Source organism: Myodes glareolus, chromosome 4, assembly GCF_982192425.1.
Source record: "Myodes glareolus chromosome 4, mMyoGla1.1, whole genome shotgun sequence".
NCBI lineage: Eukaryota > Metazoa > Chordata > Mammalia > Rodentia > Cricetidae > Myodes > Myodes glareolus.
Window position 1 is genome coordinate 14958005 of NC_142029.1, and position 244855 is coordinate 15202859.

General features: G+C 46.5%; 14 protein-coding genes and 3 long non-coding RNA genes across 36 annotated transcripts in view; 7 read left to right on the forward strand and 10 right to left on the reverse strand.

Moving 5' to 3' along the window:
• Slc25a20 (solute carrier family 25 member 20) overlaps positions 1-14427 on the reverse strand; it is a 20161-nt gene extending 5734 nt beyond the window's left edge. The window contains exons 1-4 of the mRNA XM_048423707.3: positions 14221-14427; positions 10086-10178; positions 5626-5753; positions 1433-1523 (exon numbers count right to left, since the gene is read on the reverse strand). Of these exons, the coding sequence (XP_048279664.1) occupies positions 1433-1523; positions 5626-5753; positions 10086-10178; positions 14221-14325 (417 nt within the window). The 5' untranslated portion in view covers positions 14326-14427. The remainder of the gene's footprint in view (positions 1-1432; positions 1524-5625; positions 5754-10085; positions 10179-14220) is intronic.
• Positions 14428-23310: 8883 nt separating this feature from the next.
• Arih2 (ariadne RBR E3 ubiquitin protein ligase 2) lies at positions 23311-76107 on the forward strand. 4 transcript variants are annotated; one of them, XM_085688857.2, is made up of 16 exons: positions 23317-23469; positions 27561-27618; positions 31728-32076; positions 59791-59858; positions 62639-62702; positions 63302-63452; positions 64596-64717; positions 66052-66161; positions 67888-68005; positions 69200-69250; positions 69344-69365; positions 71977-72128; positions 72476-72619; positions 73120-73188; positions 75305-75442; positions 75624-76107. In XM_085688857.2, the coding sequence occupies exons 3-16, from the start codon at positions 31825-31827 to the stop codon at positions 75693-75695; spliced, it is 1533 nt and encodes a 510-aa protein (XP_085544983.1). In that variant the 5' UTR covers positions 23317-23469; positions 27561-27618; positions 31728-31824; the 3' UTR covers positions 75696-76107. The 4 variants fall into 4 exon arrangements, with proteins under 4 accessions (XP_085544982.1, XP_085544984.1, XP_085544983.1 ...); XM_085688856.2 differs by lacking the exon at positions 27561-27618 and having other exon boundaries at positions 23311-23469; XM_085688858.2 differs by lacking the exon at positions 27561-27618 and having other exon boundaries at positions 23312-23469; positions 75359-75442.
• Positions 76108-76361: 254 nt separating this feature from the next.
• Positions 76362-82539, reverse strand: LOC146894504 (uncharacterized). The gene is made up of 2 exons (XR_015001661.2): positions 82405-82539; positions 76362-81242 (listed from the first exon to the last, which is right to left on the reverse strand). It is a non-coding gene; the product is annotated as an uncharacterized LOC146894504 (long non-coding RNA).
• Positions 81910-99398, forward strand: P4htm (prolyl 4-hydroxylase, transmembrane). Its single transcript, XM_048423760.3, has 9 exons — positions 81910-82284; positions 82491-82572; positions 93883-94073; positions 94877-94973; positions 96057-96219; positions 97403-97588; positions 98181-98271; positions 98424-98547; positions 98975-99398. Exons 1-9 carry the CDS (start codon positions 81931-81933, stop codon positions 99193-99195), a joined length of 1509 nt encoding a protein of 502 aa, XP_048279717.1. The 5' UTR covers positions 81910-81930; the 3' UTR covers positions 99196-99398.
• A 163-nt stretch (positions 99399-99561) lies between these two features.
• Positions 99562-106016, forward strand: Wdr6 (WD repeat domain 6). The gene is made up of 6 exons (XM_048423748.3): positions 99562-99786; positions 101740-104221; positions 104331-104420; positions 104507-104623; positions 104715-104833; positions 104910-106016. Exons 1-6 carry the CDS (start codon positions 99687-99689, stop codon positions 105371-105373), a joined length of 3372 nt encoding a protein of 1123 aa, XP_048279705.3. The 5' UTR covers positions 99562-99686; the 3' UTR covers positions 105374-106016.
• Positions 105548-108420, reverse strand: Dalrd3 (DALR anticodon binding domain containing 3). Its single transcript, XM_048423758.3, has 12 exons — positions 108225-108420; positions 107852-108147; positions 107484-107728; positions 107328-107407; positions 107126-107254; positions 106813-106886; positions 106654-106715; positions 106461-106543; positions 106205-106381; positions 106027-106137; positions 105869-105937; positions 105548-105773 (listed from the first exon to the last, which is right to left on the reverse strand). Exons 1-12 carry the CDS (start codon positions 108387-108389, stop codon positions 105654-105656), a joined length of 1611 nt encoding a protein of 536 aa, XP_048279715.1. The 5' UTR covers positions 108390-108420; the 3' UTR covers positions 105548-105653.
• A 2577-nt stretch (positions 108421-110997) lies between these two features.
• Positions 110998-112477, forward strand: Ndufaf3 (NADH:ubiquinone oxidoreductase complex assembly factor 3). Its single transcript, XM_048423762.3, has 5 exons — positions 110998-111479; positions 111564-111759; positions 111896-111962; positions 112039-112139; positions 112220-112477. Exons 1-5 carry the CDS (start codon positions 111271-111273, stop codon positions 112334-112336), a joined length of 690 nt encoding a protein of 229 aa, XP_048279719.1. The 5' UTR covers positions 110998-111270; the 3' UTR covers positions 112337-112477.
• Positions 112478-112745: 268 nt separating this feature from the next.
• Impdh2 (inosine monophosphate dehydrogenase 2) lies at positions 112746-117877 on the reverse strand. 2 transcript variants are annotated; one of them, XM_085688855.2, is made up of 15 exons: positions 117707-117877; positions 117267-117315; positions 116607-116708; positions 116436-116510; positions 115922-116128; positions 115373-115460; positions 114985-115184; positions 114814-114904; positions 114588-114683; positions 114296-114367; positions 113536-113679; positions 113306-113450; positions 113074-113217; positions 112909-112992; positions 112746-112824 (listed from the first exon to the last, which is right to left on the reverse strand). In XM_085688855.2, the coding sequence occupies exons 1-15, from the start codon at positions 117802-117804 to the stop codon at positions 112803-112805; spliced, it is 1617 nt and encodes a 538-aa protein (XP_085544981.1). In that variant the 5' UTR covers positions 117805-117877; the 3' UTR covers positions 112746-112802. The 2 variants fall into 2 exon arrangements, with proteins under 2 accessions (XP_085544981.1, XP_048279714.1); XM_048423757.3 differs by lacking the exon at positions 114296-114367 and having other exon boundaries at positions 117707-117875.
• A 284-nt stretch (positions 117878-118161) lies between these two features.
• Qrich1 (glutamine rich 1) lies at positions 118162-156482 on the reverse strand. Of its 5 annotated transcripts, none has more exons than XM_048423753.3 (11): positions 156344-156477; positions 154849-154908; positions 143525-143854; positions 139395-140426; positions 133181-133358; positions 132449-132603; positions 130178-130292; positions 122398-122506; positions 121899-122050; positions 121338-121428; positions 118162-119198 (listed from the first exon to the last, which is right to left on the reverse strand). In XM_048423753.3, exons 3-11 carry the CDS (start codon positions 143831-143833, stop codon positions 119006-119008), a joined length of 2334 nt encoding a protein of 777 aa, XP_048279710.1. In that variant the 5' UTR covers positions 143834-143854; positions 154849-154908; positions 156344-156477; the 3' UTR covers positions 118162-119005. The 5 variants fall into 5 exon arrangements, with proteins under 5 accessions (XP_048279710.1, XP_048279709.1, XP_087761365.1 ...); XM_048423752.3 differs by lacking the exon at positions 156344-156477 and adding an exon at positions 155663-155965; XM_087905239.1 differs by lacking the exon at positions 156344-156477 and adding an exon at positions 155663-155965 and having other exon boundaries at positions 154849-154972.
• Positions 156483-157603: 1121 nt separating this feature from the next.
• Positions 157604-164811, reverse strand: Qars1 (glutaminyl-tRNA synthetase 1). Its single transcript, XM_048423756.3, has 24 exons — positions 164654-164811; positions 164316-164463; positions 163882-163991; positions 163662-163737; positions 163378-163442; positions 162763-162816; positions 162562-162622; positions 162158-162229; positions 161956-162041; positions 161742-161828; positions 160827-160926; positions 160632-160710; positions 160443-160551; positions 160214-160344; positions 160026-160118; positions 159590-159727; positions 159418-159505; positions 159195-159338; positions 158988-159092; positions 158741-158833; positions 158501-158628; positions 158341-158407; positions 158141-158266; positions 157604-157752 (listed from the first exon to the last, which is right to left on the reverse strand). Exons 1-24 carry the CDS (start codon positions 164768-164770, stop codon positions 157702-157704), a joined length of 2328 nt encoding a protein of 775 aa, XP_048279713.3. The 5' UTR covers positions 164771-164811; the 3' UTR covers positions 157604-157701.
• Positions 164812-164912: 101 nt separating this feature from the next.
• On the forward strand, positions 164913-166119 carry LOC146894503 (uncharacterized). The gene is made up of 2 exons (XR_015001660.2): positions 164913-165340; positions 166015-166119. It is a non-coding gene; the product is annotated as an uncharacterized LOC146894503 (long non-coding RNA).
• A 3474-nt stretch (positions 166120-169593) lies between these two features.
• Usp19 (ubiquitin specific peptidase 19) lies at positions 169594-181866 on the reverse strand. 8 transcript variants are annotated; one of them, XM_048423900.3, is made up of 27 exons: positions 181713-181866; positions 180097-180356; positions 179836-179868; positions 179568-179696; positions 179347-179480; positions 178964-179266; positions 178606-178822; positions 178322-178478; positions 177964-178035; positions 177734-177849; positions 177416-177630; positions 176952-177147; positions 176740-176873; positions 176467-176625; positions 176275-176385; positions 175679-175789; positions 175492-175593; positions 173899-174039; positions 173688-173806; positions 173306-173443; positions 172897-173210; positions 172684-172794; positions 172379-172595; positions 172149-172301; positions 171897-172057; positions 171638-171816; positions 169594-170069 (listed from the first exon to the last, which is right to left on the reverse strand). In XM_048423900.3, the coding sequence occupies exons 2-27, from the start codon at positions 180218-180220 to the stop codon at positions 169953-169955; spliced, it is 3963 nt and encodes a 1320-aa protein (XP_048279857.1). In that variant the 5' UTR covers positions 180221-180356; positions 181713-181866; the 3' UTR covers positions 169594-169952. The 8 variants fall into 8 exon arrangements, with proteins under 8 accessions (XP_048279857.1, XP_048279855.1, XP_048279856.1 ...); XM_048423898.3 differs by having other exon boundaries at positions 177416-177636; XM_048423899.3 differs by having other exon boundaries at positions 178964-179269.
• Positions 181867-182060: 194 nt separating this feature from the next.
• On the reverse strand, positions 182061-196199 carry Lamb2 (laminin subunit beta 2). Of its 2 annotated transcripts, none has more exons than XM_048423891.3 (33): positions 196102-196199; positions 195928-196013; positions 195622-195794; positions 195395-195530; positions 195235-195308; positions 194622-194810; positions 194457-194520; positions 194023-194225; positions 193813-193933; positions 193315-193503; positions 192963-193142; positions 192726-192838; positions 192421-192500; positions 192208-192340; positions 191870-192028; positions 191666-191793; positions 187603-187729; positions 187054-187246; positions 186836-186979; positions 186424-186655; positions 186184-186347; positions 185876-186100; positions 185570-185787; positions 185372-185468; positions 184911-185283; positions 184437-184621; positions 184123-184364; positions 183695-184043; positions 183229-183436; positions 183010-183151; positions 182636-182812; positions 182388-182547; positions 182061-182310 (listed from the first exon to the last, which is right to left on the reverse strand). In XM_048423891.3, exons 2-33 carry the CDS (start codon positions 196010-196012, stop codon positions 182174-182176), a joined length of 5400 nt encoding a protein of 1799 aa, XP_048279848.2. In that variant the 5' UTR covers position 196013; positions 196102-196199; the 3' UTR covers positions 182061-182173. The 2 variants fall into 2 exon arrangements, with proteins under 2 accessions (XP_048279848.2, XP_048279847.2); XM_048423890.3 differs by having other exon boundaries at positions 196096-196193.
• A 10376-nt stretch (positions 196200-206575) lies between these two features.
• Ccdc71 (coiled-coil domain containing 71) lies at positions 206576-211861 on the reverse strand. Of its 2 annotated transcripts, none has more exons than XM_048423728.3 (2): positions 211790-211861; positions 206576-209520 (listed from the first exon to the last, which is right to left on the reverse strand). In XM_048423728.3, exon 2 carries the CDS (start codon positions 209466-209468, stop codon positions 208161-208163), a length of 1308 nt encoding a protein of 435 aa, XP_048279685.1. In that variant the 5' UTR covers positions 209469-209520; positions 211790-211861; the 3' UTR covers positions 206576-208160. The 2 variants fall into 2 exon arrangements, with proteins under 2 accessions (XP_048279685.1, XP_048279684.1); XM_048423727.3 differs by having other exon boundaries at positions 211761-211835.
• A 6654-nt stretch (positions 211862-218515) lies between these two features.
• Positions 218516-223845, forward strand: Klhdc8b (kelch domain containing 8B). 2 transcript variants are annotated; one of them, XM_048424165.3, is made up of 6 exons: positions 218516-218978; positions 219957-220468; positions 221596-221760; positions 222097-222321; positions 222578-222679; positions 223048-223845. In XM_048424165.3, exons 2-6 carry the CDS (start codon positions 220093-220095, stop codon positions 223242-223244), a joined length of 1065 nt encoding a protein of 354 aa, XP_048280122.1. In that variant the 5' UTR covers positions 218516-218978; positions 219957-220092; the 3' UTR covers positions 223245-223845. The 2 variants fall into 2 exon arrangements, with proteins under 2 accessions (XP_048280122.1, XP_048280123.1); XM_048424166.3 differs by lacking the exon at positions 218516-218978 and adding an exon at positions 219400-219532.
• A 558-nt stretch (positions 223846-224403) lies between these two features.
• Positions 224404-226067, forward strand: LOC125393596 (uncharacterized). Its single transcript, XR_007229865.3, has 3 exons — positions 224404-224701; positions 225311-225397; positions 225738-226067. It is a non-coding gene; the product is annotated as an uncharacterized LOC125393596 (long non-coding RNA).
• Positions 224489-238275, reverse strand: Cimip7 (ciliary microtubule inner protein 7). 2 transcript variants are annotated; one of them, XM_048424169.3, is made up of 4 exons: positions 238161-238275; positions 236094-236207; positions 225318-225374; positions 224489-224929 (listed from the first exon to the last, which is right to left on the reverse strand). In XM_048424169.3, exons 1-4 carry the CDS (start codon positions 238185-238187, stop codon positions 224513-224515), a joined length of 615 nt encoding a protein of 204 aa, XP_048280126.1. In that variant the 5' UTR covers positions 238188-238275; the 3' UTR covers positions 224489-224512. The 2 variants fall into 2 exon arrangements, with proteins under 2 accessions (XP_048280126.1, XP_048280128.1); XM_048424171.3 differs by lacking the exon at positions 236094-236207 and having other exon boundaries at positions 238161-238259.
• Positions 238276-244855: the final 6580 nt, after the last annotated feature.

A 244855-nucleotide genomic window follows, 5' to 3' on the forward strand; every position in this document is an offset into this window, starting at 1 on the left:
CATCTGCACTGTGGCATATGTACTCCACCCCAATAACAATGAATTAATTTTTAAATTTTCTTTAGAAATAACTATTCTTTTCTTTTTAAACCAAGCCGTGGAGAGGAAGGGGCAGGAGGACCAGGAGGTCAAAGCTACTATTCTCTACAAGGTAATTATGAGGCTATCTTGGACTACAGTAGACTCTGTTTCAAAACAAACAAACAAAAATTAATAAAACCTGAAAAAAACAAACGTAACTAAGATAATATAGTAAGTGAATAAAACGTTATAAGATGCACCCGTTCAGTCCTGCCAGCTCTGGTCAACAGCACTTTAGAAATTGAAAGGCAACTCGTATCTCAGCACATGGCATTTTGGGAGGACTGAACCTTGGACACTGCACATGCTCAGCAGATCTCTACCACTGAGCCACATCGTCTCCCATTAGAGGCAGAAGGGAGGCAGCTCCTGCCTGAGATACTGTATGTCTCCACACCCAAAAACCCAGTAAATGCCATTCTATAATTTTGTTTCTCTAGGTTTTTTGTTTTGAGACAGGGTCTCTATATAGCCTTGGCTGTCCTGTAACTCTATATAGACCAGGCTAGCGTCAAACTCATAGAGATCCACCTGTCTTTTCTTCCCAGTGCCGGGATTAAAGGCGTGTGCACCATACATGGCTCATTCTATAATTTTTTAATATGAAGAACATCTGAATTTCAGTTCTCATGTACTTTGGAAGTACAGGCAGTATGATGAGATATTTAAGGTCACCCTCAGCTATACAGCCAATTTGAAGATGTCTGTGTTTTTTCTAGTTCAGGCTTATTATAAATAAAGACATTGCACATATTTGCATACAGAGATTTAAATGTTTATTTTTCTGAGCTAAATGACCAGGACTATACAGTTGCTAGGTTGTACAGTAGTTAAATCCTTAGTTGTTGCTTGTTTTTTTTTTTTTTCATTTTGGTTTTTGGTACTTTGATATAGGGTATCCTTATGTAGCCCAGGCTGGTCCATAGCTCTCTATATAGGTCAGGACAACAATGAACTTGTGGCAAGCCTCCTGCCTTAAACTCCTGAGCACTAGGATTCTAGTTCTGTGCCATAACACATGAACTTGAGCTCCCCTGCCTCATCTTCAGCATGTGCTTACTAGAAGGCACTACATAGCTAGCTTCTTGTTCTTGATTCTTCCACATTTTTTAAAACATTGTTTTACTCAACTGGCCTAAAGATTTCATAGAAGGAACAAGGACATAAATCCAGGCATGGCACAGCATGCCCATGACCCCAGCAGTATAAGGAGACCAAGACAGGAGGATCATGAGTTCACGGCCAGCCTGTGCCACATAGCAAGACAGTGACTCAAAACAACAAACCCACAAAAACACTAACACACATGCTAACTATGTGCTTGGGTCCTCCTCGCAGACCACACCCTTACCTGCAGTAAGCATTTGATCCGTTCTCCAGGGGTCATGATTCCTGTGGTGAACACACCAGACAGCATCCCAGCTGCAAACAGCTGCGGGTAGCTGAATTGAAAACAAAACCAGAAGCAACCATCTGTGGTTATCCACCAAGGACTGAGGCAATCCAAGCAGAGAAAATGGTTTTATCAGGATAGGTAAATACATGGGCTGGTGAGGAGCATGGCCACAAGTAAATCAGATTTTATACAAAGATAAGATTCTGGATAAATTCTGATGTCAAATTTACCAGAACAAGGGTACCGATGTCAAGAAGAGAAAACCCTTGAAGCCCACACACAATAGGCACACACTCAGAATCCCTTCATCCCTGAGAAAAGCTTTATAGATATATAGCTATGGTTTCCACTCATGAGCCTGTTGTGCTCAGTAACTATGGACAAATTACCAGGGCTCTGTGAGCCTTGATTTCCTAACTGTAAATGACTGGGTTGCTGTGAGGCAAGGAGAGCCTCTAACCCGAGATCTAACCTCACTGAACTCCCATTTCCCTCCTATATCACATATCCTGGGCTACCAAGGGCCTAGAACACTAAGTCAAGACTCAAGCAGAAAAGTTTCGAGGTCAAGGAGAGTGGCTGTGGCCACCCCACAGGCTGAGGGGGAGCCAGGGATTCCAATTTTATTTCTACTACTGTGGTCAAACACCCTGACCAAAGCAACTTAAGGAGGATGGGGTTTGTCTCAGAATCCCAGGTTACAACCCATCATTTGGGGGAGGTAAGGCAGGAAGTCAAGAAGCTAGCTTCATCACATTTACAGTCAAGAGCAGAGGGGACAAATGCACTCATGCTGCCTGCTTTCAGCTTCTCTAGTTTTCCGGCTTACATAGTTCAGAGCCTCTGCCTAGGGAATGGTGCCACTCACGATAGGCTAAATCTTCCTACATTGGTTAACAATAAAGACATGCCCACATACCAATCTGATAAAGATAATTATCACAATTGGAACTCTCTTCACAAGTGACTAAGTTGTGGCAAAATCACATTTAAAATTAACCTTCAACCAGGCAGTGGCAGCGCACACCTTTAATTTAATCCCAGCACTCAAGAGGGAGAGGCAGGTAGATCTCTGTGAGTCTGAGGCCAGCATGGTCTACAGAGATAGTTCCAGGATGGCCAGGGATACAACAGAAAAACCTTGTCACAAAAAAGAAAAAGTTTCACTCAAAATTCCCCCGACATTTCTGCATTGCTGGTGGGAATGCAAGCTGGTACAACCCCTTTGGATGTCAGTGTGGCAATTTTTCAGAAAATTAGGAAACAACCTTCCTCAGGACCCAATAATACCACTTTGGGGTATATATCCAAAGGATGCTCAATCGTGCCACAAGGACATGTGCTTAACTATGTTCATAGAGCATTGTTTGTCATAGCCAGAACCTGGAAACAACCTAAATGCCCCTCGACCGAAGAATGGATTAAGAAAAATGTGGTACATTTACACAATAGATTACTACACAGCAGAAAAAAATAACGACAGCTTGAATTTTGCAGGAAAATGGATGGAGCTAGAGAACATTATTTTGAATGAGGTAACCCAGACATAGAAAGACAATTATCACATGTACTTACTCATAGGTGGTTTCTAAACATAAAGCAAAGAAAGCCAGCCTACAAACCACAATCCCAGAGAATTTAGACAACAATGCGGACACTAAGAGAGACTTACATAGATCTAATCTACATGGGAAGTAGAAAGTATAAAAAGACAAGATCTCCTGAGTAAATTGGGAGCATGGAGACCTTGGGGGAGGATAGAAGGGAGGAGGAGAGAGGCAAGGAGGGGAGCAGAGAAAAATGTAGAGCTCAATAAATATCAATTTTAAAAAAGGGGGGGAATACCCCTGAATTCTGAGAAGCTTGTACATTAATTGCTTTTTATTGTTGAGGTATAATAGAGGTATAAAAAAAGAGACTCCAAGGCCAGGCGGTGGTGGCGCATGCCTTTAATCCCAGCACTCGGGAGGCAGAGGCAGGCGGATCTCTGTGAGTTCGAGGCCAGCCTGGTCTACAAGAGCTAGTTCCAGGACAGGCATCAAAAACTACAGAGAAACCCTGTCTCAAAAAAAAAAAAAAACAAAAACAAAAAAATAAAAAAAGAGACTCCATTGTCTTTTTTTTGTCTCTGAGACAGGGTTTCTCTATGTAACTCTGGCTATCCGGAAACTCACTCTGTAGACTAGGCTAGCCTTGAATTCATAGAAATTCATCTACTTCTGCCTCCTGAGTGCTGGGAGTAAAGATGTGTGCTACCACCACCCAGTTCAATTGTCTTTTTATACCCAAACTAACTCTAAAAATTTATTAAAAGTTGTTACTGGGCTGGAGAGAAGGCTCAGTAGTTAAGAACACTGGCTGATCTTTCAGAGAACCTAAGTTTGACTCCCAGTACCCACAAGGCAACTCATAACAGTCTGAAACATCAATACCAGGAGATCTGCCACCTTCTTCTGTCCTTCTCAAGCACTGCACCCATGTGGCACATAGACACCCATACACATAAAATAACAAAATACATTTTTTTGTTTTGTTTTTGTTTTTTTACATAGGGTTTCTCTGTGGTTGTGGGCCCACATTACTATATGGCATGGCAGTCAGGCTCTTAAGCCATAGTTGGCACCTGAGGGCAGCCTTCCAGACAGGCTGTCGCTACCCTAACAAGAGGTCAGGTTGTTGTTCTGCTCCGCCTTTGTAATTTGGAGGATGCCTAGGATAGAGATGCTAATTCAGGCTAGCATAAAGAGCAGGAAGATGTGACAGCAGGCATAGGTAGATGTGGATGTGACCAGAGTCACTCACCTGGTTACCTAGAAAACAGAATGCTAATGAATTTCCCTCTCAGTTTATGTTTTGGTATATAAGGCTGTTTGGAGAATAAACAGGAATTTTCAGGATGTCAACTCAGTAATTTCATGAGGGATCACTAAAAATATCCCTCCTGATAAAGCCATATGAGTTGTATCTTTATTCCAGCGCCTCCACGCTAGTTCAAAAAAATAATTTATGATCTGGGCTGCCACGGGACCACAACAAAACGGCGCCCAACATGGAGCTGATCTACAACCCCCCAAAAAATGCCAGAGAAATGACCAGACATACGGAGGAAAACATAAGAAACCAGCGAGAAAAAATTTCACCACAGGTGAATACGTGAGTATGAGCATTCAAAAATAAAAAAATAAAATTTAAAGAAGTGTAGAGAAGCAGGATAAAATTTAAATCGGGAGTAAAGATTTGTAAATGATAAGCTGTATGTACACAGGAAAAGGAAAAAGTATTCGGTTATATATGTTGACAACAAAAGAAAATTAGAGTGGAGCAGAAACTAAGGCAGAGACATTTAGAGTCCATAAGTGTAATAGTCAGAAAAATGCAACTTTTATCACTTGGTAAACGGGTAGGAAAAGTGAAGGAAACTAGCTCTTGTAGACCAGGTTGTCCTTGAACTCCCAAATGCTGAGATTAAAGGTGTGTGCCACCACCACCCCGTCCAAAATAATTTTTTTTTTAATTTAAAGAATATACAACAAGGGCTGGAAATATATCTCAGTTGGGACAATGTCTGCATGTACAAAGCCCTGGGTTCAATCCTCTGCACTGTACTGCGAGGTATAAAACCAGGAATAGTGGTAAACAGCTGTAATCTGAGGGAACAATAGGTAGAGGCAAGAGGATCAGAAGTTCAAGGTCATCCTTGGCTACTTAGAGAGTCCTACAGCAGTGCTAGGAATTTACTATGGATAAGAAATTGATGATGGCCAGGTAGTGGTGGTGGTGCATGCCTTTAAATCCCAGCATTTGAAAGGCAGGGTGGGGGGTGTAGGAGAGATCTGTGAGTTCAAGGCCAGTCTAGTTTACAGAGCAAGTTTGAGGACAGGCTTTAAAGCTACACAAGAAACCCTGTCTCAAAAAACAAAACAAAAACAAAAGAAAAATTAATGAAAACTTAGCAAATAGGCAAGGAAAGGCTCTTTTCTTCTTTGGCCCTTTCATTTCACAGAACAAAGGAAACTCGGGTATTCCTTCACTCTGAATGCCTACAAGTCAGTCCTGGAGCTCTGGATAGTCTAATTGTCAAGACACTTCCTCAATACATATCACACCACCAAGAAGAACAGCACTGAGTGCTACCTGAGAATACTTACTTTAGTGTATCCTCTGGAGATTTCTGCTGCAGTTTCTTCCCCAAACCAAACCCAAAGAAGCACACAGCAAACATAGGGGTGACTCCAATGATGGGTGCGGCCATGCCTCGATATAGCCCTGTGATGCCCTGGAAGGAACCACAGCAACAGAATCTGCTTTCAGGTATTCCACTCTATGTCAGTGCTGGGAATCAAACCAAGGGCCTAGCAAGTGCTCACCTCTGAGCTGTACCCGTAAACCAATACCGGGTCTGAAATAGGGAAGCCATGTCTCCTCTCAACTGTGACTTTCATCCTTACCTTTTTAAGCACAGAGAGATTTACCCCCCCCAATTTGTGTGTGTTTATATATGCATGTTTAGGTGCACATGTGTGTGCCAGTGCACGAGTGCATGCATGGGTCCGAAGTCACCCTTGGGTATCAGGCAGTCCCAGGCAGCACTCTTTCTTTTCTTCCTTTCTTTTTTGTTTATTTATTTATTTCATTTTATTTATTTATTTTTGAGACAGGGTCTCTTTAAATAGGCCTGGCTGTTCCAGAGCTTGCAATATAACCCAGGCTGGCCTTGAACTCAGAAGAGAACTACCTGCCTCTGCCTCCTAAATGCTGGGACTAAAGATGTAGCAGACTACAGTTTGAGTTTAGACCATTCTGGGAAATGTAGTGAAATCTTGTCTCAGCTTCCCCCCCCCCCCCGAGACAGGGTCACATTCTGTACCACTGACTGGTCTAGAACTCCGAATGTAGATCAAGACAGCTTTGAATTCAAAGAGATTATGCTCCTACTTCCCATAATGCTGATATTAAAGTCCTGTGCTAACACACCTGGCCAATAAAAAATGTTTTTAAAGGACTTGGGCGTGATGTGGAGTATGATTGGAAAGATGGTTCGTCAATTAAGAGTTTTTTTCTGATCTTTGTTGCACCAGGCAAATGTGGTAGGCATGCATGCATGCAGGCAAAACACTCATACAAATAGAATAATAAAAAAAAAGATAAAACATAGTCATAATCCCAAAAATAATAAACTGGAGGATGGAAATGTAGCTCAGAGTATTTAGAATGCATAAGACTTGGATTTAATCCCTGGCACCTCAAAACAAAGTAAAAATGAAATGGATTAAGTCACAAAAATGTGATAAAAATTATATGGATATGCAGGGCAAAAAAGCAAGAATAGGCCAGGCAGTGGTGGCTCATGCATGTCTTTAATCCCAGCACTCAGGAGGCAGAGGTTCGAGGCCAACCTGGTCTACAAGAGCTAGTGCCAGGATAGGCTTCAAAGTTATAGAGAAACCCTATCTCGAAAAACCCGAAAAACAAAAAACAAAAAGAAAAAAAAAGCAAGAATAGGAATCTATTGGCGGGGAGGAAGTGGAAATTTTGAATGGTGCTGCGGGAGTACCTTCTGCTCCTTCAGCCAATAGTCACTGAAATACCAGCCCACTGGGGCGTGGTATATTTCTCTTTAAAAAAGAGCGGAAGAGCAGCAAGCCTCGGCTGGCTCTCTTGGTTCCGGTGCTTGGTTCTGACTCCTGCTCCAGCGACTAGGCTCCTTTCCTGAAGGTTTGTGTGTATGTAAGTTTTACCCCCCCCCAAATAAATACCCCTTTAAAACCTAACTGGTGTGGGATTGATTGGCCATTAAAATGGTATTATTTATAAAGCAATAAAAAAAAAAAGAGGGGCCTTGCTGACTACAAGCAGGGACGTGATGAGAACTGCCTCAAATGTAGCTGTAAGGACAGCATGGAAGGATAAAGCAGGAGCTCCTCACACAGCCCCTTGCACATCCAAGAGGAGGTGCTTCTAAAAGACAAGCGAGCATACAAAGGGGGTAAATAAGAGAATGTGTATTCCCTATTAACAAAACCGATCTCAACAGCCAAGTGGGGTTAACCGTCCATTTCACTGAAGTCAGATTAGATTGAAAAATCAAATCACTTACAGGAAAGAGCTTGGAGAATCCAGAACATCTCTTGTAGGATTAAAGAGCTGCTTCATCTCTCAAAAAAAAAGAATAGGACTCTACCAGAACAAGACAGCTAATGCAGGCGAACATGCATGTTAAGATGCATAAACATATAAAAAATGTGTCAGCAAATGTACTATGCAGATAGGTGGAAGCAGTGCAAACAACCAAAGGAGCTGAGAGCCTCTGGAGCAGGAGGAAGGGAGGAAGGAACATGGATAACTTGGCTGCTTTGCCTTTCAGGGAAAAATTAAGTGCCCATATAACTTTAATGAAAAATAAAATATTTTTGAAAGCAAATACTAAAAATAAGAGTTAAGGTTGCTCCGGACAGGGCAGGTTGTACAGCAGGAAGGCAACACAGATCCAGGTTGAAGAACTGTTCTCAATGCAGACCCTGCACCATCCACGTTTTTCTAGAACCAAAGGGGCACATGTTTACCAATTAAGACTCTGCCTGATCCCACAAAAGCCTGGCACTGCTACAGGCTGCAGGTGCACTCACCATGGGCAAAGTACAGAGGCAATAACAGGGGCAGCACAAGAGCAGAGTGTGACAAAGTCCCGTCAAAGCCTCTCCTGCAACTCTGCGCTGGGATGAGAAGGATGCCCAGTTCCTCAGGGCCCACACAAGCCTCCTGACAACCCACCTAATCTCTCTTCCTCTCCAGTGGTCTGCCAGTTTCATGGAGTACAACTCATGTCTGGCAGCTCCAGAAGACAGAGCTAAGTCTGCTACATTGAAAAACAGGGAGAACAAATATGGATTAATGAAGTCTACTAAATTCTGCAGGAGTTAGGGCTTTATTGTTTTCTTTCTGGTTTTTGGTTTTTTTTGCTTTATTTCCCAAGCTGAATTCCAATTCAATTCTGGTGATCTTCCTGCCTCAGTCTCCCAGGAAATCAGAAATGAAATCAGAAATATATATGAGACTTAGGAGTCAGATTTACATAGGATACAGCCAAAAAAAAAAAAACCAAAATGCTGACCAAGAAATATGTAGACTTGGCTCTCTTCCTTAAAAGCAGAGACCTCTGGGTAGAACTGAAGTTTAGAGCCTCCTGGAGACACTGAGCAACCTCTACTCTGATTATAAGATAGATATAGAAGAAGGCCCTAAAGAAGAAACACAGACCTAGCTGGGGTTTGGTGAGAGAGCTCAAGGCTGACTCAGCACCTTCCTCCCACACTGAGTCCTGCAGGAATCTTGGACATGTCTACACCAAGGATAAGCCATCCCTTCCCTGAACCTTTATACTTTGAGGGGACACTCTTCAGTTTCTATGTTGGCAGATAAACATGTGTAAGTTGTATTTTAGCGTAATTGTAATCTTAGCACTTAGGAGAGTGAGGTAGAAGGATGAATGGGAGTTCAAGTGTAGCATGGGATGCAGTAGGAGACACCATCTCAAAACACCAAAAAAAGAAGAAAGGGACCAGAGAGATGGTTTAGCATTTTAGAGCACTTGCTGCTCTTGCTGAACTCCAGTTCCCACAAGACCCCATTCCACTTTCTGACCTCCACAGGCACCAGACATACATGTGGACACCCATACTCATAAATAATATTTTTAAAATTGCACCCTATTGCCAGGAGGTGGTGGTACACCCCTTTAATCCCAGCACTCAGGAGGCAGAGGAAAGCGGTTCTCGGTGAGTTTGAGACCAGCCTGATCTACAAAGTGAGTTCCAGGATAGTCAGAGCTACACAGAGAAACTCTATCTCAAAAAACCAAAGGGAAAAAACATCACATTCTATTAAAAACTTGTGCAATCAAATAACCCTAACACAACTAAATGCTCTTCTCTAGGAGTGTGGAATTTCTGTTGGTCTCTGTTTTTCTCCAAACCTCAATATTTCTTTTTCAATTTTTTTGTTGCTATTGTTTTCAGATATTTATTTTGAATGTTTTGCCTGAATACATGTATGTGCACATGTGTGTGCCTGGTGCTCTCAGAAGTCAGAAAAGGGTATTGGGTCCCCTGGAACTGGAGTTATGGTTGTCAGCCTCCATAGGGGTGCTGGGTACCAAACCTGGGTCCTCTGCAAAAGTGATAAGTGTTCTCAACTGCCAAACCATTTCGCTAGCTCTTTATTGGTTTTGGTACAGGAGCTCTCCACGTAGCCCAGGCTAACCTTGCACTCAGATCTTCTTATCCTAGCTTTCCCAGTGCTGGGATTATAGGTATGTGCCACCACATGGCAAGATGTGAATTTTTTCTCAATTCAAACTTCAATTATGCCTTGCTAATGATCCATTCCTACTTACATCTCCCAGAAGGGTGAAATATTTTATTGGCTTCATCCATCTATATAAACAGTAGCTGGAATTATCAGGCTCCATAGCCAATGAGGCCGATATGCTAGTGAGCTACAGCTGCGGCCAGCAGAAACCCTCAGCTGTCCTCTTCCCCCAGGGGTAGTGTTGACCTCTAAAAACAGTCCTTTGAGGAAGGAACGCCCACACCCAGCACCTGAAGCACACCTCTCTAACAAGAGTCTTTCGGAAACAGTCGATGGTCCCAGAGTACATAGGTGGCTGTCCAGGCAAACTTGGTGGTTGTGTCTGCAGTCGAACCTGAAACCAGAAACCAAAATAGTTACCTTCCAGAATTACCAGCAATGATCCAACTTTCCTCTTTTTCTCTCCCTACCTCTTCCTCCTCATTTACAGAGCTGGAGACTGTACCTAGAACTCTATATAAGTGACTTTCCCACAGAGCTAGATCCTCAACCCTTCAACTTCATTTAAACAGGAAGTGCTCGCCTTTGTGGACATCTTCAGCATTTTCTTAACCTGATAGGTAGATTCAGACTTCACTATTTCATTAGCACTCGTTCTATTTATTTATTTATCTTGGGTTTTTGAGAGAACAGGTTTCTCATTCCTTAAACGTGTGTGTGTGTGTGTGTGTGTGTGTATTTTGCTTTCTGTATGAGTGTTTTGCCTGACCATATTAAGTACACCACATGCATGCAGTGCACATAGAGTCTGCCAGAACATCAGGGACTAGTTACAGATAGTTGTGAAATGCTATGTGGATGCTGGGAATGGAAACAGGGTCCTATGCAAGAGTAGTAAGTGCTCTTAAGCTGAACCAGTTCTCCAGCATCTCATTCTTTTGCAAGTACTTTTTATATTTATTCTTTGACAATTTCAGACATGTATAAAATGTATCTTATGCATATATGAATTATATATCCATCGTCCTCCTACTTCCTCCACAGACCCCCATAACAATTGCATTTTTTTGTCAAATATTTTTATTGTCAGATATTTCATTGGATACAGAATTATATATATATGTATATGTATATATATGTATGTATGTATATATATTCATCAGCACCATACTTGGTTTTATGTCACACTGGGGACTGAACCCAGGGCTTCAGGCATGTTAAGCAAACACTCTATCAGTGACTATGCCAAATCCCCAAACCATTAGGGATCTTCTTAACTATTTCACAAAAAAACAACTCCGAGCCAAGCTGGACATGTGAGTGCTTAGGAGATGAAGACAGGAGAACCAGGAGTTCAAGGTCATCTTTGGGTATGTATATGTAATAAGTCTAAGGCCAGACTGGGCTACAAGACAATCTACCTCAAAAAGAAAAAGAATGAGACAGGTCACCCACCCAAAGTGTTCCCCCAAATACGACTTACAAGGATTGTGAGCATTACTGAGTCTTTAGCTCACTTGGGCTTAGGGTAAAGACTTACACTGTAATAGAAATAGAAACAGGCAGTACTAGTTAGTCCTTTTCCAGGATGACTTTCCTGCTAACTGTTCTCCAAATGCCTCTCAAGGCTGTTCTCACACCAACCTCTCCAAAACCCCATTCTCATCATGTTCTTCCTCCACTTCCTTATAAACCTTTATTGTTGCATGTGTTAGGACCTTACATGCTGGGATTAAAAGCATGCACCACCACTGCCTGGCTCAGCACTTGAGAGCCAGAGGCAGACAGATCTTTGTGAGTTCGAGGCCAGCCTAGGCTACAGAGCAAGTGCCAGGACAGTTTCCAAAGATACAGAGTAGCCTTGTCTCGAAAATAATAAACAAACAAACAAACCCTAAAGGTTTCATGCATGGTAGGCAAGTACTCTATCAGCTGAGCTACATTTCCACCACAGTGATTTAAAACAAAACAAAACAAAAAAAAAATTCCCTCTATTTATCTCATTGTGACATCAGAGGTCCCAACCAGTGAGGACCTAAAGGCGTCCTCAGCTGACACTACATCCTAAACCCATGGCCAAGCTCATACTTGCCTTCACTCCTGCCCCAAACTACGTGTGGGAACTTAACCCCAAAATGCAGTAACAATGTTGGAAGGTGAGACCTAGTGGAAGGTATTCATGAATATTAAAGACAGCTGAAAAAAAGATTTGAGTCTTGAGTTTGACCTCTTGCCCTTCCATCTTCCACAATGGGAAGCACCAGCACAAACAGCCTTGCACAGATTTAGACCTGTGCATCTTGGCACTCCTGGCCTCCAGAACTGTAAGAAATTGGGAGTCAGAACAGGAGGATCTCTGTGAATTCTAGGCCAGCCTGGTCTACAAGAGCTAGTTCCAGGACAGGCTCTAAAGCTACAGAGAAACCCTGTCTCAAAAAAAAAAAAATCAACCAAACAAACAAATAAATAAATCTTTGTTCTTTATAAACTGATAGTCACCAGTGTTCTAAGACCTAAATCACCTACCTCCCCGTGCCAGATTACACAGCTCTTCCTTCCTTCCTTTCTTTCTTTCACCTTTTTTTTTCCCTTGGTTTTTCGAGACAGGGTTTCTCTGTGTAACAGCCCTGGCTGTCCTGGAGCTCACTTGTTCCTGGAACTCACAGAGATCTGTCTGCTTCTGCATCCCAAGTGCTCAGATTAAAAATCATCTAGTGTTTCAATGCCTGTTCCAACCCTACCTCCCATAAAAATTTTCCAAGCCCCAGTTCTGAAGTGTGCCAAGTGTGCCAATTCTCAGTTAATAGGACATGCAGGCCATGACTCAGTTGCTTTAAAACTCTCAAAGATCCATCAAGTATTTGGGCGATAGAAGAATCAGAAGTTCAAGGTCATCTTCTGCTACATAATAGTTTGAGGCCAGCATAGACTACGTGAGACCTTGCCTCAAAAACAAAACAAAACAAAAACCCAATCACAAAAGCATCAGGACAGCAGGCAGCAATCTGTAGTTTTGGTTTACACTAAAAGGAAAAGTCTTCTGATGTCAACATGCCAGTGAACATTTTCAGTCATTTATAATTCAGAACAAAGGTCACGGCGCCCTTGCTGGAGGAACATCAGAAACAAGAGGATACAAGATAAGAGCAACATTTATATAAGGAGACAGTAAGGATATTTTTTTTAAGTCTCAGATGTGCAGAACAAGATTTCTGCCTCTGTAGAATAGGATTAGGAATAAAGACCATACAAATTGAGGTCCTTGAATGAACCACTGCCTTAGAAGCACTGACAAGTAGAGTCCTCACTGCCCGCCAAGATCTGATGCTGCACTGCAGAATACTATAGAACCCCCTAGAATGAGCTCTGTCTTTGGTTAGCTTCACTCTTGAACAGAAGCCATCAGATAGCCTGCCAACAGGATACTATTTTCTTTCTGAGGAAACTGGACTTGATGCCCTAAAAAGCCACCAACAGAGTACTACCTTATGAAACTCCTGTCTTCTCCGGGTTCCACGCCCCAGCAACACAAGACTCATATCTTCTCCCCACAGGTCCATCCTGGCTGTGACCTGTCATTTTCCTTCAAGTTTTACAATAGTAATAATGATGATGAGGCTTCAGGAGCTAAGTCATAGGATATCTATTGCCTTTGGTCTTCAGCAAGATCTTCCTGAGTGCAGCAAGGGAAAGAATGGAGGCGTGAGGAGGCAACGGTCCAGGAATAAGTTCTAGTGTGCCTAGAATGGCTGATTTCCTAGCCTGAGAATGGCTGGTCACCGAGTCCACCATTACTTCCTATGGGGGTGACTATGCAATAGGTTAATGACGCTTTCCCTGCAGTGAGTGACTGAAAACGGCTAATTGCCTCTTCGGGCAAAGAGAACTGCACAAGAGAAGGCTGCGGGATCCACTGGCTTCACGAGACTGTGTCAAAGGACGTCTTTGCCACCTTTGTCCTTTGTGTTTAGGGGAGGCTGGGTTTACAGGGATCCTGTTTCAATCTTTATAACAAAAAATATTAGGGTTAACTGAAAACAGAGGTTTGGGAAGAAGTTTTTTTTTTTTCTTTTTTCTTTTCTTTTTTCCTCTCCAAAGAAACAGTGTAGAGTCAGAAAAGACTGTCAAACGAAGACCTTGCAATAGGAGCTGTCTGGCTCTTGGGGCGCGTGGGGCAGCCTCTGCCTTCTCTTTAGAATGATTCTCAAGAATTATTTTTCTTTTTGAAGTGCTGGGGGAGTTGAATGCAAAGTCTTTCGCCCTTTTAGGTAGACAGTGTTCTACTTACAGACTACATACCAAACCTCCGTCAACTTCACAGGGAAGCATCTACCCGCCCCACTCCTGTTCTGAGGCAGCATCTCAGGGGGACCCCACTTTCCGCGTCGCCTCGGGCCTTCCCTCACCCACAAGCCCCCAATCCAGACACCGCGCACCTTGACCGTGTCCAGGGGGTGCCCCACAAACACCAAGCACACGCCGCCAAAGCCGCCGGCCAGGAGGTTCTTAAGCGGACTGATGGGCTTCGGTTCTTCTGCCATGGTCAGTCTTCTCTGTCTGCCTGGCAGCTCGGGGCGGTCTAGGTCTTGCTCTGCTGCCCAGGCTACACTACAGGTTCCGCCGACCTTTCACCTACATTTGGGTGGGCGGGGTCTTGGGCAGGTCAGAAGGAGGGCCCAGTCGGCCTAGCCTGGCTTCCGCCCGGAGTCTACTTCCGGCCGCAGCTCCTCCTTAGTGGGCGTGGCTTTCTCTAATGATGTGAGGGAGGGGCTTGGGCTTGTCTGCCATGGACTTACTCCTCCAGGAAGCCTTCTTGGGCTTGAGTGCTTTTTTTCTCTGGTCCTCTGTGATCCTATGTATCCGTGCACTCCACAGAGGTCGCATACACCCTTTTACGTGCCAGCCAATCTTTTCAGGGGCTGAACAACAGCAGAAGCACAGCACGCAGGTCCCTGTCTTTAAGAGTCGGATAAACCTGGGACTGGAGAAATGGCTCTGTGGTTGAGCACTAATGGCTCTTCCAGAAGATCCGGGTTCAATTCCCATATGGCAACACCCATATGGCAGCTCACAACTGTCTGTAACTCCAGTTCCAGGGCATCTACTCTCAAATAGACATATATGCAGGCAAAACAACAACACACATAGAATAAAATCAAGTAAAAAAAAAGTTTGATAAAACATGACAAATAAGAGGAAAATACATTGCACATCTTATAGTAAAAAATTGTTCAGTAGGACAGCAAATCTGGGAAAGAAAGTGTGGGGGTCAAATAATTTATAATTCCAATTAGTTAAACAAGAGAAGATCTCATTGGAAAAGTAAAGGATTGAGACCTGAGGTAAGGAAATAAGTCCTGTCCACAAATACTGGGCAAAGGATGAAGGACCTTACTGGAAGAAGTTAAAGAAAAACTCTGAGATGGCCTGTACTGTCCAGTCTGAGAGACCACAGAGAGAGAGAGGGAGAAAGGGAGAGAGAGAGAGAGAGAGAGAGAGAGAGAGAGAGAGAGAGAGAGAGATGAGGGGGGATGAGCTGATGTGGAGAAGAAATGAAGACTTATCGGAAGGAACTTTGTGTGTTACATCGCTGTCTTCTGGGATGGGTTTTAAGCAGAGAATAACAATCTGAGATGAAACTTTAAAACAAAATCAAACAGAATCCCTGTTAACTACTGGTGAAAATAGCAAGGAGAAAATCAAGAAGCTTGAGGAGGTTAAATGTTACAAGTAAAGATGTTGGCCTGGACCAGGGCCTAGGCAGAGACAGTAAAGAGGAGTGGTCAGATTGTGACTATGTTCTAAAGGAAAACCCACAGGACCAGGTAATGAGTGAATGGATGTGCCCTGTGTAGGAGCTGGAGAGACAGCTCAGCGGTTTGGAGAATCAGCTGCTCTTTCAGTGAACCCAGGTTCTGTTCTCACCTAGGGGCACCATACAACTGTCTAAAACTACAGTTCCAGGAGATCTGGTGCCCTCTGTCAGCCTCTGTGGGCACCAGGTACACAGACATACATGGAGGCAAAGACTCAAACACATAAAGTAAAAAAACGAATAAACATATCCTTTTTAAATGAAAGGTTTGTGGGAGGGGTTACGGAGTGATGCTAGCATTTTGTTTTGTTTTTGCTTTTTTTTTTTTTTTTTTGTCCTGAGCAACTCAGGTTGAAGAGGCAGGGCAGAAGCAGATTATAATATGGTAAAGGACATTTTAGACATAATTAGTTTAAGATGTCTATTAATAGATCTATCCCTTGATCCAGGATTCTGAAGAGAGGCTTGGGCTAGTGGCTAAATTTGGTATTAATCAGTAAGGTTAGATGAAAATGCTCAGAGATGAAGCCCTTTCCCTTCTAGGGTTCAGAGTACAAGACAGATGAGGAAGGACCTAGAAAGCAACCAGAGAAGTAACCAAGAAGTAGAAGACCAAAGACTCTGCGATCACTAAGGGGAAGGGCCTCAAATGGGGTCAGTGGGAACAAATACATGAGGTAGGGAGGGGAGGATAAGGAAGGGCACTAGAATCAGGAAGTGCTGAGCACTGGCTAGTCCCAAAGGCCTACGGTAGAATGGAGAGCAAGGAGGTTGGAGCAGTGCAGGGGCAACCTCTTCTCTTAGGAGGTAATGTGGCACTATGAAAGAATTTCAGACACAACAGTGACATGATCAGATTTCTTTTGGAAAATCTATCTTAATTGAATCAATTTGTGTGGAGAGAGACTGGGGCAGCAAAACCAAGTGAGATAATTATAGCAGCGTAGGACAGGGACAGCGAAGGCAAGGGTCATATGTTAAAAAAACAAAAAACAAAAAGGAACCTGAGGCAATAAGGGAAAATCTACAGCAGTTGCTGTTTCCATTGTGTTTTGATGCTCAGAGGACACGGCTGGTTAGAGATGGCGGTCACGAAGACTTCAGGATAAAGAATGTGTGTGTGTGTGTGTGTGTGTGTGTGTGTGTGTGTATCCATGTGTATGCGCACACATATGTGTATATATAGACTTCCTAAGACAGTCCACTGGTAAGAGTGACACGGGCATGGCTCTGTGCACCTCTAACTCTATAGTTCTGGAGGGTGGATAGTTAAAGGCCAGAGTGAGCATCTGTCAAATAGAAAGTGGGCAGAGATGCTGGAGGTGTGGCCCAGTGGTTAGGAGAACGCGCTGCATGACCATGAGGACCTGATTCCCGCAAGGACAGAATAAGTTGGGCATGGTTGTGTGATTACCTGTACCCCCAGGACTGTTGTGGGAGCAGAGACAAGAGTCACTGGAACTTGTTGGCTGCCAGCTTCGCCCAAAAATTCATGTTCCAAGTTCAAGGCGAGACTCTGGTCAACAAAATGATGTGTTGAGGGACACTGATACCTCCTTTGGTTTCCATACCTATACACAGGGCTTATGCAGCACACCACCCCTACTGATCACACAGACACAGACACACACACACACACACACACACAAAACACATGAGACAGAGAAAGTACCAAAAAAATTTTAGCCATGGTGAGGCATGTCTACCTGCAATGCTAGCACATGAGACATAGAGGCAGAGGGTGAGGTCATCCCTGTCTACATAGGAGTTCTTATTTGGTTTTGAAACAGGTCTTCTGGCCTTTAGCCCTGCTGGCCTAGAACTGGCTGTTTAGAACAGGCTGGACTTAAACTTGTGCTGATCTTTCTGCCTCTGCCTTCCAAATGCTGGGACTGAGATACTAGCTAAAATAATAAGTGAATAAATAATAAAGCAAAAACAGAAAAGGAGAAAGAGAGAAGAAAAAGGAGGATGTGCTTGCTAGACTTATGAGTTTTCATCAACTTGTGAGATGATGAAATTAAAATATCTGAGAGGAACCTCAGTTAAGAAAAGGCCTCATAAGACCAGCTGTGGGCCAGCCTGTGGAGCATTTTCTTAAGTAGTGATTGATGGCGGAAGGCCCAGCACATTGTGGGTGGGCTAGGCTGGGGATCCTGGGTTCTATAAGAAAGTAGGCTGAGCAACCATGATGAGCAAGTCAGTAAGAAGAACCCCTTGAAGGCCTCTGCTTTGGCTCCTGCCTCCAGGTTCCTGCCTATTTGAATTCCTAACCTGACTTTATTCAATGATGTAGACATGTAAGTCAAATAAACCCCTTTTTTCTCTGTTTGTTGTGTGTTTCATCACAGCAATAGAAACTCTAAGACAGAGAATAATAATTAAGTATTATTAATATTGTTATCATAATGGAAATAAAGAGTAAGAAAGGATGGTACTTCTGAATCCAAGAGCCAAAAGGCAAAATGGTGGGTAAAGGGAAGACATTTAAAGTCTTGTTAGGTGTAACTATTAGTTATTGGTGACATTTAAAAGCTTTCCAGAAGTACTACCAGTGGTAGATTAAAAAACAAACAGCTGGACTGGAGAAATGGCTCAGCCGTTAGGATCACTGGCTGCTTCTTCAGAGGACCTAGGTTCAATTCCCAGTATTGACATGGCAGTTCACAACTGTCTGTAATTCCAGTTCCAGGGATTCTACATCCTTACATAGACATACATGCAGGCTAAACACCAACACACATAAGATAAAAACAAACAAACAACAAAACAAAACCCCGAATAGCCAGGCTGGATAGATGGCTCAGCAATTAAGAGTATTGGCTGGTTCTTCCAAAAGATTCAGGTTTGATTCTGACCAGTACCCACAAGTCGGTTCACAGCTGTCTATAACGCCAGTCCCATTGGATCCAAAACCTCTGGCCTCCCTGGGCACCAGGCACGTGCTTGGTGCACATATATACATGCAGGTAAAACACCCTTACACATGAGTGCTGGGAATCAGAATCAAACATGGGTCCTCTGTACTCCTAACTACCAAGCCATATCTCCAGCTCCATAAAAAGAAATAAGTATTAAAAACAACAAAGAACCGGCCATGTGTGGTAGTGCTTCTTTTGTTGTTGTTGGTTTTTGTTTTTTTTGAGGCAGGATTTACTCTGTGCAATAGTTCTGGCTGTCCTATGGAACTCACTTCATAGACCAGGCTGGCCTTGAACTCACAGAGATCTGCCTGCCACTGCCTCCCAAGTGCTGGGATTAAAGCTGTGAGCCACCACCACCCAGCCTGCAGTGCATATCTTTAATCCCAACAATCAAGACAACATCTTTGAGTTTGAGGCCAGCTGATCATATATCAAGTTGCAGGAAAGCCAGTACTAAGTAGAGACCCTGTCTCAAACAAACAAACAAACAAACAAACAAAATCCTGAACATCCAGCAAAAAAGACACCTCGAGTCAGTTGTTATTTTAAGTGGTTTGGAAAAAGGAAACGAAGAGTTAAAGTAGGGTTTATTTGTTTAGTTTTTAAATGGGAGGAGGGGGGCTTTGTGCATATGAGTGCAAATTCACCCACTCTGTTTTACTGACTGGATCTCTTACGATGGAAACTTAGAGGTCAAGACTTCGGCTACTTCCTGTGTTGCTCAGTCTCCTTCAGCTCCTCCTAATCCTAGGCGAGCTACATGCATCGTGCAGAGGTGTCAGCTGCAGATCACCTCTGATATTGAGGCCATCCTTTCATGAGTACCTTTGTGTCAAATCTGCCCCTTCCTGACGAACCACTCTATTTTCAATTACTCATTGTTTTTTAATATTTATTTATTTATTATGTATACAATATTCTGTCTGTGTGTATGCCTGCAGGCCAAAGAGGGCACCAGATTCCATTACAGATGGTTGTGAGCCACCATGTGGTTGCCGGGAATTGAACTCAGGACCTTTGGAAGAGCAGGCAATGCTCTTAACCTCTGAGCCATCTCTCCAGCCCTCAATTACTCATTGTTTTATTGGAGGGGCTTAAACACAGGTGATTAGTCTCATAAGAAGCTATTAGTCTTAGAGACCAAATAAGGGTCTTGCTTATAACCTATAGAAGGAGCCATTTCCTTTGTCCACATGGTAGAGCTTTTATTTCAGTATTTTTGAGAAAAGTTCTCACAATGTAGCCCTGACTAACCTGATATTTGCTATGTAGTTCAGGCTGGGCACAGACTCATGGTTGTCTTTTTCTTTAAGCCTCTGGAGTGCTGGGACTAAAAATGGGCCATCTTTGTTGTTCTTTTTTAGATCATGTCTTGCTGAATTTTTAATTTTTTTTTTTTTGAGACAAGTTGTCTCTATGTAGCTTTGGTGCCTGTTCTGGAACTTGCTCTGTAGACCAGGCTAGCCTCGAACTTACAGACATCCTCCTGTTTCTGCCTCCCGAGTGCTGGGATTAAAGGCATGTGCCACCACTGTCAGGCTGAATTTGTAATTTTTAAGAAGTTTTATAAGCCAGGAAGTAGTGGTGCATGCCTTTAATCCCGGCACTTGGGAGGCAGAGGCAGGTTAGTTCGAGGCCAGCCTGGATACAGAGCAAGTTCCAGAAAACCCAAAGTTACACAGAGAAACCCTGCCTTGAAAAACAACACAAACGAAAGTTTTTTATGGGAACGAGTGCTTTGTATGTATATACGCATGTGCATCACACGTGCGCAATGCCTGTAAGAGAGCACAAGATCCCTGGAAATGGACTTCGAGATCGTTGTGTGCTTCTGTGTGGGTGCTGGGAACTGAATGCAGGTCTTCTACAAGAGCAGTAAATGCTTATAAGTGCTGAGCCATTTCTCCTGCCCCTAAATTTAATACACACACACACTATAGTTAATTTTGAACCTTTAGTGAGAAATATGAATACACACAGGCACACACACTATGGAGCTCAAGAACCCCATTGCTCGGTGCATCATTGAGAGGAGGTCAGGGTCACAGACTATACAACAGACATACATGGTCACAAAATGCCAAAGTGGTGGCTAGCAAGACTCAGTCTCCTGTTGTGTGATATTTTGTGTTCTGACAAATAAAGCTTGCCTGGAGATCAGAGGGCAGAGTTAGTTATTAGTTAACCATAGAGGCCAGACAATGGTTATACACACCTTAATTCCAGCACTTGGGAAGAAGCAGGAAGATCAGGAGTTCAAGGCCACTCTGGACTACCTAAGATTGAACCTGTCTAAAAGAGAAACAGCCAGGCAGAGGTGGTTCACACCTTTGATCCCAGAACTCAGGATCTCTTTGGTCCCAGTACTTGGGAGGCATAGCTATTTAATCCCAGCACTAGGAAGGTGGAGACAGGAATGTAAGGCAGGTGGAGAAGGATTTCAGTTCCATTCAGTCCGAGGATTCAGAGATGGGATTGACGGGATTGACGTCATTCTTTCTAAGCCTCTGTAGAGGTAAGAACTTGCTGGTGGGTGACTGCTCGCATCTCTGACCTTTCAGCTTTCACTCTCACTGTCTGATTGGGTTTTTATTGTTAAGACTAATTAGGACTGTGCTTCAGTCTCCGCGTCATGCAGCAGCATTGGGGATCCCAAGGTGGACTGGGGAAACATGATCAAATTCTTTTTTTTTTTTTTCGAGACAGGGTTTCTCTGTGTAACAGCCCTAGCACCCTAACTGTACTGGAACCAGCTCTTGTAGACCAGGCTGGCCTCAAACTCACAGAGATCCTCTGCTTCCCGAGTGCTGGGATTAAAGGCGTGTGCCACCACTGCCCGGCACATGATCAAATTCTGGGCACTACAGATGTGTGCTCTAAAGCACAAGCATCTCAAGCAACATGTGTACATCTTCCTCAAAAATGTCTCGTCATGCTCATAGCCCGCATTCAACTCTTTGGGTTCCTTGGCCAGGTTTAAGGTGTCACCTACTGCCACCAAATTAGGCTGAACTTCATGATGTTTATTCAGACGTTGGTGGACACTGGGAAGCCATATGTGCCTATGCTGTGGCACATGCAGGCCCCGGAGATTGTAGGTGAACAGCATTATGTTGCCATACTGGAGCTTGAGAGTGACTCTAAATTTTTGAAAAATTTATGTGTGTGTGTGTGTGTGTGTGTGAGAGAGAGAGAGAGAGAGCCTTTGTAAGTATATGTACACTATGAGTGTTCATGAAGGCCAGAAAAAGTCAGTCATGAACCTCCATGGAGGTGTTGGGAACAGAACTCTTGTCCTCTGTGTTAGGAATAATTCTTAAGACGAGCCTCTCCACCGATGGAAATAATTCCAGTCAGACCAAATTAGACCAATAAAAGATACCCACGTTTAATGCAGCACTCCTAGGTGGTCCGGAAAGCATGGGGGGGGGGGAGACCACGTGAAACCTGGAGACCACTGTGTTCCTTTTCTGGACAGCAGCCTAAATAGGCTGTGGGAGTGGTCAATGCCTGGCAGGCTTTCCCGAGTCTGGACAAAGGCATCTCCTAGGGGAGGGCTTGAAATGGAGCTTCCTGTTCCAGTCCTGCTCCAAGATTGGGTGTCAGGGGCTGGGGTGACACTTTCACCCCAATACTCTGCATGAGCAGAAGGGTTTTAGTCTTTCTTTCCTTTTCTTTCTTTCTTCTTCTTCTTCTTTTTTTTTTTTTTTTGAGACAGGGTTTCTCTGTAGCTTTGGAGCCTGACCTGGAACTAGCTCTTGTAGACCAGGCTGACCTCGAACTCATAGAGATCACCTGCCTCTGCCTCCCAAGTGCTGGGATTAAAGGCCTGCACCACCACCGCCCCGCCCTTGGTCACTATTAAGTGCATGCAAGTGTGAGGTATTGGAATTCTAAGGACAACCATTCCACAGTACCTTCAGGGAAAGGGGGCTGGAATTGGTCCTAAGGCTCCAAACCAAAATCCTAGGTTCCATCAAGTCTCTCATAAAATGGCACTGGATAGGTGCAAGTCATCTAAAGAAAGGTGTTCCTCCCTTACTCACTGGAGTGGATCTGTTACCAGTAACTCAAAGGGATAGCTGAAAGTAGTCTGCAGCAAACATACGGATCCTTTGCTGGTACATCACGACTTACATGGATATGTTTTGTCAACTCAAGTACCCAAGTTCACTGGTTGTCCTAGTTTGCTTTCTTCTGCTGTGATAAGAGCATGACAACCAGCAGGTGGTGACAGTCAACTCTGAGGATGGCTCATGTCAAGCCACAGTTGCCTGGAAACTATGATCCTTTTACCTACTCCATTGTCCCCTGAATGTTTTCTCATGCTCTAGGTCAGAGTGGAAACAGCGAAGTAAGGAGATGGTCAGAAAAAAAGATAATTAAAAATATCTCAGCTAAGGGTCTGAGAGACGGCTGCGTGTAGCCGCTTGCTGCCAAGTCCAGTGTCTGATCCTCGGAGCCCACACGTTGGAAGGAAAAAAACCGATCCTGGAAAGCTGTCCTCTGACCTCTATACGTGAGCCGTGGCACACACATGAAAGTTAAGAAAATATAAAATATGTATCTAATAAAGACGGTGGCAGGCTAAATCAGGGGGAATAAAAAAAAAAAAAAACTAGATCATTCCTTCAAAAGCCACCTCAGGGCAGTTTCTCCCGGCGCAAGTCAACGCTGAACCGCTAGGAAGCAATTCCTCAGTCTGCGCATTTGTTAGAAGCCTGTTAGCCTCTCCGGCGACCGCGGGTCGACCCCTACCGGAAGTGACGCGACTGCGCAGAACACTTCCGGAGCTGCGGGGACGGCTCCGCCGGAGGAAGCAGCGCGGGCCTGACCCGCGTCCGCCCGCCGCCTCCGCTGCCGCTACGCTCCAGTCAGGCTCTTCTGGCCCAGCTTGACCTCATCTGGCCGGCCTAGGCTCTGCGGCCGCAGGGCCGCGGCTCCCGGTAAGTGCGCGGCGTGAGTCGAGGCCTTGTTTACTCTGGCTGGCCGCTGGGGGGGGGGTCCCCGCGCGCCTCCCCGGCGCGGTCGGGGCTCCGCCTTCGCCGCCGCCTGCGAGTCCGGGGCGTCCCGGGTCCCGGCGTTCCCTGCCGACTGGGAGCTCTCCCGTAGGCAGCAACCGGCGCCGCCGGGCGCCCGGTGTGTCTCCGGGGCTTCTCTTCTTGTTGCCACCTTAGCTCACCGAGAGGTCGGAGGCCAGCTCCTCTGGCTGGCGGGCGCCGATCCACTTGGGCCTGCCCCGCCGAGCACTCCAGGAAAACGGGCTACGCCGGAGGCTCCGGATTTGAGCCGTGTTTGGGAGCTTTTGTGCGCCGCCCGTACTGTTTGTTAACGCCCGTCATGTGAAAAGTCCTCCCTGCGCGTGGGTGCCGTGTCCGCGCGGATCTCTGGAAGACCACGGCGCATCGGAGAGACTTGCGGTCACGCCCGACGCCACTGGTCTAGACTCGAGAGAGGCGGTCGTATTCTCCGACGAGTTGGCCTTAGTTCTGATTGTTACTCTGTCTCGTAGAACTTTGTCACGATGAACACGTTCTAGACCTTTGGTGTTTGAGTGTGGTTGCCTCTTGCCACACAGGGCCATTTAGTATTTGACATGTAGTTAGTATGTCTGAGAAACTACTTACTTTTTAAAGTAAATTTTAAGTAACTTCATGCAATTAGTGGCTACGTATCATTATTAGGACAGATCCACGCCGAGTATTTTTGTTGTTGTTATTTTCTTTTTGTTTTTAGACAGGTTCTCTCCACACAGCCCTTGCTGTCCTGGAACTCACTCTGTAGACCAGACTGGCCTCGAACTCATAGAGATCTGTCTGCCTCTGCCTCCCAAGTGTTGGTATTAAAGGCGTTTATCACCGTGTCCTGTGCCGAGTTTTAAAACAAGTTGCTGAACCTGGCCGTGGTGGTGCATGCTTAATCCCAGATCTCTGTGAAATCGAGACCAGCCTGGTCTACAAGAGCTAGTTCCAGGACAGTTGCAAAGCTACAGAGAAACCCTGTCTCGAAAAACAAAAACAAAAAGAAAAAAAGAAAAGAAAGAAAAAGAAAAACAAGTTGCTGATTCATATTTTTCAGCCAAGTAGTTTTCTTTGAAAATGTAGTTAATGAATGACTATTGAGGGCCAAGTTTTATAACTGGAAGAAACATCTGTTAGACTCACCAAATTTCTGTCCTCTTGTCAGTTTTAAGAGATCTTTATCCTTTTTATGTGACCATGTCAGCTCAGAGTGAGTGGCATGTTTTATGGAGATAACGTTGGCTCTTGGAAAAAGTACTAATTATGCCATTCTCGTCTGAGATATAGGCATATTTAACATCTTGAATACGTTCTGATATTAAGAAAATAGCACATTGGCCCCTTAAAGGAACAAAATCTTGTGTGTTTGTATTTTGAGACCATGTCTTGCTGTGTAGCCCAGGCTGGTCTCCAACTTTTGATTCTCCTGCCTAAACTCCCAAGTTTGGATTCCAAGAATGTGCCACCAAGATCAGCAAGGCCAGCATTCTTTCAAGAATCAGCCTAATGGTGGCACTCACATTTAGTCTCAGCATTCAGGAGACTGTGTTCTATGTGAGTTTGAGGACAGCCAGGTCTACACTGAGAGACATTGTCTCAACAATATGTGTGTGTGTGTTTTTAAAAGATTAAGAAAAAACTCCATTTATATCTGGACCTAGAACACCAGGAAGTATGAAATAGTCAAGTCTTTGAGAGAACCTGGATTCCCACTTGGTTGGTGAAAAAACTGTAAGCCATCTTCTCACAGATCCTAAGTAGAAATCAGAGAATGTGAAAGCATGCTCTCTTGTTGCTGAGATTTCTGTAACTTTGAATCAGAATCTCCTTAGACCATTAGTCAAATGGAATCGTGATGCCGACTGTACCAGTTGACTTCATATTATCCTGGGCAAGACTGGTTTTTTGTTTTTTGAGAAGGTATCTCTGTAGCTTTGGAGACTGTACTAGAACTCTGTAGACCAGGCTGGCCTTGAATTCAAGAGAGGTCTGCTTGTCTCTGTGTCCGGGGTGTCGCATTGGGCAAGATACTTAACCTTTATAGATTACAGCTTCCTTATTTGTAAGCCTTTTTGTTTTGTTTTGAGACAGGATCTCCCTGTGCTTCTCTGACTGGCCTGGAACTCACAGGGATCCACCAGTCTCTGACTTCCCGTGTGCTGGGGTTAAAGGCGTGCGCTTCACCATACTCAGCCTTTGTGTGCCCTTTTAATGTCGATTGTGTTAGAATGACTGACTTCAACGCGGCTGTCATTAAACAAGACTGTTATTGGTAGTAAAGGTTCCATTTGCCCTGTAGAAGTGTCTTATGTGAAAATACAGATGGAAGAGAAAAACTTTAAATAGGTGAATTATTCTTCCATTTTATTTTATTTTTTGTTTCAGAGACAGGGTTTCTCTGTGTAGTCCTGGCGATTCAAAACTGCTCTGTAGACCAGGCTAACCTCAAACTGAGATCTGCCTGCCTCTGCCTCCAGAGTACTGGGATTAAAGTCTTGTGCCGCCACTGCGCGGCCTTGGAATAGCCAACTTTATTCTGAGCATCAGACAGTTTCTACTCTGAGGGCTAAGAGAAACCGCATGAATAAAGTTCCTGCGAGTTCATGCTGTAAACAGTCAAGGACAAGCTGCATGTGACAAAAATACGTTTTTCCATAGAGACATTTCAAACATTTAATTGCAAACAACAGCAAGCAGTAATGAGTAATCTGAAGTCAAATCAACTCCTGTCAACTGCACTTGGGAGGAGCACAAAAACACATTCCAAGAACAATTCCGCGTTTTGAAGAAACAGGTCATAAGACTTGTTTTCTCACAAACACTCAGAATTTTCATCCCACTTCATTCTTGTATGCGTTCCTGCAGTAGCATATGCCCATGCTCACAGAATATTGTGGGAAATGATGTGTTTTAATTGTAAGGAAATTTCATAAGACATGTACCCCGGTTGGCTTAAAATTTTGATGATCTTGACCCTCCTTCCACCACCTCACTAGGGCTGGGAGTACAAGCATGGGCCACCGCGTAAAGCCAGGCATTGAAGTGTGTAATTCCAGTATTCCTGTTCTACAGTGGGAGGTGGAAACAGGAGAATCCTTGACAGGTCTTAGACTAGCTAGTTTATTTTATGCTTTGGTAAAACTAACCCCCTGAAGATATGAAGGGCCAATACTTGAGGTTGTATTGAATTTTAGGCCTGCTTTGGCGAGTAAAATGGTGCTGGGCATGGTGCACACCTTTAATTCGTGCACTCAGGAAGTGGAGGCAATCTCATCTCAGAGTTGGAGGCCAGCCTGGTCTGCATAGTTCCAGGACAGCCAGAGCCACTTAGACCTTATCTTTAGTGGTGTGGGACCAGGGAGTAGAAGGCTGAGGATATAGCTCTGGTAAAGAAAGTGCCTGCCTAGCTAGCCATATATGAGATTGTAGATTCAATCGTTCTAGTGCTAGATAAGTAATAATTTGCAAACTATGTGTAGTGGGGTGTACATACCTATATTTCCTATATTCCTCAGGAAAAGGCAGACCTGGTATACATGACCCAGTATGGTCTACAGAGTGAATTCCAGGATAGGCTACAAAACTACAGAGACCCTGTCTCGAAAAACCAAAACCAAATAAAAACAAAAGAAAGATAAAGTGGGCTACTGGGATAGTTCAGCAGGTAAAAGGCATTTGCTGCCAACTTTGAAGACCTGTTAAATCCTTGTACCTCATAGAGTTCAAGGAGAGAACAGACTTCCAGTAGCCATCCTCTGACTTCCACTCTCAGATGAATGTCGCCTACACCCACATGACATAAATAAAAACAGGGCATGGTCGCACAAGCCTTTAATCTCAGTACTTGAGAATCAGAGGCAGGTAGTTAGTTCTCTGGGAGCTCAAGGCCAGCTCAGTCTACAGTAGAATTCCAAGACAGCCATTATATAGTGAGACCCTGTTTCAAAAGAAACAAAAATAATAAACTTGCAAGAGCAGGATCTCAGTTTCAAAAACATTATCTCTCTTCATTTCAGATGGAAATCATATTTCTGTTTGGGTGATACCTTCGGGAAAGATCTTAAAAAGTTGCAGGTGATTTAAGATTAACATTTTCCTTTATTATGTTGATGTGCGTGTGTGTGTATTGCATGTGGAAGTCAGAGTACAATTTTGGTGTCCTAATAATTGGATTGAATTTAAGTTGCTAGGCTTGGTGGCAGGCATCTTTACCCACTGAACCATCTTTCAGCCCAAGTGCTGGAATTAAAGGCATGCACAGCCACTACCTGGCTAACTTTTTCTCTTAAAGAAGACAAAGTTCAGTTTAACCATAGCAAATTGCAGGAACAGAGGTTCTGGTTCACTCAGTAAAGTGCTTCCCACAAAAACTGGAGAATCTGAGTTATAACCCCTAGCACCCTCATGAGAAGCTGGATGTGGCGGGTGTACAAACACCACCGGTGCTGGAAGGGCAGAGAGAGGAGAGTTCTCTAGGCTGGGGGCCAGCTGTCCAGCCAGTTTGTGAACCCAGGTTCAGGGAAAGCCTTGCCTCAAAAAAAAAAAAAAAAAAAAAAGGCGAGCCAGGAGTGGTGATGCATGCCTCTGAAATCTCAACACCTGGGAGACAGAGGCAAGCTGATATCTGTGAGTTTGGAGGCCATAGTGAGTTTCAGGCCGGCTGGGGCTATGTATTGTGAGACCCTGCCTCAAAACAAAAGAGAACAAGCCAAATAAATAAATAGAAAAAAAGAAAGAAAGAAAGGCAGGCTAGCAAGATAGCAAGCTTGCTTACTGGGGCAGCAGTGGTGGTGCACACCTGTAATCCCAGCACTTGGAAGGCACAGGCAAACAGATCTCTGTGAGTTCAATGCTGAATGATGGTGGTATATGCCGTAAATCCAGGACTCGGAAGGCAGAGGCTAGTAGATTTGAGTTCCAGGACAGCCAGTGCTACATAGTGAGTCCCTGTCTTGAAAAACAAAACAAGCAAGGTGGAGAGCAGTACAGAAAGACGTTGGCATTGACCCCTGGTTTTCGTATGCATATGTAGACACGTGTACATATATGCACACATACATAGGTGAGCATATGCCATATCTATACTCAAAAAGTTAAATTGTAAGGAAGAGTGGATATGTTCTTATTTTATTGTGTATAAGTATGAAATTCTCAGGAATAAAGGAGAATTATTATTAAAAAGGTTAAGTTATAAACATTACTTTGCTGTCCCGCAATAAATACTTAGATATATTTTTAGTTTTATTTGGCGCACTACATTTTAAAAAGTGAATATAAGCCAGGTGGTGGTGCTGCATGCCTTTAATCCCAGAGCTCAGGAGACAGAGGCAAGTGGATCTTTGAGTTCAAGGCCAGCCTGGTCTAAAAGAGCAAGTTCCAGGACAGGCTCCAAAGCTACTGAGAAACCCTGTCTCGAAAAACCAATAAATAAATATTCTTTCTTTTTTAAAAAAAAAGACTTATTTATTATGCATACAATGCTCTGCTAACATGTACACTCCAGAAGAGGGCACCAGATCTCATTACAGATGGTTGTGAGCCACCGTGTAGTTACTGGGAATTGAACTCAAGACCTCTAGAAGAGCAACTAGTGCTCTTAACCTCTGAGCCATCTCTCTAGCCCATAAATAAATAATTTTTAAAAAGTATTTAAAAAGTGAATATAGTTAACATATCAATTTAAACTTGGTGGTATTTTTATAGTCTAAATAATTGAAAGTGGTTGTGTAATTTTAATTTTTAATTTCAGGGATCTCTGTGAGTTCAAGGCTCTCCTGGTCTGCATAGAAAGTGCCAGGCCAGCCTGGGCAGCATAGTGACCCTTCTTTTAAGAATATGGTTTTATGGGGAGTTACGGGGGGGAAGGTAGAAGGAGCAGGAGGAGGGGAGTGGGAAATGGATTTGGCATGTAAAATGATAAAATAAATAAAAGGTTTTTTTAAGATTTATTTATTTATTAATTATACAGTGCTCTCCCTGTATGCATGCCTGCAGGCCAGAAAAGGGCACTAGATCTCATTACAGATGGTCTTGAGCCACCATGTGGTTGCTGGGAATTGAACTCAGGACCCTTAGAAGAGCAAGCAGTGCTCTTAACCACTGAGCCATCTCTCCAGCCCTAAAAGAAAGTTTTTTAAAAAATAAATAAAAGAATGATTTTAAGGTAAGTATGGTGTCTAACACCTTAAATCCCAACACTCTGAAAGGCAGAGTCAGACGGATCTGTGTAAGTTTGTGGTCAGCAGATTCTGCATAGTGAGTTTCAGGACAGAGACCTTATCTCAAAAAGCAAAAACAAAAAACCCAAAGAATAAAAATAAGGGGGCTGGAGAGATGGCTCAGAGATTAAGAGCATTGCCTGTTCTTCCAAAGGTCCTGAGTTCAATTCCCAGCAACCATATGGTGGCTCACAACCATCTGTAATGGGGTCTGGTGCCTGCTTCTGACCTACAGCCATACACACAGACAGAATATTGTATACATAATAAATAAATAGATATTTTAAAAGAAGAATAAAATAAGGGGTTTTATAGTCCTATAGACTGCCTACATATTAATATATTTTCCCCTGCATGTAGTCTTTATTTTTTTAATTAATTAATTTTTGTTTTTTGAGAGTCGGCATTCTTGTATGTAGCCTTGGAACTCACTCGGTAGATCAGGCTGGCCTCGAATTCAGAGATCTAGCTACTTTTATTTACCTCAGAGTGCTGGAATTAAAGGTGTGTGCCACCACTTCCCAGCTTCATTCTTCATTTTTTAAAACAATGATTACTTTGTTTGCTTATGGTTTTGCCTGAATATATGTCTGTATACTAACCTCAGCAGTCAGATGAGGCCATTGGATCTCCTGGATGAGAGTTAGATGTGAACTGCCATGTTCTGGGAAAAAAGCAACTCTTAACTGCTGAGTCTTCCTTTCTTCTTTTTTGGGAAGGGGATTCAGGGTCTCATTATAGCCTTGACTGGTCTTGAATCTACCTGCCTCGACCTCTCCAGAGCTGGGACTGAATACGTGTTTCTGGCCATATAGTCATTCTTTTTTTATTTGTGTTTTTGTTTTTGTTTTCAAGACTGGGTTTCTCTGTATCTCTCACTGTTCTGGAACTTGAACTTGGTTCCATAGAGCAGCCTGGCCTCCAACCATCTCACCTCTGCCTCCCTTTTTTTTTTTTTTTTTTTTTTTTAATAGAGAAAGGGTTTTTCTGTGTAGCTCTGACCTAGAACTCGCTCTGTAGACCAGGCTGCCTTGAACTCACAGAGATCCACCTTTCTCTTATCTCCTGAATGCTGGGATTAAAGTCATGTCACATCACTGCCCTCCACTGCCAGGCTTGTCTTGGGTTCTTAATGTCAAGTTTCAGGGGTTAGCAGAACTCTTAGAGTTGGAAAATTAGTTCATTTTGTAGACTAGAGGAAGATGATGAAGGATTATGAAACTTTTTTTTTCTATATATGCACATACTTTCCAGATACATGACAGATGGTTGTGAAATAGTTTTCTTTCCCTACAAGTCGTAGTGAGACAGAACTGTATCCTTAATCGTGTGATTTCTGTTTCATTCTGGGGCAAGTTTAGCAAAGCTTAAACTTGAGTAGCTGACTCCTTACAGTTGTCCTCCATTTGTACAGCTAGCAATGAAGGTACATTTTTTTCCCTGAAGGACTCTGACCAAAAAAAAAAAAAAAAGGAAAAGGAAAAATCGATTGGAATTTTGGAGTTCTTTAAAAAAATTGATTTGTTTATTGTATATGTCTGTGTGAGTGCTTTTTGTGTAGGGAACAAATTGAGTCACTTCTGCCCACCATGTTGGTACCATGTTTGTGTTAATTTCAGGAATGGAGGCAAGTCTCTTTGGAATATGAGTCCTCGTCATGGGGAAGACATCCTTGCATTTTCATGCCTTCTTGGGTTTCTGTCTTAGTGAACGGATTTCCCTTTGCTAAACATAGGCCATTGAAATGGCTAGTGAGGTGTTCTGAATGAAGTCAGAGTTGAGACAGCAGCTGAGCAGTGGTGTTGCACGCACACCTTTGATCCCAGCACTCTTGGAGGCAGGTGGATCTCTTGAGCAAGAATTGAGATAGACTATAGGCTAGGACTGGGTTACTTTGATTCTTGAATGAAAGAATAGTTCCTGAAAGAGAAATAGTAATACTTTTTTTTTCTCTTTTTCTCTTAGAAGACAAAAACGCTAATGCATTTGAAACAACGATAAAATTGGGGGGAGGGGAAAAAGCAACTGATTTCCTGATTCTCCAACTTGGCTGGATGTTAAGATGTCCGTGGACATGAACAGCCAGGGTTCTGACAGCAATGAAGAGGATTATGACCCAAACTGTGAGGAAGAGGAAGAAGAGGAAGAGGACCCTGGGGACATAGAGGACTACTATGTGGGAGTAGCCAGTGATGTGGAGCAGCAGGGGGCTGATGCTTTTGATCCTGAAGAGTACCAGTTCACTTGCTTAACCTATAAGGAATCTGAGGGTGCCCTTCATGAACATATGACCAGCTTAGCTTCTGTCTTAAAGGTGAGTAGTGCTGTCAGTTCAAATGTAATCTCCCTGGTTAAATTGATGGATGATGTGTTAACTAATGTCTCTTACATATAACTAGGAACCCAAACCGATGTATGGATTGCTTCAATTAGATATTTTGTCATATTAACTTGTTTTGAAATGTAAACATGTCCAAGGTCTTCAGATTAATAATTACAAAGGAAGTATAAATAAATTCAAGACAGATCAGAAATCTGTGACAGAATTGCCCAGCTTTTACTTGTTTCAGAAAGTGAGTTCCATGACTCTTAATGAAATGATGTGCATCTGAACCATTGTTTCATACAGCTGTTTGAGTGTCTTAAAAGTGTCTGTGTTCCCTAGTTTGCCCTATATTGAGTGTCTTTGGACTGAGAAATTCATTGAGTTCAGGTACTGATAGTATTATCTGTTTTGAGAGTTTTCATAATAACCTTAAGAAAAACAGTTCTCAGAGCTTGTATTTGGGAATATCAGTATAAAAATTTAAAAGACTGACTGTACTCAGCTGTTCCAACAGATGCTTTTTTTTTTTTTTTAACCGTTTAAGCCAATATTCTTTTGGAATCTCAGGTCAGTTATTGCCTTATTGATACCTAACATGTTTTTTAAAATGCGCATTTAGGTATTTTCCCAGCATGCTTTCTTTGTAAGATGTTCACTATAACTTCAAAATGAGAACATTTATTTTACTTTTTTGCTGACTTTTCCTTTATGAATTATCCCATGGATTTTGTTGGGTCAGATTGAAGACCAGTGGGTCTGATGAGGTGGCTAAGCAGGTAAAAGTGCTGGTCACACAAGCCTGATCACCTCAGTTCAATCTCTGGAACCATGTAAAGGTGGAAGGAGAGAACCGACTGCAATTACCCTCTGGTCTCCACATAAGTGCTGTGCCAAGTATGCTCCTCCTTCCCTAAATAAGTCAGATTGAAGGTTAGGAGCCATGGTTGACTGGATGGTAACACATCCGTAATCCCAGCACTGGGGAGATGGCAGTGGAAAGATCATAGTGAGCTCAAGGCCCCAGATCCATAGAGAGTTCAAAACTGGCTGATGCTCCATGAGACACTATCTCAAAAAAATAACCAAATAAAACAAGACATTCCAAACAAATGTTGTAGTTATTTAAAAGGAAATACCAATATGTGTCATGAATTTCTAGAAAGGATTATTGCATGTAATGTCTGGTGTGGACTTGGACATGGTTCTTTAATCCCAGCACTTAGGGAGGTAGAGGCAGGGGAATCAAGAGTTCAAAATCATCCTAAGCTACAAAAGGTGTTTGAAGCCAGCGTGCGATACATAAAGTCCTGCCCAACATTTCCCTGGTCTCCTTCAGAAATACCTCAGAGCTGGGCATTGTATTGCATACCTTTAATTGAAGCACTTGGGAAGGCAGAAGCAGCTGGATCTCTTACATTCTAGGCCAGCCAAGGCTACATAGTGAGTGAGACCTCGTCGTGATATTTCATTTGTATTTTAATTAATTTACTTGCCTGAAGATCAGTAAAACAGCTCCACTGGTCAGTCTTACAGACCAGGCAGTGGTGACACACACCTTCAATCCCAGTAGCCTCACACTAGTTTGCCATAGAAACCAAGTGGTAGTGGTGCATGCCGTTCATACCAACCATATAGAGGAATATAAGATGGGAGGAGACAGCTCTTACAGTCTCATTCTGAGATTCCTGGAGGCAGGATCACATTTCAGACTGAGGTGTAGAGAGAGGTAAGAGGCTGGGGGTTTTGCTTTTCTGACCTCAGGTTGAACCCTGATGTCTGTCTCTGGGACTTTATTGATCATGCTACAAGACCCCATCTTCCCTCCCCCCCCCAAAAAAATCCCTCAAATCCTATACACCTATAGCGTTTGACCACAAGTGTGAACTCAGCCAAGCAATGATCTAAGGGAGTCCTGAGAACAGAAAAAGAAAATAAGGTCTAGGGAAAGCTTTTCAGGGAGGTGACCATATGTCACTTTCTTAAGGTAGTTATACATAACAAAAGTGTATGGTATTACACACACACATGAAAAAAAGAAAGGATTGATATTTGAACAGGTTATAAACCATAAGTGAGGCAGAAAAGTCAGCACAGAACACAGAGTTAGGAGTCCTTTGTATAAATGGGAGCATACTGACAACCATGTTCAAATGAAACTGTATAGTACAGATCCACAAACTTGACAGTTCCTCTTTGAATTTCTTTTTTTCCTTTTTTGAGACAGGGTTTCTCTTTGTAGCCCTGACTGTCCTAGAACTCGCTCTATAGACCAAGCTGGCCTTAACTCACAGAGATCTACCTACCACTCACTGCCTTCCAAGTATTGCTGTATGCCACCACCACTGCTTGGCTCTCCTTTTTAAAAATTTTTTATTTATTTATTTTGAGACGGTTTCTCTGTATCTATTGGAGCCTGTCCTGGAACTTGCTGTGTAGAACAGGCTGGCCTCTAACTCACAGAAATCAGCCTGCCTCTGCCTTCAGAGCGCTGGGATTAAAGGTGTATGCCACCACTGCCCAGTTCTCTTCTCATTTTTTTTTTAAGATTTCATTTCTAAAGTTGTGTGTGTGCATGTGTTTTTGTATGGCTGTGGGCATGTGACTGCAGTTGCTTGAGGAGGTCAGAGGTGTGGGATCATCATCATCCTGGAGCTGGAGTTGCAGGTGGTGGTAAGCTGCCTGATAGGGGTTCTGGGAACTGAACATGTGTCCTCTGCAAGGGCACTAAAAGCTGTTAACCACTGAGTACCTCTCCAGCCATTGAATCCACTCCCCAACCACTTCTTCCCCTCCCCACTTTTTTATTTTGAGAGAGCCCTGACTGTCCTGGAAATAATGATGTAAACCAGGCTACCCTTAAACTAACAGAATCCTGCCTGTCTCTGTCTTTCCAATGCTGGTTTAAAGGTGTAGGGACACCACGGCTCACATTTTCAGAGGGTTTTTGTTTAGTTTTTATGGTTTTCTTTTTGTTATTTGTTTCTATGTAGTTCTGGTTGTGCTGGAATTTGATACGTAGACCAGACTGACTTTGAACTCGTAGTATGCTTGTGCTTTGGTTTTGATGATTTTGAGGCAGTGTTGCTATGTATGTAGTTCAGGTGGTCCTTGGACTCCAAGTACTCCTAAGTCAGTCTCCAGAGTTGGGACTACAGGTGTCTTCCTGCTAATCCAGCTCTTTTTTTGGAGCAGGGGAATGATGTACTGCAATCTTCTGATGGCTTTATGTTTGATCCTTTGTGCATTTTTTTGTTTGTTTGTCTTGTTTTTCAAGACAGGGTTTATCTGTAGTTTTTGGAGCCTGTCCTAAAGCTAGCTCTTGTAGACCAGGCTGGCCTTGAACTCACAGAGATCCGCCTGCCACTGCCTCCCAAGTGCTGGGATTAAAGGCGTGCGCCCGGCCCCTTTTGTGCATTTTGACATCATCTCTTACACTAGATTGCCAGGTCCTTCCCATTGTTGAAGTCACAATTTCGCATTCACAGTAGATACTAGATAATTTCTTGAATACTGTGGTTTTCTTAATTGTTGAGCTGTGACTGCTGCTTTTGGTGGGAGTTAGATTTCCTAGTCTTTGTTGTGTCTTCTTCTAAATTTTCAGGAAAGGAAATAATTCTGCCTTCAAGACTAAGAAAAGAAAGAACAGAAAGAACCAGGAACGGTATTGGAGAATTACGAGATGGAGAGTTGAAGCAGGTTAAGAAGGAAATGAGATAAAAGAGAAAGATAACTCACAAAAGCATTGGTGCTTGTAGACAGACACATTTTGATTGATTTTTCTCTTCCTTCAATTCACCAAGGAGCATGTTAGCATCTTTTTTCTTTTTTCTTTTTCTGGTTCTGGTCAATACTGGTTGAAACTTAGTTGTCATACCTATAGAGGAACACTGGTTCCAGAGTGGTTGGAGTTGGTTAGCAGTTAAGGCTAGCCTGGGCTATATACTGAGACCTTGTATTTAAAAAACAAACAAAACGAGGTCCCATGGGCTAGAGAGATGGCTCAGTGGTTAAGAGCATTGTCTGCTCTTCCAAAGGTCCTGAGTTCAATTCCCGGCAACCACATGGTGGCTCACAACCATCTGTAATGAGGTCTGGTGCCCTCTTCTGGCCTGCAGGCATACACACATACAGAATATTGCATGCATAATAAATAAATAAATAAATAGATAGATAGATAAATAAGTAAATTAAAAATAAAAAACAAACAAAACAAGGTCCCATGGGCTAAAGAGATGGCTCAGCAGTTAAGAGCACTGCCTTCTCTTCCAAAGATCCTGAGTTCAATTCTCAGCAACCACATGGTGGCTCACAACCATCTGTAATGAGGTCTGGTGCCCTCCTCTGGCCTGCAGGCATACACGCAGACAGAATATTGTATAATAAATAGATAAATAAATAAGATATTTTTTTAAAAAAGCGAGGTCCCAGGCGTGATGGTGCACACTTTTAATCCCAGCACTCAGGAGGCAAAGTCAGGCAGATCTCTGTGAGTTCCCACTCTCTGAGTTCAAAGCCAGCCTGTTCTACAAAGCAAGGACTATAGAGAGAAAAAACTCCTGTCTTGGAAAATCAAAACACAAAAACCAAGGGTTGCAGACATAGCTCAGTTTAGAACTGTTATGCAGCATCACATGAATGGGGCTGGGCTCTCTGTTTTGAAATACAAAAAGCAAAATGTGGTGGAAGTCAAATCAAGAGCTAAGGAAATGTCTGTCAGGAAATGAAAACTATAGATATTCAAATGGTTGTGGGATGAGAGAGACCACTGCAGGATGACTGCTTCTTGTCAGAATGGGAGGGAGAGAATCTTGTATGCGTAAGTTTTAGTGATTCTCTGGCAATATTTAAAGAAAAATTACTCTGGGTATGGTGGCAAGCAGATCTTTGAGTTTGAGGCCAGCCTGGCCTTGAGAATTTCATTATAGTCAGAACTACATAATGGAGAGATATTGTCTCAGCAAAAGATAAAAGAAGAAAAAAAAAGGAAAATTACCTTTGTTACTGTATATTCTTCCTGTGAGTGTTTCTGTCGTGGAGGCTTGGATGTTATTCCTTTTCATTGTTTTGTTTTGTTTTGTTTTTTGAGAGACTCTCTGCCTGGTCTGGAACTCATCAAGTGGGCTAGGATAGGCTAGCTGGCCAATGAGCACTGGGAATCCTTCTGTCACTGCCTTCCTGAGTGTGTATTCACAATACCTAGCACTTTTTCCCCCTTGTCTTTTTGTGTATTAGGTCATGTGTGCATTCATGCCTACACAGAAGTACATGTGTTCCCATGGGGATGGGTATGCCTGTGCATGGAGGTTGTGGGTTGTCAAGTCCTCAGTCACTCCCCACCTTATTTTGCTTTGGTTTATCTGGGGATGGTTTTCATGTACTGTGATTTACATGTGGAGGTCTGAACTGAACTCAGGTCATCGGCCTTAGTGGCAAGTACCTTTACACACTGAACCATCTCTCTGGCCCTCGACCTTTTTTATTTAAAACTTAGAAAACATGTTTATGTATATGGATGATTTGCCTGCATGTATGTCTGTGTACTACTTGTATAGTTGGTGCTCATGGCAGCCAGAGCGTGTGGTTGCATCCCCTGAAACTAGAGTTACAGATAGTTGTGCATCTCCATTTGAGTGCTGAGACTCAAACCCAAGGAAAACAGCCAATACTACTAATTTCAGAGCCATCACTCCAGGTACTTATTTTTAATTTTTTTAAATTACATTTTTTGTGTGTATGTAAACATGTAAACATATATGTGTGCACATGCCACAGCACACATGTGGAAGTCAGAAGACATATTGTGGGAGTTCTTACTTTCTGCTGTAGGGTTCCTGGGATCAAATTTAGATCAAGTTTGGAAGCACATGATCATGGTTATTGAACAGTCTCACTTGTTTCTCTCCCCCTTTCTTTTCTTGTTTGTTTATTCATTGAGACAGAGTCTTTTACACTATCCCTGACTGTCTTGAAACTCACTATATAGACCAGGCTGGCTTGGTACTCACAGAGGTCTACTTGCTCTACCTCCTGAGTGATGGGATTAAAAGTATGTGCCACCATGTTCAGCCACCTAATAATGAGGCAGGATCTCAGTGACCCTAGAGGTCTCTGATTCTGGTAGCCTGGCTGGATCCCTCTGTCTTGTTCTCTGCAGTAGAATGATCACAGGTGTGTGATCTGTGGCCAGATTTTGCTTGGCTCTGGGGATCAAATTTAGGTTGTCATGCTTGTAAGGCAAGCACTTCATAGAATTCTCTCCACCCTGATTACTATTATTTCCTTTGTATATTTGTGTGTGTGTTTGCACACATATGCATTTGGAGCCCAGAAGTCAACCTGAGGTGTTATTTGGGTGCTGGACAGTGTCTCAAATTGGTGTGGAGTTAACCAAGTAGGGTAGACTGGCTGGCCAGTGAGCCCCAGGATCTACCTGTTTCTGCCTTTCCAGTGTTTGAACTGTAAGCATCTACTACTGTGTCAGGTTGGTTTTTGTTTTTGTTTTTTTTTTTTAAACCAAAAAGCAAACAACAGGGGCGTAGGTATCCAACTGAGGTCCTTATGCTTACATAAGTCTTGTGTCTGCGTCATCGCTCCAGTTTGTGGTACTATATTTTTACATAAACATACATACAGAGGAAAGAAGTGCTTCTTTTTATAACAATAAGCTTTTTAAAAGTATATGTTTTGTGGTGGGAGAGATGGTGCAGGGGTTAAGAGCAATGACTGCTCTTTCAGAGGTCCTGAGTTCAATTTCTGGTGCCCTCTTCTGAAATGAAGTTCATAGAGCACTCATAATCATAAATAAGTCTAAAAAAGAAAAGGGGGTATGGAGAGATGGCTCAGTGGTAAGAGCACTAGCTATTTTTCCAGAGGTCCTGAGTTCAATTCCCAGCAATTACATGGTGGCTCATAACCCTGTGTAATGAGATTTGGCGCCTTTCCAGGCCTATAGGCATACATGTGGTCGAGACATAGTGACACATGACTTTGATCCTAGCACTCAGGTAGAGGCAGGCAGATCTCTTGAGTTCTAGGACAGCCAGAGCAACCATGTCTTGAAAAAAACAACAAAAAGTTTTTAATTTATGTGTATGTTTATCTGTGTGATTATGTGTTGTGTGTGTGGTTTCCTCATGGAAACCAGAAGAGGGCATTGGATTGCCTGTAGCTTGAGTCATAGATGTGTGTAAATTGCCTGATACAGAATATATGTATAGTATATGTAACATAATATATATCTATAGATAGAGATATATTTTTAAGTGCCTTCTACTCTTCCAGAGGATCTGAATTTGGCTCCTAGCTCCCATATCAATTTATTTGATATATGTTTTATATAGTTAGGTAAGTAGATAGATACATAGATATTATGGTGTTTTACCTACCAGAATGGATATATGTACTAGGTACCTATCTGATAGCCTCTAAGGCCAGAAAATGGCATTGAATATCCTGGATTTGGGGTTAACAGTTCTGAGCTGCCATATAGGTGCTGGTAATTGAACCCAGGTCTTCTGGAAGAGCAGGTAATGCTCTTAATTGCTGAGCTATGTCTCCAGTCCTATGATAAACTTTTTATAAAATATAGATTTGCTAACAAAGAGTTTTGATATATAGTACTAGTCTGTGAAACTTTTGTTTTGTTTTTCGAGATAGGGTTTCCCTGTGTAACAGCCCTAGCTGTCCTGGAACTAGCTCTTGTAGACCAGGCTGGCCTTGAACTCACAGGGATTCACCTGTCTCCGCCTCCTGGATGCTGGGATTAAAGGTGTGTGCCACCATTGCCCAGCCTATTCTGTGAAATTCATAAAAAGGTGTTTATTTATGTGTGTATTCATATCTCTGTGCATGTGTTTGTGTAAGTATGTGGGCATGTATGTGCAGGTACTCACTAAGGCTAGAGAGGATGTCAGTGAGCTGTCTGACAAAGGTGCTGGGATCTGAATGCTGGTCCTCATGACTAAGCACTCTTAACTGCTGAACCATCTTTCCAATGCCCCACCTTCATTTGTTTGAGAAAAGATTTCATGTAGCCCAGGCTGCTCTCAGATTTGCTATGTCAGTCAGCTTTCCTGATCATCTTGCCTCTGCTTCCTGATCACTGGTATTACAGGTATATTGTAGCATGCCTGGCTGTTCATGAGACTCTTGAAACATATGCTAAAAATTTGTTCAGGAAAAGATGCTCAGCCTTTAGCAGAGCCCCAAACATGGCCCAGTCTTCAGGGGCATGATAGATGATGATGGGTAAATTGCAAAATAAACCTTTCCTTATGTGTTCTTCTCTTAGCATCATGTTCAAAGTGTGCTCAGAGAGGCAAATATTCAAGACCCATCCACCTGCTGCAGGAGGGAAAAGAAATAGTCTACTTTGGATTCAATCTAGTCCAGAAGCCTTAGTGAGCTCTGTTGTAGAGGGAGTGGGCCTGCTTTTGGCCCCAGCCGCCTGGCTAGCCTCACCCCCGAAATAACCACACAGAAACTGTATTTATTTAAATACTGCCTGGCCCATTATCTCTAGCCTCTTATTGTCTAACTCTCACATATTAGTTTAACCCATCTCCATTAATGTGTATCGCCACTTGACTGTGGCTTACCGGCATGAGTCTAACCAGCATCTGTCTCGGGCAGGAGAACCATGGCGTCTGCCACACTGCCCTTCTTCCCAGCATTCAGTTTGGGCTACTCCACCTAAGTTCTGCCCTATCAAAAGGCCAAAGCAGTTTCTTAATTCAACCAATGAAAGCAGCACATAGACAGAAGAACATCCTACACCAGAGCTACCCGAGTTTAGAGTTAGACAGGGATTGATAAGATGGCTTAGTAGGTAAAGGAGCTTGTTACCAAACTGCGTGGTCTGAGGTTGATCTCCAGGACCCACAGGGAAAAGGAGAGAACTGACTCGTGCAGCTTGTCCTCTGAACGCCCCCATAACTATATTCACACGGTGTACACAAATGTATAAACACAAATTAGTAAGTAAATGTACTAAAACAATTTCAAGTGAGGAAAAAGACATTCAGGCTCACTGGGCAGTGAGGGTGGAAGGTAGAACGTTGCCTTCTTCTATACAAACGTAAGACTGTGATGTATATGGAAAAGGAAATAAAATATGGACTATTGTGAAATGTCTATTACTGGGGAAAGGAAGCTTGGAGTTTCAGAACTTGAGTGTTAGTGGAGTATATTATTGTTCTCTTGTTGAGCCTTGTGAATGGGAAAATTAAATCAGTTATTTATGCCTCTTACTTCATGAGTTATTAACTGCAGTAGAGCTGGGGGAATGGTTCCTAGATTCTCTTACTCTCTTGCTTAAATTTATTTTAAAATCTAGTATTTGCTCTTCAGGGGAATGTAGGTAAAATCATGTTAAACTCGTCCTCTTACCATTTTTTCCCCTCGTTTGTGGGTAAATGATGAATTTTTAGGGCTTCTGACTTTTAAAGATGTTTTTATAATGTGTTTAAAATTTAAAATTACCTGGTTCTATGCTTTTGTCATGTGATTGATATTCTTTAACATAAAATAATTTGTGTTTAGTTTTTTTTCTTAGGTGGCACCAGACACATGGATAATATTTGAAGACTTAATTCCTAAAATGACCTTTCTTTTATTCTGGAATAGTTGTATTTTACATACTCATTTTTTTCTTTCATTATTTTTCTTGTTGCTCATGGGGAATGTTTTCAAGATGAGCCTGGTAACACTGAATGTTCTTAGTGAGCCATCTGATTTCTGTTGTGACTTGATATCAGGTTTCTTCAAATGCTTGAATTTTGCGTTTCAGATAGATGGACTGTATGTTGACATATTTGTGATTTTAAGTTGGAAATCTTGTTTAACTGATATGTATATTTAGAGGTGGATGAGAATGTCCAACACGACATTGGGATTTCCTAAATGCAGCCAGTTGAAAGCTATCACTTTCTTGCTGCCTTAGAAAGGTTATTGTAATTGCTGTGTACCTGGCATCACAGGCTACCACGTTCACTGTCCTTCAGAAAGAAGGTTTTTATCCCATTGTGGGTCAGCTTCCCATGTCCATCTTTCTGTGCTTTCTGTTTGTCTTAGAAACTGTAAAATGTTGAACAAGGGTGAAATTCCGTGTTCTGATTCTGAATTTGTTTATATACAAAATTTTACTTTTAGGGAATTAACTACAATATTAAAGAATATCATTCATGATTCCATTAACAAAAGTTTTCTTATTATCCCTCAGCTGTTGTTCATATATGTATTGCTTTGCTGCCATTCATTTATTCAGCCATTATGAATTTGGTAATAGCAGTATGTGGGCCACTGGAAAAATAGCTCTGAACAAAATTTCCATGTGGACATTACATTCTAGAAATCGTTTGGGTGTGCTTTCTTAGCACACATTTCAAATGTTTCCATGCGTTTTACTTTGTCCTTACAGTTACTCTAAATGCCTATATAGTATTATCTTGTTCTTGAACCATAATTTCCTTCTAATATCCTCCACTGAACATTTGGGTGAGTACTTGGTGTGTTACTGTTTTTAAGAGGCTGGTTGTATTGGTGCGAGCATCTTCATGGATGTAGTAGTCTTAAGTCTCTCAGGCTTTGTCTATAGCCTGGATACGTTCTTTTCTGCCACTTACTATAATGCGACCCTAGTCAAGTTCCTCAAAATTGCTAAGCTTCAGTTTGTAATTCATCCTCCATTTCATTAAATGTGATTATGGGTATAAAGTGCTTGGCATATAAGTATTCTAATAAACATTACTTCATCAGTGGGGGTTGGATAGGACCAATGAAAGTTTCTGCATGGTGACTGTGGTTACATAAAAATGCATTCCACTAGCATTTCTGAGGCAGAGGCAGGTGGATTTATGTGAATTCAAGACCAGCCTGGTTTTCATAATGATCTCCAGGACAGAAAGGACTACAAAGAGAGACCATATCTCAAAAACAAAACAAAAAATCAGGCCGTGGTCTTGCATATCTTCCATCCCAGCACTCAGAAGGCAGAGGCAAGCAGATCTCTGAGTTCAAGGCCAGCCTGGTCTTCATAGTGAGTTCAGGGCAGCCAGGGCTACACAGAGAAACTCTGTCTCAAGAAAAGAAAAAAATGAAGAGAACATTGTCAGTATTGTATATGTTGGAATCGTGTGGTGGGATCTCACTGTTAGTATTTGCATATTGGTGCATCTGATTGTGCATATGCTGTTGGGTTGTCTGCTTGTGAAACTAGAACCCCTCCTGTCTTCTGGGACCCACTAAAACAAAATAAAAACAGTTGAGTTTTTGGTAGTAGCCAGGATAAGATCCCTTTCCTCAGGGCTTTGATTGACTGCTGTGCTGTTTGATCTCCTGTGTCTGTTGATGCCACTACCTGGCAAAGTGCTGAATTGATGTGGGGTCCTTGTTACCAAGACATTACTTTATCTGCTAGTCTAAGAAAGACTTGAGATTAGAGTTCTCCATTCAAAAGGTGGAAGAAACAGGAAAGACCGAGATTGAAAAAAGAACAGATGAAAAAAACAGGACACTTCTGTCCCTTCTGAACTGCTGTGTTCTGAGCGTTGCTACGTAAACTGCACAGAGACATGGGACCTGGTTTGTTGGGGTTTTTTTGTTTATTTGGGTTTTTTTTGTTTTTTTGTTTTTTTTGAGTATTGCAGATCTTTGTAAATGCACATCTTTATAGTGATAACCCCAAGTTCTAACCTTAGTGGAGAAGCACAAATGGTATAAGATTTGTTGAGAAATAGAGGAGCACTAGCAGTGAACAAAATGTCTCTATCTGGAGAAGTTTACTAACAATTTCTTTATTCCTTTCTTTCCCACTTCCACCCCCCCTTTTTAAATTCCCTTAATTTCATTTTACATTCCAACCAGTTCTCCTTCTCCCGCCTCCTACCCTGTTCTTTTCTTTTCTTTTTTTTTGGAATGTAAACACGTTTCCTGTTCCCACCGCCCAGTCCATGTCTGCTTCCACATTACCACACAGAGATCTAGTATTATTTATGAATGCTTGATCAATAGCTCAAACTTATTACATGTTAAGTTAACCCATTTTCATTATTTATGATCTGCCACACCATGTTCATCCCCTGCAACCTCTGCGTCTTCCCATGACTCCTTTGACTCTGCCCCTCTCCTTCCTATCAGTCTTAGTTTGGTTGCTCTGCCTACACCTCCTTCCTAACTACTGGCCAATCAGCATTTTATTAAATCAATATGAGGAACATATCTTTACATTGTGCAAGGGGATTCTTCCACAGCATTTCTAATTAAAATTAACATCACTTTTTAACTTTAACATAGTTAAGGCTATATACAACAAATACAGCAAGTAAGAATTATAGTTACAATATCTAGTCTATTTGTATTTATCAAAATTAGAGAAAATACTCTATTATCTATTTTATCTTTGTGAGACTAATTATTTTAAGCCAGACGGTGGCCCACATCTTTACTCCCAGTACTTGAAAGGCAGAGGCTGGTGGATATCTGTGAGTTTGAGGCCAATCTGGTCTACTGGGTGAGTTGCAGGACATTCAAGGCTACACACAGAGAAACCCTGTATTGAAAAACAAATAATTATTTTAATTTTATGTGTATATGTGTTTGGTTTGCTTGTATCAAACCATGCACTATGTATCTGGTACCCATGGAGGCCAGAGGAGACCATTGAATCCCCTGAGACTGGAGTTAGAGCTGGGAATCAAGGGTGGGTCTTGTGGAAGAACTAGTGCTCTTGCTGATGACCCATCTCTCCAACTGCTAGTAGAGACTTCTTTATGAATGGGAGCAAGATGGCATCCCATTAAATGAAGAACGTGACAGACAGGGTATGGTAAAGGAATTTAATGGAACGATTTACAATAGGGTTGTCAGGGGAACTTAGTATTCTCGTGTAAAGCAGACAAACTACACATAATCCAAAGTTTGCTGTGGAGGCACACATCTGCCATCCCAGCACTTGAGAGATGGTCGGTTTGAATGAAAGTGGCCCCCGTAGGCTTATGGGGAATGGTATTATTTGAAAGGATTAGGACAAGTGGCCTTATTGGAGGATGTGTGTCACTGGAGGTTGGCTTTGAGGGTTCAGAAGCTCAAACCAGGCTCAGCAGCCCACTCTTGTTCCTACTGCTTGCTGATCCAGATGTAGAACTCTGCAGTGCCTTGTCTTCCTTTTGTGCCCTCATTCTTCCCACCATGATGACAGTGGACTAAACTCTGAAATGTTTTCCTTTGTAATAGTTGTTGTGGTCATAATCCCTAACTAAGACCCAATTGGTACCCAAAGCTGGGGAATTGTTGCCATAGGACTGGCCATGGTTTTGGCTGGAGGAATATGGAGTAATTTGGGACTTTGGATTAGAAAAGCAATTGGAGACTTTAAGCAGGGCTTAATGGGCCATACTAGTAGGAGCATGGAAGACGGGGTGATTTGAACTGTGGGGTCCGGCTCAAGAGGTTTCAGAGATCATTCCTGTAATATTTGAGAGAAAGAGGAAAGTCCATATTACTTCAGACATTCCAGAGGTCAGCCACATTGCAAGGGTGCGGCTTGAGAGACAGAGTAAGGAAGCCTGAAGTATCATCCTTAGATTTTGGCAGCACTTGAAGAAAGACAGAGAAAAGAAAAGGAAAAAGGAGCACCTTTCTGAGTCAAAAAGGGACAGACTCAAATGAACTGCAGGTCTAATGATGTTGACTGCCTAAAAGTTTTTTAGTGAACACTTCCTGAATGTCTTTTGTGAATTTTGTTTTAGGCAGACATTCTTGTAGCCCAAGCTGGATTCAGATTTAGGCAGCCAAGGGTAACGTTGAATTTCTTACCATTCTGCCTCTACTTCACCAATGCTACAATTACAGGCCTGTGTGCTACTATGCCTGGTATTATATATGCCTGAGAATTGAACCCAGGTGTCTAGCACACTAAGCAAGCACTCTGTCAACTGAGCTGTTTTCTTAGCTGTCTTCTATTGTTTTAACATTCAAACATGTTGAAAGAGAAGGGAATAAAAATAGTTTGACTTCTACATTAAGATAATTTAAAGCTTTGAATTTCTTTTCCCTCCTTTTTTTTTAAAAAAAATAATAGTAAGAGAGGAGGTTTAAATATTAGTCTTTGTGCTTCTGCTTCATATTTCTGCTTAATTTTTTCATATACTATAGTTTGATCATATTCTTTCATGTATCTCTACTTCTGCAATGGTAAATCCACTGCAAATACTTCTGATTAGCTTGCTCTGTTGGGAAATTTTACGTGGCTTTTCTTGTCTCCAGCCTGCATGACTCCGTCCTTTTGTCCTCTCACTGGTTTTTGCCTTTCTTAAACTTTCTGGGATTTTCAGCTCTCCATCAGCCTTAGTTTGGATTACTAGTCCCGTGACAAAACACCATGACCGAAAGCAAGTTGGGGAGGAAAGGTTTATTTGGCTTATACTCCTTATCACTGTTCATCATCAAAGGAGGTCAGGACAGAAACCTGATGAGGCAGGAGCTGATGCAGAGGCCATAGAGATGCCACTTACTGGCTTGCTCAACCTGCTTTCTTACCACCAGCCCAGGGATGGCACCACCCACAATGGGCTGGGCCCTCTCCCATCAATCACTAATTAAGAAAATGCCTTACAACCTGATCTTATGGTGCCATTTTTTAAATTAAAATTCCCTCCTTTCAGATAACTCCACCTAGTGTATTAAGTTTCCATAAGACCAGCCAGCGCACCATCCATTTTTACGGTCTTCAGAAGCAGTATCTGGTCTCGCTCCTGGATCACTGAGTGCTGGGACAGCCTTGGAGACTGCGTGTGTTCAATAGCTTATAGGTTTCTAGCTACTAGAGAGTAAAGCAGGTGGGTGGTCATAGCCTGAGAGCAGTGCTGGCCCCTGTTGTGAATACTTAGGTATGGCAGAAAAGGAAACATTTGAAGGGGGCAGGAGCAACTCTGCTTTAAAACAGCTTCTAGTCTATTTCTTCCTGTTTACAAAGTTTCATGTAGCAGAAAAAGTTCTGTGACTGGAGCCTAGTAAAGGGGATTGATTGCTAAGACAGTAGACAAAAACTATCTGTTTTTGATAGTTGCTGTTGGAATTTGTGACTCTCTTAGAATATGTTCGCCTTTGTGAAATCCTTTCTGGAGGAGAGGGCAAAGGGCTGGTGTACCTAGCTGGTTAGTATTTGGTGTGCTCTGCCTTCGCCAGCTGAAAGAGGCAAGACACTAAAGTCATTTTTAGATAAGATTAATTGTGGTTACAAGAACAGACTCAGGTTTTTAGTCCTGCTGTGTTCAGTTCTTTTTCTTTTTTCTTTTTTAATTTCATTTTATATTCCAACCACAGTTCTCCACAACCTATCCCCCTCCTGCCCTTCTACATCCAATTCATTTTCTGCAGTTCTTTTTACTGTGGTTACTGGACATGACCTTCATTTGCGAATAGCAGCTATTGTGTATGTCATTCCTTAGAAATCTTCAGCATTTTAGAAGGCTCTACCCACCTTTTGTACTAAGTCCTGTGAGGAAGTATTCACTCATGGACATTTGTTTGGGTGGGAGCTGGGTTATAATGGAGACACGGTAGGCCTAGCCTCAAGTTGATGTGAGAGCAGGGTAATGAATAAATAAGCTTCAGTATTTTCTTGATTTCTTTAAATGTTAGGGAATGTTCATGATTTTAGAAAGTGCCTTCAAGGTTAGGGATGTAGTTCAGTAGTAGAGTACTTCGCTGGTGTGCACAAATCCCTCCGTTTGATCCTCAGCATCACACAAACAAGGACTGCTAACACACATCTGTAATCTCAGCGCTTGGGAGCTGGAGGCAGGAGCATCAATAATTCTACAGAGCAAGAGGCCAGCCTGGGCTACATGAAAACAAACAAAGCTCTCATGATAAAGGAATAGTAACTTTCCTGTTTTCTCCTTTCTTGAATGAAATCTTTTTGGTTTTTTCGAGACAGGGTTTTTTTGTGTTACAGCACCAACTGTCCTGTAACTAGCTCTTGTAGCCAGGCTGGCCTCGAACTCATAGAGATCCGCCTGTTTAGTGAAATCTTTGGAGTTTTTTATTTGTGTGTGTGTGTTGTTTTTTGGTTTGGGGTTTTTGTTTGTTTTTTGATTTTTTTTTTGTATGAATAGAGATCATAGTTGTCATGAATGAATTTGGTTAGGTCAGTTAGCAATCTTCAAATTTGTGTGTATTATCAGATTTTGAAAACATGTTTAAATATCGATGCCCCAATTAATTACAAGTCCTCTCTTTGGATTTGTAAAGGAAAGCGAGTGGAAGCAGCGTTGTCAGCCTAAGAGCTGATCTTTTGAGGGTGAGACTATGTAGGTGTGAAGTATGGGGGAGCTGACATAGCCTGTAGTCAGTGGGGCACCTCTGCCCCTGCTTCTGCTGACTCGCCGGATGCTAGGCTGCTGTTCACTTCCTTCGTCTCTGCCTTAACCTTGTTTCTTCTCTTACCCCTTCATTACTGTATCTCCCTCCTACTTTTCCACTCACCTAAGACCCACATCCATTCATCTTGATCTTTTAAAACTAGTTTTCCCTTTCTACCCCAGGCCCAGAAGCCGGCTCACCTTTTCTTCATCTGGGCTGTTTAGTGACCTCTATTTTGTTAACAAATGTGATTGGACCACAAAGTGGTTTGATTGGATGAGGCATGAAGACCTACTGGTGTAGCCTTAAAAGATGTCAGGCAGTTGGCAAGTAAGAATTCTAAATAAAAATTGAAACTACCACCTGTATTTTTTCAGGCCGTTGATGCTCACTGCCATCGGCTGCATCCTCCCTATGGCACTGGTAAGTGTGGGAAGGGCTGGCAACAGTTATGGTGGGCTGCTGTATTTATCCTTTCTCGGGGAAATTTTTTAATTGCAAATTTTGTTACCTGTTTGTCTTTGAGGCCAGACAGTTTGGACAGCTATAGGTAACTCCAGGAAAGGAAGCTAGAACTGACCATGGTCATGAGTTTTCTTGAGGTGTTATCAGGAGCAGAAATTACTTAGTGCGTGCCTTGCTTCATCCTTACTACTACTGTGTTCTATATGTTAATACTTTGAATACAAAACATATCCTATCCAAGTGCTCTAGGATGTCACCTAATACTTTTTTCAATTTTGAGAATTCCTTTAAAAATTTATTCTAAAGACACTTGACTCTTAAGAGAGGTCCTGAATGTCCATTGTGCTTTCAATTTCCTTAAGGAACAAGCTTTACCTTCTGTGATATTTTTAGTTCATTGTAGGCAAGGGATGCAAATGTTTACTCGAGTAACTAAAATTTTTGTTTTTTGTTTTGTTTTATTTTGTTTTTTTTCGAGACAGGGTTTTTCTGTAGCTTTGGAGCCTGTCCTGGAACTAGCTCTTATAAACCAGGCTGGCCTCGAACTCACAGAGATTCGCCTGCCTTTGCTTCCCAAGTGCTGGGATTAAAGGCATGTGCAACCACTACCCGGCTATTGACCTGGATTCTTTACCAAAAGAAAACAAAGGATCCTATCAGTCAACCCTTTAGGGATCCTGGAAACCACCACCTGGCCAAGTAACTAAATTTTTAATAATGACTTGCTTGAATTTTTGAGGGGTTTAGGATTTGGTCGGAGCTTGGAAAGAACTTAGTTATTTACTAACAGACTTGAAGTGGACTTGGAACTCGAGATTGAAAAAGAATTTCACTGGAGTATTCCCTTAGTTAAGAACCTAGTGATGAACATACAGGGAACAAAATTAAAACCTAGACTAGGGCAGCGAATCAGAATTTCTGTACCCAGAACTGAGCACCTCTTGGACTTGCCTTCTCTAATACTCTGAACTGAAGCTTACTGCTTCAGAAGTGTTACTATCGTACACTGCTCTCTTGCTGTGAAGAGACCTCCAATGACACAGAAACTGGGGACTAGCTTACAGTTTCAGAGATTTAGTCTATTATCTTCATGGTGGGAAGCATGGCGGCATTCTGATTCACAGGCCACAGGAGGAGAGAGACTTTGGGCTTAGAATGGGCTTTTTGAAAGCTCAAAGCCCACCCCCAGTAGCATGCTTTCTTCATAAGAGGCCACATTTTATGTTTGGGGGTCTCTACAATATGAGAATCCATACGAAGGTGTCATAGCATTAGGAAGGTTGAGAACCACTGCTCTAGAACATCTTAGGAAATGCTGAGGCTGTAGGCTTCTGTGTGTTAGTCATGTTTGAAACCACTTGCTGGTAAATAGCAACTGAAGTGTTTGTATAGATGCCATTCCATCTGAGTAAGGAAATCTTAACATCATAGAACTAAATAATGCATCTCCCTTTGGTCTCTGTGCTGCATTCTCTAGCCTTGCTTGTGAAGCAGGAATAAAATTGAGTAAAATGTTTACCAGTTCTTTAAAATAAGAAGGAAAAACTTGACTCTCCTACTGCCTCCTACTTCTTTAGGCACCTATAACACAATGTTACCAAGTGGTAACTGCTGGACATACTTGAAAGTCTGTGTTAAGGAGACAACTTGTCAATTCCTTTTACAAACACAGGCCCTAAAGGATGGTAGATGTTTGTGTGTTTACCTTGCCGAGTACCGAGTACCGCTGCTTAGAAACAGTCCTTCCTGACATGGGTAGCTAGATGTTTTCAGAAGTAAAGATCTGGAGCTGCTGAATTGGATTGAGGCTGTAGGTAATGTAGGGTATCGTGTAGGAGAAATGACAACAGAAGTTACCTCGTTTCCTTCAAGTGGCCTAGATTTCAGTCCAGCCTGGTCTACATAGACCCTGTCTCAAAAAAACAAATAAATGAAATGATAAAGTACATAAGCATGTGTTTCTTGCTAAGGTATAGAAATGCAAGTTGTTTTTTTTTTTTTTTAAAGATTTATTTATTTATTATGTATACAGTGTTCAGCCTCCATGTATGCTTGCAGGCCAGAAGAGGGCACCAGATCTCATTACAGATGGTTGTGAGCCACCATGTGGTTGCTGGGAAATGAACTCAGGACCTCCAGAAGAGCAGTCAGTGCTCTTAACCTCTGAGCCATCTCTCCAGCCCCCTTGTTTTTTTTTTTAAGCCATGGAAAAGTAAAATGTGTTTGTAATCTTTGGAATAGTGGACACGCTAGCAAAAATTAAAAGGATGCACATAGAAGTACATGGCAAAGGAGACTTGTATGCCTTAGGGTCATTTAGATGGAAACAAATGTAAAAGCATCAGCTTGGATGAGGTGTTGGTCTCCTGCGAGGATGCTGACAGTGCCCTCTTAAACAGCAAGCCTGGTTCACTAGCCATGTCTGCATGGGACTGATAACCTCTGTCTTTTCTCTTATCCTTCCCTATATATTTGAGAGCTTCTCTGTTGTCACATTCGGAAGTGCATGTTGCTGTCCTACCTCCTGGAGCTCTGACATTAGAGGTTTTGTGTGGATCGTCCCAGTAGTCATCCACGGATTTAGTAAGGCACAGCAGGTTTCTGCTGTTTATTCAATGTAACTAGCCATGGTTCTGGTTCTTTTTCTCATCTTCCCTCATAGATGCAGTACCATACTTTAAAATTAAGTAGTCATGGGGCTGGAGAGATGGATCAGGTCAAGAGCCCTAGCTGTTGAACATCAATTGAGTTCAATCCCAGCAACCACATGGTGTCTCATGGCCATCTTACTAGGACCCATTGCCCTCTTCTGGTGTGCTGGTGCATATGCAGAGCACTTATCCATAAAAGGTACTCACAGACAGGCATTGAATTATTAAACAAGTGACCTGAAGAGACATTAAGCCAGGCAGTGGTGGCACACACCTTTAATCCCAGCACTTGGGAGGCAGAGGCAAGCAGATCTCTGAGTTTAAGGCCAGTCTACAAAGGGAGTTCCAGGACAGCCAGAGAAACACTGTTGTTTGGTGGCCAGGGTATGGGGGGATGGACGACTCTTAAGCAGCTACATATGGTTATGTGAACTGATCTGTGGGGCATGTTTACTATGTTCTGAGGTAGCAGCTCACTGACCAGGTCCTCTTTCCCTGTATGGGGATCAGCAGTGTAAATAGTTTCTAGTAACACAGTTGCCACTCTCCTAACTTCCAAAATTATAGAAATTTTGAGACATATGGGTATGTTTTATTCTTTCCCTGATCATGTGTGTGGTGTATGTGTGAGTCACCTGTAAGAGTTGAAGACAGCTCTAGGAGCAGGCTATTTCCTTCCACATGGTTTCCAGGGATTGGCTTCAGTTAATGAAGCTTGCATAGTAATCAGTTACTTTTTAAAATATCTCACGGGCCCAATTATTTTTATGTGTCACCATTTTGTTTTTGACACAAGGTCCCATGTTGCCCACGCTGGTGTTGAACTTGCTGTATAACCATGATTTTTGAGCTCCGGATCCTTCAACCTCCTGCTGGTATTCTAGGCGTGCATTATGACGTTTTGCTTTTTATTGTTTGTTTGTTTAATCAACTTTATTGAAACTATTTTGTTTTGGTATTTTTGTTTGTTTTGTTTTGTTTTGTTTTGAAATAGGGTTTCTCTGTTTAGCCCTAGCTGTCCTGGAACTTACTCTGTAGACCAGGCTGGCCTTGAACTCACAGAGGTCCACCTACCTCTTCCTCTGAAGTGCTGCAATTAAAGGCATGAGCCGCCACTGCCTGACCCAATTTTTTTTAAATATGGACTTTATATGAAGCCCTAGCTGACTTGGTGCTCACTTAAAGTAGTTCAAGCTAGCCTCAAACTCCTAAGATTCCTCCTGCCTCAGCCTCCTAAGTACTATGACCGTAGATGTGCGCTATCCTGACTAGCATTCCTTTATAGAAACTTTCATATAGGAATAAGTTCATCCAGTTTTAAAATTTTCCATTATATGTTTTTTGTTCATTTGTTTGTTTCTGAGACAGGGTTTCTCTGTGTAGTTTTAGTGCCTGTCCTGGAACTAGCTCTTGTAGACTAGGCTGTCCTAACCCACAGAGATATGCCTGCCTCTGCCTGCCAAGTGCTGGGATATATCTGTTCAGCAGTTATCATTAACCTGGCGTTGTTTGTTTGTTTAAGAACATGTTTTATTGTGTAGACCAGCCTATCCTTGAACTCACAAAGATTGGCCTGCCTCTGCCTCTTGAGTGCGGGGATCAAGGGTGTGCACCACTGCACCCTTCCAGGATCCCAACTTTTCCATCACTCCAAAAATTTCATGTGTCTGCGCTCAGCCCTCACATTTAGCCCCCAGGAACTACTATTTTTCTCTGCAATTTTGCCTCTTTCAGAAAATTCATGTTTCCTGATCCTCCTATGATTGTGATGTTTTTAAGTTTCATCTGCTTTATATGCCATTAATGGATTCCCTTTATTGGTAAATAGTGATTTTCATGGTGTAGGTAACACATTTTTTTGCTTATGTGTTCATTTATTTATAGACATTTAGGCTGTTTCTGACTTGGCTGTTAAAACTATGTTGCTAAAATCATCCATGCCCTGGATTTAATGTGGACATTGCTTTCACTTGTCTTGATGTAGATATTTAGAGACAGGAATCCTGGGTCACATGGTAAGTGTATGTTTAACATTTTAAGAAATTGCCAACCTCTTGGTAGCACACTCCCTTAACCTCAGCACTTGGGAGGCAGAGGCAGGTAGATCTCTGGGCTTGAGGCCAGCCTGGTCTACAGAGCGAGTTCCAGAACTACCAGGGCTACACAGAGAAACTCTGACTTAAAAAACCAAAAAGTGTGTGTATATGTTATATATTTGTCTTTTTCTCATTTTCATTCCTTTTTTAAAGACATGGTCTCACTGTGTAGCTCTGGCTGTGTAGACCAGACTTGCCTAGCACTCACAGAGATGCATTGTTGCCTCCCTAGTGTTGGAATGACAGTTGTGTGCCACCGTCCCTGGCAAGAGCTCATCTTTATTCAGCTGAAAATAGGAAGAATGTATACTAAAAGATCTTTGAAATTGTACAAGTATTAATTATTTTTTATTTTTAGATTTTTTTAAAATGTATGTGCATATTCTGCCTTGTTTTAGCTATGTATATATTTGCGCCGTATGTGTGCCTAGTTCCCTGAAAGGTCAGAAGAGAGCATCAAATCTTCCTGGAAATGGAATTATAAGTGGTTATGAACCACCATTTGGGTGTGAAACCTAGGTCCTCCATGAGAGCAAGTACTCTTAAAAGTTGAGCAGAGTGTCTCCAGCCCAATGGAATTGATTAGAGTAACTGCTGCTCTTGGAGTATTGAAAAGCAGTGATATGAGTCCTAATTGATCATGAGAAAATTCAGCTTTTGGAACTAAGGCTGATTTTTATCTTTAATGTGACTTAAATGCCCCAACAAGATTGTTGCTGGCCAGGGAGGGAGGCTGCTTCAAGTTTTCCTCAGGGAAAACTAATGTGTGGATGGAGGGGTTGAAGAAATAAAATCAGTTCACTCCTAGGATCTTATTTTGTGTGGAAACTGCCCCACCACTAAGACCGCCTTTAAAATAAGTTCTTCTAAAGTACTGCTCGCTGCTCATTGTCTTTCATCCCTGGGGGCGTCTTTGACACTGGCTCTGTATATAGATCAGCAGTTCTCAACCCTTTGGGCTCCAGTCAGCCCTTTCACAGGGGATGCATAAGACCACCAGAAAACAGATGTTTACATTATGATTCATAACAGTAGCAAAATTAAAGTTATGAAGTAGCAGTGAAATAATTTTATGGTTGGGGACCACCACATCATGAGGAAGTTTATTAAAGGGTCACAGCATAAGGAAGACTGAGAACCACTGATATCCTCCTTGTGTGCCTTGCTGGATGAAGGCCAGTCTTGCCACAATGGTTCCACCATATTCACAGTGTTTGCATATGTCATAACATAGGCATTTTTCTTAAACTTCACGTACAACTTGGGAACCACACTAGCACCTGATACAGAAGGCTAGTGGGGGTATATGTGTGAGTTTTTCTCTGCTGACTCAAGTGTATTGAGGGATTTTTTTTTTTTTTTGGCTCTTTGCACTTAATAAATATCTTCACAGTTTTTATTGTGTTGTTTTTTGTTTGTTTTGTTTTTGACCCCTCCCTGAGAAAGGGACTTATTCTTTAGCTCTGGCTGTGTGTTTTGTCTGTATGATAGATGTGCACCATGTATGTGCCAGGTCCATGGTCAGATTCCTGGAACTTGAGCTATTGGTAGTTATAAGCCATAGTGTGAGTGCTGGAAAATGAACCTAGATCCTTCTGCAAGACCAGCCAGTGCTCTTAACTGTGGGCCATCTCTTCAACAATTAATTTTCTTTCCTTACCAAAACTAGGATGTGCACAGAATTGTAGTCAGTGCGTTTCTGGTGTCAACAGAACCATGTTAGTGTAAATGAGCTTAACTCTGAGGCTTTGTTTTGACTGTTAGTGTTGTTGAAATCAAGGAATCAGTACAGTGTTCAAATAAATGTCTTGAACATTTTCTAAAAATAGTTCTACCTTTACTTTTTTATTTTTATGTATACAGTGTTCTGCCTGCATGTATGCCTGCAGGTCAGAAGAGGGTACCAAAGCTCATTGCAGATGGTTGTGAGCCACCATGTGGGTGCTAGGAATTGAACTCAGCACCTCTAGAAGAGCAGTCAGTGCTCTTAACCCCGGAACCATCTCTCCAGCCCCCGTACCTTGAACATTTTTTTTTATTCTTTTGAAGAACCACAGGTTAATTTTGGTATATGGTGTTCGGTTCAGTGAGTAAGGGGCTTGCTCTGCAAGTGTGACTACCTGTGTTTAGATCCCTAAACTCTGTAAAGCCAGACTTGGTATCTTGTCCCTGTAATCCAAATATACAGGTGGAGAAAGAAGAATCAGTTGCTTGAAGGCCATATACATGAGCACACATAAATTACTAACTAATCACGTATTGAATGGATATCTATTTCTTGTCTAGTTGTGTGGACTTTATGGAATTAAGGGAGGCAGCCCTGACCTCTTTCCATAGTTAAAAGATTCCGCCTAAGTCATTTGTGGTAATTTTAGTGCCTTTGCTGGGCCCATGCCCTCTGTATATGAAGATATTTAGAAATCAGAACAGTTGGGTATGGTGGCCCATACCTGTGATCCCAGGAGACAGGAAGATGCAAGGTTATCTTTAGCTACAAATTAAAACAGAAGTCAAGGTAAGAAGCAGTTGACGTAGTTGGGCAAGGTTGCACGTTGGTAATTAGCAGCGTTGAGGAAGTAATGCAGAGGATCATGGTTCAAGAGTTGTAAGAGCACACCATAATCCCAGCACATGGTAGGCCAGGGCAAAAGGATCATTTTGCTGTGAAGAGTCACCATGACCACCGCAACTTTTATAAAGGAAAATGTTTAATTGGGGTGACTCACTTCCAATTCTGAGGTTTAGTCCATTATCATCATGTCGGGAAGTGAGGCAGCATGCAGGCAGATATAGTACTAGAGAAGGAGCTGAGAGTCCTTACATCTTGACTCACTGGCAACAGAAAGTGGTCCGAGACAATGGGTTTGGCTTGAGCATATATGAGGCCTCAAAGCTCACCTCTGCAGTGGCACACTTCCTAATCCTGCCACTCTCTTTGAGGCCACTTTCTTTCAAACCACCACACATCACAAGCTTGTATCAGCATGGGCCACAGAGTGAGAACCTCTAAGGGGGGAAAATGTGTGGCACATCCTTAATGTCAGTACTCAGAAGGCAGAGCCAGGTGAATCTCTGAGTTGGAAGCCTGTTCTACATAGAAGGTTCTAGGCCAAACAAGGCTAAGGAATGAGACCTATCTAAAAATGAAATAAAGTTTGTACCTAACAGCTGTATTTATGCAGCTGCTAAAATTTAAAATAGCTAGTATATCACTTCATTTTATGATAATGGTCTATTGAAATAGTTAAAAGACATTACTATCCATGATTAGGAACCTTGACCTAAAATCTCATGGTCCTCAGTTAGAAAATGTTTTAACAGTGTGCACAGTTGTTCTCTTTCATGGAGGGTAGTGGGAACCCCTACCCCAAATGAGGTTAACTGCCTTGCATCCTTGGTTTTCTTCAGATATATTTGGCCTGTGGGACAGGAAGGCACCCATTATTGAACAGCCTCAGATAATGGTATTGTTCTAAGACATGCCTTATTTAAGTCTTGGATTATTTGAGCGCCAGTGCTGGGGAATCACATGTTGGTTACTATGTTTTCCCTACTGAAGTTCTTCTCTGTGAACCAGGTAGGACTCAGCCTCAGAATAGAGTTATGTCTGTATCCTGAGGTATCTGCTGGCCTTTCATGTTTTCTGTAGCACTTTTGTGATATCCTATGCTTGCCCTGGGTAGTCAGATATAGACCTACAAACACATCCCAACCTTTTGGCTCATGTCTTGACACTTAAGATGTTTTGCAACTAGTTTACTTTTCACTTAATAAGATATTATGTCCCCTAACAAACAAATGCTGCCTTACTACGTGCTTCTTTAACCTAATATTGAAATGTAAACTTCTGGAGCATGCAATGTAGCTCAATTGGTTGAGTGCTTGCCTATTATATGCAAAGAACTGAGCATAAACTGGACATAGTGGCACACATCTGTAATCCCAGAACTGAGGAAGTGAAGGTAGAAGGATCAGAAATTTAGGATCACCTTTAGCTATAGCAAGCTTTAGGTCAGCCTAGGATATATGAGACACTCTTTCAAAGAAAAAAAGAAAACCCTTTTCTGTGTCAATGACTATAGTTGCAATGATAAAAGTAAAATGCTGTGCATCCCTAAGTGGCTGCCCCGATACCATACTGCAGGTCCCCGAAGTGGCGGCAGGCAGCCAGTCCCAGGCAGGGACTACGCAGTTCCCCAAGTGGCTGCAGTGGGCCATGAGGGACAGAAAAGTCCCAGGTAGGGAGCCACATGGTGGATGAGAGACCTCGACGAGGCAGCCAGTCCCACAGGGAGAGACAGTGCCATCTGGGCACGCCACAGGTCTCCTAAGGTGGCTGGTCCCGGGCAGGGAGCCATGCCTGGTTAGGCAAGCCATTCAGAGCGAGGTTGGATATTTACTTAGTGGGTTTTGGAAGGGGAGGAGAGAAGGGGAGAGACGAGAGAAAGAGAGAGAGAGACAGAGAGGGAGGGAGAGAGAGAGAGAGAGAGAGAGAGAGAGAGAGAAGGGGGCAGGGGAGAAGTGGGGAGAAGGGAGAGATAGAAGCTGCCTCTTCAAGAGGGAAACAGAAAAAGATCACCTTGCCTTTGCAGGGGTGTGGGGTAGGGGTGCCTTGTCTTAACAGAGCAGACCATTACTGTAGTATTCTTTCCACTAACTAGATTGTTGTCCGTTGCATGGATCTGTTATGTATTATTTATCAAACTCATTTTTCTTGGATATGTAAGTTGCCCTTAATATTTTATTCTTGCAAATAACTTAGTAGTGCATGTAACCTCCCTTACTTCCTTGGGAGAAAGAATTTACAGTAGAATTGGTAGCTTTTGTCACCTTTTATGTAGACGCCAGAAAATGTACAAGCCAGAAAACTGTCTACAAACTTTTTAAAAAATGTTCTGCTACTAGGGCTTGTTGGATTTTATGAATCCAGAGATTTAAAACTGATTTTAAGCCAGACATAATGGTGCATGCCTTTAGTCTCAGAATTTGGGAGGCAGAGACAGGTGAATCTCTGAGTTTCAGGCCAACCTTGTCTCAAGAGCAAGTTCCAGGACAGGCAAGTCTAGTTACACAGAGAAGTCCTGTTTTGAAAAACAAAAGCAGTAACAAAACTGGTTTTTAAATGCTATTTAATTATTTGTTTTGAGGCAGAGTCTCACTGTGTAACCTTGGCTAGCCTGGTGCTTTCTATGTATACCAAGGATTTGCCTGCCTCTACCTCCCAAGTCCTGAGATTAAGGGCTGTGCTACTATGCCAAACTTTGTTTTTTAAAAATTTTATTTGTTATGTATATAGTGTTCTGCCTGCATAACAGAAGAGGTCACCAGGTCTCATTACAGATAGTTGTGAGCTACCATGTAGTTGTGTGGAGTGTAACTCAGAACCTCTGGAAGAGCAGCTGGTGCTCTTAACCACTGAGCCATCTCTCCAGCCTAACCCAGCTTTATTTCTGAGATGAACTCAGAAAAGATTCATCTGCTGGATTAAATTTATGTGCTACCACTAATCTGACCTTAAATCCTTTATTTTGTTATTTGTGGTGTATGAACGAAGAAGTCAAAGCCTGGAGCTGTGTTGCTAGTACTAGCTAGACTCATACTCTCTGTGTGTGCCCTCATAGGACAGCACGTGAGAACATAAGTCACATTTGGGATCCCATTTGGGAAGCTCTCTTCCTTATGTTTGATATCCCTTTTTTTTTCCTCTTCGAGACAGGGTCTTAATATGTAGTTCTGGCTGTCCTGGAGCTCTGTAGACCAGACTGGCCTTGAACTCTGATCTGCCTCGAGATCTGCCTGCCTCTGCCTCTTGAGTGCTGGGATTAAAGACATGCTCCTCTACGCCTAGCTCAGATAATCACATTTTTAATTACTATAGAAAGGATGGTTTTGGTTCAGTTTTCAGTGAAAGCTTCTATTTTTTTTGTAGGAAATATTAATGAAAACAAAGACGAAGAACAAGAGATAAAATAATTAATATAACTAATTTAACTTAAAAGAGCCAAAGAATGCAACTAAGAGAAAAAATGTGAGCCCAGCATAGTGGTAGATGTATGCATTTTGAAACTATAGAGCAGTGTAAGAAGCTGCAGTTAAAATTTGTTATTTTTTGTTGTTGTTTCTTACAGGTATCTCACTCAGTTGCAAAACTTATATTAGTTAATTTCCACTGGCAAGTCTCAGAGATTCTGGACAGGTAAGATGTTAAGGGGAAAGGAGATAAAATTGCCCATAGCATTCTTCTGTCTGCCTACCCATTGTGTTTTGTTGACATTTTGGAGTGTGTGTGCACACGTGTGCTGTGCTGAAACATTATAACTAAAAACAACTTGTAGAGCAAAGGGCTTATTTGGCTACATATTCTGAATCACAGTCCATTGGGGAAAGCCAAGGCGAATATTCACACCTGACAGGAACCTGACAGCAGGAGCTAATGCAGAGGCCATGGTGAGGGCTGTTACTGGCTTGCTCCCCATGGCTTGCTCAGCCTGCTTTCTTGCATCCAGAACCACCAGTCCAGGGGTGGCAACACACACAGTGGGCTGGGCCCTCACTGTCACTAGTTAAGAAAATGTCCTACAGGCTCACCTACAGCCCAGTCTTTTTTTTGATTTGGCTCTATCTGCCCTGAAGCCCACTATGTAGGCCAGACTGGCCATGAACCCAAAGAATCCACTTGTCACTGCCTCTGAGCACTGGGACATGTATTATCATGTCAGGCCTATAGCCTAATCTTATGGATGCATTTTCTCAGTTGAGGCTCCCTTCTAAATTGACAAAAACTAGTCAGCATGTACCCTGAACAGATAAGATGTTCAGTGGAAAGAAGAAAGTGCTTCAGTGTCCAGAGGTCCCTCCTCTGCAGTGACTCTAACTTGTGTCAAGTTGACAAAAAGTAGCTAGCATAGATCCTGAACCGATGAGATGTTCAGCAAGATGTTAAGATGTTCAGTTTTATCTCATGAAAAGGAGATGAAATTGTCCTTAGCATCCTTCAATGCCTCTCACCCATTGTGATTGTTGACATTTTGGAGTATATTCTCTGTCTCAATTTCTTTCTCTCTCTCTCTCTCTCTCCCCTATTTCTGCTTTGATGCTAGTATAGTATTTTGTTACTTTACAGGTATTTCATACATTTTTTAAAAATCTCTGTTGTTTGGCAGTAGATTTAGTTCTAATCATCTGTGTCTGTAACCAATTTTTCCTCCCCCAATGGGACATGCCTTTAATTTTTATTTAATGTATATGGCACTCTATCTGCATGCACCTGCATGCCAATAGAGGGCATCAGATCCCATTATAGATGTTTGTGAGCCACCGTGTGATTGCTGGGAATTGAAATCACGACCTCTGGAGTTGCTGCCAATGCTCTTTACCACAAGACAGCTCTTGAGCTGCCTTTAACTCTTGAAGAGCTAGGAAAGTGCTTTTTCACTGAGCTGTATCTCCAGCTCTGTTTTAGCAAAGTGGAATTTTGCTAAGTTGTCTAGGTTCCCTAAGTTTCTCTGTAGCCCAGGCTAGCCTTTGATTCGATCTGCCTGCCCCTATGTCTGAATTACCTGAGATACGTATCAGTGCCATTAGGCTCAACTGGAGTGAGTAATTATTTGGAGATGGGATGGCACTGTGTGAAGTAAAGGAAGATTGGTAGCACCTCTGTGCACTGCTCACTATAACTCAGTGGAGTCCTTGACAGTTGGAATTACGTACAAGTGCCACCAAGGTTATAGTAGTGCAGGGCATCAAACCCTGTAGCTTGTGTATGCTAAGCAAATACTATACTAAGATGAGCTCCATCTTAACCCCACATTTTTTTTTAACTTTATTTTATGTGCAATGGTGTGAAGGTGTCAGATCGCCCAGGGACTGGATTTACATATACTTCTGAACTGTCATGTGGATGCTGGGAATTGAACCCAGGTCCCTTAGAAGAGCAGTCAGTGCTCATAACTATCAAGCCATCTCTCCAGCCCATTCACTCCATATTTTTAAACTCGTATTTTATTTTTAAATTATATATCTTTTATTTATATGATTATGCAATTCTATAAACATAAAATTATGCTGTGTGCATTCTTCAGCTTTGTATTTAATATGGTTGCATTTTATACTCTCCTCTCTCATCAGAAGACATTATCTTTTCTATGTCAGAAAAATAAAACAAAACTTTCTGAGGCCCAGAGAGGTGGTTCAGTGGTTAAGAGCACTTTCAGAGGACCCAGATTCAATTCCTAGCACCATGGCAGCTTACAACTGATTCTATGATTAGGGAATCCAGTGCCTTCTCCTGGCCTGCATGGCACTAGGCATACATATGATGTCCATACATACATGCAGGCCAAACATTAGTACACATACAGTAAATATTAAAAACTAGGTAAGGGACAGGCAGTGGTCATTTCATGCCTTTAATCTGAGCACTCAGGAGGCGGAGACAAGCAGGCAGATCTCTTGAGTTTGAGGCGGGCCCGATCTATAGAATGAGTTCAGGACAGCCAGAACTACACATAGAAGCCATGTCTCCAAAAACAAACAGACAAAACCAGCTGAGCCTAGTGCCACACCCTTCAGTCTCAGCATGTCGAAGGCAGACAGAGACAGACAGATAGATCTCTGTGAGTTCAAGACTAGCCTTGTCTACATACTGGGTTCTAGAACAGCCAAAGCTACATAGTGAAACCCTGTCTCTAAACCCTCCTGCCCCTGCCCACCCCATTACCCCCCCCACCAAAAGAAAACATTTGTATTGAGATCAAAAAAAAAAACTTGGTTCAATAAGGGAGTTATTAGTGATAAGCTCAAACTCACTATGTAAGTTATGTTGGCTTCAAACTTGCTGAGTGTTAGGATTACAGACATGGATGTTGTGCTCACAAGGTAAAAGGCACTTTAGTGCAACCACAACACATGTTTGTTCTGTTACTGAGTTAAAAATGTCTTCAGTTTTTGATTCTCTCTCTCTGCCTTTGTTTTCAGGTACAGGGCTAATTCTGCCCAGCTGCTTGTTGAGGCTCGGGTTCAGCCCAATCCATCCAAACATGTGAGTGTCTCTGTGTCTGACAGTGTTAACATCAGCTTTGTTTTGTGTTTGGTTTTTTGTTTGTTTGTTTTGTTTTAATAATTTTTTTGTGTTTTTTAGAAATAATTTTTATTTATTTTGCGGGGATCTTACTGTGTAGACCAGGCTGTCATGAGATCTACCTGTCTTTGCTTCCTAGTGCTAGGAATAAAGGCGTTTGTCACCACTGCCTGATTTTTTTTTTAAACAAATTTATTTATTTTATTCTACATATATGAGTGTTTTGCCTGCATGTATGCACATGCACTTCATGCATGCCTGGTAGGAATGGAGGCCAAGAGAAGGCATCAAATCCTCTGAAACTGGAGCTACAGATGGCTGTGAGCTGCCGAGTGGTTGTTGGGAACCTAACCCAGGTCCTCTGCCAAGTATCCAAGAACCCCAGAAGCTAGTCTGTTTTTTGATTTGGTTATATTTATATAGAAAATCTTCTGCCCTTCAACATACTGCAGTGTGGGCTGTGAGACCCTTTACAAGTCAACCTTTCAGAATTTTATGACTGAATTTGGTGAGAGGCCTTGGCTTATGTGGCTAACCCCCCCTCCCCCCCCTCTCTCTAGGTCCCCACAGCCCATCCCCCTCACCACTGTGCAGTGTGTATGCAGTTTGTGCGGAAGGAAAACCTACTCTCTCTGGCCTGCCAACATCAGTTTTGCCGAAGCTGCTGGGAGCAGCATTGCTCTGTGCTTGTCAAGGATGGTGTTGGTGTGGGTGAGTCTACACTGAACTTAACTAGGTCTCTTCATTTTATTTATTCAATTTTATTTTATATGTTTTGTCTGCATGTAGCTCTGTGTAGCATATGTGTGGTTGGTGCTTGTAGAGGTCATGGAATACCCTGGAACTGTTTTACAGTTTGTAGTGATCATCATGTGGGTTTTGGGAGTAGAACCCAGTTCCTCTGCAAGAGCAACAAGTGCTTTTAACTGCTAAACCTTCTCTCCAGCCTTAAAGTATTTGTCCTTCACTGTATGTTTTTCCTTAAGCAACCTTTCCTCTGTGATTAAAAGGGTTTTATAGTTAGAACAGGTAGTTCAGTGCAGCAGTCAATAGTAGCGGTTTCTGTGGTCTCCAGTAATGTGAAGGAATTAAAGGTCTGACAGATATTAGTGTGAGTACAAGTGTGATCTTCTCACCTTTGAAAGAACTGTCCTTTGAGCTTCCTTTCATGGCTTGATTCCCTCTACTGTTTGGGCGGTATAACCTATATCAGAATTTATTACCAGCTACAGAAGCATTTGTTGTTCTGTGACGTGATAATATTCAGACTAATTAAAACCATGTTCATTGTTACCTGCTGAATCTCAGTATGTTAACCTGGGTATGTATGATGGTACAGGTCTGTGATCCCAACAATTGGGAGGAAGAAGCAGAAACATCAGGAGTTCAAGGCCAACCTCAGCTAGATACAAGTTTGAGGCTAGCTTGGACTACATGAAAGAGTCCCCTCCCTACCTAGCCCCTTAAAAAAGAAAACATAAAAATGTCGGTATAGGGCTGGAGAAATGGCTCGGGTTAAGAGTACTGACTGCTCTTCCAGAGGCCCTGAGTTCAACCCTCAGCAACCATATGATCCCTCTGCCTCTGCCTTTGTCTTTCCAATGCTGGTATTGGGATTAAAGGTGTGAGCCACTACATCCAGCCCTGTCACATTATTTAGTGGTGCTTGGGCTGATCTATGGATAATTGGGCACAATCTTTGTTACATTATTATGAAAACATGTTTGAATATGTTCTTGATAAATATTTTGGACAGCATTCCTATATGAAATTAGAATTTGTTGGTTGAACTTCGTGGGTAAGTGTTGTGTCTTCTGCAGTATGGTTATCCATCACATTATCTTTGGTCAACAGGAATCTCGTGCATGGCTCAGGATTGTCCACTCCGAACACCAGAGGACTTTGTATTTCCCTTGCTTCCCAATGAAGAATTGAGAGATAAATACAGGCGCTACCTCTTTAGGGACTATGTGGAGGTATGAGCAGCCCTGTTCTGCCCTCTGTCTTCCTGAGCCTACTGTACACAGTATAATCACAGCTGCCATTAGATGGTGGGTGGTGAGTCACATGGGTCTTGGCTTAGGAGTCAGAAAAACCGCTATGTAAATGCCAGATCTATTACTTCCTTGTTACGAGACCAATTGCTCATTAATTTATCTGAATTTTGTTTTTTTTTTTCTTATTTGCATTTGTGTGTGTGTGTGTATGCGCGTGCATGCGTGTATTTGGTGTTTTGCCATGGATGTGGAGTGGAAGCCAGGTCCTTTGGAAAAGCAGTCAGTGCTCTTAACCACGCTGAGTCTTGGTTTTCATTTCCATAATATGGACAGTCATCCTAAAATATTCACAGTTGATTAAACAAGCTGAGCCAGCCATCTTATGTGAGGGTTGAGAACAGGTCTGGCACAGCCCAAGAATTGATATTCCACATGGTTTTCTGTACACTTCAACCCAGAAGGGCTCTTTTGTTTTGCTTTTTAGCAATTTGAAAACTTGTTCATGATTGCAGTATGGTTAATTTTAGATTCCTTTCCCTATTTATAGGCTACCTGTCAGTTTTACAGATTCTATGCAACATAACTTTATCTTTGTCATTTATTACTTAGTTTAAAAGCTTATTGGGTTGGTTGTTGTCTTGTGCACATTCAGTATACACACAAGGCCTTGTTCTTTTTTTGTTTTGTTTTGTTTATTTGATTTTTATTGTTGTTTGTTTGTTTGTCTGGTTGTTTGGTTGGTTGGTTGGTTTGGTTTGGTTTTTCAAGACAGGATTTCTCTTTGTAGCCCAACTATCCTGGAACTCTAGACCAGGCTGGCCCCGAACTCTAAGAAATTCACCTGCCTCTGCCTCCCAATTCCTCCATTGAAGGCCTGAGTCACCATCATGGCTTAGCCTTATTCTTTTTATACTTGTTGCCTTCGGTAGATTACTAGGCACCTTTGAGCCCCTGAACTGTCAGATGCCTAGGTAACTGGAATGTGTTCTCATCCAGGCCACATCAAAGCTTTTCTTCCTGAGACATGTTTTCCCTGTATTGACCAGGCCTTGACTAAGCTACCTGGGCTCAAAGCAGTCCTTCTGCCTTAGTCTTCCAAGTAACTAAGTAGTTGAAGTTACAGACACACGTGTCTGCACCCAGCCTACAGGTACCTTCTTATAAAATAACTTGAAATTAGTGGCTACCTGTTTTAAGCTTTCTAAGTTTTAGTGTTTTGATACAAGCTATCAGCTAGGAGAACAGAGGCTGTTGAGCAGTCTGTTGAGGCAGCTAAAAGAAGATATCCTCATCATTTCCCTTTGTGTTCACAGAGCCATTACCAGCTCCAGCTGTGCCCCGGTGCAGACTGCCCCATGGTTATTCGGGTACAGGAGCCTAGAGCTCGCCGAGTGCAGTGCAATCGATGCAACGAGGTCTTCTGGTAAGAGGAAGCAAGTGCTGAGAAGTCCTGGGTTCATGGTCTATCTTCTTTTAAAGAGCACTATTGCTGGCTGTATGGAAGATGGGGCTGGGAGAGATGCGTATCTGTTCTAGGAGAGTTTTCCAGTTCACGTGGCCCCGTATTTTGTGTTCCTCAGAGTATTTTGATAAATGAACAGTCTTTGGAGTCAAGGAAGTGCAGGTTCCTGAGGAATATCTGATCATCTTCCCTCTATTTCCACAACGCTGGGATTCCAGACTGCATCACCATGCTCAGTTTAAGTGGTGCTAGGGGTTGACCTCAGGCCCATGTGCATGCTAGGCAAGCACTCCAAACCTCTTTAGCTAACTTTTTTGTTTGTCTTGTTTTGTTCTGAGACAGAGCCTTGTTATGTAACTTTGGCTATCCTGGATCTTACTTTGTAGCCAGGCTGTCCTAAAAGTTAGAAAGATCTGCCTCTCAAGAGCTGGTATTGACTTCATGTACCACCCTGCTGGTACTTGCTGCCTTTTATAAAACTGTGATTTATGGGTGAATTCTACATCTGAGGTACTCCCCATTCAGTAAATTCCATGGGCATAGCCAAAACATAATGGATTCTTTCCAAGTGACTGTCCAGCTGTTTTCCCTACATATCACAACTGCGAGATTGCCTGTTACCATCTAGGTGAGGAAATGAAGGTACAAGGTAAATAAACCTACTAGAAAATAGCAGAGCTGTAATTTAAATCCAGGTGTGTCCCAATCGCACCTCCCTGAAAGATTGGTGTGGTCTAGATGCAGAGAAACCACACAGTACATGGGTGTGTATGTTTTCTGCCTTTTAGGACAGTGAGGGACTCTGTCCCACCAAGAGGTTAAAACTGAACAGTTGCTCTACATCTCTTTTCTCACAGTCAGAGCTTCTTTCCCCAAAACACGTGTCCGCTGTCTGCCTGTGAACCTTAGTGTTGGCTTGTATAAAAGGAGATTGGAATGCGAGTTCTAGTTGTCAGATATAATAGGACCACTCAGATTTGATAAGTTCTGGCATTCCTGCATCCTTCTGCACATCTGGCTAGAAGGTGTAGGGAAACTCCCAAAAGTTTCAGTTCTACCTTATACCTGAGCAAAGTATCCTCAGAGTCTTCTATGTACTTGCCTTCCAAAAAGCTGAGCTCATGGTGAGAGATGGAGCTTAGCTGGTAGAGTGCTTGCGCTGCACGTAGAGCCTTGGGTTTGAGCTCCTGCACCACATAAACCAGGCATGTTTGGCTCATGCCTGTAATACTAGTTCTCAGGAAGTAGACGCAGAACGATCATTTTGGATGCCAGCCTGGGATATATGAAACCCTGTTGCAGGGGTGGGGGTACACACACAAACTGGGCTCTGGACACGGAATGTAGCTTCATAGCAAAGTGCAAGGCCTTGAGTTTACTCTAGCACCTCAAAGGAGGGTGGCGAGGAAGCTGGGCTCTATTTGACTCCTTTTGGAAAGGGTTAATTCCATTCAGGATATTGAAGGAGAAGCTTCATGTGGGCCTATTGAGCATGTAACAGGCTCAAGTTGAAAAAACATAATGTGCTTCATTATAATCCTGGGTGAGTAACACCCCTAAGACCTCAAGAAGTGATTTTTGCCCAAAGCTTTAATTCAGGATCTGTTAAGCTCAAACAAGAGGAAATTTTAAAACACAAAACCCTGATTTGGTGAATATTTGAATGTGTTTCTTTTTCAATTTTAAGTTTCAAGTGTCGACAGATGTATCACGCCCCCACAGACTGCGCCACAATCCGGAAATGGCTTACGAAGTGTGCAGACGACTCTGAAACGGCTAACTACATTAGTGCTCACACTAAAGATGTAAGGACTATATGTTACCTGTAATGGAACTTCCCTAAATAGTGCCCTGAAGTTTGGACATCTGAGAGCAGAGCACATAGCCCAGGAGCTTGTTGGAAACTTGGACACTCAACCATACTTAGTAGAGTTTATCAATTTTTCATCCTTAGATGCATTTTAAAATTATAATAAATATTTTAAAAATAATTATTAAGTTATTTTTTAGTGCTGTACGTAGTTGCCCACACTTTTAGTCTGTGCACAGAGACAGAGGCAGATGGATCTCTGTAAGTTTAAGACCAGGCCCTGTCTCAAAATAAAAACAAATAATAATAATAAAAATTTTTTTTTTTACTCTATGTGTGTGCATTTCTGCCTGAATACATGTATGTGCACCACATACATGCTTGTTGGATATGCTAGAACTAGAGTTACGGGTGATTTTGATCCACTGTGTGGTACTAGAAGTTGAACCTAACCAGGTCCTCTGCAAGTGCAACAAGTGCTGTTAACTGCTGAGCCATCTCCAGCCCCAGGTGCGCTTATGTCAGTAAAATTCCAAAATACTTAGAAAAGTTTGACCCTAGGGAGAGCTAATTAGGAAAACCCTGATTTTTATTGAAACTGTACAAGGAGTAGAGTGGTTAATTGACCTAGCTCATAAATAACATGACTGTAATACAAACCCAGAGATTGTCAATATTCATTAAAGCGTCCCCTTGGGGCAGAATCCATTGTGCAGTGCCTCACTGACGCACTCAGGCCTCTACATAGACTAAATCACCCTAGTAGGGGGCTCCATGTCAGTTTAGTCCTGGGGTTGCTGGCCTTTTCCAAGTGAGAGGTGTTCTGAGGTGGTTTCCATACCCTGTTCTGGAAGCCAGAGTCCAAGTAAGGGTGGCCGTTCTACCATCAGGCAGGCTTTCTGCTGCTTTAGCCTGGGCTTAATCTGAGAGGTGCTTCAGAAAGGACAGATGGTGGAAGACTTAGTGGGGCTCAGCTGGTACTTGGATTATTTCAGAGCCAAACATGCTGACCTCATTTCCTTGAATTGCTGTTCCAGCCTCAGCGACCTGCCACATTTAAGTGAGACTCCCACCTCCCCAGAAGTGCTTGCGATCAGCTACTGGGCACGGGTGCCTGGAGTGTTCTGTAATTTTTCTTAGAACTGAGCTGATGATGTGTAAGCCTAATGGCCCCCTTCTGTCTCCTCAGTGTCCCAAGTGCAACATCTGCATTGAGAAGAACGGAGGCTGCAATCACATGGTGAGCAGAAGCAGATAGTGTCTGCATGTGTGATATGGAGCCCTTGGTCAGAGTATTTGTCCTTAATGTGTTCTCTTCTCTTCTCTCTGACAGCAATGCTCCAAGTGTAAGCACGGTGAGTCGCAGACCTGGTCTCCAGTCCAGGAGCATGGTCTATGTTTCTTGTACTTTGATTTCTATTACTTATTAGTGAGTTCTTTTCTAATGAAACAGCAAAACAAAGGGGAGCCTCCATCAATTAAGACTATGGTAGCTGGGGGGCTGGAGAGATGGCTCAGCAGTTAAGAGCATTGCCTGTTCTTCCAAAGCAACCACATGGTGGCTCACAACCATCTGTAATGAGGTCTGGTGCCCTCTTCTGGCCTTCAGGCATACACACAGACGGAATATTGTATACATAATAAATAAATAAATATTTTTTTAAAAAAAAGACTATGGTAGCTGGGCGGTGGTAGCACACGTCTTTTATCCCAGCACTTGGGAGGCAGAAGCAGGTGGATGTGTGTGAGTTCAAGGCCAGCCTGGTCTACAAGAGCTAGTTCCAGTACAGCAAGTACTACTACACACAGAAACAGAAACCTTGTTTCAAAAAAAAAAAAAAAAAAAAGAACAACCTATTCTAACTTGCATAAGTGCAAGTTTAGATTTACTTTTTTTTTTTTTTTTTTTTGCGGGATGAGCATTCTTTTATATATAATCCCACTGCCCTCTTGCAGATGTGTAGTTAAAAAGTCAAGTTTTGTGTGATGGTTATGATCCTCAGTCATCCAGTACAGTGGTTGGATTATAGGCATGTACCAAAACACTCAGTTCAAGGTTTTAGTGTCTTCTATTCTTTTTGCCAAAACAGACAGATATCAATAGAATTGATTATCTAATATACCTTAAGAAATGTCTTTTAGAAAAGGTTGTCCATGGTTTTGCCATGCTACTACAAAATCAGTTCTTTCAGAGCAGTTTCCAGAAGGACTTCTGATTGGGTCTCCACCATCAGGACCAAGCAGGGCATTGCACATGTGTGTTGTTTAAAGAAGAGTGGGAGTCAGGCTCTTGTTGGACTGACTGCTCTCTTTGCAGGGTGCCAAGTAAAATCCTTTCCTTTTTCTTAAAAAAAAAAAAAAAAGTTGTGTGTTGGATGTCTTTGTAGCCAGCTACAAATTGGTTGAGCACAGATGTTTGAGGCCTTCGTGGATCTCATATTAATTATCCTGGTGCCTAAAAGAAGGAAAGGAAAGGAAGAAGGTCCGGTGGTGGTACACGCCTTTAATCCCAGCACTTGGGATGCAGAGGCAGGCAAATCTCTGTGAGTTCCAGGACAGCCAGGGCTCCATGGAGAAACCTTTTCTTGAAAACCAAAAAGAATAGGAAGAAAGGTGTAGACTATATGATGTATTTCTAGTGCCTTGAGAAGCCTCATCTCCTTGTCTCTAAACGGCCAGAGTTTGCTATTTAATTCTATCACTTACCGAAGCAACCCTAAGCAATGTGTTATCCCTTAAAACAAGCCTAACTGATGAAGGAAGGGACAGTATAACCCACTGTTAGAAGAGGGCTTCTGGGAAACAGAAGTTGAATAACTGTGGCTGTCTGTGTTTGACCTTCCTTCTCTAGATGTCCTAACAACTTCTTTTGGAAAGTCAGTGCCCGGGATAAAGTGTAGATCCTGGGAAACAGGATTTTTCTCTAATAGGTTCACTGGCAGAAACAGAACAGACACCTAACAAAATTGTGGGCAACCTCTCTCTAGTAGATGCCAGTTGTTATTTGAATGCATAGCATACCTTTTAAGCAGAGCATTTTTTATAATTTATTTTTATTTTATGCACATTGGTGCTTTGCCTGCATGTATGTATGTGTGGGGGTGTCTCTTAGAGTTACAGACAGTTGTGAGCTGCCGTGTGGGTGCTGGGAATTGAGCCCGGGTCCTGGAAGAGCAGTCAGTGCTCATAACTATTGAGCCATCTCTCCAGCCCTACATAGCATACTTCAGATTCTTTTTTTCTTGCCTTCCTCAATGTGGAAACTGCATATAAACTATTGATTAGATAGAGATTTTATACTAATACACACTTTGGAAAGGGTGGGAAAGATAGCTCTCAGTAAGTAATGTCATTGCTGCAACACAAACATGACAGTCTGAGGTCGGTCCCCAGAGCACAAGTAACAAAGTCGGGTATAGTGGCACATGCTTCTAATCCTGATGTTGGGGGAGAGAGAGAGAGAGAGAGAGAGAGAGAGAGGATGAAATAAAATGTTAAATTGCACCTCTGTCTTTGTGTGTGCATATAATAATAGGAATACATATACTAAAACGGGAAGAAACTTTTGTTTCCAGTTTTGTATATAAAATCTTAGGATAAGTGGGAACTGTAAGGTAAGTGATTAGGACAGTGTTTTCTATCGACAGTGTGTGTTCTAGATGATGGGGTGAGGGTGGTGCTTATGTGGGTATTTTTGCTTCTCACAATGCCTTGACCAAGCTGACCAGTGATTTTGTACAGTCAGCAGTAAGGCACACAGCATGTGTGCCCATGAACATTGTCTGTCCTGACAAGCTTTGGGGACAGTTAATTGTAACAAGAATGAGAACTGCACATCTCTCTGCAAAGAGGCAGCCTTGGGAGTCTCTGTTCAGATTAAATCTTCCTCCTCCTCCTCTGCCTATGCCTTAGAGGAGTGTGTGATTGTCTTATGAAGGTGAACGACCCACCCTCTGTTCTGTGCAGACTTCTGCTGGATGTGTCTAGGAGATTGGAAGACGCACGGCAGTGAGTATTATGAGTGCAGTCGGTACAAGGAGAACCCTGACATCGTCAACCAGAGTCAGCAAGCCCAGGCCAGGGAGGCCCTCAAGAAGTACTTGTTCTACTTTGAGAGGGTAGGTGTCTCATCATATCCTTGCCTTTCCAGAATAGGTTCTTCCCCTGACCTGCTAAGGTGAGATCATTGGGATGCCATGTGAACATGGAAGCCACTGAGTAGAGCTCCTGCATCTGCCTCCTGAGCATTGCTTCTTGGCAAATGCAGCTTTTCAGTCATGCAGGACAACTGTACAGGGGAAGGACCTGGTATTACCTTAGCCGAACGATGGATTGTGGTCAGTCTTTTCCATAAGATAGACATCCGCGGGACATACCAGCGAGGGTGTTTGTCCTAAGCTCCTGTGTTGATCTTTATGCCTTTCTGGGACTCCTGTATGTTTTTCCTTCTTCCTCTGCTGTGTAGTGGGAAAACCACAATAAAAGTTTGCAGCTTGAGGCACAAACATACCAACGGATTCATGAGAAGATTCAGGAGAGGGTTATGAACAATCTGGGGACATGGATTGACTGGCAGTACCTGCAGAACGCTGCTAAGCTGTTGGCCAAGGTATCTCCCATTTCACTCTTCCATCACTGAATCCCAACAGTAGGGTGAGAAGCCACCTCTGAAAAGAGGGGGAATTTGGTAACCTGTGTAGCTCTGCATGCACATTTATGAGTGCATATTGTTCTGTGCTGGCTATACCAGAAGTCCCAGCCCTTTGCTAGATGTCCATGGGATTTCTGAATGGTTTTACTGCCTCCTGCCAACAGTGAAAATTAGTCTTTTTCTCCTTTGTCTGATCTCTGGGTAACTGAATGGAAAATGCATGTTTGATTAGTATTAAGATACGTATATTTTAATGTCCAATTAAAATCATGAGGCATCTGGTGGTAGTAAACGGTTTAAACATGGTGGTTCTGTGGTTTCATTTTTCCCTGTGTCTTCCTGTAATGGATCATTTCTGGTTTGGCCTCATGTCTAGAGTCCCCATTTGCATGGTTGAATATGAATTGTAAGGGATGTGGATCAGTTAGAAAGGTACAGGTGCTTTTTTTCTTTTACAGTGTCGATACACCCTGCAATACACCTATCCATATGCGTACTACATGGAGTCTGGCCCTAGGAAGAAGCTGGTAAGCCAAAACTGCCCTTCTGCTTTTTTCTGCAGCTCTAAAGGGACCCATTCTTACCAGTACTTGACAAGTGAAGAGGGTCTTGGGAGAACACAATCAGACTGTCTTATGTAAAATTCCATCTCTGCTCTGGACATCTGTAAAACAGACCTCTTGGATAGCCAGTGGCCATACCATGCACATTCTTTTATTTTATTTTCTGAACATAGTTCTTCACTTGCATGTTTGTTTGTGTGAGAATGTTGGGTCTCATGGAACTGGAGTTGCAGACAGTTGTGAGCTGCCATGTGGGTGCTGGGAATTGAACCTGGGTCCATTTGGTAGAACAGTCAGTGCTCTTAACCTCGGAGCCATCTCTCCATCCCCTACCATGCACATTCTTACATTATACTTGCCATTTTATTCCTTTACTTCTTCCTCTTAAATATGCTTGTTTCTGCTGTTGATAAAGTAAATTCTCTATATCACTTAAATGTGGAAAACATAGCATTTATATTACTATTCATTATCCCACCAGGAAAAAATAGATCCTGGTTAACATTTTCTAGCCTTTAAAATTAATGTTATGGAAGTATGGCTTCATGGAAGAGCATCTGCCTGACGCATATGATCCTGGATTCCATCCCAGCACCAGAAAAACACAGTGTCAGGCGTTGCTGCAAACACCTATAGTCCTAGCAATACAGATACAGAAGGATTGTGAGTTTTGGTCCATCCTAAGCTACATAATAGTAACTTATCACAAACAACAAAATCAGGGGGCTGGAGAGATAGCTCAGAGGTTAAGAGCCCTGGCTGTTCTTCTAGAAGTCCTAAGTTCAATTCTCAGCAACCACATGGTGGCTCACAACCATCTGTAAAGGAATCTTATGCCCTCATTTGGTGTGCAGGCTACATGCAGGTAGAACACTGTATATGTAATGAATAATTCTTTTTTTAAAAAAAAGAAAGAAAGAAATTACGGGTTAGGCGGTGGTGGTGCACACCTTTAATCCCAGCACTCGGGAGGCAGAGGCAGGCAGATCTCTGTAAGTTCAAGGCCAGCCTGGTCTACAAGAGCTAGTTCCAGGACAGGCACCAAAAACTACAGAGAAACCCTGTCTCGAACAAAAAAATACGGCCCAATGCAGTGGTGGCACACGAGACTTTAATCCCAGCACTCAGGAGGCAGAGACAATCGGATCTCTGTGAGTTTGAAGCCAGCCTGGTCTACAAAGAAAAGTTTCAGGACAGCCAAGTCTGTTATCCAGAGAAACCCTGTCTTGAACAAAGTTACATGCATACAGCATTTTATTGTTACAGGTTTATCATTGTTATAGCCGTCACGATTTACCAGATTAAATTCTGTCTTTTTTAGTGGCTACGTAAATGCCCCCTCTGTATTGCCTTAATGTATTGTCATTTGAGGTGACAACTGTTTCCAATTTCACTGTCACCAATAAGACTGAGGAAAGTCTTCATGTATAACATTTACTCCTCAGGTGTATAGGTACTAAGTCAAAGAATTTGATTTCTTTTTTTTTTTTTTTTTTTTCCTGAGGTAGGACCTCACTTAAAATCTTCCTGTCTCTACCCCTCAAGTGTTAATTAAAAGTACAGGCCTCTGGCCTGCATAACCCCACAGGTCCAACTGTTTGGTTTTTCAAAGGGTTTCCCTCATTTGGTCAGTTGGTTGGTTTTTTAGAGTTAGAGCTTCCTATAGCTCTGGCTGCCTCAAACTTGCTAAGTAACCAAGGAGGATCTTGAATTTGTGATCCTCCTTAGTGTGGGGATTGCAGGCATGAGCCACCATACCCAGTCCGGCTTTGTCCATCCTAGGTAGGTAGGTGCCTCACCAACTGAGACACAGCTCCATCTCTGATTGAAAGGCTTTTGATTGGCTGGATGGCTGGGGAAAATGTTGAGTGAGTGCAGGCTGTCCCTTCTAACTTCACTGTGGCAGCATCTGTGGCCCAGTATTTTGGGGAAAGTCTTTTCCTTTGACTCTAAGTTTCTCGCCTTCCTTTGGATGCTGTTCTCCAGCTCTGTGATAGAGTAGTGGGCACCCTGAGGACAGTGGCAGGCTTGTCAGTTGCTAATTTGAGCCTGAGGTGCTGCGTGTGCCCTCCATCTGCAGGCCCTGCCCGGCTACAGCCCCTCTCCTTTTGACCCTCCTGCTCTGCCCATACAGTTTGAATACCAGCAGGCTCAGCTGGAGGCTGAGATTGAAAACCTGTCGTGGAAAGTTGAACGTGCAGACAGCTATGACAGAGGGGTAAGTGCCTTCTGCCCTGGTGCAGGTAAGGGAAGGGTGTGTTAACAGGTGATTGTGTGGAGATGGCAAAATAACGCTGCTGCAGGGGGGTGAAAGGTTAATTTTGTGTGGACTCCTCAGAGCCCTTGCTCTTGGTTGCTCTTGGTGACTTGTAAACACCTGTTGTATGTCCTTTGTACAGGACTTGGAAAACCAAATGCACATAGCGGAGCAGCGGAGAAGAACCCTGCTGAAGGATTTTCACGACACCTAAGCTGGGCTGTGGATGTGCCGGGGTGAGGAAGATGTAGCTGTGGGGCGTCCCGGCTGTCATACTGCATGCTGCAGACTCTGCCTTTCACGACCCCAGGCAACAGCCAGGGCCCCACTCCTGAGAGACACTGGCAACACACCTCTTTAGTCAATTTGTTTTCTCCTCATCTTTTTGCTTTTTGTTTCTACCAGGGTAGAGGCCGTGTTGAACTGGCCTCTAGTAAGGACTTTTATTAAATTCTCCCTGGATGGTTGTTGGGAGGGAGGGAACTTTTTTTTTCCTGAATGGCTATTCATAGTATTAGATCATTACAACTTATGTAATTTTCAAAGGTTGTACGATTATAAAGAAAAAAAGGCAAACCATAGGATAACACAGAGCCCTTTTGAAAATAAATTGGCTTTGGAGTGCATACCCTCTAGCAATTTTACTTAGAATGTAACCTGATGCTGCCCACCCACCAGCCTCAGAATGTCTGCACTGCCAGGGTTCCTGGCGTGGTGTCTGCTCTCCAGCATCGTGTTTGACTGTAGCTGGGAGATCAAGGGTGAGCAAAGGTGGCAGATGGTGGGGAACTGAGTTGGCCTGCATAACAGGCATGGCGCACAGGCAGTCACACACCTCCCTCCTTCGCTGGGCAGCAAGGACACAGAGCAAGGCAAGGTCTCAATATGGCTTACTTTTATTCTTGAATGTGAGACTTACTTGAGTTAGGCCACCAAGCCAGAAGCCACAGCAGAGCAGAGGTGGGCTTTCGCACCTTCAGACTGGGAGACCGGTTCAGCGTGGTGCTTCCTTTTGTCTCCTAAAGATAAGAGAACCACCTTTGAAAGGAATCGTTCCCCAAATAAGTTTCCTTTTCTTTGGTTGTTCCTTTTGATCCAGTATTCAATGGTGTACTCTGACCAGGGCCACACGTGCCGTGTCTGACACTGTCTTACTGCGTTCTTGTGGGCATCAAGGTCAGAGTTCAGCATGGCCCTTCCAAGGGCATGGGCCTTGTGGCTCAAGAGCTAGGTTTGCACAAGTTATTTTTATGTTAGCCTGGAGTGTGGCCAGATGCTACTCTGGGCTGGGATATGTTCCCTTTTGCCTAGTTGCAGTTGTCAGAGGACCCCATCTCTAGGGTCTGGGAGTCTAAGGCCAGGAGAATGCCTGGTTGTGGTCCCAGTTCCTTTACTAGAAGGGGCTGGCCAGAGGAAAGGACCAGTCCTTGCACAGTCAAGTGCAAGGGGACAGGCAGCTTGCCTGGTGTCCTTCCTGTCTTGAACCTGGTCCTGTGGGCCTTTGAAAAGTTAGATCTGTGATCTCTGGGGTTTCCATGGCTTTGTTCAGTGCCTCCCTCTGAGACTGGCAGAGCTGTCTATACTTGACAGGGCCTCCTTGAACTCCTAGGAGAGCCTGCAGAGAAATCTGTGAATATTGCGATGCAGATTCTTTGATATTCATACATTTTCACCTCCAGTCAACAATTACCTAGGTACCATGTAAAGCTATAAAATTGAGTTGTTTTCAAGACAGGTGACAGCTGTGACTCTTGGGTACTTGGCCAGCTACACGTTCTCTTTCACCTCCTCAGGTTTTGTCTCTTCATGTTGTCCCCGACAAGTGAGAGATTGTGGGGTGGATTGGAAGTAGTTTGGTATGTATCGATTGAACCCAAAATAACAGTAGGAGCTAATTGTAAACAAGGAGTATTCCTACCGCAGGGCCCAGGGGTGGCATGTGCATTCTGTGTTGATACACAGACCCCCATCAGTGGCACTGCCATGACACAGGACCAGAGTTGCAGCTCTGCAACCTAAACCCCTTGGGCGCTTTCTCAACTGCACAGCTGACAGGCTCCTTCTCAGCTGTGACCCTGACCATTCGCACCGCAGGAAGCTTTGCCAGCCATAGCTGGTGGTGCTTCACCTGTGAACACCTTACTTTTGCGCCCTCGGTGGCCATCCTTTGCAACATTATCAGGGACATCTTAAAGGTCAGGCAGAGATTTTTTTTGGTTTGGTTTTGTTTGGAGTTTTGCCCTGCAAAGGGTAGAGAAACACATGTTTTCATGAACTGACCAGATCCTTGTTTTTCTTTAAAGAAAAGTTGAGGCGATGTCATCTGCTCAAAGTTGAGTGGTTTATTCCAAATAAACTAAGTTTCTGATTATAAAAGTGTGTGGAGTCTTCCTTCAAAGTGTTTAAAGTGCCTTTTGTCCTCCTCCTCCAGGGGCTGCGAGGCCCAGTTAGAGTTAGCAGTGCTTTTCTTCCTGTGGGGAGAAGGCGGTTCTGAGTGCCTCCTGCAGAAGGAGAAGTGTTAGTTCTCCTTTTCTTGGGGACAGATTGAGCCATTCCCTACAGACATCTTGGGCTGGAGTAGGAATGCCCTGAGCCCTGCCATTAAAGCCCTCTGGGTCTCTCCAAAGCAGAAGCAGACCGTATGGCAGAGGACATTGTGGTTCTTGAAATTTATAAACAAAACTTAGGACAAAAATTGGAAATGGGTCTGTTTTCTGATCTGTGTTATCAGACATGTGAGCAGCATTAGTGAGAGGGATTGCAGGGTAAGACAGACGCTAGCACAGTGTGGGCTGCATTCCATACTGCTGACTGGCCGCAGGTGTGCTGTCCTTAGGCTTGGCACTGGGAACACGGTGGGGTCTGAAGGGACAGGATGTTTGCCTTTAGTGTTCAAGGAACACAGAGTTTGTCACTAGTGATTTTTTTTTTATGTATGTGAGTGTGTGTCTATTATGTCTGTATACTGTGTGCGTGTCTGGAGAGGCATATGGATGCTGCAAATCAAACCCAGATCATTTGCAAGAGCAAGTGCTCTTAACAACTTAGCCAACTCTCCAGCCCCACTAGTGAATATGTTTACTGGGCAGCAAGGCCCAGGACGAGTTAAGCACAGTGAGCAGCAGGGTGCCATGACCGTGGCATTCACACTGCTTCTGGTGATCTTTTTAGAAAGAATGTCTCTGGCAAGATGGTTCAGTGGGTAAAGGCATTTCACTGACCACTGAGTAAGATCCTCAGGATCCATGTGGCAGGAGAAAACTGTAGGTTATCTCTAACCTCTACACCCAGTGTAGCACAGACATACATGCATTTAAATGTGAAATGCCTGGTAAGGGGCTGAGGAGATGGCTCAATAAAGAGCACCGACTGCTCTTCCAGAGGACCCAGGTTCAATTCTCAGCACCCACATGGCAGCTCACGACTATCTGTAACTCCAGGATCTGACCCCCTCACACGAATATACATGCAGCCAAAACACCAATGCACATAAAAATAAGTAAATTATTTTTAAAAAATGAAGTGAGGTTGGGTTGTGGTGCACATCTTTAATCACAGCCCTCAGGAGGCAGAAGAGTTCAAGGCTAGAGTGAGTTCCAGGACAAGTGCCAAAGCTACACAGAGGAAAAATCCTGTGGGGGGGGCAGGCATTTTAGACCAGTGTAGCATAATTTGAAGACAATTACAGCGGGGGCGGGGGGGGACTTGGAACTCCCTATGTAGACCAGGCCTTGAAGTTGGAATTCTAGGCTCTGAAATTACAGGCATGTTCTACCACACCCAACTAAGAGATATGAATATTCGTAAATTAGGAGTAGAGACTTGTCTGTTTAAACCATAAACTGAGACCGGATCTTGCCATGTAGTAGACAGGCCACTTGCTTTCACCTCCTGAGTACCTACATTACAGATGTGGACCACCCACGCCATCTGCTTTCACCTCCCCAGTACCGAGATGACAGATGTGGACCCCAATGCCCAGATACTGAGACCAAAACATTGTAGCAGCAGTTACACTCCTTCATGAATGAATTTTAGGCAGCCAGGGAGATGGTTCGGTGATTGCCTCCCAAGCTTGAGGTCCAGAGTTCAGGTCCCCAGCCCATAAATGCAGAGCAGGCCTTGCAGCCTGCCTGTAATCCCAGCACTGGGAGAGGTGAGAGATGGCATCCTCAAATGTGGCCAGACTCTTTAACTGGTGATCTAGCTTCCAAGTGAGAGCCTGTTTCAGTGAATATAGGGCAGAACAGTAGAGGAAGGTGTCAGAATCAATCTTAAAGCACTGTGTACACATGCACACACATTAAAAAGTAATTCTGGAGGAAGAGGTTATGTCCCTATTGCCTCTGCTTTTGTGTAGGGACAGTCAGGCAAGTCACCAGAGATTTCTGCTGCCACTTCACATGAAAACGGAACACGTGGTGACTGTTACCATAGCACCCCTGCTTTGGGGTAAAGAAATTAGAAGATCCATTGCACCTGGCATTTATTCTGGAGCAATGGCTATTTAGGCCTTCAAGGAATCTTGGAAATTTCAGAACCTTAGCATGACAGTCCTAAGACATTCCTGACAAACCTGGAATGGTTTCCTCAGACAACGCCTAGGTCAGGTAAGAGGTTTTGTTACGTTGAAAATGACTTGCTAGTCAGGCAGCACCCCGGAGGCTGCTGATCTTTGTAAGTTCAAGGCCAGCCTGGTCTACAAGAGCTAGTTCCAGGACAGTCTCCAAAGCTACGGAGAAACCCTGTAAAAAAAAAAAAAAAAAAAAAAAAAAGAAAAGAAAAAAGAAAGAAGAAAATGACTTAATGTCTTGCTAAAAGACTTTTCTTGGGGGTAGTGGGTTTCTCTATGTACCCCTGGCTTGTTCGAACTGTGTAGCTCCTGGAACTTGCTTTTGTATAACAATGATCAGGCCATCAGAAGCTGATTCCTCTTCCAGGGAAGCCTTAATACCTCCTGCAGTGTTTCAACACCAACATGCTTTGGCTAAATCATTATTCTCATTGCTGCCTGTTCCCTCTGACCCCGAAAAACCCAGAATCTAACCTCTTGTGAGCTAGGAAGATGAACGAAGTCGTCTGAGACTGACTAGACTAAATTGGTAAACTCTGGCATTTAGGGCACTGAGGAAGCCTGCCTTTGTAAAATGTTGGAAGTGACCCGTCCTGTATGGGACCAGAAAATGCAGCCTTACTAGTTCTTTATTGTATTGGGGAGTGGGTGGTCAGCCGCTCTAGGGTGTGGATATCTCCCGAGGGTAACCCAGTCTAGAAAAGCAGAGTTCAGAAATGCCTTGGCTGCTGCTTTTATAATCCGAGTTTCGTTTTCTTCCAAGGCCAGGGTGTCCCGATTAGGGGAGAGCACTATCTTCTTCTCTCTCTTTCCACCCAATAAATTTGAGGCAAGTGTTTCCACAAACCGGGCACCTGCTTCATTCTGGGGGCAGAGAAGGAGGAGCCCCGTCTTTCTGTTTCCAGGATTCTTCTAGGAAGCTCTCTGACGGTGGTCCTAGTCTGGGTCTCAACAGCTGTACAGTGCTGCACACCTGGCAGTCTCTTCCTAAATCGTAACTTGCAGGGCTTCCTTTGGTGATCCAGTCTGTCCCCAGAAGGGCCTTCAAGAATATCTTGGTCATGGGGAGCTGCAGGGGTCTTGCGATGTCTGCCTGGTAACTCCAGCAATTGAGAGGTGGAGGCAGGAGAATCAGGTCACACTCAGCTCCTCGCGAGTTTGCTATGCCAGCTTGACCTATATGAGACCCTGTTTTGTTTCGTTTAAAAGAAAAAAACGAAACAAAACACGGAAGCTGGAGGGATAGCTGTTTGGTAAGAGCACTTAAAGCACTTACTGTTCCCGGCACACACAAGACGACCCACAAATGTCTGTGACCCCGGCTCCAACTCCCCTACTCTCCTCTGCAAACACAGGCACGCGTGGAGTGCACATGCACATATGCAGTCACTCACATATCCATAAGATGTTTAATTAAAACAGTCATTTTCTGTAACCTGATCATCAGGTGCGCAGTCATTGCCTCAGCAGCACATTAACTCATGAAAGCGCAGCCTGAGGTTGCTGCTACTCCGACTCCCCTCTCCCAGGAGCGAGAAAATGCCCGCTGTACTTTTCTAGAAAGTGGGAACCAAGAAACTACTCATAGCACTGGAGTATGTCCTAACGGTGCACTTCTTGTATGCCTCCACATGTGTGAGGTGTCCTTAGGCGATGGGGAGTGGTGCAGCTCGGGAAGCGACAACCCCGGTGCCAGCGAAGTCCCTGGATCTCACAGAATGGACCTACGGACGCAGCCGCGTGCAGGCACAGCATCCCGAAGCTCGGTCTCCTAGTGACCGCGGTGCGCGCTGACTACGCCGTCCTGGTCCCGGCGACTGCGCAGCGCGAGCACCCCCGCGGCCCCTCCCCTGGGCGCGCGCGCGACCTGGGCGCCATGGCGGCGGCGGCAACCGTGCAGCGGCCTGAGGCTGAGACAGTCGAGGAGGCCTCAGATCCGCAGTGGCCACTGCCGCCAGAGCATCGCCCTTCCGTGCCAGAGACCCGACCAGGCGATGGCGAAGAGGTACCGGTGCGGCCACTGTGCAAGCCACGGGGCATCTGCTCCCGCGCCTACTTCTTGGTGCTGATGGTGTTCGTGCACCTGTACCTTGGCAACGTACTGGCGCTGCTGCTCTTCGTTCACTACAGCAACGGGGATGAGAGCACAGACCCAGGACCCCAGCACCAAGAGGAGAGCCCACAGTCAGTGCCAACCTTGGGTCCCCTCACTCGGCTAGAGGGCATCAAGGTAAGAACACCTTCTCCCCGCGCTGCGCTGCGCTCCAGGCACTGTCTAGCCAAGCCGGACGGGGGGCCCCCACGCTGCTCCCTGCATCACTGTGTGCGGATCACGCACGCGCCTACTTACTTTCCCACTGTCGCGCCCTGACACGGGACTTTTCTTGAGCAATGCGGCCTGGCACACCAGCTGCCCTCTGTGTACTTTTCCTTTAGGTGGGGTATGAGCGGAAAGTCCAACTGGTCGCAGGCAGGGATCACTTCATCCGAACCCTCAGCCTCAAGCCTTTGCTGTTTGGTAAGTCCGCAGGGCACTTCGGGAAGGGGCCAGGGGCTGTAGTGTCAGCCTTGAGACTCTTTTTTTTTTTGACCACGTGTTTTCTATTTTGAACATTTCGAACATGGCTGTTTTGTGGAAGTGCTTTCTGCATCCAGAGGCTTACTAAAGTAGAGCTTCCATCTCCACAACAGAAAGACAGAAGTGCCTTTTCCACACTCCCCTCCCAGAACCACGCTCCCCTTAGCAGATCCTTCCCTCACAGGCTGCGCAACATGACCCTGAGACAAGTGTCCAAACAGTTTATTGGAATTATCTTTGGAAGGTCTGTGCTACTAATCTGTCACATTCCAGAAAATCGGGGCAGGGTGAGAGGCTGATAACCAGGTGCCACCTGACCTGGGGGCTCTGGGGGAGCGTGTGGCAGGGGATCACGCCTAAAGCTGATCCTGTGGTCTGATGAGAATGGATACCCTCCATCCATCCCCCCTCCCCACAAGTCAGAAGCCCGGTTTCTTGCTTCCAGTATTTGAGATTCTTAGGGTTCTTGTCTTTCCCACTTCATGAGCAGAGCTCTTCAGGGTGACCCTGTTTAGCTGTATCACACACAACTCCTGCTTTCTGAGTTCTTAATAGGTGATAGGCTTTGGTGTGATGGAGAGGTGCTATAAATAGCAATGTCACATGTGTGCCGTTGTGAGAAGGGCTGTACACGTTGTGAAACGTTGTTATCAATACTGTTGAGTAACACTGAAGGCCATGTAAGGTCTTGCTGCAGGCCAGTAGAAACAGCTCTTCTGAAACTGGCACTGGCACCAGGAGGGCGCGGGATAAACCGTTAACTGGATGGGAGGTGGTGTTCGGGTAGTGACTGGAGCAGAGGCAGACTTTTTCCCTGGGCTGAAACTCTTCTCAGAGTAACAAGTGGACCTCCCTGGAGAAGTGATTGAGCAGGGACATGCGGGACAGATAAGACTCAGCCAGTGGGCTATCACGGAAGGGAGATCCAGGCCTGTGAACAGACCCGTTGGGCTGGGCTTCCTTTCATTAGCTGCCCAGCCTGTGTGCATCTAATCCAAGCTCACATTAGCACAGGTGAAATCACAGGCTGGAGTCTTCTTCCCTTGCAGCTTGTCCTATAAATAAGATTAATTGAAGACCCAGATTTGAAGTCCCCAAGAGTAAACTAGCAGAAACAGAAGAAATGTGAGGACAGTTAACTTCCCTGGTGAGGCCATCAAAATGAGTCCCAGTATCTGTTGAGGCTTTCAAAGGACACAGCTAAGGGACTTAGCAATGTGCTGTGCTGTGTGACTCCTGAACTTGGGAGAAAGAGGCAGGAGGATCCCAAGTTTGAGTCCATGCCTTGGCCACATATCAGGAGTAGATATCAACAAGCAAAACACACCAGGACAAAAGGAAAGACATTGGAAGCTGTGTGGGTTCCTTTAATCTCAGCTCTGGGGGAGACAGAGGCAGGCGGACCTTTGAGTTCCAGCCTGGTCTACAGAGTGAGTTCCAGGACAGCCTGGGCTACACAGTTTAGTGTGTGTGTGTGTATGTGTGTGTGTGTGTGTGTGTGTATTTCTTGGAACTCAAGCTCTGAGAAGCATGGGGTGGGGTAGGGATGCAGCCCAGTTGGTAGCGTCCTAGCCTGTCTATTTTACAGAAAGCCCTGAGTTTAATCCCAAGCACCAAACACAATACAACCAGGGGTGGTAGTGATGCAGGCCTGTCATCCCGGCACTCTGGAGGCAGAGGAAAGAGGATCAGAAATTCAAGGGCAGCCTTAGCAAGCTTGAGGCCAGCCTGGGCTACATACGGCTGTAATGAGGGGTTGGGAGTGGGGAGCTCAGGCAGGTATAGTGTAAACCCCCTGTTTGAGTCCTCACTTTCCTAAGACACTTAGTTGCTCACTGGTTGGTTTGGTGGCAGATAGCTCATGTTTTACCGTGAAAGCCCTGGAGCTTGGTGAGTAGAAGTACAGAAGCCCCCTTACAGCTGGGGATGCTAATCCTGGCTCTTGGAAGATGAATATATAAGAGGATCAGTAGTTCAAAGCCAACTTTGGTGTTTTAGTTACTTTTACTGTGAAGAGACTCCATGACCAAGGCAACAGACAGCAGGAGGAGTCTATCGGGGCTTGAGCCCATGACCACCGTGGTGGGGACCATGGCAGCAGGCAGGCATGGCATGGTGATTGCGCAGTAGCTGGAGGTGACAACTCACCCACAGCTCAGAGAGAGCTTGCTGGAAATCGGCCTGGATTTGAAACCTCAAAGCCCACCCCAGTGACACACTTTCAGCAAGCCACACCTCCTTATCCTTTCCAAACAGGTCTACCAATAGGGGACCAAGAATTCAAACACGAACCTATGGAGCCATTCTGACTCAAAGTATCACACTGGGCTACGTAAGACTTTGTTTCAATGTTAGGCAGTGGTGGCAGAGGAAGCTGGATCTCTGAGTTCAAGGCCAGCCTAGGCTACCCAGAGAAACCCTGTCTGGGAGAAAACAATAACAAAGACCCTGTTTCAAGACAAAAAGAAATCTAGGTTTGGAAAAGGGAGAGTGGTCCAAAGCAGTTCCAGGATGCTACCTCATCTCACAAGGAGCAGTTTGTGCCTGTCTTCTGTACTTGCCTGTCCATTGGCCTGATGTCCAGGGTCATCTTCAAGAGGCGGGCAGAGCTGAGAACGGGCCTGCTGTGAGCTCTGTCCCCTCTGCTCCTGCTACTCCACTCCCAACCTGTGCCTCCATCTCCTTGGGAGGAAAACCTGTCGGTACAGAGAAGAGTCACACAGCCTTCAGTCTCTCTCTTTGCGACAGGGTTTCTCTATGTAGCCCTGGCTGTCCTGGCACTCACTCTGTAGACCAGGCTGGCCTCGAACTCATTGAGATCTGCCTGCCTCTGCCTCTCCACTACTGGGATTAAAGGTGTGCGCCACCACTGCCCGGCTAGTCTCACTTTTTATCCTGCTTTTGTTTGTTTATGTCTAGCTACTCCTGATACAGAGCCCAGGCATGGACTTAGAACTTTTTATGTCGTCCAGGCTGGCCCCAAACTCAGGATCCCTCCTGCCTCTTCCTGCCTGTCATATCCTGTCTCTTTCTTTAGGGAGCACTCTCTTTTCCTGTCCTTGTTCCTAGAGATGCTAGGCCTAGTTTAAGGTGACGGAAGGCCTAGTTTAAGTCTTTGAAAAGCATCTCCGTAGCTGGAGTCAATGTTTCCAAAAGGTCTGGAGCATTGGTGGTCAGCTTCCCGGAGTTAAGAAATAGACCAAACCTTTGATGTTATTTTGAGACAGGGGTGCTCTGGCTGTACTAGAACGTGTTATGTAGACCAAGCTGGCTTTGAACTCAGAGATCCTCATGCCTCTGTCTCCAGAGTTCTGGAATTAAAAGCATGCGCCACCAGGCCCTGCTGAGAATGAACTGTTCTGAGTGACTGGCACCCCCTTGGGGATACTGCTTTCCTGCAGAGGCTCTGTTCTATCTTAACCTGTCCCCGCTCCGCCCACCCCCTCAGCAGTTGCCCTAGCTGGCCTGCAACTGGTGACCTTCCTGTTTGCATCTGAAGTGCTGGAGAGTCACAGATGTGTGACAGCATGCTTGATTTTTTGAAGGGGGGGTGTTTTGGTTTTTTTTTTTTAGATATACTTTTTAAAACACTAACTTTTTTAAAAAATTTTAACTTTCTTCTATGTGTATTGGTGGGAAGGTGTCAGATTCCCTGGAACCACTAAGCCATCTCTTCATCTATCTCTTCAACTCTGGGATTTTTTTTTTTTTAGTTTTTTGAGACAGAGTTTCTCTGTAGCTTTAGAGCCTGTCCTGGAACTAGCTCTTGTAGACCAGGCTGACCTCGAACTCACAGAGATCCACCTGCCTCTGCCTCCCGAGTGCTGGGATTAAAGGTGTGTGCCACCACCGCCTAGTGGGCTTTTTTTTTTTTAACATAGACTCTCACACTGTAACTCAGGCTTCCCCAGAACTCACTATGAACTCATGACATTCCTCTTGCTTTTCCCTTCTAAAAGCTGGGATTTCAGGTATGACCCACCACATCTGCAATGTATATGTGTGTGTGTACATGCGCACATGTATGCAGAGGTCAGCACTATATGTCAGTTTTTCTTATTGTATGTGTGTATGAATATGAATACAGGCACACATGCCAGAACACATCTGTGGAGATCAGAAGCCAGCTTTCCAGAGTTACTTCTCTCCTCCCACCATGGATTCCAGGAACGGAGTGTTTTTACCCACTGAGCCATCTCACTAAGCCCGTAACTCATTAATGAGGCTGGTGGACACCTCAGGTCTTCCTTGCCCAGCCTTTAACTGGGGTGCTGGAGATCCCAACTCAGGTCCTCTAAGCTGTGTGTGCTTTGTACGCCTTTAACCCCAGCACTTTGGAAGCAGAGGCAGCTGGATCTCTGTGAGTTCCAGATCTGCCTGAGGTATGCCAGACAGGGTCTTACTGTCTCAAAACAAGCAAACAAACAAACAAATTTAACTGAGTTCCCCATGCGTACAAGGCAAGGCCTCACTAATTGAGCCATCTGCCCTGCTCTCATTTTTCTTTCTTTGAAGATGGCATCTTTGCCTGTAGCCAGCCTACCCTCAGATTTATCACCTTTGGAGCTAGAGAGATGTCAGAGGTGGTTACGACCACTTGCTACTCTTCCAGAGGACCTGGGTTTAGTGCAGCTTACAACCCATCTATAGTTACAAACCATCTATAGTTCCAGGGCCAGAGGATCCGACACCTTCTTCAGCATCTGCAGATACCAGTCATGCACATAAATTAAATAACATTATCTTTCTTAGCTGTACTGAAACTAGCTCCTTTTTTTTTTGTTTTGTTTTGTTTTATTTTTTGAGACAGGGTTTCTCTGTAGCTTTGGAGCCTGTCCTGGAACTAGCTCTTGTAGACCAGGCTGGCCTCAATCTCACAAAGATTCTCCTATGTCTGCCTCCTGAGTGCTGGGATTAAAGGCATGCGCCACCACCACCCAGCGATAACATTCTTTCCAAAATTGACGGTTTTTCTGCCCACCTCTCCTGAATGCCTGTCCTTGCAGAATTTCTAACCCCTATTCTTGGCACGGGTGGCCGTGCTGCCCCTGAACAGCTAGCTGCAGTTTGATGGCTTCAGCTCTAGGCATGAACTGGAGTTACCAACAGGTGGCCCCCTGCACCTTCCAGCTTACACTTCCTGTGTGTGGTCCTAGAAGGAGCTTGCTTACTCCAGTACATCCAGACACACCAGTGTCACATTGGTTTTTTGTTTCTTTGTTCGTTTGTTTGTCTCTTTCTATTTATTTTTATTTACATTGGTCTTTTTCTTGCATGTACGTCTGCATGAGAGCTTTGGATTCCCTGGAACTAGTGTTCCAGCCCGTTGTTAGCTGCCGTACAGGTTCTAGGAACTGAACTTGGGTCCTCTGGCAGAGCAATGCTCTTAACCATTGAGCCATCTCCCTAGGCCCCCGTCAATGTCTCATTGTTAACACCAACTCTGGTGAGGGCAAAGAACCCACATCCAACAATTCTAGTCTTGAGTCCAGATCTCAGGGCTCTCTGCCAGAGGTTATATGTTGTCCCAGTCTGCCCTGCTCTGCAGAATGGATCATGGAACTAAGTGACAACCTGGGTGGTTCTAGGCGTCCGTCCTTGTCCCTCCACCCCCCACCCCAGCCCTCCATTTAACTAATTAAGATCTTCCTGTCTGATGCTCTGCCCTTGGAGTCAGGCTCTTGAGGATACCATTGTCCTTACAGAATTTTTGTTTCTTGAGGATCTCATGAAGCCCAGTAACTCTCTATGCAGCCAAGGATGACTTGGAATTCCTGATCCTCCTGCCTCTATATTTCAAGTGCTGGCTTGGCAGGCATCCACCACCCCTCCCGGCTTGTTATTATTGTTTGTTTCCGTTGATGTTCTAGCCTGATTGTAAGGAAATTTACTTATTTTTATTCTAATTGGGCATAGAACCCGGGTGTCCCTGTCACATGTGTCTTTGCTCACATACATGTGTAGCAGATGTGAAGGGCGATGAGGAGAAGTGCTTGCCGTAGGAAGTGCTTGCCACACACGTTCACGAAACCCACATAAAAGCTGGGCACAATAGGACACACCTGTAATTCCAGTATTTCTAGGACAAGAAAAGGGATGAAAACAGGAGAATTCTGGAAACCTGCAAGACCCCTGGCCTGTTGCTTATGCAGTGGTGAGGAGCTAAGAAAGAGGCCTGTCTCAAACAAGGCAGAAGGCCAAGACAAACGCCTGGATTTGTCCTCTACCCTGACCTCCATATTCATACACATCAACCCTTATACAATACATGCCCGCCCTCTCTCACACACGCATGACATGTAAAAGGTGCCACACACTCAGAACTCTCCAAGGTCACTGATATACAACATGTCCAGAACCCCTTGGATGAGCCTGCAAGTCAGAGACCCTACAACTACGCTGCAAGAGGTGGGGGGAGCAGTTGTGTGAGACGCAAGTCCTGCTGCCCAACTCCCACCTTTGTGCCCTTTGTCTCGAGACTGCTGCCCTGCTGTTGGGGTCTCTCCAACCTGGGTCTAGTTTTCTTGATCCCTTCAGGACTGATTTGAGAGGTGTGGCTTGACCATGGCATTGAGTATAGCGGGAGACTTGGGTACTGTGGGTGGGAGCCCTGGACCTGTGCTGTGACAGAGACCGTAGCCCACAGGAAAGTCTCTATGCAAAATAATTGGTCAGGAAAAGCCACAGCAAGCTATGATGGGCTCACAGCTGGCTTACAAGACCTGTCACTGGATGCAATGGCAAGAACCCTGTGGTGTGGGAGAAACAGGGTGATCAAGAGGAGCCTCTCATGCTCTAGGCACTGCCTTGTAGCAAGGAATACTCTCTGGTTGCTGGGCAACAACATTCTGGTCACCTAGCAACAGCTCTGCAGTCTGGCTTTCTGCTTGGGCCACATCTCATACCTCAGCCCTGCCCCCCTCATCTCCTGCCTCTTCCCTCTTAACCCCGGCTTCTTTCCAGCTTTCCAGTGCACCTCCCCCACCAGCTTCTTAGTCATCCCTCACGCAGAGGGCTGAGGGAGGGCCCTACACCCTGGGTCTTCATCTCCAACCCGGATGGATGGGGCCTGCAGTACTCCTTCCCCCTCCTCCCCACCCTTCCCGAAAGCCCTTTGGACACTGCAGCCAGGGCAGGAGCAGGCACAGCATACAGCGTGCTTGCCTTTGAGTTCTGAAAGAATCCATTTTCACCACCCCTGACAGAGCTCCAGCTCTGGGAGGGGCTTTCTCTGCCCAGAGGGAGCTGAGGAAATGCTGTTCAGAGGCAAAGTTAGGCTGGGGTAGAACAGTCAGCTCTGTGACCTTTGGCGGCATCTCTTGCCAGCATCCCTTGGGCAGACGAGCTTCTACCTTTCCAGTAGAAAGGAGACCTGGTCTCCAGCCTGGCATGGCCTGCCTCTTGTCCTGTCTTGACATTCAAGAGACTGTGGTAGTTTGTGGTTATGGACCAAGAACCCAAACCCCACAGGTTCAGCATCAGTGACCTCTGACCTATGCCATCTCTCCCAGGGTACTTACTTCCCTCCGCTAGGAACACTAGCAAAAAGAAACCTTCAGCTGGGCAGTGGTGGTGCACACCTTTAATCCCAGCACTCGAGAGGCAGACGCAGGCAGATCTCTGGGAGTTCGAGGTTAGCCTGGTTTACAGAGTGAGTTCCAGGACAGACTCCAAAGCTCCAGAGAAACCCTGTCTGGGAAAACAAAAAGAAAAAGAAAGAAAAACAAACAAACAAACCTTCATTTCCTGCCTTCCCCACATCAGCACCTAATACTGATAGGTGATCAAAAGATTAATGAAGAGCTGGGCTTCCAGAGCAGGCCCTAGCTGAGATCACATTTACCCACGCTGCATGTGAGAGACTCTGCCCTTCTGGTCAAGGCATGCAGGGGCAAAGAGGGAACAGAGGAAGACTCACAGGGCAACACTCACAAGCGTGACAACCCTTGGGCAAGTTGGGGCAACTTGCTGCTCAATGGCCTTGGCTACTATGTCACAGGCCAGCACATAGGTCACATACATCTCTGAGTGCCCTGTGTACATGGAACAGTGCCACGGCTTTGGGAATGAGCATGGATTGTGCTGTGATGTCACAGTACAAGGCCATCAGTGTCAACAGAAGTCAAAGCCCTCTCTCTTACTAGTTCCCTTTGTCCTGGTCTTAATGAGCTGAGGTTAAGGGCTTTTTGTTGTTGTTTTGGCTTTTCAAGACAGGCTTCCTCTATGTATCTCTGGTTATCCTGAAACTCACTCTGTTGTTCAGGCTGGCCTCAGAGTGCTGGGGTTAAAGGCATGTGCCACCACTGCCTGGCTGAGGTTAAGGGCTGTGCCCACCCAGAAAGTCTAATTTTGACCCAACATACCGACTTAGCTGTTTGCTTGTTCTGTTTTCTATTGTCTGAGCCAGGTTCTCAGGCAGCTCAGGCTGGCCTTGAACTTGCTATGTGGCAAAAGGTGACCTTGAACTTTGGATCCTCCTCCACCTCCCAAGTGCTGGGATTGCAGGTGTATGTGTGTGCCACTGCACCCAGTTTTATATGGTGCTGGGGATCAAATCTAGGACGTCATCAACAAGGGGTAGAGGCTAGAATTGGCTCCACTGGACTTGGTTAACAGATTCCTGGTGCCTAATAAAGAAATCTGGGTCTGTGTTTTCTACTTCAGGCCCCTTTTTCCTTTTCTTTCTTTTTTCTTTCTTTCTTTCTTTTTCTTTCTTTCTTTCTTTCCTTTTCTTTTCTTTTCTTTTTTTTAGAGAATAAGGTTGTAACTCAAATTCTAATTGGCCTTTTTTTCAAAACGCTTATTTAACTTTTTATTTTATGTGCATTGGTGTGAAGGTGTCAGATCCCCTGCAACTACATCTTCAGATAGTTGCGAGCTGCCATGTGGGTGCTGGATCCTCTGGAAGAGCAGTCAGTGCTCTTAACCACTGAGCCATCTCTCCAGCCCCTCCTTTTCTATTTAAGTTCTCTGTCTTAGCAACCAATAGGCGATAATTGATAAGCAATTGGGCCTAGTCCATTGTTCATCAGTACTGTCTATCTCCCAAGGTCTGCTACCCCCTTTCTAGGGTCCTGCAGGTTAGCAGGGTCTTTGTCCTGTTCTGTCTGCAGTGTTACAGCTGAGGTCCCAACACCTGCCCTTGAAAGCTGACTGATTGCCCATCCGTTTCTGAATATAACATCTGTGTGGCCCTGGGCAGAGCACTGATCTTCCTGTGCTTGGGTTCTTCAGGTACTGGAGAGGTAACGGCCTGGCTTCTAACATGAGCAGAGAGATTCAAGAGCTGCCAGGAATGCTTAGCACACCAGAGCACTATTGGCAGAGTGCGCTCAGCTGTGGTCACTAGTGAACATGGCTGCCATCCTGCTGCAGGGCCAGCTTCCTTCCTGGCTGTGCTGCTTTGTCAGGCTGGCAGACGACTGGGAGAAATGGTGGCCTTTTCTCTGTTGGCTTCTTGTCTCTCAAGGAATTATCTTCTTAAACCAAAAGGTTGTAGAGGGTGCAGGACTCCGGCTTCTGCCCTGGGAGCAGAAGGCTGTGTGATGTGGGTTGTCCCCGCTTGAGGCTCAGGGTCTAGCTCTTTCTGACCATCTGCCAGCTTGGTTCGTATGTGGACAGGTAGCCACAGAGCATTGTCCCAGGGCTAATAGTCTTTACTTGAGGCATGGAGGACTGGAGCATGCTAGGTGATGCCCACTGACTTCCCAGTACTGGGTAACTAACTCAGCCTTTGGCATACAGACATAACCACTTCTGCAGCAAAACAAGCCCTTGGAGCTACCTAAAGCAGTGGTTCTCAACCTGTGGGTCATGACCCCTTAACAACCACCAGAGACATCAGATATGTGTATTATTATTCATAACAGAATTACAGTTATATAGCAGAAACAAAAATGACTTTCTGGCTGGGGACACGGGCAACTGTATGAAAGAGTCACAGAGTTAGCAAGACTGAGAACCACTGCCCTTGAGGATTGGATTGAACAATACTGAAAGAAAAACAAGCAAGAACGAGCCACTGTTTCTCTGACATGTAAGATCTAAATCCAGCCAGGTGTGGTGGCACATGCCTTTAGTCCCAGCACTCGAGAGACAGAGGCAGGCAGATCTCTATGAATCTGAGCCCATCTTGGTCTACATAGTAAGTTCCAAACCATCTAGGGCTATACAGTGGGACCATGTCTCAAAAAGCCACCCCCTCCCCGCACATACATACACCTGAGAAGAAGCCAAGTTAAGTATGGTGATACACACCTGTAATCCTAGCACTGAAGAGGTCAAGGCAGCAGGATCAGGAGTTCAAGGACTTCCTTGGCACAGAGCAAGTTTGAGGTCACCCTGTACCCTGAGACATGATCTGAAACAATAGCCACAGCAACAAAAAAGCCGTGTGGGCTCAAGTCCAGACACCAGGAATGCAGCTGACTGCACTGAGAACAATGAAACTTTTGGTAAAATATGGGACCTGCTATGATGCCATGCCAAAAAATAGGAACGGGACTGAAATCAGCCAGCACACCAAGAATACTTGTTCCTGTGGCAAAAACCAAGATAGAGAGATGCCTGTGGCACCTGGCCCTGGTTACTGCATGGAAACGGGTGCTGGCAGGGCCCCGACCTACACACGCCGCCACCACCTCAGTTGTGGTCATGTCGGCCACCAGAAAACCAAAGGACCTGAAGATCAGTAGAAGTACTACCATTTGAGACATCCTAGCCTACCGTAAATTTATGTTTTGTTTTTTGTTTGTTTGTTTGGTTTTTGTTTTTTAATGGCACTCTCTGCCATTAAATTCATCTGGTGGCTTCAGTTTCATGCTGAGGTAGATCAGTTGTCTCTATCTTGCCCCAGCTCACTGCCATGAGTCTCCCCACCGCCCCTTGAAGATGTGTGCTGCTACCAATGAGACAGGACAAGAGACCCTCATCCCAGACTGGTAAAAAAAAACCTTGCAGGACAACTCAACCTTAGCATATAGGCCTCCCAGGTGCACAAACCGCTAATACCAGCACTCTGGTGGTAAAGGTGGGCAGATGTCTGTGAGTTTGAGGCCAGTCAACCAAGACTACACAGTAAGAACCTGTTCTCAAAAAAAAAAAAAAAACAAAAGCCCATGGGGGTGTAAATGGATATGTAAAGTCCCCCAATTCTGATAGCCATCAAAGTACAGAAAATACCCAAGAATCTTGGGGGTAAAGTACTTGTCCAACTCAGTCATCAGCATTACCAACCTCCCCTTCCGGCAGAAATCCCGGGCTTCCTGAGTGATGAGGAATGTCGGCTCATCATCCACCTGGCACAGATGAAGGGCTTACAACGAAGCCAGATCCTGCCCACCGAAGAGTATGAGGAGGCAATGAGCACCATGCAGCTCAGCCAGGTGGACCTTTTCCAGCTGTTGGATCAGAACCATGACGGTCGCCTGCAGCTCCGAGAGGTTAGGATCCTGGGTCTGAGTGCATACAGGAGCGAGAACCCAGCATTACCTTTCCAGTGGTCATACCACTGCTGTAGGGTAACCCTGGCCTTTGCAGTCAAATGCTACCCCAGGCTTGCTTGGGCACACCCAGGCCCAGGGGCTCTCCGTTCTCCTCTGAGCGCCTCTTACTGCCCTAGAGACTCAGGAAAATCCCTTTGCGGGGAGGCATTTACCACTAGTTCTTTAATAGTGCATCTTCTGTGGGCTGGGTTTCTTACTACCATGTCTAAAGGTGATGACAAAGTATAAGTTCTGAGGTGCATCTCAGTCCCCCACACACTTTGCACAAGGATTTCTGAGAGAAAATCCTGGCGGGGTGTGGTCCACTTCTCACACTGAACCCACTTTGCTTGAGTGGGGGTCTTGGGAGTTAGGTCCCAGCCGAATGTCCTCCTGCTTCCTGTCCTTCATAACCAGGCCTTTGCCTTCCCCCACCCTCACCTGGAGTATCTGAAGGTGATGCAGGCCTGTTCTCATCTGCCTCCAAGCAGTTAACGGTGCTTCCTGAGGCCACAATGCCAGCAGGTCTGGGAGTGAACACAGCCCCCAGGCATGTGGCCCTCCTTTCTGGCATCCCTCACAGACATCATAGACTTCTGCTCACCCTCACTTCTGACCAGAGACCTCGTGTTATCCTGTGTCCTCACCCAGGCCCTATCACTGAAGTCTTTAGCACTACAGCAAGATTTGTGCCTTCTCTGTTTTGATGATCCATTACTTCTCAGGGAAACCCTACACTGAAGGACCTTCCTATGCTTTAGGTCCTAGCCCAGACTCGCCTAGGAAACGGCCGGTGGATGACTCCAGAGAACATTCAGGAGATGTACGCTGCGATAAAGGCAGACCCTGATGGTGATGGTGAGCTCACACCTTCCACAGTTCTGTGTTTGTGAGCTGTGTTCTCATCCCAGGAGCATGGCCCAGAAAGCTTGGGCCCTTCCCCTGCAACAGGCAGCTCCCCATACCTTGCTTTTAAAGTGGGCAGAGAGAGATAGGGAGGTGAGGGTCCAGCTTTGCTTTAACCTGTGGGGCAGATGGACAGCAGGAAACTGCCCTCCCCCATTCTTCCTGGTGTCGGTCTACATGACAGACTCCTGGAGCTGGAGATTCTTTTTGCTGTAGCAGACAGAGGCTAGTGAGCCCGGAGTGAAGGATTTGGATGGAACCTATGGCTGGAGGGCTGTTAGACTCCCTCTAATGAGATATCAGGCTTACCACCCTCACTTTTAGTGGAGTCTGGGACAAAGAATGGAAGGTTTCTGCCTTGGGTTGTTAGAATAACAGAAAAGCCATCAACCCTTCCAGAGCCCTGGATGAGGTACCCCAGCTTAGTGGGTCTGGCAGGAACAGAGGAGTCTGTTCTCATCTGGGGGGGGGGGGGTCAGGATTGCTTTGCTAGGGTGGCTGGTATTGGAGCAAGAAGGACTGGCCAATAGGGTTCCACCCAGGATGAGACTAGAGGGAACTTCTGGGAACTAGTTCTGCTTTCACATCACAGTGTGGAAGGTGCTGGAGGCTACTCAGCACAGGCTGGTCTCTCTCCTCGCCCTCTATAGATGTTGGAACATCACTTACACTCCTACAGGGCAGGCTGCAGAGCCTGGGGCCATTCTGGCCATCTTCATAGCTCAACATAGCTCAAGTGTCTTACTTATGGAGACCCTGCAAAGCGGGCTCTCTAATAAGGGTTGGGCTTCTTCCTTCTGGGGACCAAATCAAGGCTTAAACAGAAAACAAACTTCTCTGGGTCTTCCCTCAGGGCCCGATGTGACAGAAACCAGGTTCATCTGACCCGAGTCCAGGTGGGGACAAGTGCGCATGGCCCCCCAGTGCCTGAGGCCAGGGGCTGCTGCTACCTTTGGGGTAGGTAGGGAGGTGCTGCCTGCCGCCGTGCTTGCGCCACACGGGCCTGGCAGGCACTGATGAGCGTACCCTGCGCAGGAGTGCTGAGTCTGCAGGAGTTTGCCAACATGGACCTTCGCGACTTCCACAAGTACATGAGGAGCCATAAGGCAGAATCTAATGAGCTGGTGAGGAACAGCCACCACACATGGCTCCACCAGGGGGAGGGCGCGCACCATGTCATGCGTGCCATCCGTCAGAGGTGAGCCCCTGAGACCGTTCTTTCTGGGGCAGGGTTTCCACACATTTGTCAGAACCAAAAGAATGGAAGTGATGAAGTGATTTGGGATTAAGTTCCAGTTGTTAGAATAGGAATTCGATCCAACTGTTCCAGTTGTTAGAATAGGATTGATCCAACTATCAAAAAATAGTTGATTAATAAAGGCACATTAGCCCTTATTGTGGGCAAACAACTGACGGCGCACGCCTTTAATCCAGCACTCGGGATTAAAGAGGCAGGCGGATCTCTGTGAGTTCGAGGCCAGCCTGGTCTACAGAGAGAGTTCCAGGACAGTCAGGGCTGTTACACAGAGAACCCCTGTCTTGGGGAGGAGGGGCTGGTGATGCTGCAGTGTGCAGTCAAGCCCTGGACTGGAGACTGAACTATCCCCCAAAGCCCAGAAAGATGAGGCTAAGCTGGCTGTCAGTCTTTGCTAGTACACACAAAGTGAAGTTTGACCACAGCAGCGCATAAAACTAGGCATTGCTATGCATATCTACAATCCCAGAATTTGGGAGGGGGAGGAAGAAGTATTAGGAGTTTCAGATTGTTCTAGGCTATGGAGTTCCAGGTAAACACTGGGCTACATCAGACCCCATCTAAAAAATAGCAGAAAGAAAAATAAAATAAAAACAGAGGTTTTGAATGAACAAGTTTACTCCAGAGAGGAGAGTTGAGACTCTGACTTAACGGCCATCTTATTTTCCCTATTAATTAGATATCTCTGTGTTTGCAGTTTTGTGTGTAGAAGAGTTCATCACCACCACCACAGACCCTTTGTTCTCTGTGTGTGTGTGTGCGTGTGTGTGTGCGCACGCGCTTCTCATGTATCTCAGACTCACCTCAAACTTGCTATCTAGCCAAGGATAACCTTGAACTTCTGACCTTCCTGCTTCCACCTCCTGAATACTGGGCTTACAGGTGTACACACCACATCCAATTTATGCGATGCTGGGATTGAACCCAAGGCCCTGTACATGTTAGGCAAGCATACTACAATTACACTGCATTCCTAGCTCCATCTTCCTGTGTGTAGAAGTCAAGTCTAGACTGGCTTATGGGGCTTCCAGGAGAGGTGAACAGGGATAAAGCTTGTGGCTGGCCCAGGATCCACGCTGGCCAGTCCTTAAGCTGACCATCTCACTGAACGCCCACTGCCTGCCAGGGTGCTGCGCCTCACTCGTCTTTCCCCGGAGATTGTGGAGCTCAGTGAGCCACTGCAGGTTGTTCGATATGGCGAGGGAGGCCACTACCATGCCCATGTGGACAGCGGACCTGTGTACCCAGAGACCATCTGCTCCCATACCAAGCTGGTGGTCAATGAGTCTGTGCCCTTCGAGACCTCCTGTCGGCAAGTACCTCCCACCTGGGGGTTGGCATCCATTCCCAGACTGGGTACCTTGAGGATACAGGAATAGCCTGGTTTGGAGCCAAGGATACACTCGGCCATCCTCATCAGCTATGCCCCTACTTTTCCCCCAAGTCTCTCCTTCACTGTTTGTGGAGTAGCAGGGAAGTGGAAGCTACTGGCTCTTGTGTCTACTCAAATGAGAACAGACCTAGGTACCCACAGCTGCTGAAACTTGCCTCCATAAACACTAATCTTGGCTCCATTGCTGGGGGTCCCAGCCTGACCTCTACAGTTGTGTCTTCCTGCCTATATCAAGTTAGGGTGTCATGTGACTGAACTGGCTCAGCCATTCCCATCGCAAGGAGACTTTGCCTGTTTTTCCTGCTTCCACAAGCTTACCTTTTCCAGCCAGGTCAAGGTCAAGGTCATAGAATTTACCCAAGCACACCTGTGACCTTAGACACACAGGAAGAATAGGTCTGTGGGGTCTGCCTGGCGTTGTGGCCCCTGGGTAACTTGGGCATTTTACTGTGCCCACAAGTGGGAATACCCACGATTGGGGATCCGCTCAGCAGCCCCCCCTGCCTTACAGCTACATGACAGTGCTGTTTTATCTGAACAACGTCACTGGTGGGGGCGAGACTGTCTTCCCTGTGGCAGACAACAGGACCTATGATGAAATGGTAAGGGCCAGTGGGCCGTGACTTTCTCGTGGGTTGGCAGGGCCTCGGGGAAGTGTATACACACCCTTCCAGACCTGGGATGAGGGGCGTGTCCGTTTTCCCTCTAGCCAGTGGCAGGCAGTCCAAAAACACCATCATCCTGTTTCCCACAGAGTCTCATTCGGGATGATGTTGATCTCCGCGACACTCGAAGGCACTGTGACAAAGGGAACCTTCGTGTCAAGCCCCACCAAGGAACTGCAGTCTTTTGGTACAACTATCTGCCTGATGGGCAAGGTGAGGGCTTACCGCCGGGTCACAGGCTTCTCTGAGGGACCTGATCTCTCCTGTCTGCTGCCCTGTAGAGCTGATTCTGTCTGTCCTTCAAATACCCTTCTGCCATAACCAGTGAACCAGTGACTTCAATAGGCCACAGAAGGCCTCGTGCTGCCTCTTGGGTTGTCTCCATCCATCTTCCTCCTGCAACAGTCTTTCTAAGTTCTCTGGGGCTAGGGAAACCTCTCTCAACAACCCAGGCTGGGGAGAGCTATAGACAGGCTCGGCAACAGAGAAGCTGGGCTCAGAGGGCCAGTGCATTGACCATGCTTTAGTGGGTGAGATGCCAAGCCCTTTCACGGGGATGAGGTGTTTGCACAGCTCAGGCTGGTCTAACCTAGGGTTCCCTCCAACTTGTTCCTTTGTTCACGCCACCTTCTTCCTCTAGGTTGGGTGGGTGAAGTGGACGACTACTCATTGCATGGGGGCTGCCTGGTCACCCGCGGCACCAAATGGATCGCTAACAACTGGATCAATGTGGACCCCAGCCGGGCACGGCAAGCTTTGTTCCAGCAGGAGATGGCTCGTCTGGCGCGGGAAGGTGGCGCCGACTCTCAATCTGAGTGGGCCTTGGACAGGGCCTACAGTGAAGCCCGCGTGGAGCTCTGACGCGAGGTTCAGATGCCAGTCCCCAGCTGACCAACGTCAGAGACCCTGCAGGTCCTCTGTCCTGCCACAGACTCACGTTCTGGCCTATCTTGCCCTACCCACCCTGTCTGCAGCCGCGATGAAAGGCGCAGTTCCTCCATTCACGTTATTTATTGGTGTACAGCCTCCTTGCTGCTCCATCAAATAAAACCACAGGGCTTCGAGCCAGGGGCAGGCCGGCTAAGCTCCCGCGTGGGGGAGGGGAGGCCCACCGCGCTCCCCGCCGGCCTTACGGGAGGGGGGGCGGGGCGGCTCCCTGGCTGGACCAATCACGAGAGGCTTCGCGTGGGGCAGAACGTCGTCATTGGACGGCCGCGGCCGAGCGCAGGGGCTCTGCTACCTGTAGCTAAGGGCTCCGGAGCTCTGCACCGCGGCTCTTCAGCAGGCGGACGCTTCTCGCGAGAACGCAGCTTTCTTCTGGCTGTGGCCGCTGCGGCAGCTTGAGGAGCGACATGGAGGCTCTCAGAGACTTCGTCTGGCCACTGGCAACCTCGGAGCTCATACTCCTCCCGGTCACGGGTCTGGAGTGCGTTGGGGACCGGCTGCTGGCGGGTGAGACTTGATCGGCTCTCGTCGCGCTGGCGGGCGAAGAACTAGCCGGTCCCCTGGGGTGATCGCACCGGGACAAAGGGATGCCCGGGAGAGGAGGATGGGCAGTGGGCTGGCTACTGGCCGTGGGATAAGGCTGCTTCGGAGGACCTACCCGAGGAGGGCGGGGCTCGAGAGACAAAAGTCTGTCGTAGCCGTAGCAGCTCTTCATCAATTTCAGTGGAAAGGGTGGGCAGAGATGCGGGGAGGTGTGGGGGATGCAGTCATTCCGTGTTGGGGGAAGGGCGTGTGCACCCCTAAATGAACTCACATGATCAAAACGAGTGGGGAGGTAAAGAATGAGCGACCCCTCAGGGGGCGTGGCAGGAGTTTGGCCTCTGGGTAGGGTGAGGCTCCGCCCCCAAAGATGAGGGGCCTGAACAGGGTTTGGTCGCCAAAATTTGCGTTCCATACTAATCTGAGTAGCGCAGTACTGGGAGAGACCGGGACTGAGGGCCTTCCTGAGATGGTTGGAGCTCCGAGCCAACTGGGTCAGTAATCACATGCCCAGGGGTTGGTTGTAAAGGTCTAAGCCTCTAGGCACTGGTGACAGTGGTGGTAGGTTTTACATAGGTCCCTAGCACTGACTAGTGTGTCTTGGGTCAGCCATCATCAGCCCCAACAGGGTTGTGTGTATGCCCATGTGGTGAGGGTATAATCTAGAGTTGATAAGTGGGGGCTGGTGGTGCAAATGTTGGGTTGCTTCAGTGAGCTAAACTCTCTGGAGGTGGGGCCAGCAATCTCTTCTGGAAGTGAAATCTGCAGACTGAAGAAAGAGGAGATAGAGAACAATAGGAGAGGAGTAATGTTGAGCCCCTGGGTTGGGGCTGGGCACGGGCAGTGCCTGGCAATGCTTACTGGGATGAGCAACTAAAATGACTTGGGGAGGATGAGATGGTGGGAAACGGCTGCAGGGGACCAAAAGGAAGCTGAGAGTCCGATTCTGGAAGCATCTGTGGGTTCTATACACACGGGTATAGGGTGTAAGAGACTGCCCAGGAACTGTAAGTTTGTACAGAATAGGGAGACACTGCACAAGCCAGAAGGGGGCACTGGACAAGCCTCTGAGCATAAGTTAGGAACGTAGGTAATACAGAAGATGCTGTCTAGGTTTAACCCTGTCAGATCTTGGGGCTACAGACAGTTGTGAGCTGCCATGTAGGTGCTGGGAATTGAACCCGGGTCCCCTGGAAGAGTAGTCAGAGCCCTTACCAGTGATCTCTTACCAGCCATCTCTCCAGCCTCCTGTGCAGGGACTTGCTACCTTCCAAGGGCTCTTTGTTGTTGCTGTCTGGTGCTGGTTTAGGCTTTCTAAGACTCAGTCTCCTAGAAGGGTTCCCACTGTCCAGTGTGGGACCAGAACTCAAGCCTAGCTCCCTGTCCACAAAGCATGGGCTGTCTCTGCTCCCCAGCCATGCCCTGCCATTGCTTCTGAATCTGCACAGGGCTTCTGACTAAGGAGGGACGCTGGTTACAGGCCTAAAGGGTGGAAAGGTTGACACAGCCTTTTCCCTCAGGGAGGGTGCATGTAGAGACGGATGAAGCTGAGAGTTTGGGGACTAGAGCAGAAGGGGGTTGAATGATGGACACCAGGGGGCGTTCCTAGTGACTATACATTAAGGATAATTGATAACCAGACACAATGGCACAGTGCTATAATCCCAGGTTGGGAGGCTGAGGCAAGAGGATTTTGAATTTAAAGCCAACCTGGGCTGGGAGAACATCACCACAAAAACAAGTGACCCAGAGGCACATACATTTGCAATAGAAGCCTAGCTGAAGCTGAGGGCGGGACCTCCTAGGTTTACTAGGACTTTGTGTCCGATATGTTAAGTTACATGCTAAGCAGTGTTCTGCTCCCACCTTGTCACATAGCATTAGGTGACCAGCTCTCATGTGGTCTTTCCCTCTGTCTAGGTGAGGGGCCTGACTTACTGGTATACAACCTGGACTTTGGTGGGCATCTCCGGATGTTGAAGCGAGTGCAGAACCTGCTTGGCCACTATCTTATCCATGGGTTCCGAGTGCGACCAGAGCCCAAAGGAGACCTTGACTCTGAGGCCATGATAGCTGCATTTGGGAGTAAGGGACTCAGAATTGTGAAAGTTAGCTGGGGTCAAAGCCATCTTCGAGAGCTCTGGCGCTCTAGTCTGTGGAACATGTCCGACTGGATCTGGGATGCACGCTGGCTGGAGGGTAATGTAGCCCTGGCCTTGGGCCACAACTCAGTGGTGCTGTATGACCCAGTGACAGGGTGCATGCTGCAGGACGTCCCCTGCACAGACAGGTGCACCCTCTCCTCAGCCTGCCTGATTGGAGACACTTGGAAGGAACTGACCATAGTGGCGGGTGCGGTTTCCAATGAGCTCCTGGTCTGGTATCCAGCAACTGCATTAACAGATGACAAACCTGTGGCACCTGACCGGCGGGTCAGTGGACATGTGGGTGTCATCTTCAGCATGTCCTACCTGGAGAGCAAGGGCCTGCTGGCAACTGCTTCTGAAGATCGAAGTGTCCGTATCTGGAAGGTGGGCGACCTCCGGGTGCCTGGGGGTCGGGTGCAGAATATTGGTCACTGCTTTGGACATAGTGCCCGTGTGTGGCAGGTGAAGCTCTTAGAGAATTATCTTATTAGTGCAGGCGAGGACTGTGTCTGCTTGGTGTGGAGCCACGAAGGTGAGATCCTGCAAGCCTTTCGGGGCCACCAGGGCCGTGGAATCCGGGCCATTGCTACTCATGAGAGGCAAGCCTGGGTGATCACTGGGGGTGATGACTCAGGCATACGACTCTGGCACCTGGTAGGTCGTGGATACCCAGGCTTGGGTGTCTCAGCTCTGTCCTTCAAGTCCCCTAGCCGGCCAGGTGCCCTAAAGGCTGTGACTCTGGCTGGTTCTTGGCGAGTACTGGCAGTGACGGATGTAGGGGCCCTGTACCTCTACGACCTTGAGGTCAAATGCTGGGAGCAGCTGCTGGAGGACAACCGATTTCAGTCTTACTGCCTGCTGGAAGCAGCGCCTGGGCCTGAGGGCTTTGGACTCTGTGCCTTGGCCAATGGGGAGGGTCTTGTCAAGGTTGTCCCCATCAACACTCCCACTGCTGCTGTGGATCTGAACCTGTTCCACGGGAAGGTTCACAGCCTGAGCTGGGCCCTCCGTGGCTATGAGGAGCTGCTGCTGCTGGCGTCAGGCCCTGGTGGGGTAGTTGCTTGCTTGGAGATCTCAGCTGCACCCACTGGCAAGGCCATCTTTGTCAAGGAACGTTGCCGGTACCTGCTTCCCCCAAGCAAGCAGAGATGGCACACATGTAGTGCCTTCCTGCCCCCAGGTGACTTCCTGGTGTGTGGGGACCGCCGTGGCTCTGTGTTGCTATTCCCTGTCAGACCAAGTCTGTTCAAAAATCCTCGGGTTGGAATCAAGGCTATTACTGCAGCTGAGGCACCTGGAACTGGTAGTGGCAGCGGTGGGTCTGAGACTGTTGTAACAGGGTTAGGCCCGGTATCCACTCTCCGTTCTCTGCATGGGAAACAGGGTGTGACCTCAGTTACCTGCCACGGTGGCTATGTATACAGCACAGGCCGTGATGGCTCCTACTACCAGCTCTTTGTTCATGGCGGTCAGCTCCAGCCAGTCCTAAGGCAGAAATGCTGTCGAGGCATGAATTGGGTAGCTGGGCTTCTCATGGTGCCCGATGGAAGCATGGTCATCTTGGGTTTCCATGCTAATGAATTTGTAGTGTGGAGCCCCCGGTCCCATGAGAAGCTGCATATCGTCAACTGCGGTGGAGGGCACCGCTCCTGGGCCTTTTCTGATACCGAGTCAGCCATGGCCTTTGCCTACCTTAAGGATGGCGATGTCATGCTCTATCGGGCTCTAGGTGGCTGTACTCGGCCAAATATTATTCTCCGAGAGGGTCTGCACGGCCGTGAAATCACATGTGTAAGGCGTGTGGGCACTGTAACCCTGGGCCCTGAATTTGACATACCCAACTTGGAGCATCCTGACTACGTGGAGCCTGGCAGTGAGGGGCCTGGCTTTATTGACATCGTGATCACATGCAGCGAGGACACTACTGTCTGTGTCCTAGCGCTTCCCACAACTACAGGCTCAGCACATGCACTCACATCTGTGTGTAACCATATCTCTTCGGTGCGTGCTCTGGCAGTGTGGGGCATTGGCCATCCAGGTGGCCCCGGGGATTCTCGACCAGGTCTCACTGCTAATGTAGTGTCTGCAGGGGGTCGAGCCGAGATGCACTGCTTCAGCATCATGGTCACTCCTGACCCCAGCTCCCCAAGCCGCCTTGCCTGCCACGTCATGCACCTTTCGTCCCACCGGCTAGCTGAGTACTGGGACCGGCAGCGCAACCGGCATCGGATGGTCAAAGTGGACCCTGAGACCAGGTAATGTGCACGCCCTGTCATGGACATTGATCGAGATCATTGTAGGGAAGCTTTAGGCAGGTATCTCCTGGCTTGTAGGCTCCACCTGACAGCTGTGTTCTCCCTGCAGGTATATGTCTCTTGCTATTTGTGAGTTTGATTCCGATAAGCCTGGCCATGGCCCCCTTGTGGCTGCAGCCTGTAGTGATGGAGCAGTGAGGTAAGCACTTAGGGCCAGCGGTCATATGAGGAGACAAAGGGCATGAGCTCTCCAGGATGAGTTCTGAGATGCCTCCCCGCCCCCAGGCTTTTTCTCTTGCAGGACTCTGGGCGGATTCTGCATCTCCTTGCTGAGACTTTCCACCACAAGCGGTGTGTTCTCAAAGTCCATTCCTTCACGCATGAGGCACCTAACCAGCGGCGGTGAGAGAGGCGGTCCTGTCTAGATTGGGTAGGGGCTCCCGTTGTCTTCCCATCCCTTTCACTGATCTGGCTGCCCTCTCCTGGCTTCCAGGAGGCTGATCCTGTGCAGTGCAGCTACGGATGGCAGCCTGGCCTTCTGGGATCTCACCACTGCCATGGACCGCGGCTCCACTACCCTGGGGTCCCCAGCACATCCTGGGCTTCCCTACCGTAAGTAGTGTGACATCCTTCACCACCTCTCACACAAGATGAAAGCAGGACCCTAATAGCCACTCTCTTTCTCCAGAGCTGGGCACTCCCTGCTTGACCGTCCAGGCCCATAGCTGTGGTGTCAACAGCCTACACACCCTGCCTACACCTGAGGGCCACCATCTTGTGGCCAGTGGCAGTGAGGATGGGTCCCTCCATGTCTTCAAGCTTACTGTGAAGATGCCAGAGCTGGAAGAGGCTGATGGGGAGGCTGAGCTGGTGCCACAGCTGTGTGCCCTAGAGGAATATTCTGTCCCCTGTGCACATGCTGCCCATGTGACAGGCCTAAAGATCCTAAGTCCCAGCCTCATGGTCTCAGCCTCCATAGACCAACGGCTGACCTTCTGGCGTCTGGGGCATGGTGAGCCCACTTTCATGAATAGCACTGTGTACCATGTGCCAGATGTGGCTGACATGGACTGCTGGCCTGTGAGCCCTGAGTTTGGCCACCGCTGTGCTCTTGGGGGTCAGGGACTTGAGGTTTACAACTGGTATGACTGAGTTATCTCAGTGGTTGGAGCACTGAGCATAGGCCTGCCTGTAGACAGTGGAGCAGGGATCCGCTGTCTGCTCATGCTCAGTGAGCTTTGAGGAAGTGAGGCAGTACATAGGTCCTTGACTCGGAGTACTCCAGTATGGTGCCGCGTAGGCGGACCGAGAATATGCCTCACTGTCCACAATGGGATGAAACTATTTATTTTGGCTTTAAGTGTCCAACATTTGTGAGGTTTTGTCTTTTTCCCAGTTGGTGACTTTGTAAACATTCCCAGCTATTGGGCCCTTAGATGTGGCTCAGCGGAGGGAGGCCCAACATAGCCAAGCCTGTGTGGAACACCTCTCGTACTGCCCTCAGAAGCTGTAGGCGGGCGAACATCTGACCAAAGAGGTGTGGCCGAGGTTCCTGAAAGAAAAAAACCAGGCTCATCCTCTTGTTCCCCTCATCCTTACCCTGTGTCCCCTGCGTCGCCCACAGACGCCCTTCTGCTGTATGCTCACCCCTAGAATGTGTACTCGGTTGTAGTATGAGCTGAAATCCATGCTGAGCTGCACCAGGAACTTGCACACCTAGAGACAGAGGTTGAATCACTGAGATGTTGTCTTGTTCTTGTGTCACAACCCAGAATAAAGACTAGTGTGTAGTGTCTGTGCCTCACCGTCTCTGTGCGCACAGGGGTGTGGAGCCCTGGGGTGCTGGCCAGGCTCCCAGTCTGCCTCAGCAGGTCCAGGAAGGGAAGGACACTGTTGAAAAGCAGCAGCCACTCACCCTGTGGGAGACAAGGGTGCTAGGACCAAGCCCTCTGCTTGTGGCCATTTCTTAGGAGGGGCACTCACCTCATCATGGAGTAATGAGAAATCCAGGCTGCTCACGAGTGGAAAGGTGGGATACAGACCTCGCTCCACCCCGTGTTTGTAACCCTCGAAGAGCGTGGCGAGGCGGGCGCAGTTGTACATGACAAAAGTGCCACTCTTCGTGCCCTTCGTGGAGGTGGTGCTGTCGGCCAGCAGGAGCTAGGAGATGGATCCAGCTGTTGAGGGCATGGGCACCACACCGTCCCCAGGCTTAGTACTGTGACATACCCAGGCTTACTTGGTTCTGTGCAGCTGTGCTTAGCATCTCAAATTTGATGGTGGCCACAGAGAGGACATCAAAGGTCTTGGTCCAGGCTGAATCTGGGGGTGAGAGATACAGGCTGGTCAGTGTCTACAGACAAGAAACAAGGACTAGAGGTTTAAATGACCTGCTGGTACTTCAGGGCACAAGCAGGGTCTCCCAGGTATACCTTGTGCCAGGTCCCCACCATGCTTCAGTGCTGAGGCCTTACACACCTGAGCATATCTGAGCCTAGGAAAGAAATCCAGTGAGCAAAGTCCCATTGGAAGCCCTTCCCCACATCTCAGCTGCCCTTGGCTTTGGCTGGTTTGCCTGCCAACTCACTCACTTGTAGTACTCAGGGGCAGTCATCAGGGTGCCAGGTACACCAGCTACTCTCACTGGGCCACAGACCAGGTGCTTCTGTGAGAGAGCGAAAGGGCTCAGTCCAGGTGGCCCTCCCTTCCAGCCTCCGGGGAGCCTGCATCGGTTACTTCTCCCAGTCTGTAATCACCAGTCTCAGTACCTCCTCAAGCCTAGGCCCTCAAGACCCAGTCCACCTTCGTCAGCCCTCATGTCAGCCTTAACCCATGCTCCACAAGCCCTTTGGGTTTTCAAGGGCTTTCAGAAACCTTCAGGGTGGTTTACTTTTGAAAACCAACCTGTTTGAGAGGAGCCTGCTCATCCAACTTTTGCCAAAGCAGATCCAACTTTTGTTGCTGGACTGCCTCCTCACAGCTCACCACGTGCACAACCATGCAGTCATCCACACCAGCGTCTGGATCCCCATCCTGAGTAGAGAAAGAACAGTTATAAAGATGCAGAAAACCAGTTGAGGCAGAGGTCAAGAATGGAGCCACTAACCAAGCCTGGGTCGCCGCCCTCTGGCCAATGGCGCACAGCCTCCTGCAGCTCCGACAGCACAGAGAGCAGATCCTCAGTCACTACAGAAAACAAGAGAGGCGCTAAAGTGCTTGGCAGTGCAGAGGCCCCCCACCCCTGTTTTGGCCACTGTCCTACCCCAACAGTTGTCTATGCTGGTGTCATAGCCAGCTGAACGTCTCTTTTCTACAAGTTCCTTCAGACACAGTCGTCCTAGGACTCCAGGGGGCAGTGTCTCTTTAGAATTAAGTTTTGCTAACACACGGGTCCTCAGGGTTTCGGTTGAGACACACTTCGATGTAGTGGGCCAGTCCACCAGAAGTTTCTGCAGGAAAGTTGCCATGTGCGAATCCCGCACCGAGGGCACTGGACACACACATACCCTACAAATCAAGGGTGGCTGTCTCAGCCTGCGAACCAGGCCCAGATCACCATGACTTCCCACCTTCCGCGTCTGTCCCCAAAGGTTCAGTCTTTTGCCATTGCAGACTGGAGCACGCGCTTACCCATGAGCGCGTAGCGTCCGCGCTAGGTGATCGGCCACGAGCACAGCACGCAGCTGGCTCAGACGGAGTGTGTCCGGGTTGCAGCGCAATGCGGGGCAATGCAGAATAACCCGCGGGCCGGGCGAGGCAGGCTTGGCGGGAGTAGCATAGGAGGCCAGGGCACCGAGCACACGCTCGAAGACCGCGGGCCGCTGTAGCTGGAGCGATAAACCCGCGGGTGTTGACGCGCAGCGCAATACAGGGGCCACCCCTGGACCATGCAGGCCGGCGACCGCATGGAACACGCATTCTGGCACCTGCGGACAGATGGGCGTGTAAGTGGACCCTAATTGGCCTGGAACGGGCTGTAGATCCCTGACCCGCTCACACCCACCTGCCCATCCCTGAAGCGCGCCTGTAGCGCGCTTCGCGGCGCCAAGAAGTCGCGGACACGCAGGTGCCGGGCGTGCGTTTCTTTGAACCACACCGGGCTACCAGGCCCCACAGCTGCGTTAAGGGCCTCCAGTGTCTCCCCAACGCCAAGGCGCCCTGTCGCCATGGCGACCGGAAGAGTGCGCGGAACAGGAAGTAAATTAGCCGTAGAACTTCCGGGAGGTTCGCTTGACTGGGGCGGGGATCCGGCAGTGGACCCTCCAGAGTGAACCAGAGAGCTGGAGCGTGCCGAGTGAGCCTACATTCAACCCACCGCTTCCAGTGTTCCTCCGATGGTTCTTCCTGCATTCGTGAGCCCTACACCCAAAATCTCGGGGTCATTTTTGCGCCTACGGTTTTTTTCATCGTCATCCTTAATTATTAATTTGGTGGTGGGTCTTTTTCACCAGGTGATACACTTGGTCAAAGTTTCATATCTTTGTGCTTATGTGATGTTTCATTTTTTGCCCCATTTAAACAAGATTTAAATGTCAGACAAATGGTCATTGGAATAAGGCTGTATCATTAAAGACACTATTTATTTGGTTTTTCGAGACAGGGTTTCCCTGTGTAACAGCCTTGGCTGTCCTGGAACTAGCTTTGTAGATAGATAGACCAGGCTGGGCTTGAACTCACTGGGATCCACCTGCCTCTGTCTCCCGAGTGCTGGAATTAATGTTGTGCACTACCACTCCCATCTTCCATTAAATTTCCATTAAAGACACTTTACTGCCTACTTGAAAAGCAAAGGAAAAAAAAACTTGAATTCTTTCCGATCATTTGCATGCCTTTCCTCATTAGCGGTATCACCGGTGTGTCTTTATTCCCCATAAAAGAACAACCTGATAGAATTGCACATCTTGATCCTTGAGGAATTAAGTCATAATTTCCAGAATTACCAGCCTTTAATGTTTTTCCTTTAACCTGCTGTTACCGGCACCTTTGATTGTTCTTTAGATAACTGGTCAGTTTGAGACAATTAAACGTGATCATGAGAAGACCCAAGGAATTAGCATACTGTGGGAAAGCTTTCCTCTGTCCAGACGCTTTCATTTCAATGTAACTTAAGTCTCTCCCACTTCCCCCAGCAATGAATGAATCCAACTAGTGAACTTTGCTCCGGAGAAGAGTGAACTCTAGGGATAAGAAAAGTTTGGCAAGGCTCCTCTCTCGGGGCCAGGGCTCTGAGGCCCTGCTTGGGAGGTGCCGAAAGAGCACTGGGCGGACACGACATTCCCGATGGCTTCTTGGGTGCCCACTCAACGGGAGTGATCGTGTCATTCCAAAGCACTTTCCATGCTGTGGGTACAGCTGCTGGCCGGGCTGGGACCCACCGGCAGTTGGTGATTTAAGCTCTCTCCCTCCTTGAAGACGGTTGGGGTGGTTTTTCCCCAGGAAGTGAAGAGCTATCTTTAGCGAGCTGCGGGCTGGGCGGCCCTGTGGGACTCACCGCCATTGCAGCCCTACAGAGAGGACCCAGGACCTCCCGTTAGTGTTCTCCAGGGATTCCAGAGCGGGCCATCAGCCTGAGCACTTTTCGTCGTCTCTGCCTGCCACCATCAGCCTGAGGGTGCACCTGAGAGATGGAGATCAGAATGGCCCAGCAGTGTTTCTGAGGGTAGAGACCGCCTCATCTGGGCCAGGGCGCTGCTCAGGCAGGAGAGCAGGGAACGAAATCCAAGCGCAGCTGGAATGCTCTGGAGACAACAGCTGCTTTTGGGATTCCGTTGCCCGCTGTCCAGCCGTTGGAGGACGGCTCCTGCCCCCAGGTCACTCGCCCTGGGGCCAAACCGGAACCCGCCTATCCCTTTCCAGTGGGCAGACAAGTAGGTGTTGTAATCCAGTCTAGTGAGAATGAGGCGCTCACCTGGGCCCCAGAACAATAGGAGAAGGTGGGGGCCTCCCCCGGGACTAGGTCCCAATCCGGATTAGATCAGAAGGGAAGGATTAGCTCTGTGAGTCCCAAGCAGCCAGAGCCACTGGTACGGTGACGGGGCGGGCTTCGGAATTCGCCAAGAGGGAAGCGATCCCGTGGGACCCGAGAGGAAGTAAACCCACGCGTCCACTAGTGGGACACCCCAAGGCTCGGGGCTCTTTGTCCGGTGACGCTGCCAGCTCACGAAGTGCCTGGGGCCAAACCAGCCCACATAGCAGCGGCAGGACAGCCTCCCCAGAACCCATTGCAACCGGCCCTGCAAGAACCCCATAGCCAAGCCCCGATGGTGTCGAGCATCCCACCCGTCTAGTCCAGCGGATAGAAAACGCGACAAAGTCCTGAGGCCAAGACAGAACCGGTGCGCAGAGATGCCCAAGACGCGCGCCGCCAGCTTGCCCAGTAGGCCCTAGACTCGGCTCAGGACAGGGGGAGGGAGACTCGGTACGCGCAAGCAGAGCGCGCGAGGGCAGGGTGCTGCTCCGGGAGCTGTCTACTTGACGTCTGGTCCGGTTCGGCCCAGTCAGTCCCACCCGAACAGCTACTCCAGCACTGCCACGGCGTGCCCTTCCGCTGGCTCTAGCTGTCGGCAGACTTGGAGCCATTTTAAGGAGAAGCCATCTGGCCACACCCCCTCGCGCTCCCGGGAAGCCAATCCACGCCCGGCCACGCCTCTCCTGGAGCGCCGCGCCGCCGCCAACGGTCGCGCGGGTGACGGTTGGGGCGGGCAGCGATTCGAGCCTAGCTGGGGAAACCTTAGCCACCCGCCCCGCCCACGGAGCCCGAGTCTCCAAAGCCTGGGATTAGGGCCCCGGAGGCTGGCACCACACCCTGGCCAGGTGTTCATAGCAGGACCAGGTGCGCCGCTGCCCCGCCCCGGGCCCCAGGAGCCCCGGATAATGACTGAGAACCCGAGAAACAGGCCGCAGCTGTGGCCTAAACAATACCCCGAGGGCACCCGTGCCAGCAGGTGTCCCCCCCTCCTTAGGGACAGTCGGTGCGGGACTGCCTGGGGCGGGGTGGGCAACAGGTGTTGACACGAGAACCGCACGGGGGACGGAGTCTGCTGAGACAGATGTCGGTGCCCACCGCGCGGGCCAAGTTGCGCAGTACCCTCCGAGACGCAAGGGGCGCTGTGGCCGCGCTGAGCCTCACAGAGTTTCGATCCCATCCCTCCTGCGACCCGGTTACTACGCGCCGTGCAGCCATGGCCACGGCTCTTGCCCTTCGCTGCCTGTACAGAGCGCAGCCTGCGCGGCTCTGTCGCCTCGTCTATCCGCTGTGGTGAGCCCCCCTGCCCCGCCTCTGACCCCCGTCCCTCAGAGTGGTCCAGCCTAGCCACGAGCCGCTGACTTTAGCCCTCCGCAGGACGACCCCGCGACGTGGCCACCGACTCTCTCCGGCGGATGATGAGCTGTACCAGCGGACGCGCATCTCGCTGCTGCAAAACGAGTTTCCTCAGGCCGTGTACATTGACAGCTACAACAGCAGAGGTTTCATGATCAACGGAAACCGCGTGTTTGGCCCCTGCGCGTTGCTCCCACAGACGGTGGTCCAGTGGAATGTGAGCCCCCTCCTGCAGTGGAATTGAAGCCTAGAGCCAGAAGCCGTTCCTCCTAGAAAATTTAACTTTATTTAGTATCGCTGTGGGTAAAGGCTGTGTCGACTTGACATGCTGAATGGCCTCTTCTCCCATACAGGTGGGGTGCCATCAGGATATCACTGAAGAGAGCTTCTCCCTTTTCTGGATGCTGGAGCCTAAAATAGGTATGGGTGTAGGTAGGGCTGTGTCCTAAGAGGCCTACTTCAGACCCTCAACACATGGTTGTCTCCCCTTTCTTAGAGATTGTTGTGGTGGGCACTGGAAACAAGACTGAGCGGCTGCACCCCCAAGTACTACAGGCCATGAGGCAGCGCGGCATCGCTGTGGAGGTGCAGGATACGGTAGGTCTTGAGACGTGGAAATCCAGCCTAGCTCAGGCCTACTTATCACTGACATACTAATTCTGATGTTTTCATTGCAGCCTAATGCTTGTGCCACTTTCAACTTCCTGTGTCATGAAGGCCGAGTGACAGGAGCTGCCCTCATTCCCCCTCCTGGAGAGACTATACTCCCCTCTTTGGGTCAAGCTGCAGAATGAAACCTCAGAAGAGTCAAGGAGGGCACTGGCACTTTGCAGAGTGCAGGGACGCCCAGTGCCTTCCCAACCCTTTGCCTTTGGGCACTTTCCACACTGTCATGCATACCAAGAATAACAACTTATACTTCTACATACAAATAAGTCGTGTTGCTGGGTATGTCTGCTGACTGGGGGTTTGGAAATGTAAGGGTTAATTGTCTTCAGACAATGTAGGATTCTGTGTCCTCCCCCTCCCTCCGGGGGTTCCCTACTTGCAGATTCAAGGAGACCACAATAGCTTTCCTGACTTTTGAGCTAGAACTAACTAGTTTTCACATAGTACATTTATTTCATAAACCCAATGTTCTGCCACACAACATCTGTGATGGTGGCTGTAAAGTTCCATGTGCCTATTGAACTCAAAGATTAATTGTCACTTTTTTCCCAAAACTTTTATTGAAAAATTCAAGGCATATACTGGATCTCTTCAGAAAAGCCGCTTCTCATACCTGTAGGCAGAGACCACCTGTGAGCAGAGCAGGAAGGAGGGTCTAAGGCTGGCAGAAACGCCCACCCAAGCATAGGGCACTTACGAATGAAGGCTGTGGACACCACCTTCCACCTGAGCTGAAGATGTTCTCTTCTCAAACTTCAGCTCCCCAGAGTACATCATGGCTCTGTGGAGAGGCAGGGATTAGATGCAGACAGTAGCTGCCTGTACCACTCCCTCTAGTCAAGCCCCAGCTACCCATGCTCACCGGACTTGGGTTAACCGCCTGGCACCAATGTCCTGACAGGAATGCTGGATGCCAGCAATCAAGTAAGGGACGAACTTGTGGATAGACCCTTTGTCCTGCACAGCTCCTGAAACTCCTTGGGCCACTTTGATTTTGTCAGCTTCACTGTTGGAACAGGCAAAGAAACGGGCAACGTTGCCACAGGGATGAAACAAAATGCAGGGTTTGCTGGGGTGTCTTTTTCCTGTCCTACCTGAAATATCGGTTCTGGCTGCTGAGATGCTTGTCCATGGCATCAAGGGAACCCATACCACGGTACTTCTTCAGCCGTATCCCATCTGAGAAGAAGTATTCACCAGGGGCCTCGGTGGTAGCAGCCAAGAGGGAGCCCATCATGACTGGGAACAAATAAGCAAGCTAGGGAAGAATCTGATCAGTACAGAAGAGGGGATACCACCCAGCCCGAAGGTGATTAAGCCTCACCTGTAGAAGCCCCAAGAGCCAAAGCTTTGGCAATATGACCCACATTTTGGATCCCTCCATCAGCAATAACAGGAACACCAAAGCGCCGAGCATACTCAGAAACCTTGTAGACAGCTGTTGCTTGGGGCCGCCCACAGGCCAACACTGTTGAGAGATGGAGGAACAGAATGTGTGATGCTCGGGTGGTATACACTCTCAGGACCCGGAGCTCCGAAAGACGCCTATACCAGGTCAATAGCTGACAGAGATGTGTGTGGAATGGTTGCTACTCATCTGCTTTCAATAGGCTGGCTTTGCCTCTCTGCGTGTGCGCACAAGTGAGTAGGGCTCAGGGCCCAGTGCAGCCTCAGGCACATGCAGATTATAGCAGCCGGGAAGCCCCGCCCAGCTGGTATCAGATAGGGAGAGTAACCGTGCAGTTAGTATCCAGAGGCACAAAGTCAGGTCTAGCCCTTCCTGCACAGTGGGCAGCTCAGGCAAGATGAGGGCAGTGGTAAAGTAGAACAGAGCAGGCTCAAGGCTGGAGCCATGCCTACTGCAGAAAATGTGGGCAGAGCAGGGCCTGCCTCGGGAAGGAGGTCCTGCTCTATGAGTGCCCTAGGAAGGAGCTGTGATCTCAAGCAGCCCCCAAACCATGGTCTGTACATCTGTTTGCCCTGCCCCCCAACAGCACCACAAACCCTGGGAGCTACAGCTACAGTCAACCAAGCAGTCGGGCAGTGGGCAGCTGGGCCGGGCCAGTGCGCCGGGCCGGACTTACTATAGCAGCCCTTGACAGTGGAAGGGCATTTGGGGCTGTGGGACTTTATGTCTGGTGGGATCTTGGGAGCCGCTAAATAAAACAAACAGACCAGAGTTTAGAGAGGGCACAGAGCAGGAGCAAGGAGGCCAGGCTAGGCAAGGAGTGGCAGGTGAGGGATGACAAGAACTTGTCTTGCTTCCAGCCATGTCACCCATCCAAGAGGCCCGTGTGGCCTTAGAGTTGCCCATGTTGGAGGACTCAAGTGTAGTTCCCCTAAGAGCCATTGGCCCCAATCAAAGCATAATTTTACCTTCCTGGGTAATGCAGATGGAACCACATCCCATGCCAACTCGTAGAGCATCCACACCAGCGTCTATGAGGTTCTTGGCTTGAGCAGCAGTGACTACTACAGGGAAATAGAAGGATGATGAGGTCCAGGTGGGAAGGGAGCGCCAAAAAAACAAAAACAAAAAAACAAAAACAAAACAAGACAAAAAAAACAAACCACCTTACCCACCAGGGCCATATTCTCTTACCATTGCCTCCAATGACTTGGAGATTGGGGTATTTCTCCTTGATGTATTTGATCATATTGATTTGGAAAATAGAATTTCCCTGGGAAGAATCCTAGGAGAAGAAGAAGTTCTAGCTACACCATGATATGGCAATCGTCCCTACAGGCCCACCCTACTTCTGTTGTAGCTTACCAAAACCACGACGTCCACACCAGCGAGGGCCAGTAAGTCCAGCCTATACTTGTCATCCTCATGAGTGCCAATGGCCGCCCCACATAGAAGCTGCTTTTTGGCATCTTTGGAAGCAAGTGGGTAATCACGGTTCTTCTTCAGGTCTGTCCGGGCAATGATGGCTACCAGCTCATCATTTTCATTCACAATGGGCAATTTTCCTGAAGACAAGACAGGACCCTGATTATTTCTGTGCCCCTTCCCATTTTCAGGACTGCCCCCCACGACAGGATTCCTCTCTGTAGCTTTGGAGTCTTGCTCTGTAGACCAGGCTGGTCACACATAACTGCCTCTGCCTCCTGAGTGCTGGGACTAAAGACTTGAGCCACCACCACCCTGCAGGACTCACCCTTTTTACTGCGCTGCAGGATTTCATTTGCCTCCTTCAGAGTGATGCCTGCAGGAGCTACCACCAAATCTTCCCTCTTTGTCATGATCTAGATGAGTCATGAGGATGGACAGTCAGACTGGGACCCTCCCTTTCCCTCAGACCATACAATCAAAGGACCACCATGATTGCATCCTGCCCCTCCTACTACTGATGGGCACTCAGTAGTCATGACACCATTGAAATTAGTGTTGCTTGAGTAAGAACACAACACATGAGTAGCCTCTCATGGAGAAGGAAAAACCACACAAGAACAAAGAAAACCAGAAAGATACTCAAGAACTAGCTTTTTTAATGGGATAAAAAGCATGAATGCTAACAGACACTTTGTCACCAGAGTCTCCACAGGGAGAGGGGATGTAGAAACCTCACGAAGAAGTTAGAAAGCATGGCCAGGTGTTTTTTTGTGGTCAGAAAATGAGGCCATCAGTAATTCACACAGGCAAAAGAAACTGCCTTCCTTTAGCCTGGGTTGTTAAACCTTGGTTGTTTTATGCTAATGGCACCCACCTCTTCCAAGAAACGATCATGCTCTTCCTCCTTGAGAAAATCGATATCCCTTGAAGAAATGATGCCCACCAATCGACTCCCCATCCGGCCTGTATCCGTGATGGGGATACCACAGAAGCCATGCCTGGCTTTGGCCTCAAAAACATCCCGTACGCGATCCTTGGGGCTAAGGACCACAGGATCAGTGATGAATCCCTGTTCATATTTCTGGAAGAGATGGTGAAGTCATTTCACCTTTGAAATCACTTTCATCAGCCTCCTGATGTAAACCATAAGGTCCATGCCTAACTGTCCTTTATGGCAATACCACAGAACCAAATCAACTCCTCTAATAAGGATATGGAGTGCACTAGCTCAAGAAATGGGGTCTTCGGTCTTTTCCCTCAGTAACTGAACCCCACAGTTGGAAGAAAGGACCCTCAGTTGGCAGAACAAACCCTCCACTCCCACCCCACTCCACTCCACCTCTGTGTAATTCCCAGGAGATCCTGGCCACAATCCTTGCCCTTCTGACCTTCACTTTCCTGACTTCATTGGCCTGGAATTCGGGTGTACAGTTGTGGTGGATGAAACCAATGCCTCCTGTAAGCTACAAAATGAACACACAAGTAGGCGATGAATAAGAGGCACAGGATTTGGCAGAGATGGCACCCTGCCTTGCCCTCCCATGACCCTCCAGGCTCACCGCCATTGCGATTGCCATTCCAGCCTCTGTGACAGTGTCCATAGGTGAGGAAACCAATGGGGTCTTCAGTGTGATCGTCTTAGTCAGAGCGGAGGTCAAATCCTGAGGAGATAAAGAACCACTAGAGATAAACACTGTTTATTCCTCAGGGTCCATAAAATGGCCCTGGCAACCTGCGTGCTCACTCAAAAGACCATTCCCATTTCCATTCCCATTTATTCTACCTTACTCCCCAAAGCCCATTCTGGTGTAGCTCACATTAGCAAACCACATCACCACCTGGGTGTGATGATGCCTTTAATCCCAGCACTCGGGAGGCAGAGGCAGGCGGATCTTTGAGTTTGAGGCCAACCTGAACTACAAAGAGTTCTAAGACAGCCAGAGATACACAGAGAAACCCTATTTTGAAAACACCCAAACAAAACAAAAAAATAAACAACCAATCAACCAACTGCACCATCCTCCCTGATGTTCACAACCCAATTCCTAGAAAAGGCATAGTGGAACATGCTTACTGTAATCTCAGCATTCCCTCAGAACTAGTCGACACTAGTTCGGGGTCAGCCTGGTTAACCTACGTAGTTTCAGATCAGCCAAAGTTATATAGGGAGATGATCTCAAAAACAAAATAGAAAAGTCCCAGCCCATTATTTTACTCACCACTTCATCCGCAGTGAAGTCGATATACCCAGGAAGAATGAGAAAATCGCTGTAGAGGGAATTAGGCAGGACTCTCAGGCTACACCAAGAGAATCCAACTCTATCCCATAAAGCTCTGAGCTGGGAGCTCTATCGACCCCGTGTGCCACAGGCAAGATGGCACTGGGTGGATTATGGACAGGGAATTTTCTGTCACTGAGCTAGCTAGCTGTCATTAGTGCTCCTGCATACTGACAATTCCATGTGTCCAGAGAACAGAGTCTCGATACTTAAGTCCTAAGTACTGTAGAAACGACCCTTTCCACCCCAGTACTGTCAAAGTTATTCACCGGAGATTGGTAATTCCCAGAACCTGTTCCCCATGTCCGCTCCCAGGAGACCTTCAACGAAACCCCCATCCGGCCCCTCGCCTCGCCCATGTGGGTGCCCTAGCCCCGCACTTGTAGGTGAGGCCATCCCCGCAGTTGAAGAGCTGCTGCGCGGTGAGTCCGTCGTCTGGCACATAAGACGTGCCTCCGCTAATCAGGTAGTCCGCCATAAGAAGCGAGGGACACCAACGTGCACCTCCGAGGACCGCGCCGCAGAGGCCTCCACGGTCTGCTCCGCGCCAATATAAACCAGACGATTTCGTCATTACGCCGCGTGCGACGCGGACGCCAGAGCGTAGGGCGTGCGTACTGATGCCACGCCCAGAAAGGAGGCGGAGATAGCAGAGAGGAACGGACGCATGCTCATTGCTTTCACAGGGCCTTATGCCGGAGGGCTGTTTCCTGTCCCATCCCTCCCAGCGCAGTACCTTCCTTCCCACACTGGATCTTGACCCACTCCAATTGAGTTTTGTTTCTATTTTTCCAAAAAACTCCTCCCCCAAATAAAGACACATTATCCACTAGCATGTTGAAAAGACGTGCTTGTCATTCTTAATAAACAACTAGAATAAGAATACATAAGAGAAAGAGTGGTATCTTTATATGATACACAAGTGTATGTTACAAGAATTCCATCAGGCACAGCAGCCTCAGGTTTAAGGCCTCAATGTTAGGCCAAGAAAAAAAAGGCATGGTAAAGTTTTTACTTTAACATCTATGTCACTTGTCATAAAGGAGGGTGTAATAGAAATTGTCTTTAATAAAATCATAATTGAATTTCCCCTCATTTTTCTTTAAGATGTTAAGTTTATGTCTGAGCATGAAGAAAAAATTGTGGCTCCGTGTAGTCAGTAAAGCCTGTCAGTCCAAAGTGAAGTCAGGTGGAGATCCCCAGGAGATTGATCCATCCATCAGCAGCTCCATCTTCCTTGTGAAAGGGAAGGGCCCATATTTGTCCCAACAGTCCAAGACCCTTTCCCCATGCCCCAGACAAAAGAAAAAGAAAAAAAGAAATAAAAGCCAGCCACTTCTTAGGACATCTGGCTCTCAAAATCCCAGAGCCCCATAAATCAAGGGGTTTGCCCACATCTATGAAGACTCAAAGGGACAATGCTGTCTTTTACATTTTTAACAGAAGTAGCCTGAAAAGCATCGTAACTACAATTAGGACCAAAAGAAAGAAAGAAAGAAAGAAAGAAAAAAAAAACAAAACAAAAAAACACAAAACAAACAAAAAAAAAAAAAGAAAAAAAAAAGAAAAAGAAAAAAAGAAGAAAGAAAAAAATGGAGGCCTCTTCTTTAGTGTAAAAGTCTTTGTCTGGTTTTTTCCTGGATTATTTTTCTTTTTTTGTCTACTGAGGCTGAGGCACCTCAGTGCATGGTGGTTGCGCTGGCCACGGCAATGGCTTCTTGGATTTCTCGTATAACCAGGATGCGGGTCAGCATCTGTCCCATCTGCTCTCTGCTGATCGGCTGGACTGAGTACCAAATCGGGCTGTTGGGAGCCACCACCGGCTCAGGTGTCAGGTAAAAGGTGTCATTTCGGCCTTTCACACTCTGGGGGCTAAAGAATATTTCAGTAAAAGATGGATAATAGCATAATTTTAACTATTCGAGCTTAAGCCTCCTAAACATACATTATATGAAAGCTCTTGAGGCAGCAGACTTGAAGGTGTACCACAGCTACAGAGTTCTATGCATTCCATACACCATGTCAGGAACTCAGCTGGGGTTACTGTAAATGCCAGTGACAAGCTTCTATGTTTTTGTTCTTTATATAAACGAGCTATGATAAATCACTCAGTGTACTTGCCTACTACACCTCAGAATGTGTCCAAGATAGATTTATATAGAAATCTATGTATCTACAGTTATACATACTTACATATTTATATGTCTATATAATTAAATTTATATATAAGTCTATCTATATCCCAACTGCAGCAGACTTCATCTAGAAAATCTAGCTTTAGCTGTTTAATCATATTGTTGTCTGCTCATCCAATACATGTATTGTCTGGGCTCACTTCCCCTACATTCTACAGTGCTGCACCTCTTTCTTCAGTACTTAGTATAATCCATCACCTGATATTCATTCATCCATCCATTCCAAATGTGATCAAGAGTTATGTGTGCCAAGTCTATGTTAGGTATAGTGTTAAAGAACGGAGCAGAAAAACTACTAGATAATTCCTGACTAACAAAGTTACACATACATGCAAAAAAAAAAAAAAATGATAGCAGTTGTGAGCTACAGAGGAACTAGTCAGAGGTAAAGAAAGGCGATCTGGAAATGCTTCGGTGGAGGAGCTGTGTCCAGTGGAGACGAGAAAGCTTAGTGTCCTTGGATGCAAAGTATAGTTATGGGCCAGAACGAGCAGACATAAGCCAGCAGAGGTTCTGTTTATCTATAAAGACTATTGGCAAGGTAGTGAGAAAGCAGCACGGGTGATATAAACAGAAAGACCCCAACCACAAAAGCTCCTTCTCATGTTGATATGAAGAGGATAGGATATACCAAAATGCTGGAACAAAAAAAGCAAACCCAAAACTGACAGAACATGTATGTTTGTTGCTGTCAACTGTGTTTATAGCAGCAGTAACAAAATCTAAGGCAGAAGGATAGAGGACCACAGTCATTAAAAAAACAGACTTTGTTTTTTTGTTTGTTTTTTGAGACAGGGTTTCTCTGTGTAACATTTCTGGCTGCCTGAAAATTGCTCTGTAGACCAGGCTGGCCTTGAACTCAGAGAGCCATTGGCCTCTGCCTCCTGAGTGATGGAATTAAAGGTGTGTGTCGCCACTACCTGGTTTAGGCTTTGTACCGTTACACCTCCTCTATGAAGTCAAAATCAGAGCCTGCTGTTGTGGTACACATATCTAATCCCAACAGTCAGGTCAAGAGCAGGCACATTTCTTGTGAGTGGGAAGCCAGCCTGGTTTTCTGAATTCCAGGCCAGCCAAAGCTATACAGGGAGACTCTTGTTTCCAAAGATTCAGCTGTCAAGAGTTCAGTGATCCCTTTTATATCAGTGCTGTGTATATCAACATTTTGGCAAAGCAAACAAAAGTTACTTCTTGGGCCAGGTATGATGGCATACACCAACCATTACTCCCAGCACAAGAGGTAGAGGAAGGTAGATTCTGTTGAGGTCAAGTTTGACGCCAATCTAGACTAAGTGAATTCCAGGACAGCCTGGGTTTCAAAGAGTCTCTGTTTCAAAATAAATTAATTTCTTTGGTAGTACTTGGGATTCAGTTCAGGGCACACTGGATAAGCACTCTAATCCTGAGCAACACCACCTGCCATTTCCCTTTCAGTAATTGTGTGCATGTAAGCCTGCACGCCAGAAGAGTGTACCAAATCTCATTCGAGATGGTTATGAGCCATCGTGTAGGTGATGGGAATTGAACTCAGGACCTCTTGAAGAGCAAGTCACTGCTCTTAACCTCTGAACCATTTCTCCAGCCCCAATGTATGCTTATGTTATATGTGCATCTTGTCATGGCAGAGGCATCTGGTAGTTTCACTCTGAGAGCAAATCAGTTTCAAAAGCTAAATATGAAAGTCAGATTTAGTGGTGCACACCTATAATTCCAGTGTTGGGGACGTAGATGAGTGAATCAGGAGTTCAAGCCTATCCTACCATCAACATACAACACACACATTCACTTGTATGGTTAGTATAAAAAGCCTCCTCACCATTTGAAGAGGTAGAAATCATACAGCTTGATGGGACACCTCAATGGATTCTCTGGATTCTCTGTCTGTTCTGCATACATGTCGTCTGTAACTATTAAACAAACAAACATGAGTTCAACCTTCTAGACTCAACAGAAAGAGAAAACTGACTCCTTCAAGTTGTCCTTTGACCACTTGCAAGGTGGTACCTGTGCAAGGACATGCATGTTTGTGGGTGTAAACACACACATGCATGCACATACAAATAACTAAAAACAAATACATATAGGACAGACCTAGCACAACTGTAAGCCTAGATCAGCAACTTTAAGCATTCAACTACCTCAATGAGTAAACAATGGGTGAGAGAGGAAGGATGCAGCATGGACAACGACTAAGAGAAAAAAGCTTTGTTCTCCAGGGCATCCCTGAGCCTATGAGAAATGTTTGCAGTTTCTAGTGAAGGAGAAGGAAATGGACAATTTCTACCAAGACAACCTCAACTTACACACATCCACATAAGGACAAAGGCAGGCTGGATAAGCAGTAATGGTTGTTATCATTCCTGTTTCCTTTCTCTACCTTTCTGGCCAGTCTGATGGATTCCAAGGGCCTTCAGATAGCGGATACTCGTGCTTTTATCCTTAGGATTCGAGGGGTTCTTCTTTGTCTGTCGAAGGACCTTGGAGAAAGCCAGCTTCATGTGCTGATCTACTGTCTTCAACAGGAAGTACCTGGACCACAAGCGCAAGCAAGGCAAAGAGGGATGCCAAGAGGATATGATGACTTACCTCAAGTCCATTAATGACTCAGATGAACCATCCCCCACTCCCAGGATCTGAGCAGGGTCGTGTCTATGCCATTGTCCAGAAAAGAGTCATGTTAAAATGGATTTGGAGGGAGATCCCACAAAGCGGTCTACACCTTACTACTCACTATACAAAATCCAGCCAAATGGAACCCAACTAGTTCAAAATTTCTGAAATGTGCCAGAGGGATACAGAAGTCCTCCTGGTGTTTCCACTATCCACGCTGGGTAAATACCAGTAGTAGCTAAGAATGTAGCTTCTAAAACACTTACTTGGTGTTAAAGAACATGAGGGTGGTCAGCAGTGTGGAAGGGGAGTGTGCCCCAAGCTGCTTGCACTCCCACAGCATCTCTTCAGTCACGTGGCTGGGCAAAACATAGCCTAGGTGGAACAGAGCACCACTGCAATAACTGCATGACAGAGGTCCACAAACACGAGGACCAGAAGGGACAGGAACACACAGGAACACAGTCTCAACCGAGGAAATATCCCTAGGGTATGGTTAAAAACTCCAGAGCTAGGCCAGGCGATGGTGATTCACACCTTTAATCTTGGAGGCAGAGGCAGGCTTAGGCTACCCACAAAACAGTGTGTACCCCACAGGTGTGCACTACCTCTGATTCAGGAGTGCAGGAATTGTAGTGTCCAACTATGCCTGCCTCTGGCTTCACTCTGGTCTATTTACTGTATACATTATAGCAAAGTAGCAATGGGGAGTACTTTCCTCTTTCTATATATGAAGCCCGTACAATATAGGATGAATAAGACAATACAGCCCTCTCCTCAAGTAAACCATGGCATAATCCTCTCTTCGTGGATTACTCGGTCACCTTCTTCAACAGTTTAGCTTTTTCCCCAAACATTATTCTCTTCTATGTAATTAAAAGGGACTTTAATAGGATAGGTGGTGGTGGTGCATGTTTCCAATTTCTGAAGCACTCAAGAGGCAGAGACAGGCAGATCTCTGAGTTCCATGTCAATATGGTCTAGAGAGTGAGTTCCAGAACAGCCAGAGCTACACAGAAAAACCTTGTGCTGAGCCAGGTGGTGGTGTCGCACGCCTTTAATCCAGCATTTGCGAGGCAGAGGCGGGTGGATCTCTGTGAGTTTGAGACCAGCCTGGTCTACAAGAGCTAGTTCCAGGACAGGCTCCAAAGCTACAGAGAAACCCTGTCTCGAAAAACCAAAAGAAAAAAAAATAAACAAAAACAAAAAAAAATCTTGTGCTGAAAATCCAAAAAGGACTTTAATGCCTAAGAACCAGGATTTCCCAGCATAGGAGAAAGAAGACACAAACTTAATATAGAAGAAATCATCACCCACAGCTTCTGATTTTATTGCTAAAAACCACCTCCCATTATAGGTAGAAAAAAACAGACACTACAATGAGAGAAGTCCCTCAGATAAAACAGAAATATTCTGCTAAATCAGATCAAAGGAGCTACCAAAGACTAGTATGATAATATTAAAAGACCAACTTAAAGTTCCAAATGAGGGTCTGGAGAGATGGCTCAGACATTAAGAGCACTGGGTGCTCGAGAGGTCCTGAGTTCAATTCCCAGCAACAACACGGTGGCTCACAGGCTCACAACCATCTATGAGATGTGATGCCCTCTTCTCTTCTGGCATGCAGGTAGACATTCAGGCAGAATACTAATAAGCAAGAAAATCTTTAAAAAAAAAAATTCCAAATGCCCAAAGATCCAACCACCTATAAACTGGAAAACACATCAGGAAATTATATGATCTGCAGATCACACTGATTCTACTTTGTCTCAAGACAAGGTGTCTTTATGTAGCCCTGGCTGTAGAACTAGGTAGAGCTTGAACTCAAAAGTTCAATCTGCCTCTGCTGGGATTAAGGTGTGAACCACCACATCTGGCCCTTACAATAATTCTTTTTAAAGATCTTTTTGTTCTTGTTTATGATGTTGAATTTGTACTTATTTACTTTCTTTTACGGAGACAGGATCTCATCATGTACCTCTGGCTGGCCTGGAACTCATTATGCACAATACAGGAGTTCATGGAACTCATTCAGAGATCCACCTGCCTTCTTCTTCTAGGAGTGCTGGGAATAAGGGAATGTCCCCAACAACGACTCAAAATAAAAACATGACACATTATGGTAGCATGTGCCATAATCTGTGTTCTAAAAGGCTGAGGCTAGATGACTAGGAGTTTTAGGCCACGTCTGGGCTAAACGAAAAGACAATTATAAAAGAAGAAGAAAAGACATTTCTCGCCCATGTCTGTCCTGTTGTTTCTTTAAAGCACTGAATTTGCTTTATTTGTCCTTTGTCTTACTCTTTAAAACTCCTTAAAAAAAAACAAAAAAACAAAAACTACTATATTGTCTTCTAAGCACCTGGAATACATTGATACATGTTTAAACAAAACCCTAACGGTTTAATTTTCATTATTAATTTTGTTTTGTTTTACGTGTTTTTGCCTGTAGGCATGTATATATTTATGGACTCATGCGCCTGGTGCCTGTGGAGGCCAGAAGAATCTGTTAGATCCCCAAGAACTGGAGTTAGTTACAAATGGTTGTGAGCCACCTTGTCAGGACTGGACAAACAAGCCCAGGTCCTTTTTAAGAGCAGTGATGAGCCATCTCCGGTCCTAACACAGGTAATGTTTTTAACATTGACTTGTTCCTGGTGTGTGCATGCAAAACATGCATTGTGTGTCAGGAGACTCACAGCACTCATGAGGGAGATCACTCCGAGTTCTGTGCCAGCCAAAGCTAGATAGTAAGCCCTTTCCTCAAGAACAAAAAAGTACACGTGGAACAATGAGAACGCTGGGCCCAAAGGACACATTTTAAGAATCAGTTCTCTCCTCCCACCACATCAGGTCCCAGGAATCAAAACCAGGCCTTCAGTCCTGGAGGCAAGTGTCTTTCACCAGGTGAGCCATTCCACTAGTTCTAAACAGTAGCTTTTAGAAGTTTACATAGGTAAAAGCACTTGCCTCACCAGACTGACAAGTTAAATCTCAAAACACACACAGTAGGAGAGAAGCAACCCCTGCACCTTGTTCCCTGACATCTACGCTCACATTAGGTCATTTATGTGTATATACGAACAAAACAAACTAACAATAAAATACAAATAAAAAACTTTAAACAACATACATTTTAACAAGTACTAATTGGAGTATTAAAATTCAGGTAATCCACATGGACTTAAATTTCCATGCTGTGTCAGTAAATATAAAGATGTATTAAGGCTGGTAGTGGCACATACCTTTGATATCCCAGCACTTGGGAGGCAGAGGCACGTGGATCTCTGTGAGCTCCATGACAGCCAGGGCTGTTACACAGAGTGCCTCGAAAAACCAAAAAATAAGGGGCTGGAGAAATGGCTCAGCGGTTAAGAGCACTGACTGCTCTTCCAGAGGACCCGGGTTCAATTTCCAACACCCACATTGCAGCTCACAACTGTCTGAAAATCCAGTTCCAGGAGATTTGACACCTTCACATCAATGCACATAAAATAAAGATAAATAAATCATAAAAAAAATATAAAATAAAATGTGGTCTTCCAAATGGTAGTGCTGGGCTGGAGAAATGGCTCAGCTTTTAAAGGATAAACTCACAAGTGACTTTTTTTCATTTCCACCATGATACATGGCTGTTTTAGCTGTTCTTTACCTAAAAAGCATTTCGTGCTGTGCTTTTTTGATTTGTATTTTTGTTTTTCAAGACTGGGTTTCTCTATAGGAAGCCTGTCCTTGAACTAGTTCTTGTAGACAAGGCTGGCCTCGAACTCACAGAGATCCACCTGAGTGTTGAGATTAAAGGCATGTGCCACCACTGCCTGGCTTAATTTTGGTTTTTTGAGATGGTGACCGTGCTTTTATGAATTGCATTCATCCTAATAACACCTCAATGGCACACAGGACACTTTGTCTAGCTTTCCACTTTTTGTTTAGCTTTATTTATAGCTTCCAGGGATCTGACCACACCCTCTACTGGCCTCCAGAGTCACTTGCATTTACATGTATATACCCACACAAAAACACAGAAATATGCAAATTAAAAATTCAGTAACAGTCCTGGTACTCAGGAGACAGAGGCAGGCAAGTTTTTTGAGTCTGAGGATAGCCTGGTCTACGTAGTGAGCATCACAATAGCCAGGACCACACACGAAGACTATCTCTAAACAAAACAAATAAAAAATACAAAACAAACAAACAAAACAATACAATAGTTAAGTACTACATAATGAATCTGAGAACAACATGAGCTAATAAGACCTTGTCTTTAAAAATAAAATAATTCAGATGTATTGGTGTTTTGGTTGCATGCCTGTCTGTGTGAGGGTGCCAGATCCCCTGGAACTGGAGTTACAGACAATTGTAATCTGCCATGTGGGTACTGGGAATTGAACCCAGGTCCTCTTAAAGAACAGCCGGGGGGGGGGGGGGGGGGGGGGGGGAGCTGGAGAGATGGCTCAGAGGTTAAGAGCATTGCCTGCTCTTCCAAAGGTCCTGAGATCAATTCCCAGCAACCACATGGTGGCTCACAACCATCTGTAATGGGGTCTGGTGCCCTCTTCTGGCCTGCAGCATACACACAGACAGAATATTGTATACATAATAAATAAATAAATATTAAAAAAAAAAAAGAACAGCCAGGGGGCTGGAGAGATGGCTCAGTGGTTAAGAGCATTGCCTGCTCTTCCAACGGTCCCAAGTTCAATTCTCAGCAACCACATGGTGGCTCACAACCATATGTAATGAGGTCTGGTGCCCTCTTCTGGCTGGCTGTATACAAGTAAATAAATAAATAAAATATTAAAAAAACAAAACAAAAAAACAAAAAACAGCCAGGGCTCTTAACTACTGAGCCATCTCCCCAGACCTTTAAAGGGCTGGAAAGATAATTCAGCAATTAAGAGAAGTGGCTGTTATAACAGAGGACCCATGTTCTATTTCCAGAAGTAACATGATAGCACACAAGCAGATACTCCAGTTCTAGGAGATGATGTCCTCTTCTGTCCACTACACACACACACACAGTACACAAGACATACACACAGGACAAACACCTACACACACACACAAAAAAATTTTTAGCAGAAAAACGAAAAAGGTGGTAGAGCACTTGTCTAGCATGTATGAAGAGTTCAATTCCCAGCATCATCTACACTAGGGATGATAGCACACACCTGTAACTCTTAGAGCTTGGGTGATGGAGCCAGGAGGATCAGAAACTCAGTCACCCTAAGTTACATAGTTTGAGGTCAGTCTGGGATATGTTAGGCCCTACCTCAAACATACAAACAAAACACAAACAAAGATACACAGGATACAAGAGCACACTGCTAGTTAAAAAATCAATCACAAAAAAGATAAATAATAAATCGTTCCAATTGGGACATGGCACACTTTGAAGGCAAAGGTAGGTAGACCTCTAAGTTCAACTAGCCAGGACTCACTACACAGTGAGACCTGGCAATCAATCAATCAATCATTTAAGTAATCAATCAAAGCAGGAGCAATGGAAACAGCTATTCCAAATATTTGACATTCCTTAAAAGGAAAAATTACAAGGCACCCGAAAACTATCATTGGCTGTCAAAGGCTTTAGGGAAAAAGTGATAAATAAACGGGAAACAAAATTTAATACACAGAGAGAGCTCAGTGGCTAGAATGCAACCAGTACAAACTGAAGTTTGTTTCCTAGCAACAAGTCAGGCAGCCCACAACACCTTTAACAATCCAGCTCTAGGAAAAAGTAATACCCTCTTCCAGCCTCTGCGGTTACCTGCACAACATATGTGGCATATACACATAAACATTCTGTACTGATACAAGCTTTGTAAAACAAAGTTAACTAAAATATTCCACTGAAAACTTGTATCCTTTCAACATAAATATTATCCAGGATGCTGGCACTGGATAAATCAACAGTAATATTTTACAAACACAATGATTTATAATTCTTTTTTCTTTTGAATCAGGGTCTTGATACATAGCTTAAGATGGCTTTGAATTCAAATTATCCTATCTCAGCTTCGGAACGTTGAGAAGACAATGAATTATTATGCCAGTTAAAATTTTGCTTTTGTTATTCAAAACCATTTCTCTGTGTGGTCACAGAAATCTACACACCTTTATCTCTGGAGAGCTAGGATTAGAGATTTAAATACGTTAAAAGTAGGGCAGTGAATGGCGCATGCCTTTAATCTCAGCACTCAGGAGGCAGAAACAGGTGGATCTCTGAGTTCGAGGCCAGTTTGGACTACAGAATGATGTTGAGGATAGACTCCAAAGCTACACAGAAACCCAGTCTTGAAAACCTAAATAAACAAATAAATAAAATAAAAAAGATTTAAAAATGTGTGCTGCCGCCATTTTTTTTTTTTTAAAAATTAAACCAGTTAGAGCCTTGAAGGAAGAAAAGGACTGAACAGGATCTGATGTTCCAGGCAAGGAAGATAGTTTGCTGTTGAACACAGAAATCTGCCTGCCTCTGCCTCCCAATTGCTAGAATTAAAGGCATGGACTACTATAACTATCTAAAATAATAATAATAATAATAAATAAAAATCCTTAAGGGGTGGAAAGAGATGGTTTGGTGGTTTAGAGAAGAACACCTGGAATCCATGTCCAACACCCACACAGTTTACAACCGTTAGTATGCAATGTCAGTGTCAAGGCCAGAAGAGGGACCTTAAGGTACAGATGGTCTGTGAGCTTACACGTGGGTGCCAGGAATAGAACTTTTGAATCCTTTGCAAGAACAACAAGTACTCTTAACCACTGAGCCATCTAACCAGCCTCTGAAAAATACATTTTAATAGTAGGTAATGATGATTCCAAGTTTGTTTCATTCACTTAGTTTTTTTTCTCAGACATGATGTCACAATTTTGCCCTTAAGGTTTTTGACTCTAGCAATCTTCCTGTTTCAGACTTCTTACTAGTCGGGACAACAAGCACATTCTATTACTGTGGGCTATGACTTTGTTGTTTGTTTCTCCTCAAGACAGGGTCTCTCTGTGTAACCACCAAGGCTGTCCTGAAACTCACTCTGTAGACCAGGCTTGTATTGAACTCAGAGAGATCCACCTGCCTCAGCCTTCCCGAGAGCTGGGATTAAAGGCGTGTGCCACCAACACCCAGTTAGGACTCTTAGTTTGATTAATAAATTTGGACAAGAAGAAAAGTTGTTAGTAATCACACGTGTGACACACTGGGGTCAGCAGGAGTCTCTGATGAACAGTGTTCCTTTCTTACAAGAAAAGCACCGGAGACTCAAGCTGTTGCCTGTGGATCATAGCCCCTTTCCCCCAGTTATGCTGCAGTCAGCCAAAGACACTGCCCATGGTTTTGTTTTTGTTGGGTTTTGATGTGGGATGCCTTTCTGTACACTGAGAATATATGTTGCTCCTATTGGCTGATGAATAAAGCTACTTTGGCCTATAGCAGGGCAGATCATAGCTAGGCGGGAAAGCCAAACTGAATACAGAAAGAAGGTGGAGTCGAGGGACATGCAATCAGCTGCCAGAGAACCAAGATATGAGCCTCATAGTAAAATATAAACTAATAAAAATGAGTTAGTTAATAATAATCTTGAGCTAATAGGCCAAACAGTATGTAATTAATTAAGCCTCTGAGTGGTTACATTAAAAGTAGCTGTGGGACAAGGTGCAACAAGAAACCTCCAATTACAGGGTTTTTTGGAGTTGTTTCTGTTTTTAAGACAAAATCTTTCTATGTAGCTTTGGCTAGTCTGGAACTTGTAGAGAGATCTGCGTGGCTCTGCTTCCTGAGTGCTGGTGTTTACCACACCAACTTAGCTACCTATCTTCTTAAAGCTCAAGTGGAGGGCTGGAGAGAAAGCTCAGTGGTTAGAGCATGGGCTGTTCTTCCAGAGTACCCAGGTTCAATTCCCAGAACTCACATGACAGTTCACAACTCTGTGCACAACAGCCTCACACAGATAGATTCACATGCAGGCAAAACACCAATGTACATTAAAAAAAAAAAAAAAAAAAGGACAGTAAAGAAATTCAAACGGAAAAGAAGGAAATTCTTACCAAGAGGAGTGACACGGGGCTGTACATCCTTCAGAACTTCATGTAACCACTCCGTGAAACGAACATAGTAAAGATCAGAAAATATGTCATCTACTCTTCCATTTTCAAAAAGATACTAAAAGAAAAGTAATTGACAAATGTTACTGGTAGTCTTGAGTAAAACCTTTGGAAAACATTTTTCACTACCATCACTTCCCTATTTTACTTATTCTCTCCAACAAACAAAAGGCATTAAGTCTTTTGGTGCATCCTTTTAATCCCAGCACTTGGGAAGTAGAGACAGGCGGATCTCTGTGAGTTCTAGGCCAGCCTGGTCTACAAGAGCTAGTTCCAGGATAGCTAGGGCTGTTACACAGACAAACCCTGTCTCCAAAAACCAAAGAGAGATTAAATTAGAATCGTTCAACTGGTGTCACTCCCACAGCATACCTCAAATCACATGAAGAGAAATTTATATTACTGAGAGATGAATTAAAGAAGGATCTTTTGTGAATACTATACATATATGCAAGGTACTATAGCAAAAATCATGGGGGGGGGGTGATGGGAGACACGGATCAGTAGTTAAGAGCACTTACTGCCTTTTCAAAGGACCCAAGGTTAAGTTACCAGCATCCACATAGCCCCTACTACTCATACATAGTGCCCTTACATACACAGAAATACTCACACATACATACCAAATAAAATAACTCTTAAAAATCAAGAATAGAATCGGGGACTGGAGAGACGGCTCAGCTGTTAAAAGAGGACAGGCAGGGAACCTGGACTGGATTACCACCACTCTCATGGCAGCTAACACCTGTCTGTAACACCAAGAGCTAACACCCTCACACAGACATACAAGCAGACAAAACACCAATGCACAAATAAATCAAAAAAAAAAAAATCAAGACTAGAAGCTGGGTGTGGTAGTACATACTTTTAATCCCAGCACTCAGGAGGCAGAGGCAGGTGGGATCTCTGCGAGTTCGAGGTCAGTCTGGTCTACAAAGTGAGTTCCAGGATAGCCAGGGCTACATTGAGAAACTGTCTCCCTACACCCCCCACCACCACCAAAAAAATGGGCTGCGGTGGGTGTCATCCCGTTTGTTAAGATTACTGCATTGTGGTAACATGTGCGAATATTTTTTTTTTTTTAATTTGGCTTAGCTTTTTGAGATAGGGTCTCAAGCTCTATCAGCCTCTGCTCCACACAACTGTGCTTGGAATTAAAGGCAGATACTGCCACATCTAACTTTAATCTTGTCAACATTATGAGTACGAGTGATTCATCTACACACGTTGATTGGTACCACATGTATGCCTACTGCCCTGGGAAGTCAGAAGAAAGCACTGGATCCCCTGGAACTGGAGTTAGATATGGCAGTGAACACATGTCCTCTTTAAGAGTATTAAGTATTCTTAAGCCCTAACAAGTCTTTTCATTTCCTTCCTTGTAAACTGAGATTACTACATTACCACGGTCTTCTATGAATAGATACAGCAGGTGAGATAATTTGGGTAGTTCTGGGTTAGGACCAGAAGGAAAGGGATAAACCTGGAGGCTAACTGTTTTCAGAGCCAGGCAATAGAGTAAGCTCCAAGAGACAAACAAGCCTTGTAGCATAAAACTGTGGAATCCTCCTTGAGTATGAAGAAATCTACCTCTGCTCCCCTAAACTGCCATTCTACCAGCCTCTCTGTTATCCTGAAAAACCAAAGAGATTTTTATACAATTTTAGCCATACTCCCTCAAACCACTGTTTTGTATTAATGTAAGGTATAATAAAAGTTATACTCGAGCACCAGATTGAGTAACTTTATGAAAACTACATGCTTACTCTAAGAAAACGAATTAAACAGATGCTTTTAAGAAAAAGTTAATCATTAAATACTTTCCACCATCAGTTCTGGGGATGAAATAAATATGGGTCATCAGCCTTAAACAGCAAGTACTTTCATGAGCTGAGCTACTTCGCTGACCCTCATTAAATACTTGAACACATGATTTCTAAGTGGTAGAATGATACGTATTTATTTGCATACATTCTTTTCTAAGGTGAACATACAGGCTTTTATTTTAAAACAAAAACAAACAAAAGGCAAGATCTATGCAGCCTTGGCCAGCAGGAACTCCTAACAATCAGCCTGATGTGCCTCCCGAGCAGTGGGATTAATGGCGTACACCACAGTACTTTCCATCTCTCATCACTTTCCTAAATTAGAGTAATGTGAAAGCATCCAATGAGAACAAGTTCAAACAAGTTCCTGTGCAGATCTGTTTCCTACCTTTTGTATACACAGGAAAATGTAGTAGAGTACATCTGGGTCGTAGGGTTCACCTTCTCCATTTCGAGCTTCCCGTGTCATTAAACAGAGGCCATAATTCAATTCGGCCACAGCAGAGGAGATCAGATCTTCTTGGAATCGTAGCAACTGGCGCCCTGTGACACAAGTTCCTAAGGGTGAGTGGGAGTCCTGGCAACAGTGATGTCTTAATTGGCTGCTCACATTGTTCAAGGGCGGGCTCAGAGAAGATACTGCCCATCAAAGTTTGGGCTAGGAATAGCCATTGCACCTGTGCTCAGAATCGCTCTATTAAAGCAGTAACATAAGCTATTACGCTATCACACCAATAGGTTTCCTTTCCCTAAGGGTTAAGAAATGAAAGCAGAGAAACGCAAAAATCACGCTCTGTAATATGAGCAAGTAAATGAGCCCAAACCAAGACACAGTTTAAGCACAACTCACTGGCACTTCCCAGTTCTTCCCAAAAGCTATTCTGCCTTGGTCTCTTGTTGACGCTAGAAATCCAAAGATTTAAAAATATGGACTTGGGCAAATCCCATAAGTCCTGTTCATTTTACAGGGTGAAGATACATCCTGTTCATCAGAAAAAAGTATGCTTCCAAAGAAATTCTCTAGTCCTCAGAGTCAAAGATGCTACCTGCCTGCCGTTCTGTTTTTCTTCTACTTAAGTTTTAGACACATCCAAGCCACCCCTCCCTCTGAAACACTCACTCCCAATGGGGGCCAGTCTGTTTTGGGCATCCTTCTCTAGTTCAGCATTCTTGGTTTGAGCCCAGTTTTTCCATACTTCGAGCCCTTCTTCTGGCTTCAAAGAATTTGGAAGCAAAAGTTCTGGTGAAGGCTGTGGTTGTGACTGTGGCTCAACTTCAGCAACCTGAACAGTTTGTGCCTAGGAGATAGAAACCATCAGAATATGTCAATATTGTTTCTCATTAGGTCCTGTAGTTCATCAGGTGTCGTTAATATTTTTATTACATTTTTAAATTGTATGTGTGCCATTGGTGTGCCTGTGGGGGGCAGAAAACAACTTATGGAAGTCATTTCTCCTTCTACCATTTGGTTCTGAGGGATTGAATTCAGGAAGACAAGCTTGGAGGAAGCGCTGTTACCCACTAAGTCATTTTGCTAGCTCTTGATTCTCATTTAAAACCACTAATATAGACCAAGCATGGAAACACGATTGGACTGACAGTACTTTGGAGGCTAAGGCAGGGTTGCAGTGTCACATCAAGTTCGAGACCAGCCCAGGCTTTATGGAAAATGTAAGGCTAGCCAGGGCTATTACTAAGTAGGACTTGGAACTCCAAAAACCAAACCAAACCAAACAAGAAAACTAGGTAATGGTGGCACACACCTTTAACCCCAGCACTCAAGGCAGAGGCAAGCAGATTTCTGATTTCGAGATTAGCCAGGTCTACAAAATGAGTTCTAAGACAGTCAAGGAGAAACCTAGAGAGAGCCCTCACCCCAAAAGAAAAAGAAACACACACATAAAAGAAAAAGAAACACACACATAAAAGAAAACAAAACCTACAATGCCAATACCCCAAACCTCCCTAGAATCTCTCCAAAGGGTAGTGTCCAAGTTTCAGTCTTTTTGTTTTCTGAGACAGGGTTTCTCTATAGCTTTGAAGCCTGTCTTGGAAAACTCTCTCTGGAGACCAGGCTGGCACTGAACAAAGAGATCCACCTGCCTCTGCCATTGGCGTACTGGGATTAAGGCATGTACTACCACTGCCCAGCTATCAATCTTTTAAAAACTCCCTAAATAAAGAGGCTTATTTTCAAACACTGCTTCAAAAATTCACTTTGTAGAGCTGGACAGATGGCTCAGAGGTTAAGAGCACTGGCTGCACTTCCAGGTCATGAGTTCACTTCCCAGGAACCACATGGTGGCTCACAATCCTCTGTAATGAGATCTGGTGCCCTCTTCTGGCCCATAGGCAGACATGCAAACAGAACACTGTATACATAATAAATAAATAAATCTTTAAATTTAAAATAATCTTTAAAATAAATCTTTAAAAAATTTCACTGTGCAAATAAAGCAATTAAGCATTTTATTAAAACGTTTGTAAAGTGACTAAAAACATCTGGGTTGGGACCCGAGAAGGCCACATATCTAAGAAACTCCCAAGTAGAAACAAGGTTATATATATACAGTTATATATAACTGTAAGCTACATATCCAATTCCAAATGTGCAGATTCTTAAAATTTAGTCGCAAACCTGGTAGTATAAATCAGTAATTCCAGCATTTGGAAGATGGGTGGGGAGCGGTAAAGAGAGGAAGGAAAATGTCCATGTCTGGGATCTATTCCCAGACTCTAATTTGAATGGTCTTCTATGACAAAGGGCTGGAATCAGCACTGGTGAGGCTAGAAGAGCATGGCGAGTGCTTGGTTTACCACTTATGGAGCCCTAGCGTCAGTGAGGGGACTGGGTGTGTAGGAGTATACTCCTGCCTGTGATCCTTGAAGTGTAAAGGTTAAAGCTGCAGGGATAACAGACATTCAATAATTACACAGCAAGTTCCAGGAAACTCCATCCCCCATGAGGTGGGCATGATCCATGCATATAATCCAGCATTTAAGGGGATGAGAGGAACCAATGTTCCCCTGATAATTTTAGTATAGAATAATCAATAGACAAAGAAAACTAAAAACGAATAGTGAAGACTATGTTGCCACAGTAAAATCACAGGTAAGACTTGAGAATCTTCATGATTTTTCCAGTTTATAAGACTCTTGTATTTTTCAGACAGGGTTTCAAGGTGGCTTCAAACTCTTGATCTTCCTGCTTCAGCATCCTAAATATGCTAGAACTACAGGCATCAGACACCATGCCAGCTTGAAGTTCTAATTTTCAGGATTTTTCTCAAATAATACTCTCGCCCCTAAGTACATAATCTACTTTCATTTTTTTCTCTGAGATAGGGTTTCTCTGTACAATCTTGGCTGTCCTGAAACTTATTAGATAGACTAGGCTGGCCCAAACTCACAGAGATCCATCTGCCTCTCTTCCCAAGTGCTGGGATTAGAGGCATGTGCTACAACCACCCAGCTAATAAAATACTTTTAGCAGGGAGATAAAGCAGTGTGTTCATGGCGTTGTGTTGAGACTCAAAAACTGTTCTATGTTTGGGTAGGACTCTAAGAAGAATCTGCACAAACATCACAAGAGTACTTGTCCCACATTCACAAACCTCTGGAATCACTCTTCAGCACTACTAGCACCCACCCAAACAAGTAAAAAAAAAAAAAAGTTAAGAGCTATTTAATAACATGGGAAAACTTAAAATGAGGGGGGAGATTGGTTAGGTCAGAAGTTAGACTACATTCATCCAAGTTGATTACATACAAAAACACTCATTTATTAAAACTAGAGTAACATTTGATGTTTTACTGACACAGGTAAAGGAACTCACTCTGTAGACCAGGCTAGTCTTGAAATCACAGAGATCTGTCTGCCTCTGCCTCCTGAGTGCTAAGACTAAATGCGTGCACCACCACGCCCTGTTCAAAAGATGTTTTTCTGCGCTCACGTGGGTACATACACCTACCTATGTGCAGACCTAAGGAGGACAGGGAAAGACAGGGTTCTGCTCTATCATCACTATTCAGTTTTACTCCCTTGAGCTAGGTTCTCCCACTGAACCTCAAGTTCATCAGTTTGGGCTAGGCTGGTCAGTCAATAAGTTCCTAGAATTCACTTGTCTCTGACCCCAGTGTTGAAGTTAAAGACATTTTTACTATGCCTGGCATTTTATGGGGATGCAGGGAAATCTCCCCAACCACTTTTTTAAATTTAAATTTTACTTTATCTACATGGGTGCTTTGTCTGCATGCATGTCTGTTCACACAATATGTGTGTGCCTGGCACCCTTAAGACGCCTGACAAGAAGTCAGACATGGTGGTGCCCACCTTTAATCCCAGCACTCAGGAGGTGGAGGCAAGCAGATCTCTAAATTCGAGGCCAGCCTGGTTTAAGAGCAAGATCCAGGACAGACAGGGATACATAGAGAAACTGTGCTTCAAAAAGAAAGTTAAAAAAAAAAAACTAAATAAAAATTCAGACATGATTCAAAAATAACAATAAAAACCCACAACTGAAACCGGATGTAGTGGTATACACATCTGGTCTCAACTACTTGAGAGACTAAGGCAAGAGAACCAGTTAAAACCAGATCAAGATGGGCTTGTGGAACCTGCCCTTCCTGTCCGTGGTTGACCCACTCTGTGTTCCTAGCTCCAGAATCTGCAGGTGCTAGCCACGGGAGCACGTGATGGTTTCGCTGTCTCTGTGCCTACTTACAGATAGGATTTTTGGTTGAATTAAAAAAAAAAACAAAACACAACAACAATAATTCTGGAATGGTTGTGCATGCCTGTAGTTCTAGGTCAGGCTGGGCTGTCTAAAATAAAGCAAAACAAAACAAAATTTGCCAGCATTCCGCTGCAATAACAATGGCGAGGTGGGGAGTGCCGTGGCAGGCTGCAGGCGGGGAAGAACAGCGCATTTTTGAATGGAAACGGAATTAGAAGGATAGTGCTGAGAAGGACTCTGCCTTGTCCCTGTACCCTACCCAATAACGCTGTTCTTGGAGGTTGGAATTTCCTCTTGGTAAGTTCTGGGATAGAGAAGGGGAATGCGAACCTTAGGAGAAGCTGTCTTAGCAGCAGTGGGTCTGATCACAAGAAGCAACTTCTGTTTGGTGGTTTTCTTTTTCTTGAACTGTCTGTGTAGGTGGCAGAGGCAGGTGGATGGATATATGTGTGTTCAAGGCCAGCCTGGCCTACAAGAGCTAGTACCAGGACAAGTTCCAAAGTTACAGAGAAACACTGACTCAAAAAAGAAGAAAAAAAAAAAAAGAGGAGGATTGAGGGGAATAAGACTATAGATGATTGCCTAGCATGCATGATGCCCTAGGTTTAAGCCTCAGTGTACATAAAAACAGTGTGGTGGCCCACACACGGAACTGAAGCAGAAGAATCTGTTGTTCAAGTGTTAAGGTCAAGTCTGAGTTACATGAAACTGAACAAAAAGATTGCAGGTATAGTTCAGAGTAGATTTCTTCCCTAGCATTTGTGAGGGCCTGGGCTCAATCTCTAATACTTAAAAAAAAGAAAAATATCTAAGTGACAACAGCTCAGAAACCAGGATCAAGTTATCCTAAATGACTTTTGACCACACACACACAATTATTTACTTTCTTATTAGCTGCTATGTTTTTGATACAAGGTCTCTTTATGAAGTCAAGGCTAGACTCCAACTCATGGATGGCAATATTACTGTCTCAGCCTCCATGACACCAGGATTACAACATGGCTCTTCCACACCCACTTAAGTTTACACAAACTCTGACAGTCACCAAAAAGAAAGCCAAAAATCAATGTGTTTACAAAATGCATAGGTGGAGGACAGGAGGTGGGGGGCGGGGCAGGTAGATAAGGGGATGGTGGGAATATATGAGATTAGATGCAGTCCTTATCAAATTCTGAGCCTGAGGGCAGGGAGGCTAGGCAGTCAAGCTAAGCAATACAGTTCAAGAATGTTATCTTTAGTTAACTCTTAAGAGGGTGTTAAGGCAGATCCTGAGGTAGATAGCAAATACCTTTTACAGGGAACTAAAGATAGCCCAAGACCATAAAACCATATCAAAACCAGCCTATGAAAACAATATTACTACCTCAAAAGAAACCAGGGTAAAAGTAGAGTTAGTTTCTACAGATGATATCTGGAATTTGCTGAGAATATAAGAGATATAGAAACAGATGGAGATGAAAATGAGATCAAAGGAGGAAGGTTTCATTACAAAAACAGAAAATGAAGGCTTTCAGAAAAGGCATGGCTCTCCCAAACCATTTTAACTGTGGAGTTCCTACTTTCTCACCAGCTCTTCTTAAGGTTCAAATTAAAGCACAGTTGTTTTCTCCATGAGCTATTAAGTGGTATAAACACAGAAGAAGCTGTCTTGTTTTGTTTTAGATGGTCTTGCTATGTGTGGCCTAGGCTGGTCCTGAACTCCTGCTTCAGTTTCTAGGAGTTCTGGTATTAAATAGGCATGTACAACAGGCCAGTTGCTAATTTTCTTGTTTTTGCCACTTTTTTTCTACTTTGTTTTCTGAGATAAGGAAGGCATTATTACATAGTCCTGGATGGCCTACAACTTGCTATATAGAGCAAGTTGCCCTGAACTCAGAGATCTATTTGCCTCCACCTCCCAAGTGCCAGCATTACAGGTGTGTATACTCCCACATGCAGAAACTTTCAATAGATCTACTAAGAGGTATTTCAGGTCTTTTAACTTGTTTATAACATATTAAAGGATAAATAAAGGGAAAATCTATATCACAAGCTCTCCACCATGAATTTACTACCTGTGTGTTAATGGCTCAACAACAGCTGTTAATATAAGTAGCCCAGAGATATATATAACACTTTGGGGTCTTCCGTTCATCATAGGATTAACTTTACTTCTCATAAAAATATCACAAAGAAATATTATAGGCATCTCACTCCAAATACTCTAAAATATAAAGAACTACTAGTCATTAATTCCAAAAATGATAAACTTCTTGTCTGATTATATAGTCTTATCCATTGCTTCTCTTCCTTGCCCTATATACTATCACTACTTTTTTTACATTTGTTTGTTTGTTTTTCAATACAATGTTTCTCTGTGTAACAGTCCTGGCTCTACTGGAATTCACTCTGTAGATCAGGCTGGCCTCAAACTAACAAGAGATCCACCTGCCACAGCCTTCCGAGTGCTGGAATTAAAGGCAAGCGCTACCATCGCCCAACTATACTATCACTATTAAGACAAACATAATGGAATAAATAATCCACACACAATAGTGAATTCTATGTTACAACAGAATCCAAGGAAGGAAAATTCCCTACAGATTTAGTCTCACTTACTGAACAAGTAACCTGGAGCTGCTGCTGCTGTTGGGGTGGTGGTGGTGTCTGTTCTTGTGCAGTTTGCTGCTGTGGCTGCTGCTGTGGGTCCCATATATGTACAGTCTGAGCCGTATTCTGGTACGTGCCTGCAACGGCCTGCACAGCCACTGGAATATGGATGTTGCCATTCATGAACTGTGCTGGAAAGAGAGAGTTTGCAAGGGTCTGCACTACCTCTTCATGGGAGTTTTTCACTACAGATGTGGCGCCCACCATCTTCTCCTTGTCATCCTCCAGCTTTACAGCTGCCAGGGCTGTGGGTGAGCCACTGACGTGAACTGCGTTGTAGGCTTCCTGGGGAATGGCAATGTGAGTAATGCTCTGCTGCTGAGGGTCCCCCCGGGGCTGGGCAGAATAAACAGGGATGGTCCAAGTTTCTCCTGTAGGGCTAGTTATGGTCCCAGTGGCACTGTACAAGTGGGCACTGTCTACTGTCAGTAAGTCTGGCCTCAAAGACACGTAACTCTGCTGCTGGCCCTGTGGAATGGCCAACACGGTGGCCACTGGCTGCCCTGAGATGGCGTAGGACACGGTGATGGGCATGTCCACTTTGCGTTTCTTCACTGGCTGAAGGACACTGGCTGTGCCAACCCGCCGTTCTCCTTCCCGGGGTGAGCCCTGCTGGGACGGTGGCGGGGAAAGGGCACCCACGGTCTGGATTTGAATCTGCTGACCCCCAGCAAGAGATTGGCCAGCCACCAGCTGAGCCTGGATTTGTTGATGTGGGATATGTTCCTCTGGGATTTCTGCAGCCTGGATCTGCTGGGCTGCCTGCACGTGCTGCACCTGGATCTGGGCTGCTTGCAGCTGCGAGGGGCTGGGGCTCTGCAGAGATGGGGTCTGGATGGATGGGGCTGCTGACTGTGGTGGTTGGCCCTGGATCTGCACCTGGACCTGGATGGGTTGCTCAGCAGGCTGGTGAACGGTGAACTGAGGGGAAAGTTGCTGAGCCGAGACTTGCTGTGGTGACTGCTGTACCTGCACCTGTACCTGCAGGAACAAGATTCACCAGTGAGTAAAGCAAGCAACATCCAGCTCCCAGGACCCTGTAACATGAATGAGCAAGGGGGACTACATCAGTCAATCTTCTGGCAGTCACAATACCCCAAAACCTATAGGAAAACTTCTTCAGCATACATAAAATTTACAGTAAGATATATCAACCCCAGGAAATAAAATAAGATGATTAACAGGGATCTAAGAACAAACCATTTGAACACTGTTCACTTTTAATTTTTTCTTTGAACATGTACCCCTCTGGTTTTTTTGCACATTTGTAGAGTGGTATAAGCATATACATAAGTATATGTTTAAATTTTTCTTTATTAGGGTTGGAGTGCTGGCTCAGTCGTTATAAGAACTGACTACTCTTTCAGGATCTGGGTTCAACTCCTAGTACCCACATGGTAACCCTCTGTAAGTGCCGTTCCAGGAGATCTGACACACTCTTCTGTACTCCAAGAGCATCACACACATGGTACACAGAGACATACATGTAGGCAAAACTATAAACATAAAATTAAAGTGTCAAATTTTATAAACTAAAATTTTATTTAAGCTGGGCATGGTGGCTCATGTCTTTAATCCTCCAGATTAAAAACAGAGGTAGGTGGATCTCTGTGAGTCTAGAACAGTCAAAGATATACAGAGAAACTCTGTCTCGAAAAACCAAAATTAATTAATTAATTATGGCATGATTTTTTTTTTAAAGCAGCATCCAATTACCTGGATCAAATCTAACTCCTTCTGCAAGCCTTGCGGGGTGGTGCATGTTTTTAATATACCAGCACTCAGGAGGCAGAGGCAGGCAGACCTATGTGAGTTAAGAGGTCAGCTTGGTCTACACATGGGCATTCATGCACACAAAATAATTAAATATTAAAACAAATTCTGCTATGTGTCATGGTGCTCACTTGTAAACTCTGCATTTGGGAAACTGATACAGGAGGACAGTGAGTTTGTGACCTAACCCTAACTAACAATAACAAAACACATTACAACTTAGTTAAACATTATATATTTTACAAATATAATACTGATTTTTTTCTTGGTTGTTGTTGTTTTGTTTTTTTGAGACAAGGTTTCTTTGCAGCTTTGGAACCTGTCCTGACTAGCTCTTGTAGACCAGGCTGGCCTCGGACTCAGAGATCCACCTGCCTCTGCCTCCCAAGTGCTGGAATTAAAGGCGTGCGCCACCATCGCCTGGCTAATACTGGTTTGTTAAACCCAATTTTATTTTGGGGATGTAGCACTGCTGGTAGATCCCTAGGTTCAATCTCTATAACATGATAGTAGCAGTGCACACCAGCATTCCCAGCCGTTTGGAGGTAAAGGAAGGAGGATTAGGAGCCATGACTATATATTGAGTCCTAGCTTAGCCTGTGAAAGTTAAGACTCTATCTCAAAAACAACAGTAACAGCAAACACATAGGCAAGAGATATTGCTCAGTTTGTTAGCTGGTAGAGAGCCTGCCTAAAATTTGCGATGAACAGGGTACAGGGGTCTGTAATCCTAGCACTTGGGAACTGAAGTTCAAGATTATACTTGACTAAACACAGAAATTAAGACAGGTACATGTAACCCTGTCTCAAAAAACAATACAAACTAAACTAATAGTGACTAAAATACATTTGCTTTGGTAGTCTTTTATGAGAGGGGAAGAATACCTTAAAGGTAAGATACATTGGTTGTGATAGTTCACACCTGAAGTCTTTGCACTTTGCAGACAGAGGCAGAGGATATAAAGAGAAATCTTATCTCAATAAACATCACCACCTCCAAGAGTAGAAACTAACATGTATACAATAACTGTTACACCACAAGCCAATGTTTAAGTCTGATGTCACTCAGAAATAAAACTAAATAAAATTATGTTTCTAAGTATGTATGTATACAATCTTATTTAATTTTAGAAAACTTATTTGCCCAGTGGTGGTGGCACACGCCTTTAATTCCAGCACTTGGGAGGCAGAGACAGGTGGATCTCTGAGTTTAAGACCAGTCTGGTCTACATAGCAAGTTCTAGGACAGACTTCAAGCAACAGAGAAACCCTGTCTCAAAAAATACATACATACATACATACATATGTATATGAAAATAAAACCAATTATTGACATGTGTGGTGGCACATGCCTTTAATCACAGCTCTAGGGAGGCAGAGGCAGGAGAATCTCTTGTGAGTTCAAAGCCAGCCTAGTCTATGTAAGTGGAGTTTAAGGACTGCCAGGACTGTTATATGTCATAAATCAACCAATCAATCAATCAATAAATGAAAAATTATTATCATGAGTGTATGATGTGGGGAAGGGGAAATGCATAAAAGTCACAGCACACACACCTGGAAATAATAGGTCACCAGTTCCTAAAGCTGTATTTTGTCACAGATCTGTAATCCTAGCTACTCATTTACCTGCAGTACGCAGATCCATCCAGTTCAGCCTACAGGAGTTCAAGGCCTGCTCAGGCAACTCAGTGATAGTTTCTCTCAAATTAAAAAGTAAAAAAGAAGGGCTTGGAGAGATGGTTCAGTGGTTAAGAGCACTTACTGTTCTTCCAGAGGACCCAAGTTCAATTCCCAACAGCAAATGGGAGCTCACAATTGTTTGTAACTCCAGTTCTAGGGAATCTGATACCCTCACTTAAACATGCAAAAAAAAAAAAAAACACAAAAAAAACAAAACTACTTGGAGGAAACGGTTTCCTCTAAAGCTCCCTAAAAAAACAAAAACCTATGCCTCATCAGTCAATGTATTCACTCTTCCATTTTGAATAAGCATCATGGTAGCATTATCTGAGGCTAATAAGTAGAAAATGCCACCCTAGAAATCTATAGGTGATTAAGATTTTTTGAGACAAGGTTTCTCTGTAAAAGTCCTGGCTATCCTGGAACTAGCTCTGTAGACCAGGCTGGCCTCAAACCCACAGAGATCCGCCTGCCTCTGCTTCCCGAGTGCTGGGATTAAAGGCGTGCGCCACCACCACCCAGTAACTTCCAACATTTCTAACATTTGTATAGGTATATTTTAACTAACCAAAACTGTGAGGAAAAAGTTTATTTATAGGCTCCATCTTAGTATTTCCTCTTACCTGAACCTGTTGTGGCTGTTGAACCTGGATTTGCTGTTCTTGCTGAGTTTGTGGTTGAACACTGGTCGTGACTGGACAAGCAAGTTCAAGCAAAGACCCAGCCACTTCAGTACTGTCTGTGTATATGCAGTTCCCACCCTGTTGGTACACCATGGTGGTGGTGGCAGTCTGCTGGAACTCTTGAAGAGCTTCTGGTCCCTTAGACGCCAGTGAGTCCAGAAATTCCTTCATCCTGTGTTGGGGGACAGACCTCGCCTTCACTCGGATGTACTCTTCAAATGAGATGGTATTCTCCAGAGAATTATTCATATTGCAGAGTCCTTAGGGTTCCTAAAATTAAAATGGACAGTCAACATTTTGCTACTGTTAGCATACTGGTTTTTTTTTTTACATTAATTTATTAGGAATGGGCATGCACATGCCAAGGCATGCGTGTGGAGGTCAGAGGACAACCCACTTGAGTTGGTTCTCTTTCCACCATGTGGAACTCAGGGATCAAACTCAGGTCATCAGGCTTGGCAACAGGTGGCTTTACTGTTGAGCCATCTTACCAACCCTATTGTTTGTACATCTTGAAAACCTGAAATTCGACACAATTACTCTGATGAGAATGGAGTGTGTGTGTGTGTGTGTGTGTGTGTGTGTATTCCAAAGCAAAGTTTTATTATACCATCTCCCTGTCTCCAAAAATAAACTGTAGGACATTTTGGTTTTTTGTTTTGTTTTTCGAGACAGGGTTTCTCTGTGTAGCTTTGGCTGTCCTGGAACCCACTCTATAGACCAGGCTGGCCTAGGATTCAGAGATCCACCTGCCTCTTACTCCAGTACGCTGGGATTATTAAAGGCATGCACCACCAACACCCGGCAAGATTTCTTTTTTAAAGAAAGGAGCTCACTATGAACCTTTGGCTGATGCTATGTTAAGCAGGCTGCCCTTAAGCCCACAGAAATGTGTCTGCATCTGCCTTGAAAGTTCTATGCCTGGCTCTGTGGGGGTATTTAATGTTTAGATTTCTCATTGGTCTTATCATTACTAGTATGTGTACAAGATAATGTATGGGCGGGCACACATGACATGTGTATAAAATCAGAGACAAATAAGTATAGTTTTTCTCTTACTTTTACATGGGTTTTGGGGATGAAACTCACAGGCTTACACAGTAAGTGCCTCTCAAATGCTGTGACCTATAGTAGAATTATTTATGTATGCCATCTATCAAGACCTAAGAGACAGGGGCATGCTGCTTATCTCCCACTAGTAACACCAGAAATTGCTGGAGGTGCACACCTTTAATCACAGCACTCAGGAGGTAGAAGCAGGCATTCTTTGAGTTTGAGGCCAGCCTGGTCTACACAGTGAGCTTCATGGCAGCTAGACTGTCACACAGAGAAAACAAAGAAACAAGCACATAAAAGAAACACCAAAAATCTGCTGGATTTAGACGTGCACTCCTTGTTCACCTATTCACATGTAATCCCAGTACATGACACACTGAGGCAAGAGTATCCCAAGCCAGAGGCCAGAAGGAACTACATGTTACATATACTAAGACACTATTAAGAAAAGAGTAAAGGAAAGGAAAAAGGAAAAACCAACAATCTCATTTTGCCATACACTGCTCACATTCTTGGGCAGCTTGGCTATAAACATTTACAAATAAGGCTCTAAGAGCCCTATTACTTAATTTCATATTGCACCCTGACATCAACTGTATTAACTCTAGGCAAACCAGTTAACTGCAGTTTTCTTCTATTAAACAGGAAGAAAATAGCACTTACCTCAGAGTCAACATGAAAGAGAGTATATGTGTGTATGTGTAACGCTTGGAAAAATACTTGAGAAATAGGCAGCACTAGGAAGGCAGAGGCAGGACTAATTTTATTAAAATAACTTTAAGTGGGGCTGGTGAGATGGTTCAGTGGTTAAGATAAGAGTACCTTCTTGCAGAGGACGACTAGGGTTCAATTCCCAGTACCCACACGACATCTCACAAGTACCTGTAACTTTAATTCAAAGGAATCTGACAACCTCTTCTGGCCTCTGTGGTAGCAGGCATGCATGTGGTACGTGGAGGCAAAACACTCATATTCACATAAAGTAAAACAGATAAATCTAAAATAAATTAGAAGGAACTGAAATAGTAACTTAAAATCAGAAACCGATTTTGCACATTTTTTCATCAAGTATCTAAGATAAAAATGACCTGGGGCCAGGAAGGGCCACAGTTTTGTATTCAAGCACTGAGGAGGCCAAATCAGGAGGATCATGAGTTTAAGGCCAGCTTGGGCTACATCATTCAACTTTGCCTCAAAAAACCAAAAATAAAGTATGGAGATGCAGCTCAGTTGGTAGAGTGCTTGCCTGCGTAACATACACAAAGCCCTGGGTTTAGTACCTAACACTACAAAAAAAAAAAAAAAAAGGCAATAAGGTCTATAACTTCAGCATTCAGAAGAGACAGAAGTAGTCCAGAGAACCAGAAGTTCAAGGCCAACTATCTGCAAGATGGCAAAAGCAACCTATAGACTTTCAAAATAAAAGGGCCATCAAGGGCTCAAGAGTAAAAACACTTTCATTCAAGACCTGTGACCTAATTTTAACCCTTACAACATATATTATGGAAGAAAGGAACCAACTCCCACAACTGTCCTCTGATCTCCATACACATGTCCTGGCACACACAAACACACATGCATGCATGTGATAAATGAATGAATGGATGTAAGAAAGTTTAAAAAACAAGTCAACAAGAACAAAAAGCACGATGACCAATGGACACTAAATTGACTGTCAACACAGTTTCTGCGGTATCCTTTTAGGCAGCCCCATCCCCCCATCCCCCCAAAAAGGACTCTCAGTTGATCTCAAATGTCTGGAAAAGTGATTTATTCCCCTGAGCCATAGGCAAGGAACACAAGTCTTTCACTACTGAGATGTTCCACCTATGCTGCAGACTCAGGCTTGTGGGCAATCATCAACTTTCTTTCACCTGACTCTAAAACTACTGGCAGACAAAAAATTGCGTCCTACTCCTCTCTACACAGTCCACATATGGCAGGTGCTTATATACTTTCTACATTTATAATTCAAGGTCTAGCAGAAGAATTAAGAGTCTTCTGAGGCTAGAGAGAAGGCTGAATATTAACACTTGCTGCTCTTCCAGAGGATGCAGGTTCAAATTCCAGTACTCACATCAAGAGGCTTGGGCTGGAGAGATGGTTCAGTGGTTAAGAGCACTGGGTGCTATTCTAGAGGTCCTGAGTTCAATTCCCAGCAACCACATGGTGGCTCACAACCATCTGTAATGAGGTCTGGCGCCTTCTTCTGGTGTGCAGACATACATAGACAGAATGTTGTATACATAATAAATAAATAAATCTTAAAAAAAAAAAAAGAGGCTTTACAACAGCCTGTAACTCCAGCTTCAGGGGAATTCAGTGCTATCTTCTGAACAATCAATGATACTAGCAGACACTTATACACATTAAATAAGATTAAATATATTTAATCTTATAAAGATTATAAAGAATAATCTTTATAAATCTTATAAAGAATAAGATTAAAAATATTCTTTTTAATTTTTTTCCCTTTTCTTTCTTTCTTTTTTTTGTTTTGTTTTGTTTTTCGAGACAGGGTTCTCTGTGTAGCTCTAAAGTCTGTCCTGGAACTAGCTCTGTAGATCAGGCTGGCCTCAAACTCACAGAGATTTGCCTGCCTCTGCCTCCCAAGTGCTGGGATTAAAGACATGGGCCACTATAGCCCAGCAAGATAATCTTATAGCTCTGGTTGGCTCAGAATTTGCTATGTGAACCAGGCTGGCACTGAACTCAGAGATATTCCAGTATCTGCCTCCCTTTTGCATGAGATTAAAATGTGTACCACCAAGCCCGGCTTCATTAGATTCAATGTAGGTTTTCAGTGAGTGACTCAAAATTACTGACTCACTCTACAGACACAGAATGTATCAATCTTCCAATTTCCTTAAGAAGATGGCTCTCATAATAAAGACCAAATAGCAAGGCTGGCATGTTGGTAAAGCACTTGCTTGTCTTTTAGACCAAGGCTACAGGGTTCAATCTCAAAAACTTCCTAAATTAGATATAGTGGTACATTAGGGAGATGTAATACAGGAAGAACAAGGTCATCCTCAGCTACAAAAAATTTGGGATACAGGAAACCTTGTCTCAAAAATACTCAGTATCTCATAGTGGCATTGCACGCCTTTAAACCCAGCACTCAGAAGGCAGAAGCAGCAGCTCTCTGTGAGTTCCAGGGCAACCAGGGCTACACAGAGAAACACTGTCTTGAAAAACCAACCAACCTTCTGAGGCTGAAGAGATGGTTCAGAGGTAAAGAGCACTGGGTGCTCTTCCAGAGGTCCTGAGTTCAATTCCCAGCAACCACATGGCGGCTCACAACCATCTAAAATGTGTTGCGGTGCGCTCTTCTGGCATGCAGCGCAGGCAGAACACTACAGGCAGAATAAATAAATAAATAAATCTTAAAAATAAAACCAACCAACCAACAAAACAAACCTCTCAACATCTCAATATTATAAAGTTCATAACATGCAGGACTCTTATCTATTACAAACACCCTTCTGCTCTAAAGGAGACTAAAGTGAGATTACATGAGAACATATTCACATATCTTCCACAATGCTGGTACATATTTCAGTTTTTCCATCTCCATTACAAAGGGGATATTGTTTAAAATAAAATACTTGGATCCCCAATTATGCAGGGCCAGTAAAAAGGCTTAGTAGATAAAAACACTTGCCACCATGCCTCAAACGCCTCAGTTTAAGTCTTCAACTCTTAGGACCTATATCAGGGTAGGAATAGAGACCCAACTCCTACAAGTTGTCCTGTTACCTCAACATGCAAGCTATGGTGCACTTATTTCCTTTACGTGACTATGTGAGACACACACACACACCTACAATGTCCATATAGCTAAAAGGAAGTTGCCTGTAAATTTTAGAACTCAGTTGACAGGCATGATAACAGCTTCAAGTTTCAGGTCAATCCAGTCTATATAGTGAGTTCCAGCCCACTTTGGGCTATGAGACATACAAGATCCCATCTCAAAAACACAGGTGGGTGCTAGAGAGATGGTTCAGAGATTAAGAGCACTGGCTGCTCTTACAAAGAGCCTGAGTTCAATTTCTAGCAACCACATGGTAGCTGACAACAATCTGCAATGATATCTGGTGTCTGGTACCCCCTTTTAGCATGCAAGCATACATTCAGACAGAACACTGGATACATTATAAATAAATAAATCTTAAAAAAAAAAACAACTGAACAGGTACTGGGGAAATGGTTCAATCAGCAAATACAAACATGAATACCTAAGTTCAATCCCTAGTCGAGCACTGCAGCATGAGACTGTAAGCACTGGGGAGGCAGAGACAGGTAGATCCCTCGAGCTTGCAAGACAAACCAACTGGTTCAGTGGTTCTCAATCTTCCTAATGTTGCAACTTTTTAATACAGTTCCTCATGTTGTGGTGAACCAACCAAAAAATTATTTTCATTGGTACTTTATAACTGTAATTTTGCTAGTATTATGAACCGTAATATCATAATATAAATGTCTGTGTTTTCTGATGGTTTTGGGGTCATTCGACATCCACCCCAAGGAGTCAAGTTACATAGGTCATCTCTATAATATAGGAGGCTGTGTCATAAACTAAGGAGTGACTAAAAGGTCCCAATGCTAAAACTCTGGCCTCCCACAAATACATGAACCAGGACACACATGCATGAGTATGTACACACACACCAAAACCAACAACAAAAAAGTAAACAGAAGGCTGAGGAAATGGCTCAATTGTTAAAGAACTTGCCCACAGTAGCCTAGCCAAATCCATGAGTTCCATGGCATGCATAAAGACAGAGCACTCATGTACATAAAATATATAAATAAAAAAACTTTTTAAAAAATAGAATAAAATAAAGACCCAAAGGAAGCTAAAACATTTTAAAAAATGGATTCAATGGAGAACTTTATTTTTAAAAATTTTATTATGCAGCTGGGCATAGTGGTGCACACCTTCAATCCCAGTCTCAGCGCTCTTGAGGGAGAGACAGGCAGATCTCTGAGTTAAAGGCCAGTCTGGTCTGAGTTCCAGAATAGCCAGGGCTGCTATGCATAAGAGATCCTGTCTCGAAAAAAACAAAAAGGGGAAAAAAAATTTACATGTATGTAGTGGGTATTCGCTCCACCGTAGGCTGTCTGGCCCGGCATAGGCAGTGCTTCTCGTCTGCCTACAGGTGACCTCTTATAATAAAGGATGGAGGGTGGTCATGCTCTCTTGCTCGCTTGGGTAAAGACTAAATCAGGCAATATGAAGCAGTGTGCGATCAGTCCCCAGTTTTCAAAGGACTCTGCAACTGGATTTACCATATCCTGTATTCGTGAGTGTATTTCCCCTTTCATATCTTAATAAATCCTTGATACCCCTTAAACAGACACACATGGATTTCTCTTAACAACATGTATTTGTGTGTATATACTTGCATGTGTGTAGAGGTCAGAGGATAATCCATTGGGGTCTGATCTCTACCATTCAGGTCCTGGGGCTTAATAAGTGTCGTGATTGGTGACAAGTGCCTGTATCTGCTGAGCCATTCCCAATGCAGAATTCAAAACTTTTACTAAAAAAAGTTACTTTGAAAGAACTTTCCAAACCTGTAAATTGTTATAAAAAGCACAGCTAGTTTTCATTTCTTGTCCTTATAACCTGCAAACTTGAAACTATTCATCACAGTTCAATATCCCAATAAACAAAAGCTCAAACTAACTTCAACCTGATACACAAAAGCTGCTTTGGAAAACAACAAAGACAACAACCTTATAGCAAATTTTTCAACGAGTTTATGTGCTATACACAACACACACTTTTGAGACAAGCTACAACTCACAATGTAGGCCATGCTGGCCATAGAACTCAGAGATCCACCTGCCTCTGTCTCCTAAGTGTTGGAAGTTCTGGGATTAAAGGTGTGTGCTATCATGCCCAGCTTCCTAAATAATTAAAAGCTCTCTCTACCATGTCATTCACTTGTAATGTTGTCTTCTGTGCATTTTTTAAAGTGGGGCTAGGAGTCAAACACAAGGCCTTACACATACTAAGGAAGTACTCTACCACTGATAGAGCTTTAGCTCCTAAGAGTACTTTAAAACAATACTGTGGAGCCAGGTTTAGTTGTGCCCACATTGAATCTCAACATTCAGGAGGCAGAGGCAAGTGAATCTCTGTGAGTTTCAGGACAGCCAGGGCTACACAGAGAAACCCTGTCTAAAAAAACAAAAGACTGTTTTCAGTGGGACTCCACTGCTCCATCTATATAACCAAAATCTCTTTTCTGAGACAGGGTTTCTCTGTGTAACAGCCCTGACTGTCTTGGAATTCGCTTCACAGACCAGACTGCCTCTGCCTCCCCAGTGCTGGGATTAAAGGTGTGTACCACCACTGCCTGGCTCTACAACCATGTTAACCTAGACTACATAAATTTCAAGCAAGCCTGGGATACACCAGCCTGGCTCAAAAAACAAAACAAAACAAAAAAAACAAAACAAAAAAAACCCCAACTTTTTAATACTTACCAAATCACAAATCCCCCCTCCCTTATACGCAACAGTAAGACAAAAACAATTCCTTTTATGAGTAGTATGGTTTTCCCCTAACAACCTTCAACTCTTACAAAAATCACTGAACACCAAAAGTTTACATAATGAAGGATGTTAAAATCTTCAAGATGCTGCTCACAAAGACACAAAGGCTAAGCTTCCATAATAAATAAACTTCGCCACTCAAGAGATAAGACTCATAATTAGTTGCAAGCCAAAGAGCAGGTGAAAAGTAGGAAGGAAATTATAAGACTTCTAAAAAATACAAAGCTGTGGGAATATATTGAGTACCCCCAGTATCTGCAAATCAGGACAGAGTAACAATGAAAAAAGAAAACACAGTAGATAGGTAGAATCTGTAAACAGCTCCCATCAACAGATCCAAGGCACTTATTTTCTCTATGCTACTTATCTGCCTCATTCTACTTGGTTTAGTAGAGCTATTATCAATATAATACCTGACAGAAATTTAACATACAAGCTATCATTTTTATTACTAGAACATAATTGTACTCATGGAAAAGATTTCTCAAAAACATTTCCAATGGTGCTGTGGCTAATTTTTTCCCATTTAGGTATTAAGAGATGATTCTACGCAGGCGGTGGTAGTGGTGCATGCCCTTGATCAGAGCACTCGAGAGGCAGAGGCAGGCAGATCTCTGTGAGTTCGACATCAGTCTGGTCTACAAAGTGAGTTCCAGGACAACCAGGACTATTAAACAGAGTCTCGCAGAAAAAAAAAGAGAGAGAGAGAGAGAGAGAGAGATGATTCTGGTACTCACCACACTCACCCCTTCTTGAGACACTTATTTCTGCCTAGGAGTCCTAAGGTTTGTTTGCTTGTTTGACAGGTCAAGTACAGCAATAAGCATGGTGGGGGTAGGTGGAGGGTTAGGTGTGTATAACAAGGAGTTCAATCAGTGACTGACTGCAACAATCAAGATAACTCATTACCTTTGGATTAGTCATGGTTTTTTGAGGTTTTGTATTTCTATAAGACAACCTAAGTTCCCTCAGTCTTGCCTCTTTTCTGAGACTCAAACCTCTCTCAAATACCTACTCTAAGAATGGTTCTCATAGCTTAATCTGATTTAAAAACTGCATTTTCACATGTTAAAAGAAGACTAATTTTAACAAGTTAATCATATTTGATCTAAATAAGGTAAGTAGTTACTGTCAAGGAAGAAGAACGGAAAACCTACTTCTTTTTTTTTTTTTTTTTTTTCCGAGACAAGGTTTCTCTGTAGCTTTAAAGTCTATCTTAGAACTGGAACTAGCTCTTGTAGACCAGGCTGGCCTCAAACTCACAGAGATCCACCTGCCTCTGTCTCCTGAGTGCTGGGATTAAAGGTTGTGCCACTACCACCGCCCGGTTTCCTATTTCTATTCTTACAGATACTAACCCACTACAAAGTTTGTCTGTCAAAGAAATTATTGCCTGGAGCCACTCATCCATCCCATGCCTTTTCTTAGAAATCCCAGATTTACCAGGTGGTTGTAGCAGAGGATGGAGGATCTCTGTGAGTTCAAGGCCAGCCTGGTCTACAAGAGCTAGCTCCAGGACTGACTCGAAAAATAAATAAAATAAAATGAAATCAACACATAGTCAACTAAGAATTTAAAATCCATATTTTTATCAAATACTGATAGGCTGTAAATTGACTAGTAAAGCTGAAAATATGCCTTCCATAAAAAAAAAAAATCAAGCAACCCTAACCTTAAATGTATATGACAACAAATACACATGCAAACGTTCATAGTAGCACTGATATCTACAAACTAGAAGCGATTTAGCTGTTTACTAGCATGGGATAGAAAATTATGGAATATCAACAGAACAATACAGAAACGGACATCAAGCAGAAGTCAATAATAAAGTAAGCTTGGGAGACAGAGATGAGACAGGTGGATCTCCATGAGTTCAGAGCCAGCCTGGTCTACATGGGTAAACATTGCAGAATAGCCAGAGGTGCATAGTGGGATCCTGTCTCGAAAACAACAATAATCATCCTAAAGCAAGACTGCCTGCGACATACAGATTTAAAAAAAAAAAAGAAAAAAAAAACTATGTTTATGGATACAGAGATGGTAAATATAAAAAGACAAAAGACAAGATTATCAAGCTGAAGAAATGGTTTAGCAGTAGTCAAGCATATTGGCTGCTCTTCCAGAGGCCCTGGGTTTGATTTCTGGTACCCCAATAGCAGCTCACAATTGTCTCTAACTCCAGGCCCAGGGGATCAAGCACCCTACCCTATTCTGGTTCTGAGGGTACTGCATGCACACAGTGCACGACATATATGCAGACAAAACACCCATATACATTAAAAAATAAAGTTGTCTCCAAGAACTGAGATACTATGAGGAGGAACAGATCAGGGATGACGGCATTCTATTTCTTAGATGTAGTTACACTAATCTGATCTGTAAACAGTGCCTACGTATTCCACAACCTTAAGGGAGGGTGCTGTAGAGTGCTTGCCTAGCATGTACAAAGCTCAGGGTTTGATCTCCCATCCACACAGAATGAGTTTGGTGGCAGCATACTTAATAATCTCAGCACCTGAGGGAGGCAGAGGCAAGAGGATCAGAAGTTCAAGATCATGTTCCACAGTAACAAGCCAACCCAAAATTCCTAAAACCCATATCAAAGAGAAAAGATCAGCTTTCTAAGTGGGTCCAAAGAACCACTCCTTTCCCCCTTTGAAGAAAGCAAAAATGTACGTCTTTTTCTTCATGCAGCCAAGTCAGTTTAATAGGACAAATCACAACTCAGAGCTGGAGAAGTCGCGTAGTGGTAAAGTGCATGCTTAGCATGTGCAATCCTCTGCAGGATCAATCCTCTGCACCAAGTAACAAAAACAAACAAAAACCTGCTAAAAACAGAAATCACAATCAAATATTACTGGGGAAAATACTGAAGCTCAGAGGACTTACACCTGGAACTAAACGCAGGCAAGCAAAGAAAAGGTGTTCGTGGAACACCTCATTTTGATGCCAACTCATAAACAGATAGATATTCACAGATAAAGCAGAGGAGTGAGAAGCATGGCACATCAAGCACAAACCACTACTGACTAAGCATGCAAGCTTACGGGAAGATTATCCTTGATTCTGTAGCTGTTATAAAAGAGGACAGCCACACCCAAAGTCCCTAACGGGGCTTTGATTTATGTTGTTTTTGTTTTTTCAAGCAACTCAAACTCACAGTAAAATTCAACTTTTTGAGCTTTTGTTTGGAGACACAACATCAACATTAGCTTTTGCAAAGAGATATGGAACTGTGTAAGTTCTTGGAGAAGTATAAAAGCTTATCCCAGAGAACTAAAAGTTATCAGGTAAATATTAGTTCATGGAAACATTGTTTAAAAAAATATATAGATAATCCAAGCTTAAAAGGTATAAAAAAGGTATAACTACATCCTCAAAAAACCTGACTTGTTTTTTTTCTTTTCAACCATTTAGGTTCTTAGTTGATGCTTTGCAATGTAATCCTGCATGTTCAGCTGACTTAGATTGGACCACTGTCCAAGCAAGTTTCCCACATCTGCAATTTTCTAGTAGCTTGCGGTTTCTAGCAGACAACACCGAGAATGAATGACAGGATCTGTAGTTTCAGTACCATCAAGGGGGTGGGGGTAATGGACTGCACACATACTTCCAGCATATGAATGATTTTAACTCACCAGTCACCATGTTGCATGTATGTCTGCTGCTTGTCCTGAGTTCTTAAGACTTCTAACATTCTGAAGAAGATAGAACAAAGAAGTTCCTTCCATCCTCAGCCTCTTTTTAAGTTTTAACTTTGTTCTTAAAAAAATAGTTTATTAAAAAGAAACATTACTACCAAATTTGATTACTTTTAGCTTGCTTTTCTTCAAGCTTAGTGGATCAAACTGTATAATAAACTAGCAGATGTTTTGTGTTAGATGCATATTTCTCTTTCAAACCTAGATTTCCTTGACACCAGATCACGGTGCTGGGACAACAACAACAACAACAAAAAAAAAAAACCTGGGAAGGACTTGAGTCACTTGATTTCTGTAGCGACACGGGAAGATTTTAGAAATTTCTGCTGGATACTTTAGAAAATACAAAGAAAAAAAAGCAAATCATTGACCAAGTTTATCAACGTTAAGAACCGGTCCTTATTCGGAACAGAAAAGCAAGCCCCTCCCACCCATGCGGGGGCGTGGGGAGAGCTGCATTTAAGAATTTAAAGCGGAATTTTGAAGCTTGGAGAGTTTGGGACCACACACATTAGAGGATCTCTTTCCGGAGCGCACAGAGGTGACGTGTATCAACTGCGCTTATGGACGAATTGGTTTTTCATAAAAGAAAAAGCAGGCACTAACGAAGGGCCTTGCGGTGTTAAATTAACCTTCTCTCCTCATCACAAAGCACCAGTACAAGGTGAAAAAACCCAAGGGGACCCCATGCTCTCTCTGGCCAATAGGACTCCAATTCCGAAGCAGGGTAGCACCCTCCCGAAGCACCCACCCAGTACGTGGGCCTCCCTTAAAAGACAGCATTCTTCAGTTAGTACGAGCAATCTTGTCTGCCTCGCAGGGGAACGGAGCCGCAAGCCAGACAGCAAAGCCGCTAGGTTTCTCTGCGGACCTAGGCCACCGCTGCCCCGGACGTCACCAGAGCAGGAAGGGCCCAACCCTCCACGTTCCCCACGCAGCGAGTCGCTCGTCCGCCAGACTGCCGGCCAGCCGCTCGGAGGGGGCGTCCCGTGCGCACTCGGGACGGCGCGACCAACCAACAGCAGGGCGCGCGCCACACAACCGGGGGGTCGCGGAGAGGCGCGCGCCCCGGAAGCCGCTCTAGCCCACGGGCCACAGCTGAGAGCCAACGGGAACGCGCACGTCGAGCGGCAACGCGCAACGGGAGGACCGCACAGCGCGCGCGTTACCGCGTGCAAAAAACAGGCTCGTGCGCGCGCGCGCCCCGCGGCGCGGCCCTGCGCCGCGCCCACCCGGAGCCCGGGCCCGCCCCTCCCCCACAGGCGGGGCGGAGGCGCGCGAGCCGAGGGCCGGTCTCCGTTCCCCAGCCGGCCCGAGGTCGCTGGGGCCCAGCGGCGGCGGCCCGCCCGCCCCCGCCCGCCGTTGTGTGGAGTGGGCCTGCTGCCCCAGTGCCACAGCCTGGCTGCGTTCCCGCCCCTACCAGAGCCCTCACCCGGCGACGCCACCGCCGCCGCTGCCTCCGCTCTACCCGCCGGCCCCGCTTCACCGCCCGGGGCCTCGGTTCTGCCGTCACTGCTCCAAGACCGACAGGATTTTCTCCTCACAGCTCCCTGGGCGCCATCTTACATTCAACCCTCACAACCAATGGGAGCTGAGTACACCTCTCGCGAGAATGGAGGCAGTGGATCCCGCGAGAGCTGCCGGTCAGACTTAAAGGGAACGCTTCTGAGTGAGAGGGAGGTCGGCGCGACTGAGAGTGGGTCCCTGGTTGTTGAAAGGAGCGCCACGCCCATGGACGCCCCTCCATGAGGGGAGGAGCTTAGGCCTGGGGTTCTATACCCCGGGGTTATTTTGCTCAAGTCCGGGGTCTGGAAGAGTGCTTCTTAAACCCACCTACGGCGTCCCGCTTGCGCCTCCCCTGCCTGCTCAACTCCTCGCGAGGCGTGGCCCGGCCTACCTCGGCTTCGTGGTTAAGGTGGCCCTCCAAACCCCAAAGCTGGGCTCAGCTTTAACAGTTGTACCGCCCCTGGGAAATCCTCGGGGCTACGGATACTCTGGAGAAAACAGATTGGGAACGCTCCCTGTCAGCTGCCATCTGAGATCAGTTTACCAGAGTCAGGTCCACCTTAAAGCGGGCCTTGGGTAGCCCAGTGTTTGTATACAGGGAAAATGTGGAAGGCGTTAAAGCTGCAGGCACTCATCTACAGCCTCCCCAGCAACTGACAGCAACCCAGAGAGCAATCAGCCTCTGGGCGAGCCTTTCTGCCTTCTGCACTTGTTCCTGTCCTGGCAAACTCCTCAGAGGTCCTTTTCTGAGATGGGATCCAGCCTAAACTGCAGCTGGATCAGGAGCCTCAGTTTGTAGAGGCATCCAGGGAGACTTGTCGGGTTTCTAAGCTTGAAAGGCCACCACAGCATTTATGCTGTATCTCTGTTTGCGCAGTAGACAGGGTTATTTTCTAAATGAGCATTCTGGGGATTATGCCTCTGTTGATATGCCTGGCCCCAGACACAATCCTAAATCCCTCCCTCTGGCTGATAACTGGAGCAGCATCTCCGGGGCCCTCAGGTTTCTCATACAAAGTGCAGACCTAATCCCAACCATGCACCTGTCTTTGAGAACCAGGAGGTGCACTAGGGGTTCTGTCACTCCCTCTGCCCTGGGGAAGCCTGTTCTTCAGACTACGTGTGTAAGCACCACCGCCAGCAGTTCACACAGCATGCCTCAAATATTAGAAAGGCAAACAACATATGGACTCCAGAGATTTAGTTACTCTTTATTGAAATGGAGTATGGGGTGGTGAGGGCACCCCCAGCCTCCAGGATGAGGTAGGTCCACATGTTTTCAGTTCACACCTTTCCTGGATCTTCCTTCAGTGTGACAGTTCGGTTGAAGACAAGCTGAAAGGCAAGAAAAATGACCAACAGCCCAGAAGCAGGCCCCTTACTCTCCCTCCCACAAGGAGGTGATGTCTTAAGGGACAAAACATCAATAACTCTGCAATATTGGATACGGGACTAAATAATAACTGTGCTGCTGCTGTGCCTTAGACTCATGAGGATTATGACAACCTCTAAGCATGCATGCTACTTTGAAGACTAAAAAAGTCAGGATCCCTATTAAATTTTGTGCTTGGACCTAACCCTCTAAATCAGTTTCCTCAAAAGTAACACATGAATACCCCTCCCTTAACCAGTGAAGGCTAAGGGAATGTAGGGAGTGTTTATTACAGTGAACAGCCACCACCATCAGTACTGCAGAAAGGCATAGGTGGGTGAAGGTAAGCACCTGTCCTTGTTGGCTATCTGGATCAACAGAGAAGTATCCGAGGCGCTCAAACTGGTACTTGTCAAAGGGCTTTGCCGAAGCCACAGAGCAGTCCACTAACGCTCCTTCCACCACTTGTAGCGAGGCCTGCAGACAGGAAATTCAAGTAGCTGTACAGTGGGAGGCCCACCACCCTCAGCTCTCACATTCCATGAGCCTACCGGGTTCAGGTCACTTAGGAATCCACCAGGCACTTCAACAGGGTCTTCGGGGTTCTTGTGCTGGAATCTGTGGCCAGAGTGAAAATCAGGCCCCAGATGGAGAGCCACAACATGCAGTTCCCATCTTGTGACTGCCCCAATGCCAGGTATGTTCACTCACAGTCGCTCATAGAGGCGAATCTCACACAGTAGAGGCTGTGACACCCAGTGAATAAAGGCCTTGGGCTTCTCTCCAGAATCAGCTCTTCTACAGGTCACTTCCAAGTACTCCACACAGCCACTAGAGCCCTAGAAGTGAGGAAGATGCAATAGGACCAGGGAACCATCACGAAGACTGCTGACTACACACAAAGTTTGACCCTAGCAGGCAATATCCGCAAAGATTGCAGCTGCCTCTTACCTTGACAACACGCTGCAGTTCGATGACATAGCCAGTATGTCTCAGGCCCACAGGCTGGCCACAGGCCAGGCGCTTATAGCCTGGCTCTGACTCCTAGAGAAAAGAAGCATGGAAGTTACAGGAGCTGCAAGCATCATGCATGTACAAGGCTTCTCCCAACCCCATGTCTATCAGGATTGGTTCATGGTAGAGCAGGAAAGAGATGGACTTAGAGAAGGGATGAGGATACTACAAGACCCCCATTTACCTCCTTAAAGTCAGTTCTCTCAATGAAGACAGTAGAAGCAAAAGGAACCTGGTGGAAGCCCTTGGTCTCATCAGCTGGGAAGTTTGGCACTTGGATGTCCAAGGGCTGTAGCAGGAGATAGGTATCTCAGTCAGGCCAGATACTAGGATCCCCATGCCCAGGCATTTATGAACCCGTGTACTCACGCACACACTGAGGTAGGCCCACCTTGGGAGCAGGAAAGTTAGTGATGACAACTTTTAGTGGCTCTAACACAGCCATGGCTCGTGGAGCTGTATCATTTAGCACATCACGCACGCAGGCTTCCAGAAGATGTGGTTCCATTGTGGTCTGTGCCACTGTAACTCCCACCTATCAGGAAAACAGTCATAGCTACAGCCACAAAGCCACACTTAGCCTGATTCTACCCACTCAATCTACTGGATTATACCCGAGCACAGAAGTTGTTGATGGCCTCAGGTGGAAAACCCCGTCGTCGTAGGGCTGTAAGTGTGAAGAGCCGTGGGTCGTCCCAGTCCCTGTGAATACAATGATAGTCAGAAGACCTTAAACAGTACAAGTCACTGGTACTACACCTCTGGTGAACCCAGGTCCATACCTACCGAACGGCACCAGCTGCTACAAGCTGGAGAATCTTCCGCTTTGAGACAACAGCATAGTGCAAGTTGAGACGGCCATATTCCCACTGAACAGGGCAATAGACATCCAGCGCATTACATAACCAAAAGTAGGAAGACCGTCTAGGATGGAAGGATAAGGTTAGACCTGGCCACCTGTGGGGCTAGGGAAAGACCAGAGAAAAAGCACTAGAGACCAGTAAGAGGGCTCAGCAAGGAAAGATACTTAATGCCAAGTCTGAAGAACCGAGCTGTCTCCTTGGAACCTACTTAGTGTGGAGAGAGAACTGACTCTCACAATTGTCCTTTGATCTCAACACACATGCTGTGGCACCCGCACACCCACTCACATGCATTTACACACGCCAAACAAAAAAGGAATCCCCCGACCCTACCCATCCCATAAGCTCAGCCTCCTCACCGAGCCTGGAATTCCTTGGTACACAATGAGTGGGTGATGTGCTCAATGGAGTCACAAAGACAGTGTGTGTAGTCGTAGGTGGGATAGATGCACCTGTGGGACATAGACAGCAGATCCCACTAACCCGTCCCCTCTGCCCTATCCCACTGGCTCTTCCCTAATCCACCCCTCCCCATGCCAATATGTACCATTTGTCCCCTGTCCGATGGTGTGGTGTATACTTGACACGGTAGGCCACAGGGTCCATCTTGCCATCCTCCATCACCAGCTTCATTCGAAGCGTGGCCTCACCCTCTGCGAACTTGCCCTTGCGCATTGCCTGAGGAGAACAAGAGCTCAGACTACCTCTACACACAGAAACATCTCATCCTTAGCACACCGGCCTTGCTAAACCAAGCTGCCCTTCTGGGATGCCACCTCAAAGAGCAGCAGTGATTCCTCAACAGGCCGCTCCCTCCATGGTGAAGGTAAAGAGTTGTGGCCTTTGAGCTCCTCCACTCTCTGGTGACACACATAAGCTTGACCCCTGTGAAAAAGAGATATGAATGTGCAGGTGGTCATGACCTGGTCAGCTTACCTGGTTCAATATGACGGGCCTGGCCTCACCTGCGGATAAGTTCCACAGCCCAGGCATACAGCTGGTCAAAATAGTCAGAGGCATATGTCACTTTGTAAGGTGTGTAACCTGAGGCAGTAGAGACATAATATGAAGAGCCAGCAAGAAACACTAACTGGCAAAGCCATGACCCACAAAGAGGTCCACTCACCACCAGCCCTGCCCAGGCCTCACCCAATCCATACCCAGCCAGGTCACCATGTCATAAATCGCAGTGAAGAATTTTGCTTCTTCTTTCTCAGGGTTAGTATCGTCAAAGCGCAGAAAACAGATACCATTGTTGGCCTAGAAGAGTTGGAGCACTGTGACGTCCCACACACCCATAAGCTCCTACGGGCCACATCATCCAACTCAGATACTCTCAGAGCTCAAGCTTATCAGACGCAAACTACAGCCAGCGAGACAGCAGCAGCCAGAAGCAGCTGCTACACACACCTTAGGACCTGAGTCTGATCTGAAAAATCATGGTGGAAAGAACCGACTCTCAGTTTTTCTTTGACATCCACATATGTGCAATAGCATGAGTGTGCATGAATGCATGTACAAGTGCAGGTATGTGCACACACACACAACTCGTTTTTATGAGACAGTTTCTCTGTGTAGCCCTGACTATTCTGGAACTCACTCTGTAGACCAGGCTGGCCTCACACTAAAGATCCGCCTGCCTCTGCCTCCTGAGTGCTGGGATTAAAGGTGTGCACCACCACCTCCAGGCCCAAAGAATATTTTTTTTCTTCTTTTTTTCTTCTTAATGTCTTCTTTTGATGACTAGCACTAAAAAATTAAAAAGTTAAATAAAAGGAATTCAAGAAATTCTCTCACATCCACAGGGTATAATGGTACATGCCAGCACTTGAGAAGCAGAGGCAAGCAATCTCTGATTTCAAAGTCAGCCAGAGCTATATAGGAAAGCCCTACCTAAAGAATCATTTTAGTTTTTTCCCAATGAACCCAGCATTTCCTGAGGATACCTGTTACATGTGGTTTCCCTCTATGGTCTCTGTCATCAGGTACAAAGGGCAAGAAAGAAATCTTTCTGGAATCCAGTCAGGAGTAGCCAGTGATCATATTATTTTCCAGGGACATAGACACATACTTACCTTAGCATAACCAAAGTTGAAATTGATGGCTTTGGCATGTCCAATATGCAGGATTCCATTGGGCTCTGGGGGAAACCGGGTACGGACCTGAGCGAAGGGATTGGGACAGAAGAGATGAGATAGAGCTCAGATCACCCAACAGAAACAGATGCCCGTTCCTAGGGAGGCCATGGTAATAGGTGAGATGAGGGACTCAAGCCACAACCCTACACACCTGTCCCCCCGTGATCTCTAGGTGCTGCTTCAGCAGATCCATAGTGTGTGGAGTGGTCACATAGCCTGGAGTCTTGTAGTTTTCACCTGCCAGGATGAGAACAAATCTGACGGCAAGGCTGTTAGCCAAGGAGGCTGAGTCTACAGGCCTGGCTATAATGCTAATCACCAGTCCACCCCAGAGTTTCAAGGTACCCCCTTACCTGGTTTATGAAACTTAAGGGCCTCCCCCCGGAGCTGCTCCATTAGAGACAGGGTCTGGCCAGCAACCTCACCTGCAGGGAAGAAATCAAGAACCTTGCCTACTAGAGATAACAACCATGCCCAACCCAGGAAAATATCCATGGCTGTGATCAACATCCTGAAACCAGATCTGAGCAGGGCCCTCTTCTCCAGTCCCCAGAGACAAGAGCTACAGAGTCAAACTCCTCAGGTCTCTAATGCCAGTCTGGGACAAAGGAAATAAAGGAAACTCCAAGAATCCCAGTCTTGAGAAAAAAGAGAGATGGCTGAGTAAGACAAGGCCTCTCAGGCCGTGCTATTCGGTCCTTCAGATAGAATATCCAGAGGGTAGAAAGGGGTTTGACAGGAGCCTCAGGCTTCTCACCGTTTTCTGCCACGTCCTTTGCTGCCTTCTGGTCTGTTTCTTCCAGACGAGCCTTTGCCACCTAAGAGAAGCATAGCATTGCATCAGACTCTCTGGACAAGCCCTGCTGAGGAAATGGGTTCAGACACCCCCTTCTCCAGCCCTAGGTTTCACTCTTATCTCTGCTTCATCACAGGCATCCTGAGGGGAGCCCAGCCTCACCTTGGGCTTCTTCTCCAAATCGGCTTCCATCTTGGGACCCAGAAGGTGGAGAACCTGAGCAGATACCAGAGCCAAGCATAGACAGAATTGTCCTCTCTCAAGAGCCTCCTGATGGAGCCCCTTCCTGCCTGTCTGCCAGCACCACAAGAGCCTATGTAGCCCATCCCATTTTATCTCCTCATGGGTTCTTTTGTTGTTATTTGAAATAGGGTCTCACTATGTGGACCAGCCTATCCTCAAACTCAGAAAATGCCTGCCTCTGCCCATGAGGCTTCCTCATGTGAATGCCTTTTCCTTCCTGAGAACTCATCCTGGGCCCGGTAACCAACGTTGCCATTTGCAGAGAAACAATGTGGGCCCAGCATCAAGATAAACAGTCTGCCTCAGCCAGTCATCATTATGATTCTTTGCCAGCATTTCAAGATGAAGGCCACATCACCAATTTGTGGGAAGAAGAAACTCAGCTTCACAGAAAGTGATTCCTCCTAACTCAGAGGCCCAAGTCAGGTACTACCCCCTCCACACTGGCTCCATGATCTCTGTCAGATTAAGAACAGGATCTCCTTCCCCTTTATCCCTCAGTGGGGTTCAGGTTCAGCTTAGGGAGGTACCCACCTGCATATCCACTTCGTGCTTGATCATTTTGCCATCTGCCCATTTGAGTGCAGCCCGAGCCTCTCCTAAGAGTATGGGCACAAGAAGCTGCAGGGAGGCAAAAGGGGGTACTCCTTCCCCCTCTCCTCAAGGAAGTCCTAGCTGACACAGGAATCAGAACCTTGGCCCAGACACTTACAGTACCCCTTGCTCATCCTCCTCCCTCCCTCTAATATAATGCCCAAAACAGAAGGCACAACCAGACGGTCAACCTGTAAGTAACTCCCGCCCCAGATCCTACTCACCCATCAACAGCCCCATGTTGAAACGGTACCGTTCCGCCAGGAGCTGGAAACGATGCCTGTTTATGGTAGCCTCCACCTGCAGAAAACAAACCATATGGTTCAGAAATGCCTCTTCAGAAACAGCCTGGAGACCTGCACTCCTGCTCGAGGTCTGGGGAGAGAAGCTACAGCACTCTTTCCAGGGCCAGAACTAGGAGCCATCTGGAGCCTAAAGACTTACAGCCTCTTCGATCTGCTCTGGTGTCACCACCACACCTACACCACATTCCCGCTCGAAGTCCTCGGTATCAATGGGATCCAGGGGATGACTCCGCACATACTCAAGGGCAGCTGAAAAGGGAAAGTCAATTGGACAGCTCAGCTCCAAGAAGTGGATGGATAGGCCCCTGATGCCATGAAACTTCAACTGTTTTGGCTACTTGGATGCCTAAGAGGTTAAGCCCTGGCATCACTGGCCCTGAGGCCACAGGAAAGAGAAACATGTTCTGAAGCAGGTCTCTCATTGTGATAATCCTCCTAGACATCCCAGAGGTCTCCCCCTCCATGCTCCAGTGCCTGTCCACAACCTGATGTTCAGAAAGCAACTGGGGAACTTGATCGTAAAACAAAGTGGAGGACTGAAGGTGGAACTGGCAAGACAGGCAGGGGTCTCACCGCTCAGCTGGAGCTCAGTGTGGATCTTCTTATTGGTTATATAGCTCACAAGAAAAGAAAGACGCCGGGTATCCCTGAGTCGGGAGGCCAAGCCATACAGCAGAGTCCCGGTAGCCTTGTCAATGGCAGAGCCCAGAGTCTGCTGCGCCTGCAGTCAGAGGAATCAGGGGGAGAGACCCATGCCCGGAGGGTTAGGACGGAACCACTTTGCTGTGAAGCTCAGTTTTCTCTCCGCACAGGCAACAGCGGGAAACCCGGAGCAAATCAAGATCTGGACTCAGCCCCACGTTGCTTTGGAGCACAGGAGGCAGCTGAGGCCAAGGGAAAGGAACTCGCACCTGGGTCGCCGCCTCGCGCAGCTGAGTGCTCAGAGCCGCGTTTTTGAGGGTCTCGCGCGCCTTGGTTTCGCTCAGGCCGAGGCCAGTGAACAGTGTCAGGGAATCCGGAGTAGCCATAGCAGAGACACCGGAAACTAAAAAGAAACTTTAGGCCGCAGCTGCACAGCGACCTTCGCTCACTGACCAATCAGAATAAGAAGCCTGAGAGAGAACCAATGGTGGCCTTCCTCAAGAGAGGGGCGGGGCCCGGCAGATAGTCAACGCCGTTTTAGAGCCGGCGAGTGCCCCAACAGGCTTTTCCGGCCAGTTGGTTTCCGCCTCCCTGGCCGTAGGCCGCTGGCAGGGTGGAGTCCAAACGGTTTAGAAAATTTGTCTCGGGTGTGGAGAGTGAAAGTATTTAAAAACAAAGCAGACTCAGCTTGGCCTCTTCTCCCTCAGCCCTAGGAATTCAACCCCATCTTGTTGGAGAGCAAAAGTGAGTTCCGGTCGCGCTTTTCAACGTCACAGCTTTTGAGTTGTCATGGAAACAGATGATAAAATGAATTCCCTGAATTTTCCGGTCCAGATCACTGTAGAAAATGTGTAAAATGGCCTATTTGGAACCACATTAACCTGGCATTTTAGATACCTACTGGGACACGGCAAGAAGAGGGAAGAGAAAGAGACCAAGCGCGACTTCATAGGAAGGTCTGTGATTTCTTTAAAATTTCATGCCAACAAGCAGCACTGATTGAATCAACAATCAACATGCCACAGGCAGCACTGATTGATTAAATGGGTTACTAGGTGCCTAGGGGTTATTATCCCTAGAGGAGCTGGGGAGTGGGATACATTGTTGCTGGGAGAGGTTGCATACATCTTTAATCCCAGAGGCAGAGGCAGGTGGACTGCATGTGAGTTCAAGGCCAGCCAGGGCTACATAGTGAAACTGTCTCAAAAAATAAGAAAACAAAAAAGAATACATTGTTTACATATATGGAATTGTCAATAAATAAATAAAAGATATTTTGGGAGCTGGATATTCTTAACTGTACCAGCAGTTAAAAAGAGCACTGGTGGGACTTAAGAGATGGCTCAGAAGTTAAGACCAATTCTGAGTTCAATTCCCAGCAACCACATGGTGGCTCACAGCCATCTCTACTGAGATCTGGTGCCCTCTTCTGGCCTGCAAGCATACATGCAGGAGGAACATTGTATAAGTAATAAATAAATCTTTTAAAAAGTCATAGTACAAAAAAGAAGAAGAAAGCATTGGCTGCTCTTCCCAAAGACCTGGGTTCATTTCCCAGAACCCACATAGCTGTCCAAGTATCTGTGTCTCCACTTGCAGGGGTTCTAATGCCTTCTTCTGTCCTCCACAGGCACCAGGCACACAAGTGATGGACAGATACACAGAGGCAAAATACCCATATACATAAAATAAAATTTTAAATGAAAAAAAAGCATTAAAGATAGAAGATTCTCTATGTTTGTTTGCTTTGTTTTGTTTTTTGTTTTTCGAGACAGGGTTTCTCTGTAGTTTTGGAGCCTGTCCTGGAACTAGCTCTTGTAGACCAGACTGGTCTCGAACTCATAGAGATTCGCCTACCTCTCAAGTGCTGGGATTAAAGGCATACACCACCACCGCCCGACATCTATGTTTAAAAAAAAAAAAGAAACAAAGAAACAAAGAAAAGGAAAGGAAAGAAAGGAAGAAAGGAAGGAAGGAAGGAAGGAAGGAAGGAAGAAAGAAAGGAAGAAAGAAAGAGAAAGAAATCTTGTGCCAAGGTCCAGTGCAGTGGCCTGTACCTATAATCCAAGCTTCCCCTGGAAATTGAGGGAAGCCTGGACAACAAAGGGTTGTTTTTTAGACTAAACTAAGATTTAACGTCTAGTGCCATACTTACTTACCTGTTTCAGAGCAGGCAAATATCACACACAGAGGCAAACAAACCACAACCCACAAGCAAATCCCTCCACAGGACTTTAGATACAGGGACAGTGTGAAACAGAGATGGGCTAATCCTGATTGTGACTATAGTGCTTGCAATTCTCCAGTCTGCTACCTTCCAAGACTGGCTGACACACAAGTTCTTCATGTAAATAGCGAGAAAGCCAACAGCTGTGTAGAATAGTAAAGAAACTCCCAAATTCAGAACTGGAGTTCGGGCTCCTGGAAGCCTTGATGTTCTTCTGGTCTCCAAGGACTGGGCAGGAGTTTGACAAGGCTGTAACCATAGCCTATGACCTGCTTTGTGCTGACATCCCACCAACGAGCCAAGTTTCATGTCTGAGTTTACATATGAGTCTCACATAATGATCACCTTGCCAGGTTCTCTCCAGAGCCACACGTTAAACCATTATCCAGATCCAATCCTGTATCCTGAGCCTCCAGTTTACCCAAGAGTTTATTCATGGACAAGGCCAGGTTTGAGAGTTGGTAAATGATGCAGGACAGTCGTATCATAGGCAGGGACCAGCACTGTGACATCTGCAGCTGCAGAAACCCAGCCAACACGACCCAAGGGTGCAGGCCGCCCACAATGAGCAGAGCCATACAGACCACCTTACCAGGTATGGTGGTATATGCCAGCTATCCTAGCATTTAAGAGGCTGAGGTAGAATTGCCATGAGATTGAGGCCCAGCCTCAACTGCATAGCAAGACCCTGTCTCAAAACAAAAGGCAACCTGCCACTGCCAGTGTTTCCCTCAATACCTGATGCCACCCCAAGGATTATCATAACACCTCAGCCACCACCATCACTAAGTCCTGCAAGTCTGACAATGGCCTCCTTAATAGGGTTAAGACCCGCATGCTCCTTTATCTAGTCTCCTCATGACACCCTGTGGGTTCAATAGCTCAGCATAATAGCATGAGATAGTAACTCCACCAGTGCCCTGTCACAGTGACAGATGACAATAGATGTTTAATCAGACCCCAGGAACCATGACTTCCAGTTATATTGCCCTAGCATCTATGGTACCCTTCCTACAGGAGTACATCCTCCAAGAAAAATGACCAAATAGAAAAGCTAGGTAGCAGCCAGCAAAACCCATCATAGCATAGGGGCAGCGGGGTGCATAAACAAGTCTAGTGGCATAAACTAAGCGTATACAGGCAACAGAATGGCACAGTGTCGTGGGCTCAAAGTAAGAGTGCTGCACATACTAAAGACTCAACACAGTCCTGTTATTGAGCCCATCCCTACCAGGTCTGCCAGCCGTCTTAGCTAACAGCACCAACACACAGGTTAGCATTTCCATTTCTAAAAGGCCGCTCATTCAGTCAGCTCTACAAAGCCAACACCAACACATGGCCTTTTATACATGGTCACCACTGGAAGAAGCCAATTGTAATCACGTGGTTAGGATTCTCCAGTAGCTGCTTCCCCTAACTCCCAACTCTGAAGGGAGGACTAGTGAGATCTGCATACTGAGTTTCATGTAATTGGCTCTTTGGGCTTCAAGATGCTGCTGGCTCCATTCAGACTTTGGCTTCTTCTCTTTCTATTTCTGGCTTCTCTAGGTGTTAATTGCATGAAGGGTTGGGTGTGGGTCGTCGGAATGTATGTGCCCAAGGAGGACAGAGAGGGTCAGACTCCCTGAAGCTGGAGTTTTAGGCAGTTGTGAGCTGCATAATATGTGTTGGGAATTAAACTCGGGTCCTCAGAAAGTCTGGAAAGCAAGCACTTAACCACTGAGCCATCTCTCCAGTCTTGCTCTTAAATATCCACTTCCTACCTTTGCTCCCCACCATCCTCTAAAGAGGCCCATTCCACTTAAGTAATTGGAGGTTGCAGAAGGACAGTATGATCCAGACAGAAGCAAGGTTTCATGTGTTTGTACAGGAGTTGGAACTTAGTTCAGTGATAGAGCACTTGACTCTACAAATTCCTGGTACTGGAAGAAAGTGTACAAGGGTGCAGAGACCCTGAAGCTAAGTATGACCTATGGGTGAGTAACCTTGGGCAATGGCCAAAAGTCATGGTCTGAGAGCCCAGAGCCCCTCCAGAGCAGGAAATTAAGTGAGATTGTCTCTGGTCCTCTGCTTATGCTCTTTTAAGAGCAGGGGCTTCATCTTGTCTCTCAAGGGATACAGGTGTTTTTAAATTGCATAGGCTTGAGAAGGAGGGGCAACTCCCCCAGGGGCTCTCCTTCCCTGCAGTCTCTAACCTGCTGTTTGTTAGCCCAAGACTGCTCCAGGATTTGCACTTTTATTGTTTTTCAAGACAGGGTTTCTCTGTGTAACAGCCCTGCTTGTCCTGGAACTCACTCTGTAGACCAGGCTGGCCTTGAACTCAGATTTCTGCCTGCCTCTGCCTCCTAAGTGCTGGGATTAAAGGTGTGCGCCACCACTGCCAGACAGGGTTTGCATCTTTAACCCATGTTACAGTTTCATGGGTACTACTCTTTTTGGATGCCCTAAAATCTTAATGCTAATTACACAGCCACTTCAACTTGGGAGCCAGAACCAATGAGTTGCTAGGTAGCAGGCAGCCTCCAGGGAGATGGGTGGTGGCGGCGGTGCTTCATGACTGATGGTTAATAATGTGAACTGGACACAATCTAGAATCACCTAGGAGACCTACCCAACACATGGGCAGCACCATTCATCCCCTAGGCTAGGGTCTGAATAAAAAGAAAGTGAGCTGAGCTGCCAGCATCCATCACTCTCTGCTTCCTCACTTCAGCGGTGATGAACCAATTGCATCATGCCTTTTCTGCCATGATGACTGGACCCTCAAACTAAGAGCCTGAGTAAACTTTTCTTCCTGAAGTTGCTTTTGGCAGGCAGTTTGTCATACAACAAAGTTCTACAACAACCCAGAGAAAATGAGCTGTGACCTTATCTCCCCTCAGACCAGAGAACTTCAGGATCTTTAATACAAACACACACATATACCAGCTACTGCAGAAGGGAGGGGAGGGAGCCACAACATGTTGTGGACCAGTCACTAAGTCTGCTTATTCATTATTTATTTTTAAAATATATTTAAACAGCAGCAATCACTTCCAAAATGCAAAAAAATTACAATTTTTAGAATAAAATTATAATGTTTATAATGCAGGTCAGAAAGAATCAAAGGTACAACTGAGAAACACGCAGCACTGAAGGCAGCTGAAAAAGCCAAGGCCCGCTAATCTGGGGACCAACTGACACGAGGTCACAATTTGTGAGGTTCCCACCCCCAGATCATGCCCCCCCAGCTTCCCATTGGTGGAACCAGTGTCCTCTGAGTGACAGAAGGAAAAGTGGAAAAGAGATGGCCTTCTGAAGGGGATCCCCCAAACCCAGTCCCTCCATCAGCCAGGGACCTGCTAATCGACCTCCTCCATGTTGCTGTACGTGGGGGCTGGGCGGTCCACAGGGGGGGCGAAGCGTTCAGGGGCTGTCCGCGTGGGGGCCACCTCGGGGGCCTGGCCAGGGCCTAGTCCCTGCAACAGAATACGAGGACAGGGGTTGGGGGTTGCCCAGCATACTGCCTGGCATCCCGGGGGTGCTGGCTCCGAGCCCCGGCACCCAAGGGAGGGCCCCTAGGCAGGCGCAGACAGCAGCGGCGTTTAGACAGAGAGACGAGATCGGGCCTGAATGCTCACTTTATTAACACTTTAAATACAGGAAATAGTTCCAGCAGGGCCAAGCCCTAGGACAAGGGTTGGAGGAACAGACAACTGGATGGACACATACCCTAGGATACTTTGCCCCTGCAGAGGCTGCAGTTTCCACAAGTCTCCCACCAGATACATACACTGAGGACCAGAGCCTAGAGTTGTTCCCCACCACAAAGGCAGGCATGGCCTGGTGAGCAGGCAGGTAGGCCAGCTCACAGGAGGTGCCTGCAGGTGAGCTCATCTCCAGCGACTCTGAGATACCAGAGGATAGAATACGTTGAGCACAAGGGCCACCAAAGCCGCCACGGTACCCAGGACAAAGTATCGGAGGCAGCCCTCGTCTGGTGTGGTAGGGCCACGTGGTGGGGGCCCCACCCAGTCTTGGGGCCCCCAAGGGCCCAGAGGCCCAGGCCCCTCGGGCACCATCTCCTCCTCGGCCTCGAGCTCCTGCCAAATCCGGGAAGCCTATGGTATGTGGAAAGGGCCATCAGCACCCAGAGGATGGGAGGCCCCAGTTTCCCTGAGACCCCTAGCCAAGACAGTCACATCAAGGTGACTGGGCCTAAGCCCCCACATTCCAGGTCAAGCAGCAGGGAGGTAGGTAGGTATCCAGCATCGAGGTTTCTAAACTGAGAACATTAGGATATGAAAATTCTAACAGGCTTTGACTTCCTCTAGGCAGCTTTTAATCCACATTTAACTTTTCACAGGCAATGGAGTAGAGTTACCTGGTCAGATTTTAGTCCGTACTTTCCAAAGAAGGGACCAGCTCACAGAGGCTAAGTAGCCAACCCCATGGCAATTTCCTCAGGATTACCCATGCCCAGATCCTGACCGCTGTGTTGTGCCTGTGAGCCTGACAGCAAGGTCTCAAGGGAGTACAGGTAACGAAAGGAGGCTGATGGTAGAGAGGGCAAAGTGACTGTGCTCACAAACCCCTGGAACCCTGTCAGCAACGGAGACCCAAGAGCACGAAGGTTCAGTAAGGAGAGTTGCTACCACAGAAGTGTGACCGCACTGGAGGTGACAGCCATCTCTGACAAATATCTTGAGTGTACACCAGAACACAAGGGTAAACACAAATGAGGGTCTCTAGGCTGGCATGTGGAGAATGTGGGGGAGAGCCGGGAGAAGTAAGGGTTAGTCTGCTTACAGTAGCAAGTCTGCTGAGGTTCAGGGCAGCTCTCTGACTCTATGTTGTGCGCACGGGTGGCAGCATGTTTATATGTGTGCCTTTGACTGTGTTCCTAGGGTGTCTTCTAGGATGCCCCTGGGTGAGGCCCGAATGTCAAGGAACCCCATCTCTGAATTCTGCAGGCTTGTAGAGGAAAGAGAAATATGTTCCCAGCCCTGTCCACCAACTAGCCTGTCAAGCCGCCCCCAAGCCTCACCTGGCTGGCAGCAGCTTCAGCTGCAGGGCCTAGGTCTGGGTGGTGTTCAGAGTGACCTGCCCTGGGGGGTCTCTCCACAGGAGAGTTCCGCCGACGGTAGAAGAGGACATAGGCATACCGTGTCACGACCTGGCTCTCGTCTACAGTGGACACTGTGCTGTCATCAAACAGGCGCCAGCCTATAGCAGGGTGGGAAGAATATGAACACGGCCTGTACCACCACCCCACCACCTAGCCTGCTGGTTGCGTGTGCCCTCACCCACGTCACTGCGCTGGCTACTGCGATCGTTGGGCAGGCGTGCACAGGCAGTGTAGTGGCCACCGATCATGCCTCCGTAATGGTTGATGACAGCATACAGGTCGTAGCTAGGCAACTGCTCCTCTTTCTGGCCGATACAGAACTTGCTCAAGTCCAGGTTCCTGCAGTCCCAGTCAGAGAAGGGTGAGGCAATTAGCATGCCCCCGGGACCCAAGCCCTGTCCACAGTCACCAGGGCTCACTCAGTGCTCACCGAACAGGGAACTCCACCAAGTCATTGATCTTGTCACGCCAAATAAAACTACGGAAGGAGAAGCGCTTCAGCTGCACAATGAGCACATTTGGCAGCCGCCACAGCAGCAGCTGTTTGGAAGCCTCACGATGCTGTTTGCACTGTGGGCAGTACCTGGCGGGGACAGAAGAGTCAGAACCACAAGTTTCCCTCCAGCCTGCCCCACCACCAGTTTGCTGCCCCATCCTCACCAGGCTTCCTCAGGTGCCAGCACTTCAGGCCGAGTAAAGAGGTTGAGGCACTGGTCCAGGGTGAAGTGGCCAGCACGAGCAGCCTCACCAGCAGAGCCTGGATCTTCGGCACACTCCAGCTCCTTGGAGGCTACTAACACAAACTCCTGGAGGCGTTCATTGTTCCGCCACACCAGAGCCAGGCTGCAATCATCACCTAGGTCTAATGGTGTCTCCCCTGGAGATGAGCAGAGACGGTGGTCACCCAGCTGTGCAGGGCAGCCAGCCCAAGCTACCCCACAACTTCCACCCACAGCATCAGACACCTTTGTCCTCAAGCCGTTGCTCTCGGTTTGATGCATCAATTTTATAGATGAAAAACTGGGGTGTGTGGGTATTCATGGCTTCACTTGAGTGTTGGTACCCAGGCACAGCAGCTAAGACAAAGCATGAAAATCAGTGTTTATCTGTCCACTACGATCTAAACAACCTTCCCCAACTTTTTACTGCAACACCCAAAGCATTTCAACAGAGCTTACCTTCAGGCCGGGACACCCTCTCACTAGCAAGCAATGAACAACCTTCAATAGGCCCACTGGCCAACATCTCAGAAGAAATTCCACTGGTGCTAGCTACAGGACCCCGATCAGAGGGTGCCCACACACGGGGAGCCCCTGTATCCCCCTCAGCCACGGGAGTCATCAACTGGAGCTCAGAAGGCTGGATGGGCTCTCTCTCACTATCTCCAGCCTCCAGGGAGCTAGTTGAAAGCATTGTGGTACAGCCAGGGCTCTGTGATTCCAAGGCCATTCGGCCAGGCTGGAAGGGTGGTTGGAACACACTCACGGAGTATCTGCAAGCAGACAACAAGGAAATAAGAATTCTGACCTGCTGTCCGACACCTGAGCACCTCTGCTCCCCGCCCACACTAGTCCTCTGAGCTCTTACCGGGCATAACCTTCTAGTAGCTGAGCAAGACGGGCATAAGTGAGGCGTGAGGCAGGTACACTGACCAGGAAGGGGTAGCCAATGTTCTCAGGGCGGCAGAGGCCTTTGTGGTCAGGCCAATGGGTTTTCTGACAGAACCTGGAAGGAAGGAATTACCTTACACCTTACGTAAGACTAGGGCCTTACACCTAAGTGCTATAACTATATATTAGGGCCTTGTCTGAAGCTCTGGGGACTAGGTATTCCAGCCCTGCCCCCAATGCCTGATAAAATGGACAAGTGGGTGGAAGGCTTAAAATATGTGCTGCTGTGTGGAAAGGAGGACAGGATGGCAAATGTCAGGTGGAGAAAATGGGAGGGGCGAGGCCATAGGGTTCCTCACTGGTTGCAGTATCCCACGCGGTAGCAACGGGTACAACGCTTCAGTTTTTCGTCCTCTGATTGCTGTTTCCGCTGGCAGGCTGCACACTTGGAGATAGGGATGCTGGGTACCTGGGGGCGCTAGGGTGAGTCATCAGGCTCAGTAAAGCAGTAAAGGCAGGAGTGACCAGCGCTCACCGGGGCCCCGTGGCATCAGGTTGGCCTCCACTTACCTGCTGCACCTCTAGCACCACTACCCGCTCCTTAGCCAACTCTGAGGATAGCAGCTCAAAGCAGAGGAGCACGTCAGTTGGGGACACAGCGTCCAGTGAGTGGGAGGGCAAGAAAACACGGTGGAAACGATTCTTGATTACCTAGAGATGAAAACACACAGATGCCATATGATAAGCCCTTTCTCTAGGTCTGCTTCACAGCACCATGAAGGGCTTAGTCATGCATTAAAGTCTACTGGGAAGGGGAAGAAAAGGACCAGTGGTCTTAAAGAGGAATATCCCCGCCCAGTGGCAGAGAGTACATTGGAGTACCTGAGAGACAAAACCTGAGCAAGAGTCAACTAACTACATGGACCATGCTGAGGGCCTCTACCCACATGAGAACTAGCAGGACTACGAGGTGTTATTAGGGAAGGCCCACATTCAAATAGCCTCTTCCACACTCATACTCCAAGGAAAAATGGAAATTGCTAGATTAAAAGGGTGGTGGTGGCGCACACCTTTAATCCCAGCACTCGAGAGGCAGAGACAGGCAGATCCCTGTGAGTTTGAGGACAGCCTGGTCTACAGAAAGAGTTCCAGGACAGGCTCCAAAGCTACAGAGAAATCCTATCTCAAAAACAAAAAAAAAACAAAACAAAGTAAAAAAAAAAAAAAAAAAAAAAAGGCTGAGAACTTTTGGGAAAGGTTAGCATGCGGATTTGAGATGAATGAAATGAGAGAAAACAGAGAAAGACAGAAAAGGAATGAAGAAAATACAATGGAACCAGGTGGTGGTGCCACACGCCTTTAATCCCAGCACTCAGGAGGAAGAGACACAGGTCAGCCTGGTCTACAAGACAGGCCCCAAAGCTACACAGAGAAACCCTGTCTCGGAAAACAAAAACTAAAGTCAGGCAGTGGTGGCTTTTATCCCACACCTTTTATCCCAGCATTCAGGAAACAGAAGCAGGTGAATCTCTTTGAGTTCAAGGCCAGTCTGGAACTACAGAGTTCCTGGACAGCCAATGCTATACAAAAGGAAAACCTGTCTCAAAAAACCAAAAATGAAAAAAAAAAAGAATGGAGAAAGCAGCCTGCTAATCCTGCCCAAGATCAAGCGCTGCCAAAGCTCCTTATTCCGAGGAAGAGGCACCCTCAGAGGGGATAAACTAATGCTGGTTGAGAATTCAGGGGTCCTATGTAACACAGCCCAGTGCCTGGTCTCAATAAACACCTACAAGCTAAGTTTCTGCAGAAGCACTTACATTCACATACACATCTTTAGACACCATTAATAGTACATGTCTGTCTGTCCTTCAATACATGTATGGGGCTGGAGAAATAGCTCAGTGGTTAAGAGCACTGGCTGCTCTACAACAAGATCTTGGCGGGGTGGGGGCGGGGGTTTATTCCTAGCACATACACAGCAGCTCACAACTGTCAGTAATTCCAGTTCCAGGAGGTTCAACACTGTATTTCCTAGCTTCTTTGGGCACCAGTCACATAACATGGTACACACACATACATGCACACAAGCAGGCAAAACACTCATAAAATAGTAAAAAACAACTTATGTAGGCACACATGCAGAAACTTGGTCAAGAGATATACCTCAGCCAGGCGCAGGTTCTCAGGCTTCACATGGACACTCTGAGAGAGGGAATCCAAAACTTCACTTGCGCTGGAGTTCTCCTTGCTAACACTCACCAGAAACTTTGGCAACAAAGGTAAAGTCAGTGAGGGAGAAGGGAAGTCACATTTTCTAGGATAGCCCAGAGGAAAGGGGCTCATTACTCACCTTGATGGGTTTGCTGTGGGGTTCCCGAGCAAAATAAAAGATGGGGAGAACCTTTTGCTTTTGTGGTAAGGGCACCGGCAGATAAAGGAACGGGTCAAAAGTGATGGAGACCTGTGGATGCAAAGGTGACACTAGGGTGTCACAAGGGATCAAGATGCTCATTATTCCTGGAGAGCCTAATGCAGGCTCTCTGATGGTCCTCAGGGCTCCCACAGACAGTCAGCAAAATCCCAGTCAGAGAGCACTAGACTGAGCAAGGGGACCCACCAACGCCCCTCCTCAGGCATGATTCCTCTTCTGGAAGCTTGGCCAACCCAAGCTTCCCTTCACCTGTATCCCACATGCCTTTCCAACCCGACCCACAACTTCAGCACACCTTACTTATCTTTGCAACACCACATCTATCCATCCACATGCCCCCGACTTCAGCCAGGAAGCCTACCCTGCCTGATTCCTCAGGACCACACAGAACCTTAGGCCTCTCTGCTACCTTCCTTCCCCAAATGTTGCCCAGTACTCCCTGAAAATGCACAACTTAATCTGATCAAACCAGCCTAACTAACTAGGGGACCTCTCTCTAGGGGAGTCTACCGTACCTTGGCACACACAGGGCACACGAGCTTCGACTTGTACTGGCCCTGAAACAGGTCCACAATGAATGAATCGTTCCTCATCTTGTGCCGCTGCCATGCTTCCTCAGCTACCACCTGAGAAAAAAATGGTGAGAACTGAGGAGACCTAAGAGCTGCGCCACCCAAATCCCACCCTACAACCCCACTTTGACTGACCTCATCAGGACGCCCATCTGAGTCCACAGTCTCTGTGTAGGGCTTGTTTTGGATCCGATTCAGGTCCTCATGCAGCCCATCCAATAAGAAAGCCATGAACTCTTGGGCGTCATGCTGTGCATAGCCTGTGAACTGACTGGCCTTGCTTGCCACAATGGCCTGAATGGGGAGGTCAAAGTGTTAATGAGAACTCTTAATACTCATTCACCAGGCCCCTCACTAGCTAGTCCCCCGAATCCTCTCTAAACAAGACTGAGGATAATCAGAAATCACCTTTAACTTGGAGGGCTGAAAGGCTTGATGAGTGCCCTTCCATAGGGCCCGGAGCAGCACAGCAAAGCCAATGGCCAGTCGCCCACCGGTCCCCAGTGGGTTATTGTAGTTAATCTCAGCTTCGAAGGATCGGTCTAGAACAGTCAAGCAAAGGTGTAAGAGACAAAAGTACCCCTCTGCCTGTGCCCAAGGCTCCTGGCCAATGACCTCACCGTGGAAGAAGTCACGAAGTTCCCGAGTATTGGACAGAGACTGAATGACGCTATTCATGAAGCACGTGTTCCCTAAATTGACAAGGCCAGTAAATCCTGGCGGACACACCTTCTTCTCTTCCTCTTCCTCCTCCTCCACACTATCTCCACTCACCGGACTGTGAGGCATTGGAGGCACCATACATGTGGGTTTAGGCTGTGGGAGCAAAGGAAACATGACAGAGCAGCCCTGATATCCCTGGCCTCATTATTTTTATTAGTATTTTTCTTTCTTTCTTTCTTTGAGACAAGGTTTCTCTACATAACAGCCCTGGCTGTCCTGAACTCGCTTTGTAGACCAGGCTGGCCTCAAACTCACAGAGATCCTCCTGCCTCTGCCTCCTGAGTGATAGGATTAAATGTGTACCCCACTAACACCCACCTTCCAGACTGACTCTTGGCCCTTCCCAGCCTAAGATTCTCACCGAGGCTAAGTGTGGTTCTGGCTTTGGAGCTACGTGCTCCAAAGGGGTTCGGGCCACCACACCATCCAGCCCTGTGTTCTCAGATCGAGCCTTGGTTTTTTCCTTCTCCACTGCCCTGGCTTCCTCCTGGCCTGTGAGGGAGTGGGGGGCACCTCCTGGAGGGGTTGAATCCAAAGGGGTTGGACCTGTCGGCACGGCAACCTTTGCACCACCCACTGCACCTTAAAAAGGGGGAATGAGAGGGCTGGTGGTTAGCAGCATGTGTGACGGGGTCCTGATCGGCAGGGCGGGGGCAATGAAGGGAGCTCGTGTGCAGACCTCGTGTAGCCGGGGCCTCCAGTCCCCCCCAGCGCTGACTCTGCCGCTTCCGGAGGCAGATATCAATGCGAGAGGCCGTGAAACAGAACGTGCACTGCTCTGGCTCAATCAGGTTCCTGCCAGGGAAAAGCTGAGGTCAGAGATTTCAAACGAAGCAGGTGCCAAGCTAAACAAGACAGAGTAATGAAAACCCAAGTGACAGTAGAGCAATGGGGCTGGGCACCACCAACCTGAGCTTCACCTGCCAGCGGAAGATGGTGTGGGGCCCACAGCCTGGATGCAGCCTCAGGAAATTTCCATCCCTGCAGAGGCAGAGCAGGGAAGGATAAGGACAAACGCAAACACTTGAGGTCAGGCGGGGGTGGCACAGCACTTGGGAGGCAGAGGCAGGCGGATCTCTGTGAGTTTGAGGCCAGCCTGGTCTACAAGAGCTAGTTCCAAGACAGGCTCCAAAAGCTACAGAGAAACCCTGTCTCGAAAAACCAACCAAACAAACAAACAAATAACAATAACAAACGAACAAAAAAAAAAAACCCCACTTGAAATACATCCCCACCTGAGACCACTGTCCCAGCCCTAGTCACACACCTGGTCTGGAAGATGAGTGTGAAGTCCTGCTCTCGGAAAAACACTCGCGAGGTATCCCTACAGATCTCCTTCACATACACGTGCACCACCACTGAGTCTGGCCCCTTTTCATACGAGTCGTTCTTGACAAACGCCAGGTTCACCATGGACTCTGGGTCTATGTTGAGACCATGACTCAGGGTCACCAATCCAAGACAAATTCCAACCTGTTACTATACTCCTCCCTACCCACCCATCAACCTTGCAACCCAACCTGGGGTCTGTCTGGCCAATCCCGATTTTACCATCCACCAAAGTTGCAGAATCTGCTCCTACTGCCATCTCCTCTTTGACATGGTCATCCTTCTCAGGGTCTCTGTTCCGGACCATGACTGAGGAGACTGGGTCATTCCTGGGGGACACTGTCTTCTCTCTTATCAAAAGGCCTAAATTCTTCTCTGAGCCCAGGAGACTGGTTTGAGGATTCAGTGGTGGTACATGGAGCTGCTCCTCAACCTCAACCTAATCACGCACACACACACACACACAAAGAAAAAGAAAAAAAGGGGCAAGATTTAGCCCTGGGTCTGGCAGGTGGCACCCACTCTTAGTCCACATTCCTCCCCCAATCTCCAAATATCCAAATAGGCACCTAACTCTCACCTGGGTGGCTGGGTCAGAAGACAGAAAGGGTGGAGCATCACCCTGGGGACCAGGGCCATCCCTGGACCCTTCCCCTTCTGGCCCTCTTCGGAGATGTACAGCCCTCTTGGCGCTGGGCCCTGCCTGTGCCCCAGGGCCAGTTCCTGAGCCTACCTCACCACGGCCCTGGGCCCGTTTCTGGTTTCGGGCTTCCTGTTTAGCTCTGCGTGGTTCAGAGCCTGACTCCAGGGCAATGGGAGATAGCTCTTGTCCATTCTCCTGACACCGCAACCCTGGCACCAGCTCTTGGGTCCCTAAAGGTTTCTTCTGCCAAAGATATAACAGTTAAACCCTGTTGAATACACTAGGCATCCCCAAGGCCCACACGGTCAATTGGAACTTACCAGGAGAGAGGGCCAGGTGAGCAGAGGCACTTTCTTGGGTAGTGCCAACTGTAGGAGACCACCCTTCCGAGCCTGCACTTTGGTGCAAGAACTTTGTATTTCCGCAAAGAAGACACCGCCCCATTGCCGACCATCTGGAAAGAGAGTGGCAACAGTGACTTGAGGTGGGGAATGCTAGAGAACGCAAAAGTAAACATTGAACACAGGGCAGAGGAACATACCTGGAAGCCGCACCACACAGTCTGTGTCCGTGAAAGCAGCATCTACTTCCTCCAGTCGCAGAGGCCCCGCTCCCACTCGCAGCTTGACAATCACTTCATCTGCACTCTGTCTCCAGTCGAGCAATAACTCTATATGGAGAACGGCAAAGGGATCTGAGGGGTCACTGCTAATGCAACACACAGGTAAAAATGCCAAACCTACTGCTCGGATGGGAGCTAAATTCTCCTTCCCCTCAAATCGTGCTCAAAAGCCCCATTCATTACTCACCCTCTTTGGTCTGCTCCTTTCGAGGAGTAGACACTGGCAACAAAAGGAAAAACAGAAAATAATGAGGAGCCAGATTCCAAGACCCCACCGTCTGGATCTTAGCCAAGCTCCTCAGACTTAAGGCTAAGGCTTCATCCAACTTGCAATGGGTCTTTTTCTCAGCATCAAGCCATGATAAAGAAGGGAGGAACAGACCCCTATGTTGCACGTCCAGAGACAAGGGAAGAAGCAGCCACGAGAATCTGGAATTGCCACTCCTACCTCTCCTAGGATCTCCATCTTTGCTCTCCTGATTTGCGCGATCCTTCTGTTTCTTCTTACTAGTGGCCTCCTCCAATCCTGGGGGCCCTCTCCTTGGGCCTGCAGCACTGGCCCCTCCAGACATCTTGAGCCGCTTGGTAGCCAGCCAGAGTGCCCCAGGGTCGGCAACAGCGTCTGGGTCAGGGCTGCGGCGCTTTCTTCCCGGCCCAGCTATCTTGGCAACTCTTTGTAGCCAAATTCTTCAGCAAGGAACCAACAGCCTAATGAAAATAGACCACGATTCACTGCCAAAGTCAAACAAATTGCTCCCTGCCTACAACCAGGGCTCTGCAATTCAGGACACTCTTGACCCTAAATGGCAGTATCTTGTCACCATCTGAGGTAGCCTTGTATACTCTGAAGCTACCCTATGAAGAAATAAATAATTCATGTAGCAGCAACTGCTTCAGGCCACACCTCTTGACTGTCTCCAAAAGATCCACAATGCTGGAGATTGCACTAAGGAAGTGCGAGGTCAAGGCAGTCATGGCCTGGGACCAGGCTCACCCTCTGGACAGGAGCCATGGCTCCAACCCACAGACTAGCACTCTGAGAAGAGCACTCGCTCTCTCCTTCACTCTCACTGGCTGCTTAGTCACCACCAGGCGAGTAGAAGGTGAAGGAGGAAGGCAGGAGAGGCGGAGACCATCAAGTAGTTGTAGAAAGGTCAGGCTCTATAGCTGACAATGGACCCACCTCAGATACTGCCACAGCCCCAAAACCATCCTGCCGGCTCCCTGCTCCTGAAACTACACGGGCTTATTGTCTCCACCGAAAGAGGGAATTTCTCTCCCCAGCTCCAAAGGGTGGACTCAAGTGTGGAGACACGATGGTGGGCATCCAGCTTGACACCGAAACTACTTGCAGGTTCCTTCACTCATCAGCTTTGATCCACAGAGGCCTAATCAGTTTCCCACCTGTGTGTGGATTCTGGCTTTCTACCTCCAAAATGAAGTTCTCAAAACCAGAGACTGAAGCGAGAGTGGAGAGATGGACCGCAAACCTAGGACCCCTAGCAGCCTCATGCCCGGCTTGCTCAGCCAGAAGAGATGCATCTATGCTTCCTTAGGGGAGATGGGATGATAAAAATACCCTTGTACGGTCAGAGAGCCGAGCTGAATCTTGAGTGACAGCCTGTCCAGGCCTGAGGGCAGAATATCCGCCGTTTCCTCCTTACACCTAGGCCCTATCCACAGGTAGAGTTCCTCCCCCGTGCTCTAAGGACGTCGAGGCGGGAGAGAGACTATCCAAAGATCCCAGCTGGTCGGAAACGCTGCTGCAGAGTTACTGACCACAGACCAACGCCCCATCTAGGCTGCTACCAGACTCCAACCTCCGAATCCCAGGCCTGCCACCACCTCCTCCAGGAAGCCACCCTCGCCCTAGTCCTCTTAAAAACAGAGAGGCCGGCCACGGGTGTAGCATAACGGCTCAGTCGGCATCGGTGGGCCCGGCACAGCGCGGGGCTCGAGATGTCGGGGCGGGCACGGCCCGTGACCTTGAACAGGCCGGCACAGGCCAACGCCGCGGCCTTCCTGCTGGGGCCGAACCGGCGACTTGCGGCCCGCAGCACTCACCGAGCGAGACCGCCGCCACCAGCCCTCTTCGGGCCTTGGCAACCCGCTCTCGATTCCGGTTCCGGCGTCGGGTCGGTTCCGGTTCCGGCGCGCCCCTCCCCCGTCCCGGCTCCGCCGCCGCCGCTTCAGCCGCTTGTTTTGTTTCGACTTCTGGATACGGCTATAGGAGGCGGAGCGGGGAGCTGGTGACGCACTTCCGGCAAGAGTGGGGACCGTAGTGAAGGACAGCTCTGGGGAGGGCCGGAAAGAAAGAAGAGGGGTTCCGGTGCTTTGGCCTCCGCCAAGAGTCCTACTGATGACAATGTATAGCGGTCCTCCACCCCACCCATCAAAGGCGCGACAACACAGTGGAGGTTCACACTGGTTTATTGAAAGCACTTGCTAGCCAAAATCTCTTTAATGTGTGGACAAACACGCATGTGGAACAGTGCCTGGGGACGAGGCTAGGCCGGGGGGAGTGGTCACTGGCAGGTGTTGTAGATCTGGACCTGCAGGTTGATGGCCTGGAGCACGCTGCGCATCCTGGCTTCCAGCCCATCCAGCTGGGCCGCCTTGCCCTCCAGTTTCCGTTCATTCTCTTCATAGGTGCCCTCCAGTTCTAGAAGAGTCAAGGCACAGTTTAGGTCTTTCTTCCACAATCCCTCCTCTCTAGCTTTTGCCCACTCGGGTTCTTACCCTGTAGCCGCTGCAGCTTGTCCTGAGCAGCTTGCAACAGGTCCCGCGCCTCATCTCGCAGTTGTTCTGCCCTGGCTTGTGCGGCCAGCACACCCTCGGCCTTCCTCTCAGCCAGTGCCCTCACGGTTTGGTACTGGTCATCTACTTGTTCCCGCAGTTGCTGCAGATGGAAAACGCAGGGTCGGTATGCTACTACAGTCCTAACTACACTACCCATACTCCCTCGGGACGGCTTTGCCTCAACTCACCTTCTCAGCCTCCCTGGCACGACTCTGAGCACTGCCGGCTGTTTCTTCAGCTGTAGATGCTGCCAGGCTATTTCCTGCCCGTTTCAGTTTCAGGGCCTCTAGGAGAGCATCCAGTTGCCGAGCCCGCTCACTCGCAGAGTTCAGCGACTGCTCTGTACCTGCCATCTTCTCCTGGACCTGTCACAGAGGGGCCTGGGCTTAAACAGATCCGCTTTCAGTCCCAGCAAGGAAGAGGGAGCGGCTGGTTGATCTCTCTGAGCTCCAGGTCAGCCAGGGCTATATAGTGAGACCCTGCCTCAAACAAAACAAAACAAAACAGATACACCGTATATATGCCCATAACCTTGTCCCATTGATGTCGAGGGAGACCACACCTGGTGCAGGGTCTGTTCTGTGTTCTGTGTGTCAGCCACTGCTCCCCGGATGGCACCCTGAGCAGCGCCCTGTGCCCTCTGAGCCTCCTCCAGCGCTGCCTGTACAGTCTCTGCCTTATGTTTCTCACCCTCAGCCCGGCTCCTGAGGAAAAGGGGAGATCAGGGTCTGCAGGTATCAGGACCAGGTTTCAGGAATGGGGGTCAGGGTTGGGGTCAGACCGTGCCCGCTGTGCATCTTGGAGTAGCTGCTCAGCCCGACGCACATCGCCCATAGTATGTGCCAGGATTGTGTCCACATCTGCCAGGCTTCGGACACGTTCTGCAATCTCACTTGCTAGGTGCTGGATCTGCTCAGGCGAGGCTGGGATGGAGAGCTCCAGCACACGCGTGGCTACCATTTCAATACTGTCAGGATCAGCTCCCTCCTCTATGGAGACACAGGCAAAGGCCAGCATGAGCCTGGGTTCTCACACTGCACATGCCATAGGAGTTTGCTAAAAGGTATATAAGGATGTAAACAAAGGACAGGGACAATGTAAGGGGCAGAGACTTAGGGACAGTGACTGGATAGGGACTCAGGGGCCAGACACAGGGTCAAAAACACATGTCCATTGCAGACCCTGAGACTCAAGTACATAGACACAAGGAAAACAACCACATGGCCTGGGCCACATGGGAGGCTCACGGCTGAGGAAGTCCTTCACACTCTGGATAAGTTCTCGAAGCTCGTGGTTGGCCTGCTCCACTTGGCCCCTAGAAGCATTAGCCTTGTCCAGGGCTGCCTGTGCCCGCTGCTGCGCCTCCTCTGCCTGCCGACGAGTCTCAGACACTCGGCTGAGGATGCCACCACCTTCTACCAGTGCCCGCTGCAGCTCTGCCTGTGTGTGCCGAGCCCGGCCCAGTGCTAGATCGGCTGTGGCTGCTGCCCCACTGCAACCGAGGCCACCACAACGGGGCTGCCCATCCTCATCCCGACATCCGGCGCCCCCACAAGGGCTGGTAGCACAGGGTGCGTCCCCAGGTGCCCCACACACCTGCCAGGTACAAAACAAATCAAGGTTCCGTGGGAAGACTACTTGTACCAACCTATCCCACCCCTTTCCTGTACCTTACCAGTTCATTTATGCCAGTCAGGCTCAGGGTCTGGGTGCGTGCAGAGAGCTGCCCCAGTGCCTGCTGGTTGGCTAAGTGTTTGCGCCTGAAGTTTTCTTTTTGGGCACCCATGAGCACTTCTGTCCGACGCCGGGTATCTGCTGAATTGCTCACTGGGCTGGGTTCTGCAAAGGTGGAGGTGTTGGCCCGGCGTTCTGCTTCTGTAGACTGGCTGTGGGCATGTCGGATGCTGTCATAGGCTCCTACGTGTAATCAGAGGGTCAGTCAGCTGAACCACGGCCCTGGCCCACCTGCCTAGTTAACGGACAACTAACCTAAGAAATTTGAGTGTTTGAGGATATCCAGATGCTGGTCAAGCTGCCGCAGTGTGAGGTTAAGCGCAAGCCCATCCCTCTCCAGACCACTGAGTGCATGGTTGGCATTGAAGTTCTCATCCTGAACATCTGTTAGCTCTGCTTCTACCTGAGTCAGGCGCTCGGTGGTCTTCCCAATTTCATGGCTGTATCAATAGGGGGCAGGTTTAAAGAGGCTTCAGTCCCGATCTTCTGGACCTTTGCTCCACCCCACCACATGTATTTAGTTAGTTATTATTCAGTTAGTTAGTTAGTTAGTTTTTTTGAGGCAGGATTTCCTCTGTGTGTAGCCCTCACTGTCCTGGAACTCACTCTGTAGACCAGGCTGGCCTCAAATTCACAGAGATCCACCTGCTTCTGCCTCCAGAGTGCTGGCATTAAAAACATGCACCACTACCACCCGGCCCCACCATATTTATTTAGCTCCATCCATACCGCAGTCCCTCTGTGGCCTCTACAAGCTTTGCAGTAGAGGCAGCTGAAGCATTTCGGGCACCCACGATGGCCTGGACCATGCCCAGCTTCCCTTGTATATTCAAAAAGCTGCTCTCAAAGGCACCCAGCACACCCGTCTGCTGCAACTCCTGCGCCCACTGCTCCAGCCGTCGTGTACGAGCAGCCAAGTCCTGTACAACACGATCCCAATCTCCAAAGCACGCATGGCATAGATAACAAGCAGGAAAAACACCCGAGAAGCCACGAGCACACTGGTCACAGCGCACGCCAGACACGCCTGGGCGGCAGCTACAGTGACCTGTGGAGCGGTGACACTGAGGTTTGTCTATTCCTCTGGGATCACAATCACAAGCTGCAGAAAAAGACAAACCACAGTATTAGGGCCCTTGTGATGCATACTGAGGTAGTCTTTATCCACTCTGTCTCTCCAGATTTCTCACCACGGCACTGCAGGCCAGGGTCTCCCCAGTGGAGCTCTTGACACTCAGAACAAGTCCTCCCACCAAAGCCGGCATGACAGTGGCACTGCCCTGTGAACTAGGGTACAAACACAGCAAGGCTCAGAGTCTCTACCAAAAGTCGTGCCTGGGAGGCAGTTAGCTGACTCCCCATACCCAGGAATCTCCAGGATTCCATACCTCATTGCAGGTGGGGCCTCTGGCCCTGGTTGGGTGGCAATCACAAGGCTGGCAGCCACGGCCGCTGGTGAAGTTCCAAAAGTTGGGGGCACAATGATCACAACTAAGGCCTTGGACATGGGGGAGGCATGGGCACTGCCCACTGCTTGGGTCACAGTGGCACTGGTCAGTAGATGGACACTGCTGGGGATTTGTGCCCAGAGGATTGCAGGTACAGCCTGGGCAAGCCAAGACAGACACAGCAATGAAGGGGCGCTACCTCCAGCAGAACCCGCCCCAATCATCCCTTCCCATGTCCATACTCACGGTGACAGCTCTGTCGGGCTGCTTGCCCATGGAAGCCAGGTTTGCAATGGCCACAGTGGGGCCCCTCTGTGTGATGTAAACAACGCAAGCACTGTCCTGTGTGGGGATCACAGGCTTCAGGGTCCATGGGGTCAATGTTTCCATTGCACTCACAAAGTTGGCACCTGCCACCTGGCTTTGATGGGTCTCCAAAGTGCCCAGGGGCACAAGCTTCGCACCGAAGTCCTGTCAACAGTCAAGAGGAAACTATGAGTGTCGAGCTTAGTTACCTCACCCTGATCCCATACCTGTGAGCTCTATCCACTCACCGGTGTAACCAGCTCGGCAGTGGCAGACAATTTGCTGGGAGTATCCATCCCGGTGGCAAGAAGTGGCAAAGTGCCGCTGGCTCCCAGGGCCCTCAGGGCAGGGACAAGGTCGGCACTGGCCTCCATAGGGCAGCCGTGGGTCCCCATGAAAGCCAGCAATGCATCTGCAGGGAAATGAGTAAGTGTTAGCCGCAGGCAGCCTGCCCAGCCACCAACCACTCACGCCTGCACTAGGCTCACCTTTCACAGTGCTCGCCCCCGGTGTAATCACGGCAGCCCAGGCAAGCGCCTGTGCGGGTATCACATTCATCTGCACGCCCATTGCAGGCACACGGCCGGCAATTAGGGAATCCCCACTGGCCACGTTGACAGTGGTCACAGCGAAGACCAAAGGCACCAGTTCGGCAGGGACATTGTCCACTAGTCCCATCACATAGGGCACTGAGTGACCCATCAGGGCTACACTGGCAGGCTGGGGATAAGGTAGAGACAGTCAGGTTGGGAAAGGTGAGGATGGACAGAAAAATACAAGGGACCCCAACCTAAAAGTATAGGATCCAAGGTGGAGTTGATGAAGGAAGAAACAAAGAAGGAGAAGAGGGAGTCTTGAAGCTGGAAAGGAAAGAGGGGAGACTAAGAGATAGACAAATACCTTGACAACCTGCAGGGCCAAAGCCATAATAGCCAGTGGCACAGACATCACAGCGGCGTCCAACCACTCCAGGCTTGCACAGACACTGGCCACCATGAGGGTTGCACTCAGAACTCAGTGAGCCTTGAGGGTCACACTGACATGCTGTGAGGAGAAGAAGAGCAGATTAGGCTAAATCCCCACCTCTGCCTACCAATTCACATCAAGAGTACACTTACATAAGGCACCATTGTAGATCAAGGAGGACAGACTGATGAGGAGGGGGGCGCAGGCCTCAGACAGAGGAGTCTTGCTGGGCATCAGACCTTCCTCGTGGCAACGATAGCGTTCAAAGGTGGTACGGCGCTCTAGGGCAGCAGCGTCACCCCCACTAAACATCTCTAGCACCAAGACATGGGGCTGCAGCACCAGCTGAAGAGATGCAAGAACGCAGCTCACATAGAACCACATCGGTACCGCCAGAGAGCCTGACTTAGCGAGGCCATTAACCTGCGCGTGCGCGCTCTCGCACACTCTCTCTCTCTCTCTCTCTCTCTCTTTCTCTCTGTTTTTTGAGACAGGGTTTCTCTGTGTAGCTCTGGCTGGCCTCAAACTCACAGAGATCCACCTGCTTCCACCTCCTGAATGCTAAGATTAAAGGTGTGCTGCCACCATTGCCCGGCTGGACGGCCTGACTATCACAGACCCCTCCTAACCATCACCACCATCACAGTATCCACCCCAGAGGCCCCGCCTTTTGGCTGATATGAGCGAGAGAAGTATGTTACCGAGTCAATAAGTAGTCCAGAGTAGGAGCTTTCAGGATGGGCACGTCCCCCGGTTCGTAGCAGCTTCAGATTCAGCTTGTAGGAGATACCAGGCTCAAGGCAGACCGGCCTGGGAAACACTAAAACCCTGGGGATGGGGAGGACAGAGACAGCACAGGATGCCACTCAGGCTCCATGCAACCAATATCCTGGGCCTTTTATTTATTTCTTTTTGTTGCTGTTGTTGGTTTTGATTTGTTTTTATTTTCTCGAGACAGGGTCTCTCTCTGTAACAGCTCTGGGTATCCTAGAACTCACTCTTTGACCAGGTGGGCCCCGAACTCACAGAGATCTTATCCTGGGTCTTAGATACTGTCACTCATAGCAATCAAACTTATTGACCAAGGCAGAGGCTACAGCTGAGCCAGACTAGGCCAACATATACCTGCTGAGGCCCTGACAGGGAATCCCATACATGTGATGACTCTGGAATCATACATCCATACAGACCTGTATCACTGGAAATCAGAGCCTGGCGTCCACCTGTCTCCTGACATGGCAATTTGTCAGGTTTGGTTTTGTTTTGTTTTCTTGTTTTTTTGTTTCATTTTTTTCTTTTTATTCTTTTTTGGTGGGGCGGGTTTTGAGACGAGGTCTCTCTGTGTATCTCTGGTTGTCCTGGAACTCACTCTGTAGACCAGGCTGGCCTCAAACTCACAGAGATCCACCTGCCTCCCTAAATGCTGGGACTAAAGGCGTGTGCCACCACTGCTCGGCTCAGGTTTTCTTACTTGTCTTTATTTTTATGTGTGTGTGTATGGATGTGTGCGTGCATATATGAATATATTTGTATGTGTGTACACTACATGTATTCAGGTGCCCACATAGGCCAAAAGAGAGTGTTCTTGGCTAAGTTAAAGACAGTTGCAGTCCACCCAATGTGAATGTTGGGACCCAAAGTTGGGTTCTCTGAAAGAGCAGCAAGTGTTCTCTTGTTTGTTTTTGAGACAGGGTTTCTCTATGTCACAGCCCTAGCTGTCCCGGAACTAGCTCCACAGACCAAGCTGGCTTCGATCTCACAGAGATCCACCTGTCTCTGCCTCATGAGTGCTGGGATCAAAAGCATGTACCACCGCTACCCGGCTGCAGCAAGTGTTTTAACTCCCTTCTCCAGCTCTGAGGTTTTGGATTTTGGTTTCTTTCTTTGCTATTTGTTTGTTTGTTTTATTTTGTTTTGTCTTGAGACTCAATTAAAATATCAGTGACTGTTTATGTATTCTGTAGCTCCAGGGATTGAACCTACAGTTCTGTGACTGCTAAATTAAGACGTGGCATCCCTGAGCTGGGTAGTGGTGGTGCACACCTTTAATCCCAGCACTCAGGAGGCAGAGGCAGGCAGACCTCTGTGAGTTCTAGGCTGGCCTGGCTTACAAAGCAAGTTCCAGGACAGCCAGAGTTGTTACACAGGGAAACCTTATCTCGAAAAACAATAAACAAATACATGAATTAATTAACTAATTAACTAATTAATTAAATTTTGAAGGCATCACTGAACTACATCCCCAGACCTTTGTTTCTTCTCTCTTGACATAGTAATCCTATCCCCTAAATGATTCGCATATACACCTACACATGCATTCTTTCATTCCACTCCCAAATCTGTCCAAATCTTCCCCGAGCTGCTATTTCATTTTTGTTTTCCCACCCAGTAAGTCTATAAAGACCCTTGCAGTCACTGCCAGCTAAGGATTCTACTCCAGTGAATTCTGGCCCACTCTGTATCAAGGTCACCAATGACCTCCACATAGCTAAACACAGAGGCCACTATTCTATTCTTATCTGGTTCAAGCATTCAGCAGCCCATGAGTTCATTCTTTTCTCTTAGCCTCTGTGCTGTTCTCTGCAACTCTAGTTTTTCCTTCTGTCCACTCAGTTCTCCTTTTTGGAGGCAAGGTCTTATGTGTTCCAGGTAGACACTGAATTTGCTGTGTAGCCAAGAATACCTTGAACTTTTGATCCTCCTGCCTCTGTCTCCCAAGTGCTAGGATTACAGGCATGAGGTACCACAACCAGCTCACGGGAACCAAATTTTACTCCAACATTACGCCTCTCAGTAATCCCAGACACAGAAATCTAGCCACTCACTTAAGCCAACCACTCTCAGAACTGTTTCTTCTCAGTCAGGCATGGTGGCATGCCACCTTTAACCTAGCACTTGAGAAGCTAAGGCAAAAACACCACAAGTCTCAGGCCAGCCTGGAACATGTTATAAAAAGATCCCAGATCTGAGCCTAGAAGTGTTGGAGCATGCCTTTAATCCCAGCACCTGAGAGGCAGAGGCAGGAGGATCTCAGTGAGTTTGAGGCCAGCCTGGTCTACAGAGTGAGTTCCAGGACAGCCAGGGCTACACAGAGAAACCCTGTCTTGAAAAACCAAACAAGGGCTGGAGAGATGGCTCAGTGGTTAAGAGCATTGCCTGCTCTTCCAAAGGTCCTGAGTTCAATTCCCAGCAACCACATGGTGGCTCACAACCATCTGTAATGAGGTCTGGTGCCCTCTTCTGGCCTTCAGGCTTACACACAGACAGAATATTGTATACATAATTAAAAAAAAAAAGAAAAACCAAACAAACAAAAAACAAAGAGAAGAGAGATCCTGTATCTGGGGTGGGGGGCACACATTCTGCTGTATTTCTACCGCATGCCCTCCATCCCCATCCAAACATCCAGATCCCAAATCAGACTCATTTTTCTATTTCCTCTTCCTTTCTAAGTCTAAAAGCCTTTTTTGCTCATTATCTTTTTTTTAATCTTATTTTTTCTTTCTTTTTTTTTAAAAAAAAGATTTTATTTATTATGTATACAATACAGTGTGCTGCCTCCATGTAGAAGAGGGCATCAGATCTCATTGTAGATGGCTGTGAGCCACCATGTGGTTGCTGGGAATTGAACTCAGGACCCCTGAAAGAACAGTCAGCATCCTTAACCTCTGAGCCATCTCTTCAGCCCCCTTTGCTCATTATCTTTACTATACCTCCGTCCAACTCATCTCACCCTGGAGTACCCAACAGTTTTTACCCTGGCCCCTTTCTCTCTATTCTCCACTTAGCAATGAGAGGAATCTGCCAAACCCAAGTTTGTCAAAATGTCTACAATGGATACAGCCAAGTTCATTATGCTATTCTTTCTGCCTCTGTGTATGTATGAATATTTACATAATAACAAAAGAAAAAACAGGGGCTGGAGAGATGGCTCAGCAGTTAAGAGCACTGGCTGCTCTTCCAGAGGACTCATGTTCAGTTTCCAGCACCCACACAGCAGCTCACACCTGTCCAGTTCCAGGGCTTCTAACACTCTCACACAGACATATATGAAGGCAAAACACCAATGAGCATAAAATAAATACATAAAAAAATATAAGCCAGGTATTGCAGCATACTTCTATAATCTCAGCATTTGGGAGATGGAGAAGGCAGAAGTTCAACTATGTGAGTTTAAGGCTAGCCTGGGATATGTGCAGTTCTGTCTCAAAAAGGAAAAAGGAGGGAGCCGGGTGTGATGGTACACGACTTTAGTCCCAGCAATTAGAATAAAGAGGCAGGCAGATCTCTGTGAGATCTTTATAGATGAGGTTCACCTGATCTACAAGGCAAGTTCCAGGACAGCCAGGGCTGTTACACAGAGAAACCATGCCTTGAAAAAATACAAAACAAAACAAGAAAAAAAAAAAAAGGAGGAGGAGGGAGGCCCAGGGTGGCCAACAGAGTAAGGAAAAGTTACAGGAAAGGAACCATAACCAGTTACATAGTTACATCCCTACTCTGATGCCACTGCCTTGCAACCATCACCATCACCGGTCCTCCTGGAGTGACACTGGGGGACTTCCCATCACCTAATGCTTTGGCTCTGAAACTAGCACCCTATGGAAAACAGGCCCTGTTTCATCTCTGACCTTCTTGTGAACACAGTCACAGACCTGGCAAGCAGTACACAGAAAGACATCCATGAAAGAAAGAACAGAAGAAAAAGCAATGTGGTCTTTCCGGTGATCTGCATGGAATAAGGGCTGGCCCTACAAGCCTCACCTGGAGTTTGGTTGAAGCATTCCCTGAATTCGATCATCCTTAGGCAGCACGTGCCCACAGGGACTGTGGACAGACACAGGCCCTGGGCGATGCACAGTCAGTTCCAGCTCTGCCCACTGCTCAGGAACCTGGGGGAAGAGGACAGTGGAGAGGGTTCTTTCATATCCAGAATGTCAGCACAGGTCAGCTGTCACAGGGTCTAACCTGGGGCTCCAAGCGCAGTAGCAGGTCATAGTCCATGGCCCTTGGCAAAGAGGTCACTAGGAACTCCACTTCCTGACCTTCCCGCAGCCGCACAAAGCCTGGGCCAGTCCAGGACGGAGACTCTCGGTTGGTCACTGGCCGCTCTACCACCTCAAGCACCTGAGAGTCACCAGGGTCAAAGCAGGGATATGGACTCAGGTGACTGCTACCTCTGTTGCCACAGTCAGTCCCAAACACCATTTCTCCTGCCAAGACCTGCCCTAAGGCTGGACAGAACCCCAGTCCCTCCAAGGCACAACCCACAACCCCTCCTCTCTAGCCATCCCACCACATCTTACCTGCCCTCGGGCATCCTCAGCCTCCCAAGTTAAATGGTCTAGAAAAGGTCGGAAATAGCCGGGCTGTACTTGTTCACAGCGCCGGCCAATCATGTGCTGGCGGCAGCGGCACTGACCTGTGGCCTCATCACACCTGAGGAGTGCTGTGGTTACTGAGGGGCTACCCCCTTTGCCTTCCCTGCCACCTCCCAGAGTCCCTATTACAGCACTCACTGAGGATCCAAGGCACCACCCACGTCGCAGTCACAGGGGCGGCAACCAAGCAGGTCATGGCTCAGACCCCAGTGGCCAGGCTAGGAAAAAGGGATTGCTGGAGACCAGAAACCGACCTCTTTGCCACCCACCAGCGAGCCTCTACCACTGATTGGTGAACACAAAGTCCTTGGCCTCCCAGACCAGAGGCTTCTCATTAAGGACGAGACCCTAAGTTCTCAGTACCCACCCACTGGACTTTGCCCCCCGCCATATGCTCTGAGGACAAGTCCAGGACCCAGGAACCCCAGATCCCTCAGTCATACCAGGCAGCGGTCACAGCCATGTCCAGTCACCAGACGCTTACAGAAACAGGTTCCACTGTTGGAGTCACAAGGGGTGCCCCCAGGCACTGTGCCCCGTGAATTACACTGACAACCTGCAGTGGAAGAGGCCCGTTAGCATTGTGAGAAGTAGAAACAGTGCTCAGGTTCATATGCTTCCGGAATGAGAGACCAGAGGTTAAAGGTCAGCATAGAAGTTAGGACAAGAAGCACACATACGCTGGCATCCCAGAGGATCACTGGCACTAAGTCCAAAGAAGCCATCACGGCATTGCTGGCAGCGAGTGCCAACCACATGTTCTTTGCAGCGACACTGGCCAGAGACCAGTCCCAGCACAGGGTCATCATGGGAATCACAACGGCCACCGTCTTGAGAACCCATAGGGTCACAGTCACAAGCTGTAAACAAAGGGGAGTGTAAAATCATCCTATCCCACGGCCCAGAATGAGTCTTTAGCCTTCCCCTATTCCTGTTCTATTTCCACCCCAAGCCCTTACCACACAAATTCTGGCTTCCTAGTTCCTGACCCAGGCTCAGTTTTCTCTCCCTCATACCCAATCCCAGCCTTACGACGACACACGGCTGGATCCCGCATGTCCTTGGCTGGATCACGGTAGAAGAAGGGCCGGCAGAGCTCACAATGGCGCCCAGCTGTGTTGTGCTGACACCCATCACACACGCCTCCACTCACATTTCCAGATGCCAGGTATACGGCCATGTCAAAGTGGCAGCTCTGAGTGTGCCCATTGCACTCACACTCTGGGGAGAAGGCAAAGGCCAGTTGAGAAGCCAGGTCCCCGGGATAAGACACCCGCAGGGAGGGAGGGAAGGCATCACTTTTTGTCAGTACCACAGGCCAGAATTTACAGGTGGCAGTTTAAAAACTTCGAGGCTTCAAAATGACAAGGTATGGATAGCCAGAGTAGACTACAGAGGAGGCCTGAGGGTCCTCAGGGACAGCAAAGTCTGCACACCCTTTAGACACAGCCTAGTTATTTAGGGCTTGGCCAGCCAGCCTTTGGTTTGAACCAGGCACAGCCAGGCCACAGAGCTCAGTGTCTCACTCACTCCGACAGGCATGAGTATGGCCGTCCTCAGCAGGATGCCAGGGAAGGTCGTGATAGAAGTCCTGACACTGCTCACAGTTGAGACCGCGGGTATTGTGTTTGCAGATACAGGCCCCATGCACCTGTGAAGAGATACAAGCAGGTGGCCAGCACTATTGAGCCATGCCCATCCCTCCCCCTGGCCCTACTCCAGCCACCCGAAGCCTTGTACCATGCCCTCGGCGTGGGCTGGTGCCCCTGGCGCAGGGGCACACTGCGAGGCATGTCCATAGCAGAAGCAGTTCCCACGAACAACAAGCTCATAGAGGGCATAATAGTATTTCTCCCGGATCTCCCGCCGCGGGTCAAGCAAGTTGTCTCCCAGTGTGTGAAGCCGAGTCAAGTTCACACGGAGGTTGGTGATCTTCAACAGGTCTAAGAAGGGGAAGAGGGTTTCGTCTGCCTAGATGGGCCAGCTCTAGCTGCCTCATACCCACCCAGGGGCTGCAGCTGCCAAGGTCACCTTGGGAGACCTCTTTTTTCCATTGCCACCAGAGCTAAACTGGGCTTGGCATCTGCCCTAGGAAGCACCCAAAATAGTTGCTGAGGCCCCAAATAGTCCCCATCCGGACACTGGGACTGTGCCAGCCTCAGTCCAGGACTCACTCTGAATCCGTGAGCTGTAGGGGTCTGGAATGGGGATAGCGGGGTCCAGCACACGGTAGATGACCTGGCATGGCAGGAAGCCCATAGAGATATCGGACCTTGCTTTAGGGGCATCACGAACCCCACAGGTCCCTCCCTATCCTCTGCCCAGATCCCAGCCCTTACCTCGCCTTCAGTGGACGGCTCAATTTCTGAGTAGCGAGACTCACAAACCACATCATCCCAGTGCCGAGGTGGGGCCAGTGGAACTCCGGGGAAGTCAGCCCCACAGTCGTAGGAAAAGTATCGGTAAACATGCCAGGTGCGGCCAAAGTCTGCAGAGCGCTCCACCAGCATGGCAGCAGGCCGAAATGTCTGGTTGGGGAAAGGGAATACATCTGATTAGCAAGAACCAGCCCAAACTAGGCTGCTGAGATCCCTGCTTAGTCATGATCAGGGCCAAGCAGCTCACAGACAAGATGGGGTGACTATGAAAAGCCGAAAACCAGGCAATGAGCAGACCAGGGGGTGAGAGCTGCCTCTAACGGGTAGGTTAAAAGGTCACGAGGCCCAGAGAGACCATATCTGGCCTAGTCTAGGAAGGCGGCACAGGAGAGCACGTGCAAAGGGCTGGAGTGTGTTCAGTCATGAAAGCTATACAGGAAACAACCTTGTTCCACGTGTAATCAAAACACAACACACGATCTCAGGGAAGCTGGGTTGAGGAGCTAGGGCTCTGTCCAGGGGCACTGGGGAGCAGAGCAGAGCAACTGGGGCAGGTTCACTGACGTGCAGGCACCTTGAAAGTCATAATGAGGTGCGTGAAATGGAATTCCGCTTCCAGGTCCAGCTGGATGGTGACTCTTGGAACACCTGCAGTAGTAGGAATCAGAGGTGAAGGTTTTGAGGTTATTGGTGTGCAAGCCCTGCTTACTCGAATGACCTACTCACGGGCTCACCATTCTCTGACTGCCACCAGGCCGTCCGGCGTTGTGGTGCAAAGCTGGTGACGACATTCTGGATTCGATGGCTATTGGGGTTGTCTCGAGCAGAGAAGGGGCGTCGGGAGTCACACAGGAAACACTTCTTCTCATCCTGGATTGGGTGAAAGTTAGTAGCAGCACCTTACTTAGCCAGTGCCAACCCCACCCTGACCCAGCCCCTCTCATCCTGTCCCTAGCAGCACCTGCAGGTGGCTGACAATACAGTAGGGCTGAGGGCTTTGCAAGCCACACGTGGATGAGGCAGTCAGTCTGTCAGCACGGCCCACCAACAGGTCACCAGTGGCTGGATAGCAGCTTCCTCGAGAACAGCCAGGTACATCCAAGGAAGGGACCTGGGCCAATGTGGCAGCCAGCACTGGGGGCAGTGGGTTAACCAGTTCAGCAGTGATTCTATTAGGTAGCCTCATCCCTTGGGCCCCTGGGACAGCCAGTCACCCCGGGACCTACCACCACATCCCATAACTTTAGGCCTCACCAGGCCCCCTCACCACTTAGAAGTAGGCCCAAGCGAAGTTCCCAAAGCAGAGGCTGTCCCTGCCGGCCCCTCCCTGATTCTCCTGAGGCCCACTCCATCCTGAAGAGAAGTAAAATCGAGATAAGGGAAGGTAAAGAGTCCGAAGACGAAGTCCACCACCTCCCTTGGGGTTGATGCTGACCCTGACCGTGTAGGTACTGGGCTGGTCTGCCTCCAGGCCCTCAGTCGGTCCTAGGGTATGTCCAGCAGTCACTCCTCCACACTCTGAGAGTCTGACGACTTTGAGTTAAGTTGGAAAGCAGGGAAGGAAGGAAAACATGGAACGGATCTTAGCCAGGATTATAATTTAGGGTAGAGCCCCCAACCCGGGGCCGTATCCCTGCCCTCCGCAAACAATCCTCATCCCAAGAACCAGACACTGGCCACTTCACCCAGAATTTTTTAAAGACGAGGTTTATTTAGAAGAGTGGCAGCGGTGCATTTAGCAAAGAAGCAGGTTAGTTAGAAGCGTTAATAAGAAAAGGGTGTACTCCAAAGAGAAATTGGAGTAGGCTGCTCAAAAACAGAAAACAGCCTCGTCCGAGTATCTTCAAGGTATCCCTCAAGTCCAGATTTGTTCAGGGACCAAGGCAAGATGGAGAAGTGATACTGGAGATGACAGGGAAGGGGCTTATGGAACTGGGGGAATAGAAACGGTTTGTGGTCTTTGAGAGCTTAGAGATCTAAGGAGCTTATGGCCTTTGTCCTTGGTATCACTATGGAAACCACTGTCAAATCATCCTTGGGCTCCCAGGGTTACAGCATCAGCAGGGAGGCAAACTAGATGCAAACTGGAATTCTATTGGACCCGTGGGAAGGTTTATGATGACCCAACGGACAAAGCAGGACTGAACTCTGGGAGACACTGGTAGAGTACTTAGTGCCTGAAGCACAACTCTGAGGAGCTCGACCGTCCATAGTTACTATAGCAAACGAATTTGCGAGAAGCAGTGCCTGCTTCCTGACTAAAATGGTCTGTAGCTACTCAACTACCTGGATGTGGGATCTGGGTGATGGATCCTCCCTGGACCCTGGCAGCAGCGTGTGAATCCGAATCTGTGGTTAAATATCCATTCCGGACTTTCCAGTCCTCTGGCAGCCCGGGAGCGTAGAGTTGGAATGCGCGCACCCACTAGGGGCGCGCCCCACCCAGACCCCTGGGACTTCAGGCGGGAAGAGGGTGGGTCCAGGGTCCGTGAGGCTTGCTTTGAGTGCCGCAGCTCTGAGCAGCTATGAACGGACTGCCGGAGATCAAGCAAAGATTACTGGAAGCTGCAGGCGCCTGTGGGAAAGCTAAGAGTTCTTCAGAGGAAACTTTCGGCTTCACAAAGGAGAATGGGGGCGGGACAGGCAATCGGTTGGATTTTCCCTGCCGCTTGAGTAAAGTCTTCAGTCACCTAGAGGGTCCTGTGGGTAATCTAGGGAAGCTCTGGCATGCTAGAGGTCATGAATCAGAATTTTAGATCAGACTGTTCCCGGTGCTTTGGAAACCCATTCCTCAATCTGGATTGCCTTACCCAGCCTGAATACAGGGGGAGGTGCTTAGTCGTAAGGCAGCTTGGTATGCCATGCTTTGCTGAAGCCCATGGGAGGCCTGGCCCTTTCTGAGCGGTTATGGAGGAGGGCCAGGGAGGGAAAGGAGAAGGAGGGGAGCTTGTGGTCCAGATATAAAATTAACTAATTAATTAAAAGAAGATCATGTTGTAGGCAAAAAAAAAATTAGATTAACTCAGATAAAGATTGGGGGTGGGGTTAAGACATTAGAGGGTGTCAAAGGGTTATATGACAGCCCTAGTGGCAAGGTTAGAGGGCCAGTGAGGGACATCACACAGAAGACAGAGGGCACTCAGTGAGCTCTCTGGTCTCAAGACCAAGATGAGATTTCCTGGTCACTATGTAACTCCCAGCTCAGCTGGTTTCAGAGTCCTTTTTTTTCCCCTTCAAGACAGGGTTTCTCTGTGTAATAGTCCTAGCTGTCCTGGAACTTGCTCTTGTAGACCAGGCTGGCCTCGAATTCACAGAGATTCATCTGCCTCTGCCTCTGCCTCTGCCTCTGCCTCTGCCTCTGCCTCCAGAGAGCTAGAATTAAAGGTACACCACCACACGTGGCTATTCAGAGTTCTTGATTTTTAAGTGTATAAATGTATTGTTTGCATGCATACCTGTGAACCACCTCCATGTCTGATGCCTAAAGAGGCCAGAAAAAGGCATCGGATTCCTTGGCTCTGGAGCTTACTGGTGGGTGCTTGGGAACAGAACCCAAGTCCTCTGGGGGAGCAGTTGGTGCACATTTTTCTCCAGCTGTGCGAGGTTCCTTCTCAGCTGACATCCACAGATGGCAATCAGCTGTTGGCAGGGCTGTAGCAAATATGCTCTTAAAGCCTTGTTGCTTTGGAACCTGCAGATTGCTACCTTCTTGCCAGGACCTGGTCATTCTGTGGCAGGCAGTACACCAACTCTGGAGATAGGTCATCTGAGTCAGGGACATAACTTCTGACCCTGGCCCAAGTCTCCATCACAACTGTGACCCCAGCCTTAACCCTGACTTGAATCAACACTTGACCCCATTCTGAACTTTTCTGTAGCTCACATCTCCGTAGAAGTTTGAACCTGATGAGGATATAAGGCTTGGCCCACACATCTTTGTTCTAGTCTCTCCCGTCCCTTCTGATTTAACCCTACCAAGAGCCTGGCCCACTAAAACCCAGCCACATCTCTCTAGGTGGCTGCAGGTGCTCTGCCTTTCACCACAGAAAGGCACTTTCTGCCTTTCCTGGCCCTTACCTGCTGCCTGTACCAGCTCTTCTGTAACATGGCTATCAGGCTTTTGTCCTTCTAAAGCTCTACCAAACTTGTTTGGCCATCTGCAACTTCTGGAGCAAAGTTGAGCATCGTATCCTGCCAGACTCTAGTAACCTGAGTAAATCTCTGCTCAAGGTTGCTGGGAGGCAGGAAATTTAGAACAGGACCCCTATGCTTTAGCCAATATAGCTCAGGCACAGCCCGAACCCTACTTCCTACTGATCTAGAAGGGTCCTTGAGACACAAATACCCCTTTTCACCTAGCCTAGGTTTTTCTTTTCTTTCTTTTCTTTTTTCTTTTTTCTTTTTTTTTTTTTTTTTTTTTTTTTTTTTGGTTTTTCGAGACAGGGTTTCTCAATGGCTATGGAGTAGTCCTGGAACTCGCTCGCTCTGTAGACCAGGCTGGTCTCAAGTTCACAGAGATCTGCCTGCCTCTGTCTCCCGAGTGCTGGGATTAAAGGTGTACATCACCGCCACCTGGCCTAACCTAGGTTTCTAGATATGCCCATTGTTCATGTTGCCTGCTCTGCCACCTGGGCCTGCTGCTAACCAGAGTCGAAAAAAGTCATGAGATCCTCAGCTCCATTGGACACACACTCCAGGACAGGGCCATATAAACCAGTAGATGCATTCTCTTGTCACCTGGAGCACAAGACTTGAGGATTAAACCAAAATAAGGTAGCAGTTGGGTTCAGTACTCATCTAAGACGGGTAATTAGTACATGGTGGAGGATCTCAGGAGAGGATGGGGATCACAATAGGGTTTTTGTTTGGTTATTTGTTTGTTTGTTTGGTTTTTCAAGACAGTGTTTCTTTGTGTAGCCCTGACTGTCCTGGAACTCACTCTGTAGACCAAACTGGCCTTGAACTCAGAGATCCATCTGCCTCTGCCACTGAGTGCTGGGATTAAAGTAGTGCTCCACCACCGCCTGGAAAGCAGGGTTTTTTAATGGTGTGTGCATGTTTGTGTGAAGGTATGTAATGTGTTGTGTGCACCTATGGTGTTCAGGAGACATAGCATTGGATCCTCTGGAACTGGATTTACGGGCAGTTTTGAGCTTCCCAATGTGGGTGCTGGGAACTGAACTCTAGTCCTCGGCAAGGGCAGGATGCATTCTTAACCCAGCCCCGCAGTAGCCTTTAACTAGAGGGCACTGAGGGGAGAAGTCTGCATCCCTATCATAAGGAAAGGGCCAAGCCTCCACCACAATGCCAGCTCCACACCAGCATCATCTTCGAGAATGGTGTAGGGGTCACAGACCTACACAAGAACCTTGATTGATAACCTAGAGTACCTTATCCTAACTTTCACAGACCCTTCACCTCCCTCTAACAACTCCTCGAGGGTATGAAGTTTACAAGAACCAATTGTTAGAGCCAGGCCACATGCCAAGGCCTTGTAATCCCAGAACTCAGGGAGCAAAGAGGATCACTGTGAACTCAAGGCTAGCCTGGACTACATACTAAGACTAATCAAAATAAGTCTAAAAGAAGTAAGTAAGGCTAAAGGGGAAAAAACCATCAGGAAACCCGCAGAAACCTTGCGAATGCATTGTTAAAATAGTATGCATACTCGAAGTAGCCATGGCAGGCCACACCGTGAAAACTGCTGCAGGTTCCAAATCAGTCCCGTGAAATCCGGCAATTTCTTTTTGTTTTTCATTTTTGAGACAGAAAAGCTACTGTTTCTGGGGCTAACCTTGAACTCGCGCTCCTGCTTCTTCTCGAATGACAGGCACGTGTCACCACCTCTGAACAATATACCCATTCCTGATACTGCTCCAAATTTATGAATGCCATGTCCAGGTTACGGGACATAACCTGTGGGAGGCAATCAGAGTCCCCTGTGCAGAGACCCCTGTTCAAGGGTAAGGAGGGATCTCAGGATTTTTATTGCTTCAAGGAAACATCATGACTCTGTCTTCCACTCCTACCTCACCAAGGAGACAAACCATGCTTCCGGCATCATCCTGTTCATTCACTGACCATGCACTTCCTAGAAACACTTGCTTCCTGGGGATCTGCCTACACCAGCCCACTGTGCCCACTACAACATTGTGCCTCTTCAGGCCATTCTTGGCCCCACCCACCAACCCCATCCTGCTCACTGCTTCATCAGACCCTCTCATAACAGTCTGTCCACACAATAATGCATAGCTAGACATATGACTGGGCACAAGCATCCTCAGACAAAAAGACTGACAACTGTTTGTCACCACACACACTAGTACTAGTGACCACACAGCCACTAATACCAGGTATAAGTCACATACCATCATAGGCACGTGCTCCCTCAAAACTGGCTAATGTCACGTGCTCTGTATGACAGAGGCTCACATACCGCATTGACACACTGATTGCAAAGTGTCTTGGGCATTGCAGCTGCCAAATTTGCAACACTGGGGTCCCCCAAAGTTTCAGAAGAGAGAGGAAAAATAATGCCTATAGGTGTGAGTGTGACAGGGGACTGCTTGCTGATTTGGCTGCAGAAACAGGTTTTGGTTTCAGATTGACACCAGGCAGGGACAGTGCCCAGGGTCACTACTACAACGTCAAGAGACTGAAAGAAAGACTGTAGTATCTGTGGAGGGGAGAGCACATCCAGCTGTCTGAGGTGTCCTCATCCCCTCCATGCGTGCGTTCACATGGGCGGCCTCCAGAACACAGGTACTGCCATGCAGCCAGGTCTGCACGGGACAGATAGGGCCGTGGCTAGGGTGCAAATGATGCTGGCAGCATTTGCTAGATGGAATCACAGTCTGCAAGGTCTTGAGAATCAATATTGCTATTGTCCTGGCAGGGCCAGCATGGACTCTTCCTGGGGTCTTCTCATAATTAACGGTACCCGAGGTAGCAAGAGGAGTAGAGGCCTGGATAGGATCAACATGTATGTGTGCTGTCCTAGGTATGGTATCTTGTATCTTTAGGACCTTTATTCTACATACACAATCATATAAAGACAGGAAAGAACCAACTCACTGTTCCCGCCCTCCCACCACACGCTGTGGCATGCTCCCTCTCACAATAAATGAGAATTTGAAAATTAAAAATAAAAAAGAAGCTGGACAGTGGTGGCACACACCTTTAATTCCAGCACTCAGGAGGCAGAGGCAGGTGGATCTCTGTAAATTCTAGGCCAGCCTGGTCTACAAGAGCTAGTTCCAGGACAGGCTCCAAAGCTACAGAGAAACCTGTCTCAAAAAAAAAAAACCAAAATAAATAAATAAATAGATAGATAAATAAATAAATAAGAGTAGACAGGCATATAGTTGTTCACGTCTTTAATCCCAGCACTTGGGAGGCAGTGGCAGACAGATCTCTGTGAGTTTGAGGCCACCCTGGGCTACACTAGATTGACCTAGTCTAAAAGAGAAATAGATCCAGGCAGTGATAGCTCACACCTTTAATCCCAGTATTTGGGAATCACATGCCTTTAATCCCAGTACTAGGAAGATGAAGACAAGAAGGGATATGGATGGGTGGAGAGAGGGACATAAGGAGGAAGGAGACAGGAACTCGAGGCATTCATTATGAGGACTTGTAGAGACAGGACACCCCATTTGGTCTGAGGAGTTCATAGAAGTAAGAACTAGTGGTTGGCTACTCTGCTTCTCTGATCTTTCAGCTTTCACCCCTAAATGACTCTGGCTTCTTATTAAGAACAATTAGAACTTGTACAACAGGGTCTCCACAGTAGCCACACAAACATCTAAAGCAGGAGCATATTAAATTGTCTGGAAGTGCTCACCTTTCACAGTACTGACCATAGTGCTCCGCTTCCCCCCACCCCCCTCCTTGCCCATGAATGGCAGATACTTGCAAGTAGCTCCACTACTTGGGAAGCAACCATCACAGTGCAAGCAGCCAAGTCTTGCCTGCATAAGCACTGCCCCCTCACAGAGTTATAAATAGCCCAAGTGGGTAGCACCCTAAGTATGACAGTATTTGAGAATCTCCTGCTGAAAGACTACACTTCCCAGAGTTCCTTACAGACTACAGAAGTCATTCCCATGAGAGGCCACATCTATCTTCCGTTATAGGCATTTTGTCCATCTGCACATGTGGGTGACAAAATGCTCCCTCGCCATGAATTAAACATGGTCCCACTGAAGGTTAGACCAAGCCTGTCTTTCCACTTTGTTTTTAATCCCATTGGCCGAGAATAAGACCACTATCACAAGTTTTGAGCCAAAATTGAAGCATTTGTTAAATGTGTTAAATACTGGCTAGGACGATGGACACGGGCCAAACCCATATCGGGATTCCTAGAAAATGGCTGTAAATTATGTTAGTAGGCAAAACTAACTGGACACAAGCATACATCCTGGCATACTTCCTGCCTATGTAGTTCCACCCATATGTGATATGTTGATCATGGTTGGGGCAACCAACCACACTTACAGAAGTGATAAACACTTGTTATCTTTTTTGTTTTTTTCTTTCTTTTCTTTCTTTTTTTCTTTTCTTTTTGAGACAGGGTTTCTCTGTGGCTTTGGAGCCTGTCCTGGAACTAGCTCTTGTAGACCAGGCTGGCCTCGAACTCAACAAAGATCCGCCTGCCTCTGCCTCCCCAGTGCTGGGATTAAAGGTGTGCACCACCACCGCCCGGTTTGGCTTGTTATCTTACATGAACAGCCCCCTGGCATTCCAGCTTTAAATAATCTAAGAGTGTTCTAAGTGACACTATTTCTAAGGAATGTGTTAACGAAAGTCTACTCACTCCAGGCAGGGAACCAAGGGCAGAACAATGTACAGATACCAGCAAAGCCCAACTTGGTGAATCAATGAGTTTTATTGTGGTTACTTACAGGATCAGCAATGACCCAAAGACAACTGTATCACCAAAGCCTATCCCAGTACAGGTGACAGACCATGAAAGCTGGAAACCTGGAGCATAATGCACAGCCTGCAGGCTTTTCAACAGGTTCATCAGTCTGAGCCTCTGCCGGGCAGCTTGTCTCTGCTACTTCTAGGAGATTTGACAGATCTGTTTCTTTCACACAGCTCAGCCAGTCTGAGTCTAGCTGGTCAGCTTAACTCATCTAGGAAAGTCTCAAAGCAGTCCTTACTATCACTGTCTGCTTAGGGAGGAAGGGGCCTAGTTAGTCCTATCAGCTTCAAGGACTTCCTGAATCCCTGAGCTTAATGAGCTTCCTTGCAGAATGGAATGTTTCACTTCCCCTTAGAATATCTTGTATCTCTTTTATTGTTGTTTTTCTGAGACAGGATTTATGGGTGTTAACAGCCTGCTGTTCTGAAACTCACCCTGTAGACCAGGCTGGTCTCAAACAGAGATCCACTTGTCTCTGCTGGGATTAAAGGCTTGTGCCACCATCGCAGGGCAGAATATTTTGTATCTTAAGAAGCCTCCCTGAAGGATGGAATGTTTCACTTCCCCTTAGAACATCCTGTGTCTCAGGAACCTCCCTGAGAATGGAATGTTTCGCCTCCCTTTAGATTCCAAAGTTTAGAACATCCAAAGTCTTAAGGAACTTCCCTCCAAAGTGGATGCTTTTATGTCAGTGAGAATTGCTCCACAGTACAGTGACACCCTGGGAAGACCGACAGGGCAGAAAATCATTCAGATAAAGGAGATGAGAGGCCCTCAATCTCAGACCTGCTAGCCCTGAAAACTTACCACTGCAGATGCTGGTTCAAAAAGCATACGTTCCAGGTGTGGTGGTTGTAGGTGTTGATCAATGATTTGGGGACAGTGGGGGCACTGCCCTATCAAGACACTCTTATTGGTCAGTGAACCATATGGGTTGCCTCCAAGTTTGAGTTTCAGTCACAGTGTTGGGGTAAGTCTTTCTTGTTCCCACGAAGCCTGCAAGCGAACTCCTGCAAATGTTGTGTGACTGCGGCCTGTAAGACTCCAGCTCTGGTGCTACCTTTATCAGCCACAGGAGCATAACTTAGCAGGCGGGTAGAGAGCACCGGGCCGGGTGGGATCAGTAAGCCACCCCTCCTCACAGCTCATTGAGGCCCCCTTTCTGTTTCCTAGTACCTTCTGAATCTTTACCTCCTCTCTCTCAAAAGGCATTCCAGACAATGCCAACTCTCACTCACAGCCATTTAAGCAGACTCCATAGGCTTTCCTTCCAAACAATCCACTTTCCTGCTCAAATCTTTTCCATGGTTCACATCTCCTGGGGGTAAGCCCTTCTCCTGGTCTTGTAAACTGCCAGCCCCCGACTATTCTCACTCTCTGACCTTTCCATATTGTATTCTTCCTACATTCTCCAATGATAGGTCAATCCTCTTGGTACAGGTCTAGACCTGTAATCTCCTGCATGACTGACAGCCGCACTGTATGAATCATGTGTGCCCAAGTTAGGGTAAAGTACCAAGAACCTCCCAGAATCCAGAAAGACGGTGTTCTGCACAGGCCACTGTTCTCCCTTTACTCTCCAAACCATCAGTGTCTTGTTCCTGGTTCAAAGCAGAAGGGGCTGGGTAGCACAATCGCTATTTGGTGTGTGGAAAGGGAGGTGACAGTATCATGAATACTTTGTCACAAGGATCCCTTCCCTACCCCCACCCCTTCAGGATTTTTCTTTTCTGAGACAAGAGTTTTGTGTAGTCCAGGCTGGTCTCAAATTCTCTTGCTTCAGTCTCTCAAGTTCTGGGACTACATGCATGCATCAAAACTTGTGACTTGAAATACCTTTCTGGCTCGGTCTTGAGTGTGCTTTCTCCTGTGTGTGTGAGAGAGAGAGACATACAGACATTCTTGCTTATGCAGGTGCATATGAAAGCCAAGGGTTGATGATAGTATGTTTTCCTCAATTGTGTCTCCATCTTATTTTTTTTTAAAGATTTATATATTTTTATTTTGCCTGCATGTATGGCTATATAACATGCCCATGCAGTGCCCTTGGAGGCCAGAAGAGGGCAGAATCTGCTCAAACTAGTCACAGGTGGTTGTGAGGTACCCTGTGGGATGCTGGGAACGTAACCCTGATCCTTTGCAACAGCAACTGCTCTTAACAACTAAATCATCTCTCTAGTTTCTAATCTTATGTGTTTTTAAGAAACATTAGTTTATAAATAACTGGACAGTGGTGCATGCCTTTAATCCCAGCACTCAGGAGACTGAGGCAGGTGATCTCTAGTTCAAGACTAGCCTGGTCTACATAGCCAGTGCCAGGTCCCTCAAAGCTACACAGTGAGAGACCTGGTCTCTAAGAGATTTTTTCAACAGTTTCTTTACATAGCCCTGCTGTCCTGGACCTGGTTAAGTAGACCAGGTTGGCCTTTCACTCTCAGAGACCCATCAGTCTCTGCCATCGTGCTGCGATTAAAAGATGTGTGCCACCACACCCAGCAGGAGAGAGATTGAGATCAATTTATATTTTTTAAGTGTGCGTGTGAACGTAGGCACCCACGGAGGGCAGAGGAGAGAATCAGATCCCCTGGAGCTAGAGTTGCAGGTGGCTGTGAGACCCCTAACGAGTGCCGACAACTACTCAGGTTCTCCGTGTGAGAACGGTTCATTGACTGCTGAGCCACCACTCTAGCCTCTATCTTGTTTTTTGGCTGGATCTGCCCAACTCAGAGCTGGTGCTCAGGTGCACACCTGGCTTTGACTTGAGCTCTAGGGATCGGAACTTACATCCTCATGCTTGCACAGAAAACACTTTACCTACCAAGCCATCTCCCAGCCCTGGCTTGATCTGTTATTAATATTGTTCTTACTGCTGTTGTAAAGACAGTAAGTTTTCTAACTCATTTGTTTCTATGTGTGTAAGTATTTTACCTGCATGCCTGTCTGCCTAACTGAACCTGGGTCTTATGGAAGAACAACCAGTGCTCTTAACTTCTGAGTTATCTCTCCAGCCCAGCCAGTTAAGTTTTTATTTAAGGGATTTCACACAATTCCTTTGCTTTATCGACATCACTAAAGTTCAAGATTCTCAAGATAGCCTTTTCCCAAAGAGCTGATGCTTTAGCCAGTTGTGTCAAAAAAAAAAAAAAATTGTATATGTGTTTCTTTCCGCCTGCCTCTGACCACGGAAGCAAGAGGGTGTGGGATCCCCTGGAGTGTGTTTGTGAGCTGCCTTTCTGTGGGCACCAAATTCAGGTCCTCTGGAAAGCAATTAAGTCCTCTTAACCACTAAGCCATCTCTCCAGTGCCCTGGCTTGATCTGGTGGCACACACCTTTATTTCCAGCAGGTGGATGTCTGAGTTCGAAGCCAGCATGATCTACAAAGAGAGTTCCAGCACAGCCAGGGCTACACAGACAAACCAATCTCGAAAAACCAAAATAAAGAGAGAGAGGTTGGGGGGAGGAGGTTCTCACCATGTAGCTGATGCTAACCTCTAACTCATACTCGAATTCCCAAGTGCAGGGATTGCACATTCCCTACCTCCCGACCACTACCTTCCTCCAGCCTGAGCGGCTAGCAATAGACAGTGGATGACAGATGACCCAGCCTCTTCTCCAAAGCAGAAGGTAACAACAATGTCTAAAGCACAGGCCATGTTAGGGGACAGTGAGGCTAGACCTCTGAGGAAGATGGAGCATGTGAAATCCAGTCAGAAAGCACTGCTGAGGTACAGGTAGAAGCCTTCCTGTATCCACTACCAGTTATTACAGCGAAAATTCTTTGGACAGTAAGGGCAGGTTTAGTGGCCCAGATTTGAAGCCGAGCTCCAGGGGAAAACTGAGGCTAGTCACTTTCAGTGGAGAAGCAGCACTTCACACCTTTTAAGCCTGTTTCCTCTCCCCACACAAGCCCAGGCAAAGTCCTCAAGCTTGGTCTCTAAAGAGCAGCACCACAAAGGCTTCATTCCCTGGCCGAAAAACCTGCAGCTACAAGGTTTGCCAGAGTGGCTCCCAATCTTGAATGGGGCCCATCTGGTTCAAAACTGGGACACTCAGGGTAAGTTGTCCTACTTCGCCGTGGCTCTGCCCCGCCCCTCAGGATCTCTCTCACACATCTACAGAAGCCAGCACCCAAATTTCCCCACATCTCTCTGGAAGCCTGGGAGCTTTGTCCTTCCATAATATCACCCTAACATTTAGACCGATGGCCTGCTTCATTCAGGCTGCCAGGGTACTCTCTGTAAGCCTGTTCCCAGGGCTACTTCCGGCAGGTTCCTGCCAGCAGACCCCACATACCAAAATCAATCATCAATCAGAGCATGGAGGGTGAGCAGGGAGACCGCAAAGTGGAAAGGTATAAAACATGATAGATGGAACATCAGACATATAACTCGAGGGACAAGTCACAGTGCACTGAGCCATGAAAACACCCCTCCCGCACCCACCCTTCCCAAATCCTCAGTTTCTGAAAGGAGGTTGGTGACCACAGGGGTCCGGAAGGTACCCAAAGTCCACGAGCAGGGCACACTGTGCTGCTGGTCACACGGACAGCTCAGGATGCTGAGTATGGATGGAATCAAGATGGCAGCAATGGCTGGAGCCACACTACTGGAGAGAGGTTCACACGGAGGATCTTCTGGGCCCACCGTCGAACCTCATCATCTGAGCACTTCCTGTCTACCTTTATAGTCTGGGACTTGCAAAGTTTCTTTCCAGGCCCCAGCCATGCCTTAGGGGATCGGAGCACAAGCCGTGCTCTCTTCTTAGGAGGGAGACCCTTTGCCTCCTCAGCCTTCTTCCTCTTCTTCCCCACAGTCTCAGGGCAATTTTTCAGGCTTGCCCTTCCAGTTCTGGTATGGACAGATCCCTTTGGCCTTCCCTTGTGCTTGGTCCGAGCTGCTTTGGCCTTGGCCTTGACTACCTTGGCTTTGGCCTTGTTCCTCACTACAGTGGCCTTGGCTTTGGCTCTGACTGCCCTGGGCTTGGCCTTTGTTGCCTTGGCTCTGGCCCTTACTGTCTTGTTCTGGGTTTGAGCTAGGCTGGCATGGGCACGAGCAGCTTTGGTCAGTGTTCGAGATGCCTTGGCCTTGACTGTTTTGGTGCCCGAGGCGGAGCACCCTTTCATGCGTAGGCCACTGCTCTGGGTTCCAGCACCTCGCTGGTCAGCCCCAGGACGTTTCTTATTCAGGCATTTGAGGCCCTTGCTTGTGATTTTTCTGGATGCTTTGGACTGTGGATTCCCCGAACCTTTCTTCAGTTTTAGGGAAGAGTTTGCGAGTGACGGCTGCAGTGACTGTGCCCTGTGTTTATCCCCCAAGCAAGGAGTCTTGAGTGGGACCAGTGCTTCAAGGACCACAGAGAGCCGCATGGCAGGGTAGACACCTGGATAGAGGTGGGCAGGGAAGCCGACTGTTGTACCACTGGTGTGGCTGGCATTGGACTGCTTCAGGGAGCTCAGCAGCAGGTTAGTGGTAGCATGCTTGGCCAGGGCTGGTGTGGATCCCTTAGCCAGCCTGCCAGACAGTGGCACAGGGAGCAGTGTGGCCTGGCTTGCAGGAAGCGACACAGCAGTCTGAGGACCCTTGGCTGGAAGTGCTGTGGCGGATGGGTTGGTGGCACGAGCTTGTAGCTTTGTCTGGCTGGGGGGGTTGGCTGTGCATGAACTATAGCCATAGACATCACCACTTCGCAGAATGGTCGGTTGGAAGCCATCGTCTCGTAGGCCCTGTAGGAAGGCCACAAGCTGGGCCTCTGTGGCACTGAGATCCTGGCTCATGGGATTAAACACAAGCAGCGCCTCTTCCAGGGCTTTCTTCCCTGCCGTGGAGATGCGTGACCAGGAGTGCACAGCTTTCTCCTCCACATGCTGCACTACCATGCTCATGGCATTAGGCACTGTGAATCTGCCTGGGTATCCACAAACCAGCACTTGGCACCTCCAAAGCAAAAAGAAAAGAGTTGATAAGAATGGTACCAAGGTATGAACCTAGGACAGGTTGGTAAGTCAAGCAAGACTCCCACTCTATGAAAGATGGGCTTGGCCATCACAAATCATTCTCTAGGGTCTCCTGACCCTCTCCCATGTTGGTGTTTCTTTAGGATACATGATCAGAAACACCTCAGAGCCATCTAGCCTATTGCTCACTGGCTCACTTTAAATCACTGGTATTTTTCTTCTCTTGCTTCAAGGTCTCACATAGGCTGGGCTGGCCTTGAATCCCAATCACTTTGCCACTAGCAAGCACTACCATACTTGGTTGTCTGGAACACAAGGTCTCACTAGGTAGCTCTGGTGGTTCTGGAGCTTGCTATATAGCCCAAACTGGCCTCAAATTGGTAATCCTCCCGCTGTGGCCTCCCAAGTGTCAGCATTACAAGTGTGTGTCAAGAGCTTGGCTAAATTCTGCCTTTTTTTCTACTCTTTGAACTAGAGCTGGCTATGTTGCCAGGCTGGCCTTGAACTGGTTGGTGCAAGTGGTCCTCCCACTCAGGCTACCAAGCAGCTAGGGCAACATGCTTGTACTACCATGCCCGGTTTGTTTTTTCCTGATGTCAAATATCTAGACCCAGTCCCAGGAATACAGGAAAATATCTCTATCCTCTAAGATCCCAGTCCTGAAGTCAGGACACAATCACCATGAAGATTCCTGGGAGTGTATGGTGTCCCCAGGTCGGCTTACTAATAAATAGGTTAGGGAAGGCCTCCCGGGAGCAGTAACTCTAGGCGAGTGACAAAAGCAGCAGGAACAGATGGAGCAAAAGGGTGACAGCTTATGAAGTGGTTGTGAAGTAAGAAAGAGTAAAAAACACACGGCGGATGGTGGGGCCTAGCTGAAAATACAGACTGAGGCTTTGAACGCAGGCCCAACTGCTCCAGACTTATACTCGGTGTCCACCCTACATGTTCATCCAGCTGCATCCAGCTGCCAGTGTTCCAGTGCAGGGCTAGCTGATCTCCCTGTCTACCAGCGACTGCTTTCAGGGTCTACGGACAAGTTACTCCATAGCCCAATTCCTCACTCTTGTCTTAGAGTACCCCCCCCCCAATAAAAGAGCTAGACTTTCGGGGGTGGGGGAAGCTGTTGAATAACAGGTGCAAACATCTTTAAGGCGAGAGCAGGGGCCAAGCTGCTAGACCAAGGAGTCCAAGCTATGAAGCCAATGGAAGATAAAGTACCATCTAAGATAGGTCAAGTGATCATTAAAGATCTGAGCTGTCCTAACTAGACTTCAAAGGGTAGCAGACCTCAATATGGCACAGATGCAGTTGTCTGGGACCCCTCAAATTGCCCTAGGCCTCCTTAAAGAGTGATGACCGTCAATCATGAGTTGCAGCTAGCATCGCTGCAGCATTGGAGGGATTCTAGAGGTAAACCCCACAGCTGCACTGGAGCATTAAAAGATCAGCTGGGATGAGGCAGATCCCTGGGGCCCTGAGGCCTGTCTGTGCCGCCGCTCTGCACAGCTCTAATGGAGCAGATATACAGTCTTCAGAATCCCCAGAGAAAGTGCCCTGGGGCTCTTTGTTTGGAAACATTCTTGGATCCTCAGGTGTCTGAGGCACTTCCTCTCCCCCAGAGGATGCTCTACAAGTACAACCCTTGCACATGACTTTAGTTCTTTTATTTATTTATTTTTTGAAGGGGTAGGCTGTGAACTGTATAACAGAGAGGGACCTACTTCCCACCCCAAACCTCCGGCGCTGAGAGTGGGGGGTGGGGGCCTAGGTCAATTTGAGCCCTTGGGACAGTGCTTCTTGGCTTCCAAGCAGCTTTGTAAACAGAGCTGCAGCCAGGCACACTTGCCTTCGCACATTCCTTTGGGGCCAGCCGGCAGAGGAAGTTGACAGAAGACAGGGGGTGGGAGAAGAACTAATCAGACAGCCTGGGGTCGGGGGCAGACCGGGGCCCTCAGGCTGAGACCGCGTCCCCGGGGCCCGAACGGCGACAGGGAATCGGGGTCACGGCAGCGGCGAAATGTGTAAGGTGGACAGTGGTAGCCCGACAGGATCCGCACAACCCCAGGGTGGGGTCCTGGGTGGGGGTGGGGTGTCTCGGCCAAGCCCTGGGAGAATGAGGATCCGGGAGGGTCGGCCACCCAGCCCCATCGCCCTGCCGCCTTGCGGCATCACCGGCCGCCACTCCGCGGCACCCTTAGGCCCGCGGCTCCAACCTACCGGCGCCGCCACGGGGACCCAGGACGCACCTCTGCGCCGCCTCCGCCGCTCCAACATGGCCGCCTGCTGCGAGGCGGAAGTGCTATGCGCTTCCGCTTCCGGGACCGCCCAGTGACCCTTGACCTCTAGTCCCCCCCCCCCAGTTTGGGGGCGGAGCAGGTTGAGTTCCAGGGAGGGCTGCCTGGAGGTGGTGGCCACAAAGACAAGTCCAAACCTATCTGATTCATTGTGGGAGTCTGCGGCGCGTAAATGGCAAGAGTCACATACACCCAATTAGGATTTACCTGGGGGGGTCTATTTAACATTTTTCTAAAATAATCTGATGTATACTAAAGGACATTGTTAGGGTCCAAGAGAAGCCCCCCAAAGAAGATTATCAGCCACATATGCAATAACAAGAGTGCTTTATTAATTCCAGTGTTGGGGTGGCACTTGGCGACCCCCAAAGGTCACAAGTTCCCTTTAAACACAGTGAGGGGAATTCTAGAAAGGAGAGAGTGATCTGGGGTTGGAAGGTCTGGTCTCTGTCAGGGTCTGCTGCCCCTCCCTCCAGCCTTTTCAGACATCAGGGTGACTCCTGGCAACATCCAGGACCCGGCAATCGATCAGGTCAAAATGGAGTGTGTCTGGTAGGGAGTGTCTCAGGATAGTCCCCTTGTTTTACCACTAAATATCTCCTGTAAAGCAGTAGACCCTCCTCTCCTCCTGAGAATGGGGCCTACCCCTGCATACTCCATGAAAAGTTGTTGTATACATGTGGCTACAAGTGATACATGGAAACCTGGGGGTCCAGATGGTCATAGTGCATCAATGTGGGCCTGAAGACACTGGCCCAGGAATGTGTGCAAAGATGTAGTGCCAAGATCTGGCTCAGCCAGTTCACTTCAACAGCACCAAGTCCCACTTCCAGTCTTAACACAGCCCAGAATCCCCATCCTATGACTGTGGAGATTGCAAACTCGGCCTTCTGATCTGTGTCCTGTAGGCAGCAGGGTGGTGAGAGCCCACCCCTGCAGCACTTGAGGACCCAGGTCAAGATTAACCCTAGGAACCTGAGAGCTCAAATGAACAGTCAAAATTGTTTCCAAAACTTTTTAAAGACAGTGTCTCTGCACAGCCCTGAGTTGCTGAGATCAAAGGCAAGCACCACCATACTGACACCATGGCTCTTAACAAAGGGCCCACTTGACAACTGCTTCCTAGTCCAGGCTGGGAGTCATGAGGGAAGCTTGGGTTTCATGGATGAGGTAGTGGAAGCATTTGGCCCTTTCATAAAACTGGAGCCACAAGACAGAAATATTGCTACAGCTCTGTTCCCGAATCCTCAATGGTGCTACCTTTGTGTAATGCAAGTTCTAATAGGTCTTAATAATAAACACTCAAGAGCCAGCTATCAGGGGGTGGATCAGAGAAGCAGAGTAGCCAGCCACCAGAGTCCTTACCTCTACCAGTGCTCAGACAGCTTCCTCAGACTGCTTCTCAGACTGCACTGAGCTCCTGTCTCCTCCCACCTTATATTCTTCTCCCCACCCAGCCATATCACTCCTGTCTCCACCTTCCCTAGTGCTGGGATTAGAAGCATGTGATCCAAGTGCTAGGATGACCTTTGTGTGAACTCTGTTTCTCTTTTATATTGGATCAATTTCATGTAGCCCAGGCTGGCCTGGAACTAACAAGATCCATGTGCCTCTGTCACCCAAATCCTGGAATTAAAGGTGCATGCTACCACTGCCTGGACTCTAGTGGCTTGGGTCTACACTCTGATATTCAGGCAAGCTTAATTTGTTAAAACACAAAACATCACTTCAGCTTTAGAGTTTGGAATGAATAGAAGAGAGAAGCCGGAACGCCTCCTGTAGGGCTGGGTACTAGTCTTCCTTCTTCTTCAAAGGGCACCAAGATCCTTTAGCAGCTTTCTATTGCCCAGCCTAATAGAGGGATTCAGGCATCTGGAAATGTAAATATCCATTCCACTCAGCAATGCCCAAGGTCTCACTTCTCAGGGCCTTGACACACGTGGGAGAGTCCTGAGTGTCTTCAAGGATAGCCAAGGCATTCAATAGAAACCACAAAACCTCCTGATAATCTGGGATTGGTGCTTCTAAACATTTGTCTTGGTAGAGAAAAAAAAAGGGTCTTATGGGCCTACATCAGGAGGTTCCAACAGCACCTCCAGGGCCCAATTGTGGGTGTCCTGCCTCTGTCCTTGTCCATACTTGGGGTCTGGACTGTCTGTTCACTCCTGGGGCCAATCTAACTTCACTTTTGAGCACAACTGTCTTCCAGATGAACTACGACTCTGCAAACAGAAGATTCTTTCCTGAAGAGGCAGAGCTTGGTGCCTCCAGGGCTGACAGTGGCCCAGGTGTGTCCTAGGAGGAGATTCCTCTCTGACCTTGTCCAGCGGTCAGAGCAAAATGGAGGACAAGAAGGCTAGGTCCATTCTATTTCTGCCCCTTCTATGTATGGTTACTGAAGGAATGGTGAATGTTAGGGGTACCCAGATATCAAAGGGGTGTCCCGGTATTAAGCCTGAGGTGGAACTCTCAGGGGACAGTCATCAGAGCACAGTTATCACTTGACCTTTGACCTTGGTCTTTGATAGCTGCTAAGGATGAGGTGGGGAGAGACACAGGTGTTTCAATGATCCATCTCTTGGTCTCATTTGACATCTTACATGGTGTGTGGTTAACCCATATCTACCAGAGCAGACACAACTGGTCATCCAGTGAAAAAGGATGCAGCTTGGGAAAGATTTTCCCAATAGGTACTAAATTTGCTACTTTGGAAAACCAGAGCCAAATCTGTTTGGGGGCATGGGAGCCTACTGTGTGAACCTAGGTCCCATGCGTGCTAGGCAAGTAAGTACTGCACTTAGAACTCCCTTCTTATGTGTGTGTGTCAATGCACAATGCACACACGTGTTTGTGTGAACCAGAATACACATTCAGGTGTCAATGTTACTCAGGAGCCATTATCTTTGCTGTTTTTTTAAAATATTTATTTATTTATTATGCATACAATATTCTGTCTGTGTGTATGCCTGCAGGCCAGAAGAGGGCACCAGACCCTATTACAGATGGTTGTGAGCCACCATGTGGTTGCTGGGAATTGAACTCAGGACCTTTGGAAGAGCAGGCAATGCTCTTAACCTCTGAGCCATCTCTCCAGCCCCCCTCTTTGCTTTTTTTTTAAAAAAATAATTTACTTATTTTTATTTACATTGGTGCTTTGTCTGCATATGTGTCTGTGTGAGGGTATCAGATCTTGGAGTTACAGACAGTTGTGAGCTGTCATGTGGGTGCTGGGAACTGAACCCTGGTCCTCTGGAAGCTACTCCCTGAGAAGAACAAGAAGGTCCTGCAAAAGATTCCAAGAGGCAAGATAACCTGCCCTCAAGGAGTCAAAATCACAAAGGGTTAAACTTTGAAGAGCCTGCAAAGTCTCACCAACAGTCTTATGGTGGTGTGGCATGAGAGTTAATCTTGATTGTCACTTTGACTGAATTTGGATTTTTTGTTGTTTTTAAATTTTAATTATATGTATGTATGTACATATGTACGTAACATTCAGTGCCCATTGAAACAGGGCACTGGATTCCCTGTACCTGAGTTACAGCTCTCAGGTATTGGGAATCAAATTCAGGTCCTCTGCCAGAACGGGAGCCACCCTAACCACAGAGCCATATTTCTAGCCTTGTTTTTGTTTTTGTTTTGAGACAAGTCCTCACTCTTTGCCCTAGCTGACCTGGAATTCACTGTAGACCAGAATGTCTTCAAACTCACAGAGACTGACTCTCTCCGCCTTCCGAGTGCTGGGGTTAAAAGTGTGCACCACCATGCTGGCCTTTGACAGAAAGTGGAATAAACTAAGAGACACTCGACACTCCCGTGAGGAACACATTCTAACTGTGAACAGTACATTCTCATAGCAGCTGGTGTAGGAGGTCCGACAGAAAGGATTTGGTTTTTGCCTTATCTTCTTGAGTCTTGCTAGCAGGCTCCTCTATACTGATGCCGCTGCTTCAGCGGCTGCCAATGCCATCACTGCCATTTCATTTCTTCACTGGTGCCAGACAGAACCCAGCTTCTTTAGGATTCTAATGTGGACTGAAGACTCGTGGTTTCCCCAGTAGCTGTCCAGGCCTTCAGTGCTAGATTGGGACTGCTGAGGCACCCCGACTCCAGGACCAAGTCACTAGTGAGTCCTTAGCCTGCCCAATCCAAAGAGAGTCACTGTTGCACTGCCCATATGTATGATTTAAGCCAGTCTAGTAAATCCCTTTTCCTTAAAAAATTTTTTTAAAAGATTTATGTGTATGAATATTTTGCCTGTATGTATACATGTGTGCCATGTACATGCCTGGTACCTGAAGAGGTCAGGAGAGGTATCAGATCATTACAGATGACTGAGAGCCACTATGTGGGTGCTGGGAACCAAACCCAGGCCCTCTGTGTAATGGTCTGTCCTGTCCCTTTAAGAGACAAGCCCCATTCACTCCCCCCATCTGCCTAGGCAAGGGGATCTTCCTTCCTCTTCCAGTTTTGAACTCTCTCTTCTTTTCCTCTTCTCTCCTCTCCTCTCCTCCTCTGTTTCTCTTTCTCTCTCTCCGCCTCTCTCTCCTTGTCCCCCTTCTCCCTCCCTCTTCCTTTCCCCCTTCCCTTCCACAACCCACTAAATAAATATTCAACCTCACTCTGCATGGTGTGCCTATCTGCCTCTGTCTCTCCCTACCTGGGACCCGCTGTCCCTCGTGGCCGCCAGCCCGCTGCTGCCCTAGGGGAACTATACCATTTTATTTTTTACCATTACACTCTGTAAGAGCAACCAGTGTTTTTAACCTCTGAACCACCAATCTGTTGTCTAAATCTCTTGTTTTTGTTTTTTGTTTTTGTTTGTTGTTGAGACAGCTTTCTCTGTGTAGCCGTGGCTGCCCTGGAACTTGTTCTCTAAACCAGAATGGCCTCAACCTCACAGAGATCCACCTGCCTCTGTCTCCTGAGTGCTGGGATTGAGGCGTGCACCACTACCTAAATCCCCTTGTAGCATGTATTCATTCTATTGGTTTTGTTCCCCTAGAGAATCTTGACTAATACACATGGTGACTTTCAAAAGCAATTTTGGGGCAGGAGACACAGCTCAGTTGGTGAAGTGCTTGTTCAGCATGCAGGAAACCCTGGGTTTGCTCCTCCTCACTGTACAAACTAGACAAGGTGGTATACCCGTAATCCCAGCATTTGGAAAGAGGAGATGAGAGACTCAGAAATTCAAAGTCATCCCTGGCTATGTACCACGTTCAAGACCAGTCTGAGCTACAGAAGACTCTGTCTCAAAACAGCAAAACACTAATTTTTAAAATTTATTTTTATTTTATGTGTATTGGTGTTTTGCCTGTATGGGTGTCATGTGAGTGTGTCAGATCTTTTGGAACTGGAGTTACACACAGTTATGAGCTGTTGTATGGGTGCTAGGAATTGAACCCAGGTCCTCTGGAAGAGGCCCACTACGCCATCTCTCCAGTTCCCTAAACCAATTGTGGGGAAAAAAAAAACAATTTGGAAGATAAAGTAACAATAGACTGAGGTGGCAGATAGCAAGGTGGTGGAATCTATGGGGACAGATGGCTTCAAAATTTGTAAGGAGCAAGACAAGATGACCTTGACTTAGTGCTAGGAGACACTTAAAAACAGCTGGCTTGTAACTGGTCAGCAGCTGGCAAGAAAAGTTAGGGGCATGGTGAGTATGAGGCTGTACGTGTGGCCCTATGAGGGCAGATACCAGTGCCCCAAGACAGAGCAATCTGGGGAGCTGGAGAAGGGGCATAGGCGAGCAGAGGCCCTTTAGAGGCTGTGCAGTTTGTAGCCAGTCTTTGCACCATCATTTCTGGGCATGCCCTCCACCTTTTGTCACAAGGAAGGGTTCATCCACATTCTGGGTAGGCAAAGGCATTAATGCCTCCAAACAGCTCTCAGTCTATGATTGATGGGGTGTGAAGCTGAGTTCGACAGTTTCCCTTCCCCTTGGGAGCAGTTCCAGTGTGAGAGCCATGCTCCTCATCAGCTCCTAGAATCCCCAGAAGGATTTGGTTCCAGTCACCCAGAGTGTAGCTAGTTGGATGACACCTCCTTCATTGGCTGCTCTCCTTGGTCTTCCTGCTACTCCTCTGCGTGTGCTTCCAGCAGAGGCTCCACCTCCCACACTAACTACAGGCACTCGGGTCACCGGCTCAGGATCTGCTTTGGGAAAATTAAACACTGTACCGAAAGGGGAACAAAGCCGTTGAGTTGACAAACTGCAAGGAGCTCATACGATAGGCAGGGCCAAGGCTTGAATGGGAGGGAGGTCGGTCTTTGTCACATCAATCTGCTATCAACGTGACCACAGAGTTGGCTAGAGGCAAGCCCTGTATCCTGAAGATGGACAGTCAGCCAGGCCGAGTAGCCCTAGTCTCAGGATGCATAGGATTAGGCGGAGACACCTGAGCTCTGGCTGTTTTAGCTCATCTGCTCGTATCTAACCAAGAATAACCCAGCTCTCTGTAAAGAAGGACGGGATAGATCCTAAGGCTAGCACAGCCGGCTCCTCCACCGCACCTGCTAGTGGTCTCAGTGTACACTATAGGATCTATTCTGTGGCTGGCTTTGTGTCAAGGTTGTGTTCTGGTTAGGACAGGGCAGCTGGGTTTCCCAACCCAAGGCCCAGCCTACAGCCCTAGTGTCCTCCAGGGGGCGCCGCTGCAAAGCTGGTGGTTGGCCACCTCAAGGCTCAGTTGTGATGGGCGGGCTCCGACCCCTAAAAGGCCTCAGGTTCCACTGGCTAGCTCCTGCTGAATACACCCAGAGTGGATCCGACTCAGAACGACACCCACCTCGGAGCTCACCATACCGGTGTTGTGTGCTCGCCGCTGCCTCGTTTCTATCATCGCCCCAGGTGGAATCCTAAATCCTAGCCGGCTGGATGTCCATATGCCTGTCTGTTCATTTTGGGTGACCGTGGGTCCGTGCACCCTACTCCTGCCGTGGCATGTGCAGAGTTAAGGCGGGAGGAGGTTTCCCCGAATCTGGGGAGGGGGAGCGAGGGGCGGACCTGGACCAGCCCCGCCCCACGCCTGAGCTGTGCCGGAGCCCCACCAGAGCCCAGCTTCAGCCCTAGCCAGAACCAGCGTCAGCGGAGGCGGAACAGCGGACCAGTGCCCTGGCGACATCAGAGATCCAGCGGGTGAGTCCCGCGGGAGGCTCGCTCAAGGGAAGTTTGGGGCATGAAGCTTAGTGCCTTAATTAAGCCCACTAGACAGACCCGCCCCCCACTCTCCTCTGAGCTGGAAGTTTGGGGCCAGGAGGCTGTCCTATCAAATTCTGGGACTGAGAGTGGAGACCCCCAACACACACACACACACACACACACACACACACAGAGAGAGAGAGAGAGAGAGAGAGAGAGAGAGAGAGAGAGAGAGAGAGAGAGAGAGAGAGAAGGGGAGGCTAAAGAATGTGGTCTTAGGGGACTCAGGAATCCAGCTGTTTACTCCTCCATGAAAAGCCCTGGACTCAGGCACCTTCAAATCCTGTACTCATGAGATTCCCCCACACCAGTCCCTTCATCCCTCCACATCAGGGAATCTGCTGGCATTGCCACACCCCTGGGGTTGGACTTCGAAAGGAGTGTGTAATTCTGAGGTCCGTCCCCTTTGAATCCCTCACACCAAGACTGACTGACTGCAGATATAAAGGTTGCACTTTGTAGACTGGGATGCTCCCTGTCAAGGACTGCAGGTGAGGGACCCTGATGGCTGTCCAGGCCACACTAGATGCCAGTGTGCAGAGGACCCAGGACTCCTCTCTTGGAAAACCGGGATAAGTCTTACTGGGAAGGAAGGGCGGGCGCTAGGATAGAAAGTTGGGTTCTAGTCACTTTACCTCCCCTTCCACTTGAAGCGATGAAGTTGCTAGTTGCTAGTTTTCGGTGTTCGGGGTGGGGAAGAGCTCCCCAGGCCCCTATGGGAAGTGAGAAAGCTGTCTGGGAATCTGGAGTCTGCTCTCCTTTCCACTACAGAAGGATCTTCACCAGCGGAGTGCTAGTCAAAGGGAGCAGATCCTTCCCCATCCGTGATTTCCGGCCTGGCCTGCCTTTAGCTATGTGTCATTCATCTGTTTCTTGACAGTGGCCCTGATCCTTTGTTTTCCATCTCTCCTCCAGGTAAAGGCAAGGTCCCTTGGACTGGTCAGACACAGCCTTACAGCCCTGGCAGATTCAAGATGAGGCCCTATCGTGTCCCCTCAGAGAGGCCCACAGCCTGAGCAAATAACATGGCCTGCCACTGGCAGTGAGCAACATGGCTTCGGGAGGTGGCCGGGCCTTTGCTTGGCAGGTGTTCCCCCCCATGCCCACTTGCCGGGTATATGGCACAGTGGCACACCAGGATGGGCACCTGCTGGTGTTGGGGGGCTGTGGCCGGGCTGGGTTACCTCTGGACACTGCTGAGACACTGGACATGGCCTCACACACATGGCTAGCGTTAGCACCCCTGCCCACTGCCCGGGCTGGTGCAGCTGCTGTGGTTCTGGGTAAGCAGGTGCTAGTGGTGGGTGGCGTGGATGAAGTCCAGAGCCCAGTAGCTGCTGTGGAGGCCTTCTTGGCTGATGAAGGCCGCTGGGAGCGTCGGGCTACCCTCCCTCAAGCAGCCATGGGGGTTGCAACTGTGGAGAGAGGTGAGTGGCTCATCAAGGAACGTCCCTCAGGTGCCCCTACAGCCTTCATTTTTCTCTTCTCCTGACCGGGTCCATTATCTCAGAGACTGGATAGGTTCTGTCTTGGAACGTGCCTTTGCCTCCTGTCTCCTCTCTTACCTAGGCTTTCTGCAACTTGCTGCTTATTGCCTTTTCTGGGCTGGGAGATGGGGGTCAGAGCCCCGAAGGCCCCCAGAAAGATGGGAGACCCCAGCCACTACCCTGTTCCATTCTTTGTTACTAAGAGACAGTGGGGGGTGTGGCCTAATGACTCTCATAGTTATAAATAGTCTGAAGTGGGGGAGGGGAGCAAGGCCTTGGCTCTGAGCCCAGCAAGTGCTTAAGTGCTTAGACCTCCCCCCACCACACACACACACACACACACACACACACACACACATACACATACACACACTAGGGATCCTAATGTGGACAAAGGCCAAGCTGACCTGGAGATGGTTGCCATGGAAGCCCCCAGCTGCCTGACACATCACCCAAAGGCCTGTCGCTGTGCCCCTAGCTGACTCTGAGCACCTAACAGAAGGCAAAGACCTACTCTAGTCAAACAGTATGGTGCAGAGGTGCTAACAGGGTGCCAGGGGCTCACAGCTCTGTCCTACAGGCGCCAGCTCGTTTCCCGGTCCCAGGCCTTCCCTTAGCTCATCCCCTGAGTTCCCTTCCCAGACTGAGCTTCGTGCAGAGCAAGTCTCTTTATCCCCTCTACCACTGTCTTAATCTATCCCTCCTCTCCCCCGTTAGGGGAGTTCCCCCCCTACACACACACACACACACACACACACACCTTGTGGCCTCCAGGTCTGACCACCAGTCCAGGCTAGTCTGCTTAGATGCCAGATTTGGTTGCCATAGCGTCTCCAGGGAGACAGTGCTGGATTATAATTAGATCGGCTGCCTCCTGCTCTTCACTTGGAGGAGCCTAGGCCAAAGCTGGAATCCCAGACTCCTAGTTCCCACTTCAGATGGGCAACCAAGTTTTTGACAAAACATATAAGTCTCCATCCACCCCTGGGCCTGACCAAGGGAGCTGTCGGGGTGGGGTTTACCAGCCAGACATGGTTGTGAGGTCTGAACTACTCTTCTCTGTGCAGACGGTATGGTGTATGCCCTGGGGGGAATGGGTCCTGACACGGCCCCCCAGGCCCAGGTACGAGTATATGAGCCCCGCCAGGATTGCTGGATGTCGCTACCCTCCATGCCCACACCCTGCTACGGGGCCTCCACCTTCCTGCATGGGAACAAGATCTATGTCCTGGGTAAGGGCTGAAGGATGTGGGAAAGGGGGAAAAAAGAGTCCAGATGTCTCCATCCCTGTAGGTTGTCTGGATTAGGGATCAGTTTTAGTCTGAGATGTCTGTATTTGGGAAGTTTTGTTGGTGGGAATCCAGACCTATTCTGAGGCCTCCTTGGTGGCCCAACTAGGGTTGGAAAATTAAATTCAGTGCCTGAGGGTTTACGTGATCTCATGAATGACCGATAGTCCGGTGTGTACACAGCTGGGTGGAGTAGCCTGGGATGGACAGTTCAGCTACCTGGTAAAATGCCACCAAGCCTTCGGGGTTCTATTCTGGGTGCTTCAATTCCTTTGACAGGAGGCCGCCAGGGCAAGCTCCCAGTGACTGCTTTTGAAGCTTTTGATCTGGAGACCCGTACATGGACCCGACACCCAAGCCTGCCCAGCCGCCGAGCCTTTGCTGGCTGTGCTATGGCTGAAGGCAGTGTTTTTAGCCTGGGTGGCCTGCAGCAGCCTGGGCCCCACAATTTCTACTCCCGCCCACACTTTGTCAACACTGTGGAGATGTTTGACCTGGAGCATGGTGAGCAATACCTCTTCTAGTCTGTCCAGCTCTCTGTAGGATACAAGGGCATTGTGTGTGTGTGCGCGCACATGTGCACATGCCCTACATCTGTGTGCTTACACCTTAAGTCTTCTCTCCCTCACAGCTGCGTATGTCTGTGTATGTCTGTGCACGCGTGCCTTGCGTCTGTATATGTGCGCATACATCTTACATCTTCTCGTCCTCGCGGCTGTATATGTCTATGTGTGCTCATCTTATGTCTTCTTTCCTTCAGGGTCCTGGACTAAGCTGCCTCGTAGCCTGCGAATGAGAGATAAGAGGGCTGACTTTGTCGTTGGCTCCCTAGGGGGCAACATTGTGGCTGTTGGGGGCCTCGGTAAGTCTGCAGAGCTGAGGGAACGGAGGTATGAAGCAGAAAAGAGTATCTCTAGAAGGATCACCTTCTCTAGACTCTGGGGTCAGAGCTTTGCCGGTACTTTGCCCATCTGTAAATCAGGGGGCTTGTGGTTGTCCCAGCTCTCAGAGCGTCCCCCAGTGCCTGACTGGGGGCTGTAATGGAAGCAGAGCAGACGACAGTGACCAAATAGACTAAAGCAAGAATAAACGAATAAACAAAGATGAACTCTGGGCAATGAAGAGCAAGCACTGGTAGCGAGGGCTGGGGTAGTACTTACTGGGCCATTGTCTGGGAAAGGGAGCAAAAGGCGCTTGAGCCCCTCACCACCATCTGTGTCCTTCCTGCAGGGAACCAGCCATGCCCTCTGGCCTCCGTGGAGAGCTTCAGTCTGGCACGGCGACGCTGGGAGGCACTGCCTGCCATGCCTACAGCCCGATGCTCCTGTTCCAGCCTACAGGCTGGGCCCCGGCTGTTCGTTATTGGAGGTGTGGCCCAGGGCCCCAGTCAAGCTGTGGAGGCACTGTGTCTGCGTGATGGGGTCTGAAGGCCTGGGGAGACCTGTCTACCAGAGCAGCTCAGTGTAGAAGCAGATTGGGCTCCTTTTCACTGCTGAGGGAGCTCCCCATGGCTCTGTAGGATGAGGGAGGCACAGGAGAGGGCACCTGAGTTACTGCCTTAGGTACTGGGGTTGGAGGAGCCTTTGTCTTCAGCACAGGACACACATGCTTACACCTGTTTTTAACACCATTCACTCACAAACATAGCTAGCTCCAGCACTTATAGGCCCTCTGTCAACTCTGAAGTGGGAAGAGGAGAGCCTTGGTCTCACAGGGTAGGCCCCGAGAGTTGACCAGGCCTTCTCCAGTGGCCATTCTGGAAAAGTCTGAGTGTCCAGCCTTCCCTGAGGGTCCCTGTGGACCCTAGGAGTATTCTGAGGCTGGAGATCACAGAAGAAACAGAGGAGAGAATGTGGGGACTGCCGGAGGGCCAGAGGACTCTACCTGGGGCAAGCCGTCTCACCTCTCTGTGCCTCGGCGTCCTCATTTGTGAATGGGGAGCTCTGAAACTTTCCTGCCCCACCTACCTCACAGGGCTGTTGTGAGGACCCAGGGAGTTTGGATGTAGAAATAAAACATCTGATGAAATCTGCTGTGCGGCTTTGATGCTTTTCCTGCCCTGCCCTCCTTTGGAGGCCTCGACTCTCCCAGGGACGAGAGCCCACAGGGAGCCTCCTAAGCTTTCCAACCTAAAGTGACCTGTGTCTCAACTCCACCTAAGCCTCAGCTTTGGCTTAGGTAACATAAGGCATCTCGAGTGTCAAGGTTAGGATGACCTTGAGATCACGTCCCACAGTTCACCTCGAGTTCCGCACAGCTGCAGAGGAATCCGTGGTTCAGTGGTGTGGTGGCAGTCTCCTTGTGGGGGGGAGACATCTCTTGGGCAGGACTGTGTGGCTAAAGGGCCAAACCCTTCAAGATACCTGGCTCCTGGAGGGAGCTGCTGCCCTAGGTTGCTCACTTAGGACCCTCAGGTTCTGTGTTCCCCATAGCAATACCGAGTAGAAGAGGCTACAGCTACTGAGAAGTTATTGGTCCCTAGAATCCACCCATGGTCAAGGCGACCTTCCTGGACTCTGAGTCTGCCACAGGCCCTAGCCTTTCTCACTTCGTGGCAGGACTCCCTGAACAGCTTCTCCCCAGCCCAGGACACAAGCATTGGCACAAATGCCGTGGGAGCCAGACACGATCTGGTAGCAAGCTGATCACAGGCCCCTGAGACACCTTGGGCTGTCAGTACAAACAGGCCGCTATGTCAGCTGACCCTGTTTAATGCTTGAGACCAATTTAAACACTCAGAAACTCCAGCATGAAGGTAGTGCTGCAGCAGCTTGGGCCTCGGGATTCCTGGGAGGTCAGGCAGCATTTCAGCAACTGGCTCTTGGGGCCTTACCTTGGCGCTACCACAACGGCCACTCTGGGATGACCGGCAAAAGTTATGCTGGTAGGTGGTGTTGGCATAGGGAGGCTGGACCTGCACAAAATGGACGAGGCGTTGGGGGAGCCTAGTGAGTCCTGTGCCTGACGGGAAATCAGTCTGGTAGGAAGATTCCAGAGGCTGCTGCTGGCTCAGTTCCAGCTCGCAGGGTGCCCAACGCAGAAAGGTGTGTCTTTTCCACAGGCGTTCCAGGTCTTTCCGTCTTCCAATTCCCTGCAGCAGGCAGTAGGGGCCCTCCTCAACGGTACGGGCCCTTGGCCCACAGTCTTGGCATCCAGGATTTGCTTGGGCCCCATCTAATCCCGTGACAGTTCGGTGATGCTGGCATTGTCCTAGGCCTAACCTGTACCCTGCATCCTCAGTAATACCATCCACCTTAGCATGAAGCCCCAGAGTGGCTCCCTGGGATATTTGTACACCGTTGGGGAAACTAGCCAAGAAAACCAAGGCAGAGCTGTCTCTGTCTGGGGGATGGGGCTATTTAGCTGTGGGAAAGGTTAGGGAAAATAGATGATCTGCTTATTTAAGAAACCTTTGCTCTCCTAAAGGTTGTATCTCTACCCTACCAGCTCCATCCTCTGTCAGTCAGGGACTCCTCCCCCTTCCTCTTTCCAGCACTCACTTTGTCGAAAGAAGTGCGGTTGTCATGCTTGGAGAAGAAGTGTTGCCTTGCTGGTTCCTTGAAAGAAGATGAGAAGGAAGGTAAGGGGAGGGGGCATGCTTACCTGCTCCTGCAGATGCTGCTTCCTTGAGGGGGAGGCTACTTCTAAACTGCTAAAATGCTAACACCCTGAAAGGGTAGAGAGGAATGAAAGCAATACCTCACCCCCACCCCGTCTCTCTTGTCCTGAGAGAGCCCTAAATAGAAGCTCTGGGACCGGTGGAAGTTTGCCAGGACATCCTGTCATCGGTGGAGGGCTTTCAATCTAAGTTCCCTACGATTAGGCTCAGTCTTCCTCCTCCACTCACACTCCCTGACAATACCGCCAAGCTCTGTGCCCTCAATGACATCTGGAAATGATTATGTCTGTCTCTCTTTGAGGGCATCTGCTGGATCCAGGCTCAATAGTCAGCTGTCAACTCCACATCGTTGTGACAAGGCATGGCAGAGCATCTCGAAACACATCACTGATGGATCACCTCCCAATTCATTTTCCCTACAGTTCAGGCCACAGCACCTGACATTGAGATCCAATGTTCTCTCTATTTTTGTTTGTTTGTTATTTTAATGTTTTTTTTTCGAGACAGTGTTTCTCTGTGTAACCTTGACTGTCCTGGAACTCACTATGTAGACCAGGCTGGTCTTGAACTCACAGAGATCCTCCTGCCTCTGCCTCCTGAGTGCTGGGATTAAAAGTGTTCACCACCGCCACTCGCTCGAATTCTTTAAATTATGTATTTATTTATATTTTATGTATGCGTGCTCTGCATGTACACCTGCACACCAGAAGAGGGCACCAGATCTCATTATAGATGGTTGTGAGCCGCCATGTGGCTGCTGGGAATTGAACTCAGGACCTCTGGAAGAGCAGCCAGTGCTCTTAGCTGCTGAGCCTCCTATTTGTTGTTGTGAAAAGAGTCTTTCTACATAGCCCAAGCAGAATTGGAATTCACTCTACAGCCCAGGTTGGACTTAAAGATCCTTCTGCCTTAGTCTCCCAGGTGCTGGAAGGCTGCACTTGGCTTGTTGTGGTCAAAACCACCATCACCTCTTGCCTGAAATATCACAAGAGCTTTGTACCTATGTCTGTGCTTTTGAGATCCCCACTCCCAGTCTATTGTCTTCTCACCAGCCAGAAATTCCTGTGTACATAAACCAGGCCACATCTTGTTTGCCAAAAATCTGCAAAAAGCTTTTCATGTTTGTAACAACCAAAATCATAGTAGTGGTCATGAGAGCAGGAAGACACAGGTCCTTCTCTCTGACTCTACTTCTGCCCTACCAGTCTTCTCTCTAAACACACTAACAATTCCTTTCTTAGACCTGACGTAGTGAACTCTCCATGGATGGGGTGGGGGTATCAGGAAGGACTGGCAACAAGCTCAGATAAAATGCAGAATTTGGGGTATCTCAGTGGTAGAGTGCTAGCCCAGCTGGTCTGAGGCTCTGGATTTTTATCCCTGGAACTAGAAGGAAAAAGAGAGAAAAGAAGAAAGAGAAAGAGAGAAAGATTCAGTCAAATGAAACCTGTGGTCTAACTGTCCGCCCTTTAGGCACTTCCTACCTCATCTATTATATATCTGAAAGTAATCTTCAAACAGCATTGCTCGATGAAGACAGGAAGCTGGCCAGCATTTCCTATAAACAATTGGCACTAAATCCCAGAACTCTTGGAACTGGGGCCTTAACTCAGTGATAGAGAATGGGTTTTGCATGTGCAAAGCCTGGGTTCAGCACATATCGCACACACACTTGCAAGCCCCCAAATCAACTAATAATTAGCCAACCAAAAATCAAGACTATTTAGAAGAATAAAAAAAGGAAAAAGGGAGAAACTCTTCAGACACTAGACCAGGCCAAGGGTTTTTAGACTTGACACTAAAATCAAAGTCAAAGAAGAAAAGGGAAGGCAGGTGTGGTGGGTGATGCTGCCATCCCAGCATTTGGGAGGTGGGAGGTGGGAGCAGGCAGATCAGCAGGCAATGGTGACGCACACCTTTAATCCCAGCACTTGGGAGGCAGAGGCAGGCAGATCTCTATGAGTTCAAGGCTAGCCTGGTCTAGAGAGCTAGTTCCAGTACAGTTAGAGCCATCACACAGAGAAACCCTGTTTTGAAAAAACAAAAAAACAAAAAGAAAAGAAAAACAAAAACCAATCAACCAACTAACCAACCAACCAAACATATAAAAAACTAGACCTTATCAGATTTAAAATATTTCTGTTCTTAGGGAGAGGTCTCAGTGGTTAAGTGTTCTTACTGCTTTTGCAGAGGATCCAGGTTCAGATACCACATTCCTAACAGGTGTTTCACAACCAATTGTAGTTCCAGGTTCAAGGGGATGAACCCTTTTGGACTCTTCTAGATCCTGCACACACTTGGTGCACAGAAAATCATGCAGGCACACACTACACCCATAAAAATAGATATTTTTAAAAATTGTGCCAGGCATGACAACCATCCAGCATTTAGGAGGCTGAGGTGGGAGGTCGGTCACAAGTTCAAGGACAGCCTGGTCCACACAGGGAGACCCTATCTCCCAAAAAGATTTTCCTTTGAAAATCCATAAGAAGAAGATGGAAAGCAAGCTACAGACAGGGGGAAATATACTTGCAAATCACATCCTCAAGAAGAACTAGAATCTAGAATATAGAAAGAATGATATCATTACAATAGTAAAATAACAAACAAATCTAATAAGAAATGGACAAATTACATGAAGATATTTCACAGAATGAAAAAAGAATATCCAGATGGCAAAGAACACGAAAAGATGCTTAACATCATTAAACACTGGAGAAGCGCAGATCAAAATCACAGTAAAACCTCATCACCCACGTATCAGAATGGCTAAAACTATAAATAGAGACAATGCCAAGTGTTAGTGGAAACGCAGGGAAATTGGATCATTCATGCCCTGCTGGTGGGAATGTAAAATGGCAAGGTTACAATGGAAAACAGCTTGACAGCTTCTTTAAAAACTAAAGATGCCACTACCATATGATCCAGCAACCGAGCTTCTGGGCATTTATCCCAGAGAAAAGAAAACTTATGCTCACCCAAAGATCTGCACAAATGTTCACAGCAGCTTTATTTATAAGAACCAAAATTGGAATCAGCTCAGATACCCTTTAATAAAGCGAATGCTCAAACAATCCAATCCATACAAACCATAGAACACTACTTAGTAATGAAAAGAAATGAGCTATTTATAGCCATAACTCCTTGGATGACTCTCCAGGAAATTACACTGAGCCAGAAAAACCAACCTCCGAGGTTGCATACTGTATTATTACACTTACATGGCAGTTTTCCCCTTTAAGTCACTGATTTGTTGAGACAGGATTTCACACTGCAGCTCAGACTGTCCTCACTGTGTAGCTTAGGCTGGCCTCAAACTTGTAGTCATCCTCCTACCTCAGTCTCCCAAGTGCTGCAATTATAGAGGTTGGCCACAATGCCTGGATGTTGTTTTTTTTTTTTCTTTTGAGACAAGGTTTCCCTGTGTAGGCCTGGCTGACCTGGAATTCACAGGCTTCCTGCCTTCTGCCTTCTTAGCAGCAGAATTCCAAGCGTGAACCGTGACACTTATCCAAGCATTTTCAAGCAACAGAATTTTAGGAGTGAAAGCAGGTTGGTAGGAACTGGGAAGGAGCAGAGGCACAGGAGGCAGGCAGGTATGCTGGTAAAAGGCCAGCACCATGGTTCTTGGTGATGCTCGTCAGAAAGTTAACTCTGCTGGTGGCTATGTGAACCTGCGCTGGGTAACACCCTATAAACCCTAGTACATATATACCAATGCAAATACAAATGTGGCGATTTCAATGAGATTGGTGAATTGCAATCATGTTAATTGCTATAGCGTTGTAAAATGTTTCGAAAGCTGGGCAAATTGCAGATGGGTTCTCCAGTATTTCTTTTAAGCATTTATTGACATATAATCATTTCAATAAAAACAATCTAAGGCCTGTAAGATGAAGGGTGTCCACATGTGTAAAGTAAGTAAATAAACAAATGTCACCAGGCATTGTTGCATAGCCCTGTAATCCTAAAACAAAGGAAGGGGCTGGATCTTAAGTTCAGGTTGAACTGGGTGCAGTTCAGTTAGTAGGGTATGTGCCCATCATGCAACGCCTCTAGGGTTGTCTCACCAGTGCATAAAGTGGAATGCTATGGGATATTTGTAAGCTCTGTGAAGATGTGTTGCTGTAATAAAAAGCTGAACAGCCAATAGCTAAGCAGAAAGTACGGGTAGAATTTCTGGAAGAGAAAGAAAGAGGAGGAGAAATCTAGGCACACAGGAGATGCCAGGAGACTCGGAGAGAAAACAGGAAGTACATGAGAGTTAATGCCATGTGATGGTAGATTAATATAAATGGGTTAATTCAAGTTATAAGAGCTAGTTCAGTACAAACCTAAGCTATAGGCCAACTTTAATAATTAATAAGAAGTCTTTGTGTCATTATTTGAGAGCTGGTTGGTAGAACAGAAAAAGATTCATCAAATATGGCATCCAACATGGGGGCAAGTTTTCCACATAGGACCTGAGAAAGCTTTTTTAAAAAGTTTGAAACACACAAACATGGAACCAGACACAGCTTTCTAGTCCCACAGTCTCTCTGGAGGGCCACAACATACAGAGACATGGCTCCCAGCCATGCCCGCAGGCTTGAGCCAGCCAGTGCCATGTGCAGAGCTGAGAATCAGGTTTAAGGTTTGGCTCATGTTATCAGAGAAGGCTTCAGACACATTGTAAAGTGGTCCGGAACAAGAAAACCTTTAAACAGATACAGTAAAAAAATGGATATAGATAGTCATAGGAAAACATAGTTAAAATAATGAAGTAAAGTCTTTAAAGAGAGAGTAAAGTAATATAAAGGAAAAAAAACACATAAAAATGGGAAATACACAGGGCATCGAGATCCTGTATAGTGCTTTGTTGACTTTGAGTTTTTTGAATGTTGAATAAATAACAGCTGCTGAAAGACATTGGATTATGGGAGGAAATGCTGAATTAAACCAACCTATATGTTGTTGGGGGAAGGGTTGCTTATTTGTCCCGACTACCCAGCCACAGAATAACCACTCAGAAAACCATATTATTTGCAATATTGTTGGGCCAATAGCTTAAGTGTATTTCTGGATAAACTCATATCCTAAACTAACCCATCTCTATTATTCTGTGTATAGCCACATGGTTGTGGCTGACCAGCTAAAGTTCCCAGCTTCTCTCTCAGGCTGTGGATCCATGACTTCTCTCTCACTCTGCTTTCCTCCTCCCATGTTATAGTTTTCTTTATTCATTAACCAATAAAATCAACACATAGACAGAAGGACCTCCCACACCAATATACACCATCACACAGACATACACACAGGCAAAACACTAATGCATATAAAATAAAAATAAATTATTAAAAAAGAATTTGAAAAAAATAATGTAAAGTTTTAGCCTTTGAAAGCAATTTAGGATAATAAAGAAATACAGGGTAGTCATCTATGTCATCTATGACAATTAAATTTATAGTCATGTTACATATGCTTTCCCAATCAAATAGAGCTATATTTTAGCTAGATAGATGGTCTTCAAACACTTCATAGAGCTATAAAGTATGGCATTTAATATGTTTTAATAAAATAAGGCTTTTTCAAGACAATGAGATGTGTCTGCTCCTGGCAGCAACAAATCTACTTCACAAAAAAAGATGATGGGGGCTGCAGAGATGGCTCAGTGGTTAAGAGCACTGGCTGCTCTTCCAGAGGTCCTGAGTTCAATTCCCAGCAACCACATGGTGGCTCAGTCATCTGTAATGAAATCTGTCGCCCTCTTCTGGCGTGTGAGCATACATGGAGGCAGAATGCTGTATACATAATAAATAAATAAAATCTTAAAAAAAAAAGATGATGGGTATCAAAGAACCTCCATATGGAGTTTGCTTTTACTGTGGCAAAGTTAACCACTGGGCGAGAAACTGCCCTTACCTCCACTGCTAAAAGTATGGTGTCCAAATTGGCCAAGCAAAACACACAACTGCCAAACTTTGCCAAGACAAGATAGAACAGCCCTTCAAAATCCCTGCTTTACCAAAAAGCCTGTCAGATAATCAAGACCTATAAGCCAAAGAGGTATACTCTAATATTGCCAAGGAACTTTTGATGATTGTCCAGGCAGTCAGGTATCTCTGTTATTTCTTACTTTTGGAAGTTGCTTGTCCTCTACCTTCCTATGTAATCAGATAATATTATATCCTTCTCAAGTCTGTGATGAGGTTGAAGATTAGATATTTATTACAGATTTTCTTAGTTTTGATAGAAAGTAAATCAGGTATAAAAGTTTGTACTCATCAAGACAGGATAGATAACAGAGTGTTTTCTTTGAATTTTCCAATACTAATGAAATGGACATTGTGAATGTAATTCATACCTGATAATTGTTCTTATTGTATATAGTTTTGCTACATTAGAGTTAAAACCTTTCCTTCTCATTTAGACAGAAAAGGGGAAATGTTATGGGACATTTATACACTGTGTGAAGATGTATTGCTGTCGTTGTTGTAATAAAAAGCTGAATGACAATAGATAAGAGATAAAGGTGGGATTTCTAGGGAGAGAAAGGAAGAAGAGTAGGAATCTAGGCATGCAGGAGACACCAGAAGACATGGGAGGAAACAGGAGGTAAGAGAGGTAGAAAGGTAATACCATGTCATAATAGATTAATATAAATGAGTTAATTTAAGTTATAAGAACTAGTTAGAAACAAGCCTAAGCTATAGGCCAAGCTTCATAATTAATAAGAAGTCTCTGTGTCATTATTTAGGAGTTGGTTTGCAGGACAGAAAAAGTTTCATTACAATGCAAGTGATGGCACATTCCTATGATATCAGCACTTGGGAGGTAAAGGCAAGATGGCCAGAAATTCAAGGCCATTTCCAGTTCCAAATGAGTAAAGACCTTCTCTCCCAAACAACAACAACAAAGTTCTAGTTCATCCACATCTACACAGGGAATTCAAAGCCAGCCTGGGCCAGTTTTAAACAATAAATAAATAGGTGTGGGGAGTGGATTCTGTGAAGCTAGGTCAGTCCTCAAAATGCTTGCTCTGCACACATGAGGATCTAAGTTTCATCCCCAGAACCCACATAAGAAGTTGGGTATGGTGGTGCACCCTTGTAACCTCAGGGCTGGGAAAGCAGAGACAGAAAGATTCCTTGGGACTTGTTGGCCAGCCAGGTTAGTTGAATTAGCAAATCCCAAGTCCTAGAGGAATCCCTGTCTCAAGGTGGATAACTTTCCTGACCTCTGATGACATCCATTTATATATATATATATATATATATATATATATATATATATATACACACACACACACACACACACACACACACACACACACACACACACATATACATACATACACATGTGCACACAAATACACGCACAAAAAAATGACATTCTGAAAACCCAGGACAAGCTCCAACTGACCTCTTGGTTTCTCCCATCTCTATTCTTAGCAGCAGAGTCACACACAGCCTAGAACGGATGCCTCTGTTGTTGGAGACAACTCTGGCTCTGGAAACTCATTATTCCTACAGTGGCAGGATAATCTCTCCACTCCCACTGATTCCAGTTTTGCTCGCTCACAACTGTGGGAGCCTGGTGAGAAGGGAGTCATTTCCTCTCCGCCCAGGCAGCTCTGGGTATTCTTGCCCTTCGGAAGGAGCATCAGCTGCGTTTTTTTGTCTCTCAATCATTTAGGCTTCTCTTCTCTTGAGGGGCCCATGGTATCTGAGCACGTGGGACTAGAGACATAAGTTTTGATTAAGAGGCCTTAGGAAGAAAGATAGGTTCCGCTGGGAAGAGGCAGTGTTTACATGTGGGAGAGCCAAGGGTCCTGGGGAAACTGGACAGTGTCAAGTCAGTGGGGGTCTGTGTCAGATGGAGACAGTGCATGGGGAGGGACACAGCACCGCAGTCAAAGGACCTGCTAGGTCCAAGAGTGTCTGTGACTCTTCTTGTCTGACTTTAGGAAAAAATGGGACTGATAGTACAGTTCCCAAGTGCCAGGCAGGTAAAGGCTAGAATAAATCCATCTGGTTTAGAAGGAAAATGAAAAAAGAAAAAAAAATTTTCCCATACCCGAGTGTCATAGATGAAATTTTCACCTGCTCTAACCCAAAGAAAAGCATCACTGCATCTCAGGAAGGCTTTTAAATAAACAGCTATAGCTGAAATCAGCCCACTGAAGATGACACCTCTCAGCCAATGGGAAGTAAAATACGCACATTCCCTGGGCAGCCTTATTAATTAAAATAGGCTTAGACTAAGAAAGAGCCATGAGACTTGACATTTATTCAATCGAGGTCCAATACATACAGATCAAGCTGCTTGGGGCATTTGATAATACTAGAAAATTTAAGTCTTCAATTGGCTCATCAGCCAAAACATGTCTCCTATGTCTGTTCCTGAAGGGCGGTTTAACCAATCAAGAGGATGCTTGCTCTCTGGAATGAGTGCTGTCTGAAGGAAAGTGTCGAAACCCAGCGGCAAGGTTCTGGATCGCTTCTGCCTCTGTTCTATCAGTTCACGTGTTTCCTTTCTCTCTCTTTGGCTTACGGAAAGGTGACCTCGGGCTCATTGTGTAGCAAGGCTAACTTTGAACTCCTGACCTTCCTGAATTTACCTCCCAAGTGCTGGATGGCAGGTGTATGACACCACACCCAGGTTTCAAAAGGAAGGAGGGTGCTGATGGGCAATCAGAAGCTGCATTTGGGCCTAGTTTTGTTAAGTATTGACAGTAAGTCCTTCCAACTGGAAATGCTAAGAATGCTAAGAAACATGGCAACCTCCAAGATCCTGCTGTCAGCCTGAGAAAGCAGTTCCTGAAGAAGCCAGATGGCAGATCCCAGAGGACCTGGCGAAAAGCTGGGGAACAAGAAGCTTCAGTGGGTGGGGTGTGTTTCTTTGGGCTTTCCTCTTCCCCGTCCTTGTTTAGAAGACAGAGTGAGTACGTACATCACTATGACCACTGGGAAACCCAGGGAGGAGACAGGAAAATAGGGAAATATTTCTTGTCCCCTTCTGCTCTTGGTTGACTATGTTTCTGTTCTCAGGAGCCTGATTCTTTTGGGGCTCCTCCCTGCACACCTTTCTCTCCTGGAGTCTAGAATCCATGTTGCCTCTTTCGAAAGATCTCTTTCGGCTCTTCTGGGATAACAGTAAAGGCCATTTGCCAGTCTTTTTGTTTATTTGTTTGCTCAGTTTTGTCTTGAGACAGGGTCCGGACTCAAACACACTATAAAGTTGAAGAAAACTTTGAATATATGATCCTCCTGTGTGCTGGGATTATGGGCATGTGCCTTGTCTATTCAATGCTCTGGATCAAATCCATGGCTTTGTGCTTACTAGACAGACACTCTACCTGACTACTGAGCTACTGAGTTACACCTCCAACCTATGTGTTTGAGACAGGGTATTGCCATGTAGCTAAGATTACAGACATGTACAACCAAGCCAGACACTTAAACAGTGGCACTAACTGGATGTGATGTCTCACGGGTGTAATTCTAGATTTGAGACATTGGAGCAGGGCGATTATAACGTGTTCAAAGCCAGCCTGAGATACATGATGAATTAGGCCAGCCTGGGCTATAGAATGAGACCTTGTTTCAATTCTTATCCTCCCTCCAAAACAAAATCTTGTGAGACCATATTTTCCTGAGGCCTCCGTACCTGCTGTTTTTTTGTAAGCAAACACCCCCGAGCTTTCCTATTTTGAGGGTGCTTTTTAGTGCTGCAACCCTGACTGGTGTACACATCTCAGCTTCTCCTTGAAAATGGTGGAGAGCTAGACCTGCATCCTCCTCCTCAGCTCTTGAGTTCCATTTCTGCTCTTCTAAGCCACCTATGCTCCCTGTCCTCCCAGTCCTCCCCTGCCAAGTATGCTGGCTGACACTAGCCACCACCTGCTCAACTAAGAGGAGGCTTCCTGTTCATGCCCAAGTCCTAGGCCTGAGAGACTGGTCATGGATTTTTGTGGCCTCAAAAAAATCTGAAATTGCGGGGCGATGGTGGCGCACGCCTTTAATCCCAGCACTCGGGAGGCAGAGGCGGGCGGATCTTTGTGAGTTCAAGGCCAGCCTGGTCTACAAGAGCTAGTTCCAGGACAGGCACCAAAGCTACAGAGAAACCCTGTCTCGAAAAACCAAAAAAAAAAAAAAAAATCTGAAATTAAGGAAAATTCAGCAAAATTCAAGATTTCCTTCCTTGATTTTGAAGGTTCTATTTCCCATTGCTACCCACCCTAACTTGGCTTAGAACCTTCTCCCATCCAGAAGGCCCCATAAACAAAACTGCCTATTTTGGTACCTACTCTTTTCTACCCTTTTGGTAGAGATCTGACCTCAATCAAGGACAAGGGTCCAGACTTCCTGCTGTCCCAGGGGTAGGCTGTTCCCAGGTGCGTGTCTCATCAGGGCTGAGATGACACTCTTGGGCCCTCATTAGAGGCAGGGATAGACCCAGGCAGTGGTGGCTCATGCCTTTAATCCCAGCACTCGGGAGGCAGAGGCAGGTGGATCTCTGTGAGTTCGAGGCCAGGCTGATCTACAAGAGCTAGTTCCAGAACAGGCTCCAAAAGAACCCTGCTTCAAGAAACAAAGAAACAAAAACCCAAAAAGCAAAAAGAGAAGGAGGCAAGACTAGCCCTCTCCTTCCCACTGCCCTCAGGGATGCCCTGTACCTCACATCTCTGCAGGAACACTGCTGGAGGAGGGGGCTTGGCTGCAAGGCGGTACTCTCCAGCACTCTCGCTCTTCACCTGACCCCGGTAGTGCCCGTAGAAGCCACTGTTGTGCTGAAACAAGTTAGGGGTGCATGATGCTAAAGTCCACTTAAAACCCTACCCCAGACTTCCAAGAAATCTAACGTCAGAAACTCCTTCAGTTTTTGACATTAGAATTTGCAGAGGAACAATACTCCTGGTCTGGGGCCAGCACAGAGTGTCCTCTTCCTTCATTGGGACAAATGGTCTCAGCGTGTTGATCTATGTGGGCTATGAGTGTGTGGAAGGGAAAGGGCATTGTCTAGTCAGAACATACTCTTCTTTCCTTTCCTTTTCTTTTCTTTTCTCTTCTTTTCTTTCTTTCTTTTCTTTTCTTTTCTTTTCTTTTCTTTTCTTTTTTGAGACAGGGTTTCTCTGTGTAACAGCCTTGACTGTCCTGGTCAGAACTCACTCTGTAGACCAGGCTAGTCTTGAACTCACAGAGATGCATCTGCTTCTGCCTCCCAAGTGCTGGGATTAAAGGTGTGTGCATTTGCCCAGCCAGACTATATTTCTGTAGGTAAAGCTACTGTTGAGTGGAGTGGTGCTTCCTTTAGATCTGAAAGCATGTCCTCTTTGTTTCTCTCCCCCACAATATTAATAGTGGGTCAAGGGCCCTGAGATCCAAGAATCCAATAGATGTTTCTTTTAACCTATTAACAAGGCTGTGAACATTCATTTGCCATATACTCTGCTATTCTGGGGCAAAAATGAGCACCTAGACACGGGTCACTCAAGTAAGACCTTCCCAACAGAGAATATAACCAATAGAGACCCTTCCAGAAACAGTCAGAGGAAGGTACTAGTGAAAACCAGAAACGAGTGCTTGTCAGCCAGGTATAGTGGCTCATGCCTGTAATCTAAGCAGTGGCTATGTCTGAGGTGGGAGGGTACTGTGAATTTAGGGCTATACTGAGCTACATAGAAAGTGCCAGGCTAGCCTGAGCTACAGTGGAAGACTGTGTCTCAAAAAATAAAAAAAGGACAACAAAGTAGAAGGAACTGTGTTGGAAATATAAGGGGTTCAGTTGTAGTCAGAGTGAGATGAGAGAGGGAAAGGGGAGGTAAAAATGACCAAATACATTTACGTATATGAATTATATGGCCAAAGAATAAAAACATTTATTTTAGTGTTGGAGCGTTCAGCAGGTAAGAACACTGGTTGCTCTTCCAGAGAACCTAAGTTTGATCCTCAGCACCCAAATGGTAGCTCATAACCATCTATATTTCTAGTTCTAGGGAATCTGATGCCATCTTCTGGCCTCCTTGGGCACCAGACACACATACATACATACATACATACATACATGCATACATACATACATACAGAGAAAACATTCATACACATAAAAGAACAAACGGTTCATTTTTTTTAAAGAGTAAATTTCTGTGGAAGGACTGTTCTGTGCTGATATCATTACGGGGACTCTTTATGACCCAACCCTTTTTATTGAGTCCTTTTGGAGATCAGAGTCCTCCATAATCGTAACCCTAAGCAGAGGGGGTTGGCTTAATGCTGGCCTCCAGCCCAACAGTGGGCTCTTGATATCTCCTTCCATTTCACTGAAGATTTGCACCTTAACTGTCTACCTGGTCCTGCCTATGTGTGGGCTCCCCTCACTCCTTTCTCAGTTTAGCAATATTTGAGTTCAACACCATTCACTGTGTTCCAGGAGGGATGGGACCAGGAAATAAATAAAAATATTGATATCCCGATGCTGCCAATTAGAGAACAATTAGTTCTGAAGGTTTAATGAAGTTTGGAAAAACCAATGAAGAACTGAATGTTATATGCTAAGAGGTTGGGCTGGATAGCAAGAGAGCTGGGAGCAAGGCAACTTTCAGGGGTATGGAGACATAGAGGGGGAGAGGGCAGCTCAAGGCCTCTGCCCACCCAGATAAGGATGCTGATGCGGTTGGTACCTCACTTTGACTTATGACTGACAAAGACTTCACACTGGCTGGAGGGTCAGGATTAACTCTTACCCAGGATCCGATTAAAGCACTTTGCATCCTTCCACGAAGACAGCCAAAAAGGGAAACTTTCCTCTTGTCTTTTTGGTGCTACATCTGAGGAGAGAGAATCTCAAGAGGTCAGCTTTTTGTTGCTTAGTAACAAAAGGAGACTGTGACTGCACAATGCAGCTGTCAAGGCGGGACCCAGCCTCTTGCTCTCTTGTCTGACTACTTTGTTGAGAGAACTCCAGCTCTGGTCATTAGGGTCCTGAGAGAGTCTTTATACAAACACGCAGAGCTCCACAGTAGAGCCTATGGACTCACAACCAGTGAAACATTAAAGACCACGTTAGAGGCAAACACCGTCTTAAAAAGACTCCATAACAAAACTGCTAGGGACATCAATTTAGAAAGCATTCCATGAAGTCAGAAAAAATATCGAAGTGGGCTTTGCCTACTTATGCCCAGGTTTTATGTGACTAGGAATGTCATCTTTCTTTGTCTTGTTTTGTGTTTCAAGACAGAGTTTCTCTGTGTGTAGTCCTGGCTGTCCTGGAACTTGCTCTGTAGACCAGGCTGGCCTTGAAGTCACAGAGATCTGCCTGCCTCTGCTACCCGCCCCAGCCCCCAGTGCTGGGGTTAAAGGTGTGCCACCACCATTATCTATCTGTGCCACTTTTTACAAGTGAATGCCATAGGGCTTACACGAGGGAGAAGAGATTTGGCATGACGGTCTAATTCTGAGCTAATTTGGGCCAATTATATACTTTCCATTTTATCAAAACAGGAAGATGAGCAGTTCATCCTTCTCTTTTTACCAAAAGAAGCTGGCTATCCAGGAAGGTTCCAATAGATGCTCAACTGCAAGGTCAGGGGAAAAAAGAGCTAGGTGAGGTAGGACAGAAAGAGAAGAAAAAAAATTATTTTATTGATGTGAGATATCTTTCTGTATGCTGTGGATATGTGTTACTCTCACTGGTTGATAAATAAATCTGCTTTGGCCTATGGCAAGGCAGGGTAGAACCAGATGGGAAATCCAAATATAGAGATAGGTGAAGAGGGGCAGAGTCTGGGAGACATCGTCCAGCCACTGAGAAAGTGAGACATGTAGAAAATGAGGTAACACCATGGTCATGTGACAACACATAGATGAATAGAAATGGATTAATTTAAGATGTAAGAGATAGCTAGTAATAAGCCTGAGCCATCAGTCAAACATTTATAAGGAATATTAAGCTTCTGAGTGGTTATTCAGGAACTGGTGGGCAAGAGTGAAACCTCCAATTGCATTTTATTTTATGTGAATGAGTGTTTGTCTTCATGTGTGTGTTATGAGTACCACATACACGCAGTACCCATAGACACCAAAAGAGAGTATTGAATTTCCCTGAAACTGGACATTCAGAAAGTTATGAGTTTTCATGTCGGTGCTGGGAACAGAACCTGGGTCCTCTAGAAGAGCGATTAGTGCTCTTAACTGCTGAGCCATCTCTCTCTACTCTCAAATTTGTCAGAAACAACCTGACCTATGTGAATGTGCTTCAAAGAGGGAGTGCGGATTGAGGAAAGAAATAGACAAGAGACAGAAGATAGTGTTGGGAGGGCTTCCAGCGAATACTGTATCTGCCCCAAAATTATTTCTCATAACCCTTATATACCCCAAGGAGAAAGGGAGGACAAAATCCTTCTATATCGTAACACAAGGATCAAGCAAGTGTAATTAATTCCAAATTCTCAAAACATTCAATAATAGCCTTAGATCAAACATCCAGTTATCTGGCCTTGAGGATCAAGAACAGGTTTGAACCTTAAGTCAAGATGGTATGGAGTCAAATCTATGGGTTTCCACACAAATTAAAACAAACAAGCAAGCAAGCAAAAAAACAAAGTTCAACAACAGAAAACAAACGTTGCTGTGTCGTTGTCAGGAAGTCTATCCCAGTGTTTCTCGCACATCATTAGAAAATGATTCACAGTAATGATATACCTCTCCTATCCTGTACTAGAAATGCATGGGCATGAAATGTTACAGAATTGTCTTCAGATTTGGGGTTCGTCTCTGTTACTTTCCTGTTGCTTTGATAAAATACCCTGACTTAAGGGATATTGGGTTTATTTTGTCTCATAATTCATCATGACTAGGAAGTCACAGCAGCAGGGACTTGCGGTAGTTGATTGTTCAGCCAGTCAAGGAGCAGAAACTGGGGCTGGAAGGGCTCAGTGGTTAAGGTACTCAATACTCTTGAAGTACACTTGAATGCATTGGCACAAGAGACCACTTCCTAAAAATAACCCCAGTAGCACAGACACTGAGAGCAACAATTAATAAATGGGACCTCCTGAAACTGAAAAGCTACTGTAAAGCAAAGAACACGGTCAACAAAACAAAATGACAGCTTACAGAATGGAAAAATATTTTTACCAATCCCACATCGAACAGAGGCCTGATCTCCAAAATATACAAAGAACTCAAAAAACTTGGCATCAAAAGAGCAAATAATCCAATAAAAAATGGGATACAGATATAAACAAAGAAATTTCAACAGAGGAATCTCAAATGGTTGAAGGATGTTTAAAGAATTAATCAACATCCTTGGCCATCAGAGAAATGCAAATCAAAACAACTCTGAGATTCCATCTTCCCCTGTCAGAATGGCCAAGATCAAAAACATTGATGACAGTTTATGCTGGAGAGCTGGAGATGATGTGAAGTAAGGAGAACACTCCTCCATTACTGGTGAAAACGCAAACTTGTGCAGAGACTTTGGAAATCAGTGTGGCGGTGTTGTGGGAGTAACTTCCGCTGCCTCAACCAATAGTTGCTGAAATACGAGCCCACAGTGCAGCAGGGAGCGACTTCCGCTCCGTCAGCCAATAGCTGCTGAAATACCAGCCCACTGGGGCGTGGCATATTTCTCTTTTAAAAAGAGAAGCAGATCCGGATCAGGCTCTCTTGGTTCTGGTGCTTGGTCCCAGCTCCTACTGCCGGCTCCTGCTCCTGGCTCCTGCTCCCGGCTCCTGCTCCAGGGACTAGGCTCCCTTCCTGACGGTTTATGGTGTATGTAAGTTTTACCCCCCAAAATAAATAACCCCTTAAAACATAACTGGTGTGGGATTGATTCGCCGATATGGCAATTTCTCAGAAAATTAAACAATCTACCTCAAGACCCAGTAATATCACTGTTGCATATATACCCAAAGGATGATGTGGAATTCCCTTCTGTATGCTATGAATATGTTTTATTACCATTGGTTAATAAAGAACCTGCTTCAGCCTATAACAGAGCAGAATAAAATCAGGTGGGAAATCCGAACAGAGATATATAGAGAGAGTAGACGGAGTAAAGGAGACGCCATGTAGCTGCCAAAGGAGAAAGATGCCTGCAGGAACCTTATTGGTAAGCCACAGCCTTGTGGTTGATACACAGATGAATAGAAATGGGTTAATTTAAGACGTAAGAGTTAAAATGGGTGGTGGTGTTGCACGCCTTTAATCCCAGCACTCTGGAGGCAGAGACAGGCTGATCTCTGTGAGGCCAGCCTGGTCTACAAGAGCTAGTTCCAGGACTAGCTCTGTTAAGACCTGAGATCAATTCCCGGTACCACATGGTGGGAGGAAAGAACCAACTCCTGTGGATTCTCTTCTGTTCCCTCCAGCACAGTATGCACAACTCCCTACCTAACACTAAAGAGAGAATTGTCAGAAAACAAGAGCAAAGGAGGAAGAGAGAAGGTGGTAATGAGTTCTGCGCTCAGGGTATTTCCTCCTTTTTATACTGTTTAGGATGCCAGCTCAGGGCATAATCTGTCCATCTGTACCCACCTCAGTTAAATCTAATCGAGATAATCCCCTACAGGCTTTGCCCACAGACTTGTGTCCAGTGTTGCTAGACCTCATGGAATTGACAGTGAGATTACCTATCCTAAACATACAATCAGAAATCTTAAGCCAGGTGACACATTTGTAATTACAGCACTTGGGAGGTGGAGGTAGGAGAATCAGAGGTTTAAAGTCAGTCTTGGCTACAAGGTGAAGTTGAGGCTAGCCTGGGCTACATAGTGAGTGAGTGCCAGACCACCCTGGGCTACATAGTGAGCTGCTGCCTCAAATGATGCTACATATTACTTGTGGACAAACATGTGGAATCAAAATATAAAACATGCAAAAGACTGGTAATTAAATTCAGGATAGAAGAAACTTGGAGAAAAAAAAGAGGAATGGTGTCAGGGATGGAGGAGGAGGAGGACTTGAACTCTGTAATTTGTTGTTTCGTTTTGAGATAGAGTCTCAGAGCCTAGACTGGCACTAGCCTGACTTTGTAGCTGAGGATGAGTAAGGAAGCTGTTTCTTTTAGGGCCACCAACCCACCAAACAGCTCCCAAATCATGACACAGAGACTTTTTATTATCTTTAAATGTTCAGCCTAGTTCAGGCTTGTTTCTGGCTAGCTTTTTCGGGGGTGGGGGCAGGTTTTTGTTATTGTGTCTCCCTACCTCCCACCCAAGACAGAGTTTTTCTGTGTTAATAGTCCTGGCTGTCCTTGAACAGGCTTTGTAGATCAGGCTGGCCTTGAACTCACAGAAATCCACCTGCCTCTGCCTCCCGAGTGCAGGGATTAAAGGCCTGTGCTACCACTGCCCCCCAGGGTAGCTTTTTAAATTTAAATTAACCTATCTCTCTTTACCTGTGTTTTGCATCAGGGCCTTTCCTTTTCTTTCCTTCTGTATATCATACTTTCACTGCTTCTCAAGTCTGTCTGGCTCATGGTTGCCTGGCTTCTGGCCCTGGAGGGTTCAAGCCTAGATTCTTCTTCTTTATTCTCTCTGCCTGATAGCCCCGCCTATCCTTTCTCCTGCCTAGCTATTAGCTGTTCAGCTTTTTATTAAACCAATCAAGTGCCTTAGGCAGGCAAGGTGAAACAGCTACACATCTTTACACAATTTACATAATGTGTTTAACACATCCTCATATCACTAAACAAACGCAGCATAAACAAATGTAACACACCTTTGCCTAGTTAAAATAATATTTCATATCAGGGATGGCTTTGACATCCTGATCTGCTTGTCTTTGCCTCTGGATGTTAGAATTTTGGAAATGCACCACCATACTTCTATTTATCAACATCATCATATTTGTGGGAATCAAACACAAGTCTCACTGTATGTTAAGCAAAGCACTCTTCTATTACTGCTTTTATTTTTACTTGTGACAGTTACTTAGACTTGCCTTGAACTTACTTTATGTTACATGGAAGTACTTGTGATACCTGAACCACCAGGCCAACTTTATCTTTTTTTAAATTTTAATCATTTTTTGGTTTTTAGGTTCTCAATCTGTAGCCCAGATTGCTTTGGAACTTACAGCAAAATATTACTGCCTCAAAGTCCCAAACCCTGGGTCTGTAGTTTTGAGTCATTAGGTCCAACTAACTGTTTTTTCCATTCTACATTTCAAATTTTCCAGGAACTGACTACATAACCCAGGCTGGTCTCCAATTCCTGATCTACCTACCTTTGCTTTCCAAGTTCTAGAATATCAGGTCTCTTGTTACTTTTTCCTGTACAAATGATGGAACTCAGGGCCTTCCATATGTTACATATGCTACAACTAGGTTGTGAGTTTTGCTTGCGTTTTGAGATGGAATCATACTATGAGGTCCTGGATGGCTTTGAACTTGCACTGACCTTCCTACCTACTCAAGTGCTGGGATTTCAGGCTTGTGCATCCATGCCAGACTTCCTGCTCCTTACTTCATTTGAGACAAGGTCTCAGGTATCCCAGGCTGACCCCAAATTTGCTCTGTCATGAAAAAGACCTTGAACTTCTGAATGTCTTGCCTCCACCCCAAGTGCTGGGATTGAAAGTGCACACTGCAGTTGGCTGCACCATTTTGTCACTATAGAAACATCTGCATTTTTAAGATTTCATATAAATAGAAATATGTAATATGTGTTCTTTTGTGTCTGAATTTTACTTATCATAATTACTTTGAAGTTTATGGGCACTGTTGCAATCATTATTTCATCGTTTTTGTTACTTGGGTTTACTTTCGTTGTGTTTTTTGAGACAGGGTTTCTTTTGTTTTTGTTTTGTTATTTTGTTTGTTTGTTTAGTTTTGTTTTTCAGGACAGGGTTTCTCTGTAGCTTTGGGGGTCTTCCTGGAACTCACTCTGTAGACCAGGCTTTTGGTTTTTCGAGGCAGGGTTTCTCTGTAGCTTTGGAGCCTGTCCTGGCACCAGTTCTTTTAGATCAAGCTGGCCTCAAACTCACAGAGATCTGCCTGCCTCTGCCTCCCAAGTGCTGCAATTAAAGGCGTGCTGGGTGACCTGGCCAGGCTGTTGTTTTAATATGGTCTCACAGCCAGGTAATGGTGATGCACACCTTTGATCCCAGCACTTGGGAGGCAGAGGCAGGTGGATTTCTGTGAGTTTGAGGCCAACCTGGTCTACATGAACTAGTTCCAGGACATCCAGGGCTACACAGAGAAACCCTGTTTTGAAAATCAAAGAAAAAAAAAAAGCACTCAGTTCTCACCTTGTGGGTCCTGAGGATTGAACCCAGGTCCTTGGTCTTAGTGGCAAGGGTCTTAACCTGCTCAGCCATCTTGCTGGCCCTCAAGTTTACTATTGTATCCCACTAGCCCATTGGAACATGTGACTCTGGCAGGCCTTGGCCTTCTCCCCTATTCCATCTGCCTTGGTGAAAAAAAAAAAAAAAACAA

Excerpts from the sequence above, each read along its gene's own strand:
- Arih2 (XM_085688856.2), top strand. The coding sequence starts at position 31,825 with ATGTCCGTGGACATGAACAGCCAGGGTTCTGACAGCAATGAAGAGGAT. Across the intron at positions 63,453-64,595 it reads CAAGGATGGTGTTGGTGTGG|GAATCTCGTGCATGGCTCAG; the intron begins GTGAGTCTACAC and ends TTTGGTCAACAG. Across the intron at positions 64,718-66,051 it reads TCTTTAGGGACTATGTGGAG|AGCCATTACCAGCTCCAGCT; the intron begins GTATGAGCAGCC and ends TTGTGTTCACAG.
- P4htm (XM_048423760.3), top strand. The coding sequence starts at position 81,931 with ATGGCGGCGGCGGCAACCGTGCAGCGGCCTGAGGCTGAGACAGTCGAG. Across the intron at positions 94,074-94,876 it reads GTCGCCTGCAGCTCCGAGAG|GTCCTAGCCCAGACTCGCCT; the intron begins GTTAGGATCCTG and ends CCTATGCTTTAG. Across the intron at positions 96,220-97,402 it reads ATGCGTGCCATCCGTCAGAG|GGTGCTGCGCCTCACTCGTC; the intron begins GTGAGCCCCTGA and ends ACTGCCTGCCAG.
- Wdr6 (XM_048423748.3), top strand. The coding sequence starts at position 99,687 with ATGGAGGCTCTCAGAGACTTCGTCTGGCCACTGGCAACCTCGGAGCTC. Across the intron at positions 104,624-104,714 it reads GAGGCACCTAACCAGCGGCG|GAGGCTGATCCTGTGCAGTG; the intron begins GTGAGAGAGGCG and ends CCTGGCTTCCAG. Across the intron at positions 104,834-104,909 it reads ACATCCTGGGCTTCCCTACC|AGCTGGGCACTCCCTGCTTG; the intron begins GTAAGTAGTGTG and ends CTCTTTCTCCAG.
- Dalrd3 (XM_048423758.3), bottom strand. The coding sequence starts at position 108,389 with ATGGCGACAGGGCGCCTTGGCGTTGGGGAGACACTGGAGGCCCTTAAC. Across the intron at positions 108,148-108,224 it reads CGCGCTTCAGGGATGGGCAG|GTGCCAGAATGCGTGTTCCA; the intron begins GTGGGTGTGAGC and ends ATCTGTCCGCAG. Across the intron at positions 105,938-106,026 it reads CCCCTGTGCGCACAGAGACG|GTGTGCAAGTTCCTGGTGCA; the intron begins GTGAGGCACAGA and ends CTCTGTCTCTAG.
- Ndufaf3 (XM_048423762.3), top strand. The coding sequence starts at position 111,271 with ATGTCGGTGCCCACCGCGCGGGCCAAGTTGCGCAGTACCCTCCGAGAC. Across the intron at positions 111,760-111,895 it reads AGACGGTGGTCCAGTGGAAT|GTGGGGTGCCATCAGGATAT; the intron begins GTGAGCCCCCTC and ends TCTCCCATACAG. Across the intron at positions 112,140-112,219 it reads CTGTGGAGGTGCAGGATACG|CCTAATGCTTGTGCCACTTT; the intron begins GTAGGTCTTGAG and ends TTTTCATTGCAG.
- Impdh2 (XM_085688855.2), bottom strand. The coding sequence starts at position 117,804 with ATGGCGGACTACCTGATTAGCGGAGGCACGTCTTATGTGCCAGACGAC. Across the intron at positions 114,905-114,984 it reads GTGTGGACGTCGTGGTTTTG|GATTCTTCCCAGGGAAATTC; the intron begins GTAAGCTACAAC and ends TTCTTCTCCTAG. Across the intron at positions 114,684-114,813 it reads CCAAGTCATTGGAGGCAATG|TAGTCACTGCTGCTCAAGCC; the intron begins GTAAGAGAATAT and ends ATTTCCCTGTAG.
- Qrich1 (XM_048423750.3), bottom strand. The coding sequence starts at position 143,833 with ATGAATAATTCTCTGGAGAATACCATCTCATTTGAAGAGTACATCCGA. Across the intron at positions 140,427-143,524 it reads AACAGCCACAACAGGTTCAG|GTACAGGTGCAGGTACAGCA; the intron begins GTAAGAGGAAAT and ends TTGTTCCTGCAG. Across the intron at positions 130,293-132,448 it reads TTTTCCTGTGTATACAAAAG|TATCTTTTTGAAAATGGAAG; the intron begins GTAGGAAACAGA and ends CTTTTCTTTTAG.
- Qars1 (XM_048423756.3), bottom strand. The coding sequence starts at position 164,770 with ATGGCTACTCCGGATTCCCTGACACTGTTCACTGGCCTCGGCCTGAGC. Across the intron at positions 160,119-160,213 it reads CATCGGACAGGGGACAAATG|GTGCATCTATCCCACCTACG; the intron begins GTACATATTGGC and ends TATGTCCCACAG. Across the intron at positions 159,506-159,589 it reads GTAGCAGCTGGTGCCGTTCG|GGACTGGGACGACCCACGGC; the intron begins GTAGGTATGGAC and ends TTGTATTCACAG.
- Usp19 (XM_048423892.3), bottom strand. The coding sequence starts at position 180,220 with ATGTCTGGAGGGGCCAGTGCTGCAGGCCCAAGGAGAGGGCCCCCAGGA. Across the intron at positions 179,869-180,096 it reads AGATGGAGATCCTAGGAGAG|TGTCTACTCCTCGAAAGGAG; the intron begins GTAGGAGTGGCA and ends TTTTGTTGCCAG. Across the intron at positions 172,302-172,378 it reads CTGGCACCTGAGGAAGCCTG|GTACTGCCCACAGTGCAAAC; the intron begins GTGAGGATGGGG and ends TGTCCCCGCCAG.
- Lamb2 (XM_048423891.3), bottom strand. The coding sequence starts at position 196,012 with ATGGAGTGGGCCTCAGGAGAATCAGGGAGGGGCCGGCAGGGACAGCCT. Across the intron at positions 193,504-193,812 it reads CCATACTCATGCCTGTCGGA|AGTGTGAGTGCAATGGGCAC; the intron begins GTGAGTGAGACA and ends CCTTCTCCCCAG. Across the intron at positions 192,501-192,725 it reads ATGGCTGTGACCGCTGCCTG|CCTGGCCACTGGGGTCTGAG; the intron begins GTATGACTGAGG and ends CCTTTTTCCTAG.
- Ccdc71 (XM_048423728.3), bottom strand. The coding sequence starts at position 209,468 with ATGAGCATGGTAGTGCAGCATGTGGAGGAGAAAGCTGTGCACTCCTGG.
- Klhdc8b (XM_048424165.3), top strand. The coding sequence starts at position 220,093 with ATGGCTTCGGGAGGTGGCCGGGCCTTTGCTTGGCAGGTGTTCCCCCCC. Across the intron at positions 221,761-222,096 it reads GAACAAGATCTATGTCCTGG|GAGGCCGCCAGGGCAAGCTC; the intron begins GTAAGGGCTGAA and ends TTCCTTTGACAG. Across the intron at positions 222,322-222,577 it reads GATGTTTGACCTGGAGCATG|GGTCCTGGACTAAGCTGCCT; the intron begins GTGAGCAATACC and ends TCTTTCCTTCAG.
- Cimip7 (XM_048424169.3), bottom strand. The coding sequence starts at position 238,187 with ATGCAAAGTGCTTTAATCGGATCCTGG. Across the intron at positions 225,375-236,093 it reads TGTTCCTGCAGAGATGTGAG|GAACCAGCAAGGCAACACTT; the intron begins GTACAGGGCATC and ends TCTTCTTTCAAG. Across the intron at positions 224,930-225,317 it reads ACCGCACTTCTTTCGACAAA|GGCCCCTACTGCCTGCTGCA; the intron begins GTGAGTGCTGGA and ends ACCGTTGAGGAG.